This window comes from Amblyomma maculatum, chromosome 1 (genome assembly GCF_055883805.1).
Source record: "Amblyomma maculatum isolate TAMU_Amacu chromosome 1, ASM5588380v1, whole genome shotgun sequence".
Classification (NCBI taxonomy): Eukaryota; Metazoa; Arthropoda; class Arachnida; order Ixodida; family Ixodidae; genus Amblyomma; species Amblyomma maculatum.
In genome coordinates, this window is record NC_139344.1 from 363,530,198 (window position 1) to 363,779,533 (window position 249,336).

Genomic DNA, 249,336 nt, shown 5'->3' on the forward strand with positions numbered 1-249,336 from the left:
GTGAAGTTGCCCGCGTGTAGGGTGAACAGGTTCAGATAGCACTGCTTTTTCTATTCTTAGCGTGCCCGAAATTTTGTGAACAGTGTTGTCATATACGTTCCTTGGGAATCTTCCAACACCTTGCAAGCATGTGGAAAGACACTATTTATTTATACCTTCGTGTAGGTCAGTCGGTGAGGCATCACGCAGAGGAGTAATCAATAATTTTATTTAATATTGGGAGTTCTATACAGTTGAGAGGGCTGCATGGTGTGGTCAGTTTTTCGTGTAGTAGCGAGGCTAGCGGCGCCCTTGAGAGTGACCGATGGCACATCATACAATAGCCTACTATCAAGAATTCAGTGCTACGTATTATTATCTGTCTTGGAGCTCCCGGCTGTTATGCCAAGATTCAAGAAAAGAAAAACTAGCGATTAAGGTCCAGGAAACCGAAATTATTTTAAAACCGAAAAGCTAAAGGTCAGATATTGGGCTCCATAGGATAAAATGACCTCTGGGTCTAAGTAAAAGCAGCCCATTTGATAAACAAAAACATATTCATTCTGAAAGTGAGGCCAAATTCGCTCACACAATCATTTTTACCGCTGAAAAAATATTGTAGAGAACGTGAAGCGTTCTTGGCAACGTCAAATATAGGGACCCTTGCTCGCCCGTTCAGGTTATAAAAAGAGTTACACGTCGATGTTTGGAGATGGTACTTTTTAGCTTTTAAAACTGCATTACAACCAGTGAAACAATGTACATAACGCATTTCTATACGTTATACGCTATGGCGTCGTGTGCTACCTAGTCCTACAGGATAAACTCGAAAACAACATACGGTTTCATTGGTAACCAGAACACTATTGCGTGCAAGACAATATTGATTTTTTATTGACGGCTTCAAGATTTATACTAATCAGTGCTTTTGTTTGTCGTAAGGAAGGCATAAACAGTGATAAAAATGACTGCTGTTACGACATTTAACAGTGCCCATATTTTAGGCCGCAGCATCTGCGATTCTTACTTGAAACCTACTCAACTACCGTTATTGACATAAAAGAAATTACAGCCTTTCTCCAGCATATTGCACATTATGCATGAAATGGGTAATTATCACAAGACTTAACTAAAATCCACATATTTCTTCATTTTTACAAAGATGGTAGCTGTACAGCGATACAGGGATGCCACATGTTTCATGGAATCGGTCAATGCACTCAGCAGGAATAGAGTCTTCCTTCTTGGCTGAAGACCACAAAATGCACCCTTTGGGGAAGAGAAAGAAAGGACGGTATGAATTAAAAGGAAAATCAGCGCAAATCTGTGATCTGGGCTTTGTGTCGACAGGCATTTATGTTAAGGACACAAGTAAGTTATGCCAAATGAGTCATTGCAGTAAAATTTGTGAGTTAAAAATAATTAACCCTACCTGCCTGCCATTTTTGTACGAAGGTTAACGTAAATGCAGAGAGAGCCGCATTGAAAATGATTTGAAGTCGATTCTGTTCAGCAGTTGAGATCATTCTCATAACACTAAGAACGGATTTAAAGAAAGCATTTGTGAAACCAGCGGCCTTTCTTTTGCAGTCATGTTACAGCGCTCCTAGAATATCATTGCGTTCAGCTCAATGAGTGAATTTTACAAAATGAATTCCGCAAGATCTATACTATTCTGGTTGGGTGGTGCGTAGTGGGCTTGATAAAGGTGCGGAGGGGTCTCGGGAACAACCTATGCAATGTTTCTACCAATGTACAGTCTTTGTCAACGATAACCAGGCTGCATGGTTTGCTTCTCGCTTACACTCTAAACACAACATTAATTCCCAGACAACTTGTTAAGAGTGAGGACAGGAGCTCGCCTTTACTTTGCACAGATTTGCAGCTTTCGAAGTGGTACGAATTCTCTGCTCCTCGATCGAGAAGCGGAATACGCAGCCCCGGTACTTTTCACAAGGACGATACCTACGATTCCCCCATTTTTTCAGCCATTATATACGTAAAGTCTGCGAAATGTAGAAAAATGTCACGTGATTGTGCTTCTGGGTTATAATAATCAGCATTTCAAACAAAGCTCGGGTTAATGCAACGTGTGCTCAGGCTGCGGCGAAGTGAGCGGCTACCACTCACATTTGTTCTGTATTTCTCCATGGAGCAAACAAAAAAATCTAGGCAGCCTGGAATTAGGCGACGTCAATGCTTTTCCTTCCTTTCTGTTTTTTTTTTCTCTCAGTGTGATATATCGATAAAATCATCGCCAGAGTTGGCTTTCGGTCGTCTGTCTATCGCTAAACGTGGCTTGGACTTTCAATGTCCCTGCAGAATGTGCTGACGCCGTTATGAGACTATATGCTGACTGGGGTGCCATCCCAAATTTCGTGACGACGAGAACGCATGCTTCTTTGATTCAAAACGCGTTTGGCTGGACTACAATACGGTAGCTGCAAGACCACAGTCACGCCATATTTTGTTCATATTTCATGGGCCTTCCTTAAATGCTTAAAGAAACGATCGCGTAGGATGTGCTTTAGTAGAATGAACTATTTGGTTGTATCTAAACCCCTTTTACAACTTAATATAAGATAAAGGCCCTAAATGTAGGAATAGGCATTTTGCATATTTCCTTTATTTAGTGAACATATATCATGGAATATCACAAATGCTTCAAGAAGCAATAGATTCATCAAGCGACAATGCATTGTTTTTTCATATGCGTGGTTGGCATGAAGTAACACACCTTGTATAAACGCCGGAAGGCAACACTACGAAACGTAACAGTATTATATGCTCAGACAAATAAACCGGCCTTTCCTTTCATTCGAGAACCGTAAATAAAGTATTTACGTATGCACTTCGTCCAGGCTGAATGCTGTTATCCCTTAGCTGTACTTACTCTGATAAATGTTGAACTCCCCCAACACGGCCAAGCACTGCATGTTTTGTTTTTATAACCTTGCATATGATTCTGGGCGTCGAATGTAATTTTTCCGCACCCATCAAGTTTTGAGAAATAATGAACGGGCTATTGAATCAATATAATTATTTGAATGCTTATTTTTAATTTATTCAATTGGCTTTGCTAGCAGCCTGATTAAATGCCTGCTCGGCTACAAGGTAACCTTAAGTAAATGCATGCACAATACTCAACCCCTTATTAGTTGTTTAACGAGTGTAGGCGCGGTCGTTGCATGGTTCACTCACGAGTTCCATTGAAGAACATCCGCAGGATGGCGCAGTTCTTGTAGTCAGTGTACAGGAATTTTGCCTCGCCAGGATCACCTTGCTCTGCGCAAAAGTATGCATCGCTGGTGTGTACTCTGCATCTGCTAGAAAATCTGAGGCCACATCTCATATTGAAATAAAACCAATGGTGCAGGCAATGCGTCCTTGTAAATGATGGCAGCAAATACAATTACGCTAATTATTAGGCATGGCGTGAGACTTCATTGTGGTAGTGCACCAACAGCTTGGTTCTTTAGTCACTCAGAACGTTTCTACATGTGAAAAGCTTGGGTAGTTAACTGCTCTCCAACGAAGGTTTCTCATCGTTGCACACATTGCAAGAGACATGCGCGAAGAGAGAGAGGTTTGTTCCAGACTTCTCCAATATTCTAGTGCCATGTTTTGTAATCCTATAATTGATAAATCTCCCAGTCTGCCCAATATACGAACGTACTTCTTCCCAGAGAGCAGTGTAATCTAACACAATATCCCTTGGACGCATTCTGAATATCTTGTTTGGTGCACCATTTTGCATGTTAATTTATTCTCGCTCCAATTCACTAGCAAACATACACTTTCAGCTTCGCTGGGAGCCATAGGAATGATTAGAAACGATATTTTATTCCTCTGCGTCACTTGCCTATTTCCTATCCATTTTTTTTGTTCTGCAACACCAAAATTTCCGGTATGCTGCCTAGTAACTCCATCGGCAATCCTCGAGCGCAGATAAATTCCTTTGGTACACATTGAGCCATTGAAAGACACCAAAAAGAGGCATAGCGAAGGAGGCTTTGAAGCCTGCGTTTAAGAAATCATGCCATCAACGCTAGGCAGCTTATTATGCACTATTGAGAGGCTTCTGGAGCAAGATTTCCAACGGCGGTACTGCGCATAATAGCAGAAAGCTTGGTTTTGCAGAACAAGTGAAAATAGTAGGGAATATACAAGTGAAGCCGAGGAAACAGAGAACGTTGGTACGCTACGTTCATGGCTTTACCCACAACTTGAATAAGATCGGTCAGAAACATTGCATTCAGATATTGTCTACGGCTCCCAAAAGCTAAACGTATGTGGGCGCGAACAATTGGGACCTAGAATAAATACGATGCAGAAAGGCGCACATAATGTTATGTTCAGACTGCACCCAAATGATAGTGTATATGATTCCAGCTAATCACGAATCCTAACTACCCCAACAGTGCTGGTAATGGCTCTTAATTGTGGTACCGACATATTGTCACGCACTTCCCGCGATCCTGTATTGGAAGAAGAGGAGGCTTGGCGAGATAAGCAGAAGAAGAAGATAAAGCTGGTTCAGCCCGCCAAGCCTCCTCTGTTAAGGACGAGAAAGAAGCGGGCAGTGGCGCGGGTAGAAGCACTAGCGCTAGGACCTCCACAGTTCATTAATCACCTGAAGGTCATCGGTCATCTCTGTTACCTGTTTTGATCGGCTTGACATCTCGTAACATTTCGTTTAAAGGAGCGGGATGCGTTCATCATCACTTCTCACCCTAGCCCGAAGCTTCGGCGCCTTGCGTCTTCTTGTGCCATCGGCAGAAGGTATAGGCGGCATTCGCTGGCTGCCGCCAGACCCGACGCGACCTCTCCGTTCTGTTCCGTTCCCTGCCACGACCAGAATACATTACGAAGAAGAGACTGACCAGAGACGCCACCAACACGACCACAAGCCACAAAGAGAGAGCTAATCGACCACATGACCATAAATTCCGCAATGCCAACCAAAGGCCCCAACAACCCAAGACGCCGCCACATAAAAGCACATCAACCATGACCATGTCACGCGGTGCGTGGCTTGGCCTCGGTCATCGGACCTTGGCGATCTGTAACCCGAAAGCGTTCTGGAGCAGGATTCACCGGGAATTGTCATGGCGGCAAGCCATTATCTTCTTCCTCTTCTATCTTAAGTCATCCAGTCGCACCCGTCGGTATGCCATAGATCCTACCGACATCGACCAACTTTCTCGTCCCCGCTCGGGATGATCTCTCTGTGGCCACGGGTAATGTTACGAACAAGGAAGAAGCTGGCTTTGTTGCAGGCAGGAGAACTCTCGCTAGAGCCGCTGCAATTCATTAAAATCATATCACTGTCATAGGTCATTTTCTCACTGTTTTCTGTGTTCGTCGTCTTACACCCCGTAGCAATATTCACCGGAGCATCAGGGGAAAACGTTCAGAAGTAAATAGCCATGTACGAAATCATCAGTTACAATTCGAATCCCTGTGCGTTGTTGGCGGACGGCATATTTAATTGGATTGACACAACAAGGAAATGGTATCACACGCACGGGGAAAGTTTTACGAAATGGCACATTTTCAGAGGGAAGCTCGCTAGTCTGTTCGGACAGCCGGATGATTTGGAACTGAAAGCACCATAAACTTCAGTGGCGGACATAGTCTTAGGAAAGCCACTTAGCATGCAACATATGTCCGCCCTCTGGCACTAAGTTGAGTCGGCATTAAGGAAGTGGAGATGGGGGCCACATATGTCAAATTGCAGATGACGGTTTGCACTAGCTAGTTTGAAAGGGCTGCGATGCTGTGAAAAATTTCATCAAGAATTGCCATCGCTTTGAAGATATCAATAGCCGGCGCAAGTTTCCAACTTCGTGGCCTCCCCTATACAGCGGCGACATTTATATGAGAGTGGAGCAGCATCTTCCATCCAGTATACCTACCGCTTCAAGTCCTATGTCACCGAACCCATCACATGAATCATTCGCCGTTCATTGCAAATGTTTCTCCTGAGCCTCTTCGACACACTGTCTCCGGCCTAAACTTGCCCATTGTACCCATTATAGAGTTGTAAGCACGTATAAATTGGATACTTGGAACAATGTTCGGTGGTCTCGCCGATCACGAACCGAGGCAATCGGCCACCTATCGGCAGTCTTTCTTCCATGGCTTCATATTATTCTCGCTATCAAAATCCAACAAAGTCGAAGACGCTTGGTCGTCCTTTCTGCTTCAACAGCTCCCGTCTCAGTCTCATTTGCCGGCATTGCCGCACCATAAGGAATCCGACTCCTCGTGAAGACTATTACTTCTGCTATCAGCAGCCACGCCCCACCCAGCCTCTACAGTGGGGCTCCACAAATCCCCCCCCCCCCCTCCCCGTTGGTTTTCCCTCGCCCCATCTCCGCAATCCCTCCGTTAATTATCTTTGCAGTCTGCTCGTCCTTCGGTCACTGTCTCTTAAGTCCGTTCAAACATGAGAACTATACAGGGTGGATTTCCCAGAGGGGACGCTGCCTCCAAGATCCCTGTAGAGTTCCCGTCTGAACTGAATACGCATTTCTGTTGGTTGCTTTCCTGTGCGTGCTCTCATTAACACCAGAGCATATGTATAAATCTTGAGTTTTGATTTTCGCGTCTACCTCTGTAAATCTCTTACACCTTTTAAGCGTCTTGTGCGTGTCACGGATTTTGCGACGGTTAGTGTTTAAGGAACCTGCACGCTCGGATTAGTGTTTCAGGGCACGTGTATGAGGTCAATATACTAAACGATGTCGTCCTCTCTACATGTGTTCATTACCTTCTGAAAATGATCCTACCACTTGAAGCATTTCAGAGTACACAGTTCATGATAATATGTTATAAAACTGCTAGGGCCTCCAAACATAACTTCGCCGATGATTCGTACAAAGCTTCGCCAATGTCGCTCAGCCGCTTCAAGTACGTCTTAAAAGCATGTCATTTCCTCTGAGTTTTTATTCAATTTATCATAAAGATTACATCACTATAGTTTCTGCCCATTTTAATGTACCTCGTACGTCTACATCTCCACCTTCTGAAAACGTCCTTTAAACCTATCATGAACGTCCCCTAGTGCGCTTTCACCCACAAGCCAGGCAAGCCTATCTGCAGTAGCATGACAGTAACCGTCACTTTTTCGCCTCCTGTCATGGGTACCTTCTGCCAGTCTAAGTTCCTTCTCGCACTGGCTTCTCAGAAATCTTATACCTTGTTATTTTAACGCCTATGGCGTGCTGCACCAAGTCAAAGCCGGTACGTATGATATCGCATCTGCCTTCCCAGATTAAACTTCCCCTCCCACACATCTCGATATCATCCACGTCTCGCGCCTCAAGTCCTTCCCCTTGTAATGCTCTGACTCTCTGCGAAAAGCTGCGTCTAGGTGCTAATCCTCTTGGTGCCAGCACCAAGAACCGAGTACTAATAATGCCTTAGAACGTGTGGGTATCTGTCTGCGTGCTCGCCGGCTGCGTTCATTACGGAAGTCTATGCCTTGAAGTCCTTTTGTGTCTCGTGCCTGTTCCTTGTGTAGCGTGTTCTTTTGTGCTCTTACGCACTTCGAACATATTATACATTATTACCATATAATAATAATAATAATAATAATAATAATAATAATAATAATAATAATAATAATAATAATAATAATAATAATAATAATAATAATAATAATAATAATAATAATAATAATAATAATAATAATAATAATAATAATAATAATAATAATAGGAGTCACACGACTCCTGCTGGGAGAGTTGGCAATTAATCCATGTTGTTTCGCCAGGACCAGTGCACTGGTGGATTACTAGCAGTTAAAGCGCGACAGTTTACGCTTCGTGAAAATAGAGTAGGCAAACTAAATTAAACTCAAGGTATAAAAAAATAAAGAATGAAAACATTCTGCTATGCAATGAAGATACGAGCAGACATCAGGCTCTAGGTGTCGACAGAAAGGTCTCAACCGGCCTTTCTCTTTGCACTATACCATCTACGTTATTTTGGAATGTTGTAGGAGCTCTCTTCCGTTTTTATAACGCTCAAATTTCTTGAGCTATTTCTGTTAGTACTACGACTCCAGCATAACATTTAGCTTCAGTTTGAAGTATCTTAGTTTCCTGTCAACGATATTTTGTCACTTTTGCATTCTCAGAAACACTACTGCACAAAATGCCTAAACATTCGCTCCTAGCGTAGACACTTTTGACCTGTTCTAAATTTCAAATGAAGATAATAAATAGTAGGGAATTCTCTCAATGTAGACAATCAGGCCTCAACCAAAGGTAACTTTTTAAAAATAAAATACGTCTTTGCTGATAAATAAGCACAAAATTGAAAGATTCTCACTTTCATCCATCGTGTACCGGAATGTGTCTGGGCTCCTTCCTTCCATCACGTGAAATGTAATAATCTGTCTGAGGAAAGACACAGTTGTAGGTATCAGTAAGTTTGTGTCACACAATAAAAATAATGCTTTTGGAAACAGTTCGGCACTTCTAATGAGCTAGCCTTGGTTTTTAGTGAAAAAAGCAAAATAGACTGTCCGTTGACTGGTAATAGGTGGCGTAACACTTAACAAAAATGATTCTACGCCTTACTTTAAAATGCAAGTTGTTATGAGTGTTTGTAAAAACTGTAAAGGCTTAGTTCACCTAATGCCGTAGCGGTTTCCTTAATAATCTATTGATTTATGAGAAATTGTGCCTTTAAATTAAATACGCATTTCCATATAAAGTTTACATAAAGCTTTCTTTGGAATAGTTGCTGCATGCCTACAGCAGAAACCGTACAAATGGAGAACATTTCAGTCGAAAAGGAAGACAAGTGGTTAAAAACTATGCGCCCTCTTCGAAACAGCGTTACTCATATAAGCGCTTCCGCCCTAAAATTTTCTAACATAGGTTTGAGTGACAAAAGCAAAATGCAGAGCTCTTTGCTAGTTGGTTCGTCAGTTTAGACGTTTAGATGAAAAAACTAGCTTGAGGCAGCAATGTGATAAGACCTGCTGCATAATCTTATCCAGTGGTTCAAAGCATGTTAGAAATCAAGTTCATGCTTCTTTTTTCGTCTACTTTTTAATGTAAAATTTCTTTATCCCTCCTCGAACTTCAGACAAGAAGCATAATGTGATGCTTAGTGATGTGCACACAGTAGTGGCAATAATTACAAACCAAGCTTCTGGGACTGGAAAATTTCTCGAGAATCTGGTAGATATTATACGATGGTTACTAGAATGCATTTGTGAGTGCACCAGTCACATGCGCGAACGCATATACAAAATAATTCGTAATACTTTGTAGGTAACGTGCATAAAATATTTTTGTCGCCGGGGTGGGCTCTCTAATATTATTTCCGGGACGGTACTTCGCATTGACTTTACGCATAATAATATTTTTGACTGGGGCTGCTGACGAGAAACATGCCTGTATTTTCTTGCTTTGTTCTCGCTTTTAATAGTGACTTATAAATGGTAGGAGCACATCTGTATGGACTGAATCCTAACCAATTAATACCACGTCATGACAATTCACAATATTCCACCGTGGTGAATGCAGCACGGGCGGAAATTCTTATGGGTACCAAATCTATCTGATAACTTCACTTGAAACCCCACATAATAGCGCCGCCAGATTCATTCATTTCTGCTATTCATGCAATGCTAGTATTTCACCTTTAAACGCTAAGTCCGGCCTAAGAAACCTTGCATATCGTCGTCGAATCGCCGTATGTATTTGTTCTATAAGTTGCTTTCCAGCTGATTTCGGGTTCCGCACTACATTAGTCATCCGGCATGCATTTCACACCGCACTGGCCATCCCCTGCAAGTTTCCCGTCCGCAGTCTTATACTACAAACTTGGCAGCATCATTCTTACTTCGCCCAGGCTTAGACTGGAATAGCCTTCCACACGACATCGCTGAAATCATCTGCCCAGCCACATTTAGTAATTGCATAACTGCAGTATTTAATTGATATTAGTGGTATGGCCTTAGTGGATACTGGCGCTGCAGTGTTCATCGTGAGTTTAGATTTTAAGAATCGCCTCGGCCGTAAAATTATGTTTGGTTGGGATCGAACTGTCATATTTCGTGGTTCCAGATGGCATTTGGTATGTAAAAACACCGACGTCTGGTGACGTTTTTAGAACTGAGTTTACGGTGCTCTCTCGCTCTACGACCGACAATATTCTAGGTGTTGAGTTTTTAGAACAGCCTGGTGGCAGGTACTGGAACGATTACCACGGAACAAGACAATGCTCCAAGACGGCGACGCACGGAAGCCAGGCGCAGCGGCACCCGCTTGGAAGCATTGCCATGAGTCGCGCATTTTTTCTGAAAATGATAGCGAGGACGTAGATGAGTGGCTCACCAATTACCACCGGGCGAGCAAGTGCAATCGCTGGGATACCATAGTCAAGCTTGCCAATGTTGGTTTCTTAGACGCCACACCACCGACATATGTTGAGAACCATAAAACGTCCTAAACGAGCTCGGACCGCTTTGAAGAGGAGATCAGCAGTTGTTTCGGGGATAACGCAGAAAAAGAGAAATCCGCTGAGCACACTTTGCTTTAGCGAGTCCAAGTGCCTGGTGAAATGTGCACAACGTACGTTGAAGAGGTGATAAACTGTGCAAAGCGATGAATACCCGGATGCTTGAAGAAGACAAAGTTGGTCGCCTTATGAGGGGCATTGCAGAGGACGTCTACAACCTTTTAATCGACAAAGATAACTTGGATTCGACCACGGCCGGCATAAAGCACTGTCGCACGTTCGAAGTTGTAAAGCTGCGTCTCATAACACCGATGGGTTTTCCGACACATGGTGTTCAGGCATATTGTGAACGCGTCTCAGTAAACGACTGCCCCGAGCAGCGGAACCACTAATGCTTTTGCATACCGTGGTGTACGAATCGCTGTGATTCTTTAAAATTTTTGATGGCGTTATTTGAAATACCCTAATATTGCATTTGAAGTTTGGAAACAAGAGCTTAACATCGCTAAAATGTATACAAAAATTCCTAAGCCAAGGACATAAATGTAGCATTATTAGCAGTTCTGAACAAAATAAAAATAAACCCTGCAATGGGCTTTACTAATCCGTATACTATATGCGCGTTGTTAGTGTTTTGTTTATTGCTTACTGCAAGCTTGGATGCCAGGTCACAGAAAGGCAGGAGTGGTACAGTGCAAAAAAGTCTACAGGAATACAATATATATTGGTAGTGAAAGGTTCCCAGGCCGCAAGTTTTGCTTCTGACCAGCATATTCTGGCATGGGAAATTCCATGACAGGTATCAATTATCTACGAGGTTAGAATAATGCCTCTTCTACCCTCCACAGGTATATTGAGATTTGAGGCCGTCGTAGCTGTGTGGCTATGCTGCTTTGAAGCAGACCCTGTGGCCTGGAAACTTCTGACTACCTCTGTACATTCAATCGAGCAAATAGTGGTATTAAAATACAAAGCATTCAAAGCAAAAAATAAGCCTTTTAGATAATATGAAACACTGGTTGGTGCTATAGAATGCATTCAGAAAAGAAGACATGGTTGGTCTCTCAAACCTCGCATGCAAATACCTCGTTCTAGTACGGATGTTTCGGCAGAAGCATGAGACTTTAGACAGTTTGTTTTACATTAAAAATTGATTGCTTTCTTTAACAATGAGTGTAAGCACTTTGTGCTAAAAAAGAATATTTTTGAACGGTTTTTATTGGAAGGCAGTCGATAATTTTCACAGCACAGCCCTCGCACAGCACAGCACAGCGCAGATCAGCACTCGTCTGCGTCTTCTTCGTCTGGGAGTTGGTCGCACTTCTTTATCCTCAGCACGACCAGCGAATAACGCTCAGTAAGAATATTATTGGACGTTGAGAGGTGAAACCCCGAAATAATTTCTTTGCTGGGAAGTTTTACTCTGCGTTGCGTAGAATCCCTCATCAACATTCGCGCACTGAGGATCGCTGCTACTTGTTCTGCATATTTGCGATGGACGGGGCTTTTAGAACTAGATAGCAGAAGCGGTCTCGAGGAGATCTGTAAACAGTAGCAGTCAAGAAGTTTGTGCAGCTGTTTACAAGATTCTATGAAAGCGATAACGGTTTGTAATTTTCCAGACAGTCATTACAGTGTTGCAGGAAAACGGCGGTACTGCATGCCTGTTCACGTTGCAGGGCCTGTTCACAAACATCATTTATTCATTGTGTCTGCAGACCATTCGTAAATCTCTCATGTTTAGTCAAATATAATGCACGGGTTAATAAGATGCTTACTTCAGATTTCCATGGTCTCCGTTCAGTACCCAAACGTACTCGGCTGTTTTGGCTCGCTTATTGAGAGTTATCTGTTTGGCTACCAGGCAGTCAAGTTCCCCGTCATCATTGATGTCCGCGACGGCTGCGACGCAAGGGATGCTTTCGAAGATCTGTGTGCGAATCAGAGAAACGACCGATTAACCTTTAATATGCTCATTTTCAGTTCGGCCGTTTCACCCGGTACTAACGTTTTAAACTCCGACCTTAAATAGATGTATTATAAGACAAATATATTTGAGGTATGTGTTGCAAACTAATTGAAATCTAATCAATTTCACTATTGAAGCATAGGTGAGTTTATAATTCATGGCGTAGAAACAGTACTAAATTAGATTAGTACCAAAGAAGAACACTGGAATGAGAGCAGCACTGTGTCTTCAATGTTTTCCTGTCCGGTTTCATGATATTTCTACGGATTTCATTCCCTGTGAGAATAGACTTCCTTTACATGGTCGTCAGAAAAAAAGAAGAATATGCGGAAAAGACTGACGCGAAATCTGCGATGATAGGCATTTAAAGATTATAAAAGCAGACACGAATGCCTTTTCGTTCCCCAATTACATGAAAGAGTTTAAGAAGCAGTAACAGGACCTGCTCTCTTCATAGGTGCAAATACGTCTCTGAACCTATTATTTACTTGTCTCTGTTTTTTATTCGCGTCATATAGCTGAGCTCTATCATTATATGACGCTAATGGTAAAAGGGAACGATATTTTTACTAGAAAAATAGTCAGGGATATTGCAGAGCTAGCTCAGAACCGGGGTAAGTGGAGAAATATGGGAGAGGCCTTCGCCCTGCAGTGGGTATAATCAGGCTGATGATGATGATGATGATGATGACTTCTAATTCGGCATTTAGATAATGACGCGATAGAGTAGGATACCAGCCACATATAAAGCCGCGCTTAATCATGACCTACGACCATGTCTGCGTCGTCTATAGATAAATGTCTGACTCAGAATGCAAATGATCTGGTAGGCTGATATCCGATGGCCCCATTCCATGCCAAGGGAGAGACAAATTGGCAGCTCCTGCCAAACGCAACATCATCACGCAAGCGTGCGTTCATTCAATGGACGGTCATGTCATCTGTCAGCTCTAACCCGCGAGATATGTGTGTGTGATTTTTCGCTCACGAACCCCGTGATGACAGCGAGAACGTCGGCGCCGGAGTTAGCGTTAGACCTCTTATTAGGCACAGTAGGATTCCGAGGACGCAGTAACTCTACACGATTAAGAACACAAGTGTGTTTAGCTTTAGTATTATTCCTTAAAAGTGAAAATTATTCAGAAACATACAGGTAACACCATACATTGATTCTTCATTATCACTGTGATTTTTCTTTCGAAGCTACACCAAATTTGGAAGGATACCTTCGAACAACTCCTTTAAGGAGCAGACGGGATAGCGTTACTGGACGCATTGAGCCGGCTTTTATTGCCGATTCTTCTTTGTGTACAGGCAAATAGCTGGTCTTATATCGACAGCCTTTAAATTTGTATCTGTATGATTGCTGACCCACTTACTATGATAAGTAGTCTGCCAGCAGAATACACAAACATCGTCCAATATGCCTGTAGAGCCTTATTTTAATCATGTCGTGCGAAGGTGTTTGCGTGACTAGAACTATGGACAGGCTAAAGTCTTTTTCCCGCCTGAAGAGCCCATCCCGTCATTGCAGCGGGGGCAACTACTTATTACTTGTAGCCGCAACACTGCTCCGCCGGGGTGGCGCAGTGGTTGCGGCGCTCGACTACTGTGCCCAAGGAAGCGGGATCGAATCCCGGCCTCGGCGGCTGTGTTTCGTTGGAGGCGAGACGGAGTGGCATCCGTGGGCTGTGCGATGTCAGTGCACGTTAAAGAACCTCAGGTGGTCGAAATTTCCGGAGGCTTCCACTACGGTGTCTCTCATAGCCTGAGTGGCTTTGTGACATTAAACCTCAGACACCAACCAACCATCCGCAACACTTGTCTGTCTGTCTGTCTGTCTGTCTGTCTGTCTGTCTGTCTGTCTGTCTGTCTGTCTGTCTGTCTGTCTGTCTGTCTGTCTGTCTGTCTGTCTGTCTGTCTGTCTGTCTGTCTGTCTGTCTGTCTGTCTGTCTGTCTGTCTGTCTGTCTGTCTGTCTGTCTGTCTGTCTGTCTGTCTGTCTGTCTGTCTGTCTGTCTGTCTGTCTGTCTGTCTGTCTGTCTGTCTGTCTGTCTGTCTGTCTGTCTGTCTGTCTGTCTGTCTGTCTGTCTGTCTGTCTGTCTGTCTGTCTGTCTGTCTGTCTGTCTGTCTGTCTGTCTGTCTGTCTGTCTGTCTGTCTGTCTGTCTGTCTGTCTGTCTGTCTGTCTGTCTGTCTGTCTGTCTGTCCGTCCGTCCGTCCGTCCGTCCGTCCGTCCGTCCGTCCGTCCGTCCGTCCGTCCGTCCGTCCGTCCGTCCGTCCGTCCGTCCGTCCGTCCGTCCGTCCGTCCGTCCGTCCGTCCGTCCGTCCGTCCGTCCGTCCGTCCGTCCGTCCGTCCGTCCGTCCGTCCGTCCGTCCGTCCGTCCGTCCGTCCGTCCGTCCGTCCGTCCATCCATCCATCCATCCATCCATTGCGGTCCCCGGATTTGCCAGATTTGAATTATTCGGGCCAACCTCTCTGCCTTTTCCTTTCAATAAATCCATCTATTCTACTAACGGTCCCCTCGAAACGAGCCACAGTTTCATCCTGTGCCAGTTTCATTTCCAGTTCATTTCTTTTCCATCCTTACTACGCTTATTCCTGAATGATTCTTCCGGTACTGGCGCGCGTGGAGCAAGATAACCTGAAATTTTCTTTCTTAGCGTGCTACAAAAGGGCCGTCAATGAGTGGAAGGTGACGTGTGCACAGCAACGACCCATACCACGTAGAGGTCTTCTTAAAACACTTGTCCAGTTGGCAGCAGCGACTGCGCACGATGAAAAACAAAATCATGTAATGTACGACTAATTGCACCAAGGCAGACATGGTTATGTGATGCTGGTGGCTGTCGGCCCTACCAAGTGAGAACGGCACAGAAGGAATCTCCTTTTCAGCCAGCGGCAAACCTTTGATGACGAGACCGAATATCTCTGTAGCTAATTAGCGACGAAACTGGTATTCGGCAAGCATTACCTTTCTTTCTACGTCAATTACTGTGGCAATTCCTTTAGCTTGATTATAAACCAAAAAGATCTGCTGTAGTGACGCCATGATTACGGGTCTCGACAGCTGCTCCCAAGGATTTGGGGTTGAATACCGGTCGCGGCGGCTGCATTTCAATCGAGGCGCAAAGTTAACTTTTCGAGTGCTGTGCAATGTCAGTGCATGTTAAAGAATCCCAGGTGGTCAAAATTCCCGGAGCCCTCTGCTACGGCGCCTCTCAAAGCACGAGTTGTTTTCGGATATTACACCTCATAAACCAAACCAGAAATCTAAAAAATGCTGCACTTGTGAAAAGTTGCACAGGCATATGCGATCGGCATAAATTGCCGTAAAAAGAAGTATTTGTACGAGAAAAATGCGCATGGGCTCTGCCGCTAAAATTGCCTTTGTCACTGTCATAGTGGTTCCAATAGTTCCTCGGGAATTTTATCTAGTACTTTAGTGCTATGTTTTCTGCCTCCGTACTCGAATTCATTGGTCATGACATAAAATCCCATCTTGAGTATTGCTTATCCTTACAAAGCCATGGCCACTATTGTAAGTGTGAAAGACTCGAGGTCTCATAAGGTGAATATTTCTCTTGCACAACTGATATACACGTCCAACCTCTTTATGCCGGCTAAAAAATAAGGATATGAAAGCTACCATCGTATTGTCCTATGCAAAATTTAGGCACAAGAATACCTTGAAGCTATCTGGAACTTGGGTGGATATCTGTGCAGCCGCCAGGGATACTTTCAGAACGACAAGAGTAATAGAGCAGTAGAACGAGTGCATTTCGCTTCTGATGGGCAACTTGTAGCGCAGAACGTTGCAGGGCTGGATTTATATATACCGCGTTTGACAAGAACCTGACATTAACACTGAGGATCTGTCATTTTTTACCGCAGGCAATCACGGACTGAGTAAACGAATGTAACGTTTTGGCAGACCGTGTTTGCAGTCATGCTGAGGAAATGAATAGGAGACATAGTTTGACAATGATGTAGGATGGACAGTTGGGCGAGTTGGTACAATTGCATAGTGAATGGAACAGCGCGAAAAGACGAAACACAAGAGACGCACAACAGACGAGTGCTGCGCTCGTCTGTTGTGCGTCTCTTGTGTTTTCGCAGCGTTCGTCTGTTGTGCGTCTCTTCTTGTGTTTCGTCTTTTCGCGCTGTTCCACCCACTACACAATAGTTTGACAAACCTGCTTAGCAACGTTTTTTGGTAGCGCAGTAGCTGCTTTCGAGGTATGCATTGCGTGCCTCCTCTCCGGTCAAAACCCAGCAATTCTGTTAATCGCAACTTTTATAGAAAATATGTTCTATATTGGTTTTCATGGTCTCTCCCCTTATGCGCAGGATGTACTCGGGACAAGTGGCGCTTTTGCTTTTTTCTAAGGAGCAATATTTTTAACCTGCATTCCCTGCAGTTATGAGCAAAATATTATTTCGTGAAATTACTTTCGGTTTTCAAGTATTTAGTTGAGAAAAAAAGGAACCTTGGATAATTTAGAGATCCAATGCAAATAAAAACAGATTTGACGTCCCGTCTCGTCTTTGCAGCATCGCCCATTTGTGTGATGTGCTGACAAAAATAAATAGAACCTACGCCCAAAAAAGTCTGTCCTCAGCTGCTTCGCGAAAGTACACAAATTCGTACCTGTTAAGTGCAGCACCGGATATCGGCAGGGTACCGCAGAGATGCCGTCCGCGAACCCTGCGGCTGACGGCACCGCTGTCGTGCGCTGCTCTCTGGTCGTCGCTAGGCCTTTGGTATTTGGCATCGAAGCCAAGGAAGATGGCGGTTTGGAACTGGCCGTTTCGCTTCCTCTCGAGCGTAGCCACTCGCGTGCTCCTGTACGGGAATCTAGCTTGCGGCTGTGGAAATCGGTGACAACCTGCGCTGCCGAACTGCTTGTGCCGAGCTGCTTTGCTGATGTTTTGTGCCGTCGTTTCTGGCTCGGATGATGCATACACATGAGATAAAATCCGTGAACGATACGCATTGGCGAAAAGAATAAAAAAAAGCACTGCCCTACCCTTTTTGTTAATCTCTATCCTTAAGATTCGTGGACGAATAACTTCTGCTCACCAGTAATTCCATATCCAAACCCTGTAGCGATTATCAGTTCGTGCTCTCACCGATGACATGTGTACATTTCATTCGTTATGCACCACAAGAGATTCCTCTCGCCGACCATAATGAAAGCGCTCCTATCTAAAAACGAAGACATGTTTGCCCGCCTGAACTAGCAAGCTTGTCTGCCAGCATCCACCCAGAGTCGTTCCTATCGTGTCAACTCCGCGAAGAGACCGGCCGCCAATGGTGAAATCGCAGGAGACGGTACTAAAGCTACTGACAACGGAGACCGGGTCGTTCGGGCTACTGTCGCACACAATTCCGAGTGGTCAAGAAACTGAAGAAACGGGAGGCTGAGGAAGACGCGAGTTAAGGTTGAAAGCTATGCAAACGCAGACGGGAAGAGAAAAGCAGAGATTGATGAATGCATTGGCGACGCTCGGGAAAACAGGCGCAACAACCGGAAATCTGCGACCTGAGTGTCACCCAATGACGTTTCACCGGCGGGGCGGAGTTCCTGAGCTGTTTTCTTTTTTTTTTTTAGGTGTCCCAGAGTGTTCAGTTGAGGGGGGAGAGCAGGAGCTCCATTTTTAATCGCCGATATTTCCAGTGGTAATGAAGCTGGCCGAAAAATTCTTGCGATGAATTGACTTTTTAGGGAGTTCCTACATCTCGACCGATTCGCTTTAACTCATTTAAGGCATTTCATAGCCCTTTGTTATGACTCGCCATCGCATGTGCCATCGACATTCGCCATCGAAACGTGGAGGCTAACAAAGAGAGTTCTACTTAAGTTGAGGACAACCCAGAGGGCTATGGAACGAGAAATGGTAGGGGTAACATTAAGAGATGGGAAGCGTGCAGAGTGGGTCAGAGAAATAACTCAAGTTACTGACTAGTGGAAATTATGAAGAGGAAATGGGCATGGACAGGACATGTAGTGCGAAGAGAGGATAACCGATGGTCGCTTAGGGTAACAAACTGGATTCCAAGTGAAGGAAAGCATAGCAGGGGGCGGCAGAAAGTTAGGTGGGCGGATGAAGTTATAAGAAGCTCACAGGGCTCAAGGGGATGCAGCTAGCACAGAACCGGGTTAAGTGGAGAAATATGGGAGAGGTCTTCGCCCTGCAGTGGATATAGTCAGGCTGATGATGATGATGATGATTAAAAAAGCAATCGACACAATAATCAATTACCAACAATATGATTAGTATATTGTTATAACGTGCTGTGGAGTACTTTGTTTTGTTTTCTGACAAAAAAAAATAAACAAAGAAAATAGTGAGCAAGCATGAATATCTTAGCAAGTTTACATGAAACACGTCACACGTGACAGTACATCAGAAATAGATTACTTCGTAAAAGTAGAAGCTGTAAGCACGTTTCCTCTCTGCTTCCATCGTGGAAAGCTCATTTCACTATAATTGCAGATATCACATAGTGGTAGACAAACAGGCATTGTTTTGGGTGTGGAGACGAGTAACATATACAAGTCCTTGTCTGGTCTACACAAATATATTTGGCAGGACTCACTCAGCTAGGCGGGAGTGCGCGTTCTTGACGGGCGTGCTCACTGTCTTCTGGGGACCGCACCAGGATGGTATGCTATAACCCACCCCTCTAGCCACGAAGCCATGAACGAAGGGTTAATGGCGAAAAGCGGATACTGTTGGTGCGGAACATACACTGCGAGGGCTGGCACGTTCGGGAGGACATGAATAGCACAGTTGGCGATGAGGTCTGAGTCAAGGTGGCCATGTTTTAGATAGCCGATGGATATCGCAGCCATTGATTCATAGTAGCATGTGGTTAGGAGAACGCCGGAGCACCTCGAACGGATCATCGCATCGTTGCCGTAAGGGTGGACGTGCGGCGTCATGGCGAAAAAGACGTGAGTGCACCATTGAAGGTTGGCAGGGCGTGGACACGATGAGAATACTGGTGCTGGCGTGGTAGAATAATGACAGTACTCATAGCGCTACGTAGACGGCAGGCGTAATCTGTGACATTGTGACGTCAGCAGGCGTGGGCGGCGAGGTCTCGAATTCCCCAGGGAAACAGAGAGTAGTGCTAAAGGTTAGCTCTGCTGCACAAGTAGAAGAGTCACTGCGAAATGCGGTGCAGAGCCGCAGAACGAAAGGTATACGCACTCAATCGATGGCGAAGGGAAAGCGGACGCCATGAGTGAAGCTTTCAACTGCGATGAAAACGCTCAATGACACCGATGGAAATCGGGAGGCTAGAGGTCTTCTTGATGTGACTGAAGGCAAGGAGCCGAGATAAGTTGCAAAATAATATGGAGTCAAATTGACGACCATGATCAGTCGCAATGGTGGAAGGACAACCATAGGGGCTTATCCAGGTGTGATGTGCGCTCTTGCGATCTACTCCGCCCTAGAAGGGGCATCGCTTCAGATCATCTTGTGATACTTTTAGTGTAGGTCTCCAGGAAGCGGTGTTTCCCGCAGGGAAGAAGGGGGCAGCCAATACCGACGTGCAAGTAGTAAAAGCGGGATACCGGGCGCACACGATTAGGAGCAAATTATTCGTATGCTTTGACAGCTTGTTTTAGAGACAAACACTCACGTATATAACAAGCGACATGACCATTGTTTCCTTCCCGTGTGTGCCGCGAAATGGGGGAGGGTTTAGATGTGTGGCGCTGATTACTGAGCTCTCTTCAGTTTTAATAGGTTTCCTTCTTAATGCATACCGACGCAACCAGAGTTAAATTTGGAGCTGTTCTTGTCCAGCGGTGCGACGTCAAGGAGCTAGTTGCAGCGTACGCGAGTAGCTCCCTTAGCAAGCCGGAGCGGAAATCTATTGACGCAGAATAGGAATGCCTCGCTGTCGTTTTCACCCCCAACGCTTTCGATTAAATCTTTATGAACACCAGTTTACTGTTGTCTCTGGTTACTTAGCCTCAAGGACCCGTGTGGGCCGCCTTGCACGATGGACCCTGCAGCAACAAGAGTTTGACTTCGCAGCTGCTTAAAAAATTTGCCGTAAGCACGCTGACGCAGACTGTCTTTTGCGCCTGCCCCTCGTTGCACAGTGTCTAACGCCGATGGTTTCGAGAAATGCGTCGCGTCGGTGTCACCGACTTTTCCTGATATCCCGACGTTTATTGTATAGAAAAGCAAATGGATTTTTGTCTTCGCTGCTGCTCAAGTTTGATCAGGTGCACGTCAATTTTGTGTGCGTTATCGCTTCCTCGTGAAGAAAAACTACCCCTCTTCGGGCCCTCGCTTCTTCCTTGCTGTCGGATAGTTGGCGTGAACAACCAAACTCGATATTATGAGACGGCAGCCATTCCCGTGGCCCACGCGTAAGAAACTTCCTGCGTTATGCATCGGGCGATAGATATGCGCCACGTATTACCACGAGTTAATATTAGCGACTATGGCCGCCAGTTTTCCGCCGACGTTGGGGTGAGATGCTCCAATTATGTGCTTGTCATTTCCTTCATTCATCGCCTTATCATCCTCAAACCAACGGCCTAACCAAACGCACCAATTGTACGATTACTAAATGCTACACACGTACTTACATCGATGCAAATCACAAGAACTCGGATAGCGTCCTACCGTTCATTATCTCTGCTTTTAATACTGACTGTCGTGATACCGCTGCTTTCATCCCTTTCTTTCTGCTCTTCGGTATACACCCACGATATACCTTGGACACTATCCTCCAATTTTCTGCCAGTAGTAAGTAATGAATATCCCTCTGTAGCTAATACAATCCGCTTTTCTGTAGAAGCCCGCCGGTTTGCCCGCCTTTGCATCCTAGCGTCGATAACTCGAAAGCATGGTACGATACCCGCGACAATCATATCACTTACCAACCCGGAAATCTGATCTTGCTATGGCGACCTATCTGGAAGCGAGGTCGGTCACAAAAGCTGCTGTGCCACTACGATGGACCATTTTTCGTCCTTGCCCTCCTCAGGAGCTCAATTATCGCATCGCGCGCTTCACCACAAGTGGCCGTCGTTATGCGGAAAGTGAAGTCGCACATTTTGTTCACGCGACGCTGTTTAAGTCACACAGATGGCTTCGGCTGTGTAGGGGAAAGTGCTACGCCCAGAAACAGGGAAAGGGGAAGGTCATGATGACGAATAAGCGGCTCGTGCTGGCACTAACTAGCGGACTCAGCTGATTTTCGACGTTTGTGCTCCGACCAATAAAACCTCGCTCGCCACAATATATATAGTATAGCTATTCTCAGAATGAAGTGTGGTGTTAATGGCGCTCAACGTGTGCTCTTGAAGGCGAAGATTAAGCATCCCTCCATAAGGCGCGGTTATACTCCTGCGCAGCGCGCCGCACGGCTACGGGGCGTCGCCCAAAACGCGACCGTTTACACACCAGTGGCCCTCAACACTAGCGAGTTCGGCGGCTTCCGGCGGGGTCCGACGGCGCCCAGTGCCGAATGAAACGCGTTGCACTCGGCATCGTTGCGTGAGTTTTACAACTAAGCAGCGCAGCATTTCTGAGGAGATGTTCCAACTAACTCAGTCTCAAGCACTGCTTAGCAAGCATTACAGTTTGGTAGTGAAAACTACATTTTCGATCAAGAAAATGTCAATTCTCGGCGTACCTTATTGGTGACGGCGTTTAATTCTTCAGAGGCACCAGAGACGTTAAAACAAAATCAATTACAATTGCAATTTAAGAGTTCCTATTCGAGTTTTTCGTCAGGTTTCATCGGAGGCGTTCGTTCTACAGCAATAGAAGTGAGCGTCATGAATTTACCGGACTGCGGCATTTAGGCATCTGGGTTCCCTTTAGTTCATTAGCCTTTCAGGACATAATATTTCTACAGCACCTGCGGAAAATAAATGTGGCTTTCAAATTTGACGCTCAACTGAAATTGGGTCACTCCTCGACGTTACACGTGGAGAATGCTATATCAAAATAAAAGTTCGTTCAACCATCCCCATTTTACAAGAGACAAAAGCGGAAATTTACGAGCCGGCTCCGTGATTCTTGATTAATGACTCTGGCAGTAAGTGGACACCCAGATTCAGGGAGACAAATTGATATGGCAAATTCTGCGGGCTCTGTGTCGCCGTTAATTCGTCCTTAAACCTGGGAAGGACGGGAAAAACTAGCAGCGCTAGAGAAGCAACTGAATAGGTAGTTATCCCGTCCAAACGGACATGCAGTGCGTTAAAATGAGAGTTTGAAAGCATATGCGCAAGATAATTGCGCAGGGAGGAACAAGGTTCCAAAAACGTTACAAAGATTAGAATATAACTGCGGATTGTACGTTTTCTTTCTTTTTTCTGTGCATAACAAATATTCTTATACACCTGTTTACCAAAAACTTTGAATCTATATCCTAGCGTATGACCAGTAGATAAACTTTTATTTTATATTTGATATTAAAAGACATGATGTAAGCTTTCTAGCTTATTTTAGGACCGTGATTAGTTCCAGAGTCTACTGATCAAAATTAGCACATTAAAATTTGGGAACCCGTACAAAAACTTGGTCGCCAGCAGATATTTTTTAATTTTTGCATGGGCTATATAAGGTTAACCATGCAACTGGTACCGCCGTTGTGTTAATGATTAATTGGCCATAATGTTTTAATGTGTAGTTTTCTAAGCCACTGTTATCACATAGCACATGAATGTTCTATAGTATTCTAAATTTCCTGATAAGAGCGAGGGCTTTGATCATGTTCTAATCACCGCCTAAGCAATTTTCCTCGAAGGACGTCTTCTGCTTTACATATAACGTTGATATATTCTTATTAAAATATGTTTTGTCTTTTGCACTAACCCACCTAGCCTCTTTATTGAACAATCCTCATCGGTTATCAGCCCATACAGTAAATATACATCACGTAAAGCTACAAAAGTTCTTTGACAAACAGTGCAATGTTCATCTAGCCGTCGTCTTCCAATCATGCAATTTCAAACCAGAGTATGAACCAAAGGTCAGCGAAAAACGTTTTAAGCAGGAGCAGGGACACTATCGCCCGTGAGTTGCTCGAATCGTCTTATATTAAAAGGCTGGGATCAGACTGCATCAGTGACATCTCAGTATCACTTTTAGTGGAGGAAGTCGTCTTCTCAATCTGATTAGAGAGGAATGGCCTAATCTGATAGTGGCAATTCGCCGCCGGTGTTGAGGCATTTGTGATTGTTTATTTCGTAAATTGTTTATGCGCATTTGCAAAATTGTTTCATTTTTTGTTTTTTCGAAGAATTGTGACTGCATGGAGTTCAGCGCCCGTTATTTTCGTGTCTACTTGTGAAATCGTCTTTGTGAGCGCTGAGGAACCTTTTCTGTTATACAGCGCTAAGTGATACCCCATTTGATGTGATGTGAACAAAAAGAAAGCATACAGCAGGCACCATATGTCATCAATGCTACAACGTATGCGAGAATGTTACCTATTGCGCATGAGAACAATAAGTCATTTGGCTAGTTCACAATATTCGTTACTCAAGGCGAACTAGGGACACCATCCGGCCCCTTTTTTTTTCAAGTGGTGAGGGCGGTTATGAACTAAATATCCTTGCCGACTTGAATGCATCTAGAAGGTTGATTGGGTTGCGGTCTACACGCGGCGTCATCTGATGTCCATGAGCTGTTTGACTAAGAGCGTTCACTGGAATGCACGGAGCCATAAAACTTCAATATTCAGTCAAATTCATGGCCGATGTGATACTGTTATGGCTGATCGCAGTTAGCAGGCTACACTGCCGAGTATTGATTTGTCGGAAGATGATTGGTCGAATTTTCGCATTACGTCACGAAATTAAGTAGTACGTATAAGTGTCGGCAGGATGGCTTGCCGATGCAGGTCTCATAGTCGAGCGTCGATAGGATGCCCGAGTTTGTGACTTGATGAGATAACCTACCAAGCTTACACAGGCATTGAGAGACGAGAGTCTGAAGATACTGTGGGGACGTTGTATGGCGTCGTGGAGTCATTAATAAAAAAAGAATAAGCCAGAGTTATCATTTTTGGATGCAGTGAACGGAGGCAATAGCAGCAACATCGCCTGCAATACCATTGAAAATCACTCCAAACTGGTTGTAAAGTCCTCAGTATACTTAAGTTTATCTGCTATATACAATGCAGCTACTTTCTATCATGATGTGCTTGGTTGGAAAAAGTCATTGCCTCTTGGCCAACAAAAAAAAATTACAAAAACCGAACGTAATAGGAGTTACACCACATGGGCAGCTAAATACGAAAACTGAAGTCCGAAGCTTTATTTTTCACTGCTTGTCTTTAAGCCGTGAGGTGAACAGTTGATACCAGGCTCACAATGAGACCTCTAGGTTCACTCCCCGCTGTATGAAGTCTGTGTAAAGCAGCGCTAAACCTGAGCGACAGGCTGTCCATCTTTTACGTCATATTGCGTACAGGTGGTCAAAAATTTGTAGGTTTATTGTTGCGTTCTTTTTCAATTAGACTCGTTTTTGAGCGTATAAAAATGACTCGGCTATTTGATTATTTTTGAAGCAGCAGCCAGCATGAACAGTTTTGCAGCTTTCGTTTTGCCCTCTGTGGCTACGTTTCTCCTGGTAGCGACCACCGAAGGAGTGAGAGGGCCAAACCTACTTAAACGCGATGTTCCAGATGCCTTTCAAGTAAGACCTGTTTAATAGTAAAAACTACCGTCTCTAATTTGCATTCCACATGTTGTTATTATCAGTGTGGCGAATATTATTTGTTCTTGTAGGTACTGAGACTGCCGCACAGCTTCTTACATTGGTTATTTTGCAGAAAATTCCGCGATGACATCATATTGCTCTGATGCCTGAGAATAAAAAAAATTATCCAAAATATTCAGACTCAAGGTCTTAGCATCTACAGGAAGTTTCTCTGCAGTAAATTCGCTTTGGTTTATCTGGCCTCAAACACATTTCTTATTTTTGTTAGTTGTGGTGAAGTACATACGATTGCCTTCGCCCTTCAGCAACATTAAAACTGTGGCAGAGTGTTTTACAATGCGCCCAGGAAAGTAGGTGAATTTATGTCAATCTAATTTGATGGAAATGCGTATAAAAATAAAGCAGTTCAGGTTTTCCGATTATTTACGCTTACAAATTTCCCCTAAATATGTGAAACTCTCTGATGTTAATGACATACTTGGAATTAATCCAAACATCTGAAAAAAACAAAGCCCAATTTTTATTATTTTACAAAAAGTGCTCTCGGGTGAGAGTAAATATGCAGCAAATATGCGTTGTATAAATATATAAAGGATCGACAGCAGGTACGAGAACGCGTGGTGGGACTCATTCTGTACTACAGCCTTGCCGCGCTGGAGCAGTGAATAGGGCGCTCGACTGTTGTACCCAAGGATGTGGGGCAGAATCGCGGCATTGGTCGTTGCTTTTAGCCGGGTCGAAAATAAAGGTGTTCTGTGTGATGACAGCCGTTAAAGAACCTCAGATGGCTGAAATATCCGGAGCCCTTCATTATGGCGTGTTTCGTAGCCTGAGTTGCTTCGGGACCGAACCATAATGGACAACATAAAAAAAAAATAGAGAGGGATGAGAGGGATGTTGTATGCATACGTGGAAAAGCAGCTGACTGAAACGGGGCGCAAGGTCAGTTTTCTTAAGCCGCTTAGAAGATTGGACGCACCACATACAGACACAAAAGCATTTCCTATGATATTGGTGGTACTTCTAATCTTCGTAGAGACATCCCAAAAAGAACAAAACATGCTTTCTCTTGAGGACACTATAGTTGTTTAATACCCAGAAAACCTGAGCACGCTATTTCCTGATTTTGGACGACTGGTCTTCATCGCCGTGAAATCACACTCACGGAATTTAACCGTCCACGCAACTTGTGCTTGGGCTACAAGATTGAACTATTCGCGCAGTTGTCTATTATGCTACACTCGTGCTTTCAAACTTCCTCATTTATAACGCTAAGGATAAGTCTTTGCTAGAAACGCAACGAACATGCTTCTATTGTAGAGGACCCTGTACGGCAATTATTAACCGTCAAATTAGAGAAAATCGACAATAGAGCAGTAAGGTACGTCTTGGGCAGATACGGACGAAGTGATAATTGTAAAGTAATAAAAAATGACTTGTAATGCGAAAAAAATCTTGCTTCTCGTAGAAGGAAGCCGAGACTAAAGTTCCTGTGCCAAATATTTCCCAGAAAATTTATGAATTATGGTGAAAGATATGCTAAGATCACTTATATGTTTCTAAACCAGGAACATTCCTGTAAAATTCATGCTCCTGGATGAACTTGTTTCCAGATCTGTTTTGCTTTAAACTGCGCAACAGTAAAACCAGCTTTCGGAATTAAGTTGGCTGCGCAAACGAAGGTATTAGGGTTCCCTGTAAAACTGTAGCCTCCCTGTTATAACGCCTTCAAGGAAAGCGGGGTAGTTCTTGAATAAAGAAAAAGGAAAGTAAAAGTTTATGCACTGCTTCTGTTTTGTCACGCCCCTTGACCAGTTGGCCATATCATGGCATGAGCGTTTGCCATAAAGCCGTGGAAGCGATAACCACAAAGAGCTTAGCAGCCGTCGCTTCAAGAGCTTCGTGGTTCTAATTATGCTCTTGATACGACATACTGGGCAAAGTTCTGGCCGTCACAACATCGACGCAGAGGCTATATGTTGCAAGAAGGCAATCATAGGAGGATTCATCCAACTATCACTTCTTTCAAAGTAATGGTCCCTGGGACGAGGTGTGCTTTTGCTACACACGAGTAGAGTGCTCATACAACCTCACAATCAATTCACATCGTGCCTCATTATAGTGCTAAGGAGAGCCACGTGATGTGGGGCATGGCCCACCGAGGTGGCGTCTTTACCTGCTTTTTCTTTGAAGATGGAATGAAAGAGTTTTAATACATTTCCATGCTGAAAGGCGGCAGCGTGTGTTTTACTTCCTACTACAAAACGAAGTTTCGCACTCATAGTTCGAATTTTGTAGCGAGAGTTACATTGGCCACATTCTCACCATTTCGCCGCCGCGCCTGTCCGTGGCTGTCCGAAGAGTGAAGAAGAAGAAGAAAACGGGAGAAGAAGAAGAAGTAGTAGTAATGGGAGGCGGTGGCTGGCAGCTGACATGGCCGAGCACTAACTGGACGTAGAGCTTCCTCACATTACGTTTGGCAGGAACTGCAAACTCAGGCCAGTCCTTTAAATTGGAATGGCGATAACACAATCAGCCAGGCAAAATCCTTGCATTCACGTTATTCTTAGGCCATGCAGGCATGTTCATACGGCTCGGTTAAAGCGGGGCTTTATAGGTTGGCTGGTAGCTTACGGTATCTCGTCATCGCGAATGTGGGAGTGAAAACATTGAGAAAGAGGTGCCGTAGTGGAGGGCTTCGAACCGCCGTACGATAGAGGCTTTCTCCTCATGAAGATTTAGTGGCAAAAGTGCCCCTTATTGGTACAAGTAAAGCTGCAATCATAGAGTAAATAATGTGCAAAAGCCATGTCTTTACTTTCAAGTCGAACCTAAGCGTAGCCATGCAAACAGCTCTTGCTTAACTCCATGTTTTCCCACAAGCTAAATTACAGTCATTTTTTTTACAGATCTATGCCAATTTTCCCGTCGGTGTTGGGGTCACGGACATAGACAACGATAACATTATGGATTGTTTGTCCGCTAAACGGAAGGATTTTGATCCTGACGCAAAGACAGTTACCTACATATGGTCGTTGAACGGCGACGATGGTAGCAGCAGGTAACGTATTTGAGGGACCGCGTACGCCATATACTTAAATTACAACCCTCAGTAGTTTCGCGGCGTTTTTTAATTACGAAATAAAAGATAGCGTAACAGGTACGTGGGTCGAAACAAATCTGTATGTAGGTTGTTTGTAACACCCTTCAGAGCGTGATGAAAGGCATTTGACCCATAACAGAATTTTAATAATTTTGGATACTTTTTCACGAGAACTACTCCGCAGAATGTGAAAAGTACACTTACTATAATATGATATTATAAAGTAGCGAACACCCACCGGCTTTAAAGTTCTTGTCTTAAGTTATGTGAACCACTCTGAATGTCATCGATAATTTTCATGCATTTAAAGACACCTTTCAGCTAATTCAGCTAAGGCACGACTTCCAATATTCATACACTTTCCAGAAAGTATACGTAGGGCCGACAGTCATGTGTGAGGCACTTTCGTTCCAGTTAGTCACTTGCTAATGGTTGGTAACAGATTGGGGCTTGCTTTGTAGATACTGTCGGCTGAATTGTCCAACGACATATCCGGCTCAGAATACTTCAGCTAAAGAGCGGCACACGGATGAATATTCATCGGTGTTTAATATGTTTTGGTAATTTACGAAATCGTGCGTCCCTCATCGCATCGCAGCTTTGCGTTCCCTTCCCATTGTTAGTCCACAAGTGCGTGGGTCGGATTCGAGTTTAAACGAGCCCGAGCTTGGGCGATTACAGAAAGCGACGGCATTCTCAACACATCCCAGACGTCGCGCGTTGCGTTCACAAAGCTGCAGCAGACACTCGATGAAGGAGGGGAGACGGCGAGTGAGCGGGCTTGGCGTGTAGAGACGCATGGCTTCACAGCTTCCGACGAGCCATAGGTACGGGCACAGCCGATAAATGCGCCATTTCAAAATACAATTGAGGAGAAAAAAGCTTCCTCTGACTCTGTGTAAGTAAAGATCAAGTTTTAGTCAACTTAGAAACTTCAGCTTTTGTTTTTGTATTGGGAACTTTATTGCAATAACTGAAAATATGCGAAACACTGGACCGATAGTTATAAAAGTTAGTGGCCGGTCCAATACAAAAATTACTTTTAGTTCTGCCACAAAGCGCGCAAGGCTGGAAAGTTATTCATGATATACACAGTAGGACACGTTTACAATATGCACCCTACAAAACCAAGAAAAATATATGAGGCTCTTGGAAGAATAATTTAAAATGCATAATACTGTGGAGTACAAGATGCGAAAAGAATGCACAGAAAACAGAGAAATTATGGGTCGATAATTCAAAACACAAGAGTTTGAAGCAAAATTTGATTACACTTATAATGTAGTTTTCAATTAATTTTAAAATTTCTGGCCACTTTTACCTCAATCAGCAGTTCGTTCCATATTTATGCTCCATTGAACTCGATTCGGTGTTCGCCATATACACATTGTTACATTTGGGAAGGTGAAAGTTACAGTTAGATGCTTGCCTTCTATTAAGGGAAGGTAGGGCAAAAAAGCTACGAACGTACGCTGTGAGAATTATTAAAGTATCCCTCTAAGCACCGCCTTTAATTACACGCCGTGACATAAGTAATTGCTCCAGTCATCACCTCCTCTTTTGGATACCTGTTTTCTGATATGCACTTTGTTGTTCGACTATTCACTACTCGCTAAATTTCTGTCTCTACTGTTGTATGCATGCTCAAATCAAAAATGCATAGCATGCAGTCATAAGGTACTACATGATGTGGAAGACTACACGGTATAACTGCAGACTGCTAGGCCGATCCTACCTCCCGAACCCTTCTCCGAGCCTTTTTCCTATCTCATTCCCATCTGCTAGCTTTCGTAGCAGCTATACATCTCTGGGAAAGAGCAGCATATTAGTGCTGCCCATGGGACAGAAAGCAGACGAGCTCTGGGGCCAGAAGCCTCGAACCTGGCAGCAAGCTGCCTCATGCATCAATGACTTTATCACCGCTTTATCGGCGTTTCTACCTGTGGCGGCAACTAACAAAGCTACCACACATTAAATAACCCCGTTGCTAAGCGAGTCATGTGACTTATACGAGGTATGTGGAACTGACAACGCTTATGTGCCAGAACATGTTCGTGATTTTTCGCTCACAGCAAGGAGGGGCGTTTCCTTATAGCGATGTAGTCTTCAGTTGAGGAGCTAGTGCATCGTGATGGGAGCCTGTCAAGCCGCATGATGAGGCTTTTTACTCCCATTCGTTCCTCAAGCATATATATATAATCGTTTGCTTGGAAAGAAAGAAGGAAAGAAAGAAAGGAAAAGAAAGGAAGAAAAAATTTGCCGACGATTACGTTACTTCCTAATGCGAAATTTCAGCGCCGCTCTTCAGCTGTTTCACCTTTTCAATATATTTAGGCAAGGATTTCGAGCAAGACACGTATGTACAATTACAGACAAGTTTTTCACACGTATTCCTTCAAGAAATATTCCACTAACAGTGTTTCGCTGTCACGAAAGAAGCTTCGTGGCCGGAGAAATGAAAATAGCAATAACGTTATCGGGAGGTTGCGGGAGGTAGTGCGTGGGCCCATATGAACGTTGCGCAACGAACATATAGCAGCCGCTGACTGATGCCGCTGGCGCCGCTAGAGAGTGAAGAGAACGTGACTCTGCGTGTCGGCTTGGGAGGTACGCACGGTGACCAGCTGATAGCGAGCGGGCGTTTCGGCAACCAGAGAGCACTCTCGCCGCCACGCAGGAAGAGGGGGGAGTGGGGTATAAGCAGCGACGAACGGGGGAGCGCGAGCAGCAATCAGATAACACGCTTGGTCTGCGCCACGCAAGAAGAGGCCAGGGGGGCTCAGCCGAAAGGGCTGAAAGGGGGCCGGATCTATTATGAGGCCGAGGCCGTCGTTGACGAGAAACACAGGAACGGGCGCCAGAGAGCTGCGATTTAAAGAAAGAAAGAAAGAAAGAAAGAAAGAAAGAAAGAAAGAAAGAAAGAAAGAAAGAAAGAAAGAAAGAAAGAAAGAAAGAAAGAAAGAAAGAAAGAAAGAAAGAAAGAAAGAAAGTTGGCATTGACCAAGGGTGAACTGTTGCTGCTTGGTTTAGCAAGACCACGCTCAAGATCTGTCCACCCACCTCCTAAAGACCTGGTTCGACCCCGGGCCATAATGAATTGCATTTTGATTCAGGCTGTAACTTAACAACGCAAGGATATTTGTACGGCTTGGTAAAAGTGGGTTAAGCAAACGGATAGGGTCAGTTTAAAATTGAACGTTAATTTATAATACCCTCAAGGTACAGATGTATGTTACAGAGGGGAGGGGCGAATACAAGGTATAAAGACGTTATACAGGACAGAAGCGAGTGTAATAATAAAAGGGCTGCAGTTCTGCATTGTGCTAGTTCCTATTCAGTTACCGCTTTTGTTCGAATATAATTGCCTGCACCTATTTTGACGCCTATTGCAGAGACAGTTGGTAGCTATAGTTAATACCTTGCATGAGATTTTCCTATTGCTTCAATACATTGCAGAAAACACGTGGCTTTCCACCATTACGCTGGTGCTACGCCGGATGCCACGAACTTCACTGTGGGAAATGGTAAGAATTTGAAATATGGCTCCTCTCTCGCTCTACTAATTACAGTTACCTATAGACACTAGGAAAAATGAAACTGTTGCCTCTTTATTGTTCCTCACAGAACAACTTTCATGCATGTGGTTGCCATGATGTCGAACTTGTGCTGTTAACATGGAAATAAGTCAATTAGTTCACGTTCTCTTTTATTTATGCACCGCACTCGCCTTACAGGATGCCTCCTAAAGGACCTCAAAGCATACTGAAATTAATGAGTGTACCACAGAAACTAGAAGTTTGTATTATTTTCAGTTCTGTATTTTCTACTTCGTACTGATGCATATGGGAAAGGCATCCTAAAACAAAAACGCGGCACCGTTTTTAATTGGTATGTGTATGTACACTAAGCATTTTTCACATTTTCTAACATTGTTGGGGAATATGCATTTGACGTATTACCTTAATTTACTTATTTGAGGAATGCGCCTGAGAAAATGAATAATAACGTTAATGTGTTGTAGCGCACGGCCGAGGATGGTTTTTCTTATTTTGGTAGCACCAAAATTTTGTTATGTGAATCAAGCTCCTGCATGCATGGTTTGAGGTGTCGCTATTGTTTAACGTGGATGCCATAATTCAGTTCTGCATTCAAAACTTTTTCCTATATTTTCGGGAAATATTTGATATTATTGCATGCAGACTCTAACATGGCAGTGGCGCACTTTCTGTACACCGACTACAAGGACTGTGCCATTCTTGAAATTCCGCACTTTGGAGACGGTAAGCAGCAGCGCGCACTTGTGTTCGTATTACCTCGCGCTCAGTGCATCGCAAAAAGGCCATTTCAAAACGCACTAATACCGAGCGGGCAGACGCTAATATGAGTTGTTGTAACAAGGATGCATCTGGATTTGAAGCAATTCGGCATGGTACCTGCTGCTATAATAAGCAGCTTTCTATGATTCCTAATGAATATGTGTGAATGCTTTATTTAGCCGCTAATCAACTATGGAGCTCGAACACGAAATATTAAAATGTGAGGCATACAATGATAAATATTAGAGGCATTGGCGAACGACAGTCGAGGTGGACAGGAAAATTAATCGAGGCAGTGACATCAGTCTCCTTCAAATTTGTGATGGTAGACTCGACCAGAGGATCTCTTTTGCCGAAAGCTGAAATGATGATATCGCATGTGGCATGCGGCTCCCTAGACAACGTAACTTAATCAAGAGCGGCAGACAGTCACATCGTGTAGTCAATAAAAATATCGCAGTGACAAGGGTTTGCTTGCTTCAGCAAGAAGTATACCTATAGTAACCATTATACGCACTCAGTCGCCGCCTGGAAATTGCTAGAGAGGTACAGCTGCTGCTACAGCTTACTATGATGAGGATTTTATTTCCGTGTTAATAGCAATGCAGTTTTTCGCTTGATTCATGGTAAACATTTAAAACCTCGAGCGATGCTATGATGTACAAAGTACTGATGACACAGCCACTGTTTCCTACTTGCATTACTAACGGTCACTAGAACCGTAGCACATGACTAAACTTATTATTTCTCGAGTATGAATACACCAAAACGAATGATCCGCGGCGCTTTTGGTGGTCAGCATATATAAAAGATGAAGAGTGATTACTTTAAGCAAAGTACGTGGTTTGAAAATTACCTCCCCAACTGGATTTTAAATACAGAACATGAGATAATTCACTATATATTAACTCTAAACTCTACGCAAATATTATTGTTTGTATTCCACACATGAATTAGACATAAGCAAAGAATAGAAATAAGAATCCACATCTCCCTTGGCAGCTTAGTGCAAGTAAACAGATGTTTATTGCTCATGTTTAAAAGAAGACGGAAGCCTGCCTGCAGCCAAGAGTACTGCCTACTGCCGAGAGTAAAACAAAAAAGAGTCATTGACAACGATTCTTGAATTTAATCCGCAAGCATAGAACGTTTTTTTCTGCGTCTCATCGTTAATGCAGAAACCACGTGTTGTTGTTTTTTCGACAACTAGAATGCATCCTCTTCGTGTCGAGAGAGAAAGAGAATGATGTTCCCGAGAGCTGCCTCGAGCAGTTCACTGACACCTGCGGTGAGGCGATCTCCCTTCGCGACAGACACGTCTGTGTTGACGACGACACCGAGGACGAAGACTAATAGTCATCTAGCAGAAAGGATTTCATAGAGGCACAGCCAACCTTCGAGTCTAAGATTACAATATTATCTGCTTGCGCGCGAAGTACTGCACCAGGACTGTATACGCTCGAGAAAATAAAATTATTTATGTGTCTACCTATCTTGTTGACTTGACTCTTAAGCATCAACGTGAAAAGTTGGGCTTTTCACCTTCTCGCTCTGCTTTTTTCTTCTTTTTCGCATTAGCTAGTCCTTAGTGGTCACTGCGAAGCATCATTTTTGCATTTGACTCGCCTCCAACCACGGTCACAGTGTGATGGTGCTGACGGTGGAGTCTTGTTGAATATTTGAATGCACTAACAACATAATCAAGATATGGGACTGTGCAAAACACGAAGACATGGCAATTAGAAGTTTCCATGTGCCTGCGTAATCTGGCAAAAGGAGAGGAGACATATCTTCATCAGAGCAGGAGAATTAAAATATTGCTGGTTGTGTTTATGTAATGTGAATGCCTATTACACCAATCGCTAGTGCATAAGTATTCAGGATGAAATTCTTTCGGGTTATGAGGGCAATTCTTACAATAAATCTCAGTGCTAGATGTAGTAGACGTCTTCTAGCGGACGCGTGCTAGCCATAACAACGAGACCCTTGACCCCCAACCCACGATGCGATAAACCGCCGCCACGTCGGTTTCACATCACGCCTGCGTAAATATACGCCTCTGTAAATATACATTGGTAAGGCAACGCTAAAAACAACCCTGAAGCGAGCAAACGTACGACAAACACGTGTCAATGAATTAAGCCAAAGAAACAGGAAGTCAACACAGAAAGCCCAGAGTAATGTTCTGCTCATCTTGCGTGGCTTCAGGCTCAGAGCTGGAACTGGCTTCAGTGAATGGAGTCACAGCGGTACCCAGTGGTTCATTTAAAGTAACCACAGCAAATACTTTAGATGAAGCGGGGTGAAAACTGGTTTCCGTCGGTGCTGTTCGCCAATGAGTCACACTTGTTCCTAGAAAATTTTCGTTTTTTTTTCTTATAAAAAACCGGCTTCTAATAAAGTAAATTCGCGAAGGAAGCACATTGTGCACACAAATTGTTTTTAGATTTGAGGGAAAACGTGTGAATTACCGATAAACCGTATGAATGGGAACACTTGAATCACTACTCAGATAGAAAACTGAAATGTTGTGTCTAAAACGGGCCCTGCTCAAAGCGAGGAGGCTGCAGCGGATCTTAGTGCGTCCTCATCATGCTTTGCTGCATCGAAGCTGTGCAATAATAACTTGATAGCTCAGGTTTGTCACAAAATGCAATGATGTACATTGCAGCAATATTGGATTTGCAGATAATTTAAGAAGTCGGGCTATTAACGGGTACAGAGGGCAATTTATCGTTTCCTCTGTTGCGACAATCCAGCTATCTTTAAAGTTTTTCTCCAATGAACTGATGTTTTATATATCAGATGGCATCCAGAAACTTTGGGAATAAATTTTTGATCACTTTCAAAGCATACGGGTTTAGTAGGCGAGCTCCTCTCATGTGAGGATGTGCATGAAAGTCAGAGATATGTAAATATGTCGGCATTTGGTATTTGTAGTGCGTACGGGGATCTTGTGGATGAAATTACATCTGAATTAGCTAAGCTGTTTAAATGCGAAAGTATATCACGTTTAATTTTGCTTCCGGTTTGAGGATTGTGTTTCAAGGTCATGCTCCAGAATAACGTCTGCCAAAGCGGTGGCTGCATAATTTAAAAGTAGCACAATAAAATAATTCAGAATCGCTTGGCGCACTTTAAGGAGGGCATTGAAAAAGCCCTCCATTGCAAGGATAGACGTCCATTGCTCTTCCATCGTTCTTACCCGGCTTCTTTTGTGCTTATGAAATTGTGCTCTGACATCTCAGAGGCCGACAAGATTACGCACATTCTCCAAGGAATCGATGACGACGACTTTAAGATCATACTAGCACGAGACCTCCACACCGCCTCAGATGTCACAGCATGTCATATTTTTGACGAGTTACGCAAGCAGAAGGCGCCGACTCGTGAGCACACCACGCATACTGAGTCGCTTTTAGCCCGACGGATGCAGGTAAGCAGACTGCGCTGCTGACGCTGATTAAGAGCTTCATCAAGTGAGAAGTTGCTCTACAGCTCTCCCTCATTTCATCTCAAGAGCCTTCATCGCACCTAGTTCCAAATCTGAGCGAAATTATCACAGAGCAGGTTGTTGGAGCTTTTCCTCAACCCCTCCGCCCTTACCTCTCGCGGCCCCGTCGATATATGCGGCCGTTGCGGCCCGACCACCAGTTACGTAGGCTACTTGCCTATGTTAAGCCTCCGGGCCCCGTTTGAAATCCTGCAGATTTTATTCGACTGTCTGCCCAACTAGCAAACTACAAGTGCACGACTGACTATCGTCCCATTTGGTACTTCTGCGGCTTGCCTGTTCATGTGCTGCGGAATTGCCGTCGAAGCATGGGTGTCTCTCGAGCGCCTTTCCTAAAACAGCGCTATCATTACCCTCCTGCTGAACCACATGAAAACCATCCACTCATTCACTGTCTCCTGACCTCGTACACATTCAGTCATCGTACACATTCCTCATTCCGGCGTTCCATTTCTTCGATCCAATGTCGTCCCTCGAGAACTCAAGAGGAAAATAAGGTGCCGCAGTTCCTGAGACGAGAAATGCGCGGTTGGGGAAATTTGAAAGGCCTGGTTTACCTCCACCTACAATAAATGAAGGTTTCTTAGAGGGTGTTTCTATGAGGGTGGTTGCAGACAACCTGCTTCGGCCTCTAAAGGATTCATAGCTTTGCGACTCTGAGTAAAGTGAAGACTGCCGTTTATCATAACCTGTAGTTACGGACTTTGAGCACGCATCTCACTCAGCCGTCAATAGCTTGTACTGCTCCAGTACGGATCCGAGACATTTATACGATCGAGTTCATTTTTTGCTGTCATGTTTATATGCTATCATCTTTGGCGCCTGTCTCAGCTGCGGAAAGTGCTTAGTTCGAAACCCGCCACCGGATACACACCGGTACAAAAGGGTAGAAGTTTTCCCTGGGCCTGATGTTCGGCTCTTCTGGGATGAAATTATTGCTAAAGGGGTCATGAAACGTTTGGCTTAGGCCGTCCAAAAAATCCGTTACAGCCGTGGTCTTATGGTAGAGCATCCGCCACGCATTCAGGAGGTACCAGGTTAGATCCCTCGTGTCGTCGGGTACCCATCGGTTTTTCAATTCGTACAGGCTCTCCCCCTACCTGGTGCTTGGCTCTTTGGTGCCAAATGCCCGAAAAAAGAGTTATAGGTCCCAAATAGTTCAAATAGCACTCTCTGCACTGCCGAGTTCCGTGTCTGATTATATATAAGGAAATGTCTTTAAAGCTGCACACGTTGTGAACTTTCTGCAGTTGACATCGCAGTGCTGATGATAATTCTGCTTGGTGTCACTCTATCAGCTTTGTTTCGCATTACTTACAACTATGCAAAATATGCAGTAAATGTTTAATTGTCGGGCACACTGCATATTAGAAAATTATAGGTATGGAGTTCCAGGGCACATAAAGCCGAAACCACGAATACGACAAACAGAAACTTTTCAAATGTTGATGTTTTATTGACTAAATATTTTTCATCCTCATTGATGTGAAGCCTATTCTCAGTAAAAGGGCCAGCCGTGGATGAAATGGAGTGTTGGTACTTGCTCATTCTGAAAGACAGAAACAGAAAACAAAGATGCTATAGATAAGGCGCCAGAAACACATCCCTATTTATAAATGCATTTTACACTACTAGCCCGCATTTATTGTTTGCAAAGGTTGAGTATGTACGTACATAAATATATAACTGCTCCTGATCTGTGCTGAAAGGGTCGTAAGAACGGAGAAACACGTAGTGTACAAACAATTACAATAGCTGGATGCTCGTTTTCTCACTATAGTCATTTACTTGGCAGACTACTATTTTTATCGTTTTATTTATTCCATCCTGCTAATTTTACTTGGTCAGTATGGGTAGAGTGAGATACGCTCGCTAGGATGTTGGGCTGAGTAAGTTCATTCAAAGGGATGAATTCAGTGCTGAGAAACAAGCGAATTTTGTGAAAATTTAAGAAGTTGTCCTTTATTCAACTGTTATGTATGTCGAAAGATATTTGGTGCATGAACTTGACGCAACAGTGTTTCAGCGCCAAATCGCCTTTTAGTTGTGTGCCACGTTTTCTTTCACTCTGCGCTGGTATTATTTATTAAAGCGTACAAGCAGGATGGAAAAATAACCTAAAGCGTATAAGTCGCCCTGGTTAGCTCGTGTGAAGAGTATATTGTGCTGTGAGCGCAACGTTGAAGTGCGATGTAATGGTCAAAAATAACGTACATCACCAGTTTGTAACTTCATCATCCTTGCAAAGATCCTTGCTATACTTGGGTGTTCCTACACCACAGTGCGCAGAGAACTCCTCTAGACACTTCTGCGGCAGAGAGTCTTTCCATGCTTCTGATGCCCAAAGGCTGCATTCTAGGGAAAAAAGAAAGGCGAAACGGTCATCTCTTGTGTGGATGTGCCGTCGCTCGATAAAATTATTTCGCGCCTCACAATGACAGAGTTTTTTTGTTTGTGGAAGATTTATAGCCACATCACAAGAATGGAAATAATGTACTTGAATGGATTCAGCAGTATATGTATTTACCAGTTCATGCGAAAATATTGACTTGCTGTGTACCCATCGCTTAACTGAGTTAGATGAGAATGAGCTAAGGTTTAGACGTTTTTTTTTTGCAGTTTATTGTTGGCTTTTGAAATCTACTCGGTGAGACCATTCACATTGTATGAGGGTTAGTGATTAGTGAATAGATTGTGGCTTGTTCCCCGGGAGAAAATTCGTTTATTACATATCTATTTTGATAGACAATTGTACTGATAATATTGGTAGTACTAGAAGAAAAATCATAAATTGCCTGTGGACTAAAATTTTGCAGTGATCAAAATTAGGTAGTGAGTGACAGGGCAATCTGTTCTCAAAGATATGCGAGTAGTTCTTGATGTCACCGCTGTTTTCTTGTGACATGGTTCCGGTGGCAATCCCTGAACTGAAGACTTAATTTTGTGTAGCTATGTTATCAGCTTTTACAACGAAAGCATTCACTATATTGAGAAAATGACTCAATACTCCGTTACAGATCAGCTTCAGCATCTCTAAATGTCATCCATTCATAGAAAGGGGATGGGATGCGTTTCTGAGAACTCTTCTAAAGAAGTGCTTCTAATATAAGCCACTGTATTGATCACATTGATAGGAAACGCTTATATTCCAGCAGGTCACCAAAATCATTCCGCAAAAAAAAAAAGTTCAGTATGCGCTCACGTAGACTTGCTAAGACTGTTAAAACTATCCGATCGGACGTGTTTTTTACAGTGGTCACCAGGAAAATATGACTAGGCCGATAAGCGACATGAGCATATATACTGAATCTCAAGTAAACGTACAATAATAAATAAAATTCCGTCGAAAAATACCATCTATTCAAAACAGGCGTATATCCTCAATTTTAGATTACGTGTCAAGTCGTGAGCGGGGAAAAGAAGCCACATTGAAAGGTGTGTTTGTCCAATTTATCGATTTGTTCGAATTGCTCCTCCAAGTTGTGTTTGGAAACATCATGACGATAAATTCCAAAGCATACCCTTGTAAATGCATTTTGAGGGCTCCGAGATTTGAACGTACTGCCCTTTGAACTGTCACAGATATAAGTATTCGACCATTTGGGAAAGCGAAAGCTAAGAACTCAACTGAAGCCAAGGAACGCAAGGTAGCAAGTGCCACCTGCTATCAGTCTTAAAAGAAAATCTTTTTTTTTTTAAGGCGTGAACCGGAATACCGCAGTTTCATACTCACAGCTATTATCAAAAGTGTTCCGCATTTTTGAGTCTACAACTTAAAGACCACAGTAAGACTTGTCAAATGTCCCATGCTCCGTCGTCTTTGTTTCTTGCATGCCTATCGTTGTAGCATATTTGCAAACGGGTCTTCAAACCAGTCGGCGAGGACAAAGGAAATGCTCTTTCTGGTTTGTTTGCCTCTGTTTGTAGTTATTTGGCTCACCACTCGCGATGCATCAATTTACTGAAACGTAGGGTGTTCGCAAGCGGAGAAGATCAAATATTGTCACGTAGTGGTGACGAGGTCGACGACACAAATGAAGGGGGTCGATGATTGCACTAAAGAAACCTTTTTTTTTGGGCTGACTTGCGCCCGCCCGCAAAAGAACTAAGCAACTCGGCGGCGGCGATAGCAACAAACGCGCTCGTCGGTCGTCGAACAAAGAATGCCCGTTGCACTCGGCAACGCTCAATTTAAAGGCTGCACAGGACAATCTAGATAACGTCGCTAACAGCTGCCAGCACGGGCTAGAACATTGTGGAAAGACATCCGAGTGGCCGGAACCTTCGAGACAGATCTCGGTGAGTCTTGCACTACAACAAAAACTGATAAAGTTGTGACTCGCGACATCGAGCAGTAACAAACAAAGTTTACGGAACTGATACGCGGTCCAGAATCAGAGTGATAACCTTGTATGCCGGCGGCTGTTCAAAAACAACAAATACTGTTTTGAAGGTTTCGCGGCATTACTCCCCCCTTAAAAAAACATCGCCTCGATGTTCCAAAACAAAGAAACTTAAACATAAACACTGCAAAGTTTAAATACCACAGATTATTTAACGCGCGTAATATGGCTTCAGTCGTACAACATGTACAATTTCTGGGCGTGCGCGTCGCCGTTGTGATGCTGACGTTCCGTCGGGAATGACTTCGTAGTCCAGTGGTCCGACGCGGCGAAGGATTTTGTATGGCCCAAAGTATCGACGCAACAACTTTTCACTTAATCCGCGACGGCGAATTGGTGTCCAAACCCACACTTGGTCTCCTGGATTGTACTCTGCGTGGCGTCGTCGTAAATTGTATCGTCGGCTGTCGGTGCGCTGTTGGTCTTTAATACGCAGCCGTGCGAGTCGTCGGGCTTCCTCTGCACGCTGCATGTTGGCGGCGACGTCAAGGTTGTCTTCGCTGGTTACGTGCGGCAGCACTGCGTCGAGCGTCGTCGTGGGCTCCCTGCCGTACACAAACTTAAACGGGGTCGCTCTGGTCGTCTCCTGGACTGCCGTGTTATACGCAAAGATCACGTACGGCAAGATGGCGTCCCCGGTCTTGTGCTCAGCGTCGACGTACATAGCGATCATGTCCGCGATCGTTTTGTTCAGTCGCTCCGTAAGGCCATTGGTCTGGGGATGGTACGCAGTTGTTCGTCGATGGCTTGTGTGACTGTATTCCAAGATGGCTTGCATCAACTCTGCCGTAAACGGCGTTCCCCTGTCCGTGATGAGCACTTCTGGGGCGCCGTGTCGCAAGAGAATTTGTTCGACGAAAAATTTGGCGACTTCTGCCGCGGTACCATTTGGTAGTGCTCTTGCTTCGGCGTAACGGGTAAGGTAGTCAGTGGCCACAATGATCCACTTGTTACCCACAGACGAAGATGGAAAGGGGAAGAGGGAAGAGGAGATCCATCCCAATTTGTTGAAAGGGCAGGATTGGGGGCGGAATCGGGTTTAGTAGTCCTGCTGGTCTTATCGGCGGCGTCTTGCGTCGTTGGCACTCACGACACGTCTTCACGTAGTGGGCAACTTCGGCAGACAGTCGCGGCCAGTAATACTTCTCCTGGATTCGACGCAACGTGCGGGCAAATCCGAGGTGGCCTGCTGTGGGCTTATCGTGCAACGCCTGCAGAATTTCTTGCCGAAGGGTTTTAGGCACTACGAGAAGCTGCGCGGTCTTGTTGGGTGCGAAGTTCTTCTTCACAAGGAGGCCATTGCTTAACGTGAAGGATGATAAATTTCGCCTGAACACACCAGGAGGGGAAGCGGTCTTTCCTTCCAAGTAATCGGCTAGCGCTTTCAGCTCAGGGTCTGATCGCTGTTGTTCTGCGAAACTGCTGGCGCTTACCGGTCCCAAAAAGGCGTCGTCGTCATCGTCCTTCGAGGGAACATCGACGGGAGCTCGAGATAAACAGTCTGCGTCGGAATGCTTCCGGCCTGACTTATAGACTACAGTCATGTCAAATTCTTGAAGTCGTAGGCTCCATCTGGCAAGGCGGCCGGAAGGATCTTTCAAATTAGCCAGCCAGCAGAGTGCGTGATGGTCGGTTACCACCTTGAATGGTCGGCCGTATAGGTATGGACGAAACTTAGAAGTGGCCCAGATGATCGCAAGGCACTCCTTCTCGGTCGTCGAGTAATTGACTTCGGCTTTTGTGAGGGACTTGCTAGCGTAGGCGATTACTTTCTCCGGTCCGGCCCTCTTCTGGACGAGAACGGCTCCTAGGCCCACACTGCTCGCGTCGGTGTGAATTTCGGTCTCGGCGTTTTCATCAAAGTGGCCAAGTACAGGAGGGCATTGCAGGCGGCGCTTGAGTTCGTCGAAGGCTTCTCCTTGCGGCGCTTCCCATTTAAAAGGTATGTCAGCCTTTGTAAGCTGCGTCAACGGTTCGGCGATCCGCGATAATAATCGCACAGCCCAAGGAATCGGCGTACAGCTTTCTTGTCGGCAGGCAGTGGGAATTGTGCGATTGCAGCTGTTTTCTCCGGGTCTGGGCGAATACCGTCCTTGCTAACGATGTGACCAAGGAACCGGAGCTCTTCGTAGGCGAAGTGACACTTCTTTGCTTTTAGCGTTAGTCCCGATGACTTGGTGGCTTCCAGCACTGTCTGTAGTCGTTTTAGGTGGTCTTCAAAGTTTGACGAGAAGACAACAACGTCGTCCAAATATACCAAACAAATATGCCACTTCAAGCCTGCCAGGACTGTGTCCATTACTCGTTGAAACGTGGCTGGTGCGGAGCAGAGGTCAAATGGCATCACCTTGAACTCATAAAGGCCGTCCGGTGTGATGAATGCGGTCTTCTCGCGATCTCTTTCGTCGACCTCAATTTGCCAATATCCGCTCTTCAGGTCCATCGGTGAGAAGTACCTTGCATTGCAGAGCCGGTCGAGAGTGTCGTCGATGCGGGGAAGCGGGTAGACATCCTTCTTCGTTATGTTATTCAAGCGGCGGTAATCAACGCAGAAGCGAAGTGTGCTGTCTTTCTTCTTGACCAAAACGACTGGTGCAGCCCAGGGGCTGTCCGATGGCTGGATTACGTCATCACGCAGCATTTCCTCAACTTGATCGCGAATGGCCTGGCGTTCTCGCGGCGATACACGATAAGGGCTTTGGCGCAGAGGTCGGGCGTGTTCGTCCGTTATTACGCGGTGCTTGGCCAGTGGTGTTTGTCGTACCTTCGATGACGATGAGAAGCACTCCCCGTAGTTTCGAAGCAGACTGAGAATCTGGTCTTTTCTGTTGTGGGTCAATGCCGGGTTGATGTCAAATGTAGGCTGACGGAATAGGTCCGGTGCGTCTTCCAGCGTTTGGTCGTGGAGGGCGAATACATCTTTGAGGTCCTCTAATTCGTCCTGAAAAGCGATCGTCGTGCCCTTGGTGAGATGCCGGTATTCTTCGGTGAAGTTTGTTATCAGAACCTGAGCTTGACCTCTCCGGAATTTCGTGATGCCTCTTGCGATGCCGACACCTCGTTCTAAGCGCAATTGGATATTTGCTTTGACGATGCCTTCAGCGGTTTCGATGTTTGCGTTACCTACGCAGACTGCGATGCTTGATCGGGGCGGGACGGTCAATTCTTCACCGAGGACGTTTAGGGGGAAGTGTTGCATCGACGTCGTCGTAGCAGGAATGGCTTTGCCTGCAGAGAGCTTGATGAGCTTGGATCGCAGGTCGATGATAGCCCTATGTTCATTTAGGAAGTCCATGCCTAAAATCACGTCGCGGGAGCACTGCTGCAAGATCACAAAGCTGGTGGGGTAAGTACGCCCATTTACGGTTATTCTTGCAGTGCATCGTCCCGATGGAGTAATCAGGTTGCCACCTGCAGTACGAATAAGCTGGCCATCCCAAGCGGTGGTAACTTTTCTGAGTTGAGATGCTAACGGTCCACTAATGACTGAATAATCAGCTCCGGTGTCTACTAGGGCAGTGACTCTGCGACCGTCGATATCAACTTCAAGGTCACTTGTTCGCGTCCTCGCATTGCACGTGGGCCTTAGTGTCCGATCTCGGCTCCGTCGTTTCTTCAGGTCATGGCCGGGGCATACCGTAGTTACTGCGCTGGGCGGCGTTGTCTGCTTGCAGTCTGGTCGTCGATGACGTCGTGTGGAGCGGCGGTGAAATGGCTGCGTCGTCGTTAGTGGTCGTCGGCGGCGGAGGATGTTCGTCATTTCGCCGTTGAGCAACCTCACCTCCAAAGGTTGCTCTGTTCAGTTTCCCCTGCGCGGGCTTGGGGACCTTCCGCGCATACTCTCATCATAGGTACGGCCTGGCGACGCAAAGCGGGCCCTGTACGGCGATGGAGATCTGAACCGACGGCTTGGTGGCGCAATCTCACCGCTACGCAGATAGTTGTCAATTTCTTGTGGTCGTTCACCTGGGCGTGGTCGTGGGGCGTCGACCGCAAATCCGCGGAGACCGATTCGTCGGTACGGGCAGTGTCGCAGAATGTGGCCGGCCTCACCGCAGTGGAAGCATAATGGCCGGTTGTTTGCAGTCCTCCAGGCGTCGCACTTCCTGGGGCTTGGGGGTCGTTGGTAGGCTTGGCGGGCGGGGGCCAAGGGGCGGCTTTCAGGAACAGGACGGTAGCGGCGAGGGCTCGGAAAGCCACCACGTCGGGGCGCAGGGCGACGTAATGCACCAGCGTAGTTCATTGCTGTTGCTTCTTGAGCTGGAAACAGTCGCAGCCGTCGCTTGAGGAACGCCCAGCGCCTGCTGAACTTCTTCACGGACGACGTCCGCGAGCGTCGCTACCTGGGGTTGTTGCGATGATGGCAGCATTCGGCGGAGCTCCTCTCGCACGATCTCCCGGATTATGTCCCGAAGGTTCTCTCCGCTTGCAGATGCGCTGGGGTAGTGGCATGAGTAGGCTGGTTGAAGTGGTCGTTCGAAGTGGCGTATCCGGGTGTCCAACGTCCTCTCGATGGTCGATGCTTCACTTACAAATTCTTCCACTGTTTTCGGCGGGTTCCGAACAAGCCCCGCAAAAAGCGACTCTTTAACTCCTCGCATTAAAAATGCCACTCTATCACCTTCGGTCATGTTAGAGTAAGCGCGGCGAAACAGGCGTTCCATCTCCTCTACGTAGACCAGGACGGGCTCGTTTGGTAGTTGAATTCTTGATTGGAGGAGGGCCTGAGCCCTTTCTTTTCGAACAGAACTTGTAAAGGCCGTCAAGAACAGTGCTTTGAATGTCTCCCAATCCTTGAAAGAAGTCTCGTGATTTTCAAACCAAATTCGGGCATGTCCTTGAAGAACAAAGTAGACCTGCCTGAGTTTCGCAGCGTCGTTCCAGCCATTGAAATCTGCCACACGGTCGAAAAGGTCCATCCAATCTCCCGCATCTTCATCCGGTAGTCCATGGAAGCAGGCGGGCTCACGAGGTTGGACGAAAACAACCGGTGCTGTAGGCTGGGCCATTGTCAGCGTCGATGCCTTCCGAGATCGAATGGGGTCAGGCAGCAGACCGTGTTCGGGTTGTAGGCCTTGAAGTCGGCGGCTGGCTCGGTGACCTGTAGGCTGGTCTTCCAGGGCGTCAGGAACACGGCTTGGGTCTTCGCTTGAAGGATCAAAGGCAGCACCTCCACCAGATGTCACGTAGTGGTGACGAGGTCGACGACACAAATAAAGGGGGTCGATGATTGCACTAAAGAAACCTTTTATTTGAGCTGACTTGCGCCCGCAAAAGAACTAAGCAACTCGGCGGCGGCGATAGCAACAAACGCGCTCGTCGGTCGTCGAACAAAGAATGCCCGTTACACTCGGCAACGCTCAATTTAAGGGCTGCACAGAACAATCTAGATAACGTCGCTAACAGCTGCCAGCACGGGCTAGAACATTGTGGAAAGACACCCGAGTGACCGGAACCTTCGAGACAGATCTCGGTGCGTCTTGCGCTACAACAAAAACTGATAAAGTTGTGACTCGCGACATCGAGCAGTAACAAACAAAGTTTACGGAACTGATACGCGGTCCAGAATCAGAGTGATAACCTTGTATGCCGGCGGCTGTTCAAAAACAACAAATACTGTTTTGAAGGTTTCGCGGCAATATGGCTACAGAATGGCATACAAATTGATTTTTTTTTAAACTTCAAAAACCTAAGTTTGACTTTAGGCGGGTGGAAAGGACATGCGAAATTACCATAGATTAATAGTGCGTTTTGGCATATACGACTACACATCACTGTTTACAGCGTAATCTGCGACCTCTACCGTGAAAAAGACAACTGGTCCTATAAAGCTGTCAACGTCCGCATAGAAGGGCTTCAGCTTAACAGTTTTCTCCCGCAAAGAAGCAGCTTAATATCATGGTAATTATTATTTACAACGTTTATCTGCACTAATTTGTAACACATAGCTCAACACAAATGTGACTTTAAGAATAAAATGGTTCGATGAAATGGTTCGACGGCAAAATCGAATAAAATCGACAGATGTGACTTGCAGTTCTCGAGTCCGGAAAAATGCTGATCAAACGAAAGTAGAGAAAGCTTACAAGGATGCCAACATCTGGGCCGCTGTTGTCAGCCTTACTAACAGTATTGCCAATATCAACCAACGCCCATTGTTGTAAAATGATTTCTGCCAAGGGGTTCATTTAAAACATCGGTGTGCTATTCGGCAATGATATCATCGAACATTTATAATCGCGAATCTCTCCCACACTCCCTGCTAGCCCCTCTAACTTCTGTCATTTCCTGAAGGAAAGAGAATCCCTGCGAATGCGCACGTTTTGATACAGATTGTGATGTGGATGTCAAATGCCGGGATTGGTTCTGCGAACCTTTCCACTGTACTGTTTCCTGGGTAGTTCTGCTCGCATCATTTTCATTTCTATAGGGGTTTGATGTTTCCCCAGTTAAACCTCTACCTTTTTCCTTATCTTCTTTTTTTTTCACCCTTAAGGACACTGCAGACAGACACACATTTTATGTGCATTAGTCTAAGGTATGCCGATGAATGGGTATTCCTCAACTTCGACTCAAAAATGCACTACTTCTCACTACTTACAGGCCATGCGGCGATATTGCTTCTTCCCATTTATAATTCATTTCTGCCAGTTGTAAACTTTTACTTGATTACAAAGAAGAATGATCGAACCTTTTTCGTAATAAATATTACATCAACGATAGTTTTTTGTCCACTGTGTGACACTCCAGAGGATGGAAAATGTATTCCACATTTTCTCCCCTTTCATCCGACTCCAGCAGAGGGAATTTCTCTTGCAAGCATATGTTCAACTGCAATGGATATATATGTACCTGCCTTTCTAACTTCATTCCTGGTTGAGACCTGCTTATGCTTTCTGTAAAAGTTAATTCTGTCTGAGCAACCACTTTACTATTTGCTGTAAATATCAGCAATTTCTGAGAAACGTTCCGATCGTGAGTTTGGTTCACTGAGTGACATAGTATAAATATTTTCGATCAGCGATTACTTTGCAAATCGTTAATAAACAAGGGATAGCGGTCTGATCTGTCTGCAATTATTTACTCCCTTCAAGATCCAGTTAGCTCAATGCAATGATGTTGGTTATTCAAACATTTCGCCTCCATAGAAGTCCCAAGAAAGTATGAAGACATTGTAAAAAGCTTTTTTGAGCATAGGCGTTTGGAATAATTCAACAGTATCGTTTCCTGAATAACCACCAGCTATATAGAATGTTGCCATATAAAAAATTAACATATGCACTAACTAATGGCCATACACAAATTGTACAGTCTACTTACGCCTTCCATGATAAGGTACGTCAATAACTCCACAGGTTTCATAATCCGTGTAATACATGGTTCCAACCTCGGGTTTTCCGTCCTCTACGAACACACGGAGGGGGGGGGGGGGGCAATGTGCGTTAGCAGTGAATTATATTAACATATAATACATTTTCCACGGCGTGCGTACATGGCTAGCCAGAGAAAAAAGATATGTTTGCATGAAATTTCTGTGTAATATAGCAGTTTCTCTAACGTGCGCCTAATAAAATTTACTTATAGTGAGAACGAATACCTCGAAACCAATCGACAGTTGAAATCTTGAGGAACTTTATAGACAGTGTGACGACGCATTCGTTTTGCTTCGCCTAGTCTTGCAATGTGAAAAATGCCGGGTATTCGCGCTTTGCTTATTTTAGATTTAGAATTAAAAGGTGGGAGCTGAGCAACCATAAAAAAACTACGCTAAAATTCCATCGATACCAATTTGCTCACCAGGCGTGACATTAACGCTGTTTGGGTCCTTTCATATTGACTTGTGGCACAAAATATCTCCGAATGAAAAAAAAAAAGGCATCCGTATTTTGTTTGAATCTGAGCCAATCGAGACATACGCTTGTTTGCTTTTCCTGCTCTTCAGGTGTTTGTGGTGATAAAATGATAGATGGAACTTTCGTGGGCGATTCATTGACTATATAAACCAACTAACCTCTGGGCAGCCCATTGGTAGAGCTGCAGTTCTTGGAAATATATACCCATTGATTAAAGCGATTGACGAATATTCTATGTTACTAATCTCTCTAAACTGACATGATCAAGCATAGACCTCTGCGAAACCACTGAAGAGAGGAACTGCAATCTCCTTAGAAACAGATACACGAAATGAGATATTAAAAGACCGCATCAAAACATTCAATATTCTCTCATTCAATGCATAGGACCCCGGCCATGCCACTGCGTCACAGGAAAAGGCGCAGATGTCACTGCAGAGTCCGGCGCCGAGGACAGAAGCTACGACACGGTTTCACGCTCACATGAAAAACTTCTTTAAAGCGAATTGTCCTCAGCTTGAAGTCGATCGAAATGTCGTTACGCTATGCGGCAAACACTATCAAGACATTCCTGTCAGTAGCTAAAGTTTCACTGGGATAGAAGTAGCACACGAGGGGTAACCGTATGCATTGTGCATGTCTATCTACATTGAGAACATCACGCTACTGAAAACATTGGTACAGCTAAGCAACGCGGCTTAGTGTAATGCATTGTGAGCTATCGGAATTTGCCGTGAAGAGGTATGAAACGTCATAAGGCTATGGCCCTGGCGCCCCTTGATCGCCCACATCAAGGCAGGGAATGAATACGCTGCTTTTTTGTCACCATCACGCTCTTTCACGGGCAAAGACGCAGTGCCCACCACTAAGGGCCATGCGCCTGCAGCCGCGGCTCCGGCTCCCCAACCGGCTGCGATTACGGGTTAGGCCGAGGGATTCACAGCGCTCGCTGCGAGCGAATGCTAGACCCCTCTCGGACCGCTGTCGCGTCCCTCCTTTCCGGCTGACGCAGGTCGGAGAGGGCGTACAAGAAGGCGCGCTCCGAAACGAGGCTGCTCAGTAGCTGAAAGAAGGGTCCGTATTATAAGCTGAGGTTTTGTTCGAAGGAAAAAAATTCGCTGCGCCCCCGCATCACTCGCACGGGTGCATAAGCGTGTTGTAGGGTATAATTTTGCTGAGACAGTTGCTTACTCTCAGTTATGTAAACCCCGACGTTCTGTACAAGAAGAGACACAACGAGGACACTAGTTTTCCGTACAGTTGTGTGTACGCCCTAGTCCTGTGTCGCCACCTAAAACGCTGTGGTTCCAGCAATAAGCGTAATTGAACGCTAGCTGAAATGTAAGAGTGAACGAAGTGATACGTTTGTCTATTTTTTTTTTTCTATAACCTCCTTGTTTTTCGCAGTCTTGGTGTCCCCGACGCTCACGTTCACTGATTGAACCTCTCGGGCCACCGTCCCGTGGTGCCTCCGCATTGCACAATTTGAGTGGCAACGACTTTCCTGACTATAAGCGAGCATACTGCCTCTGGAGATTGAGACCTTCACGAGAGTTCATCGAGTGCCGTGCCGTGCCGCTCGCAAGGTGGGGACACGTCTTGGTGTCTTCGGCGGTCGCTGTGCAACTACAGCTTCGTTTAACTTGTAGCCCTCGGCCCCAGTACCGATTTGCTGTGAATATGTCCTGTATATAAAGACGTCTTTATTCATCTCTTCGACACGGACTCGGTTCCATTGCTACCGCCAAGAAAGCAGGCAGCTCTCGATCACGAAACTGGTAACGTGTGCAACGGGCCATATTCCTACGGCATTAACAGCCGTCAATCTTTAAGGAATGCAGCTCGGGCTACAAAAATAAACTTCGCTACTGTGTCAAAATTAACACAAACTGCATCTCGGGAGAGCGACATCACTCTCTTATGAGGTGAGCATGTAGTACTCATAGTACTGATAATAATGTCAGAAGTAGGATAATTTCTTCTTGCGGAAGATGATCCTAATTTCATTCCTTTTTTTCCCAAATGTATTGCTTGGGGGGTGCAATGCAGACATGTGAAAGAAATCTCATGTTCTTGTAAGACTGCTGCTCGACAGTTAGGAACAAAACTGCCTGATTTTAAGCCACCCAAACATGACCGAATCATGCCACCAATCGCGGCACTTTCACACAAAGTAACTTGATGTCCCCCTTCCCCCCCCCCCCCCCCCTCCTCCTTCACAATTTAGGGCTCGAAGGATGCGACCCTAATAGATGAAGAGCTGCTCTCCAACGTTTAAAGAGAATATCTGGATTTTAAGAACCTGTGATGCAAAAGTTTGGCACCGTTGACCCAGCCGGCGGTGGCGGCTTGAGTGAAAAATCCCGATATGTATCAGCCAGAGTTTACATAGCTGAGTAGTTGGCGCAGGGTGTGACATCATGAGCCGAGTGATTTTATGAATTCTGCGGTGACTGAGGCTATGGATATTTGGCGAGAGAGTCTACAGTCGACAGCTGAGTCGGCCATGCGTGGACATCACTATCTCTTCACTATCATGGAGCGCATAGCGCAGCAGTATCGCGCATAGAAAGCACGCACCCAGAAGCAGTCGTGCACAGAGCCGCGATATGCATGTCATGCTGTCTCTTGCATATTGTTTGTTATTCTAAAAGACAGAGGCGCATCCGTGTCTGGGTGGGCAAGGAGAATCACGCGTGGTAATACCCATCTGTCGCATTGTACCCTTAAAGATGATTCGGAAGTGCCCACACTATTTTAATCGGGTAGTGCTTGAAGCTCACAGTTTTTATAACGTCCAGGTGTCACTTCACACCATTGAAAGTGAAGACGTTCACCGCTTAATTCTGCTTAGTGTTATTCTTTCCATCCATTTCCGCGTCCTTGGCATACCATCCAGAAATGAACAGAAATGAAGAAGACAGTGTGTGTAACAGTGTCTTGGAGGCTGCAAATGTGTCTGTATGGACGAGGTTCTCATCGCCAAATTTTTTTTGCTCGCAATTTTATCCGGTGATGAATTTACCTTTAAGGTTTCCCACCACACGCCGATCGTTAATGCAGAGCTGCATCTACCAACCATGCGCCACCTCTGCCATGTTAGTAAGCCGGATGTATGTCCATATTTTTGATGTACAGCCGGTAATTACTTGTGGTTGGGACGTGCTCATATCTTTATTTTTGTCCTGAAGATTAGGAGTGAGGAATTGCTTCATGCTACAAGCCTTTTTTTTTTCTTTTGAATCTTAGTGACATAGCTCAACATGCTTGCCTACACATTTTAGGGTGGTCGGCCAAGAATTCTAGTCGCTCAATAATTTTGATGCTCTTGAAATTGGTTACCTGAACCCTCCGTGTACACGAAAGTGTCCGGGGTACTTCCTTCCGTGACATAGAACGCGACTGTCTTCCTGCAAGCAAATGAAACTTGGTTTACAAAAGGAATGTTCACAGCAGTTACCGTCCGTGCTTGCCGAAATACTTTATATTTGAGAAGAGTAGAAAGTATAACCTAATCAGAATATTTTTCGCGGGTCACATTTTCGATAGGAAATGGAAGGCTGGCAGAATAAGAGGATCTGAATATTTTGTGTAACCCTTGTGGACACTAAGCGGGTTGTTTTGAAAACAATTAAGTCAAGTGTAGCGTAGGAAATTTGCTTGTATTAAAAATTGAGAGCAAGTAGTAAATGGGGTATTCTGCATTACGCGACGCCTAAAATATCGTCTCTGAAGCTAAATACTCACTGTCGTAAGCTTTGACGTGCTCACCGAGGTTCAGACGGCATGGAAACAAGCTTTACTTGAAATCTTTCAATTTAGCCAGTCAGAAAAAATCTGGCTGTATTGGCTATTAGAAAGAACATATATTCCGGAAGCATTGAGGGCGTCGCAGCTTCCGCGGCCGCTTGGTAACGCTTGGTCACACAAGCCTCTTTTTGCTATTCTTGGTATATTTTTGCAAAAAATATTAAAAATGTTTCTGAAAAAGTAGCCTACAGTTCTTCTGTTTTGAGAAGATGATTGGGCCGTTTGAAATCCAACCTACAATGGTTATGAAAAAGGCCATTATAAGATTGGAATATTCCGCGGTATTTCTTCAGGTAGTGATTCTAATTTATCTTACTTTTAATTTTTCTTTATGTGTTACGTTGACAACTCCATAATGTTATAAAAAAAGAGGTCCTATGGTTATAACCGTCAAAACGACCTTCCAGGAGTGAACGTGTGAATCAAGGTTGAAAAAAATTAAGGTCGGCAAAACAACAGAAACAAAATAACCGCACAAAAAGGACTTATTCGTAAAAAATAAAAAGAGCAGAAATGTATGAACAAAAGCAACAAACAAGCTTGCTACACTCTTTACAACAGCTGCACGTCATTATTTATCGCCCGCATACCCCGCTCATGACACAAGAGAATGAATAATATTAGTGATTAAACTGGAATTAAAAGCTACGTATTAGGTTCAAACAAGCGCATTTGGCGCTATTTCTGTTTCCCCTCGCAAAAGCCAAAAATTACCTGGGTTTGTTGCCGTGACCGCTCAGAAGCCAAATATATTCGCACTTCTTGGCGTCCAGGTCAAGCCAGGCTCTCTTAGCAGTCACGCATTCAAATATAGTATCATTGTCGCTGTCAGTAATTGCAATTACGAATGGCAATTTACTGAAGGCCTGCATGAAACCACGGCAACAGAGAAATTAATTGTCAGAAATGAGACCTTTTTACAGTAAGCAATAATATAGCGCCAACTTCTAGATACAGTTTCCCGTGGCGCGTGAATATATCGCAGTTTGGACAACCCAGAATGAAGCTCCCTCGTTCCATATGTTTCTGAATATAAAGGAATATTCTGCAGGAATACAAACATTTTAATACATGAATCCACCATTGCAATACCTTTCTATGCTTTTTTCGAATTCTATGTCGTATTTAGCCACTTTGAATAGGGGCAAGAATTCAGAAATTGTAGTAATGTGGGTTTTTCGTTTGATTTCTGCGTTACTTTTGTCCCATGTGTTTGTATAAGTATTTCATATGCCTTCTCCCACATCGCCACCCATCATGACCTTCTTTCTTCTCTCCTTCCCCTTCCCCAGTGCAGAGTAGCAGGCCAGATTTGAATTATTCCGGCCAACCTCTCTGCCTTTTCCTTTCAATAAATACATCTATCTATATTGTCCCATAGAGGTCATGAGGCAGCTTACTTGTGCTAGCCATAACCTATACGGCAAGAAACAGAGAAGAGACATTTTCAAGAACTTAGTCGGTAGACTCCACATCAACTGTTTCTTTGCATAATGTTTAAACCTGGCCTTTATCAACAGTTATATGTTCGAATGCGTTTGAAATTTCTCTTGGATACATTGAACAACTCCGGCACAGAGTAAAAACAAAATTCCCGTGCAGTATAGGACTTTGCTCAAACTCTTAACAGGAATGTCGCAAATAAATATTAGGTAATCCTTTTTTGCTCAGTTTATTTAATTCGCCCATAATTTGATGAGAGAGAGAAGCGGTATAACAGTGTGCGAAGGTCATATTCAGGCTCTTTGCGCATGCCTGTCATCGAATTATTTTATAGGGCAAGGTCATTGCCAAAAAGAAGGTTATATAAGTATTTCCACTGATATTTACTACAATATCTTCCGACCACTATTTCGCTAATTCCGCCTGCGAACTCGCAGTTCACAGATGTCGACAGGTTTTCTCGTAACGGCTTGACATAATCCCGATTCTTTCCGTGTTCTTTCTGTCGATGATAATTAGTGTAGGGCATCCCATAAAGAGATTTCACTTTTTCAAATGTCTGTTACACACCTTTATTGCGTAATTACTAATAGTTACTTATAAATGAATACTTTTTCTTAATATATGCAGGATAGGTACACGAACCGTTTATGGTCCAATTTTTGAGAACATTTATGACAGAAGATGTGCCGCATTACGAAAAAAGCTCTGTGCGTTGACAAACTGTTATTTAATTTGCCAAATGTGATAGTACAGACGTATGTGTTGTAATACGCCTAAACCATGGCTGAATATTCTGCAAGCTCACTGAGACGCACAACAAAGGAGAAAAGCAAAAGGGCTTGAAGCAGAATTTATACAAAAAGTGCGCTCCCGCTCTAAAAGGTACGTTACCTTGAAGCTATCCGGAACATCTCGGGCTTCATCGGCCGCCAACATCGAGGGCTGCAAGGCGACACCGAGGACTAGAGCGACGCAAATGCGCTGCATGGTTAACTTCGTCCTAGGAACAGGTTGCGTTAGGGAAATGGTTTCTGACGTTTTATACGCGTGCTTTTGCCCCGCATACTTCTTGGCCGCTGCTTGCGTAGGAAGCAAATTGAACATCATGATGTGTCCAGCTGCCATATGTAACTAGAGATAAAACAGTAAAATGGATAACACCTCTCCCACCATTACGAAACTATGTAATAAACGCCTGTTTTTTTGTGCCAGCCAATTGAATTAATAGGTGTAATGTACTCTGACTCATTCGTGTAGAATACCCATCACGGACTCACCGCGGGGGGTGCACACGCATTGAATGTACTCTATTTTGAGGGTCAGATGCAGTGACCGTGAAATTAAACGAACCATGTGGTTTCAATAAATATCTCTGAGAACACTTACATGGCAGCACCATTTGCGACCGGAAATGAAAATAATTTCGTTAAAAACTTTTTGCTTTGCTTCAGCTGCTGCAACCCGTAATAAAGCTAAATCAAATACAGACTAAACCTTTTCAAGGTTCACTTTAAATGCAAGCGATAGGAAGACTTCAGGGGCTGTTTCAGTTTTTATCCTTTGTACTTAAAGCTTTGAATATTGTAGTTAAGAGCCATGAAGCCAGCTCAGTTGAAAAGCAATTCTGGTGCCGCAAAAAGTTAGTGCTAATGATAGAAACGACAAAACACAAATTTTAGTGTGTTCAGTGCGTATTTACGTGCTCTTATTTTTACATTCTCTTAACTCCATGCTATGAAGCAGCAAACAAAACTCTCGACAAACTGCTTGTTTCAAAAGAAGAAGAGTGCGCAAAGCAGTAGAGGGAGTTTATTGTCTTCCACACACATAGGTATTTGTATATACGCACACACGCACTGTAGTACATACATGAGAGGACAACGAAATGTACGATACTAGCAACAATCCCATATTAATAGTTATTCCTTGTTCATCAATACCTACAGAACACAAGCTCAAAAGGAATTACAATTAGAAACTTAACGACAGATGAATAAATCTTCCTTATGATTTGAGGTACGTAAAAAAGGGGGGGGGGGTTAGTATGGCAAAGCTGGCATAACAAGCCTGCCATCCCAGACGACGAAGAAACGGGTCTGCCAGCTCTGCAGAAACCGCGCCTCTCCGTCTCTGTTCAGTTGATCATAGAGATACTTCCACAATAGAAGACGCAGTCGCTGCAGCGCTGGGTACATGGCCCTGGCTGGTTGTCTACAGACTTCAGCAAGGCAACGCCTCTTTCACAGTACAAGATATAAACAAGCGACTATACTAGCCGCGCAAAACATCCGCGTGTTAGCCTGGCACCAGGGCTACCGTGCACGGAGAACATCCTTCTCACCAAGCGCCACATGACCAGCGCGACTGGACATTCAAAGAACGCGTGCCTCATGATTCCCGTGCGGCCGCAGTTCGAGCATTGTTCCTTCGACACGACATGCCACATGGCATGGCGTTCTCGCGTAGGTATCACGCCCCATTGTAGGCGCCACTCGAAATCGCGTCTGCTCACTCGTGAACAAATCAAAATAACCCAACAGTATGATCACCTTGTGCGTGCATACTCATAACTGGCTTGCCACTCTTGATCGGGTGCATCAAGGGCGCGTAACCTATTTCGGATATCTCTCTATCCACACTCGAAGCTGAACAGGGCACACATGGTTCATTCTTGCGCCACATCTTTCTTTTTTTTTTTTAGTGATCGTTAAAATGCGACTATCACAAATCGTTTATTTATATAATTAGGCGTTTTTATTTTCCAGTGCAAGCAAGCGTTGCTGCAGAGAGAAGCATGTAGCGAATAGCAAAAATAACTAGGGGCATTTTGAACCCCAATAAAGTACTATGAGACGAAAGCCTTTAGAGCGCAAAGCTTGTCAGACCTCCCCTATGGCACCTCTTTGGATCTTTCTTTTTTTTACTCTCACCTTCTTGTCTTCACCTTATACGGACGCCTCTTCGTTTCGCCTCCATCGAAACGCAGCCGCCGGGGCCCGGGTTCGAACCCGACCTCGGCGGCTACGTTTCGATGGAGGCGAAACGAAGAGGCGTCCATGTGCTGTGCGATGTCAGCGCACGTTAAATATCCCCAGGTGGTCGAAATTACTCCGGAGCCCTCCACCACGGCTCCTCTTTCCACTTTCACTTCCACCTTCCTCCCTTCCCTTACGGCGCGGTTGAGGTGTCCACAAAAAACAAGTGAGACAGTTACCGTGCCTTTCCCTTCCTATAAATCAATTAATCAGTTACGGCGCGGATAAGGTGATCGCGGATATGTGTGGTATATGAGGCGCCTTCCTTTTCCTGTAAGCCTATTTGAAACGGTCCTGATTTCTTCTTTATTGCATGTGCTTCTTTGTGTTATGTAGTACGGCGTTCGAGAAAGCGCCAATTGAAAGGCGCATCTGGGCCCCGCCGGGGTGGTGCAGTGGTAAGACGCCCGACTACTGTCCGGAATACCCGGGCTCGAACCCGACCTCGGCGGCTGCGTTTCGATGGAGGCGGAACGAAGAGGCGTCCGTGTGCTGTGCGATGTCAGCGCACGTTAAAGATCTCCAGGTGGTCGAAATTACTCCGTAGCCCTCCACTACGACTCCTATTTCTCTCTTTCCCCTTTAACTCCCATCTTCCTCCCTTGCCTTACGGCGCGGTTCAGGTGTCCATAGACACAAGTGTGACAGATACTGCGCCTTTCCCTTCCGGTGAATCAATTATTTTATTTAAAGGCGCATCTTGGACGCCTTGATCCGGCGCTTGGCGGAGTACCCTTCTTATATGCGTGATTCGCCTGGTGAAGTCATCAGCCATGACCGGGTGTCTTCAAGATAACGTGAGTTACGTTTATTAAACTTCACCGGAGGTGAAGTCATGATGACATCACATTAGGTGAATACGTTAAGTCCAGTCATTGTCGATGAGGTCTCCAGGGGATGACCTCACAATCGGTTATGAGGGTTGAAGTGAATACCAGTGCCACTATCAACTGCCATTGTCACCATCAGGTGCTATCACTGTCATCGTCATTGTCATCATAATCTTCACCAACTGGGTGACAGTCACAACAACTAACTACTACCAACTATCATTGTTGGTTACTATCTCACCCTGAATAAAGTTAACTGGCAGCTTTAAAGGCAAACAGAACCCCCTGAACCTCGCAGTTCCGAGCTGCATACGATCCGTTGATTACGGTGCCGCAGTCTTTTTCCGCTTTCACTACCACTTTCATCCCTTCCGTTGAATACGATGCACACTGACAGGTGCGACATAAACTCAGTGAAGAACTGTGCGTGAGTATCTACTTTCCACTTTCACTCACAGCATCCTTCCTTTCCATACAGCGCCGCTCAGATGTCTACAGAATAAAGCGCGATCATTGTACCGAGATACATGGTGCTAAATGTGCTAAAAGAAAATAGCGGACTTTTTGTAGTCATGGAAACTCTATAGAAATGAGCATTGCATACACAGCTGTAAAAACCACTGGGTAAACGTGCAGCATCTCTGCCGTCCCAGGACATTAACGAGAAGCTGGTGGCTGCATCAGCCACCGCAACAGCAGCTGCAAGACGGCAATGAGAATCAAAGGATAGCAAATGCGCTGCGTTGGTATTTATACGCCTGTCAAGGGCGGTTGGGTTTGAAAAATGTTTTTCGCATTTCATAATTCGCTTTTGCGGTATGAAAACGCAATGCCATCGCGTCATAGGAAAACCGGATGCACGTCGTATGAGGTCCAGCTGCCCTCAACGACTGATATAAACTAAGCAAAGGCTTCACCCCTCTGATTAGAAAAGATTATTAAAGCTCTTCTTTATTTCACTGAGGCGAATCTACATACGATTAATTATTTCGCATTTATAAGTTTATGCTCCTTATTATACTCATCAATGAGGTGCGCATAATCGTTCAACGTGCAGACCGGGATATGAGATGCAGTGACTTTGTGATGTATGAAATGAAACGAAACAGAGGGCTCTCTACAAAGAGGTGGCTACGTCATTGCGACTGGAAAACATATTCCTTATTATTGAAACCTTATGCCCTCTTCAACAGCTGTATAGCATTATTACACCAAAATGAAATGGAAAACACAGCGCGTGCCGTGATACATTGTCTGATTCCTCAAAAATAACTGTCTGAAGGGTTTGAAAAATACACTCCGTAAGTCGTTTTAGAGCGCAGCTCTTTGGCGTAAGTCGTTTTAGAGCGCAGCTCTTTGGCGCCCGTTCCTGGGTTTCGCGTCGGCGTCGGCCTCGTAACCGGCTGCGCCCCCCTTTCATCCCCCCATTTCGAGCCGGCGCTTCGGCACCGGGAGCCTCGCAGGAGAGCGGGGGGGGGGGGGGTACACTCAGCGGCGAACGATTGGGGCAGGAGCGCGCACAGCAACCGGAGAACACAAGGAATTGAGGGGGGGGGGGGGGGGTGAGGCGCCGGAGGCAGCGCTAGCAGCGACTGACTGATGCCGCCGACGCCGCTAGCGAGTCAAGCCAACGTGACTGCGTAGATTGGGTAATTGATTGATTTGGAGGAAAGAGGCACGGTAACTGTCTCACTTGTTGTCTATGGACACCTCAATCGCGCCGTAAGGGAAGGGATGGAGGTGGGAGTGAAAGTGGAAAGAGAGAAAGAGGAGCCGTAGTGGAGGGCTACGGAGTAATTTCGACCACCTGGGGATCTTTAACCTGCGCTGACATCGCACAGCAAACGGACGCCTCTTTGTTTCGCCTCCATCGAAACGCAGCCTCTAAGGTCGGGTTCGAGCCCGGGTACTACGGCACAGTAGTCGGGCATCTTACCACTGCACCACCCCGGCGGGGCAGCGTATTTGGGTTTGCTCGGTAGGGTGGCTCCGCAAGGAATAAAACGACAGAAGAGACGAAGAAAGCGGGCTGTTCCGACTAGCATCTACCGCCCCCAGGAGCCGAGCAGCCTAGCGATTAGCGGCGCATGCTTTTTCAGTGGGCGTCACGTTGGACGCGGCACTAGCTTGAGAGAGCCTATACTATTACTCTTACTACTACTACTACTACTAAATAATAATAATAATAACAATGATACACAGTAATATTTCTCTGCTACTTATTATTATTAATATTATTATTATTATTATTAGTAGTAGTAGTAGTAGTAGTAGTATAGAGGAAGACTCGTTTCACGAAGCTGGCACTGAATTGTCTAGTTAACGGCCGAATTAACTGGCTAAATAGTATCTTCACAGTTTTAATTAATAATAATAATAATAATTGGGTCACCGGAAGGGAAAGGCGCAGTATCTGTCACACTTGTGTCTGTGGACACCTGAACTACTCGGTAGCCCTGCGCTACGGCTCCTCTTTCTCTCTTCCTCCCTTGTGTCTGTGGACACCAAGGGATGAAGGTGTCCACAGACACAAGTGTGACAGATACTACGCCTTTTTCTTCCTGTGAACCAATTAATATTTTTATAATTATTAATTAAAACTGTGAAGATAATATTTAGCCAGATAATTTGGCCGTTACCTAAAGACAATTCAGTGCCAACTTAGCGAAACGAGTCTTCCCCTATACTACTACTACTACTAATAATAATAATAATTGTAGTAGTAGTAGTAGTAGTAGTAGTATAGGCTTTCTCAAGCTAGTGCCGCGTCCAACATGACGCCCATTAAAAAAGCATGCGCCGCTAATCGCTGGGCTGCTCGGCTCCTGGGGGCGGTAGATGCTAGTCGGAACAGCCCGCTTTCTTCGTCTCTTCTGTCGTTTTGTCCCTTGCGGAGCCACCGTACCTAGCAAACCCAAATACGCGGCGGGGGCAACACCGTCGCCGCCATGAAGAAAGAAAAGGAGGGGGTCCCCCCCTCTTCCTGCGTGGCGGCGAGGATACTCTCCGGTTACCGAAACGCCGGCTGATCACGGTATAGTGTTCTAGAAGGGGTGCGTACACCGCTTCACTCGCTAGCGGCGTGAGCGGCATCAGTCAGTCGCTGATACCTGTTCGTCGCGCAACGTTCCTATGGGCCCACGCGCTACCTCCCGCAACCTCCCGATAACTTAATTGCTCTGTTAATTTCTCCGACCACAAAGTTCCTTTCATGAAAGCCAAGAACTGGAGTGTTTCTTGAAAGAATACGTGTGAAAAATTAGAAAAGAAAGTTGTCTGTAATTGTACATACGTGTCTTGCTCGAAATCTTTGCCGCAATCTATCGAAAAGGTGAAACAGCTTACGAGCTGCGCTCAAATTTCGCATTAGGAAGTAATGTAATCGTCGGCAAATTTTTTAATGGCTGGTTTAGTCCGCCCTTAACTACACCCTATGCAGGGAAAGGCCTATTAACGAATGCTCGAATTAAACAAATGTGCAGTAATATAACGACTCCATGCTATCACCCTACCCGCGATTCGTCGGCCAAAACTTGAACAAGTGCGTAATGAGAGTGCGCTGAAGGACGTCACCGGACGTAACGCGACGTCAAAAAAAAGAGGGCAAAGAATTTTTATTATTTTTTTATTGGTTTACAGGAAGGGAAAGGCGCAGTACCTGTCACACTTATTCTGTGGACACCTGAAACGCGCCGTAAGGGAAGGGAGGAAGGTGGGAGTTAAAGTGGAAAGAGAGAAAGAGGAGCCGTAGTGGAGGGCTACGGAGTAATTTCGACCACCTGGGGATCTTTAACGTGCGCTGACATCGCACAGCACACGGACGCCTCTGTGCGATGTCAGCGCACGTTAAAGATCCCCAGGTGGTCGAAAGGCAAAGAAGATGATTTCAAAATAATGTTTCCCAGTAATAACCGTCGCCAGATGCGCTTTTCAATTGAAACCTGCACCACTGGTGCAGGCAGCACCGCCAGTGTGGAATAAAAAATGGCGGCACCGTTCTTTGCAGTCGTCCTTGCGAGAAGGCAATGGACACAATCTCATGACTATCGAGACAAGATCAACGTGCCGGAACAACAATTCAGATGCAGATTTTGTCTGAGGAAGGAAATTCGCGGTGGCTGTGCGGCGAAGGAGCTGAAAATGCCTGCTGTGTTCGCGTAAAACTTTTTCGGTGCATCGAAAAGTGAGCACGTTGATCAAGTTTTTTCGCGTGCAAGCTCATCATTTGGAAGCGAGAGAGGAATTGGACGGACAGAACCTTACGTGTCTGTCTTCGGCGCGCCGCGTAAATAATCATTCGTGCAGGTGAAGAGAAATGGATCCACTTTCCGAATACGCTGGCGGAACAAAAAAAAAAAAAAAAACTTTAAGAAAGTCTATATCCATACGCCATTATACCTGGCGTCATGGGTTACACAGATGGAACATTGACCGCTACGCCTTATCGAAGGGTTCAGCATTTGAAGGTTTAGCAGAAGGCAGCATTTTCGCGACGAAAAAACTACACTGCGCCCTCAACCCCGTGGTTCCCAAAGATATCTTCTTTTGTCTTACATATATGCACGGATTTACTTAATGGCTGGTGTTTCAAGGCAACGCCTAACTACGGGTACGCGATGCTGATACGCAGATCATTTTCACTCATGCGGGTGGGATGGATTTCGCGCAAGCCACCTTCGATTATGACATGTCGTAGTTTACGAGGTTATTAGCAGGCGAGCGACCCCCGAAAAAATTGATCACAAACAGTAGCACTCTACCAAGGCCACAGAAGCGAAAAATTATTCAAGCCTTTGAAGCTGATCCTACACGGACAGAGTTGTTCGGCCTAGAAAATGAATACGAAACGCGCTATTGTAGCTTTAAACGAGGCTAAAGCTTTGGAACAAAGAAGAGCTGTTTTTTACATTGCCGCAAACTATTCAATTATTTGTTCTTTTTCGACAGCCGCCGGCATGCAGCCTTATCACTGTGATTAGAGCGCGAGTGTTGTTTCTGTATTCTTTGTTTGTTCATGATAGTTCATGATCGAAGATGCGTCGAGATGTATCTAAAAGATTTCAGTCACTATCATGTGTTTCGGCGATGTTCTAGGTTATGCTAGTCAGCGTTTGCGGCTTTATCTAGATGTTTCTTCGCCGCTTTTATATTGAGCGTTGACGTGTGTGATAGGTATTCTCAATTTTACCACCAGAGAGCACGTTTGTTGCTATCGCCGCAGCCGAGCATCAAAATAAGTAAATAAGTGCATCAATTTTACATGACGAGTCGCGCACGCTACTCATAGTGCAAGCAGGTATTATAGTACAGCCTTGTTAAAGGGCGGCGGGATGGATTATATTGGCGTCGAGTAATTTTCACATACTGCGGTGATAATGCAGTTGAATGATAGATTATGGGCGAAAGTGTAGAAGCACAGATGAAGACATCAGGGTTTGAGCTACTTTAAAATATACCAATACGAAGAAATTGAGGGACGCTTACTTCCTATCACTTCATATCAGGTGAGGGATACATGCCTTGTGAACAATTCAGATACGCGCCAAATTGAGAGTGATACTTCAAAGGAAATGAATGTCGAAAATTCTGCAAACATGTCTCATTGTGGCAGTATCAAATCATGTGGATTTAGCGGAGATACCAAAAGTGGCGGTGGAGGTTAAATAACTGTCCGTTGTGTTTATTACAAATTGATTGAAATGAAGCTTATTGTTCACGTTGGTAATGTTTGATTTTTTTCGCGTATTTTGAAACTAAAAATTCTGCTCCTCCAGAAGCCTATTCAACATTAGTTATTGGATATGCATGCCTTAAAGGCCCAATGCGATTCTTTACGTGGCACGAAGCGCACAGATCACACTTCAAAAACCGCTTTCGGGCTTTTTTAATCTCAGTGATCATCTTATGTCAAACGGCTTTCGAAGCTCGGCAATGGCGTCGCTGTAAATGCAAAGAAATTGTTTTATGCAAAAACACCCAACTATGAAACCTACTTAGCTAATACAACAAAATTTGATTCAGCAAATCTGCCGAAATATTACCTCCAAATTTGAGAGATGTGGCTCTTTTACGCTGCTCTGAGCATGCGTGGACGCAATCAAAGCAGAGCTTTCGAGAATTAATAAAATAAGCCTGATCTATGAAAGAAGCTTTTTGAATGATCATGCTTGGATAGCAGTGAATCAGCTGCTGTTACGCGATCATTTTCATCTTACAGTCTATTAAGGGCAGTCATCTTGTTACACCTTTCTAAAGTTTATTCGCAAGCTTTTGGCTTTCAATAAAAAAAGTGACGCAGCAACGAAAGTAATCACAACGTCATGGTCAGGTTATTAGTTGTGTAGGTAAAGATACAACTTATATAGCTATGAGTTGGGGTATCATCGATAGATAACGCTGTAATAAAAAATTGATCGTCCAACATGACTGTAGGGCAGCAACGTATATACACTGGAGATATCGCTAAGCATGTATGCGAATAGTTACAATACATGAATATAAGATTTTGTCCCAGATGGCTATAGCAGAGCTGAATATGTACTCTGACGTCACTCTGACGTCACTCTGATAGCATCGTGACCAATTACGTCGCCCTTCTGTCTCTTTATAAACCCGTTTCCTATCGGCAATAAACGTTGTTGTCCACCGACTGCCGACCTGCCTGCATGGTGGCAGCGGTCCCTAGTCGGCATGTCGACACCAGCGTCCCTTCTTCCGACACCGAAGCCTTTGCATACATCAGGAAATGCTTGGCTAGGATAGTAAACATGGAAGACTGAGTTTACTTTGTTTTTTTACCGCTACCCAGCTGAGCAAGCAGAGCAAAGAGGTGCAGGCAGCCACACTGCTAGTGACGATTGGCGAAGAAGTTGGAAAGGCGTACAGCACGTTCAAGTTTGGAGCAGGAGAGGGCGAAAACAACGTTGACATCCTGCTAAAAACGTTTGAGGATTTCAATTAGCCTGAAACCAACCTGACATTTCACGAATTCCGCTTCCGCTCAAGAAACCAAAAGGAAGGCGAAAGCTTCAGTAACTGGCTGACAGAACTACTAATACTGGCCAAAAACTGTGAATTCGTAGAGATAGAAGACCGTATGTTGCGCACCTACATTATTTTGAGCATTCGTGACAGGAACTTGCAGCAAACGTTGATCGCAGATAACCCTTCATATGAAATGACTGTCGAAAACTGCCTCGCCCAAGAACATCCCGCCGCTTCGTGAGATAAGCGAAGCGGCGGGAACCACCCGTGAAACGAGAGTTCATGCAGTAGCTGCTAAAAGTAACGTCTGAAATAGATATGGTTATCAGATGCACCGTAGCATGCCGTAGCGAAAAATGCCCCGCGAACGTACAACTTGCAAGCAATTCGGCAGGCGGAACTACTTCGCACAAGTACGCAAGTCGCCGTCGCATTCACGAGGCGCGATTCTGGGAAGGAAAGATTTGCGGGAGCTGCAGGTAGAAGACGAGGATTACTTCTTTGAAACTCTGGCAGTGCACACACTGACGGCAGACAGCTCGAATGCGACTGTGGACATTGAAGGCGCACCAATGAAGTGAGGATTAGACACGAGGGCAAACGCTGCGTTATTTCCAGAATGGACATGAGAAAACTGCAAGATAAGCCAGAACAGACATGCCTGGTCACGCTTACGGCATTTGTTGGCCACAAAACCACTTCCTGTAGGAAAGTACGGCTGCTAGATTCTGGAAACGATAAAGCTCACGAAGAAACATTTTTTATTGTGGAGGAGAATGTGCTGGCAGCACTGAGTGGTACAGCCGCCCAACGTTTGGTGTTTTTCAGCTTCTCGCAGAGCATTCAGCATGACCAACTCTACCCCCCAGCATAGCCTTTTGCAGAAGTCTTCAAACTGCTTGGCCAGATAAAGACTTCCAGTACAACATGAAGCTGAAGCTTGGTGCCGCGGGTGTCGTCGTGCCAGCTAGAAGAGTTCCAGCGGCCCTTCAAGACAAGGTGGAGGAGGAACTACAGCGCATGACAGAGCAAGGCGTCATAACAAAGGTAACTGAGCCTACTGACTGGTCTAGTCTCATGATCACAGTGGTGAAAAAGGACAAAGTACGCCTTTGTTAAGATCCAACAGAGCTGAATAAGTCACTTTTGCGAGAAAGCTATCCTAAGCCAGCAATGGAGGACGTATTTCCGCGACTTTCCTGTGTTGTCTTCTTTTCTACTTTAGATGCCGCATTGTGATTTTGGCAGATTAAATTGAACGAGGCAAGCTCAAAACAAGGTAATCCTAACGAAAAAGGCAGCTTGATACACTCCGAAACAAGTGTGTTTTGAACAATGGGATTAATGCTGCACGGTCATTTTCACAGCGACGCACTGTATTGGGCGATATTTGCACGAGAGAATGGCAAGCGACGTTTAAAATCCTTCATTCTATTACAGAGCACGTCGTTTCGATTGGTCCATAAAGGTCTAAACTAGACCGGACTTTATTTTGTGTGGGCATGGGAATATCACATCGACATACTTCCACTGCTACGTTTCTTTACCATGTGGGCCATGCTGGCGTTCGCGGGGCCAACTTCACCGGCTGCAGGCACTGCTTCGACGTTTCTCCCTGGCGCGGCTGTATCATATCTTGGGCATCTGCTTACCCGGCTAGGATTGTCTGCAGAGCGAAGCGCTCATCAAAAGTCGTCCAGCTTTATCGACGATGGCTTCACCACCAGCATCAGATTTAAAACGAGAACACGCGGCTTTCCATTTAGTGGCTGTACGAAGACAGTGGCATCGGTATGCCACTGACGCTTCATTTCTTCACCGTGCAGGCGTATATTAGTATTATTTGTGCACAAAGAAAAACGACTATTGTTCTTTACACATGTTCCCGTATCCATGGTGGTGCTGTCATATTGCGTTTTAATGTTTTTAGTGCTATGCCTGCTTTTTCGCTCTAGCGACATTGAGTCCACCACTGCTCCTACAACTCTTTTTGAGGATACCATTGACATACAAACCACGTTAGACATTCGATCTGAAGGAATAAAAGCTATGTACAAACTGCTTAAACAGGCATGCAGAGACTACAAATTATAAAGTTGTGCAAAGCTTGTCATGCGCTTCCGTTATGGGTGAAGACCATCAGTTCAGTTCACTCGTTCAGTCGTGTCCGACTCTTCGTGACCCTATTGACCATATCACGCCACGCTTTCCGGTCTCTCACTATCTTCCTAACATTACACAACTTCATCTGCAGCGCCTCGAGGATGCCATCAGAAACAAGTAATAATTTCCAGGGAGCCGCAAAAAATATTGTAATCTTATTTCGAACTTTGCGGGAATGCTCGCTCTTGGCCCATCGCTAGCGCACTGACCGTGACGTAGATTCACTGAAGAAAACATACTGAAGCATTTGTGGTAAGAGAAGCAATATGTTTGACTTTTGACAACCTTTCGAGATATGTTGCTATCGGCAAAAACAATAGGCTGCTTTCGGCTCTTCGATAGTGTGTAACCGCTCTAACAATTCTAGCGCACGGACATGACGGCTCATTGTAAATACTTTAGCCATAACTTTACTTGATAGCCATTTTCATGCACTATTTTATGGGGAGAGCTACACTAAGCCAGCCACTGCATCTCTTCGCAGTAATCGTACTTTCGTCGAAGTCGCACCTTGCCCGTGGTCACACTGACCTCGGGCCGTTGGCTAGCAACCGCTAGAAAAAGAACACCGCGTAGAAGACGCTTTTGTCTTATCGAACTTTAGTGGTCAAAATGCCCTTTATGTTATAAGTAAAGCTGGAACCAGAGTAAACTACTGTGGACAAAAGCCATGTCTATACCTTCAAGCCGAAATAAGCGTAGCCATGAAGATAGTCATCACGTCTCTGACGGAGTGGTGAATCAGCAATTTAAACGGTGAATAAAAAAGAGTGTATGGCAACTAAGATCGAGAAAGGCCTAAGTGACGCGGTGCTCCGCAAGCATACGACAGTGGAAAGTACTCTTCTCTGCGTATTCGTTAATGAGCTTCACTTTCGAGCAGCAAGTTTTGTTTTCGGCGAGAGATGAGCTCAACAAAAGAAAGCGCTAGCATCGTGTTGTGCTCTGAGCGAGGCCGACAGTGCAAGCAGGAGCCCTTCTTAGAGGTAGGCCTAACGTCTCAAGTTGCGCCATTGAATGGAGCCCGGCCGGCTGCACAGTTTGACTGCGGCCTCTGTTGAAACAGTTATCGAGAGCGGCGCCTTCGTGTTTTCTTCCAAGGAGTTGGATGTGAGACTGAGAGTGTAAAGACGCAAAGTGATGCTGTGGACCTTGTTGCACCGAGTTAGGCTTACGCTGCGAAGGAATAGGCCTAACGTTCTGAAATTGTTCCTCCATGGCGAGGTTTGCTGACTGTCCGAATTTCCTGTGACCACTGTTAAAATACGTGAGCGGGAGCACCTCGCGTCAGCCTCCAACGGTTTGCAAGTGTGATTGAGGATGAAAACACGCCTGCACAAGTTGTTCGCTTCAGTGGACATTGTGAACTGTGTGTTGGCTTTCGCTTCGCTCTGACTAGAGGTGGTTGTGTTAGCACCGGAACAAGTTCTAGGGCGTGCTTTGTCGCACTGCTGACCTGTGCAATATGCCATGATATGGCAGCCCTGAAGAATATGCTTGAAACCTGGTTCTGTGTCTTTCTGGGCGGAAAATATCGTGTTTGCATTTGAAAGTGTAGCAAAGGCAGCATTATGAAGGATTTAAAATCAGCGATCTGATAAGCTTTTTTTACGTGTTTTGTATGTTTTTTGCAGCACTGCTTTTTAAATAGGTTGGTAGAACATATAAATTTGACATATCTCATCTTCTAGGTCTTTTTAGGTTTACAGACTCTTAACAAATAGCACAGTTCCGTCTATAATTTACGAACAGGTAAAGCGCCAAAGGTAGCGCATCGGATCGTCGCCTTTACCCCTTTGAGGACGTCGATGGGGCGAGACCGTAGCGCCGTGCGTACACACGAAGCCGTCATGCACAGCTTATCCTTCACTCGACAGGAACAAACCCTTATAGGTGATGGTGGTGAGCGCTCTTTAATTGCGAAATTGAATCGAACCTAATAGTACTGGTAAAGGCCGCGGTGAAAACGTCTCGTATTAGTCGCAAATGGACGTATTTTTCGCAATGAGCATCTGCTCCCTATACCTATGGTAAGTGTTCCATATATTTGGGAATGAAAATCTACCGCATATCGCCTCCCGCCGCATGCTGTAACTTCACCGCTCTATTGGAGGTGAAAATCTGCACGAAATGAACTTCCGAGGCCACACTCAGGTGCTCCGTTTTTCATCGGGTAAACTTTTACCGCAGATACAGTGTTCTAAATCGAACCTCGTTTAGGTAAGACTTTAGAGGACCAGCCATTTACTCCGGTTTGGGAGGATTCGTGTCTAATGTGTATAATTTGCTTTCCAAAGGTGCCGGAGACTATTGCGGGCCGCTGGCAGCATTGCTCGGAGCATTGAATCACACCATCGCTTCGTGTGATTGTCTCCGTGTCCTGCGATGTAAGAAATGGTCAATTTTTGTTCTCTTCTGCCGAACCTATAATCAATAACCTTATTCCTTCGCTCAAGTTTGTGACTTCCTCTCCATAACCACCAAATTCGCACACATTCTAATTTCCTTTTTTTCTGTTCGAGCGTCCCCGTCCAAACATGATGACCGAGCTGTTACGGCATTACGCACTTACGCATTTACGATGATGATGATCGCAACCGTTTCGAGCCAGCAAGTCGCTCATCGTTGGTTGCGGCTACAGACATACCACTCATGGAATCGCGGAAGTAAACAGGTACTTGCTTCTTTGGAGTCGAATCAATTGTAGCGCGTGGTGTATTAACGCTTTATGTTGGGGCTTTTCACCTTCTTATTTGAAACTTCACTTTGGAGCACCAAACAGTGCTCCGAGATTTATGTCGAAGGCATCCACACAATGAACGAGTGTCACCGCATCTGCAAAATTTCCACCGACTTTCACCGTCAGTCGTCTCCTCTCACTGCCCAACTCAATATTAACGTCAAATTGTCGAAATCTTATGATTCGAGCCTTCTGGATTGGCTTACGGTCTTTTTTGCTCTCTCCTTCATTATTGGTAAGACGGCAGTTTCGAAGAATTCAATTATTATCAAAGACTCCCAATAACTTGAGAGGCAGCACCCCTATCGAATGTTTTCAATGGAAAGAGATACGAATAGTCATCTTGCGTGTCCAGCAGGCGCTTGTCGATGACATTATACAGCGCTCAGCAAGTCCTTGGACATCTTTCGTAGTGTTTGTCAATAAAAACGACAAAATATTGCTTCTCTTTGTTGACTGCAGAAAGTTGAACAACATGGTAAAAAGGCGTTTGTTTGCCCTCTACCCCGAACTGATGATTCTTGGGATCGTGTTCGTCCTGCGCTTTATTTTTCGTTCATGGATTTGAGAAGCAGTTATTCGAAAATTGATTTCGACCATCATGATCGTGAAAAAAAACGCATTTTTCACACCAGATTAATTATACGAACGTAAGTTATTTTGATTCTGGCACGGCTCAGCACCAACCACATTCGAAAGAATGATGGATATTGTACAATCAGGCCTCAAGTGACAAGCTTGCCTCGTTTACTTACAATATGTAGTGTTTTTCTGCGACGTTTTCAAAACACCTAAACAGCTTCCGTGCTGTTTTCAATTATATCCGTTCTACTGGCTTCTCCCTTAAACCAGAGACGTGTCACTTTTCACTTCACTCTAATACCTTAAAGACCCTCATTAGAGGGTATTAGATAAGGGGTGGGGCGGACTGAAATGAAACACAGAGTAGGTAACATATATGTGTAAGTTATGCAAATACAAGATTTTCACTGAGCAAGTACACGCGCGATTCTTTCAGGAAATAAGGATGAGCATGGGATAGCAGCAAGTTCTCGGGGAAGGCCGTTCCAGTCGTTGGCAGTCAGGGGAAGACTGATGAGCTCAATTTTTATGCTCTTTCAATCTCTTCAATGAGCTCAAATTTCTAGGCCAACTTGCAGATTTGATTGCATCCGCCGTGACCCTATCGTACACACTTCGTACACACTTCGCAACTTCGCTTTCGAACTGAATTATATAAATGCAATAAAAAAGTCAGTTCTTTCGAGTGTCTATTACTGGCTCTCCCGTGAAGTAAAGGGAGATAACTTATGCGCAATTCAACGGCATGTGGTTCACTGACAGCGTAGTGTGTCCTAGACAAAGAATGCCACAGATTTCGTAAACATGTTTATTTGGCAGTATCGAATGATATGATTTTGATGGAGACAAAGAAAGACGGTGGATGTCGAATAAGTGTTAGCCATTTTTATTACATAAAACCTGAAGCGGCATTTTCATTGTTGCACGCATATTTTTAACAGAAATCTGTTTGGTTATGAACCTATCTAATATCAATTTTTAGATATGTATGCTCTAAAGACCCGCTACAGTTCTTTATTTCCAACCAAGTATTGAACTGAAACTTAAAAAAACCGTTAGACTTTATTAATCGCAATATTCAACTTGTCGCACATAGTTTGTCATGTCCGGCAATGCCGTCTCTGTAATTACGAAGAAATTATTACTTTATCCAATACCCACAGGTTCGTGTGAAAAAACAGCGCAGCAACAACGATTTTGCTGTTTTTTCACTAATGGATAGCCAACATGCCCAAGCAGCCGTTGTTGCAGACCCACACGTTCGAAAACAGTTTTCCTTCAACTGCACAGCACTCCCGAAGGCACATGTGCATTTTCAACGCATTTCTGAGCAGGCTTATTTATAATAGCACCAGTGTTTTTTGGAAGCTTAAAATAACAGCGATGTATGACAAAAGCTTTTAGGTTCTACACAAGACGTTTTTCAATAAGCACAATTATTTGTTTTGATTGGATCATTCCTAGTTCCGGCACATTATAAGCCACTATTTTATTCCTTTCGAAAGGTAACTTTTAAGCCTTTTTAATTGAAGAATATGGCGTCATCACAAAAGCAATGATTACGCCATGAAAAGGCTACCTGATACATGCCCAAACAGACAGCTCATTTCAAAATGGTGAATAGGGCGCTAATTGGTAAAAAAGTTGCGATGAGAAGCTTGATCCTTATTCATGACCATGCAAGGTAACAGTATATAAACAGTCATGAAATCACTGATCATGTGTGCATGTTCGTGAACACTTTATATACAAGTTTCGTCTAAAACAAAGTAATCGTGATACCTTTTGGAGAAAGGTTTCTTGTTTTTGGATTATATATACATATTATCAAAACATTTGATTTAATCGATCACGGTCTCTTTTTCAGAAATTTAAACCTTTATAGCATTAGAGGCACAAATACCTCCTTACTACAGTCCTACTTGAGCCATTTCAAACTATTTGTTTTTTTATAATGCATTGTCAGTTACCGATTTAATCACTTCCGTAATCCACAGCGCAGCATTCCTGGACCCCTTTTATTGCTGCTGTTGCTATATATGCTTGCTGCTATAAATTATTTATTTTCGTTCAGCATTTTGCTACATCTCATTGCCCTTGCCGATTACGCAAATATGCTTACTACGCCAAAGAATGTAAGTGGCATCCGGAAATAAATTGATCACACTTTTACTAAACTGGTGTTAAGCTAATTCGTTAAAAGTTAACAGAGCCCAAATGACATAATTTCTAGTCTAAATACAAGCAAATTATTATTTGATGTCTTCGGATACCTCCGCCAAACAAAATATCTAACAATTGCTATCGCTGAAAAGCGGGTAAAAATACGAATTACAACTGTAATATAGTGTATCCCTCACAGGCGCAAGCTGCTACCTTTCGGAAGTAATTTTTTTCTGCGCACAGCACTGGACTGCAATGACCAGCCTAGCGATGTCGTCACAATCATCAACCCCAAAGTATCAAAGCGGCTCATCGAAAGCATTTCACTGTGATTTTCATTATACTTATTCACCTTACAACACCCACTTCCTCATGTAATGTCTCACAGTAGACCTTTGTGAAATGAATAAATAAATAAGCAGTCACACTTAAATAAATTTATACAGTTTGGCATTATGAAACCTAATAATGTATGCATTTCGCCTGTTATGTTTGTATAGAAAGCTGTACCGTATATAAACACCGTTTTCTTCAAATGCGTTGCAGGATCCATTACATTTACTTTTTTGGATACGTTAAGAAATAACTTTGCCCGTTGCCCTTCTTTCGCACCAATTACTGTAGCCGATGAATATTTTACAACACCACTGTACTCGTTTGCGCACTTCACGGATGAAAGTTAACACTCGAATATTCCTCCAGAGGATTCGTTATATCAGTCCTGCTTTTTTTGATCAAGAAAATTATAGTGGTATGGTCACATATTCTTCCTCTTAAAATTGATCTGCTATTCTTATTGTGTGTCCCACTTTTTTTTACCTTCTCGTGCTGTCTTCAGCTAAAACTCGACATAAAGAGCCTCCAAGCAGCATATTTCATCCTGAACGGGCGCATATTAGGTGAAATACAAACATACGCCCTATACATTACACAGACAATCTCGAAAATTAATTTAAAGTGAATAGAAAACAGAAGTTTGGGCAGCTATGCCCGTGCCAAAAAATTTATATCGAAAGGAGATCTGCAAACGAGTCATTGGACAAATCGCATGCATATCGTGATAAAAAGCGACAATTATTTTAGACAGTATTTGCATAGGGCACACGAAATTTCAGTAACATCGTTAAAGGCTCACAGTATAGAGACTCACTTAAAACTCTTTACAGAGGCTGCATGGAAAAATGAGTCACGCGTCACCAATAATAGAGATAATGAGGTCTCCAAAAAGAAAATCATAGCCGTAAAAGGATGCTTTTTTTGTCAGCCTAGAAATTGGGCCATTGTGACAAAATGCCCTTAAAACACCTGAAGATACATGCAATCGGAAATAAAGCCCTGAATCTACAGTAATCTAAAGTTCATGTGCATAGTCAACACGAGATATTTGGCAGACCAGAACTGCCTAATAAACAGTTTCTAGTTAGAGACAAAACGGAAGTTTTGGTTGCTTTGTGGGGTTTAACGTCCCAAAGCGACTCAGGCTGAGAGAGGCGCCGTAGTAGAGGACTCCGGAAATTTCGTCCACCTGGGGTTCTGTAACGCGCACTGACATCGCACAGCACACGTTTCTAATATTCAGCTTTAAGCGATTCATTCAATAACATTTCTCGATGTCGGTGGTGTCAGCTTGCAATCGATGGATGTCGTCCATTTCTCAATCTTTCATAAAGATTTCAAGTCATAAGCGAGGAAGAAAATTCTTCAGTCTTTGAGATGTAATGGCCAATCATTGCTAAGCCCTCCAACCTAAGGCGCTTCTAAGGTGGAGCATTGAGGCCCTCGTGATGATGATACAAATTAAACGAAGCCGGGAAATTTAGCAACATTACGGAGGCCGCTAGGAAAGTTTTTGAACCATTTATATAGCGTGATGCATGGTCCACATTTCTTCAGCTTCTTCAGAAGTACGTCCCGGGAAGCGATGTAAAAAGCTTTAGCCATGTCACAGCAGATCATAAGACATTTGTCCCATTGTATCCGAGAAAGTTGCAAAAATTCATTTATAAGATTGTCCTTTTAAATAACCGTACTGCAGGGTTGAGATATTTTGTTTTATATAGGATCTTATGCTTTAGGATATTACCATTTCATAAACATTCAAAAAGGAACAAATCAGCCACATATGTCTAAAATTATTTGCAGAGTGCATGAATAGCAGCTGAGTCAGGAAGGGAAGCCGCAAACAGAAGCCGCTAAGCGGCCACATGAGGCCGCTGAAGGCGCAGCTAAAGGAATGCGTGCGCTATGCAAGTAAAAAAAAAATGCTTTCACAGTAGAGACACGTGCACAAGTCGCCGACGTACCGCTCGAGGTAAGCTCGTCGAAACGCATTGGTGGTGCGGGCAGGTATCGTCAAAGCGCCTCAGTTATAAAACATTCAGAAATCAGAACTGAATGAGTACCAGTGGAACTGATCGAGTGCTACTAGAATGATGGTTGTGGAAAACAAGAAGTTTGCTCGAACTGCACACGCAGACAATGTGCCAGCAAAATTCTTCAATTTATCATATTGCATAAATAGATAAACAGCCCGGAAAGATGCACTCAAATTTCTGTTGAGCAGTTATTGTAATCGTCACAAATTGCCTTTTAGTGAATTCAAAATAGCTCAGCACAAAACTGCCAATAAACGGTTTGCAAGCAATGTGCTTTGGCGATATAATGCTTCTTCAGGCTTGTGGGCTTGTTTTAAAGAGAAAATGATTTCCTTGTGAGAAATGTCTCGTGTCTAATAGGCTTCGAGAACATTTATTGGAGACTACTGTGTTTTGTTTCCGTTTACCTGTAGCTTTTCAGATTCACCGTGCTCCTTCTCGATGAATTACACGTGCAATATATATTTTCAGGCCATATGGGGATTTTTGGCAGCTGCATGAAAACAACGAAGTACGCTTTGAAGAAACTGAGCTTATTTATCAGCGCGCAGCTAAATATCTCTACAGATAACTTTTTTTTTTTCAAAAGCACAGGAAAGTTTTTATTTTACGTATCTACTAATTTCTTATTATACCGAACTTTCTACTTCTATGTCCACAAATACAGTGCGCTATGGGGAAATATACTGCAGTCTGGCATAACATAATTCCCAACAACTGATATTTGTAGATAAATTGTGCACAACACGCAGTGTTTCTCCAGCCAGAAAAATAATTTAGAGTCTATACAATGCAGATTCTACTGCCTAAATTCGTACTCATCTATTTTTTTTCTTAATGGGCTTGACCACATTCCAAACTTACATAGCGCAGAGTTGTAACATATTACATTTTATGCAAAATCATCATGCTGCCCTTACGCCCCTGCCTCGCCTTGGCGTTGCATATCTGCTTAAGGGTTCAACGGTCCGGGGTCGATTCTCATGTTGACTTCCCACCTCACAGCTGCCAATGGGCATCTGACCACTCAATACATATCTCTACGATGTCTCCAAGACGTGCGACTTCTCCACTCTCAAAAACCAAAGGCATACTCTTTAAATTTCGCTCTCAACGTTCACCGCCACCCACCACCATCCTTCTTCACTAGCACCTTCTACTTCCAACCTTCTCCTCTTCCACCGTTGCCTATCTCACTCTTGAAGAGCATCACCTGTACCATTAACAATGATTTCAGTAGCCGTCAATGTCGCAGGTGTGCTTAAACGTCCTGTTGTGCCGGACACGAATTCATCAATGGGTTCATCAGGATTATAGCGTCGCTATTTACCAGACGGATCGAGACGTCTGTCGTTCAAATAACATGTTGGATAGCGCGATGCGCAACACAGTCTTGCGCTCCAGGTTGGCCAGTGCCAACGAAGTTCATAACAATTTAGGAGCTTGTCAGCAAGAGGATGGCGTATCGCATGACATTTAGTTTGGCTGTGCCGCAACTAAACACTGTAATCTACACGTCGCTGTGAAATACAGCTATACCTAAAATTCCAGTAATAAGAAAGAAACTTTAACATTCTGAAGAAATCATATATCACTAAAGATTGAACTATTATAAATGTTTGCAGGTATGTAATACGTACTTGTATTTTCTTATGAAGGTTCAACTAACTTTTATTTTATTCGCTCAAAACAGTTGACTTATAGCACAATTTATGTCTCAAGAGGTGTTTTAGAACCCGCATTCATGTCGTTGATTGATTTTTTTCATTGTAGCCTAAAGTAGTTCGCATCTTTTTCTACCGCCAATTTAAATGAAACTTTGGCCCTTGAGGTGCAGGTGGCAAAAAATTAAATACAGGAAAGATTAGAGTACGTCGAATGATTGGCGGTCATTACTAGAATGTTTTCCAACATTAGAATTTAGTAAGCATCAAATCAGTAGCCAAAAAAAGCATTTTGTTGTAACATCAATTTGATGTTGTTTATTTCTCCAAAACAAATATTCGTCGTTAATGGAAGTGATGCTCCATAACCTCAAGACAGCCACGTCTTCGTTACTTATGTTTGCTGGTTTTTACTTGCAGACCTGAAAGTAGAAGAGACAAGCGGCATTAAGAGGTCAGTGACGCCACACAAGCTGACACTCTATACAGAATACATTGAAACCTAGGTGATACCTCACTTTTCTTATATCATGCCGTTTGGCAATCTGGCATGACGATAGCTTGCCAGTCGGCGAGGCTGCTCGGTTACATTCGGCAAGATGGCGAATCGTTTGCTAACGGTTTAGAGCCGAAGAGTTTGTTCCGGTGCCATATAGCATATTACTATTTATAAATTTCAAGGCATAAAATTCATACAATTATACGATTTTGTTATCCTACACCCTGCGACCTTTAGTGTCTCCCTGAATGCTAAAAGAGCCCTAATACATATCTTCGAAGGAAATACCATAGTGTATTAGCTTTTGAGAGAGACGGTTCTATTTCAATGCTCTTCATTACACACGTCGTCACCCAATGCTTGAGAGAGACGGTACGGTTATTCTACTTCTACGTCAGGCTCGCTTTGAGTAACATCATATTTTTGTGGCTAGTTTGGCACCGGGGAGAACTTATTCCTTCATGTGTTATCCAAGAATAGCTCTGAACCTAGCTGTAATGAGATACAAAAAACTCCAAGAGCACGTACATCACCAGTGTGAAATTTCGTCCTTTTTGCAGAGGTCCTTGCTGTAAAGTGGAATTCCGACCCCGCAGTGTTCAGATAATTCATCAAGGCACTTTTGTGGCAGAGAGTCTTGCTTATTTTCTGCGGCCCAAAGGATGCACTCTGGGGACCAAACAATAAACTTTCTTTGCTCATTGTCACAATTCATACGCCACTGAGTAAAAGATAGCGTGTTCATACTACCGATCCAATATTCGAGATAAAAGCTGCATTTGTACTTAACCGTATCTATCATCCGTCAACAGAGAGATGTACAGCTCTTTTACAGACTACGTCGCGCTCATGGAGTGTACTATGTCTAAATGACAACGCATGAAAATCACGATATACTTACAGATATCGAATTTCGCTTAAAATTAGCAGCAATATTGCACTACCACTTCGACCTCTCTCAACGCGCGTCATGATTTTCACCACCGGAGAGAACGAAAATTATTCTAGGATCTCCACTAGCGAGCATGCCACCATGTAGGCTTCCTAAGACTACCATCCACTCCAGACTGCTCGCAAAAGCGCTCATTAGTTACAACATTTTGCTCTCGTTTTGGGGCCTTTTCTACATCATGAAATTTTCGTTTACAATGAATGCACAGTAGCTCAGAAGGTCACAGAATTGGGCCTGGTGGGGGGTTCATTTAAACAAAAATAAAGCAGCAACGGATCTCTGTTGACGTTCCGGCTCCTATTAATGGGCCTTTGCTTGCACTAAAGTCATCACCAGATGTGAATCGTTATCGCGTTTTTGCGAATCGGTGATTATAAAAGTTTTAAAAACACTCTAATATGGGGATGACGTCTTTGTTGACAGGACCCCGTGCTGGGCTGGGCGCCTAAACGTCAAAAGAGATCTGTTCTTTTTTTTTTTTTTTGTAGTCCATGTCTGTTCTTTTGCTGAATATGATAGCACTGTCTTTTCAGTTCTTGATTAGAAATTTTATATTATCGCATGTGTGATCCCCGTAAGTACTGACCTAACAACCTAGAGAAGTATGTAAAACCTTTAATAGCGTAACGATGACAACAGCTGGCTCGACATGAATTATGGTGGTTAAAAGAACACGAAGTATAAGCCGGAAGAAGAAAACAGTCTTGAACAAGGACATCTATTGTATGGATATTGCTGAATGAAATCAGTGCAATAAAGTGCTATTATATTCTGTGATTTTTAGAAATTTACGGTTTGGACCACATATTAGGGTGTTTACTTCTGTACGCAAAATATTTCCTTTTGCAGGGAACGCTATAGGCTAGCAGAAGCGAATTTTGTCGTGTCTTTTAGAGTCCGCAGCTGTGAAGAAAAGTATTCTGTGCATAGTTAAGGAAACATCCAGTTTTGAATAAATACGTTTCTCGTCGCTCACTTCAGCAGATAACCTGCTGTAAATATATTACAAGCGTACATGACTAATGCCTTCAAATCTGCTTTTTTGAAGGTCTGGCTACTTTGTTCGTATGATCCGTAAACATATTTAGTTAAAATAAAGTGAGAATGAAACATTTTCCGTTGTGCGTTTTTCAGGATAGTCTTGAATGCCCACGTTATTTTGTTTTCATTAAGGATTGCACGTGTAGGAAGCTCATTGCTTGTCCCGGCATTCGGGGGTACCAATGTAATGTATGCGATAGATTTTACGCGAACCTCATTAATTTGCCCTTTAAAAGTCACTCTCCCCCTGTATCTGTGTCCTTCTGACGGAAACAACACCTACAAGGCGCTGCAAATAACTCGTGAGCATGTTTAAGCACTGAGGCCTTGAAAGTATTTTGAGCCCGAAATTTATGGCGAGAAACATCAGAAAATTTTCCGCAAAGATAAGAATACGGAAGCAAATGCAAAGGACAAGATATCTTGCCGAGATGTCAAGGTAAATTATGAAATTCGCTACATGACCAGATCTTCAGCGAAACATTGTTATGGCAGAGGGTTCTTGCATCTAGACTACATTAAAAACAAAGAGCCATAGAAAATCAAGCGATGGGAAAATAGAAGAGCGGCACTGACCCCGACGAGCTCAGGCACGTGAAACCATATGCATCCCTGGGAATCTTAAACTAATGTTAGAGCAATGTAAAGCCGCTAGGGAAACGCACAACCTGTAATATTTTTCAAGACGGTAGGTTTTAGAAGTGATGAAGAACAATACTAGCCATATACCAAGCGCATACTTTAGGAAAAGTTTATTTTCTAAATGGTACGCAGGTCTAATTGCCCTCTCTCTCTAAAATTCTTTTTACAAATATGTGCACAGTCATAGTCTACTCATCATATGCGGAATTTCGAATCGCACTTAGTGTTAAAGTTTTTCATGTGCATTATCACCCATTGTTGTCAATTGCCTATAAACAAAAGCAACGTAAAGACTCAAGGTGAAGCTCACGGCTTGTTGTTCCCGAGTTAAATTTTGGGATTTTATTTGTCATCCACTCAGTTAAAAGCGCAAGTGAGGGGCGTTTCTGGGATAAGTTCGCATAATTAGCAGACATCGAGTGAGCGTGGAGAGCCTTCGTAACGATTGGAGTTTAAATTTGAGTGAATAAATCTATATTTTAACTCGTTTATCAGAAAAAAAAATGCGTCGTATCTGTCATGCTCTTTTCTGTGGACACCTGCACCGCGCTGTAAGCGAAGGAGGATGGTGGGAGTGAAAGCGGAAAGATCGAAACAAGAGCCATAGTGTAGGGCTGTAGAGTAATTTCGAGCACATGGAGGGGATCTCTAATGTGTACTGACATCGCACAGCACACGGTTGCCTCTCCGTTTCGCCTCCACCGAGACGCAGCCACCGGCGGCCGGAATCGAACCCGGCTATTCTGATAAATAGTGGGACGTATATACAAATTCCCCACTGCGGCTGGGCGGCTGAGTACAGAATGTAAAATTTTAAAATGCACAATAACAAACAGCATGGAACTTCAGAGCACAACATAACTCTTAGTGTGCTTGTGTGCCCAATCATTTCAGTCATCAAAACTTACTTAAACGATGATTATTAGTTTTTTGCATTTACAGTTATGTTTTACGTTAAGTAAGTTGGTTCTTCAGTTCTGGTCTCCTGCAAGGCTTTCTGCGAGGCAAAACATTCTCACAGCTGCTCCAGTGGATAATGGTGAACAAAGCCCTGCTATGTACTGAGAATCATATGATTTTTTCCGCATGGTGATCATAAATGTACCCATTCAAGATGTACTCACGCCTTCCGCTGAAGGGCATGTCAAGGACTGCGCATGTTTCCATGTCTGTGTAGTAGAATGTTCCAACCTCTGGTTGTGCGTCCTCTGCAAGCGGAAAGAAAGTTTGGGCATGCGTCTGCATCGAATGACAGGTGCAAACGCCCTATAGTGCCTGAGGTGCTAATGTGAGATTTTAATACGCTTTGAATGTGAATACTCTTGAGCATGCTTGTCTCCGAAAAGCGCGTCTACCGCATAATACATGCTGACTACAGGTCGTGATACATAAAAATGACTCGTAACGTCACATACTATACACACGACCTATATGCACACCCATGAAACCTCAGTTAAACTCAATCCCCATTTATGTGTTTCGTTTACACTTTGTTCAAAACTCAAGCCGTCAACACAGGGTGCGATGAGAAAGCTCATATCTACGCTCATACATTCACGCAGGCTTGTTTATATTTCACTCTATGGTGCTCCAATACGGGCAAAAGCTAACCTGCTACACGCCGTGGTTGTGTAAATAGTTGTATTAGTGTGTAGTTACTTGGCTGAAAGCCTAAAAGCCTGCGAAACAAAGTCAAGATGTTTCCTTCTTTGAGGTGGTTCTCCACCCCGCTATTGCTTCAAAAAATGGTGCTTGTGGCTCAATCTTCTTAATTTTGATCGTTCTACATGTGAGTTAGGAGAAACTTGTATCACATGCCTATCAGGGAAAAGAATGCGCATAGGTGTGCAGCGAAGACAGTATTACTTTTGGAGACAATATCGACATATTTGTCTTGGCTATATGAGATGCCATATGCCAGGTAAGCGATTTCTGGAATACATCACGTAGCTACCGCGATACAAAGCGCACAAAATATGGTTAAGCAGAATCATTGCTTACCGTGCTCTGCTTTAAGCTCTCACTGCATAAAGATTGTTGTTTCGGTGCATTTACTATTAGTGTGTGTCACGATGTCCGATGAATCCGCACGCGAAGCACATTATGCGATAAAGTTCCGTGCTAAAACTGATAAGGGTCTTGACGACCATAATCAAATGTTCAAGCATTTGGAATCCAGCTTTGTTGCATTCTCAAGTCGCATTCTGGTGGAGTGCCTATAAATTGGCGAAGAAGTCGTGGAAAACGAGTCCCGCTCAAGAGACCCATTAAAAAGCAAGTGACGGGAATGTGTCTCTTGTTCGGATATTTTAAACAGCGACAGTTAATGAGTGTTTGGATGATAGCACAGCCTCTCTGCATTAGGAAAATGAGGGTGCATTACATCGTAAGCGACAATTTTAACACTTAGAAAGGTGCATGAAGCTAGAGCGTAGTTTTACTACAGACTCCAAGAACAACCGAGTGTTGATACCATGTGAACTTTTGAAACGCGTAAGGGAACATAAGGGAACATTCAAAAGGGATATTTTAGTACCACCATTAGGCGGAACTCCAAAGAGCCGAATAGCGCACCTCTGTATTTCTCGGCCTCGAGAAGGCAAAAATTAAAGTGGAATCCATTTATTAGCGAAAAATTTAAGTGCAGAGACATACAGGAGCTTGGGGAACCACACGTTTGATGTCTAAAAAGAAAACAATTATCATGGTTTTTATTTCCATCTGCCTTCTGCTTTCAGTAATGCTTGTTCTAAGGCTAGTTGGTTCATGTATTAAGCAGTATTACGTTCTAGCGTGGCACATATTGGGGATATAACAGGCGCCTGCCTTGTCTTCCTTATGTGTTACACTATAATGGATTGCACTTCAAAACATATACCAATTAGCCCTGAAAGAAAAGTAATTATTGAAGGCAAACAGGAATATGAAATTGATAATCAGGATAATTAATGTATTCGCTATCAGGTACGTGGTTCACAAAGAATTTGAACTCCAATGGTAGGCCATGACGAGGATGACGCTTAGACAATGGTAGAGATCCGCCCCACTGTTTTGCGTGAATACAAAATTTTCTGGCCAAGCAAAACTTCGGAACGCTACCCCAGGCCCCCCTGTAGGCCTTAGCTAACTCTGACAAACTTTTTCCTGTTCAGGAGGATCAACAGCACCTCGAAAAGTATACGTTCTGGGAGCACCAAACCGATCCTAACTGTCATGACCACGATTCTAACTAGATTCCCGTCCGCAACATCCAGGATGTGTGCATTTATAACGTCGTCCTGACAGACATGTTTAGATGCCTTATGCACAAAGGAAAGTAAAAGGTTTTAATGATACTTTAATAAATTTTTTCCCGGGATCAAAGTGCCTTACATTCCTCATGCCAAAGGTCGACTCACCGCATCACATCGGGTCTAATGGCACATCGATTCAACAAAGGAACGCGCAAATTTGTATCGCTGCCACTGCTATATATGACTGTTTTCGGCGCAGCTCCGGTGCAGCCGGAAGAGGTCCCCTAAGTAATGAAGACTATACCTGAAGGATCAAGACGATTTGCTGCTACAAGCTGCAGCCGCCGTTGCCGAGGTTTCTATGCGCCCAATAAAACATTCTTAGAGATCTAAAGCAGCATAACACTCTTCAATCCAATTACAACAAAAGTTGCCTGCGCTGAACCAATGCATGAGAGAAAATTGTGTCAGACAAAAATTTATGATGAACATTGGCGAGATAAAAGCTGATGTTAAGTGAAAGTGCATGGTTTTTGTCCGAGGTCAGTTTGATGCGTGGAGGAAGTTTGCTTATTTTTAGATCACATCGAATAGATTCAGCTGCCCTTGTTGAGGGTCTGGAGTGCTCGTGCACCCAACAAAAGCAAGAAAAAAAAACGAGAAACATTAAGAACACATTCTATCTATAACAATTTCGATTGCACAAGAGAAGGCACGGAGGATGGACTGCTTTCATACTACTGAGTACTCGCAGTACATAAAGTTTTGGGTTCAAAAACCTGTAACGATCTGAAAACAGAAATTACTTGTCTTGGAACTGTGAAAAAATATGAGACATATTGCCGGATATTTGCTGGCCATCAAGAACTAAGCAGACTATTTGAGGCGCTCATTTGTGACACATGCAACTTCAATTACCTCTACAATGTCGCTTGTATCAATAATTTTAACCTGTGTTTTTTACCAAAACCCAGATAGGCGTTCGTGACGGTAGTTCTCAAACGATGCCAATAGAGCGGCGGAAGGTAAGGTTCTGTTCCATGCAGAGAACACGCTAAAATTGTTTTATAAATACTTAAAACTTGGGGAAGGTAGGTTCGACGCAGCATCAGCTGCCGACAACAGCGGTCTTTTGTGCGCACATGATGACTGGTTAGATTAAACGTCCCAAATAGATTCAGTCTATGAGAGACGCCATATTGGAGGGCTCCAGAAATTTTGACCACCTAGGGCTCCTTAATATATCGTGATATCACATAGCACACGGGCGTCTAATTTCATCCATATTGAAAAGTGAGCGCAGCGGCCTGATTTCGATCCCGCGCCGATGGATTCACTTGTCGAGTGCCCTTATCCCTGACCCACAGCTACAGGGTCGCACACACATGAGGCAACTGCATAAAAGGAATCGTAAAAGTTCACTAGCCTTGTTAGTTCGCCACTCACGAAAAGTAGAAAAAGTTCGTAGCCCGCTTCTCTAATATTATTATCTAATACCAGACATTAACTTCGGCACCTGTCTTGTAAGCTGCCGACATATTGCCACATCGCTGTCCATATTCTGGCGCCACCAAGTGGCCGAACTATGTCTTGGTACGTGGCTGAGCGTCGTCCTCTTCTCTCTCGAGCTTCGCTTCATTAAAAAGCCCAGCTAGATTTTTCTGCTGCTTGCCACAATTGTCGGTGACATTTGGTGGAGATTCTGGGTCCCATTCTATGTGCCCCGTGGACAAAAGTGGTATACCCCATGCGCTGCGAAAAAAAACTGCAAGCCAGATTTTTCCGCCAGAGAAGCAGTTAATTCTTAGATATGCATAATGTACCCTCCTTGATATATTTGCCATCTTGTCCGAGCAATTTTGTGTGACACATTTTTTTTATACTAAAAAAAATGCAATCATTGCTGTTCGCGTGGAGTATACTACTTTTCTCCACGACTGTACGTTGCCTCCGAAGATATCAGTGACGCTGCTCATCGACGCGCGCAAGCCAGTCCCATCAAAACAGCGAGCCGTACCTCCGAGGCCTTCAACTCGAGTTTCAGCCATTGACCACACCGGTGCGAGAAATGGCATCCACTACGGGCAGCCAGAAAAGTCAGCATTCCACAAAAGCCCCACCATTCGTCTTTCTCTCACCTCGATTACCGCCATTATTTCATGGTTACCGGTTCGAGGATTTGGAAGACTGGCTGGCCCGTTTTGGCAGTGTGGCCGCGTTCAACCAATGGGACGGCGAGCGGAACCTTATGAGTGTGTTCTTCGCTCTGCAAGACTCGATCGAGACGTGGTGTGAGAATCACGAGGTGTCCTTCGTCAAGTGGCGAAACTTTCGCCGTGAATTGCTTCCAATATTCAGCTCGAGTGCGCGCTAATAAAACGCAGAGGTTACCATTCGTTTGAGGTCTCAGCAGTCCAATTACCGTGTGGCCATGTTTGTCGAGGACGTGACGAGACTTTTTAATCTGGCCGACCCTACCATGCCTGAGGCAATGAAGGTACGGCACCGCATGCGTAAGGTGAAGGAACAGCTGTTCGTTGGCTTCATCCGCGACACTCCAAGAACTGTCACAAATTTGGTGAAAGAGGCTGCGAGCATGAAATGTTCTGGGCAGAAAAGGGGTGCACAATACGGCCGTAAGGCAAGCGTAGCGGCCGCGCACTACTGTCCAGTCTCCAATGTACGCCTGTACTTGTCCATTTCGACGAAGAGACCGACACGGAACGGCGCATGGAATCCAGTAACGCTGGCCTCGGTGTGGTCCTTGTTTAGTGGCAGGACGGTACAGAATTCGTCATTGCTTGCGCCAGTCGCACTTTGTCATGTTCCAAGTTGATTATTTAGCTACGGAAAAGGAGCACCTCGCTGTTGTGTGGGCGGTCATGAAATTTCGTCCGCACTTGTACGGCTGCCCTTTTCGCGCCGAAGGCGACCATTAATCGCTGTGTTTACTGGAACCTCGGCTCTTCAAGTGCGGACTGTTTTCATTTTGCTTGCGCGACGGTGTGCTCTAGAAGAACGGTCCAATAGAAACTGCTTATCTCCTTGAAGTACCTACAACGCTTCGTGACTAATTTCTTCCTTCCTGCCACGACGACATTTCTTCCGGGTATCTCGGTTTTTCTCGCATATCGGCACAGATATGCGGAAAGTACTAATGACATAGGCTAGCTGCCGGTGTGCACCATTACGTCCGTACATGCCGTGAGTGCCAGCGGCTGCAGACACCGCCGACTGTATAAGCTGGGCTCCTGTAGCCTATTGTTGCACCGAAATTCCCACGGTGGCATGGACGTACTCGGCCCATTGCCGGGGCCCTCCATGGGTAACAGGTATATAGAGGTTGCCACTGACTACCTCCGCCGCTACTGTGAGACTAAGGCCATTCTCCGTTGTATTACAGCCGAAGTTGCAGATTTCTTCATTTACAACATTGTGCTTTGTCACGGTGCCCCAACGGTAGTCTTAACAGACAGGGGAACCTTGTTTACGTAGGCACTCACGACCGAGGTCCTTCGACTCAGTGGCACCATCCATCGCAAGAGAAGAGCCTACCATCCTGAAACTAATGGATCGACTGAACGTCTTAACAAGACAATTGCCGATATGATTTCTGTGCATGTGGACGACGACCATGGAAACTGGGACCGAGTCCTGCCGTACATCATGTTTGCATTCAACACTGTGCTCCACGAAACTACGTGCTTCACTGCATTTCATTTGGTTCATGGACACGAATCCTTGACTATGCTGGATGCCATGCTTCTTGAGGATTCTGCTACCTCCACTGTCGTGGGGGCTGACCAAATTATTCGTGACGCAGAAGCCGTGCACAAACTTGCCCGAGAGTGAATTCGGCACCAAGTACACAACGCCCAGCGCTAGAACCTGCGACACCGACAGGTGACTTAGATGTCTGGCGATCAAGGCTGGGTGAGGATCCCAATCCGGTTGCGAGGGCGCTCTGAAAAGCTTCTTGTGCGTTACTTTGGCCTCTTGGAGGTGCTCCGCCACCTCAGTGCAGGGAACTATAAGGTGCTACCACAAGGCACTGTCCGCTCCTCTTGTTAGCCGAAGTCTTAAAAAGCTCAAAAGCTCACGTCGCCAGAATTCTGCCGTATTATAACCGTTTAACAGTTTCTAGGGTACGAATCAGAGCCAGAAACTCGCCCGTATAACTTTTCCTGCTTTTCCATCGTTCCCGTATACGTTTAAGGCATCGGGTCGATGCCTCTTGGAAAAGAGGGGCAATGCCACAGCACTTTATACAGTTGATATACGCTGTCCATCCGCTGGCGCCACCAGGTGGCCGAACCCTGTCTTGGCACGTGGCTGAGCGTCGTCCTCTTCTCTCTCGAGGTTCGCTTCATTAAAAACGCCAGCTCGGCTGTTGTGTTGCTTTCCATGTCAGTCGGTGACAATATATAAATATATTTGTGGATTGTATAAAACGAGAATTATATGGAGATATATCTTTCCCACAGCATGATACACACAGTTTTAACCTTTCGCTGTCATGCATTCCTCACTGCGTCTTTCATTCTTCACATCTCTCAGATTGTGCCTACGGCCTTGTCACTACCACTTGACAACATGCAATATGTACGGATTTCAGGAATGCGAATTGAATGAGTGAAATGTGCGGACGAAATTGTGAAGTTAATAAAAACCGAAAATAGGGCTAGTTAGTGAGGACTGATACTTGGCAGCTGTAAACAAATCGTCCCAGTGAACTAGTGTTGCGTCTCCTCGTTCGCTTCGGCTGTTTTTTCGTGCTGCTAAGTACGAATTTGGGAATTTAAAACCATCCCAAGGTATGCAGACATATTTTAAACTTCTTACCAGAGCCCTCCATGTATATGAATGTGTCGGGGCTGCTTCCATCTGCAACATAGAATGACAGGGTCTTCCTGCAGGACGGAAAAAAAAAATACAATAAAGCATTTCTGCCTTTAGAGTGCCGCTTTGTATGGTTAGACAATTTTCTTAGTAGAGGAAAACAAATGCTTAAAACTTTATTCAACATACCGACGTTCTTGCGAGAAAGGCCTAGGCCCGGTTGCGTTAAATTCTGCTCAAATTCTGCGTTAAAAAAAAAAAAAACCTTTCGCGTGCGCTGACATCGCACAGCACACGGACGCCTCTTTGTTTCGCCTCCATCGAAACGCAGCCGCCGTGGTCAGGATCGAACCTAGGTACTCCGGCACAGTAGTCGGGCGTCTTACCGCCGCACCACAACAGCGGGGCCATCGTACAAAATGTAGATCTTGGGAGCACATAAAATCTCACGTCATTACAATCTGATAAAAAGATACGTCTAGCTAATCACACAACGTCCGCCTGCACCAAATGTTGGCAATCCACACCTTATAATTTTGCCTTCTCGATTCCTGAAAACGAGCTCATTCATTCTATCGCGACCAAAATTGCTATCCAGAACAATTCGAGTATTATGAATTCAGTAATAGGTTCAAAAGTTTGGTGGGCCACTGCGAACATTTGGTTCTGTGGATCCCCGAGATTTTTACTTCGTCCGAAATTCGCCAAACCGATGATACCATAATTAGAGTACGCAGTATAATGCGGTGGCATCCAAATTATGATGGGCTACACCCAACGTTTCCCCCACTTCCGAAACTCCGAAATTTGCTTTGGTCCAAAAGTGAGCCAAATTAGTGTCAAGCCTAATTTTCAAATGGCGAACCCAGTGGTGACCTCAGCATTTAAGCAGACCAAGCACAAAATATGCTCACTCTACACCTAAAATTGAACTTCGACCAAATTTCATCGAAATTCGTATCAAATGCAATTTTGAGCCTGCGATTCAATCTTGACCTTCATATTTAGATGAGCCGACTTCACTATTGGCCCTGTGGACCCCGCAAGTGTCTGAAGGACTTAAAAATTGTGTCCAACCGCACAGAAGTATGGCCATTTATTTATTTATTTATTTATTTGGTCATACTGCAGACCCAGTGAAGGGTGCATCGCTCAAAAATTTAGTATCTGGCCTTTTTAATTCAACTGCTCCCTAATTTCACTAGGAATGCCTAACCAAAATATACTGTGGCCTACAGAGTGGTGCTTTTCTAAAGTTAGGTGCACTGATCACAAAATAGTTTTGCTATGGACCCGAAAATATGACTTCGTCTGAAAATGAGCAAAATTGGTTCACAGCTCCTTTCTACTCTTGCCACCTAATTTTAGGCAACTTATTCAGTGGTGGTCGCAAAATGAAGGGGGGCCAGTAACAAAATGTGATCATTTTGGTCTAAAATTTTAACTTTGTATGAGTTTGATCAATTTTTTCGATATCCAGAGAAGTCTGCACTACTGGTTCCTAAAGCCAGAACTCGAGAACTCGAGGAAGACCACCAAAAGATGACATTCCTGATCCGGCAATCTTTCTTGATGGACCGCTATCCCTCAAGACGACTCTCTTCGCATTCTTGGCCTAAACATCCCGAAAGATGGATCAGGGTCGGCAACACTCCCGAGGCTTCAGGCTACTGTTACTCAGGTGGCGCACCTGGTCCGCCGCGTGGCCAGTAAAAGACACGGTATGAAAGAACAAGATACCATCCACATCATCCAAGCTCTCATCATAAGCCGCATAACATACGGAGCATCATATTTAGGTCTAAAGAAAGCAGAAGTGGAAAAAAATGCAATACTCTCATCCGTAAAGCCATCAAAATCGCCATCGGTGTATCCTAACGTGCATCTACGCAACGCCTCCTCCACCTCGGCCTTCATAACACGTGGGAGGAGCTTGCCGAGGCCCACAAAGTAAATCACTTGGAACACTTAAAACTAACAGAAACTGGACGTGCAACTCTCAAGAAACTGGGTTACAAAGAGGGCTTAGAACAAATAAACACCAAGCAGCGCATCCCGGACGAAATCTGCTCATACATTACCGTAGCCTCCATCCCGCGAAATATGCATCCTACATACAACAAAGACTGGCGCCTGCAAGAGTTCGGGCCCTGAGCCAAGCGCACAGAACAAATCCGGAAGCGAGATACACTGATGCAGCGAAATACCCGGGAAGACAAGCCCACTCCATTAGCGTCATGGATTCCACATTTACAGAAAAGACCTCTGCCACTATTGCAACAAATGATACTGACGCAGCCGAAGAGGCCGCAGTTGCATTGGCGGTCTCGACGAGCAAAAAACACGTCGTCATTCTCACTGATTCACAGTCTGCATGCAGAAACTACAAAAGGGAAGAATTTTCAGCATAGCACTTCAAATCCTCCGTCGCACCACAACTCATCACCTCTCAGATACCTACATCATATGGACTCCGGGATACACACACACTTGAAAGGAAACGAGGCCGCCAACGCCTCAGCCCGAGGATATGCTAACCGGGCACCACGTCCAGGGGGATTTCTGAGTACACATGTTGTACCCAAGAAATATACTGACATACTCCTGCATTACAGACTTGACAGAAGAAAATATTCCCCACCCCGCAAGAGAAGAAGCAGTCACCCTCCGAAAAATCCAAACCAATAGCCAACCTTACTACACAGAATCTCGCCCACCAACTAAAGGTATGAATGCGCATTTTGCAACGTACCAAACACCCTACAGCATATTGGGTGGGGATGCAAGGGACCAACTGGTACTATAACCACCATGGCCATAACCGAACAGCAGTGGGAGACTCAGCTGTCAAGTCCCAGCCTGGAGGATCAGCGTAGTCTGCTCAGCCGGACTAGGTAGACGGCTCGGGTTCACGGCTTCCTGGACTGAGGAGGCTGCCCACCTAGGACTGAATATTTCACGCCTGCTCATAAGAAATGTTTGCCTCTCTCCATCCTAGTTTGATTGCAGCAGAGTCAGTTATGCCTCCAAAATATACGTACGTCAATCTCAAATTTGACTTCACAATTTCTCCGAAATCGGTATCTGACGTAATTTGAGTAAGACCTGATGACTTAAATATTAGGCCTGGAATTGTGTCCTTGGAATACTAAAATTTGTTTTGTCCTTGTCTGACGAATGGTAGGGTAACATTAAGAGATAGGAAGCGTGCAGATTGGGTCAGAGAAATAACTCAAGTTACCGACATTCTAGTGGAAATTAAGAAGAAGAAATGGAGATGGGCAGGACATGTAGTGCGAAGAGAGGATAACCGATGGTCGCTGAGGGTAACAAACTGGATTCCAAGGGAAGGAAAGCGTAGCAGGGGGCGGCAGAAAGTTAGGTGGGCGGATGAGATTAAGAAGTTCGCAGGGGTCAAGTTGATGCAGCTAGCACAGAACCGGGTTAAGTGGAGAAATATGGGAGAGGCCTTCGCCCTGCAGTGGGTATAATCAGGCTGATGATGATGATGATGATGTCTGACGAAACGTTATGTCCTGATTTGACTACATCCATCTCCACGGAAGCTTCGAAATGTTGGTGGGCCGTATTTTTGTTTCGCATGCTTATGCAACTCATCAAGTTAGAACCGTTATGCCAGAGAAAAGAAGAGATGAACAGCGTTTTACACAAAGGGACCGCTTCGCTTGTTACAGACCACAGCAGAAGACTCAGCGCTCCTGCCGACAACACCGTGAATATGCGGCCGCTCACGTAGCTGAAATGCCGCAACGGAGCTTTTAATTGTTTCATGCTTCCATCTCCTCTCCAGTACGGAAGATGCACTAATTTGTAAAGAGCAAATGTCGCGCGAACGAAACTTTTGCTAATTGACGCATGAGCATAGTCTAGGACACCGGGCGTGCTTTCTGTGCGTAACCTGCATAATGGTTTGGCTTATATTTTGTAGTCCAGAACAAGAAACTTGCTTGGGTTTTCCATGATGCCCTCTTAGAAGCCATATATATTCGCCTTTCTTTGCATCCTTGTCAAACCAAGCTCTCTTTGCAGTAAGGCACTCATATATGGTATCATTGTTGCTGTCAGATATGGCGATGGCGAATGGAAACTTGTTGAAGATCTGAAAGAAAGAGGGAGATATATATTCCTTCTAGTAGCGAATGCCTAAAATAGGTGCTTTAGATCGAAAAATCTTCAGTGATGTCAAAGATAGTAGCAAATGAAAGCTTTTGTCCTACATCAAACTTCGAGGCTTATTATTACTCCAGAACCAAACTTTCGGGCTGAAAGCATTTCACTTTTAATACCCATGGAAGATAAACACAAAGCGGAATTATCAAAATAAAACAAGTTTTATATTCAGTGTTCATTTTCATCGTTTCTCAGAGATTGCTGTAATATTCGCCACAGGTGCAGCTGCATACCTTTTTTTCCCTTTATATACAAGATGGATTTGTTTCCTTTTGTAGTATATTTTGTGGCTTGAGTTTAAAGTATTCGTTGCAAGCGCAGTCCCGAAGACGCCTAAGGCTGTGAGTGTTAAGTTGAATACTTTTAAAAGCTGGGCATACTGAATAATCTAAGTAACAAATAACAAAGCCTGGAACACAGTAAGGAATGGTGTGAGACACACTTTCACACAGTAATTAAATAAAATATTTCCCTCTCCCTTCACCACGGGTAAATAATACCGGCGTCTTTCGTCTTTTGCTTAGTTATAGCTCGTGAACGATCAAAGCTTTCTCGCAAAACATGAAGACGAGAGGGACTGTAAGTTCCGACCAACCAGCAGTGGACGCCAGAGGACATGTACGGCTTAAACTGAACAATAGTTTACCCTCTGTATAGTTGCATGACATTTCATCATGACGTTAATTTTCAACGTTATGTGCATAGGCATATGAAAGAAAGAGAAACTTTCGCGCACTGCATTTCCGTAAAGGTATAGACTCCCCGCTGTGCTGTGTGCCCTGTCTGATTAACCTTGGTGCCCTTAATTACCTTCTGACATGAGAGTGTCACTGTTCTTTACTGCCAGGCTACGGTGCATGCTTATTTGGGTGTCAAATTGAAATGCTTGACCAGCCATCTGCAAGCGCCCATGACACTGCGAACGCAGCTATTACTAGTAACACATCAGCTGTTACAATCCCCAACTTTGTATGAGAATATAAATGCCCTTCAGAATAAGAAGATGCATGGCAGATCGTATTCAGGTAGTAATGAGAACTTTTGAAAAAAGTAAAAGGGGTATTACCGCAGCAGTTCATGTTTCGACCACTTACACTTCAATACGATGTTTCAACCACTAATATAATGAGACCAAATTGCGTTTATTGCCCTCCAACCAGAAGTGGATAAATCGTACAATGGGAAGGTGTCAAGGCAATATCCTGGGGGCAGTCAAGTATCGGATGCGTCGACATGTCGGTTACGCAATGTTGCCAAACTGAAATGCAAGCAAGGAAAGCTGTCGCATAAAATCAGGAGATAAACTTGTATGCAAACTTAAAAATTTTTAAACTTCATCTAAATTGAGAGAATCGAGAATTTAAAGGCTATAAGTAAATCATGCCATATCATAATGTACTTGCCTTTAGAACAATGTTATACTTGCTATCTCAGTGACCGCTCTGTTTACATAACTACGTCTGATGGAGATAATACCTGCTATAGGTCGATCATAGAGTTCCAAAGGGAGGACTCCTCAGCCCAACTGCGTTCAACGTTGCTCTAATTCGCCTGGTGAGTGAACAGGCAACTAATATCCACGCCAGCGCATATGCTTACGACACCTGCATCTGGGCTACTGATTTGACGCGCCCACAACTACGTGCGAGATGGCGGCGAGCTGTGTCATCGACATCGATGTACCTACGGCGTCAAGATTTGCTTTTAGCGGCAGAAAAGTGTGCAGCGATCGCATATACAGGAAAATGTGTTATTCGTTACTCTATTTCTCTTCACGGAGTTATGATTCCGTACTTCTTAAACCATAAATTTTTAGCAGTAATTATTGACTGCAGACTATCTTGGCCAAAACATAATATGATTAAGAAAAGGCTAATCATTTTTCACCATGTTCTTAGTTTCGTAGCTGGCATCAAATGAGGTTCAACTTAGGGCTCCTTACTAAGACTTCATTAAACTCTGTTTGTTGGCTAGATCTTGTACAGTCTCCGAGTATTCTCTAATATAAGCATTTCCTGCTTGCGGACTTCACAAAGCGTGCAAGCGCAGGCAGTGAAAAAATGCCTTGGAGTTCCAAGATGCACCTTTAACAAAGGAAAAATTGGAGAGGCACATGCTCGCTCAATATTTATATATTTCTCTCACGAATCACTTCGTGTATATTTACGAGAACTTACACGACACTGTTTTCACCCACTGTGCAAGATTCTGGGTGAGCGGCCGTACTGCAGTTTTACAAGCGCACTCCGCTGCCATCTGTCGCAAGTACCAACAAGATATACGCACTCCGTATCGTCCCGTCCAACTAGAATGGGTGACGGACAAATCTTTGGGGCACCTTCGTGTTTCCGGGATACTAAAGAAATAAATGGTGCCACTTAGTGGGCTAAAACAACTTACTCTGCCGCACATCTGGTAAAAAAATCCTAATTATATTCATGTCTGTACTGACGAATCTGTATCAGCACAGGCATCCGCTGCAGCTGTGGTCATACCTGCTCAGAAAACGACTACATTTCCTTTTGGGACTTCTACGTCAACCGCTGCTGAACGGGTAGTCCTACGGGAATCTATTCGCTACATATGTAGGGTACCACCTCAAAATTGTTGTATGTTCCCGGACTCGAAGACTGAACTGCAAATTTTAGAAAATTTCTTACGCCACGCCGCCATTAGTCTCTTCACTAAACATTATGAAGCTCCTTACATCTACCCAATTGCAAGGCCACAGGTTAATGTTTCAATGGATCCCTGCTCTGCAGGGATCCATTGCTTCATATCCCCGAAGCAAAAAGTACCCTCAGCAATGACCTCCAAACAGCTTCGCCTTTATTGCGTAAGCAAACAACGCGAGGTTTGAGGCAATCGCATAAACCCGGCCGATCGCCACGTTTCACCTTTGAACTTCAGATAAGAAGAAGATATTCGCTTAGGGTAACAAACTGGATTTCATGCTAAGGAAATCATAGCACGGGGCAGTGGAAAATTAGGTGGGCGGATGAGGTTAAAAGTTCGCAGGGGTCAAGTGGATACAGCTAGCACAGAACCGGGTTGATTGGAGAAATATGGGAGAGACCTTTGCCCGGCAGTGGGCTCATGATGATGAAGAAGACGAAGACGAAGAAGAAGAAAGAAAAAAAGAAAGCAGAGGAAGAAGATGAGGAAGAGAAAAAGAAGGAGAGGAAGAAGTAAAAAGAGAAGTAGAAGGAGAAGAAGTAGAAGAAAGAACAGAAAGAGAAGCTACGTCGGCTTTGCTTATGCAACCTACCGGGTTTAACTAAAGCGAAACCCCAGCTAATTATTTCAAGAGCGGATACATGTCTTCTAATGATCTGTATGAAGAATGTTCGGCAGCATACTGGGCCTAGGCTGACGCCCGACACATTCGTGTAATAAGTCTCAATCGAACATTGGCATTTTATGTTCCGCGTGAAATTTCGCGCCCTCATTCATGCTTGTTACATAACCTGCGTTTAAACGGGGCTTTCACGTGCAGGTACTTGCATTTATATGGACAGGTTTACTCCCCGGAATGTTGAGCTGGTGGCATCCCCGATTCTGTGGACGATGTAATAATGGCGTGCTAAGTGTATGCGCGGGAAATAAATGCGCTAGCGGTTTCCTTGTAGCGTTTAGACAAGAAGCTTCTTTCAGAGTAACTGCTGCTGGGCGCTTGGCAGGACAATGGGGAGGGTGCCCAGGCAGTGCGGGCTCTTTGCCGTTTTTTGTGCGCCACCGGACTTGATTGAGGCTTGTAAAGCTAACAGTCGTGCTTGTAAATTTTTCATGTGCCTTCACCCACATCGTCACCCATCATGATCCTCTTTCTTCTCCCCTTCCCCTTCTCCAGTGCCGAGTAGCAGACTAGATTTTAATCATTCCGGCCAACCTCTCTACCATTTCTTTCAATAAATCCATCTACATTGCTGACCAAATCTATTTCGGCATTTAGGCTTCTGGACTGCGCAGAGGGACAAGTGGGGACATTGATGATGCGTCACTTCTACAGGGCGTACATATCCGGCACAGAACTTTCTCCCGCAAAAAGGTGAAAGGCAGTAAGCATTGTTTGCAGGCGTCGGATGTCTCATCGAACACTGTGAAAGAAAGCAATCGGATTTTTAAACTTCACAGATGATGACCGCATTGTGTGGTTTCTGGCGTTGAGAATGCGCCCGAAAATTGTCGCAGCAAAAGCAGTCCTTTAAGAATGGTAGCGCAGACGAACTTGATTACCTTAATATACATGTTTGATACAATCTAAAGCTGGTGTCTGACAGAAATGTCTAAAAAAGAAGGCTGTTTCAGCTTTCCATTAAATATTCCTTGAAAGTTTAAATAATCAGGCTGTGTTTCTCTCATCAATATTATTTGACGCCGCAGAAGGCATTTGAGTGTTTAGCGCTACCACTTTGAATGTCACAACAGAAGGGTATCTATCGTATGCCTTCCAAACGGAGAGAAAAATAAAAGTACGTTGTTTAAATCAGATATCTTGTCCTATTTATTGCTTGCATAGCGGAGCGTATATAACTATCGGCGGTTATAGATTAAACAATGAGCTGTAGGGAATTAAAAGATGTAGTTCTACGCTATCTGGGAGCGTTAAGGGCCGCGTAAAAGCGTGAAGCTTGAGTGATATTCTGTCGTTGACATTTTCTACCATTGTTAGGGCTAAATCCTGCTTTCAAGAGCTATATTTTTTTCCCGAAATATTATGCTAACATGCACACCTTGGTAAGAATACATAGCTGGGATTATGCAAAAGTTATGTTAGAGAAAGGAACAAGTTTTGCTAGAACTAAGCAAAGACTGGCGAAATTCTTTCTATAATGTGTGCTCCAGTAGCCAGAACTCTTCCCAGTCGGCCAAAACTAAACAAAATGTACTGTAAAGACTGATGTTCTGTGCTATTTTTGACAAGAAACCTGCTGTGACAGCATCACTTCATGTAGTAACGTCCGAATTTTCTGTGCCTACAACAGAAATTTGCTACACCGCTACAGGCAGCAGAAATATACTACAGAAAAAAACTAGTCAACTTCACAAACGTAGTATCGAATTACAGAAAACTCAGAAAAACTACTGAATATTTTGTATTTTTGACACGGTTTTATAATTATATAGACAGGGTTGATAGGCAAAAGCAACGCATTCTATGAAGCTTCGACAGTATGCTTAAATCCGAGGCACTATTATCCATCGAGAGGAGAGGGCGCTAATATAAGGTGCTGTTACTCCCTAACACTATAGCCCTTTAATAGGCACATTACCTCGAAGCTGTCAGGGATGTCGCTGGCTTCATCAGCCGCCGCCAGGGTGCACAGCAGAGCGGCTCCAAATATGAGAGCAAAGCAAATAGCTTGCATGGTTCTCTCCATGTGTGATGCAGAGGCCGAGCGAATGAGGCAATTTTCGTCGTAGACTGTTTATATTCCCTCTGTTACCCTAGAAGGTCTAGCACCATACAGATGAAGAGGCCAAAAGCTGTTATCTTGAATTCAGTCCAGCTGTCACACGTGTGTGATATGAATAAAAAGCATCATTGCCAAGAGTGTAGGATAAAAATATTCTTCACGTGTCACATCAAAAATCAACTAAAAATTTATAATTATTTGGAATCGTGAAAAGTTGCTCATAGTTTTGAAATGTCAGCCACATGCTCCTAGGTAAATTGGACACATGTTTTACCCATCATCTACTGGGAGGCTAGTGCAGTGACCTGTGTAGTATTAGAATTGAACAGAAAGACACAAAAGTGATTCTCACTCTGTTTTTAATACACTGTCCTGCGGAGGGCTTTACTTTTCAGTGGAAAACTATTTTCTCGTCTAAATATCTGCGACTTTACAAATTGCGTGACAGTAAAACTGTAGCACAATCGTACTGCAATATAGTGTGTCTCTTGAATAGTATGCTTGCGTTTTTGCAGAATCGTTCAAGAATATATTATTTCGAATACTCTTATTCGCTGGGAGTAGGGAGTATTCAGGTGCAAATTTCTTGCATATGAAATTAAATTGGGAAAGTAGGGATAATCGTAACGTACCGGTGTGAGCAGGTCGAAGGGAATGGTCTGATCTTGTGAAGACCATCAAAATTCACCTTCACTTGTTTTGCTGCATTTACATGTAATAGTCAAGATTTTCATGGAAAACATGTTGCACATAGTCATGAGGACGAAAATAACAAAAAAAAATAAAGTTTATAACTAAAGGTCCTGAGCCTCCTGAGGGATGATCTCTGGATATTATGAAAGGTATAGTTCCGTTTTAAAGATTGCGAAAACAGTACTTCAGAAAAAAACGTCCCATTGAAAACACGATCGTCGAGAATTTAGTGTATGTGACAAAACCTCACTTCCCCAGCACACGCGGCAAGGCTAAACATCAATGCGAAAGGAAGCTGCGTATAAATGATTGGAAAAAAGCGCCTGCATGTTGAATCCCTGAAAATTAAAAACGCTTCCAACCAATTCAACTAATTGGTAATTAGAAGAAATATCAAAGGGATTTAGTCATATTCATGGAGGCAGAACATGGTGTTCCCTTCGTGACATAAGAAAGTTAAAATTTTTACTCCTCGAATTGTTATAATTGATGTGCACGCGTTAAGAAGAGAAAAAGCACTGTTTCATGCGATTTGCATTTTGTTATTTTTAATCGCCTTTTTTTTTTGGGGGGGGGGGGGGGGGGGGGGCATATGTGTCCGATAAATAATGGTGGGGAACTGTGAGGCGAGTTAGTGACCTCGTTTCACACCGACCTGCGAATGTGCGTAATGAGCGCTTCACGTGCGACAGAAAAGTGTTGATCAGCACGATACTTTCTTTTTCTGGAAGGCATTGTTTTTGATATCGAATTTTCCTAATTTGTCATGTTATTACAGCATTGGCAAGGACATTGTTTGTATTGAAGGTTTTCCTAGAAAAAAATATTCTGCAACTTTCTGCAAATATTTTGCAAAGAAGACTTCGTTACGCTTCGAATAATTCGAACTATGACCACTGTTTTCATAGAAGAATCTGAGAACATCTTAAACTCTTCACAATTCAAAAAAAGAACACCTGAAAAGACGTGTAAGCTTGATTTGTGATTTGAATAAATGTATTCAGAAATGCCAGCAACACCGCTGCAAGATAGGGGTGAAAATTGGCGCATGAGGAAAAAGTAACGCGTAGGCAAAGAAAATATGGAGATGTAAGAATCCCAGAAAAGGCAAGATTAAAGCTTAGGTAATATAGAATATAAAAACGTTTCGCTGAGGGTCGCGAACCACAAAAAAGTGAAATGGAGTTCCTGTTTAGAACAGGTTTCGAAAAGGTGATATTCAGTGTGGAAATATTCAATGTGGAAACTGATAGCGCCTCGCTACAATAATCCTTTGATCTTTTGCCGAGAGCGGAGTGACAGCACATTATAAAATCTAATGGACACATATATCGAACAAAGCAGGCGTCGCATGGCAGTAACTAATAGCGCGAATTCTCCAGTTACGTGACATAAGATAAGCAGCATAACGCGAGTACCAACCTAGTGATCGATCAGTGTGAAAAGCTGCCTGGGCAAAGAGCACTGACCGCGTATCTTGTGTGTGGTGTTGCATTGTACATTTCGAAATATGAAAATGGTCTCACTTGCACAAGTAGATGATTCGCCTGCAAATTCGTCTAGACACAAAATACACGTATTTTCCATCACGCTCACCCCCAAACAATTTTTCTCTCTTTTTTTTTTTTTTTTTGTCGACGGCATTCCTTGAGGCTGCGTAAACGCCCAGCACGTTGACCATCTTGGAAACATTGTGCCTAACAGTCACTTTATTCTAATCTCAGAAGACTATGTTTCTGCCGAAAGAGTTGATTCGTGAGCCTATAGAGCGTAATTGCCGTTCGAAGACGTCAATAAAAGTGGCAGCCAACTGCCTGTCTGGTTATGAGAGTCGATGGACATGGCTACGCTGTGATGATCAAGAATAAATATGTATTTCATTTCATTTATTATTCCTTCGAAAGGCAGAGAATGTTCAGTAATTACGGCGATCAAACAAGGTAGTCAGATCAATTACAAAAAAATTGAAGGTACTTTTTGACACAGTAGAATGAAACAAATATTTTTTTCCTCTTTTCCATCTAATTTTTAATTTCTGTTTGAAGAGTTGGGTTTTACTCATAAGGAGGTCTATAATTTGACTCCGTGAAGCCACTACAAATCAAACGAATCAGTTGCCAAAGTCCACTAATTGACTCTTGCCAAAAACAGTCGGTGAGACGCTACCTATTTTTTTTTTTTTTACTGTGTTCATTGCTGAGTGTTTCTTGATCACCGTGACAGAAGTGAAACTTGTCCCGCACAGCCACATTTAAGGGTCACATCACATGTTTTTTTCCCCTCATACATATATCATTTCTCATTTGTCCATATTGTTGTCCGTTTTGTATTTTCCGGAGGTCACTAGCTCTGAACTGCACAGCTGCAACTCTGATAGAGCGTGATAAGGCACAAGGGAGGGTTCGAAACTTGCTACGCGTGTACATTCGTAGTTTTAAAAAGACAAATGTATTTCACTCTCAGTGTAATACGGAATGACGTAGACATGACCGAGATCGTATAAGGTCAAAGGTGTGCAATACACTAATAAACCACAAATATACGGTGTGAGTATAGTGACCTCTATCCGATGGTCCATTTTACCATTTTATTTGTGCTCTCGAAGAGGTGAAAAGAAAGAGAGATAGAGCCCAGACCAGCAAAAGCTTTACAGGGCTTAAAGCCAATTAAAAAAAAAAAACCGCAGCATTTTTAAAAATAACTTTTTGAAAACAAGGAAATAAAATTATCATAAGAACAATAAAAAACAGAGCAAAGAAAAAAAACTAGAACCGAGTCGCAAGTACATGCAGGCCAGAAGATGAAGAAAACATAAAACGCGAGAAGGCATCATCCAGACCTGTAAATAAGGGAAAAACAGGAAACAGAAACGGGAAACCATAGAACAGCATAAAAACAACGGATTCAGAAACTATTGCTTCATTATTCGCAATAACGTGCATCTTTTTCCCGAGTTCGAAATGACCCTTACGAATGCAATCTTGTGACGCAGTTGCGCGCCACCTTTGTGCTGCTGTCAATCTTGGTTTCAGGAAACGAAATCACCTGCGGCTGGGACGCCCAAAGCCTGATTGTAGTGGTAGGCTGGAATGCTGGCGATGGCTTCATCGAACCGGCCAAGTTCGCTGCAACTTTCACAGTAATGTGCACCGGCTGGCTGGCGCGAGCGAACAAACCATCGCAGTCATATCGGCCTATTACTGCAACGTGACCGTAGAGCCACAGTCGCAATCGATTTCGTTCACTGAAGCCATGGCGGCTCTGATAGCGTAATTTTTTTTTTTCATTTTGTGAGATTTTCTCCAATCTCAGAAAACAGGAGGCAAAATACTGAAATTGATATTTGTGGGGGCTCACCTTTACTTTGCAAAGTCGCATTTATAGCTATTTTAAAGTAACTGTTTCACAATGTAGGGGAACAGAATTACCTGTAAATAATTACAAAGAACCATTTCCTGCCGTGCACAAGGCAACTGACAACTGTGGGCACCTGGTTGGGATGCTCATGGCAGCACTGTATGCTGCTGGCTCCCCTGGCCTACCTCAAATACCTTATTTTTTAAGCATTGGCTTAAGTTAATTTCGACTCCAGGTATATGTATGCATTTCTACGCATGATAACTGACGTCTCAAATATAGCCAATTATAAATGCGTTTTTAACTGCAACAAGACTGCACTCTTTCAGTTGGTGGTGGTGTAGTGGAATGGTACATCGGGAAGCAACGCAAGCTATTAGGAGCACCCTAGCGGAAGGTTCCAGAATAATTTAAGTCACGGCTTGGTTAAAGCGGGCTGGATATTATCTTTGTTGGTGTTTCACACAATGAGTGTGTGTGTGGAAGCAATTGAGAAATAAAATATACAGTTAGTTGATTAACCATGAATCAAAACAGTTCGAAGCGTAGGTGGGCCTAGAAATGAGCGAGTGGGAAATGGATTTCTTAAACAAAATGACTTTAGGGTGGTGCTTCATAAATTTTTATCTTGTGAATTAGATATGAAATCGCAATCACTCCGAAACGTTGATTCATACGTTTACATTAAATAAATAACGAGCAATTCCTTCGTGCTGTTCATAGCGAGTAGTTGTCACCCGTGATTCGTCGAAGACATCATGATGTCCTCGTTGCCATCTGTTCTGTTGCTGCGGCGAGGTCTTTGCTGAAAGATTTTTTTTCAGCTGTATACTGCGAAAAGGGTAGTACCGAAATTGGATTTATGGAATCAATTTACTCTCTAAAAGATCTCCGCGATTCTTCTTACATGACCAAGCCTCCTGATTCCACTGAATTGTATTCTGGTACATGCTTCCGCTGAGATGATAGTTGCGTGACTGTTTCCTCCAGGGGCTCGTCAAACATGTTAATTTCATTCGGCGCATAAACTTCACAGATGCAGTGCTGGTTCATTAGGCATGCGCAGGTATGCCTAATGAATTATGGGGTACTCATACGGGCACACTGGCACCATTTTGTCCTTTAACTCCGCCACTGGCGCTCTCAGTACGGCAGGTGGTATACGGTTGCAGTGCAGGTAACTTTATGTAAACAACCAAACCCTCCACCTCTGTGAGGCCTGAGATTGCCTAATCCATTAGTGGTTCTGGCAGACGTTTAAACAGAAACAAAGATCTCATTCCCGAGGTCCCTCATCGAAAGGCTGACTGTGCTGCCTAATTTGGCGACTTCCCCGGGTGTTTCGATTCAGTACGGCTACGTAGCTGATGTCTAGCCTGAACACTCTTTCGCGCCCCAATTTACTTAACGCACACATGCATGGAAATTCGAAAATAACACCAAAGAGTCATATAAAGCTTTCAGAGTAACGCAATTTATTTGGCGGACAACCTTCGGGACAAGTACATGGGCACCACCCAGGAGCTCTGCTGGCCGGCATACTCTTATGCAGGCTCTGGGAATTTTGAGCTGAATCAACTATTCTAGTTCCATTATCTGAGGGCGGCCGTGGCCCAAATGGAGCTTGGAACTGCTTCGGGGTGTGAAAAATGTGTCAAATTAAAAGTTAACCTCCTCGATCTGGCGTACCTGTCTCTATTTGACTACATTAACAGAATGTGGTTGGGGGGAGTGCCGCTCCCTATAACTGAAGGGCCGCCTTGGTCACCTTCATTTCCAGAGCAAGCAAGTCCATAAACACGAACAACCTTGTCCCATCTCTCTGACTTCCTTTGCGGGCAAACATATGAAGACGATGTTACGCGACAGATTTTCCAGTGTTCATAAAATCCAAACTCTTTTTCGCAGACACTACGTTCGGGTTTCGCCTGGACATATGTGCACAGGATATCTTGCAACAACTGAATGAAGCCATCCTCAACCAGTAGAATGTCTCCAGAATGATAAGGTCCTACTCGCCTTAGAATTGAAGGGAGAATTTGATATTGTCTTTTACGAGATTATTCCCACCACTTCTCTCAAACCATTGACAGAAACGCCTTTCGATACACTCCGTAATTTTTGATGCACAGACAATCGCACATTCAAATCCAAAAAAGGAGCATAGTCTTTTTCATTTAAGAACCACGGTTACACCTCAGAGCACAGTGCACACTCTCTCCCCTGTTATTCAATACGGCCATGATGTACCTGTGGGCCCAGATGGACAGTGTTGCAGGTGCGCAGGATGCGCTGTACGCCGATTACGTCACTCTGTCTGTGACGCAGCGCTCCTCCCTCGGCAATATTGAGGCCAACCTACAGCAGGCAGCGATCATAGTGGACCATTATGCCCACAGCTGCGGCATCCCATTATTCCCACCCCCCCTTCCTGAAAGTCTGTATTTGCGCACACACAAGACGTACCAGAATGCGCAGCCAAAATGCATTGTCTCTTGCGACAGGTACAATCTCTGAACGTGTTGAAAGTCTGGGCACTGGGGTCTTTACCTCAACATAGACGGGAAGACACAGCATTGGTAAAACTTCATAAGGCTGGGTTGGCGGACCAGGTGAGCCGCATGATTTCACGGTTTCTAACAAGTGCGGAGGGTTACTATATGATGATTTCATGCGGCTGGCGCAAGCATTTGTAACCATTAAAAATTCTTTTTTCGCCTCCGTACTTTGACCTGACCTCCATTCTCAGGAAAATATTAAACAGGCCATCGAACTCCCTATGAAATTCTCTAGTCAGCATCTCCTGGGGTTGGGCATGATGCAATAGTTTCGTTAGCTCCACACTTGACCAACGAATATGCACGTGAAGATAGGCTGAACCAGCCAATCGAAAGTCGGCAGGAAACACGAAAATCGGGTAATGATCACTTCCGATGTGGTCAGGTGCTGTTGACCAATTCACGCGAACATCAGGTGAACGCAAATTCAAGTCTACAGCGGTCGCTTAAGCTGAAGACCGGAAGAAAGTAGGGCTTCTGTCATTGGCAGCACACAGGCCGAAACTGTCAATTTACGTCTAGGAGTTTGCGTCCAGGGAAATCCGTGTTTCTGTCACCCCACACGGAATGATGGGCGTTGAAATCACCGCAGATGATTCGAGGGGGTGGAAAATGATCGCAGAGCTGCTGCAGAAACAAATCAATTGCCGCCGTCTTCCGCGGGGATACGTACACGGATGCAATAAAAAGAGTTCGAAAACGGAGTTGTAATTTCATAGCCGCTGCCTCAATGTCATCCGCGCAAAGATCTGTAACGTTTAAGATAACGCAAAATTTCCCTCCGTATATAAAGCGCGACAAGGCCTCCAGGAAATGACTTTATGCTGCAGGTTTATGGGCGGCATATCCAGCCAAATATCTGCCGCTTTACAGGTCAGCTTCAGACAGGGCGAATACTGGAACACAAGTCGCTTTCAAGAGTAATTTCAGTTCAGCTAACCGGATTAAAATCCCAGCGCAGTTCAATTGTAATATAAAGGGCGCTTTTCGGTGGATTTAGATCCGTAACGCTGAACACTAGCCATATTAGGTCTAGAAGAAGCTGGCTGCCAAGGCAGTAATCATGGACTCTAATGAAAACATCAGCTATAGGAAGTTCTCAGGTTACCAGGCGGCATCGCTGGAACATGTCAACGCAGGGCCCCTCCAAAAGCATGGAGAAGGTGGGACACACTTTATTATTTGAGTTCCTTATTTTGCGCAACACACTCACATAGTCGACAAAAGATGCCGATGGAGACACTCTCTTGGCCACAGTAGCTGGTTTTCTTGTCGCTTGTGAGGCATAAGAAAGTCTTCCCTGCCCTCGAGTCTGGCTATGATCCGGTCGCTCAGAAACTTGGCCACTTTTTACTCGAAGTCAAATACCTGACTCGCACGCAGTGCTCCTTGGCACCTTGCTGGACTCAGGTATCTTAGGGACGCTGCTGGTTGACGCGGCAACGTCCGCCTCCAACGCTGGGAACTCTTGAATGCCTGGCACAGGCTTCTCAGTTGGTTCGGTTTTGGGACCAGCAATGAAAGATATCCGACGGTGTAGCGCGCTCACGCCGAAGGGGCAGCCGCAGAAATTTGCTGGATGATCACCATCGCAGTTTGCACAAGCGAAATCTGTCTTGCAGGCTTTAAACTCGTGGTCACCATCACACCGCTTACAGCGTCGATCCTTTGTGCAAACTTTGGTCACATGCCCAAACCGTTGGCATCTAAAACACCTTGAAGGTGCTTCAGTGAAATCAGCGACTGCATGTCAATCCTAGGTTAATTATCTCGGGGCTCATATTTTTGTGCTTGAGGCTCCAGGCTGAACTTGGATCCGTCTTGATATTGTTGTCAAAGACTGGCGGAAGGTCGGCTCCGTCCAAAAATGCGACTGGAGTGCTTACGTCGTCTTTCCCAGATTTCTTGGGTAGATTGCGCCAAAACTGGTTCCAGTACACCTCAGTCAAAGTAGCGGCCAAGCAACAATGTCTAAAAAGCTTGCTTGAAGCCGCCCTGGGATGATCCACATGGAGGCTAAGATACCATGGCCAGTCCTGAAGATGTCTGACTTGAAGATACAGCTCCGAATTCTGAATCTTGCAGGTGGTGTTTCCAGGATCCGGTAGAAGGTGTCAAGTGTCCAAACAGCTGGTAGATTTCCAATGGCGGATTGCCACTTGTCATGCAAAGGGACACAACGTGTGTCCTACACGTGGTGAAAGCAACTGCGCGAACGCAAGTAGACAGAACGTCCGTGGAACGGAACAAACGTAGAAAGGAGCCCAGAGTACAAGAATACTATATCAGAATAATGAATTGATGGGCCAGTTCGCTCAAGTCTACTTAGGAAAAACCAGGGAAGAAAAATATGCAGGATAAGAGGAAACACAAACACAGTCGCTGGACTTACAACTGCTTTAGTATTGCCACAACCGTGTACTTATTATGGTCACCGTCCGTTGCAAGCGCACATGCAAAACTAAAACCACCAGAAATATAAATTCATGTAACTCAAACACATTATAAAAACAGGCACTCATTCTTGGTGATAACTACCTTGCGCGTACAGAGCACAAAGTTTTAGAAAAAGATGGTTAAAACATGTTGAGACTAAAGGACGGCATCAGTTCTATAGTAGGAGATTGGTGAAGCCGGAGCAATCATTTTGGATCGTTAAAAACGTCAGCAAAAAAAAAGGTCGTCTTTTAAAGAGTTACTAGGGTTACAGGGGAAGCACAAGACGCTGTGGATAAGACTGCAATTCCTAGGGATAAAATAACGATATTTAATTTGTGACAATAATTCAGGTTTCTGCAGTTCGTTTCAACTGTTGGAGGAATTATTCAGGTATGATCTATTTCGGATTGCGGTTATACAATCACGTCTTGATGGAACAACGTTTCAGTACGGGAGCAGCCTGATGTGATCAGGAATATGATTAGGGTGTGTCTTTCAAACGACAAGTGTTCTAATGACCGATGAAATAATGTTTTTCTTCACCAGAGGCGTAGGTAAATCCTAATGTAAGTCGTGTCTAAGATAACAGTGAAAGACAGTGCTAGTAGACTGCATGCTAGAAAAGGGGGAAGAGTGGCTGACACCGCTCTTAAAAATTTAGGTACAAGGTAACTGTGCATCAAAGACCGAGCTGTTTATTTTCTCAATGGGCTGTTTTTACAAAGGGAAAATTAAGCGTTTTCGTTCTTGCACATGCCTTTGCTGTACTTTGGAGTTGCGATATCGCAGCAAGTGGAGAACCGTCTCAGGCAGTCTTGAGGTGCAGCATCTTCTTTGCCTTTTGCAACCCAGAGTATGCACTCTAAACGGGAAAACAATCAAGAGTATGGTCAATTGGGAGCCGTAACACAACCAGACTTTACTAGTCACACGTCTCAAGCAGGAAAAAATAAATGTTAAATTTAAAAGAAGCTAGTAAATGTAGAACAGGAGAATCAACCTTTTTAATGACAATAATGAAACTTCTTCACTGGGTTTTTAATCAGCCTTTGAGTTACACAACCACTGCTGTTCAGACTATAATTTAGTACCGTACCTACAAGACCTCTGTTAGAATGGACAGATGTGGAAAGTATATTTTATAAGTGCGCCATTTAGCTGTAATAAGAGATGTCATCAACGTTTTAGAACCCAAGGTTTGTGGGGCACATAAAAGACTAACCGCTTCAAGCAATGATGCGAGAGCGCTTCGCCCTGGTATACAAGGCATCACAGCAAATGTGAGGTAGGTATAGCCGAAACATTTCATATGTTGCGAAACAGCAGGTAAAATTTTTTTTAAAAGCTGTCAAGAAAACAAGGAGGATTGCTTTTATTGCTCCTAAAAATGTATTTTCCTAAAACTTATCAATATTTTTATTTAAAAAAATGCTTGAAAGCGGCCATAAAATTTAACTGCAAGTAATTTTTGTCCTGGTAGCTTAACTCTAAGTATTGTTAACTCCTTCCTGCCCGCACTTATTCCCATCGATAGCCCGCTATCGATGGTTTCACAATTCGAATTTTTCCTTTTTCGAAGAGCTCCTTCAAAAGTGGCGTCATCAAGTGGGAAGTAGAATAATCATTTTTCAGTTTTGTGTTTGATTTCATTTTATCTGCGTGCCACGCCCGTTCAGATGGTCTCCGATGTCAGGTGATCAACGCTCCTTGTTTACATCATGGCGTTGATGTCACACGCTCCTGCTGCGCGTAAACGGTGCGGTTCCGCAGGATTTCACGCACCAGAGAGCTCGTTTTTTGATGCGTACAGCAGCAGTGGTGACTCGGAAGACGAATTTAGCTCCTCAAACTTTAGCAGCGACAGCGGAACTACGTTAAACCGACCCGGAATGTCGACACCCATGCCTCGATAAGTTCTGAAGATCACAACTATTATCAGCAGGGTGATGTCTTGGACAGTATTACTTGCTGCCGTAAGCGCAGGGAGTCGTGTTTTCCGCTAGAGGACAGCGAAGTGTCGACCTCGATTACTGTTTTCTTTCCTAACTCAGCGAATACTGTGCACTGTAAGCTAAAATTTGCTGGTATGTTCCATTGGTCCCTGTTGTAAAAACGTATATTTTGTGAATTTTTATTCCTTCTTGCTTACTAATTAATTATTTTGATTGTCACTAATGCCAATGTGAAGAGGAATTCGTCCTCTACAATTTGATACTACCCAGTCCTGTACCAAGGGAGTTTACTTAAATAATAAGATAATAATGACACCACCAAAAAACCACCACTTTTTCCGCGGGCAGGAAAGCGTTAAGAGAAATAAAAAAACAATAGCATGTGACCACTGCTAGATAGCGTGCTCGGAGTTCTTCCACTGCATGTGATCCGTCAGTGATGAGTGAAAGAGAAATCTTGAACAATCCTTTATAGGTGGTGCAGGCATAATCTCGCCCTTCGGAATTTTTCGCGCATCGCTCCGGGAAGAAATTTGAGTGCAAATATCTTTGCGTTACCATAATTGTAATCATGTATTTTCTAGCTATGAATTTGTAGATTTTTTTGATAAAGCACGTTTCTGTGTTGCAACCTGTCGCAGATATCAAGCGAACTGGGTCTTCATAACATATCCTCAATATACATATTTTTTTTGTTAGATACTTGTATTACAGATAGCATTTCTATATTAGCCTAAAACATTACTTTCAGGGACCAGTTGTGAAATTAATCTATATAAAGTTGCAACGGATTGCAGTTTTTTTCGTTGCATAAACTGTAGCACACCTCATTGCTGTTTGTTTCCTGGAATAGTTATAGGTGTAGTTCCGAAAAGTGATCTTCGAAGTTTATGTTTGAATTTGACACCACGGCAAAATGCGATGATTCGCCTTGAAAGTCTTTGTCCAAACAGTGCTGAAGTATATACATGGGTATGGAGGTTTCAAGCAAAGGTGCTCGAAGAGAATCTGTAAATAAGGTACTTGCGTCTGATTGTTACCTAAACATAGGAGTGAAAAATGACAGCCCCAATGGCAGCAGCTGTATAAAATGAACTTTCTGGTAAAATATAATCATAGGCCCACGCACGTTAGAAGGAAAACCCTCGAGAGAAGACAACAGGTCAGAGCCTGCAGGTAAATATGCCGCCCCCTCCCCCCCCCCCTTTTATTCATACTGCTTTGCTGAGCCCTCAGAGTGTGTTTACTAATGTGTGGCGTTCGCCTTCCTTGGTTATGGGAGTTAAAGTATGCTATGTCGAATGCACCGGCACTCCATGTGGGGTAGAATTTAAGAAAGCCGTGATTACGTTCACTGTTGAAGCAAATTCCGTAAGCAGGGAGCTGCAGTATTTGATAGGGAAAGCTTTCACATTCTTTCGTTCTTTACTGAGGCTTAATTTGAAAATTTTGCTCTAAGTTATAACAATAAATGTGTGTAAAAACCGTAATTTTCATAAATGTATCACAACGCATGTTTTCTTTGCGTTATTTTTTTTTATAGCTGTGTAAGAAACTGCGTATATTTACCCGTGGTAAGAGACTGTTATTGTAATGAATTAGTTGAAGATATGGAGAAAATTATATCTCATGTTGCGAGTCACACTCCAAATGTATCGTCGTGTAGTCGCCGTCTTTTAATACTGGTAACATGTTTTATTGCGTTCCTTGCACAGGAGTTGATTTCAACTTCTGGTATGAGCTTAGAGAGTTTATAATCAATCCCACTGACGATCCGTATGCTTGCCGCAGCGTGTTTGTCGTCTACCAGAGATTCAAGTAAACGCGTACTGAAGCTACAATTTTTGCGCATACAAACTAAATGTCAAAGCTACGTATTAAAGTTGCTTGTGTTAACAAGGAATTATGCTTTACTGAGGACTACTAAGAAACAGCAGTTTGAAATGATAAGCAAAGTCACTCAAAGGTAGCTATTGCTAGCCGCTTCGTTCATGAATTTAGGCCCCGCTAATCCTTTTAGATATTCACAAAACATCACGCGAAGATAAGGGGAAAAAGGAAGAAAACAAAGGAACAAGCGCAGGAACAACACAAGATCTTCCTTTCGTCTCCATTTGTTCGCGTTGGTTTTTGGAAAATGTATCACCAACTCGCCTGCTTAGCTATCCTTTTAGATGATCCCGTAAAATAGAAAATTACTTAAGTTCATACACATTTACCTGTACGAAATAATCCAAATTTTGACCCGAAAAGATAGACGTTTTAGTAACGCATGAATACAAAAAGTTTAGGCCTTTCTGGTTGTTAATACTCACGTTTGCTTTCTATAACTGCTCAGGCTATGTAATTTGTCTTGACCGGAAGTACGTTTTCACTTCTAGCTACTTAAACACAGGTGTTCTGCTTAGTTGGCTCTTAGTCTACTTACGGCGTCCGCGGTAAGGTAAATCCATGACTCCGCAAACTTTATTGTCCGCGTAACAGAACTTGCCGACTACAGGAGCGTCATTCCCTGCAAGGAAATGGAATGCGTGGTTGCACTGGGCCGTATTTCCTCCCCTTAACAGATGTAAGTGCACTCCTTTCGGTGAACAGAAAAAGGCAGCAAGGTTTCTAACAAAAAGCACTTCAAAATATTACAGGGCGTTTCTTCATTAACTGATATGCATTTTGTTTTAACATTATTGAGAAGACAATATGCTGCTATACATGAAATATGCTTTTTGTTCCATAGTGTTGCCGTTGCAGTGGTGGAATGCTAAACAGTATAACCGTGTTATCTATGAGGCTGGTAGAATAATCAGTTAAATATCCGCTAACCGGTAAAGGAGGGCCCCTATACATTGAGATGTTTGTATATACAATTACCTTTCTTGGTTTTCAAAAATGTCGTTGCTATGGATGCTGGTGCGCGAAATTAAAACATGGTTTGATCAAAAAAGCAATACTGTGTGTCCGAATCACGACCCTCATGGACCCCATAAAATGCGGGCCATATTCACGATGACACATACAGACTGGCGCCGATTTCACAATTTATGATAGCTTGGCTTCTTAGTGCGAGCTGACCGACGTGACGAGAGAACGAGAAAGCTGCACCCCTATGCGGCACGCTTTCGTAGGCTTGGCTGGTGCTTTTTCGGGAGCTTTGTTTCGGCTTCGGTAGCGTTCGACCAAATAACTGATCGCGGTGGAGCAGTCATGTGCACAGCATTCAAAAATCTCAAATTTCCAAGGCTAATAAAAACGGTAGATTACAAGCATAGCAAATAGAAAGCACATAAAAAAACTTCAAAAAGTTAAACGAATAATGCTAGTTTAAGGTTTCATCTGCTGTGAACGACCACACTTCTTTCGACAATGCTCTGCCGAAGAAAGCGCCGTTCTATCTGAACCTTCTTAAGAAGGTAGATATGTAGGCTAATTGTTGATACCACCCTGTGTAGTCGCCTCCCTCTGTCCTCTGCCTGCTGTGGTTTTTAATTTTCAAATGAGAACCTTCACTTTCAATTATTACCGTTTCTCGGTGACACGCTGCCGACCAGCACGATAAGGCTGCCAGTGTTATAAGCCTAGGCAATGACTGGAGTATCTAATTACCATTAAATTTGTTAGCCACTTTATCACCACATGGCATAAATTTCGCAATAATTCACATTCACATCCAAATACGAGCAACTAATTAGAATACCATAACGTGAAAAATTTAATAAATTCAGGATTTTAGGTGGTGGTGATGTTTTTGGGAAGCGTGGCAGCTGAGAAGAAAAATATGTCTTCCGTTATTGTGTTATGAGGTGAGAATCTAGTAATATCTAACGCATCTGTCGCAGCTTTAATGAAGACCCTTGCGACGGAGTCTCTATTACAATGCACATACACACTGCACACTGCTTGTTCAGTAAACAGGCCAAAAAAGACGACATGCATAACCTTTGTATATGTAAGAGACGCACCCTGTTCACCCTGAACCGTAAGCTGTTTCTTAGTTGCATTTTCAAGCAAGTTGCTTTTAGTGTTCCGTGGTCAATTATGGAGAGGCATTCGTTGGGTATATTTTCTTTCAGCACAAATAATTGTTACTAATTTTTCCAAGCTGGACTATTAAGCTTACACGACAGTTCCATCCTTTATATTAGCCACCTTTAGCGCTTTCTGTTTTATCTGGTTGTGAATTTACGTTCGATGGTTAAGCCATACAAAAGTGTGTGAAGTTTCTGCCTCTCTTTTGGAAGCACTGCAAGGGTGTTTTATTGAAGCTGAAATTTGCTCTCTGGAGCTTGGGAATCTTAAGGTGCAGCGTGGTTGCAGGCTGCGGGAGCGTTTTGGGCTCTTTAGAAGCGTCGCACTCTGGTGGCTCTGCCCTAGTGTAATCAACAGTTGAGAGCAAGACCTTGTTCGTCGGGTGTACCCATGGCTCACCATTAACGATGTTTAGAAAACACGTCCCCGCTGGTTGTTATATCCTAAAAGGCATTGGATGCAACTGCCCTCGCAGAACGCTAGTTGTGCCATCCTGATGTTTTATGAAACTCTCCTGAAGGCGTTTCAAAACGTTATCCAACGACTTTATTTCTTCACTGATATGCTATATAACATGCATTCTGTAACCCTGTACTCATACCTGGATTCTAGCCATCAGTTCTAGCTCAGCGCACCTCCTAGTTTGTTATGAATAAAAAGAATCGGAAGACCACTCGACTAAAATATAATGCACCGATCTAACGAAGCATTAGGAACAGGCTTTCATGGTCTAGGATTGCCGCGCCTTAGGCAAGGTTGAAGATGCCAGGTGGATTTCATTCCAATCAGAAAGGTGATGTCAAGGTTGGCAGCTCCTGCTAATGGCTTCACGGATTCATAGATTCACACAGATGTATAACGGAGAAAGCGGAAATACGAACGGTCGCGGTTGGTTTGATTCCTTGATTCCCACTTCAAAATTGCTACTAAAGTGTGAAAGAACTTAAACAGACAACATGGCTTAAATCGGTGAATGGGGACGGCATCGGTTGTTTCTATTTCCATCTATAAAGATCTGTAAAGTTGGTAAAGATGTCAAAGATAGGCCAAATAGGTGAATAGACATTGTCTCAATAGGTCTATTCCCATCTCAAAGTGCTCCCAAGTGGGGAACGTCTACAGGTAAAGAAATATCTGCTAAATCGGTGAGCGGGGTTCTAATACGATGCCCTATCCACTTGTAGGGGAAAGGAAGAAGAGATTCAAAGGTAGCTCATAGGGCAAGAATCTGCAGAGTGGCTTCCATGGACTGAATAAGCGCTGAATGGTTCAGAGAAACGTTCAGCAAAGCTCGGTTGTCAAACCAACAGACCGACAGCTGACAATTCAGCCTAATGTTCACAATACAAGGTGCCGACAAGTAAGGAAGAGGAGAACAGGTAACAGCGAATAAACATTTCATGAAATTTTAACTGATTTTGTCTATCATGAATGATTTCTCTTGAGTAGTTAGTGGAAATGATAATTGCAAGACATTTATGCGTACAGTCGGCGAAACCAAAGCTGCAAGACCAATCGCCAATTATTACACCAAGCCTACGGCCTTTTCTCTACGCTTTATAAACAGTGATTGTGGTTTTTCGATGCGTAAAGATGAAATTGCAGAAGGCCTTAGAGATTTGTCAAAGAGAACAGAAGTTTTAGTTCTGTGAGTGAGAACACTAATACGTTACGTGTGCATAATGCGCAAATAATATGGTTTTGGTTTTGTGGGGTTTAACGTCCCAAAGCTACTCAGGCTATGAGAGACGTCGTAGTGGAGGACTGCGGAAATTTCGACCACCTGGGGTTCTTTAACGTGCACTGACATCGCACAGCACACGGGAGACTTGCTTTTCGCCTCCATCGAAAAGCGGTTGCCGAGGCCGGGATTCGATACCGGTCCTTGAAAACAGTAGTCGAGCGCCGCAACCACTGCGCCACCCCGGCGGGGTAATATGTTTACACACTATGATTTTCTCAAATACTCTACAGCGAGGAACATTACATTGAGTAAGCTTTCCACAGAAGGGGGAGTCACCAGAGAGTCTTAATTTTACCTATCTGACGCCTAGTACAGTCTAGTAGCACTATTGTACAGAGACATGAGGAATAAATATTATGTTTTGTAGTAATTTGTTAAAACTAAATTCTCAGGAATAATTGCGCGTTTGCATATTCAAGTGTGAGTACAAAACAGCCTTTATTATGTATATCGAATATGCCTGGTAAACGTCTTTCATACTGTTTATCAGTGTAAACCACACTTATGAGGAATTATAGCATGCTTCAAACTCATCGCACTTTATACATAAACGTTTAAATAAATCGCAGAGTTACCCGAGCCCTCCTTGAACAGAAAGGTGTCCGGGCTGCTTCCCTCCGTAAAGTGGAAAGTGAGCGTGTCTCTGAAAAAAAAAAAAAGTAGGTTCACTGCATCTTAACCCGCTGAAATTTCTAATATATAATTAAGAGTAACAAATCTGGCAGACCATGCAATGGATCTGTGGAACTGCTTTCATTGCACCTATATCGGCACGCAACGAGTGCCAGTTTCTGCTAAAGTCTAGCAGCTCTCGGAGATGTAATAATGTTTTCAACACATTTTTTTTTTCGAAAAACGGGGTGAATATTGACTCTATTCTTCCTCTGTTCTTCCTCTGGTATTGTCTTCTGTAATTTTCTACCAGAAGGGTAGTCATACACTGAGTGATAGCATTGTTGTTTTCCCCAACAACTAAAAAAAGGCGAAGAAAAAAGTGGCGAAAGAAATCTTTCCTTATGAACACGCAAACGATCCATAAAAACTTCGCGCATAAAATAATTAAAAACACAGCAGGAATTCCCACGCCTTTAATGTGCTGCCAAAGTGCAGAATAATGGTACTTATACATTTTGCTATTTTACTACATTCTAGCAGGTATGCAAACAGAACATTGCAAGAATTACCGCGTAGCTTTCCATAAAACCATTTTAAATTGCCCTAAATAGCGCTTCTCTTTATTGAGTTTTCACGACGAGCAGTCTCGTTCAGGCAAAAGCACGAACATACTGTCCAGGCGTAAGGATGCAGGAAGCCTCCCGGTTGCATTAGTGAAGCTATGCTGTAACACTGAAGCTGTGTTTTGAACACTTTACGCGGTATCCTATACAACTTGCTGCGCCGAAAATCCATCACTGCCGTAGACGGCAGTCGGGAGAATTCCTAATTGGGCAATAAGGTGATGACCTCTAAACCACATGAGTTCTAGTGGAATTTCAGACATCCCACATTCCAACAAATCAAAGGAGTGTTGAAATGCCGCTGAATTAGGTGCGGGGTTTCTGTAATAAAAAAGTTAAAATAAATAATTGAATAATATTATTTCACACTGGTCTTCAAACTTAGGTCCTCTATATGCCTAGCGGGCGCGCATACGTATGCATAAACAAGACCAGGAGTGGTCGTTATTAAGCGTGCTAGATGGGCACCTAGTCTACCTGTGGTTGTTCATATAGCTTACTAACCTGTGTTAGAATGTGTAATAATGTAACAGTAATAATGTCAAGATTTTGAAAATATTAAAACAAAAAACCTTAAAAATTTGGTGTATGAAAAGACGCGGTTAAAGGCGCTACCACGTCTAGTCTCAAGTAGAACCTTAAGGATCCTTCAAATTTTTTTAAAGAACTTTGAGAGAAATGTTATTTTATTTGTCGTGATCTCATGACTAGCGAAAGTCTGTATAAAGACATAATCTTTGCCCAGAAAAATTTTACCAATTTCTTCCTTTACGGACAAGAAGCAAAATAGGTTTTAAAGCATTTTTTCTGCTCTGCGGATGTAAAATTGTCGCCACCGTACTCGAATAATCGCTAAGAGAATAGCAGATTTTATTCCTATAAAGATTTCAATATACAAAGAAAGCCAACAATCAGAGAAACCTGGGACAGCATAATAGAATCATTCGGTTTTATTCGTAGTTTTGACTACTGTGGGAAATTAGAGGGTTATTTTTGATTTCTAAAAGATAACTAGCAACAAATGCTAATAAAGAGAACAATTGCAGGCTATAAACGTGTTACGAATATACGATCACCTTATGCCGCGTACAGTGCCCAACCACTGAGAAATGGCAGTATGTGTACACCTTTCTATTGTGATGGTATTCTCCTTCAGAGAATTTACGAGAGCTAAATTACTTTACAACAAATTAGGCGTACCTTTCTGCATTACGAAAATGTCGCCGGTTACGTTATCAACAGGTGAACACACCGTATATGTACGAAAAATCATTTGTGCCACATGCAGCCCAGTCTGAAAAAAACTACAAAAAAGTTCATGTTGTTATGACAGAATTTCTGTGCGGTTTTTGACGTGAAACCTATTGTGACAATAGAAAATTCTGTATTAACGTCAGAAAGTTCAGTAGTTACAGCAGATAAGGGCTACAGAACTACAGACAACAAAAATATACTGCAGAAGAATTACACAACTACAGAAAGGTAATACAGAACAACAGAAAAATTTGACGCTTACGCTAGAACTACAGAATATTTTATCGTAGGTTAAACACGGTTATGTAGTTTTTTTTTTTTTTCGACTGGGAACATTAAGAATGTCATACGCAAGGTTCCTTCTATACAAAAGTAGGCATCTGCGAAAGCGGGCTATCGAGTGGAAGCTTCGCTGTGGCGCCTGTGTACAAACGTTCATATTCCTTTTGTTTTTTTCTGCTTGCGCTGTTTGTGTCGCTCACGTTTCGTGTTGGTAATTTTGGCATGCACTGTAAAAACAAAAACACCTCTTTAGGTGTTTTCGCATGTCTATAACTAACACCCATGCACCCTTGAGAAAAAGTGGCTTCAGTGTGCCAGTACACCCTCAAAGATGGTGATTCGGTTGGTCATAACACCCTTCTATGGGGCCAATGCACTGGGGTGTTTTCATCACCTTTACACCCTATTGCAGGGTGGGAAAAGTGGCATTGCACCCTTACACCCCTTGAAAAAAATCAGTGCGGATAACCTGCATATATTGCATTCCCTAATTAGGAATTACCTTTGCCACTACACGTTCTTTAATGCTTTTCCTATGTGCACATTTGCAATCAAGCTTAATAGTATACCTGGTAACCACCTGCAATGCCAAATGAGCATGTAAAGAGATGCTGCATGCCATTATTTTGACATCTAGAATGGCCCATGCCAGTATGATTGTTTTCTCAAATTCACAGAGCATGTTACGAAAGAATGTCACAGCTTCAAACACAGAAGGTAACTGGAAGCATTTTATTCGGCATAGAAGGGTCAGGGTTCGGAGTAGTGGGTGCTCGGGTGCCATTGGGGGGAGGGGGTCAGGAGGGGTACTTGTGTTCTGTTCCTTCATTGCTTTGCGCTATGGAACCTCATTTATTTGACAATACGGCCGCTCTCAACCGAGAGCTTAGCAGACGGGCAAAAACATACATGTTATGGACGTAAATACCTAAAAAAAAAATGAATGAAGCAAAACAGTTCCAACAAATGCAGACAACAAAGTATACAATTTTTTTGAAAAACATATCCGAACAATGCACACATGTCACAATGTCACAACAGCATGGTGAAATTTCTTAAAAAACAACAAAAATTTTCGTGGTATGCAACAATAATCGGAGTACACAATAATAAACCTACACTTTGTCAGTGTCAACACGTGCACTTGCATAAAGTTCGGCCTTGTGCGATGAAATAAAGCGTCGTGCAGCGCATCTTGACTTCAACACACATACGCCCAAAAAGAGGTGCTCTATAAAGCAGCAAAAATTATCGGACGCCTTGTCATATCACAGATTGAACAGCCAAAATCAACCCATTTTTGGAACAATACCCTACGTAGAGGCGATGACTCGAAGAAGCTTCCGGTGCTCAATGAAGAAGAAATGCTCTTCAGCTTCTTTGATGCTGCTCCCAGTATATCCGACGCAGGGCGTGGCAGGCTTTTCTTCCTGTTCCTTGATAAAAATGTGAAAGAAGTGCATAAGAGAGCAGCTGTATAAATGTCCATTGCGCCTGAGCAAATTCAACATATTTTCTACTCTATATTTAGAATACACCAATGCCCCTTTAGTGTACAGCAGTGTGCTGGAAAAGGGCCCCATCAGAAACAATTAGTGGTATCTCACAATTAACAATGCAGAGTATACTGTTATGGTTGATTCAGAAGGCACAAAGCTGGCAGTGTTTGATCAAGTCATAAATGAGAGCATGTAAGGTCAACCCATTTTTATTCACGCAGCATACTGTTGCATGGTATTTTCAGATTATGCAAGCTATTTTGTTGAATAAAAATGGCTACACCCATCAAAAGCACCTGGGTTAGAGAACTTCCACGCTGCCCCACAAACTTTTCATTTCACATGAACTGGAATGTTTAATATGATAGTTAAAAATGTAAATAACCAATAGCTTGTTAAAGTATGCAGAAGGAAAAAAATACCAGCTGGATTTCTATCGCTCCTAACAGCATTTGGATGATTTCAACCGGAAAAAATTGTTTCAAAAAAGGTAACAAATTAAAAAAAAACACTGGTAATGCAGGCCAAAAGACAAAAATACTGCCTTGTATTTTACATAATGATTTAACAGCATTTGTAAATTGAACTGCCCTATTACAGAAACCACCACCTTCCAGTGCGAAACCAATTCTTTTTCACACATTTCTGTTGGGTACGCTAGTGGTGTGCGAGATTCAGCGAAGCTGTGACGCGAAGACACTGGTTGCACTTGTATGATGGGAGAAAATACTGAAATTTACTTTACAAAGATGCAGGTGCTCTGCTGGTATCCCACAATGCACTGAAACAAGTTCTGAATGGATGCTGGGGCTGCACTGGTCCCAGTATCATTTTCGAAATAGGCAGAGAAATGGGGCAATTGAATAACAATGCCCCAGTAAGCACAGTTTTCTTGGAACTCAATGTGCACTTGAATATAAAATTAAGGCAGTTTCTTTTTTCTAGCATTAATGGGAGAGCATCTTTCTCAAGCAACCATGATTGGTGCAGTTCTGATCCTCACTTTACCCACTGCTGAATATCTTGCAACTGAAAATAAAATTAGTTATAGGCTACCTTCAAAATTTGTAATGATTTGTTGAAAGCACTGGAACACGGTGTTTACTACTAAAATATTAACAGCTGGCTCAACTGGAGGCTTCACACAAGGCCTACAGCATACCCTGCACTGGCCAAGTAGATACTGCAGAACCAAACAAAAAAAAACGTGGAAAGAGCATACTTAGTGATGGGGCACTACAAAAAAAAAACAACAAAGTGCATGTAATACATAACACATAATGCATTTCTGAACTTTTGCACTTCTTCTTGTGCTAAGTATGAACCAGCCAAGCCCTAGGTCATCGCAATGCATCCTGAAGTGTTTACATTTAAGTTTTAGTTGGTTGGTTGGTTGGGTTTAACGTCCCAAAGCAACTCAGGCTATGAGAGACGCCGTAGTGGAGGACTCCGGAAATTTCGACCACCTGGGGTTCTTTAACGTGCACTGACATCGCACAGCACACGGGCGCCTTGCTTTTCGCCTCCATCGAAAAGCTGCCGCCGAGGCCGGGATTCGATCCCGCGTCTTTGGGAACAGTAGTCGAGCGCCGTAACCACTGCGCCACCCCGGCGGGGTCATTTAAGTTTTAGTAACAAGGAAAAAGTGTTCTCGCTGCTCTATGTGGCAGTTCTGAAACTTATCACACATTATTCATTGAAAGTGTACTCTGGAGCTTTGAGTTGAGCGACAATTACATGTGCAACAGCAGAGCATTACCAAACAACCAAACAGCAGAAGCTCTAAAAAATGTCAACACTGAAGCATGGCATGTTAAAACATTTTCCACGCATAGCACATAGACATCCAGAACATCAGTGGTGAGCCTCGAGAGGCGGCAGAAAGCTCAAGTGTTTAAGAAGTTGTAATCGTTATAGCGGCAGGCAGTCTGAGCACTTTGAAATACTAAAGGTTCGAATACTAAAAATATGTTGACTAACTTGAAATGCAAAATAACAATTTGGATTTATTGAGAATGTTTACTATAAATGAGAATGTCTATAACAGTGCCACATGGTTAATGCATGAAATGTTAGCATTGTAGTTGAAGGCATTATATTTATAAAGCATGAACCTTGAAACAAAGCAGTATTTTCTCCCAACCAATGTGGTAAACCTAATCTCAGAAGAATTAAAATTATTACATCATTTCAAACTTGGCTAGCAAATTACAGCATTTTTTTAAAACCACTATTAAACTGCATTACCCACCTTCAGAAGCCTGTAGGATAAGACAATGCGGCAAATATTTCTTTTGAAGCAGTCTCAGATTATATATTCCAGAGATTAGGAACATGTTAGGTACTAGCATGCATGAGCAGGTTGAGAGACCCCTTTCCAGCAAATGCTAAACCCCACCAAGCTGCCTGCAAGAGCCATCTGATAAAGCACTGCTGGTCCACTACAGCAGAGTGCTTAGTCAAATGGCACACTGCACCAATCTTGACATTACCAGTGCTTCATCAGGTGACTTGTATGCAATACGACGTGGTAAGCATGTGATGGCAGCAGTCTCTTAAAAGTGCTTTTGATTGTACTTACAGTACAAATAATCCTTTCACAGCAAAGAATTCACAGTTGTGATGAAAACTTGTGTAGTATTTCTATTTGAATTATGAATCACTAATACATATTATTACAAGTTAGACTGTAAGCCATTTTAGAAACAAAGAAAATTCGCTAATAATGTCGGTTTCAAGTAGGCTTCCTGAATATTCAAATGACAAAGAGAAAACTTACAAATGATACAAACAACATCCAGAGCTCCCGGCTGGTTCCCAATGTTTGCCAAGAGTTGCAGAATGCATACTGTCTGTACATCTACAATAGAAATAAGCAACACAACAATGGTGTACCTCCTTGCAGGTAAAAAGAGACAGCCGAGTTTTGAGGCGATAATTTATTGTCTAATTTAGGAAGGCAAATAAACAAAATTGAAAACATGTAGAGGCACGCAAACTGAAAGCCAAACATCTTACAGCAAAAAATAGCAAAGCTTGTGAAGATTTGAATCAGGTATCACCTAATTCTCTGCTACTAGTTGAACAGATTCGAAAAGGCTGCACCATTACAATGGAGAAGAACAATAGGTAATTTAAATTTAGCTAATGCAAAAATTGTTACATATGAAGAAACGCACAGACTAGTTATGGTTTTATTATTATTTCTGATGCTCAGCCATGTTTTTAGTATATCTATAAGGCAATGCAAAATGGCAAAAATGTAGGCATTTAGCGAAAAACTGCCAACTAGATAGCACATGCAGCAAACAGAAGGAAACAGCTTAATACTTACGCTTCTTTCTCCTTTCACGTGTTCCCCCAGAACATACTTCGAGCACCCGGGCAATGTCCTTTTTTCTTGCACGAATGGTGTCCTTCAAAACCAAGACAAGTGTCTTGTTAAGGCCAATTTCAACTGCCTCTTTGCCGTCCTTCTTGATCAGCATGTTGACGTCATGTAAGAACTGCAAGTTTGTGTGAATGGTAGCCATAAAGAATTCATTTTACTCAATGTTTTAAGTAACTGAATATTAAAAATCATTGTACAAAAGCTAAGGCAATTGATGCCTTTGTACATATCTGAAAAAAAAAAAAAAAAAACTGGCATTAGCAAACAGCAAATACAAAAATTTACTAAGGTTAGAAAACTGCAAAAACCATCAGTATTTTGCCACTCATCACCAAACTGCAAGCAATATTAAGGAAAGTCTAATATAAAAAATAACAAAGCAAAAATTATGATCCTCCTCCCCTCAACTTGGCACACGGCTGAATGGCAATAAAATATGTAATATATCTCTAAACTAAGGGTCCCCGCTCAGCTTTAAAAAGTAGGCTTCAATTCTTAGAGGCAATCTACAGACATACATCGTTAGCATATGAAAGTCAAATTGTTTTCTGGGCCCTTTAAATCAGTAAGCTGCTTTCAACACATACATTACAAATTTTTTAATAACAGTAAGTCACAAATTTGCCTGCAATATGCGCACTGTGATGAGCAAAGCAGGTAAACATATGCGACTAAGGCTATGATAACCGCTTCATATGTACATTTAAGCAAAAGACAAAAAAAAAGTAAACATCTGGTCAGAATCAAACTCTGTAATAGCAACATCCGGTACAATATTTGGCCACCGAATTCAAGCTGTCGACCTCTACTTGAATGCTGAGGCATCAGGCATCGAATATCCATTTATTCTAGTCTAAAGACACTACAAAAATCAAGTAACGCGGTCAAACAGTTAGTTATGTTGAAATGTGACCACAAAAATAATGAAAACTGGATGGTTTGAACCACATCAGCTGACTTAGCACGTGTACAAATGCCTTAATTGAAGTCTTGCTGAAAATAAAATACGTACCTAAATGACTCTTCGAGAGCGAAAGTAAACGCTATAACAAAAGCAGCATGATAAAAAAAAGCAACTTCACACTCCATGCAACCGCAAAATATGGTCCCCGTAAAATGAAAAATGCTCCCATTGTGATTAAAAAAGGCAAATCCAGACGCGGGGAAGTTAACATAGGCTGATGATAGCGGCATATAGTTTACGCAGTTTGGAATAAACTATTATGCAACCAGGCCGGCCGACCAGCGCACTTCGATGCCGAGAGCACGAGCGCAGAGGCGTGCCGCGCTGAACGGCCGCCGAGAACGAACATAGCCTCCTCGAACAAAAAGTTAAAACAGAACAGCTGCGGGAGGACGCTCCCCGAGCAGCAGGACGGCGCGCGCCTATGCTCCGAGTAAATAAAAAAAAAAGGGGGGGGGGGGGGGTGCAGCGCTCCGAGTGAAAGATGAAGCATGAAGGAGGTTTCAGGAGAGCGAGCGCGAAGTGTAAGAGATAAGGGAGGAGGGGGGAGTCGAAAGTGCTAGGAGAATTAAGGTAGTACGCCAGCATGACCTTGCCGCACGAACGGAAACGGTAGAACAAAACCGAGTCGTTGCGAACTGAGAGCAAGTATCAAACTGTCAAGAAACGAAAATCGTTTCGTGAACCTCCTGCGCGTACAAAATGCAAGGAAACGTAGCACATACATTATTTCTGTTCAAGAAAGTTGAGACTGATGCTCTTGCGCGAAATCTGCGTAACTCGCCGCGACATCTACCACATGTGCGATGTCATTTTGGCAGCCAGGTGAAAACAAGCGCGTGTCTCACGTTTTCATTTCAGCACATTCTGGAGCGTTCCGGCACAAAAAGACACAGAATGCAGCAACCCGGTAGGACACTGTTTCCACAAAGCGCAATATGCGTGAGAATAGGCTTACCTTTACAGACGATTGCGTCAGCCGCGCAGTACGCTGTCCGCCTTCGTATCACCGGCACCGAACCAACTAGTGCGATTTCAGCGCGAGTGCAATGTAGTCGGCGCATATACCTCTTAGTCACGCAGAAGAAAAAATCGTCCATGCCTTCTTTCGAACATCTCAAACATAAAGCGGTGCAGCAGTCCTTCGGCCTGAGCAAAGCAAAAAGAAGCCCGGACACTTGCCGACACGACAAATGCCCGTTTGCGTTAAACACCACATGTAGAAGGCACTTCACAAGCGTACACACTTCTGTAACACATATGCATGGGAAATGCAACACATTTCACGAGGGTAAACAATCGAAGAAGCACATTCAGCATTCGCCGAAACGTGGTCGAAACGTACTCCACAATGCTAACGGCCATATTGTGAAATTTGAAAAGAGCGTTCGTAGCTACCGGCGGCCTCCTGGCGGTGAAATTTTGTTTCAGTTTCTGTTTCATTTTTAGAAAGCACTCGTGTGTAATTTTAATTTTAGCGTTACTTTTGGTGCTTTATTTAGGTGTTGGGTTATATTAGCAGCGCCGCTTGTGTATAAAAGGCTACGAAGTTACGCAGCCATATACCCCCAGCATGTTAGGTGATATTGCTTGCCCGTAACACCCTAAGGCATATTCTCCAACCAAAGCACCCATTTGGCATGCAAGAGGTGATTTCCAGTGGCACGAACACCCTAGACTCAGGGTGTAAGGGTGTTTTGAATTAGACAAATGCCCAAAAAGGTGTTTTTGTTTTTACAGTGTGGGGGACGAAAGCGACAAATATCGCATCGCTAGCGGAATGTTATAGAGCGTAGAATTTTGTAGCGCCGAATATCAGCGCACTGTCGGGAGGAGCAGGGGGACGTACTAGGAAGAACAGGGAGTGGAACCGAAGGCTGATATAAATGCTAAAATAGTTTCGTAGGTCCCCTTCTGTTACCCACACGAAGTGCTGCCACTGGAGAACCCCATTCGTCTACCTGTTTCCTTTACACCTGGCAGGTTTGATTGGGCAAAATTATTGGTCAGTTTAGGCGGATCTGAACCGCAGCTAACCTTTAGAGCTTATAAGCTCTACAGCTCGGGCTGCAACTTCGAATTTTGCCCCGCCGCGTCTGCATGACCTTGGCCTAATTAGGTGTATGTGCCCACCGAACAGCGAGAAACTGCGGTTTCCTTTCCTCGAAACCATCCCTACGTGAACACAATTATTCGAAAGCTTTCCACTATGGCACCTCTTTCTTTCCCACTTCTTTCAATCCCACCTCTCGTACTTCAGAGCATTGTTCAGGACTAACAGTGGCTTAAATAGTGTAATGGTGTGAAATTAGATTTGTGACAGACTCTACGCCTTTATTTTCCTGTGAACAAGTTATTGATAATAAGAAATATATTTATAAAATGAAGGAAACAAAGGACAGTGTTAAAGGTGCTATCACGTCTACTTTCAAAGTAATGCTTAAAGGCCCTCTTCATTCAAACCATCATATACTGTGCAACCTTCCTAAACCATGCAAAACTATGCTTAACAGCTTTCGCTCGTGTACCTAGCTTCAAGCCATACATACACCCCGCACTTTTTTTGAGACCTCATTGCAGAAAAGAAAAATATTCATTATATTCATTATATTTTCCCGCTTGGTTATTCATGTGGAGGATAGAGGACTATTTCAGCAAGCGCATTTCTAAATTTCGTTCCATAAGACAGCAGTGAGTATATGTTAGGCAGGCGTCGTGTGTCCGAAAATGCCAGAATGTAGACTTACTTGGGATCGCCATGGTAGCCGTGCAGAAGCCACATATAATCGGCTGATTTGGGTTCTTTGCTATACGATATCCTCGTTGCTCCCATGCATTCAAATATGGTGTCGTTATCACTGTCTGAAATGGCGACTACGCGTGGAAATTGTTCGAAGAGCTGTGTCGGGGTTAAAAGAAAATAAAGCAAAAATTATGTCGAAAGAAAAAAAACGCTGTTTTTTGAATGAATATAGAAAAAGAAGGTCGCCGGAAAATCTAATTTTAAGTTCAGCAGCACCCACAAAATTATATCAACTATCATTTTTGTTCGCACGAACGGCTAAAGGGTACCTTGTAGAGAAGTGTTTAGATCTAATTGGGAACAGCAAGTAAGAGCTTAGCATTGTTTACGTTTACTGCGTGCATTATCGTCAAGTGCTACCGTTGTATACTGTTAACGCCTGACATATATAACGCTCGTGGCCCGGTGTTATTCTCCTGAAAGAAGCTCTGCCTAACTTGCCTTATAGCTTATTTAGTTGAGCTTAGGATTAGCGTGTACAGAACCGTGTCTGCAAAAGTAATTCATAAACATTCCAAGTAAAAATTTTGTTCAGAGGCACATACTGCCTACCGTCTCCTACAAATAAGAATTCTGGTGAGCTAGAAAAGTCAGCAACATGAACAGCACTTGAACGCATTGCTCATAGGTCCCTATACTTGGCTCCTTTTCAATTCAGCTTAGTTTGATGCTCATAATAAGGTTTTTCTCCAGGAACATCGCTAGGCACCAGTAATAGTCTCCGTTTTAACGTTTACTTTTATCATGGACTTTAAAAGGCAATTTTTTGTAAAAAGGTACGTTGTCTCTACAGAAATAATGAGCAGAAATAATATGCAGAAATAATACGATAAAAATAATGACCTAAGGGTCAGGATCGCTTGTATGGTCCTTCATAATTAACCCCCCCCCCCCCCCCCCCATTACAAGTTAAACCTTTTTACCATTTACATTGCAATAGGATATTAGCGCTGTGTACATAAAAAACTTGCTCACTTTCCAATAAAAGTCGCTGTGTGCATTCGCTTTGACGTTAATAAGGGGGACATTATTTTCTGCGTGCATAAAGGACTAAAATTTAATTAACGCAAAATCTAGATGTAACATTTTAGAAAAGACAATGAAGTACATTAGAGACCTCATTACATCATTTTTGTATTGGGCGTCACTTACGCGGGCTCACATTAGCTTCCTAATGGTGTTAACAAATTCCTCGCATTAATACAGGCAACAAAAGGCTTCAGTAGTGCAGCTGACTGAGCAAGTTGGCTGTTACCATGGGAGCACTCACATGATCATCGGAGCAGTGCAAACAACTCACTTTTACCTAGCTGGTTTCCATAGCACCTCTGGCGCCGGCCAATTTCGAGCCGCTGAAGCGACCAGTGTGTCGATGGCATGCCCAGCAGCTACCAATAGGACAGTGTGACACCTGCTATGGCTTCTTGCGCGTCATTCTCTCTTACGGCACCACCAACGGACCTCTATGTGACATCCGATTTTCTTCAATATCAAAATTCTAGCGCAAATGATCTTACTGCAAGGTTTACGCTATTGTCTTGCCATTTTGTTTCCCACTGAACGACCATGTTCTAGCCGAATTCGACGTTAGCCTGCGATAGGGATCCTAAATTATGAGAAATGTAGCTACGGTCTTTTGTATATCAAACGACACGTTTAACACTACACCGCATCAGAAGCTTAATGCTAAACCACCAAGCAAAACGCGACAAAGGGATCCCAAACGTTGTTTCGCATTTCTAATCGATTTGAATGAAGTTATTAACCGGCCATTATTACGTTTCAAGTAACTAAGTTATCTAATCAGCCTTCCTAATCAAGTTCATTTCTAGCTCAACTTGTTATTTGGTGATTTTTGCGTCAGTCCTATTCCGACTTGATCGCCTATACCAACGATAGTGTGCAGAGCGAAATCTGAGTCTTTCAGCGTGCGCTTGAGAGCAGCTTCGCTGACTGTGAACGTCATCGTCGATGGTTTTATGCCTTCGGCGGGTGAAAGAAAAAGTAAATGGAGTAGTTAGAAATCTAAGTTCCATGGATAAGCACCTTCTTAGCGCATGTGCTGTCTACTTCTTGCTCCCACAGTATTTCTGAGTGTTAATATTTTAATGAATAAAACGGAAGTTTTAAGTATCCTTTGCTCATTTTCAGTTCGGTTCACACTGCTATCCTTTTACTCAAACGTTGAAAGATCCGTTTCTGTGGATATCTTAGCTGTTTCAAGGTTATCGCTTTTTTTTTTTTTTTGGTTAAGCAACCGCCGCCTGGTTTTTGCACGCAGGAGAGAGCGAATTTTTTTTTTACATCTTGTGTTGTTAACGGAAAAAGCTGTTTCTTGACAGTTGCTCAAAAATGAGGGCGGTCTCAGTCGTGACTTTGATTGAAAATATAAGGCATTCTGTTTGTATTCAAGGCGCAAAATAGCCTTACATACGAATAACGCGTCTTAGGGCCGAATTTCAGAACACTCCTTGGCTTACGCTATTTCCATATCTGCCACGAGCAGCCCTTCGGGCTTCCTCAGCTCAATGAGGCGTTAAATGGATGTGTCAAATTATTCAATCATACTTAGCGAATCATTGACTAAGGAAGCACTCAGAGGGACGAAGAGCTGCATGTATCCGTCCGGTGTTGAGAATTTGCGCTTAATCTTTGAAGTAGAGGAGTTTCAATTACAAAAATAGCAAGTAAACAATTATAACGTTTTGTTTCTTTCGACGTGCGCTTCTATGTGCCCTCTTCACATGACACGTTTTGTTCCAAAGCTGCACTGGCTTGTCAGAAAAATGTCACTGGCCTGGTAACATGCAACTGTTTAAATGGAGGGGCTCTTCAGAAGCAGCACGGAATGTTCGGTCTACGGGCTTTCCCACTCGTAGTTGACGTCGCCCGAGCCACCAGAGACGCCCTGCAACACAAGCGCTAAGCGAATTATTGTGCATGCGTTTCGGGGAAGGAGAGAAGAAGGGAAGCGCGAAAGTAGCGCAGTCCGTACCTAGGGGAAAGGACATTAACGGGAGGCTTCCCTAAGTGCTCCTTAGTAAGGCGCATGTAAAAATTGACTGAAGGAAGGCGAGCAGCTCTTAAAGCGTCCTCAATCAGGCAAGAAGCTGTAGAAAAGTTGGACCTTAGAGATAAAACAAAATAAATTGTAGTGTATCATGTCCCCGTAACATACAATGAACCACTATACATATACATGATGGAGGAGACTTATAGCTGCTCACCTCTGACCGTTGCTCGGGTCGCTCTAGAAATTTCACTCTGGTCACCGAAAGTTGACATCGGCTAAATTGCACCGAGATTGGTACTCAGGTAGGATGGACCGCACCCGATTTGATGTTAATCGCCTTGGCCAATCAAAATTTGGCCTCATTGATCCGAAAAGTACCCTCGCCAATTGCGCGAAGACTGTTATGCAAGTATAATACAGCATTCCCAGTTCGATGGTTAACCCCTCGTGTAGCCACGGGCCACAGGAAAAATTTCGCAGGTCTCATCCAAAGTTGAGATCCGCAAAATTAGTCGAACTTTGATGGGGCGATGGTCGCAGCAAAACGTTTTCCCAGTCCACACCCGAAATTTGTTACAACGTGATTGCAGGATAGCTGGTCAAACATCTGCTGATGAAGACCGCGGAAACACGTTCAAGCACGTTAGACTAGAAGAGCTACAAACACTGCGTTTCAGCAGACATTCGGCTTAGGGAACCTGCAACTTGGCTAAAGCTAAATTGGTCTAGTTCATATACAATATATTGGACCGTGCTCAGGATATGTTCGCAGAAAATTGACGTGACCATCTCCAAAATTTGGCGTGGGTCACCCGAAAACTAAATATAGCACACCAAAAGAATCATGCTCTCGCACCAGCTATCGGTGTTACCATGTTAAGTCGTTGTGATTTAAAAATTAGTACTTTCCTATGTGCATTCTGCGTAAAATGCACTTTCTTTTCACTGAAACCCGTTATTTTTTCTTTAATGACTATTCTCTGCGCTGCTGAGACCATGTCGAAGTTGTCTGGAGGCACATGTTATACCTTCTTGTTACCTAACCTTGCTACCGCATACCAGTAGGAGGATGTGCTGCACAGTGAAAGAGTTCGCTGTAAAACGAAGCTTGAACTACGCGGTTTGCTGAGAGAAGTTGTGCTCATTTGTGCCGTTTTTCTAAAATGTCACAACAGCAGTACAGACACGTACGAGCGCTAGATGGCAGGTGATTTCGCATATTAGGCGAGTGGAGAAAACAAGGGTAGCATAAAAAATAAAAAACGCACGATTAGGGAATAGCATTGGATGCTGGATATCGAATTCTCGCGTTATGCAGAGCGTTGGCTACTAAGCTCTCATGGCGCGTACAGCCCCTTGCAAGTTAGGTGATTTTGTATAACTGTAAAGATTTCTGCTTTCGCGCCTGCAATATCTTCTTGTTGCCTAACCTTGCGATCACACTGCTCAAAACGTACGAAAATAGACGTCCCTCAAATTCCTGCTGTTTGTGAAAACAAAGCATAACAAGAGGTTCGGGCTCTAATACCTGTGGAGTGCTCTATGCCGTGCATTCTCAAATCTGCTCCACATATTATTTTCATAGAGGTATTAGACCTAATGCTTGGGCGAGTTTGTATGCCGTTTTCTGAAGAACAGCGCGACTTGGACAAGGACGGAAGGAAGACAACACGGACAGGCGATGTCCGTGTTGTTTTCCTTCCGTCCTTGTCCAAGTCGCGATCTTCTTCAGCAAATCATAGAGGTAGTTTTACGTATACAAACCGCAATGCATAAAATAGCGAACATAAATCTCGCTACATTTATTCTGCAGAACAGATATTTTCTTTCATCCCTGCCACCTTTAATTGGACAGTAATAGAAAATGAGGCAAATCAGTTGAAGTCGAATATTGAGATTCTAGGGCGCTGAGTACTTGAGCAAGAATTACCTGCACTGCATCCGGTCGATATGGCACCTTCGAAGAAGGTCTAAATAATACCTGTTAGACGTTTGAAAATTTGTCACAAGTTAGAAATGCGGCGATAGTTTGAATTCATCTACAATATTCTTCGATGGCAGTACCTGTCGCCATCTTTTCTTTTTATTGATGTGTGGCATCCAACAGAAATAGGACTAAATTCCTGCTAACAGAAAACATGAATGGCTAAACATTTCCCACAGTTCGTTGCACATTGCAAACTAAATATTAATTCTGGTAGGGTACAATGCTTCAGCAAGACTTTTGCAATTACTCTGTATGAGTAGCGCAACCAACAGTAGGTGTGCGTGACACCATTCTTAAAATTTCGGCATGAGACCTCACCCAGAAACTGTCGGGAACGTCATCGCTGGATACTTGGGTCGCTCCGAGCGAGTTCTGGAAGGCTACAAATACGATGGTAGCGAAAACAAGCCACTGCATCCTTGTTCCTGTGAATTGCATGTATGCAATATTTGCAGAACAGTGCACGGTGCTATTGGTATATAGCTTTTGTGCAATGCGTATCGGGTCACTACTTGCTGCGAGGATGTGTGGCTTAAATAGCAGATGCCGCGTACACGTCACCTCGTACCATTTGATGGATTCAAAACACAAACTGAAATTCTTGACGCTTCGTCCATATGGTCCGAGTAATTGCATTCTTTATTTTGGTTTGCTATACAGCGTGCAGTGATTCGCTCGTGATAGGATTTTTTTCAGACTTTCGGGCATTATTAGTGCTGGGTGGAACGTATAGGATATATCTCACATGTCAACAAAAATTGCGCAGGGACAGATACACACCGCTCGTGTGTGTCCTTGCTTGTCCTTGTTCTGTCCCTGCGCTATTTTTGTTGACATGTGTTACCAACAAGCCCAAACTACCACCGTAATAAATCTCTTTCACGCTAACCTATTTGCGCGTCACTCTTTTGAGCGTAAAAGGAGGACTGATTGCGGAATACGTGGACTCATTTCTCCAGAATACAAAACAAATCTCGCGCCTTCTGCCAACGCATATGCCTGCCGTCTAGTAACAGTGAAAAGGCTGACCAGGAAAGAGATTGGCTTTATGCTGAAATAAGAATATTCTCTGGCCAAAATAGAAGCATGTTTATGTAAAAGATTACGTGCCTGATCACTAGGCACATCACATGATAATCCCGCCAGAGTGCAGGCTTTAGTATAAGCTGAACAAGCCATGGCCAGCACTCATAGTGTCGACGACGCTGAATACCACGATGGCGATGATTTTTCGGTCATGGTAGTAAACCATGGTGGACAGCCGTTGGTTCTGTGCTCGTCCCTTCCTACACAGTGTGGCATGCCAGGCAAATCTAGAACCCGGCAATATTCTCTGTTTTTCATTTAACGGTCTCTCTCTGTCTCCTGTCAGAAGATCGAAAGGCGTAACGAAAATGTTTGTAAATACAAAGGTGCCAGAGTAGATCGGTTAAAGTGAAAAATATGGATGGCATCAAGGTTTAGCCATCGAAAGAGAGCAAAGTGAGTAGGGGAACAGATGCGGCGTAATTATATCCCGAAGGCAAAGCCGAAGAAGAAATACGCATATTGGAGGCTGTGTATTGCAAATAAGCGTTTGCAGTCAGACAGTGACTAAATTGCATATTCGTAGATTAGGCATCGATACTACTATACGATCAATCATGTGAGGAGATAGAGGGTACACGATGTCCGCCGTTTTCGCGGGAAGCAGATTGTTAGAGTTCAGCGGGAGGCGCCTTTATTCTGCTTTGAATGTAAATGGACTCACGATGATTGAAAGATATGGAATTTCTTAAAAAGAAATGCAGCAACGTGTGCTGTACTTGCGTGAATGTGTTCGGGAGGGGACCTCACATTGATACCGAAGTGATGAATTGGCCACAAGAATAGGCCATGTATTCTGAAATTACATATAAATCCTTGACTGAGTGTAGCGAATCACAGGAACGAGCGAAAGTGACTCCGCATGATGGAAACGAAAACCAAACCTGAAAACTAAATTACTTGATAGAATAGGTATGCATACAGGATTCTTGAGAGCAGGTGCTTGGGTCGAGCACGCTGGGGTTCCTTACGTTCAAATTGGTACGTATTTATCGTGGGTGTCGGTAGGCGCTATTGGCCAATAAGGTAGGCTTCTGTGAAGAAAACTACACTCGGTCCTTGTTCAGGTGTTAGATGGCTAATGCAGCTTCTGTAAATCTAATTGTCCATTTATTCATGATTCTTTAGTCCACTGGATAATTTATATATCGATCGACATCAGGTTCCGAACCATCCATGAACTTATATTGCGCAGCCGATATAGATCGTGCAATCCTAACGCAAAAACTGAAAGAAATGTATAAATTCCAGCAGCCAAATCCTATTTTAATGCATTGATTGGGTCAACAAGTATGGAAAATCCATTTTCATTGCGAAAGCGAACTCGTGCTCTTGTTTACTTGTTGCAGACGTTACCATGGAGTTACTTTCATCAGTTTTGAATCACATGTCGCAGACAATATTTTAACGGTAGCCTATGTCTTTACCGCAGGACTCACGGGAAAGAAGGAACAAAGATTATGAGGTTCACCTTTTGCATTATTGAGATGAGCTAGTAGCGAGCGTACTGCGTACACATTTTATGATATGGCGACCCCGGTTGCCATAGAGCACTGATGTTACACGTAACGCTTTCCATTGCGCAGCTCTCTACAGTTTCCTCAAATTAAGTCGAACCCTTTTCGTTTGCGTCTATGTTTCATCCCCATAGGTGAGCACCAGTTATAAGAAACTCATATATTTTCCTCTTGAGCAATGCCGGTAAACTGCTATGATGATCTGCGAGTGCCTGCCAAAAGCGCCCTATCCCAATTTTCTTCATTTAAGTATTCCATCTCATGATTCGGACCTAGTTACTACTTGTACTAAGTGCACATACTCTATTCGCCAACCATTTCGAGCTCTTTGCATTCTGTTGTAAATTCCTCTTGATTTCTGAGGCTGTGCAAAATTGCTTTTACTGTAGTGCTCTGCATACTAATTTTTAAGCTCGCCTTTCTGATTTTCCTGTCTGGGCCATTTCCAATTTGCTGAGTAAATATATGCTAGGAACGCAGTGCCATTGAGCGAATCATAGATTAAAAAGGTTTTTAATATCTTGCTCACATTGATAATATTTTGTGAATATGCGCGATATATGCATATTTGCTTTATTCTCCATGTCCTAGTGAGATCTTATTTGTCCAAGAATTTTTAGGCCTCTATTTCTCGTATTCCTCTGTCCTTTCCGCATTATTCGGGCTAATTAACAAGCAATCATTTCCATGCATGATTTTCATTGGATACAGTTGCTAGATTATTAGAAACTTATGTCTATTCTAACGTGTGATCTTCCTTTGGATTCAGGTTAAATATGAGCCCACAGGCTTTGTTAGTCTCTCCGTTTCTTTTGTCTACTGTTAGCGGCATCTACGATAATACGTAGGCCGACGAGCCCACGTAGCAGGCTTGGGGTCACTGACTGAAAGATCATTTTGTTCATGCCGTACGTAGAAGAGTGTAATATTTGGCTCGGATCATTTGTAATAGTGCTAGAAAGGATTATAAAACCATAAACACAAATTTTAATCAACAGCAATGCTCACTTCCAACGGGCCTGTCATTTGTGAGTCGTCATGTCTAAAACATCTGTTTCTCTATCCGTCTGCAGTCGAGGCTGCAGGTAGAAAATGGCAGAAATAGAAAATAAAAAGAAAATGAAATGAAAATGTAATGTCGCTGGTGGAACATGAGGGAGCACTCAAAATGAGACTGCTGGCTGTGATCTGGAGCAGAGACCTGTGGTGAGGTGTGTCGCACGAAGATAGCTTGACTGGATCAATCCTCTCATCGGCATGCACGCAGCGCGTTAGCGGAGCAGCCTGCACCGTGCAGAGCAAATATTTTCATCCCACCTATATGTCCTTTATACAGCTGTTCCTTCTAGAGCGTCTAGAAATTGAGTTACTCTGCTACTGCTTAATATATGTTTCGCACATTTGCAAATGAGCTCACAGCGCCGAATAATATTCACTTTTCGCTTCAGTCTTTACATTTTGCCTTCACTGCCAGCGACCTATCCTCTCAGCCTGGGGTCAGAAGAAACATTTGCTTATTGGTATTTTGATGCTTCAAACAACTCGTTTTAGAACCTCGGCTTACATGAAATATACCCGTTTTAAATTGAGGAAAACCTAATGCGCTCGCTCTACATCACAAGCATTGAATGCTTATTCTGCGAAAACTGACTACGAAGGCTATTACTCACATTTGACACCTGTTCACGCTACTGGCGTCGTTTCTGGCCATTGTCTGCTAAACGGGAGACTTTACTACTTTCCTGGAGACTAGAACCTCATTTTGACGCCCTAGCTAGTTTCTGGCGGCTTCGAGCATTTCGTTTGGGTCATTTACTGGCTTGGCTCTCTAGCTTCTTTCTGCTACTTCCAACATCTCTTTTGATCATTTTCCAATTTGACTCTCTAGCTAGCTTCTGGATGCTCGAAAAGTAGTTTTCGTTCATTATTTATACACACTACTTATATATTAAGTACGCATTTAGTAAAGCGAGTTAAAATATTAAGCAATTAAAACTTGCCAAGTCTTGCTTTCATGGTAGACTGCTGCGCGTACTCCTTTCCAGTGAGATGGGTGTAAATTTATGGAATCTTAAACTCCCCTAGGAATTTGGCGTACGTCTCAGCAGCAATTTACGCGCTCGTAGACTCTGTACGCGGGACCGAAGGAATGCATCATCTGTTGAACACCATTTAGCTAAAATACTTCTTATTCAACATCTGTCTGCTGCCACTGGCATAGCGCTTGAGCGATATCGGTGACTTGCATGCAACAATTTATCGGATGACATAGCAGTATGGTCCATGAACCCTTGTTTTTAAACTCTGGCCACAAGTTTGGAGCTGGCTCCGAACGCAAACAGTGGAGCTGTGTGGTAGGATTCATGCTCTCGCATCACTTAAGGGCACTTCTAGCCGTAGCAAATGCATTTCAGCAATGTTACTTTTGATGAAAGCCATATCAGCCGTTATCTGAACGGGAACAGTATCCTAGTCATCGGTTGAATTCAAGTCAGTGGTCTGCATGTATACGACACCGGCTCCTGACGCCAGCCCCTGCCATTTCACAGCACGCTAGAAGGCATCTGAAAACGATTTATCAAAAGTCAGATGCTTCCACATCCACCGTTATCCGCCTTCTCTTGCGTTCTGTGCTAAAACCACAATTGATCTTCCAATCCTTTTTTCATCACATGACATGTACCGAGAAGGATCGCCTGGAGTCTGTTAACAGAGCAGTGATACGAGAAATTACAGTCCTGACAGGAATTCTTCCCATCATGCCTCACCAGACGAAGGCGCAACAGACCCCATGCAAAAATACACCTAGGGTGGAGCCCCGAACCCTAGCAATGCGGAGCCATACTATAAGAAGGCTGCAAAGTCATCTGATTCGGTGCCCGCACGCATTACCCACATTGCCCCGTGCTATCTGCCTAAGGAATTGGCCACCCTTGATACTTTCTTCTTCTCATGCACCTAAGGATTGTGAAGCCCTGCTGTGTTCCACAATGCCACCAACATTAATGTTGCAACGAAAATGGCGAAAGGGCACATTCGTGTTAGCTCTCGCCGTACCGCAAGCACTCGAGCAAGTTTTCAGGTACGCGCTGAAAACTGTGAAAACTATGTAAAAAGTGTTGTCCTTTTTCGTTATGATATAGTGCAACGTTGGATTGGCTTTGTTTGTTTGGTTTGTTGGGTTTAAGGTTCCGAAGCGACTGAGGCTATGAGAGACGCCGTAGTGGAGACCTTCGGAAATTTCGACCACCTGGGATGCTTTATTGTGCACTGACATCGCACAGCACACGGGCGCCTCGCTTTTCGCCTCCATCGAAAAGCGGTCGCCGAGGCCGGGATTGGATCCCGCGTCCTTTGGCACAGTAGTCGAGCGCTGTAACTACGCTGTAACGTTGGATTCCTATAATTATATGCCTTTTCAATATGACAGATTTGCCCAGTACACTGCGCCTACTTTATGAAGGAGACGATTTCAGCACGCCGAAACACACAGCCAACTGCCTACTGAGCGTCGTTATTTATTAGAATTAAACATTCTGAGGTTACTGGTGCCTTCCCGGTTGATAGCATATTATTCCAGCTTTGGGAGAGGCAAAGGCGGTACTGGCAAAGGCAGCCAAATCAATGCTCTTCTTGCTCACTTAACCTGAACGTGCACGTCATTCGTAAGCGGCAAGAGCATACGTTATATTAGGTTGGTCGTGTTTGCTCTGCTTATGACTTTATCTCCTTGAAATTTACAATACGTTTCGACAATACTTCAAAATAGCGTCTGTCACAGGCTTCACAAAGTGCACCTATTAGTTTCTCGCTTAGAAATGCTGCCGCTGCACGAAATATTATACAGGCCACCTTGCTATCAAAAGCAGAGTGATGTAGCTTTAACAAAGCTGCGACAACGCTAGGATCTTTACATATAATATATGCTGTTCATCATTGGGGGACATTTTCATATGCTGTAATAATTGCTATATATATATATATCACTCAAATGAAATGGGAATGCAGCTCTGTCTGTTGACCTAATATAGGTCCGTTTTCGCAATGCAACGATTGTCCTCAGGCCGTCTCAAATTTTTATTTACAATCAATGCCCACCCCTGTTTCATAATATCCAGCTAAAACTGTCCGCCGGCGTCATCTATCGTGTGTATCGAAACCGTTTTACTTTTATTTTCTTTATTTACTTTAGAACTTTCTTTTAGACACAATTGGTCTTGTATGACAGGGCTAACGGCAGATACTATATGCCTGACAATGTCCGTGTCACCCATGCACAGGTGAGCAGATGCAAGTGAGCGATTGAGAGCTTACGAAAATACACGTGTTAAACAAAAGCAACAATATTGAAAATACCAACAACACAGTCAAGCAACGTTTGGGCATGTATAAGATTTTGGCACGGAATAAGATAGACATAACATCCAGCACCACAAATAGTGCTGCGCCGCCATTCAAGCTATATATGGTCATTGAATGTTTCGGCTAGAGCAGCACTGCAATACCCGGTAAAGATAAATCTGAGTGCGCAAGAGATTGTATTGTTGCGATTTCCCATAAAGATTCTGCCTTCGTTACAGGTAGTCTTACAATCAATAGATACTCAAGTGAACCTTAGTTTGTAAATCAGTCTTAGCTCTTTTGAGATAAAAATTCAAGTTTTTTCCAACTCACTTATGTTACGATAATTTGCTAACATCTCTCGAGCGGATAAAGATGTTGCGTACTTTATCCTTTTCCTCGATCGTTGGATATATGGCATGAGCGACCCTTGGTTTCCTGGCCTTTTTGTGTTTGTTGAGCCGGACTGAAAGGAAGGCTTGATCGTAGCAATTTTAATGATGCCGCTTAATAATTTCAGCAACCTTCACTATAATTCACGACAAATTCATCGGTACTGAGCAAATCTAAGATTCAATTTTCAATCACATTAACACCGGAGGACCATCACCGCTGAATCGACCAGCAGGGCTGTTCAGGTACACCAATGCGGCTACGGTTACGCTGTAGGGTGTGAATAAATCATGACTTTCCACTGCGTCATTGATTCGTCTAGTTTTCTTATTTCTCTCTCTTCCCACAAACCATCAGGTAAAATGTGACTTGTACAGGACACGTACGAGAGTAAGAGCGCTTTGTCTGTTGCTTGATAATTTTTCATCTCTGTGGTATTTGCGAGTATATGCTGCGCCGAACTACCGGACGGCGATGAAGATGTCGATATACATGTGTAAATCTAACTGCCAGACGCTGCCATTTCCATGCGCTGCCCGAAAGGCTTAAGTAATCGCGTCATAGCTTATGGTGGCCGCAAAGCTGATTGGTTGGTTGGTTGGTTGGTTCATAGGAAGGGAAAGGCGCAGTATCTGTCACACTTGCTCTGTGGACACCTGAACCGCGCCGTAAGGGAAGGGATGAAGGTGGGAGTGAAAGTGGATAGAGAGAAAGGGGGGCCGTAGTGGAGGACTACGGAGTAATTTCGACCACCAGGGGATCTTTAACGTGCGCTGACATCGCACAGCACACGGACGCCACTTCGTTTCGCCTCCATCGAAACGCAGCCGCCGAGGCCGGGATTCGATCCCGGGAACTCCGGCACAGTAGTCGGGCGTCTTACCACTGCACCACCCCGACGGGGCCCGCAAAGCTGATTTGTTGCTGTCTTCTGTGCTTCTCCATGTTGTTCTCCAAGTTTACATCCAGACATGCACTGAACGTACCCGCTAGTGTAGTTTGATATACTCTGCAGCTTCAGAGAGTCTTGTTCTGTTTTGAGCTTTTCTACTATTGATGCAGCTTTACATGCTGACGTTGTCGCACTGCTTTAGGGTGTTGTTCTCTTGGTTTCACATTAATAAATGTTTAAAATTCGGACGGTGTTGAACTGAGTTTACTGAATAAATGCATTAAAGCACTTATTTTTAGTACAAAGGGGCTAGATACATGGTAAATAGGGACGACGGCATCCTGTCTAATGTAATGTGCGTGAAGCTGCGGCGTAGATGCTAGGTTCTTAGCGATGCGTGCAACAAAGAAAGCTCGTGGTAAAAAGCGACGCTAGAATTACAGAGGTAAAACGGAAGAGGCTGTGGATAAGAGCATAATTTTTCAGGATAAAAAATAAAAATTTATTTAGTGATAATAGTTCAATCTTACTCTTCTTTGAAATCTCGGATGCAATAGGTGGATGTACTGTATTCTGGATTCCGTTTGCGGAATCACGTTTCGGTTTGCCAATGCTCTTCACGGCAAAGGCCAGGTTAAATCATAAGGAATGGTTGTTTCCATGACAACTTTGCAAATACCTTGGACGTACTACATGCTAGAAAAGCAGTGCAAAATGTTTATACGGCTCTTATTAACTTAGGTGCAAGGCTACTGTGCGTCGAAGTGCAGGCTCTTTATTTGCTCAACGAATTCTTTTCCTAGAGTAAGAATCAAGCGTCTTCGCTGCTGCACATTCCTTTGCTGTACTTTGGAGTTGCGATATCGCAGCAACTGGAGAATCGCCTCAGACAGTGTTGAGGCACCGAATCTTCTCTGCCCTTTGCAACCCAGAGTATGCACTCTAAACGAGGAAAAAAAAAAAATCAGGTTTATGGTCAAATGGGAGCTGTTTTACCCATCCACCCTTTTATTACTCTTCGACGCTATCAGGAAAACAGAAACAATAAGTGACATATAAGGGGTCAATAACTATGCAATTGAAGAAAACCAAACTTCCTAACTTGACACATGAAACTTCATTGATATGCTATGAAATGCTTTCGAATTACAAAACTAATTTTTTTTTATTCGATATTTATCACCTCATGGCATCAGTAGGGTATGAGATGAAGAATGAATAAATGATTAAATAAATGGAAAAAGGTTGGCTGATTTTATGAAGTCCAGGAGTGAGCAATGATGAGGTCCGAGCGTCCAAGCGACATATGAGGCAGGATTGGTAGCTGAAAGGCCAGCTATCCTCAGGCGCCGGATTCGTGTTGGTTTGAGTGCTGGGCAGTCCCACAGCAAGTGGTGAATGTCGACCTCAACATCTTAGTTTTTCCAGATCGGGCACCCTGGGCGGGGATATAAGTGTTGGAAGTATGACCACGTCCTAGTGACAACTGGTGTGAGGGCAGCACCGACCTGAGTTTCTCTACTAAAGTACGCACAGGTGATAACTGTATATTATTAGTTTGCTATTTGGGTTTAATTTCAGGTGACACGTCAGTAACGCCTTAGAGCTCAAGTTCTGGGGAGCACATATCAGACAATTACCCGTTTCAAGTAGTGACGCATTAGCTCATCCACCCAGGGTACGAGGCGCCACAGGCAATACGAATCAAGGCCTACTATACTACACATTGCGAAAAGACAGAATAAATCCTGTTTTGCAATGTAATAAAGTTCGAGCTGGATAGTTTTTATTGCTCCATTAAATATTTTTCCAAAGCATTATCAGCAGTTATTCGAATAAATATGGAAGGAAAATTTCGAGAAAAAAAGCTTAAAAGTGTCAACCGAATTGACCTCTTGCGTAACGTTTGTTCTTTTACCGTGCTTGTGAAAGGGTTCTTTAGGAGGAAAAATTAACAAATCGGATGTGGCCGCTGCTTGAGCGCTCCTGGGGATGCCTTCTACTAGAAGTGGTCCGGAAATGTCGAGTGATAACGCAAGCTTGTGTAATCCCTTTTAGTTCGATTGGAATATTTCTCGATTCGCTCTCTGAAGAAAGGCGCGAAAATAGGTATGCGCTATGGCTTTTGTTATCGTGTACTTCCTAATCTTGCATTTCTAGATCTTTTTGATAACGCACGTTTCTCCCTTGTGAGTCGTCTGTGAGACCACAAGAATTAAGCTTTTATAGAATATTTTCGGCGCACTGTGGTTTTGTTATGCAGTGTTTCGTAATGCTTTCTTTAAATATCCTACAAAAAGAAATGATTCAGTAAAGAAATGCTATTTCATATACTGTATTGGATTTAATGCTATTCGCACTTTGGAATGACTACAGCCATATCTCTAAAAAGTGGTCTTGATAGCTTGTACTTGAATTGGAAAGATTGGCTCAATAGAATAATTGGCTAAGAAGAGCTTCCCAAAATAGGTCTTCAATATAAATGTATCGCGTTCAAGTTTTCAGATAAAGGTGTCGGAAGAGAGCTTGCAAAAGGCTCTGATGCTCGCGCCTTAATTTCTGTCTGACTGACAAGCGCAAACGGTGGACCTAACGGCTTCTGTTGTAAGAAAAACCTCTCTGGTTCATTATAAACTTAGGTCCCAGCCTGAGTTAAAGGAGGGTCCAAAGCTACTAATGACAAATAAGGTGAGAAAAGAGTGAGAAAAAAAAAACAATGAAGACGCTACTAATTCTGGCCGCTTCCCTTCTTGATAATAAGCCATGCTACTCATTTTCTGCCATCTCTCTGACTGTAACAAGTATACGTAAGCCTCCAAATATTGATCTGAAAACATGAAATTATTACAAATTTATGAATCTACAGTGTTCAATTTCTGCTGAATGGTACGCTTGCCCTGTACAGCTCGTCAAAGTATGTGTTTTTTTGTTGTTTTCAGAAAGCAATTTTCACTGCTTTCTATTAACACACTGGTTTTATGTAGCCGCTTTTTTAGTATATTTACGGCGTCCGCGGTAAGGTAAATCCATGACTCCACAAACTTTGTTATCCGCATAGCAGAACTTGCCAATAACAGGAGCATCACTCCCTGTAAGGAAATGCCAGAATTTTTTGCCTTGGCAAGTGTAATTATACTTCGCTTATACGGCGATGCCACAGAGAGCAAGATTTGTAAACGAAAAGCGCTTCGAAGATATTACATGGCATTCCATCCTGCGCACAGGTAATTGTTTTTTTTTTAATTTGCCTAAAGAAAATTAATAACCATCTTTACATGGCAACGCTTCGCCATTACAGTAGTGTATAGCTGTACTTTATACCTATCAAGTGAGTTAGCTAAATTGGGTAGATAATCTGCTAATTAATAAAGGCAGTCCTTCAATACATCCAGGAGATTTGGTTTTCGTCAAAAATGTTATTCCTGTTGTTGCTAGAGCGTAAGAATTTCGACACAGACTGTGAATCGAAGCGAAGCATTGCGTCCCATTAGCATGCTAGCCACATTCACGATGACCTATTCAGAGGGGCGCGAAGGCCACATGCTTTCTGCTAGCTTGGCTTCATACTCTCAGCTGGCCGACGTGATGAATGAACGAGACAGTCGCGCTGCTATGCGGCTTCTATTCGTAGGCGTGGCATGAGCTGTTTCCGGCAGCTTGGATATCGCTCGGTCGCGATCCCGTAATTGATTGCGGAGTAACGATCACGTAAACATCTGCCCAAACTTTTGGCAAATACATGACTAATAAAAACGCTGGATTACAAGCTTAGTAAATGAAAATCTTGGATTGAAACTTTAATTGTTAAATACTAACAAAGACTAGTTAACGTACCTGCTGCTCTAAAATAACATGACCTATGAGGCACCCATATTTGACAATGCTATGCCTTCAAAGCACTGTTCTATCAGAAACAAACCTTACTTTTCGATTGCTAACTATCCTGGGTGACACACATTGTATGTGGTGCGGACTAGCCCCATAAGACCAGGCAATGGCCTAAGCACATGAACCTGAAAACTGCTTATGATCACATAGCAGGCATTTCACCACCATCTATACTCATGGTGGAATGCGCAGCGACTAACGGGAAGACATGACGTGAAAAATAATAGGAATTCTTGCTCTTAGAAAATTCTTGACATGGTTTGAGGAAACTTTTCAATTGAGAAGCAAAACTATGCCCACACATTATTAAGGTATTTGTCGAGAATCTCTTCGTTGCAACTTTAATGGTGGCTTCTGAAACGAAGGCACCTTTACCACGCAGACGCACTTTATTGACACATCGATCAGCCAATACAGAAGAACAACAAGGTGGCGTGCACGGCATTATATAGGTAAGAGAAGAGAACATAAGGCCACACCAGACGCGACCGGCTGCCCAGCCTAAAATATGAACTACTTCTTAATTGTATTTTCTAGCGAATTCTTTTTTCTTTTTTGCTGTCCGTTGCCAAATAGAGAGAGACATTCGACAGATAATTTATTTCCATTTTAATTAGTTGTTACTATTTCTTCCAAGTACGACGATGAAACAAGAGCTCTACCTTGTATTGCGCATCGTACGCACCTGGCAGTTTCATCTGCTTTATATTGTTGAACTTGCACTCATTGCTGCAGCCACTCATTCATAGGTGTGCAATAGTTCTGTTTCAATTTTTAGAAGAAATGGAAGTGTTTCATTCGAAGGAAAGTTTCTGTTGTGAACTTTGGCATATTGTGATGCAGCGCGGTTGCAGGCAGCGTTATCGGAGCGTTTGTGTTAGCTGTTCGAACCGCCTGTCGCTGGTGCCTCTGACCTACACGTATACACGCACCACGGACAGTTCAGAGCAAGACCCTGTGCCTCGGGTCCATCAAATACCCCTCCCACCTCCCCTTTAACGCAATTAAGCAGCCACGTCCCCGCTGGTCGCAGCTTTCTAAAGTCATTAGATGCATCTGCGCGTACCGAACACTGTCCCATCCTTGCGTTTTATGACATTCTCTTGAAGGGCGTAATAAATTGTGTAATAAATTGAAATCGCAATTGGATTACATTGAACTTGAAGTCGTAATAAATTCAAATTGTAATTTGATTACATTACCACACGTGCCACCTTCTCCGGTTAGAAGAGACTAAGGCAAAAAGAGAAAAAATGGTGGCCAATTTAGCATGGTTGGGCCCTACATAAGTTAGAACTTTTAGCGCGAAGGGTTTTTTACTTTCGTTTTGTATTTCGCATACTCATCAGTGCACAGCCGAGTTCATACGCAGTATTCGAAGGATCAGCAGACAAATAAATAATGTACCGTTGTAACCGAGCAGTACGAACGTGCTTGCATGACTTAGGATTAGCGCGCTTGACCGAAGGTTCAGATGAATTTGATTCTAATATGAAAAGGGATGTATAAAGTTGATAGCGTCTGTCAACGGCGGCGCGGCTTCACAGCTTCATACATACCTACAATGGAGAAATAGGATAATGGCTACTGTACTGGTTGGTTTGATTCTAATCTCAAAAATGCCGCACAAGTCGGAAAGAGCTTCAAACTGGCAAACATGAGTGAAATCGGGGAATGAAGATTGCACCGGTTGGTTCTATTGCCATGCCAAAGCTCTTTCCAAGTTGGTAAAGGTTTAAAATATGGGAAAAATCAGTGAATAGGGACAATGGCTTCATTTCTTCTCAACGTTCTGCCCACGTTGGCAAAGTCTTCATATACGCTAACTTCCCGAAAGCGCTAAATAGAGACAGCGTCAGTGGGTGCCATTCGCACCACAAAGTGCTGCCCAAGCTGGTAAAAGCTCCAAGGAGCGAAATACCTGCTTAATCAGGGAACGAAATACCTGCTTAATCAGGGAACGAAATACCTGCTTAATCAGGGAACGAAACACCTGCTTAATCGGGAAACGGGGCTCTTGCGCTAGTGTAATACAACCCCATCCACTTGTAGCGCAAAGGAGGAAGAGAATCACGGGTGGCTCCCCGGACTAGAGTCTGAAGAGTGACTAACTTGAATTTAATAAGCGCTGAATTGCGAAGAGCATTGTGAGCCTAGCTGAGATTGGTTGTCAAATCAACAGCCCGACTGCTGAGAGTTCCGCGGAATCTTGATGGTCTGCACAATGGCTAAGAGGAAGGAGGAGGGAAGCCGCAAGCCAAGGAGAAGCATGCTACATCATTTCAACTCACTATCTCGATCACGAGCCTCTCCTTTTCAGTTCATGGAAGTGAGCTTGTGAGAGATGCCTACGGCTAAACTGCTAAACCAGAGCTGTAGAAGTTATCGCTGATAAATGCACTATGGCTACGACCGTATCTCTACGCTGGCTTTTCCAATCCTATATCCCACCTTCTGGCGGCGAAATTAATGACAGCCATAGGTAATGCAGTCCAGGTGGTGACATCATCGGAGTCACGTGACGCTGACGGTGCTCTTTACGCGCAGCTAGATAATGCATGTTTGCTTAACAGCTATAGTTTCGAAGGTTTTTGAACACTTGTGCCATCCCATGGTGCGCTGTCAATATACACATATAGCGGCGAAAGTGTTGCCTTGGCCCTTGGGTTGGGGTGGACCGGCGCACGGGCGATCGAAATATACCGCCACCTACTGAAGCGTATACGCCGAACCAAAAGATAGTAATCTGTTCTCATCATGCAAATATCCCTGCGTCGCAGTTAACTCCGGTTAGTCGACTAAAAGATCTTCGCAGTGATCGAGATGTTGCGATGCATAACAATGAGACGGCAAGGCTTGTACTTATGATGAGAATTGCCCTAACACCTCTCTCGAATAGCCTTGCGAGAGTCTTGACGATATCGCAGTCGCTTGTCGAAAAACATAGAGACATTTAGTGTACCGCGATTCGCTATCCACTACCGCGATCAACCACTGCTCGTTCCATTGCGCATGCCCAGGTCTCCTTGACTCCGGTAGATGACGCCACATATGCTTGAAGTCGGCGCATAGACCTAAAACGTCAGGATCAATTATCGCGTGCGCACCGCTTGCGCGCGGTAGGGGGTTACGGTGGCGAATTGCGAATTACGGTATATTCGAGACAGGAGTGTAGGAATGTTACATGCAATACGTTTCGAAGCCGCTCGCTTTCGCTTTGACCACACAGTCGCATTTGAGAACGCTGAAAAGCTTATACAGGCTCCTTAACTTAAATGAGGCATTCATGCTTCTTAACCGAAGAGACGTTAAAGTCTGGGATTTACTACTCCAACCATCATCAGCCGCATTTTGGGCCAACAGAGATGCACAGGCAGCGACTAGGAGCCTCTTGTACGTGCCCCTGATGTCGATAACTTATGCCTGTTCGAAATTATTTTGTATAACGGAAGAAAAAATACACATTCATATTACTATATTCATTTTGTGCGCGCATTGTTTATTCATGGGCACGAGCAAATCAGGTGCCTAATTTCTCAAGAGCAAGTCAGTAGTTCAGTTGATCAGTTGATGAGGCTCTAGGCAACTCGATAAATAATTTTGTTACTTAACATTTCGAGTCGTTATCCTGAACCTTTCCGCCTAGGGATTTCGTCGTCTGTTACTTTCTGGCTACAAAAATAATAATTTAAAATTTTACAATAAGTCGTTCTACGCCGAAGCAATTTCTTAGTTGCAGTAACTTATAATGGGGCTGGAAGTGTTTTTTTTTAATTACGAAGATAATATGAGGCATCTCAATCCGTGCGTTAGAATAGGACTGTGTGGAAGAAGGATGCATTTATTATTCGAACTTCTTCCGGCAGTATTTCGTATGCTCATTGAAAATATATACCTACCACACGTGCTGCAAATACTGACTACGCGAGGAACGCGTTCTGAGCAAGAACGTATCACCCGCTACTATTTTTAGGTCTTTTGATAGCTCACCAGCCCAAACCTACCCCCCTTGAGGTTTGTGAAACCAGTTGGTACGTTCCTGACACTGTGCCAGTATTACGCGAAGTTAGTAGAGCCGCAGCGTCCATGGGCAGAGACTGGGACTGATAGTTGCTTGGCAGATACCATGTGACGTCAGCCTTGTCCCCACTAAACGTTTTTCCTATGCCGGTTTAGACTACTTTGAACCGCAGCGTTTCTGCTTTCGGGCTTCTTGAAACGTGTATACGTTTCGACCATACACACTTGTTTCTTTTGCCTTTAACAAAGGGACCATTAAATTATGTAATCTCTGAATTCTCATTTACTCTACAAATTAGCATGTCAGGGATATTATAGTAGCGAACATTAAAAAGGAGTTAGTGTTATATACCTTCTCTATTGGGAAGACACCAAAACAGTTAGGGCTCCGAAATATTTTGAGAAGTGTCAGAGAGCAGCGATTCCGGTACACTTTTGTAGTACACTTAAATACATAGGCTCGCTATTGAGTTTAGTGAACTACCTCGTGCAGTTATACCCTTCTAATAGAAGGTAATAAATGCGCGATAGCTGGGAATATAACTGCGAGTCAGTTTGCCAGGGAAGGGTTAGCGAACAAGAGTCGTTACTTGAACTTCCTTGACAGGTGGTACACACTTCAATCAGTAGCATTGTTTTAAGGTGATACGAGGAATAAATATTGGGTGTGCTGTAATTTAGAAGCAAAACTTGAGTGAGTAATTGCCTCTAACTACGTTTGCAATCTTAGGCTTGAGTAAAAACCTGTCGTTTGGTTCGTTTAGTATGTCACAAGAATATGCCCGCTGAACACCCCCATATTGTTGCTCAGTTTATACAGCACCTATCGAGAGTTCAGATACTGACAACTCTTCCCACTTTATAGATAAATATTATGAAAAATAATAGATAGTTACCCGAACCCTCCTTGAACAGAAAGGTGTCTGGGCTGCTTCCCTCCGTAAAGTGAAAGGTAATTGTGTCCCTGAAAAAAGGAGTTTATGGCGTCTTAAGGCACTGGAATTTGTAAGAAACTACTACCATGGAATAAATACCCCAACGCAAAGCAGCATGTGGCGTAAGAGCGGAAAACGATTACAGTTAAAAAGCTGTCGGCAATAACTCTATCGCCCCTAAAATAGTTTACGTGCCAGCCCACGCATATAATCCCAGCAACGAAGCGGCATACTGCGTTGCTCGAGCCTACATCAGCCGAGCAGAGCACATCATAAACCTAGGTAGCGCTGGGGAGCGGCTAGTTGCCTATCACATCACGCTTCCCTAAACGGGACAAAGACTGGCCTATCAACCACCTCTCGTCTTCCTTTCACATGAACAACAATTTACTAGGAGGCAGATCAAAGTTCGCATATCCCTTTCACCGGCTTAGGTAGCTCTTAAGTACCGAGGCCTTTAAAAACAAGGCTCCGGGAGCCAACTACCAAGAATTTAACCACGACATCGTTTGAACCTCACGGGCCTAGAGGGTTGGGAGATTGCAGTTTCCATCTACGAAGCGGCCTCACATACGCAGCTCGTAGAGAAGGTTCGAAATTCATCGCGCGTAATGGACTACTTATTGGCCACCATGCGGGATCAAGAAACAGACCAAACGAAGGATTGTACGCCACTTTTAAGGATCATCAATATAAATTTGCACCTCCTCATCACCTTGCCGTGTGCAAGAATTGTGATAACAGTCTGAACAATAAGCAGCTACAAAAATACAACCTGTATTTATAACAAAGTTGTGGAGCAAGCTTTCTTGGCCAACGATTACGGTTCTGTTATGCGATCTCGCTTCCCATTTAACATCCGTCTGCTGTAGACTAGTTCGTGAAATGAATTCGAATCGACGATATATATATATATATATATATATATATATATATATATATATATATATATATATATATATATATATATATATAGCCCTCAGTTGACTTAACACAGAGGCTCAAGCACGTGGCCTGTACATATATTTGCGTCACTGAGAGCTAGCAGCTGAGTCTGAATTCATGTTGCACAATATTTTCGGTACCAGTGAAGAAAGATCTCTTGCGCACTCTAGTCACCTTGGCAGGCTCTCGGACCCACAGATCAGTGCTGAGCGACTCTTAAATTCGTTGAGGCCACGAGGCATTCGTTTTAAGCGTGCTAGTGGTTGTGTACCTCCAATTCTACTCCAATCACTTTAGGTGTAACTGTCCACAAGAAAATAAGAGAAATACTGAGCCTTTCCTTCCACAAAACCAAACCGAATTACGATGTTTAACATTTTACGAAATGTCTGTGTCCACCGAAATGTGCGACGTCTACTGCAGCTGCTTTTGTTTTAGAAAAAAAAAAGCCTCAACAAAGAATATTTAAAGAATAGCGGTGTAATCTGTGCTACATAATTCTTGCACTGCAGGAATGCGGGCGCGCTGGCCGATGCTCTGTTTGCATGAAGTAAGGATTGTGAAGGAACTTGGTTTTACTTACGCGTTTTCTCCTTTCCTATCGCGCAGGACAGCCAGTAGGGGCACGTAACACACACTGTTCATGCTGGTTAAATCGACTTGCCGTGCAGATGTAATAAATACGAGATGTACTTCTGGTAGCAGCTCGAATTTGGTTATTAACAATAGCCAAAGCTCATAGCATCTTAGAAATACGGGCGCCAATTGAGTGGAATGTGCAAAACGAAAACAATGGTTGTCGAAGTCTGATTTTTGGACGATCATCTGGTGCCATTATTCAATTCAGACGCATTTGAGGTGAGCGATATCTTCGCAAAATGACTCAACCGGTACAACAGCTGACCAAAAATATAGTGGCAATTCCCGGCACTGGACTACAAGCTTCCTAGACCGACATTCTTGAGCCTTCTCAATGCCGTTATTGGATGTAGTAAGTTAAAAAAGTCTCTTCGCAATTACGACGTAATCTGTTGCTTTTTTTAATTCTCACTTATTACAACAACACAAGAGAATATCTGAAGATCGTCAGATAACGACCGTGCCACTTCGTCATATCTATCTGACATGGTGGACGGAAGCGTGGAGCTGAAGAGGAGCTGAACGTGTAGCCGTTCAACGCTGTCTTGCATTCAAAAATCGCGGAATGAAGAGGTAGTGTTAAAGGTGCTGTGGCGTTTAGTACAGGTCGTGCTTAAGCCCTTCCCGTTTGATATATGACCTCATGGCGGAAAAATATCCATTTCATTGCTTGTTTTTACATTCTTTGCTATCTATTAGTAGGATGTGGGACTATTTCGGTGAGCTAATTTTTAAATTGCTTTCCATAAGACCGCAACGGAGCTATGTACAGCAAGCATCATCTGTCCGCTCGGGCAGGAGGTATACTTACTTTTCATCGCCATGGTAGCCGTGCAGAAGCCACGTATATTCTGCTGACTTAGGTTCTTTGCTAAACGATATCCTCGCTGCTGTCATGCATTCAAATATGGTGTCATTGTCGCTGTCGGTAATGGCAACCACGAGTGGAAATTTTTCGAAGAGCTGTGACGAGGTGAAGAGAAAATAAAGAACAAATGACGTATAGGAGGTGGGGGGGGGGGGGGATAAAAGAACGTTTTTTTTTACACGTGAATGAATATGTACGTAAGGACGCTGGAAAATGCAATTTCAATTTCAGTAGTAACCACTGAACTATTTCAACTGTCATTTCTGTTCCCATCTGCGGCTAAAGCATACCTCAAAGAGGAGATTTCGATTTGATTAGGAAGGTCAAGCTAGAGCTCTAGTATCACTTTTTACGTTTGATGCGTGCATTATCTTCAAGAGCTACAGTTGAATACTGTTAACGCCTTATATATCCCCGCCGCGGTTGCGCAGTGGTTACGGCGCTCTACTACTGTGCCCAAAAAAGCGCGATCGAATCCCGGCCTCGGCGGCTGCGTTTCGATGGACGCGAAACGGAGTGGCGTCCGCGTGTTGTACGATGTCAGCGCACGTTAAAGAACCCCAGGTGGTGGAAATTTCCGGAGTCCTTCACTACGGCGTCTCTCATAGCCTGAGTCACTATCTGACGTTAAACCCCATAAACCAAACCAAACTAAGCCTTATATATAGAGTGGTGGTCACCTCTTATTCACTTGCAGGATGCCATGTCCCCTGTGGCTTATAACGTTTCGTAGCGAAAGCTACATTGGCCGCAATGCAGCGATTTCGCAGTGGCAACAATTTCCACCGTGGTTGCACCATTCTCACAGCCGCTGCCTAGCAACCACCTCCTCACCATCTAGCGTGTATGCGACCACAGGACAGGCCACTAGTACGCATGCGCAGAAACCGAGAAGAAGCAAAAGGTGCATTGCGCATGACACCAGAGCGCATAGCCGCAGAAAAGAGACAATGAGCGTAACAAGAAATATGTTTTCAAAAAGCCCCTATGTATGTTAAATTTTACACAATCTGTGCCACACTCTCAGTGCTAAACCGCCAAATAAAATAATCAGAAATGGTGCAAAGTAGCGCTTCTGTACGTCCTAATAGGTTTCAGTGGGGTAAATACCACATAATGCTTCAGGATAAATTGTCCACTGAGCCAATGAGCCATTGTAATCAAATTCGTTTCGTGTTCAACGGCACCATTCGTGTTTTTCCCGACAGTGCTATTTGGACTGTATCGCATATAGCAATAAAGGGGGGCAGAACAAGGTCATTTTCCTTCCGCATGCATTAAAGCGTAGTTCGGCAGGATGCGAAATTCATAGCCTGTGGCTGTATGCCTTCGGCGGATCTAAGAAAAAGTGTATCCTGAACTCTGAGTTTCATTGAGAAGTTCTTTTGTAGCTCATATGGTGTTCCCTACTTGCTGTCCCTGTGTTTCCGAGCATTACAGCCTTCACCAACCAAATGGCAATTTTAATAATTATTTACTGATTTCATGCCAATTTACCAGTCGTACAGAGAGATCATTTTACTCATAAACTTGAGAGATGGTTTTTTATGACACGCCTTAATGTTTGAAGGCTGGAAAATTGTGTCCTCGGTGTCGTAAACACCACCTGAATTTTGCAGGCAGGAGTGCGCGAATAAACTTCGCTTTTACTTGTGTGTTTAAAGCGAGAGATCTCCTTCGCGTCCAAAGCTACAGAATCCCGTCGATCTCTGAAGGCGTTCTCTTATTTAACACACGGTTAGAGGTGCACTGTTGCTACAGTTAAAATAGCCTAGCATAGCAACAGCTTATTTTAGAGATAAAACATGCAGTTTTTCAGTGTAACACTTTCTTCATTAGACAATACTGTGGCCAATATTCACCATGGTAAACAAGATCTTCGACCTTTCATCGTTGACTGTTAGCCCACGCTACACACGAAATCTCGCGCGGGTCATCCGAAAACAGACCTCCACCCAATTGTATCATTATTGGTATTCGACAATAATGGTCTGCATGTAGTTCGAAGATCACCGCCATAGTTTACCCGGGAAACCGCAAAATATGGTCCGCATGATCCGAGAATTGACCTCGGCCTAAAGGCGCTGAAATCGTTGTCCAGGTATAATAAATCGTTCGTCAGTTCAGCCGTCACTATGTAATTTGCCGCTGGGCAATCCCAAAAGTTCACCCGTGTCACCTGAAAATTGACCTCGGCCACATTAGATGAAAATTAATATCGAAGTAGAATGTGTCGCGCCAAGTCCGAGGATCACACCCACGCTCGGCCCAGGCACCCTCACTTTCCAACCGGGTCACTCGTCAATTACTACGAGCTAAATTGTACTAAGAGGCATATATAGTCATAACGGACCAGGCTAAGTCCATTGTCGCACAACATTGGACCCTGGCTAGCCGAAAGTTGGCCTGGGTCACCCGAAAAACGAACAGTATAATGCACCGAATTGATTGTGCTCTTGCATGCCTTACCGGCGTAACCACGTTAAATCGCTGTGATATTTAAACATTTGGTGCATTGATGTTTGCAATCAGCGCCAATTAATATTTTTTGTCATTCCTGGTTGATTGCAGTCGAAGCTTTACTAGTAGCGAGATGCGTAGGGCGTACTGAAGTTGTCTGGCGGCACATACTTTGCGTTCATTATCTGTAACCTTGTAATCATGGTGCTCACACCGCGGCATATAAAGGTTCCTCAATTCTGTGCCGTTCATGCTAACGAACAATGACAAGATATTTGAGCTGCAATACTTGCGCATTACTGTGTACCATCCATTTTCACATCTGCTACATATTTGGTATTTCTAAGAGGCCGCTGTACACATCCAGCCCCAATACGCAAAATGTTAAACATACCTGTCTTTACAAGTATCTCCTGTGAGAGATACGTTTTTGTACTCATGCGAACTTCTGTTTCGACATTACTCGAAAAGAAGTGCAATAAGTTGTCACTCCATGTCATCGACATAAAATATGGTTATTGAACGGTTGGCCCTGATAATTTGAGCAAGTAACTCCATCACAGCCTGCCGATATTGTAGCGTTTCGACGAAGAGCAAATACCTGTAATTTTTTGGGAAATTTATTGCAGGTTCCCAATGCTGTAAAGTGTTCATTTAGTGCTCTTCTCTGTCTGGGCCAGTAGCCATCTTTTACTTATTGTTGTATGTCATGCAACAGAAATATGGCTAGACGCGTTTCGTGCGCCTAATCTTTCAACAGAAAAGCATTTTCCGCACTAAGTGACAGATTACAAACTAACTTACGGGCGCAGGAGGGTGAAACGGCTTTGTAAGGTTTTTTGCACCTGACAGGAAAGCCTACCGCATCAAAATTTAGGCTTGCACAACACAGTTTTGAAACTTTATGTAACGTTTATTACCTGGAAACTGTCCGGAACGTCATCGCTGTCTTCCTGCGCCGCTCCCAGCGATACCTTCAGGACTGCAAGAAATATTGCAACGAAAACGCGGTGCTCCATTATTCTCCCTGGGAAGTCGAGGTATACAAGATAAGGCGAAGTGTGCTGGGTCTTATTGGTAAAATATGCAATGATTAAGAGCTCCTGAAGTGGGATATTGGGCCACAGCGCACGGCTAGAATGTGCTTCCTATTATACCTGACAGCGCATACGAATCCTCTCGCATTATTTAAACTCTTCAGAACATAACTTAAAATTCTTGACACCAGTACACATGTTCAGAGTAATTGGATTTTTGTTGCCGGCAGGAGGTCTGAAATTTCGGTCTCGTACAAAATTGAGTGAGGCACTCTTAATGATTTTTTTCAGACTTGGGCATTATTAACGCTTGGTTGCACATGTAGGGTACATCACTGTCAAGCTGTCGTATATGCACGCCACAGTTGGAAACTGAAAACATGGAGCCATGCAATTATCAGTTCATTCACTCTACCAAAAAAAAAAAAAAAAAAAAAAAAACATTGCGTCATCTACCGATGCAGCTGCAATGCCGTTAGCAGCAACGGCAGAGATCACCAAGAAAAACGTAAAAGGGACACTGAAATAAATGTATTCTTAGGCCAACCTTAATGCATATGGCAGAGATCACGGAAAAGATCCCAACGCATACAGCATGAGAATCCATGACACAGAGCAGGCATTGCTATATATATGTAACATTAAGAGCGCCCTCGCAGCATATCGTACGTCAGACTGGAACACAGAAAACTCTGTCCCATATGCGTCGAAGGTCGCGCATCAGGTTTACAGAAAGCAACAGCTACAGCGCAGACACTGGCTGTGTTAGATGTATTGCATTAGTGAAGATAGTTTGCCGGAATGATCCGGGGTGGTTCTTATGTCTTGTCCTCCTGATTTGCCCCTTTTCGTTTCTTTTCTCAGGTCATTTCGCTCGCGATAACCTTTTGGTTGGGATGGGTTTTCTCTCACAATTGGTTGAGTTTATTTCTAAGTTTTGAGAGTTACAGTAAAGGGGTGGTATTGCCATAAAATGTCCAGTGGGTAGCCCCTTGGTTACAGATAAGGAACAGTTTAATGGGAGTGATAGTATTGCATTAGGGCGGAATCATTATTCAGAATGTCTTTCGCATCCGATCTCCGTCTATTTAAAGATGATTGCGAACCCTCAAGGCATTGTGCCTAACTACCTTATTTCGTTGCAATCTTTTGACAGATATAACTTCTGTATAAATAGACAAATTCTGATCTCGATCAATTTTCAGTCACGGCTGTAAAACACACTGCATAGCCACTGGTTCCCTTGATATTCCACTAATATTAAGCTCTGACAGATCCAAATGATCTGGATCCCTGAGCACTCACCTCATCCATGGAACGAGGAGTTGCGCAATCATTACAGAGGATTCTAAGTTTCGGCTGCCGCACAACCAGTTCTGCTGGCATGAGATTATAAGGATACATTTCATATCATAATGCGCAAACTTCTCTATTCTCCCCATATTTCCTTCACGATACTACAAGAGGCTGCGTGGAGGAAGCTCCAAATGGGAACACCTTTCCTTCCCATGTGTCCCAGCTAACTTGGACCAATATTTTAAATAGTACGGCTTGCTCTAGCACAGCGAAAAACATTCAGATATGTTCAGAGTAGCCTATGCTAGCCTGCGGTATTTTGTTCGATCACTACATTTGATTATTTATTAAAAACTAATTAGCTGCTTTTATTTTAGTTGCTTGAGAGAAAAAATATCAATGCAAAAGTTGTATATCGTCTTGAAAAACAGCTAGCTACGTTATTTCTATCAACCTAGCATTTGCCTAAAATTATATTTTAGGCAAAAACGAGCCTGGCGCAATAGAACAAGCAGCTTTTCTGGGCCATGCACTCTACCATGAAGCAGGTTCAGGCACGTGGTGAAAAATTGAAGATAACAGTTGATCACGTAACAGAATTTTTCGAAGGCCTATATATAGGGCGGCGTAAGTCATAACGTGATGGAAACAACGTATCTATTCATTTTTCGAGAAGATCTGCAACTTTTGCATTCACACTTTTTCTCAAGCCAATAAATAAAAATAGCTAATTAGTCTTTACTAATTATTCAACTGTAGTGAAAGAAAAAAGCAACTGGACGTTACCATAGGCTCTGAACATGTCTGAATTTGTTTCACTGTGCAAGGGCAAAACGTGTTGTATAAAACCTTAGTCCAAGTTAGCTGGGACACCCATATGCTCGCATGTACCTTGCAGTCTACTCCCTTTACCACGCGATACAATATAAAACGCTCGTGCTCTTGGGCGCCCACTCTTTAAGGTTTGCAGCTCTCGCCTTCAGAGCAGCGGTTCCCTGCTTTGTTCCTCTTCGACTCGGACGCGGAGGTGCAGGCCTTGCCAAAAGCCTTAGAAATCGCCGAGCACACCGGTTACAGACCGCTTGATGTTGCTATATCTACCTACCAATAAAAACATTTACTCCTCCGCTAACTATTTACCTGTTTTTCACATTAACAGTCCCAATAGCCACCCCTGCTACGTTTAGTACATAACAATTAGAAATTAAACCACGACGAAGTAATGCTGCGGGAGTGGTTCTGCTTAGTAATTTCTTATGAATCCAATTGCAATCTCCCTTGAGCGAACGCATACACTGTTTCAAGTCTTAAAGTATTATTGCGATCATTTTAGAGTTTCCAGTTCTGTGAGCTTAATGAGAAGCCTTTTGTCCGGCTTATTTCAACCTCTGTTTTGTCAGAAATGAAAATAACAATAGTTGTATTTTATATTTGGCCTCACGGTAAGCTTTGTGAAAGAGGTCGGATAAAATATCAAACTTTTTATGGTCACTTCCCACATATGTTCACAGTAATTACATTGTCCTTCCCGGCAGGAGGCTCAAAATTTCGGTTTCTTGCATGACGTGGACTGAGTAGCTGTTATAGCTTTTCAGAATATTCGGCGATAATGTCGCTGGGTTGCACGTGTAGGCTATATAACTATCATGCTAAATTATTAGCGTGCGTCTCTTCGAGAATGAAATGATGGACCCGTGCAGTATCTGCTCACTTACTCTTCCAAAATGGGAAACAAATATATCCCGTCACCTGCTAATTCAGCTGCTATGCCGGATAGCATCAATAGACCCCTTTCATAAATGTTAAGTCAGCTTCACCTCTATGCTGCATTCCCCTCTAATGGCGGAACAGCAATGTGTTGAAACATTATATTATGGCCATAATTCATATCATTTATGCATCAGAACATATTTGCATAATTGCTCTATTACCACTACATGCATCTGTGTAGAAGCAACATGCGATTTCAGGTCTATATCACCATTTTTCTGGCGGCCAGTGACACCATGTTTGGGGAAAGAAGCAGCGTGGGAAAGCCTACTTAACGATTTTTGCAAGGGGTCCATTGCAGAGATGGCCAGGCAAAATGCAGATGGGTCACTAAAATAAGTATATTTTTTGCACAACGTACATGAATACGTATGGAATAGATCATGGGCCTGATCACTAGGCCCACACCATGGTGAGCCACGCCAGAGCGGAGGTTTTATTATAAACTGGACAAACCATAACGCGCGCTGACAGCGTACGAGTAGGTCGCATTCGAAAGCGGAACAATACGTCGCATGTGCGTGGAGGGACAGACATGACTGCAGTATACTTCTAGGTATTTTCCTCACGGTTTCAAACCCCTCCAGTTGGCCGCTGGTTACCTTGGTACTGCCCCAACCTTCGTCAGACCTAATTTTTTGGGTCCTTGAGCACTCATCACATCCATGGAAGAAGGCGGTCCACAATCATGCCAGAGGATTGATCGGTCGGGCTGTATCGCTATCCTTTCTGGGGGCGCAATATGTCATCAGGATATATTTCACAAGATGACCATGCGCTGCCGCTTAGGCGTACTTCTGTATCCATCAACATATATTCCTCCCCAAATTGTAAATGGTTGCGTGGTAGTAACTCCAAACAAACCCCTTCCCCAACCTAGTGATATATGCTCGCGTACACCCTCCATAGTACTCCCTATCTAGTAAACCTTATGCGCACATATACCCCCTGTGTCCAACACACTCTACTCGTGCTCTTGCACCAGCACTCCAGGCTTGCTCGAATCCAGAGCAGTGTGCTTTCCACATATGCGTCTTGATCGGATAGGACCAGGCCGTGGCAAGAGCCTAAGTGACCGAGCGTCTTGTTCATGGCCGCTAGACGGGCTATATACTGTCACCAGTAGAAAATGCATCCTCCTTCCTCGCCCTAATGTCTAAGCTGTCTTGTATAGGGGCCGTCCCAATCGGAGTCCTCTGGCTACGTTTAAAAATAAGAGTTAGAAATTCAACCACGATGATATAATGAACCTGGACTAGACTCTCTTCATATTAATCCATTGTGCATCCAATTGCAATCTGTATTGAGCTAACGCATACACCGCTTGGAGATTAAGCGTATGGTACCAATAATTTCAGAGTTTTTCTTATCTGCGATCCTGATGGAACACCTTTTTTCAGGGTCGTTTCGTCTCCTTTTCTCAGAATTGAAAATTGTAGTATTTCATGAACTCTATATTCTCACGCCAACGTTGTGAATGTAGCCGGATAAATTGTAACACTTTTGTACGGCCACCTCATGCATGTGTGGAGATTAATTGCATTTCTCGCGGAAGGAGGTAGGAAACATCGATTGCTCTCTAATGAAGTTTTTCAGACTTCTCAGCATTCCTGATGCGGGATTGGACACATAGCACACATCGCTGTCATACTGACGTATCTGTACTCTAGCCTTTGGAACTGAAAAACATGGGCCCATGAAGCATCCGTTCATTCACTCTTCCAAATAAAAAAAAGTATATCGCTCCACTCGTTACTGCAGCTGCTATGGGCCCTAATAGCAGCGATAGAAACGACCAGGCAAAACGTAGACGGGACACTGAAATAAAAAAAATTTCTTTGGTCAATGTACAAGATTTCATATGAATGAGATCACGGGTCAAGCATATAGTCACATCACATGACGATCCATGCCCGACCGCAGGCTTTTAGTTAAACTGAATAACCCATACCCCGCACTCATATCGCACGATTACGTCTGTTTCGAACGCAGAGGGACACGCCACATGTGCGTCTAAGGGGGTCTATTCGATTTACAGAAAGCAACAGCTACAGCACAGACATTTACTTAGGTATTATATCAGTGGAGATAGTTTGACCGAGTTATACCGGGATGGTTTTTATATTTTCACTTGCACATTTGCCCCTTTTCTTTATTTTCTTAATATGTTTTCCCCGCTATGACCTTTGGTTTAATGCTGGTCGTCTCTCACATTTGCTTTAGTGTATTGCTCGTTTTGAATGTTACTATATGACATTACAGATAAGTGAATCGTTTGATGGGAGCAATAGCACCCCACTTAGTGCGGAACAATGGGCCTAGGTTACCTATATTGCATGTGATTGCAGTCTATTTAAAGGTGACTGTGAAGTCTCAAGGTGGCCTGCGTAACCTTCCACATTTCGTTGTAATCTCTTCGCAGGTATGACTGCGGTCTACATGGACATACCCCGAACGCGATGAATTTTCACTGACTGTAAACCGGTCTGTACGGCCACTGGTGCCAAGTGCCTATCTTCACTCAAAGACCCTACTGGACGTTTGGGATGCTGGGCGTTAAGGTTGCAAGAATACACCTTTTCCGCTATTCTCGTGTACCAAAAATGTAATTTAATGACTTTTCTTAAGCTCCAAAGAAATAAAAAAAAGCCCAATACTGTTGCTGTTGCACAATGCTTCGTCTTTCCTTAGTTCTTGCGGTAATCTTCAAAGCCATTTGACAAATTCTCTGAAAATAATTTAGTTCCAGGTTTCATTCGTATGGCCATAGTGTCGATTCGCTACTTGCCCTTTGATTCGTTACAATTATCAAATGTGCGCGGTGTAATTCACGCCACTAGTGTATATTTCTCATCGCACATTTCCCCGTTTCTCAGAATAATCACACGCTATTGTTCGTCTCCATCGTATTGAAGTGAGGGTCCTATTGAGAGCTTGACTATATCAGTACAATAGACGTTGTTGCATTCCTTATAAAAATCATGTACCCCAAAACTGCCGTCAGACCTTTTGCGTCTTACTCATAATAAAAAATTTCACCGCCAAACTCTTCATTAATTGTGGCAACTGAAATAATCCTGCCGCCTCAAACTTTCTAGGCTATTGAACTTTCAGATGAACAATGCCCACTACTATGCTTGTTTTCTCAAGAGATGCCTCAGGCAGTCCCGAAAGAGTACAATCGCTCATTCGCTGTAAACACTCTAGAAATATGCATTTCCACTCCTACAAGCAGATAACGTGGCAGAGTCCGTAAGCTTCGCTTAATGAGTAGATGTTTTTCTTTATGCACTTATTTCGCGAACATTTAGGGTTGGCCTGTTTTTCAAAATTGATTTGGTTTAGATGCTATAACTCTACTTATGACACGTTTAAAGTTATCACTTTTTTCCAATACATTGGTTAACTCTGTTACATATGACTTTTCAGATATGAATAATCTGCCAGAGAGAATACCCAGAAAGCTGTCGGACATTTCTGAAACGAAGATCGGCATGGCGAGCGGCCATTCGGCGTTTCAAAGCCTAATGGCATTTACCTATCCATAACAGCGTCATAATTTACTACAGCTAATAACCGAATTCCATGACGGTTGAAGGAAAATATTTGTGTGAAGATCGTTGTAGAACATTCCATATGAACAACATTTCGAAGCGAAGCACCCTCAACACCCCTTTTCATTCCAGAAATGCTTTTGTAAAATTTTTGTTTAAGGTGGTTTTTGGGAGAAGGAAGGCGCAGCATCTCGCATTTCAGTGAACCCTCCAGATGTCGAAAGTGCAAAAGACGTCGGTTCGATTGCCTATCGCAAATTAACTTCTAACGTGGCTAAAAATTTGATGCTAAATCGGAAGCGTAATGATATGACACCACCCCGAAAGCTACAAAATGTAGGTTTGTGCATAACTTTTGTTATGTTATCGCGTGCGGAATTTTTCCTGCATCGTTTTTTAAAATTTCGGTTAAGGCGACGATGAGCTGTATGCGCACCACCGACCTGAAAACAAATCATCCATCGTACAGAGATAAGCGTAATAAGAAAAAATTGCCTTGCAAAATATAAACAAGTGATCAGTGTAAAAATGGCACAAATACCAACAAGCGCGTAAAACACAAAATAAATATATCTGAAAAATGTGCACAGCAGACGAAGCAGCATTATTAGTGCAACAAAACTCACTGCGAAATTTAAAAAAATGCTAACAACTCTAAATCACAGGATTTCACCGCCAAAAGTAGTCCGAAGATATGGAACACATAATAATCGTTGTTTCGTAAGTTAGCTACGTCACTGTAATAAAGCGCAATAACTTTTTCCGCTTCGTTCTAATGCTTACGTAACAAGTTAATGCAGACTTCACGAAAGACTGTTAGTGGCAATCACGGAAAAAGTAAACCAAAACCAAACAAGTATAGCGCAGGAACAAAAGACGGGGACGATGACGAAACTGGACAAGCGCTAACTTCCAACAAGGGTTTATTGCAGAAAGGACGATATATACCCTTCGTGATCAACAGGGAAGGTGAAAAACGAACAAATTGCTACGAAACAGCCACAATTGCAACGCCAAGAATTCAAGCTCTTTGCTTTACAGTGCAACAGACGCCGTACAGACTCATTTATCCCCTGCCCAAGCTATCTACAGTGCTTCTATTATCTCTCTTTTCAGCTCTCTGCGATATTGATACAAGATGACCGTCTTATCAAGTAGGGGATGGAAAGGTGGCTCTGCATCATATGGTTTACAATGCGCAGCCAGATGGCTATCTGTGAAAATGCTACCAATGTTTTGCATTGTGCTCCAGGAGACGCACGTTTAAACATCTGCCGGTTTGGCCAACGTAGTGCTTTCAACATGAAAGTGGAGAATTCATAAACAACCACCCCCCTCCTGAAATGCACGTAAGGGTGTTTGTGATTAATTGGATATTCACGTTTCCGCGTTCATATAGGATTGGTCTTCCTGCACAAATTCAAAAGCTTTTTGGGCGCTGTAAACAGGACCTTTACGCAGGAACGTTGCCCCGCCTTCCTTAGGTAATGAGAAACCTTATGAAGGTAGGGAACGACAACTATTTTTCCTTTCTTCCTTCTTGCCTCGTTCTTTCTTATCTCTTCCGCTCGCTGTTCGTCATTCATGCGTGCGTCATTTTCTTTGTGCCATGCAGGCTTTTAGCGACTGAAACAATAATATGTTTAGGGTAGCCCGCCGCTGGCAAACGCGCCACCTGCATACTGACACTTTCATTCATTACATGATCACATGACTTAGAGAGAGCGTTAGACAGAAAAGCAAGGACAATGCTTCTCTTGACCAGCTTTGAGTGTGAAGAGTTATACGGCAAAGGAGGCTTGTTGGCTCTGGCTTCGTACAACCAACACGAATTTTCATGGCCAAAATGCAATCGCAAATTTAAAAATTTGATGCGGTCCTGCGCGTGCAATTCACAGATAAATGTAAGCAGCCGCAAGCATGCAATAAGTCTAAACGGCACAAGATAATAGGGTCAGTAAAATCATGTTTGTCTGAAACAATTACAAGGTGGTCAAAATAACGAAAATATTTAAAATCCTAAGATCACCTAACCGCTAAAAAAGCGCTTTGCCACATCGAGCTTAAACCAAATGACTTAAAATGGATGCAATACATAACCCTATGCAAACACCCTGCTTTTGCAGGTACATGTCAAAAACCGGAAAGGTAGACGCAAAATACAACAATAATAAGCTCTACTAATACCACAGCCATACTAATACCACATACGTTCCGAATTTGGACCACGCCCCACTTGTCAATCAATATGAGTATGGCTGGTTGTTTTAGAGCTTTTATCTTTCTATTTAGCGTCTACCTTTGTGGCAAAAAGTCTGATGTACGCGCTAAGGGACAAGGCGGACAACGTCATCACGAATATGGATAACATAGTCAAAATAGACGAGGCGTTCTATACTGATCAATATAGTAGCCGAAGTAGTCTGGACACTAATACGATTGGCAGTACGCAATGCTTGGTATCATCGTCACTACCGGAATTGTAGAAGAACGCTAAAATTATCATAATTCGTAAGAAAGGGGACGGTAAGGACTTCAAGAATTACAGATCATACTTAGCTTACTCTCTGTTACGTATAAACTGTTTACTAAGGTCATCGCTAACAGGATCAGAGCAACCTTCATATATATTCAGTTATATGGAGTGATTAGGATAGCAAGATATGTGTTCATATTTTAAATTCCTGAAATGGCGTGGACATTACTTGAAACCTACCTGTCACTCAGCGTCTATAATACCGAACTGCCTGAAAAATCTATTACAGGCGAATAACTCCATGTTTTTCTAAAATACCGACATTCAGACCACCCGCCGGGTCGATAAGGCAATTACACTGCGCTCATAGACAAGGAATCCATTACAACTGACATTTTGAACCCAGCAAACTATGACAGGATGCACCCGTGATGTACGCTATATTAGGCCCACGTCGTAGAAGCGCTCGTTGACCCAATAACAGGCTACATTAGTTGTTTTTTTTTTTGCATTATGGAGACATTATAATACTACTACCCTGCGCCTTTTTAATAGCGCTGCATATTTCCAATTCCCATTGGTTCAATTCCTATTTCTACGGCTATTGATTTTTTTTTTTCAATTTCGCAAATTCGCAAAATATTCGCTTTCCGTTCCAGACTTCCATTGGCACCCATGCCAGTCATATATAGTACAAACCACAGATCACAAGCAAGTCACCACTCGCTTTTCTTCACTTCGTCTCGCACGTCTCGCCCACGCGAAAGGATGGGTATAAATCTCAGGACAGTTACTGGGATCTACACTGGTGCGCAGGCTCCGTTAAACTTGCCCAATGCGTTGTGCTGTCTGGGCTGTAAGATTGTATTGTATAATAATAAATTAATCGCATATTGAAAGAAAACCTTGCAATACTCAGGCTAGTGTGCGCTATACCAGCAGAAGTAGAGCTGTTGGCGCCATGACAAGCGGAAGATATGAACGTGCTGGGATATCTAAATTGCATTCTACCTGGATGAGCTTGGAAAGTAATATTCGGCGCAACACTCTAAAAGGTACAAATTTTTCTGCCCTTAAAAAAGAAGGCATGCTTTATTGGCATGACATCTCTTCGACATACCCCAATTCAGTTTTGTGATCCAAGTGCTTCAGCAAAAAAAGTTGAGACAGAAATAGTTATGAACATTTTATACTAGGTCTAGATATGCACTTCTTATGCATAGTCCAGCTTGCTTCAGACATGCCTGTGAAGGAGTTCCCACTTTTTGGTCCCATAATTGCTCTGTGCTAGAAACATGTCAAGCGGCAGCGGCTCGGGGATGGTTTGGAGCGACCGAATCAGGCTTGCTGGCCATTAAAGCATATTGCATCATTTTGTTAATGTGTCCCTTTTTATGCCTGATTGTCGCTGTGCTCCGTCGCTTCCACTGCGTGACAATTATTAACCCGCTGATTGCGGTGCGCCATGAAAGCAAAGTACGGGCTGCGAAAAGTTGTCACAAGCAAAACAAAGAACAAAGAGTCTTGGTTTTATCTCGGTTTGTCTATTCATTTGCTGTTGGATGTTAAGATGCTCAAGAAATTCTCAACTGCCATTTATTACGTTGTAATAATTTTCATTTGTAGCATCGGAAGGAACGTTTATAATTCTTATGCGGTATAGAATTTAGCAGCATGTTTTATAGAAAACGAAAGAACCTTCCTTTGTGCCCAAGCCAACGTTTTTCTTTAAGCGTCATTAAAAGTAACTGGAAGAAAGCCTGATTGTTTTACGTATTTTGGCAGATGTTCCCATTAAAAAACTGTCCTCACTAAAACCAGCAAGAAGTAGAATAAATTGGGGCCGCTTCCTAATGCCCTTGGTATAATTGTTGATACTTATGAGTGAGGGACACTTATCAAAGCAGCGTAATCAATTTATTCCATCATGTTTCTACAATTTCTGAGTATTTTAGCCGCAGTTACACTTTCCATTGCTGTTTCAAGCCAGGACTTGCGAGCCAAGTGGCAGGAATTTAAGAAAGAGTATGGTACGTAGTGAAATTTCTTCTGTGCCTATATTGCCGGGAATTCTCGGGGCCACTTTTTATTTATTTTTTTTGCAAATAACATCTGTAAACTTGCTTCTTGATTTCTCGCATATGCCTCGAAGGTTAAGTAATATTTACCATAACAATCTGAATTATAATTGTCATCTGGAAAATAACAATCAAATTGTGGTTTACCATCATCGAGGTCCTTACGCATCTTTCTTCCTAGGAAAGAACTACGCATCTGCGGATGAAGAAGCCAAGAGGTTCAAAATATTTTCTGAAAACAGCCAGTTCATTGAGAAACACAATAAAAACTATGCGAATGGCAAAGCATCTCACGCCCTTGGCATGAATCAGTTTGGTGATTTGGTGAGTGGTAATAAACCTTTCCTGCTCATTCACGTGTTTATATATCCCTTATTGATAGTGTAAAAAGTTAGCAATCATGTATTACATTCCTACTTGATTCACCTAAGCATGTTGACGAAATGTCAGGAGGGTAATGTTCAGGGCCTTCAGAAGATTGCGCAGAAGAAATATTTAGGTTGGTATTGATCATCAAAATTATGTGAGAAGTGTGTCTAAAGGGAATTCAATAGAACTCAAAGTGGTTTACTCTATTCACCAAATATTCGTGTACTTGAGCCGATAACACTTTTTGACCTTAACTCAATTGACCAACCTTGTTCCAGGTACCAAATGTTTTCGGCGATTAACACATACTCTCCACATATGTCAATACTGTCAGACAAATATTACTGGAATTTATTGGTGATAAAGGCACGATGTGAAGTAGGGAAAGCTTACAGGAGTACTGCGCCTGAAAGCCTATTTATTTCGTGGGTGCTAGTGCGTTCTTGGGAATATCATTAGCACTGCATTATATGCGAAAACTTTTCTCACGCCACGTTTTGTAACACTTTGCAAGGCAGTCCTCAGGCTTAAAGAGCGAAAGCGAGGTTAAAAACACCGATATCTTTAAAGGTTTGCTGAACGAAAAAGAAAAACGCGATATCCAAATAATCTTTCCACATTTCTGCTCATTCGTTAACCTACAATAACCTGTATCTAGCCGGTTCAGCCGCTGTTCATACTACAAATTTTATGGAGGAACTCGCTATCTATATGTTTAGTGCTCCATGTAGAGGTCTTCCTCCTGACGCACTTTCATAGCGGATACCTTAACTTCGATCATATGTCTACTGTCAGCAGGGGATGGAAACGCATCAGGAATATAACCAACTACTATATTGTCAGGTGGTGGTGACAGGGCCGCTCACAACAAATGTAGAGCCTGGGAATGTGCTCAAGAAACTCTCTATTGGGCTGACTTGCGTCCGCAAAAGAACTAAGCGATTCGGCGGCGGCAATAACAACAAACGTGCTCACCGAGCGTCTATCTAAGAATACCCGTCGCACACGCCGACGCTCAAAGGGGGCGAAACAACATCTAGATAAAAACACAGACTATGAATAGCATAACTTGGAACATTGCAGAAACACGCGCGAGTGGCCGGAATATTTTAGACACATCTTGACATCTTTTGCACGAGAAAGCAGATCATAAAGTAGCATCTCGCGACAACGAGCATGAGCAAAGAATACAAAGTCGAACCTTGCGCTAGAATCACAGTAATAACACATACCATCGGCTGTCGATAAAAAAACAAATAAAGGTTTGAATCGTTCGCGGTATTAGTCCCCCCTTAAACCAGCATCGCCTTGTTGCTCAGAAACATTAGCACAGAAAGGTAACTAAAATACTAAAAATTAAAATTACGGGCCTTAAGCGCGAAACAATTCTTCAGGCACAACATATGGACGACTTCTGGGCGCGCCCGGCCCTGTTGGGATGTGGTCTCGCCGTCGGGGAGGACTTCACGTCAAGTTATCCTATGCACCGAAGGACGTTTTGTGGCCCAAAGTATTGGCGTAGTAGCTTTTCACTTTATCCATGACGGCGAATTGGCGTCTACACCAACACGTACTCTCCTAGCTTGTACTCTGCGTGGCATCGCCGTAAGCTGTATCGTCTGGGACCGATGCGCTGCTGGTCTTTAATATGCCGCCGTGCGAGTCATCGGGCTTCCTCTGCACGCTGCAGGTAGGCGGCGACGTCGAGGCGGCCTTCTTCTGTTACGTGGGACAGCATCGCGTCAAGCGTTGTCGTGGGCTCCCAGCCGTACAGAAACTTGAACTAAATCGCCCTGGTTGTCTCCTGCGTGGTCGTGTTATACGCGAATTCATGTACGGTGAGCAGGCGTCCCAGGTCTTGTGTTCAGAGTCAACGTACATGACGACGATGTCCGCTATATAATTTCTCCGACGTTCCGTGAGTCCATTCGTCAGCGAGTGGTAGGCGGCCGTCCTCCAGTGGCTAATCTAGCTGTACATCAAGATAGCATGAGTGAGCTCAGCTGTACACTCCCCTAGGTGGTCGAAATTTCCGGAGTCCTCCACTACTGCGTCTCTTTAAGCCTGAGTTGCTTTGGGACGGTAAACCCCACAAACCAAACAAAACCAAACCTGAGAAAAAAAAAAACGGCTCAAGTGGGGAGTAACTCCCCTTTCGTCCTCAAATTGGGCCATTACTCCGTGAAAGGAGTAACTGCGGCGAGAAGCGTGCCGTGTGCAAATTTTGAAGGATTAGTGTTTAGTCCTGGCTCGAAAAAGACTAAAAAGAGGAGGAACGGGAAAACGAACTGTTCCCTTGATCCCAGGCTTGCCTTCCTGCATCTTTCGTCGCGCGTCTCAGGTGCAGAGAATGTGTTTCTACTGCGTGCTGGAATTAGCTTTTTGACGCTGGGTGTGTCGCTAAGCATCCGCGATGCACTGGGAGAAGTGTTGTATGTGCATTGGGGCCACACTAGTTGCAGTAACGCTTTGGAAACAGTAGAAAGTTCGGAAACTGGGAGGCGAGAACTAATGCGCATATGAAAAATATCGTTCAAGTAAGCACTTTTTTGCTACTACGAAGTCGCTCCGCACCTGTAAGGAAACAAAGGCAGTATCTTTTTTCTACAGCTTCCATGTTTTGATAGGTCGTTTCGAGCGTTGCGAGAGAGACCACGATCGCCGCTTCTCTGATATCTTAAGACACACTGGCGATCAACGTGCAACTAAAACTGTAATTGAATAATGTGGGCCACCACGCATACCAAACTTACGCCTGATATTGAGGATACTCTAAGTAAATGCTTACTGCTAAAATGTTCAATGAAGGCTCAATCGCAGGCTCCAAACAGGGCCTACGCATTAACGAGCGTAGCCTGCCCCACGGCCGGGTATAAACAGCAGAAAGAAAAAAATAAAACGAGGAAGAGAGTAGATTACTGAGCAATGGGCCCATGAGAGGAAAAGAACATACAGCGCTTGTAATGCACAATATGTTGCGTGTTTCTCAAGCTCTTGGGCTCCTTCTTGCTCTGCGTATAAACCAGCCGAGCCCTCGGTAATCGTAATGCTTCCCGAAATATTTACACACAAATAAGATTTAGTTACCAGCAAAATAGTGTCATCGCTCCTGCGCTTGCCGGTATTGAAGCTTGCTCGCACTTTTTTCCTTCAAGATTTGTTTGAAGGTTTGTGCTACAGCTCCGTGTTCAGCAAAAATTACGCCCACGGTAGCAGTGTTTCACCGAAAAGCCGGGGAGGCTAAATTTCCCTGCGAAGTCAAACACCACATGGTAAACTGATTCCAGTGCATAATGTAGTGCGCATAGGCATCCAGAACATTAGTTGCAAGTCGTGAGAGTAGGCTGCAAGTTCAAAGGATCAAGAAGTTTTAATGGTTAGAGCAGCACCAATGGGGGGCCTGTATACTTCGAAACATGAAATCTCAACCTTATAAACACGGTCCTGACATAAGATGCAAAAATATTTCAGTCCATCCTAGTTCTCGGCCTGGTCGAGTGGTTAGCTACTGAGTATGAAGTACCCGAGTGCCAAGCGCGCTAGTCCAGACGATTTTTTTTCTCCTAGTTTTAATTTTATTTTCATTTTTTAGCTGTTTTGATGTCCTTGGGGCGCTTCGTTACTTTTTAGCTTTTACTTTTTATCTGAGGCCTCTTTCTCCGGGCGAACAGTGCCACATGTGCTCTCTTTAGGATCGTTTTTAGGGATCAAATGCTAGTCTCTTAGGGAGCATCTGCCAGAAGCAACCGTTCCTCCTCCTACAGTTCATCCTTTGGAGACTAAGTGTTTATCTTCTTGCAGGTGGTCCCTAAAATGATTAATGGTTGTGGCAGACGAGTTGGTCCCCAAAAGGAATAACATCACTACCCCTTTTAGTCTTTTTTTTTTCTTAGAGTGTAAATGCTTTTCCCCTGTCCATAATGAGCACTTCGGTGGCGCAATATCGCAGCAGAATGGGCTCGCCTAAAAACTTACCTACTTCTTCTGCAGTACCATTAGACTGTGTTTTTGCTTGAGCGTTGTAGTTAAGGTAATCGGTCGCCACGATGACTCATTTTTTACTAGTAGATGAAGCTGGAAAGGGGCCGAGGAGATCAATTACAATATGCTGAAACGGCTTGCTCGGGTGTAGTATGGGGTTTAATAATCCAGCAGGTTTGATTGGAGGTGTCGTGCGTCGCTGACACTCACAGCATCGTTTAACGTAATGTGCAACGTCGGAAAGTAAACGCGGCCAATAATACTTATCTTTGAATCAATGCCGCGTGCGTACCATTTCGATATGTCCAGCTGTCGGCTCATTGTTGAAAGCCTGCACACTTTCCTTTCACAGTTCCTTCAGCACGACAAGGAGGCATGTGAGCCTTTTGGAGGCAAAGTTCTTCACTAGGACGTCGTTGTGAAAAGCGAAGGACGGCACTGACACCTGAGCAGTCTGATGATAAGCAGTCCGGCCCTTAAAGTCGGCGACTAAATCTGTGGCAAGTAGGCTGATGACCCAGGGCAACAGGAGCAAGGCTGTGGCTTTGGCTTAAAGGGAAGACCGGAACACAAAGGGCAGCCCTTCCAACAGATGTCACTTGGTAGTAATAGGGCCGATAACAACAAATGAAGAGAAGAGACATCTGGGCAAGTTGGTACGGTGACAGGAGGAATAAACAGCACTAAAGACGAGTACGAAGAGCAAGAAGATAAATGAGGAGCCTGGGAGTGCACTGAAGGAACTCACTATTGAGCCCGCAAAATAGCTAAGCGATTCGGCTGCAGAGATAACAAAAAAAGAGCTTGTCAGTCATCGATCTAAGAATGCCCGTCGCACGCGTCGACGCTCAAAAGAAACTTCTAGGTAAAGCCGCCGACCGGGACTACCATAACATGGAACATTGAAGAAACACGCGAGTGGCCGAAATCGTCGAGATCACTTCCGCGACAAAGAAAATGATAATGCGGCATCTCGCGACGACGAGCGTGAACAAACAATGAATGCAAGATCAATCCATGCCATAGAATCCCAGTGATAAGGGCACGTGCCGAAGCCTGTCCAAAAACAGCAATGAGATATATGAATTCTTCGTGACAATATGTTGTGGTAATGGACTACAAGAAAGCATTTCAAATAAATACCTCCAACATCATGCAGGCATCTGCGAAATTACAGTGTTGATGAGCCATATGGAAAGTACTAGACGGTGTCCATATTCTTTTAGAAAGAAAGTAGTGAATTACCAATAGAAAGGATGCTAGGCAAAGAGTAAAGATCTTTGCTACTCACCGTTTGCTTTGGGAAAGTATTAAGAGCGCTGAATCGATGAGTTGGATAGCACGGGTAAGAGAGGGTGCTACGGAGATCTCGGATTTGCTGATGACACTGCGCTACTGGGCAGTTCGTATAACAAATTGCAAATGACGACTATTGGCATAGACAGGTGATGTAAATCTGAAGGCCAAGAATCAATATGTAGGAGAGTAGAGTAATGTACAGCAGCACTGAACAAACAGCAGTTTGCGAAAGGTAGTCATGGAGGTGCTGGACGGAGTGAGGAAATACATCTCCTTAGGGCAAGTAGTGGTTGCAGTTACAGATCATGAAAGTGGAATAACTAGAATATTTATAATAGGTTGACACGCATAAGGCATGGGCTGTTATATGAACGGTCAGTTGCCAGAGTCCCTCAAGAATAAAGCATACAATGGCTGTGACTTATCAATACTCACCTTTGTATTAAAAAGATAGAGACTGAATAAAAATTCTACGAACATTGAGAGGCTCGCATAGAGATTTGGAAAGAAGAGTGCTAGGTGGAATGTTACAATACAGGAAGCGCGCCGAAAGGTCATGAGAACAATACGCGAATTAACTATAGTATTTCCGACAGTGTTGTGTAGTTTCTTCGACTGGGTGATGCTGTAATGTGAATCAAAACTAGTCTTATCCCTTCATGGTAGCTTTCCAACTGTAATTTTTTCTTGACGGTACGATTACCTCTTCCATTTGTGGGTGCAGCGACTTTAATGTACTCCTGCAGTGCAAGAAAGTAGTCACTATCCAAACTGCCATCGTGAATACTAAACAACAGCCCCTTACGTAAAAAACCTAAGCTTTGAGGAAGGAGCTTAAAGCCTTCTAAAGCCTTTAGTAAATCTCAAGCATTTTGAAGGCTTCACTGAGTGCGGAGCACTTTATTGTTATCATAGGCTCAGTACTCAGGTGCTTTTTTGACATTTTCAGTTTGTAGTCTTGAAGTCTAAGATAAGTATTACAAATTTGAACCGCCGTTTCTTTCCTTTTAGACTCAGGAGGAGTTTATAAACAGTATATCATGCTTCGAACCCATGGAAGGTGGCAGCGAAGAAGACACAGATATGGCAAATGTCCCTGAAGGTCCTCTGCCACATGAGGTGGACTGGCGAAAAAAAGGTTACGTGACACCAGTAAAAACCCAACACAGTTGCGGTTCTTGCTGGGCGTTTAGTGCGGTGAGCGATTTTCTACTCGTTATTGAAGGGATAGTTTATTACCTTTCCCCGGTCTTATGCTGTGTACAAAGTAATTATTTTTCTCTATATATGTCAACAAAAGCAACCTTCCAAATTCTTCTACTTCTGTTTTGAAATCTGCCGCAGATGCCGATTGGATGCCATTGTTAATGTCTACGTTGTAGCTTGTTTTTTCTCTTTTCACTTAATTATCTGACTTAGGTTACGATGTATCAAAGAATCGCAAAATTGCCTAGTGCATTGGGCCTAAATGTTGGGTTGGGTTGGGTTTTTTGGCACATAGGCAACTATGGTCATCATGCGCCAAACACTAGGTTGCTGAGCTTCTTTATGAGTGAAAATGAAAAGTTTAGAATAAAACAGCTGATTTAGAGTCCCTAGCTCTTTAATAAAATGTGACGGATAAAAAGAACATTAAGAACGAGAAAAAATAAAGAGGTGACTAATTTACAAGAATGAAAACTGCAGTCATTTATATTCTGCTTCTGTAATAGCGAGGAGCCCATCAAATGCTAATTCGGAAGCTTTACTGTCTCTTTGGCTGCTGCTACCTGCATCCTCGCATGCATATGCCGGCTTCTACGTGGAGAACTTTTATTTACTTGCAAAAGTGTTTTAGTGATACCTGTCATTTCGAAAGCCCATCTCGCGGTGAGTCGAAAATTAATGCTCTTGTGAAGTTTTTACTTTGACTCTACGCCTGCCTATTTGGTACGCGCTCAAAAGGCAAAGGTGAAAGGCTTGAGGTGAAAGGCAAATCTGACAGGCGCTGTCAAACTAGCCTTCCATACTTATACGGCTAGGTGACATCAGATGCAGCCTTCCGGTATCCTTGAATCCTGAGTTGACACACTTCCTCTGAGCCAATCAGTCACTTCCGCATGCATTGGTTAAAGTACTTGAACGCGGATCAGTAAGGGGAGCCGCTGATGGTCCCTTGTCAGACGCTTAAAAGCCTAGCTCAACTGTTCCGAGAAATTGAACAACGTAAACAACAGCAGAGGAGAAGACAGCGACACGATCTTCTATATCCATCATCTTCGACGAAACACTACGACAGAGTAGTACCTTTGCAAGTTAGCGCACATTTAGCTGCGGCAAGCTTCAATCTTAATTTGCTGTGTGCTTCAATCGATGTATAATTTTGCTGTTTTCCTACAGCATGAACACCGTCTTCAATTTACTGAGTTATTCAAGATAGCTATAAATGGCCGAGACATGATTGGCTAGCTTTTTGTGCCAAACCAATGTGAGTCATTTTAGCTGGAAAACTTTTCTTGTATGTGGAGTGTCACCAGAATGAATTGACAGAGTCTGCCATCAGAACGTGTCCGCACAAACTGTCAATGATTAATTGCATAAGTCATTCATATAATTGTTGAATAGGCATTCGTAAACTGTAAGAGCAATTATTTACGTCACTAAAAGTTGAATGTGTTATCATAATAATTGGATGAAACAAATGATTACTTGAATCAGGTAATTATTTTGATAGGTCATTGCATCCTTTAGATAAAATAGTGTAGACGTAATCAATTTATTCTCTTATTGATTTAGTTGATTAATAACTAAATAGAATTACTTGATTTTTCAGATACTTAAAATTATTGGCTAATCTTATCATTTATGTGAACTCGTCGATTACTTGTACAGAACAATGATCAAATGATTTATTTGGTAAATCACTGAATTTATTTGATTGCTGCATTACATAAAAATTCAACTAATTAAAATTTAGTTGGTCAATTTACACTTTCGGAGTTTTGTATAATGACTTGATTACTCAATCAATCACATTAATTTGTGAATCCGCAAAGGCATGAAGAAGAAAAAATAAAAAAGGATTAGAAAGAAGTAATGAAACCGCTAGCGATGAGAAGTCGTGTGAGTTTCCATCGTACATGACGCGTGGGGGTTAAGTGGGATTATGTAGACAATACAAAAGATAGACAGTCGGTTGGCTTCGGCATACAAATACAATCATCGCATAGAATTTTCTAGCTCTTCAGACTTTCGCTGAGTGTTATTGCAACGGGCTTATACCTCGCTCATCGCTCCTTGCAGCGGTTACAGTCGACATTTCGATAGCCCAATCACCATCTGAATTAATGCCAGTCGCTTCTGGAATGTATTAAATGAAATATTCTCAATATTATTAGCGATGCGGCGCAGCTAGCTGTTCCACAAACCTCGGAAAGTAGTGCTTCAAAAATAAAGCTGTTATTATACGCTAAAAACCCAGGAAGCAGAAACAAACAAACAAAAAAAATGCTGCAGAGTTTTTCGCAAATATTCAACAAAAGAAAACCTTATAGCATTCAACCAGAATAGAGGAATGTCAAGGCATAATGGCCGGGTTGCCGAAAGGGAATCTTGGAAGAGATGTGTGACGCCAATAAACAGCCATATTAGGTCTAAAACATGTGGAAGCAAGCATGCAAAAAAGATGGCTATTATCCACCATCTAAAATTCTCTTTTTGACAGCCCCTTGTAAACAGCCAAGAGTCGAACTGGCGACATATTATGAAAAGTATTTTTTGTTGCTTTCAGATCGCCGCATTATATCCTCATTTTTAGAAATACAAAAAGCCCCACTAAAAGACAGACTTCGTACAAGTGGCAGAAAAAAATAACCTTTCAATAATATAATTACTCTAGAAAAAAATTCACAGAGTCCTCTTTTGAGGAAACATATGTCCTGTGGACTGTTAAGAAAGAAACTCATCAACGAATTAGCGGGGACGGGGAGGGCAGAAGAGTTCCGGATCTCGCTACAGAAAAGATATTTAGCTCTAACCGAGGATGGCGACATTACCCTAGAAGCAATGAACAATAATTTCAGATATATCATTGCTGAGTGCGCTGTAGATGTAGGAGGTAGGATAGTTAGAGAGGATACCGGTAAGCTGTCCAAGGAGACGAAAGATTTGATTAAAAAACAGCAGAGTATGAAAGCTTCCAATTCAACAGACCAGATAGAAGTGGCCGAGACATCAAAGCTAATCAATAAGCGCAAGGTGGCGCATATGCTGTAAAGAACGGGGGAAACCTTAAAGCGGTAAAGACGAAATTGGGCATAGGCAAAAACCAGATGTATGCGATAACGGATAAGGTGGACAATGTCATCACGAATATGGACAAAATAGTCAAAGTAGCCGAGGAGTTGTATACAGATCTCTACGGTAGCCAAAGTAGTCAGAACCGTAATGAGATTGGCGGGAAACACAGTCAGACGTTCCACCAGTTACGAAGGACGAGGTCAAGAAAGCATTAGAAACTATGAAAAGGGGGAAATCAGCTGGAGAGGATCAGATAACTACATATTTGTTAAAGGACGGGGGGGGGGGGGGGGGGGGAGGATATCGTGCTAGAGAAACTGGCCATCCTGTACACGCAGTGCCTGGTGTCATCGACGGTACCGGAACCATGAAAAAATGCAAACATTATCCTCATTCATAAGAAAGGGCACTCTAATGACCTTAAAAATTACAGACCAATCAGCTTACTGTCTGTTACGTATAAAAGATTTAGTAAGGTTTAAGCAAGGGATCAAGGAGGTTTTCCGAAACGGTACTCTACTATCGATCATATTCATACCATCAACCAGGTGATAGAAAAATAATATAATAAGCCCTTATACATAGCATTCATTGATTACGAGAAAGCATTTGACTCAGTTGAAACCTCGGCGGTGATACAGGCATTGCGAAATCAGGGGGCAGACGAGCCGTATGCGAAAGTGCTGGAAGATATATATAGTGGCTGCACAGCAACCATAGTGCTGCATAAAAAAGTAACAAAAGTTTCATAAAGAGAGGTGTTAAGCAAGGAGAAACGATCTTCCAAGCACTATACACAGCTTGCTTAGAGGAAGTATTCAGAGACTTGGAATGGAAGCAGTTAGGAATAAGGGTAGATGGAGAATACCTCAGTAATCTGTGATTTGCTGATGACATTGGGTTGATAAGTAACTCGGGGGATGAACTGCAAAAAATGATTGATGACCTAGACAGAAAAAGTAGAAAGGTAGGCTTGAAAATCAATACGCAGAAGACTAACGTAATCTTCAACAGCTTCGGGAAGGAACAGCAGTTTACGTTAGGTAGCCAAGCACTGTAAGTAGTAGGCGATTATGTCTACTTAGGGCAGGTATTAACTGCAGATCCGGACCATGAAAAGGAATAACGACAATAAGAATGGGATGCAGCGCATTTGGCAAGCACTCGCAGATTATGACTAGCAGCTTACCGGTATCGCTCAAGAGGAAAGTATACAACAGTTGCATCTTACCTGTACTCACCCATGGGGCTGAAGCGTGAAGGCTAACCAAGGGAGTTCTACTTAAGTTAAGGACAACCCAGAGGGCTATGTTCAACAGCCTCGGGAAGGAACAGCAGTTTACATTAAGTAGCGAAATACTGGAAGTAGTTGGCGAATATGTCTACTTAGGACAGGCAGTAACCGCAGATCCGGACCACGAAAGGGAAATAACAAGAAAAATAAGATTGGGATGGAGCGCATTTGGCAAGCACTCGCAGATTATGACTAGCACCTTACCGGTATCGCTCAAGAGGAAAGTATAAAACAGTTGCATCTTGCCTGTACTCACCTATGGGGCTGAAACGTGGAGGCTAACCAAGAGAGTTCTACTTACGTTGAGGACAACCCAGAGGGCTATGGAACGAAAAATGGTAGTTTTAACATTAAGAGATAGGAAGCGTGCAGAGTTGGTCAGAGAAATAACTCAAGTTACTGACATTCTGGTGGAAATCAAGAAGAAAAAAATGGGCATGGCAGGACATGTAGTGCGAAGAGAGGATAACCGATGGTCGCTTATGATAACAAACTGGATTCCAAGGGAAGGAAAGCGTACCAGGTGGCGGCAGAAAGTTAAGTGGATGGATGAGGTCAAGAAGTTCGCAGGGGTCAAGTGGATGCAGCTAGCACAGAACCAGGTTAATTGGAGAAATATGGGAGAGGCCTTCGCCCTCCAGTGCGTATAGCCTGGTTGATGGTGATGATTATATGTCCTCTGGCAGGGGCTGTCGAAATACAGTACGAAATGTTGGCTGACCTCTCTGAAACTGTCATAGGGGCACTCACTTAATATTTAAATAAATATGGAGATAAAAACAAACATCTTTCTTGAAGGCTGAAAAAAGGCCATTACTGTTCCTCTCTTCAAACCTGGAAAATCACAAACCGCCCCTAATTGTTATTGTGCCATAACTCTCACAAAACTATCTCGCAAATAGTTTGTAATTGTTCTAAATATTAGATTAGCTTTTGGGCTGCAACCTCCTAGATTTTTTTGTTAATCATTGTCGGTTTAAAAATGCATGCTAGACAAATAATTATATACTGCACCTCAACAAACTGTCCGAAAGGCTTTCATGACAAACTGGCTTTGCAGTTTTGGTTTATTCTTTTAACTAATATAATACGTTTGGAGATTTGGAATTCTTCGCAACCTAACACATCTATAGGAAACGGGGGTAAGTGCCTGAAGAACTTATTTTATGTGCGAATAGGCGCAACTTTATCGAGGAAGTTGTCCAAGATAACACCTCATGGATGTATTATAAGTACAACACTTTTTTTGAAGATGAACTTCACTAGCAGGATATTTCATACTTTATTATGTATTCAGTTTACGTCAATAATCTTTGAATAGCTTATACGTCATCCAACAAATCAGCATGCGAAAGGCAGGTACAATTAACAAAAGAAAAAGAGTAAATGTAAGTGCTTGTTGATGCATCATTCCATAGTTTTGGGAAGGGCTAGCTAGTCACATCGAATGGCCAAAGATGAAAGCGTTGCTAATAGTTTAGTTTACTTTTCGGTGGCAACATAAATTTACAAGCACTCCATGACGTTGGACCATAAGCAGAAACAAGTGGCGTTGCTTTTTTGCATGCTCTTTTTTGTGCATAAGACTCAACAAAATGAAATAAGGAAAATGAACACGTGACGTTCAGCCACCCAATTGTGCACATTGCAACGCGTTATTGCAACGCCATTGCAACGTCCTTCAACAAGTTGAGCTCAGCTCTTCTAATGCCACCCAAGGCACTCAGACGCATTAGTGTCTGTGCTACGTTAATAGCAGAGGCTTCAATAAATACCAGCTCTTTTTTCTATATGGCTCTACCAAAGATGTTTGCGTTTTATTAGCGTCAAAACAGTCACACTTTGCGCAGTGTGGTGCGATAATCGCGGATTTTGTGATCTGTTTGGAAGCTGTCTCGTGTTCTCATTAGCTCTTCTTTAGGAATATCCCCTCCTGTCCAACGTAAAACCTTCTGTAGCTGACAGGATATTATTAATCACGTTTTTATTGCAGTCTACATAAACTGCGTCATGTGTGATGCTACGCCTGGTTTTTTTTTGCTTGTTTTTCCTACTGACTGATCTCTAGGCCCATTTCTATTAGCTTGTGGGGAGCAACAAATATCACCTTTAAGCCGTATTTGCTGGCAGGTTTCTTAAAGTTATGCAAAATGTTGAAAGGTGGGAACGTTGAAATGTAGCAAATGTTCTTAAGCCTGATGGAAAGGAAAAACACGCAAAAATACCCAGGCGCAGTATCAGACACGACAGAGTTTATGCACATTGCGATCAAAACGTGGTCTATAACATCCCACTCAGCTGCAAACGGTGCTATGTTCGACAGAAGGAGAGGTGCTCGTGGAGGTGAGGAAGGTCATAAACGCCGGGAAATCTCCCACCGCACTGCGCAAATTGTGACTGCTTTCTATTACTAAAGAAAATCATAGTGATCGGTAGACCCATAAACAAAAAAGAAGCGGAAATTATCCAAGCACATGCTGCTGACGTAGCGCCAGAAAACCAGTGCGTAAGTGCACCTTCGGTACCATTAAGGAAAGCAGAACTTTATTACCTGAAGAAGATGGACCTAAAGTTTTTGTAATGCGCACGTGTGGCTGATTTAACGTCATGTTTTTATCTGTCCTTTACTTCTTTTTGTTGTCTTCCGTGCACAAAGGTGCGGATGCAAAACATTGCACAGCTACAAACTACGCAGTACAAATGCTAGCAACATGGGCAGAGTAAAGTGGTTCCTATCTCTTGCCTCAAAAGAAATTGGCTGTAATTCTCGCGGTCAAGCTAGGAATATATATGCCGACCCCACCCTACTACTTGAAGAACCTAAATTACCCGTAACAGATAAACGTAACTCTTAGGTGTAACTTTTGATATAAGAACAAACCATCCTGCCTTGCATAAATACTTTTCGAAAAGAAAGCTTTTCGATCACTCAACATACTCAAAGTGCCCTCAAGGAAGCACTCGGTATCCGACCGAACATAATATTACACATGTACCGCTCCGTTGTGCGCTGTAGTTTAGAATACGGCTGCCTTGTGTATGACTCTGCGCGACAGTAATATCTAATGCAGATGGATCTAGCCCAAACATTTTGTTTGCCTCTTTCAATACTCGAATACTGAACCTCCGTCATAAAGAGAATCTATGTAGAAACAAACGAAAACAAAAACAAACACAGCCTCGAACATAATCTTCAAGAGTACCTAGCTATAAAAGAATTGTATACGAACTACAATGGATTCTGTAGTGATGCTTAAAAGTGCTCAAGTTATGCCGGGTATGCAGTTGGGCCGGATAAAGCAGAAAACGTAGTAAGGGCATCCAAATTCGTATCCATGTATACAGCCAAATACTGTACTGCTGTGTAGCCATAGAAATAATAATGAACCAGGACCTCTTTAACAACATATTTTAAACTGGTTCTCTGAGACTACGTATGACATTACACTCCAGAAATGTAGTTCATCTATTACTAAGAAGCACCACCCAGACGCATAAAAAAGCCACTTTATAAAGACACACACTAACGTCCCCCTTAGTTCCGAGTCGTTTCAGAATATATAGCATTAGGATAGATTATGTATGTGCTGTACAAACACAAGAAAAGAACATAACAAGGATTCACACCCCCTAAAACGATAGCACCAAATTAGTACAGTGTAAGCTAAGAGATCAATGGCAGACTGTCACTGAATTGAATATTGAACAACTCAACAAGCTACACCCGGTAAAGACCACATCAAGAGAATGGAAGTCATGCATTGCACCAAAAGCGTTTTCATTAGCTATTTTATGCCGTCTTTGTATTGGGCACATACACATGACTCAACATCTTATAGAGAAAATATAAAAACCAATTTGTGTGAAATATATATAAATGAACTCACTGTGAATCATATTCTTTTCTCATGCATCGAAACCTCACGTAAGAAAGAAAAACACTTCACTAGATTCTACAAAGTATTAATTCCTTTCCACTCTACTTCGCTCACAGGACAAAATCCATTTACTGACATTTTTTCATTGTTTAGCTTTCACAAAGAAATAATATTATAAAGAAGTTGTAAAGCCCTAAAACCTGTTATAATCTTCTGAATAAATTAACTATTTAAACCTTGCGTGTGCCGCATGATTCTCTCAGCTGCCTATGCGCCATAAAGCTCAACAGACCAGAACACAACTTCGTCGCTGGAACGAAAAGCTCCGTAAAGTTCGCATCAGGTTTCTTGTTGTGTTTTCAGTCCTACACGCCTGTGGTCGCCAAAGACTGGAGCTGAAGACATTTAATTAGAATGAAATTCTAGTTTCATTTTATGCACACTACTACGGGTTACATAAGCGTTTAATAACTTCTTTTTTTGTCCTGCAGACGGGTAGCCTGGAGGGTCAACACTTCAGATCGGCAGGCATCCTGGTCTCTCTCAGCGAACAAAACCTCGTCGATTGCATGCATCATAACGGATGCAAGGGTGGCGACTACAACTCTGCTTTCAAGTACATCCAGAAGAACAGCGGCATAGACACCGAGGAAAGCTACCCATACCGTGCATCCGTAGGTTCACAGCTGATTTAGCAACGCGTTTTTACACTGTATATATTTCGCTAATAGCAGATGGAAAAACTAGTTTCCAGTGGTCTTATTTTAGCATGCCAATGCATGCATAAAACACTCTGTTCCAGCATAATCATACTTTCAGGCAGGCACTTGGTTAATACCTTCTATTCAAAGCATGCTTAGATTAGGACAAGGAATGACTGGCTGGTAACTTTCGTTTAGCTTGTTTGTACCCATGATTAAGTCTGGCTGTATTGAGCTGTTAGCTGCCTAAAGAAACTCGTTTAAGATCTCCGCATATCCGATTTAATTCTTACATGTTGCCGTAGAGAACATCCTTGCCGGCATTTCTGTATATCACTGTCTCCAAACCTTCCTATCTGTTCGAGAACTTGTCTATATATTGCTTGAATACATCAGGAAAGTTACCCTTTCTTACAGGTACAGAGTTTACCATGGGGGCTCGTTGCGATAGTGATTTTTCAGTGCTATTCGCTAAGTGAGAATATTAAATTAAGAGCAGTTGACTCAGAAAAGAATAAAGTAAAAATTAAAAACATGGACTGTTTTCTTTCAAATCAAATGGAAAAAGAACAGTGTCGACATAATAGTTCCTTAAACGAGTCGTTTAAATTTAGGGGCAATTACTACAGCCGAGATTCAAGTGCGCTATTTACATAATGCACTCGCTAGGCGTGGGCGTATGTGCTACAGGTTCTGTAAAACTTGCCTAATATATATATACACATCTATCTACAATAACAAGTCCATCTTGCTCTTTTATTGTCACCATGCCAGTGTCCAAAAGGTTTTACCTCTTTAAACAGTCACGGGCAATGCCGTTGTTACCTATGGTAAGCCGGCGTCAAACAACAATTTCGCCTGTAGAACCGCTGATGGCAAAACTTAGTTGATGAAATTTTTCATAGATTGCTTACGCTATTTCTTGCACTTGCTTTGTATGTCTTATTAAATAGCGTTCAGATCGAAGCGCATATTGTTGTCTTTGTTATAGACTTCACGTTATCATGTAAGCCAAAAAAAATTGTTGGGATTTAAGAATGGCTTCAACCAACTGATAGAGCGAAAGCTGTGAGTGTTGTATCGACATTTTCTGCGGACACTTAAATTTATTATGCCGCCTTCACAAGGTTGGAACGAACTTTCTGTCCTAGTAACTCGCTTTTGTCGTTCGCCTCTGCCGACTACCGATTTTTCTGTTTTCTGATTTTACTTCTTTTTCTTCTTCTGCTTCTTCTTTTCGTCCTCTTATTTTTCTTTTTTCCTCTTCTTCTTCTTCGTCTTCATATTCGTCTTCGTCTTCACCTGATATAAAGTACGGATGCAGTAGATAACTTGTGTACACCTATGAAAAAGCGTTAATGTACCAGCATAGACTGACAGAGAATGTAGCGTTAAAAAGACTAGTGGTGGAGGGTAATAGCGAAACAATAACGTGCGCCATAGATGCCGTGTGGAAAATTATCTAAAGAAAAGAATTGAAGAAGAAACATAATGAAAAAGTGAAAAAAGAAAAACATTTGTGAAAACGCTTGAACGGTTCAGCGCCACTGAAACGAATCGGGTGCAAACGTTTTTTATCTGGGCAACCGAACGTTGCATCGAACACAGCTAGTGTTCCCTAGAACACACAAAAGTTTACCGGCGTTCTATTCAGATTCCAGTTTCACTTTCTGCGCATACGATTCGGGCAGATGCTTTCTTGCTATGCTCGCTCAGCTCCATGCGCTAGGGCAAGCATGCGCAGTGCGGAAACTACCCTTGACATATTTGCACCGGCGCGCACATCTGATGAGATGTATCTACCCTCCTCTTCCTCTCTGTGGCGAGCACCACGTACTTGCCAAGTCACTGGGCATAGAGTTTCTTACTCTTACCTAGAGGGAAAGCTGTGCTGCCGTCTATGGGAGTTTACATGGAGTTTCCAGACGGCCAGTTCAGCCACCATGGGCGCTCAAAGCATCATGGGCCGGAGAGCTACAGAATGCAGAACTACAACTTTTGGCCAAGACTAATGCAAAGATAAACGTTTTTCTGCCGTAAATTATGTCCTAAGATTGAATAGTGTGGCTATAAATTGCAAAAAGAGAGAGAAACAGCATGTCAGTGTGATATTTATCCAATATAAGCGATGGCTCTTTCTCCTATTGGCTTAGTTTTGAGCAGCACAAATACCAATATTTCGCACTTATTAGGCAAACTTTGAAATAAAAAAACGTAATGAAAATATTCATGGTTGTGTAATCACTTAAGGAAGTTTTTAGTGGCATTTCGAGAAACAAAAACCATTTATTGGCGACGGCTTGTCTTGCGCCTTCGCTACTATGGCTTTCGCGGTCTATGTACGCACGTTCAGATGATGATGATAACGAAAAAGAAACATCGCAGTAACGCTACTCCACGTACCCGAGAAAAACCGACTGTCCCGCAACAAGTAGCACACCGGCCCATGATTCTTAGCGCGCCCATGGTGGCTGAAGTGCAGCGCCCTCAGCTTTCCCTCTAGTTAGTGTAGGGAACTCTGTCACTGGGGGAGCCACACACAGTTTGCGCATGCGCAGTTAGTCTGCTTAACTAGGTACGTGACGTCACAAGTCGGCGCAGCAGTGGAGACCAGCGTGCCGCAGCGGCGCAATAGCTGTGGAACTAAGTGCCTCGATGTCAGCGCCGTTATGCGTTCTGCATCGAAGCACCCTATGTGAAATGGCGAACCTGGTTGCCATTGTTACGGGGAATGTGCAGTTTTGACCTTCGAGAGCCGATGCGAAACTCGCTTCTACAAGCTTAGTGTAGCTTTCGCTACAAATTGCGGATTGGTCATGCTGAAGAGGGGGAACGATTTGCTGTGTATAACTCTTTTAAAACGTACCATTTATGCTGCATGTGTCTTGGGCATGATTACGGCGCAGAGGGAATATATTTTATAGTTGTTATTTTGAACTGTTCATTCTTACTTAAAGCAATAATTTAAATGTCTGGTTTATAGTTGCTTACCTGTAATTTCTGTAGAGGTAATATTCAAAGCTTGATTGGAGAAGAAACAGTGTAATTTCAGTGACATTTTCACCATTTCGATTAATGCAAGAAAACTTTCATGAGAAGTCTGCCTGTATCTGCACTATGACCATTAGAACTTATGATTATTGATTGCTCTCTCTGTTCGGTTCATTTTTTCTGGTAAGACGAACATTCTAGAAGGTCGAAATCTTTGAGGATGTGCAAAAAAATCTTTAGTTTATGTGAAACTTAAAACCACTAGTGGTGCTTTTAACCATGGTGTCACTGTGTACATGTTTTCTTAACTTACATGTTGGTCAAGCAGAAGGATGTGGTTGTGCTGGATTCTTGTTTCCGATTTTAAAATATGCTGCAATATTTTTATATTTTGTGTTACGTTTGCATGCTTCTTTTGGAGGCGCAGAGAACATTTTTCATCGGGTGGTCATTGCATGTTATAATGGGATGCCATTTCAGCAGAATATTGCTTACGTTTCGAACGGGGCTGGAGTATTTATTATATTCGAAGGCAGAATTTCTATGCTGGTGAAGCAACGGTCAAAAAAACACATGATTCGAAAGTTCCACATAAGATGTGAATTAACTTTAAGGATTGCTTGCTTATTTTCACCCAGCCTCAAAATTTCTGAAATTTCTCCAAATAGCGTGTTCTGCAGAGGAGAATTATACTGCTTGCCGAACAAATGGGCGCTACCTATTCCTCTTTCAGTACGGAAAATGCCAGTTTAAAAAAGATGGTGTTGGCGCCACCGTGACTGGATTTGTTCGCATCAAGAAGGGCTCGGAAGTGGAAATGAAAAGAGCAGTGGGGACAGTTGGGCCGGTTTCCATCACCATAAATGCCTCTCTGCCCACCTTCCGGTTTCATAAGCATGGTAAGTAAAATAGCAGTTCTGTATTTAGCGGCACATTCGATAGCAAATTTATATTTTTGGCCATGTCGGTTTTGCTAAAACTGTAGCACTTACTGCCTTACTAAACTTTTAACATTCATGCTTTTCTTACCATTTCCAGCGTAATAAAGCAGAAATGGTTATTATGTCGCTCAGGTGCGTTGACAAAGATGCGCCAGTACCGTCCTATATACTGTTGCGGTCGTTATTCTATCCTCTTTAATGAGAACTTACCTTTTAGCTTCAACCCTGAAGGGCTGTCATGATAAAGAATAGCTTTCATTCGCTACTTGGTGCGGCAAGCTCATGTAAGTAAAACTGAGATTCCAGCCAATACCCTTGTAAAAGGCAGTTTCCAGATCCCACGACCATTAAGTTTATTTTTGCTTCGCTGAATACTTCGCCCTAATTCAATACTGAAATACGTTTTGAGAGTTGCCGAGAATGCAGATTTGTCAGCCTAAATATTTCTGTGCCCTATCAGACACTTCGGCAGGGAACTTCAAAGCTCTCTTTCGACCTTTTCATAAAATGCTCGCAAATGACGCTTGCTGTTTCGTTCGCATTCCGAAAGGTTAGTCGAATCTGTGGTGAAGGATTACTGTCAGAACACATGCTGTATGTCAATGCAATAGCATTTAATGGCATTGTAACCTGCCAGAGATGAAGAGAGTTAATGACGTGTGCACGGGTTAGTTATCATTATCATCATCATCATCATCCTCAGCTTGACTATACCCACTGCAGGGCAAAAGCCTCTCCCATATTCATCCAATTAACCCGGTCCTGTGCGAGCTCCATCCACTTGACCCCACGAACTTCTTAACCTCATCCGCCCACCTAACTTTCTGCCGCCCCCTGCTACGCTTTCCTTCCCTTGGAATCCAGTTTGTTACCCTAAGCGACCATCGGTTATCCTCTCTTCGTACTACATGTCCTGCCCATGCCCATTTCTTCTTGATTTCCATTAGATGTCAGTGACTTAAGTTATTTCTCTAATCCACTCTGCATATTTCCAATCTCTCAACATTATCTCTACCATTTTTCTTTCCTTAGCCCTCTGCGTAGTCCTCAACTTAAGTAGAACCCTGTTTGTTAGCTTCCACGTTTCAGCCCTATAGGTAAGTACAAGTAAGATACAACTGTTGCATACCTTCCTCTTGAGCCATACCGGTAAGCTATTAGTCATATTCTGGGAGTGCTTGACAAATGCGCTTCACCCCAGTCTTATTCTCCATGTTATTTCCATTTCATGGTCCGGATCTGCGGTTACTACCTATGCTAAATCGATATATTCACCTACTACTTCCAGTGCTTCGCTACCTAACGTAAACTGCTGCTCTTTCCCTAGCCTACTGAACATTACCTTTGTTTTCAAGTCTACGTTTTTACTTTTCCTGTCTAGGTCATGAATCATTCTTTGTAATTCATTCCTTGAGTTACTTAACAAGGCAATGTCATCAGCAAATCGCAGATTACTGAGGTATTCTCCATCTACTCTTATCCTTAACTCCTCCAATTCCAAGTCTGAATACTTCTAAGTAAGCTGTGAATAGTACTGGGGAGATCGTGTCTCCTTGCCTAAGACCTTTCTTGATAGGAATTTTGTTACTTTCTTTATTCAGAACTAGTTGCTGTGCACCCTGTATATATATCTTCCAGCACTTTAACGTACGGCTCGTCTACACCCTGATTACGCAATGCTTGTATGACCTAGTCAAGTGCTTTTTCCTAATCAATGAATGCTATGTATAAGGGCTAGTTATATTCCGAGCATTTTTCTATCACCTGGTAGATGGTAAGGATGTGATCGATAATAGAGTTTCCTTTCCGAAAACCTGCTTGACCTTTTGCTTGGTTGCAGTCTAAAGTTGCCCTGATTCTACTGGCGATTACTTTGGTAAATACCTTATGTGTAGTTATGTGGGAATTTATATCAAGCTTTGCTTATAGCTCCAGTTGTGGGTGACTCTGAGATGGCATGGAGACTAAAGCGAGAGCCAATTTTTCGAGCACCGAAACGAGAACGCCTAGACACCGAACGAGAGAAGTTCTTCGCACCCCAAGCTCTCATAGGACTTGCTTGTATCCAAACTGGCATCAGTCCCGCACTACAGACCTTGGCACTCTGAAGCCCCGAAATTTTTCCACGTCCGAATTTACCCGTTTTGTGTCTAACTTAATTTTGATTCCTTCAAATTAAATGGTGAGCTCCATCGTTTGGTGGAAAACCCCCAATATCTCGCCTTGTCGATCCCGGAAGTTTGACTGCTCCTGAATTTTACCTATAGGGTTGAGCAACTTAACTTGACCTTGGATAACTCAGTGCTCCCTTCCAAATTTTGGTGGGTCACCCAAATAATCTGGCATACTTACGAATTCTGCGCACCTCGAAGCAACGAAGCTTAGTGAAAGAAAATACAGGAAGCTTTTTTTGCTGAAAGCGATTGCATTGCGAATTGTACGCAGCAACACAAATATATGTCAGTTCATATTTTACCTACAATGGCACCTAAGGACTGGATGCTAACAAAACTGCTTGCCATATTTGGAGCACGAAGTATTATCTTTATTAATAAGCGAATCGACGAAATTCATGTGTACATGAACTAGTATTCCCAAGAGAAGCTGCGGACGGAGCTATTAGGCTGTCGCGTCATACTGATAGGGTGGGCTGTTTTTGAAACGCACTGTAAGTTTGCCATAACGATCAGTATAATCTCTATCCCTCCATGAGTAATATACTACTTTACCATATTAACAAAGCGTACCCCGTTGTTTTTCTACTGGGCAGTCCAGTTATTACTCGTGAGCGCAGCAAACGTTTCACGAGCAAAACACTTCACTAGCCAGCGTTTGCTATGCATCCGAAGCTGTTACGAATTATACAAATATGTTCTTATACATACTTCACACATTTTGCTTTCACATATGTGAAGGTGAGTACCGTAGAAAATTAAACATTGCTTAACTTTTTAAACGCGTCCTAATACATTCGTCTTGAATTTAATGAGCCAGACTTCATCATGACATTATTGATGTGGCAAATTCTGTTTTTCGTTTCACTCACGTCAGTTGCCATGTCGAACATCTGATCGTCTACGAGAGTTTTCATTCCCCACAGTCTGAAATACCGCTCAGTGACCGCGGATTGCGTCACTGAGGCAGAAGACGAAGGATCAGACAGTGACCAAAGTAGAAGATTTCGGGGATGGCCGGCCCATTTATTAAGACGTTTCGCCACCATCGCTATTTTTTTAAATTGGCTTGCCGAACCATAGCAAACTCTTTGACTGAGATTTGCTCGCTGATCCATTCTACTTGTCCGCGATAGCTTTATTTTACGTACATAAACTTTAATGTAAAAGTACCAGTCTTCATTCTCGGATTTCGCCAGATGGGCTTCGACTCCTCATTCCCATTGGTTGCAAAACGTGATTCGATGAATCCAACGAACAAAGTCGCCGGTAGTGGTTTTCGGAATCAGTACTACGCAAAGATATCATCTGCCCATCGTTAGACGCCCGCGCTATCTGGATGGCCTGTTTTTTCGCTGAGTAGCGGCCAGTCTTCTGCACTGCGCTCTGGATATTGTGCCTTCCATTGTCTTCAAGGGCCCTTAAAAGTTCTACTAAGTCCTTATATAAAGATTTCACCGTAATAAAAATCTAATTAGGCCCCCATACATATTTCGGTATACACAACAATACTGGCAGTAGCAAAGCTAAACGGCTGGTAAAAAAATGCTTCAGCAAGCGTATCCTTCCTTAGAAAAGCTAATCCTATGATCGGTATCAATTTCGTAGGCTAGTGTGTTCACACTAGTTTAGAATGAACCGTTTTCATTGGCCTTGAGCTTTATGCCCCCTGCCTGAACATGGTAAGGCTATCAACTAAATGAGCGCCGTCATGATGCATTCTAGTTATAACACTATCGTGATTCTGACATGGTTGTCTACCTGCCCTGTGCACACCTACAGCACTTCGCTACCTCTCGTGCACTGCTATTGTTGCAAAAGTGGTATGTAACCAAATCAAACCCAATCGTGAATCCTCTAGCTTGGTTGTGTGGGAAGCGTCTGCGAGTGCCGTGAAATAAAACTGCCATAGCGAAGCAGAGCAGGTTCGAACCGGGGAACATACGTGGAATATAGGGTACTGAACCTCGAAGCTACTGCCACAGCCGTTCAGCCTGAGAGTTTTACTGTCCATCTTTGGCGCTGTGCCCTGGAAGTTGCCGCCTCCATCAAATTTGATCCATGCTCTCTATATCCAAAGGCATCGATATCACATTGTCCTCTTAAGGTGCGTTGAATGCTATTCATTGTTTAAGTAATGAGGTTGACGCACCCTCAAAATTCAGGTGCCAAACATCGAAAATTGATTTGAGCAATTCCAAATTTGAGTTTAACCATATTCAAATTATATTTGACCGATTCGCAAACATACTCGACTCACTTCTAAATTAATATTTGATCACCCTCAAATATAATCGTAAATGCCTAAATTGTATGGACAGTCGAAGCTTAGTCGCATTAGCATTATAGTGTCTGCTGGTTGGCGGAATATATTCGTTTACTTTTTGTCTTTCGAGCATGTTCGCATTTAATTTTCTTCCTTGCAAGTGAAGTTCCGAGGTTAGGATTGTTTGCAGAGCCTGTGCTCCCGGAAAAAGAAAAGAACTATTCAGTGTCCTTCTTGCCCTCCAAATAAGTAGCGGAGAGGGGGGCAGAGGTACAGTGTCTACCGAGGAGCGTCCGCGCAGTTTGAGAGCTGACGGGATACCGAAAATACGGGAGAGGTCAAGGGGTCGACCTCTGGTTTTGTAGATGACGCGCGAAACTCCTTTCTCCCCGGATAAGCTGATCAGCGAGATCGGCGACGGGGCATTCTAACCCGTGTCGCGTCGGTATTTTCCAGTATCTGCAGCCTCGCTTCGGAAAGCGCTCTCAATGAGACTGTGGCCGCGGTGGCAGCGGGCATGAAGAATGACCCCTCATGTTCGTCCGTGTACAGATGTATCTCTGTCTGTTTGCGAGCGAAGACGTATCAGCAGGTGGGCCTCGGACGTTGCCTTTAAGCGAAACGGTTTTTACGGATTAACTCTGAGGGTGGGAAAGAAGCACCCGTGGGGAAACGAGTGATTTCCAAGTTTCGGGAAGAAGGGCAGAATCCTCTGATATTTCGATAGTGAAAAGTGTATACGCACGCTTGTACAGTGTTATTTGAGATGTTTTGCCTTCTTACCTTTGTCTTTCATTGACAGTGTTATACTTTCCCCAATTCGTGATTGGTAATGTGTCCGTTTCCCTAAGGATTTATTGGGTTACTGTTTCTGAATTTTCCCTATTGGTTGTTGTTCCCACTGAGGGCGGGACATAGGGCTTAAAAGATGTTTTGGTCTAACCAAAGCCTGGTTTCGTCAAATTAAACTACGAGTCAGTCAATTGTAAATATGTTTCTCCTTGCTTGTATCTTTCCGTTTTGATTTATTAATTGTTAATAAATAGTTAACCTTTCCGGAAGTGTCCTCGAGTAATGTGATTGAGTAACATTGAACCTGCAAGACGGCAAGCATCCTAAAACCCCCCATCGTCATCAACATATTTCCCTGTAAGATCTGGAGGGAAAACCAACTTCGCATATTAATTTTATTTTTGGGACCGCAGTTCTGCTTTCACCTACTTATCTCATTGATCACGATTGGTACTTCATCCCTTTAGATATCTAGCAAGGCAAATCAACTTATTAAGTTGTGCTTGTCAGGGTATTGTACATTAGAAAATATGGCGAACTGCTGTTAATTATAGTGCCTAATATTATCCTTTCAACTCGCTGTGACTACGATAGCAGACAGCGGTCAGTCTATCTGTCACCCTGAAATATAGAACGTCTGTAGCTTTCTTAATAATGGCTGTCAAGTCACTATTAAAAACTTTGCGAACTTCTTTTACGCTTTTAATTGTAGCGTCTGCATATCCTGTAATCACGCGGCGCATACCATAGTAGACATCGGTCTGTGACGTCAACAGACGCCCTGCGTCGCAAGATGCGATATTGTTACGTACTAAGTACATAACGAGGGTGTTTATATTTAGTCTAGGCACTGCGAGTCCCCAAGGCACATCGGATCCTGCTTCCTCTATTCAATCTCTGGGTTCTCCTTTATCATGACACCCCAAATCACGTGATACTTCCCCCTTCGCAGACGAAGCGGACAAGATGTTTAAGTAAGGTGCCGAGGAGGGAAACTTTTTAGCTGAGTGACATGCACCGACTAGGTCCTGCGTTAGCATCAGCCACTTTTAATGCGGCGTAATATCACATAGTTCACACCACTCAGGCGCTCCATAACGACATAAGAACCGCTATTGTTAAACCGCAGCTTCTGGTATAATTCATAGGCTGCCAATGTGGCGAGCTTCTTCGACTCTACATAGTGGCGGCGATGGAAGGCTCGTTGTGGAGGGAGACAGGATGGATGGTTACGAGACAGCTGCGGGGAATTCTATCATAAAGGATAAAACAGTGTTATACGCGCATGTAATGAAATGGAGGATGTCCTCGTAGTTCTTGTGATCAAAATCAACATAAATCGTCGACAGCTATCAGAGTGCGGTTACCGCGTTCAGCAAGCCTATTCGTTTGAAGGTGATACGGCGTTGAATTGCGGTAATCGCAGCGTAGAGACGATGGAGTTCTTCGATAACATCAGCTTTAAATTGGCGCCCACACTCGAGGAGCACTGTGTTCGAGGACGACAAATTGAAGAATAGGGATACTTAAGAAAGATTGACTGAGAGTATGGCGGGTATTTCTGAATATCGAGTGAGTGAGACGGTCATCTCGTACCACTATACACCGGTCATCCCTCGAAGACCGCTGAAAAGGACCCCAAGAGGCCAATCTCCACCTACTCAAAAGGTGCGGTCTGAGGTGCAATAGGATGCAGCGATCCTGGTGGACGGGAAGCAGTGAGATTGTACCGGTGGCACTTGACACAACTGGCTACATAGCACTGAATGTTCTGACGCATGTGGTCAGTAAAATCGCTCCTGTGTGCTGTGAAGGATCCTGGAGACATCAGTTTGGCCAGACGTGACATCGTCGTGCATCATTTGGAAAACAAGAATACTGAAATTTTTCGTCAAGACGAGGAGATAGGGCGCACCTCCGAAGTTGGAATTCTTCTTCTAAACTAGCCCGGCGCAAACACATAAATGCGTATCTCTTGAAGCATGAGCGGCGCCAAAGTGTGATCGTTATGTAGTTCTCTCTGGAACAGTTGAGAACCAGGAAAAGTTGCTAAGATAGACACCAAGTAGTCATCCAAGTTGTCAGTGCCACTACCAATTGAAGAAAACGACAAGCGTTAGAGACATAAAGTAAGATGGAGTGCAAAGTCAGACTCCGCCCGCACCGCTGATGTCAGCTTCGGCGTGTTGACGGCCATTTTTGTATGCCACAGTGACGCTAAACTCTTTCACACGCAAAACCCCTCGGGCAAGCCGACCGCAACTGTCACGGAGATTTACAAGCCAACAAAACGAATGATGATCAGTGACCAAGATACTTTGTTGGGCGATTTGGTACTTATTCATTATTAATATAAACAGCGCGAACACGAAGACAAAGGACAAGGTTGTTTTTTCTGGGCCTTGGAGTAAAGGGCTTAGGCATAGTTGTGAGTCAGCGCTTGTACTGTGGCTTTCTTTTATCTTGTCCTTTGTCTTCGTGTTCGTGCTGTTTATATTAATAATGATCAATGACGGTGGTAAAAGCATTTATATAAAGGTAGGAACGAAATGGTTGCACCGCGAAAACGACCGCAAGGCACACTTGTTCAGTAACGGTGTCTTTACGTTCCGACTTGTTCAAGGCGCGAGTAGAATACGCTATCACATGCTGATCACTGCAATGGCACTGGATGAGCACAGCACCTACCCCCGCGCCCCTAGTGTCGTGAACTTCGATGGGGGCAGATGGGCAGAAGTGGCCTAGAATAGGCCCCGATGTTAGAAGAAATTTGAGATGGCGGAAGGCAGAGTTGAAGTCAGCAGTCCAATTGAACTGGGCATCTTTTTGCAAAAGACACGTGAGATGGTTGGCGATGTCAGCGAATCTGGCTACAAAGCGCCGAAAGTATAAACATAGCTTTAAAGAGCTCCTAAGTTCCTTCACCCATTTCAGCGCTGTAAAGTTGGTCAAAGCCTAAATCCGGCCAAACACCATCCTTATCATCCACCATCGTTATCAACCTTGTGACCATAGAAAATTGTCAAGAATGATAACGAAGCGGCCACAGTTCTCATGAAAGTTCTTGCTGAAGGTCATGTCGTCCAAATAGCGGTAACAAATTGTCCAATTGAGCCCGCGCAGAGTGTCGTCCATGAATTGCTCTAACGTGGCATGAGCTTTGCACAATCCAAAAGGGTGCTGCGTTAAACTCATAGAATCTGTGGGGTTCACAGATGCCGCCTTTCTTTTTGTGGATCTGGTCCATCGGTTCTGCCAGCAGCCTGAGGAGAAGTGTGACGTTGAGTGAAGACAGTCGATTCCATCGCCAATACGTGGAAGCAGATTGACATTTTTTTGGTTACGGCATTAGGCCGGCGATAGTCCACACAGAAGCGCGATGTGTTGTCTTTCCTTTTAACGAGGATAACTAGAGCCGCTGAAGTAGTTGAAGATTTCTGGATCGCACCATGTTGGAGCATGTGAATTTGTTCGTAAATAAGGTGACATTCGCTCGGGGACACACGCTAGGGCTGCTGTCTGATCGGGCGAGAGCTTCGATTATCAATCGAATGATTAATGCGAGAAGCAGGAATCGGCGGCGGACGATCCACGGCAAAGTGGAAAACGGAACCATGCTTGGAATGCAGGTCAGTCCAATTTCGGCGCTCCTTTGTTGCCAAAGATGTGCTTATCATTGCCTGGATTCGAGACTGCAGTAGGGGTGTTTGCTCGTCAAGAACACAGTCAATTAGTGCCACCACGTAAGTCTATCACACCTTTCTCGAAACTTGTGAGGTTTATGCCATAAGGTAACACGGCTTGTTCGGCTGAACAGTTCACAGTCCACAACAAGGTTCGGCCTCTGGTCCCTGAAACTTTGCAACTAGGCATCAATACACTCTTTGCACAGGTAGCTGTTGTAGGTTCCACTACGGCCCCGAAATCCTCGCCTCGCTCAATTTTGTAGATGAAACAACTTTGGTAAATTCTGCGTACATCGCAGGTACAAGTGTATCTAGAGGCTAAGAAAACTGTCACAAATCGAACGATAATGCTTCTACAAGAGCTGACATCATCGTAGTATTCAGTGAGAGATGTCCACTCAAGTCAGTGTAACGTTTCACCACACATTTGCAGAAAGTCTATACATAGAATTATTTAATGTGTGGAACGAGGCAACACTGTGAATTCATTACGAACCGCTTGACAGCTTATCACAACGTTCTCGCAGCACACACCCAGAGGCACCAATAATTCACCGCCAACACCACGGAATACGACAGCTTAATTCTGAACATTACGTTACAAAGATTCTTGAATACATAACTCATAACAGAGACTGTTGCTTCAATTTCAATTATTACCATGGTGCGGCCGCACTATGGTAATAATTGACGGCATCCGGATGTCTTCAATGAATATTTTAAGATTGTTCTGAAAGATAAATACAGGGAGATGTATTGGTAACATTGACTCTCCGGCGACCTCACCTCCATCGGCCGCGTCTGCTAGTTTCCCGAAGGGGAAAAACGGCGCCGAGGAGACGGCGAGCGTCACTGTTTTTGCGTTGGCGCTTCCAAGGTTTGGTCAGAAGCAGGCGAGGTACTTGGCATCTGATCCAAGTGCTAGGTATCAAAACTCGATGTAGGCGTGGGCGGATAATATTCCGCATTAAGGCGATCAGAAGCGTTGTGCAAGAGGCGATGGTCTTTTTACAGCAGGCCTCGTCGACTACACTGCCAGGAGATATGTCCAGTAATGCCACGGCTGTAACGCACAGTTTGCGGGCGCCACTGATCAGAGTAAAAGTAGGTGCAAACATGCCCTGGATGGCAATTGTGGCCGAGCCTACGTCGCTCACGAACCACCCGCCTGTGTAGGCGCTTCTTCGAACCATACGCGGCCGGGAAGAGACTTAGTCTTCATATTGTCTGTGGTCGTCAAACCATGGCTCATTTCAAGCCGGAATCCGGGAAGCTGATGGGGTGGCGGGCTCTGCGCAACCGTCATATTGCTGTTCCACCTGACACGCAGAATCTTTGTTGCGCAGCAGTTCTCGAACGATCCGGCATTTTTAGATCAGCCATCGGCTCCGGGGCACTTACATCAACGCTCGCGATGGATGTGACGGTGGCCAGTCGCCCAAATCTAGATTTGATGCCACGCAAATTCAATCTTAAGAACGTGAGGCAGGGCGGCTGAATTCAAATAATCGTTCCTAATAAAGAACCTGTATGCGTCTTCAGCGATCCCTTTGAGTAAGTGGATAATAGTAGTTATTGTGATCCACTACCGTGATCCGCCATGCGTGTATATATATGTATATATATATATATATATATATATATATATATATATATATATATATATATATATATATATATATATATATATATCTGGGTTACATGCACCATATGTCTCTTCAACCTCGAGTATAAAGAATCCGTCATAGTCCATTGCTGTGCCGCCTTTGTGGAAGCCTGCTTGGTCATTTCATCGCTTTAACTCGAAGATTATCTGGATTCTTTAAATAATGCGCATGCAAAGAGCTTTGTAGGCTACAGGAAGTAATTTATTCAGTCTGTATTTTTGATTACATCATTACCGTTGTTAATGCGCCTATTTTATGTAATGTCAGTTGAAATTTCAATTCATTTCAGTCCGAAGTTCATTTTTTGACTTCTTTCTTCCGACATCAGGGTCCTGGTGGCTTGGGACGCTGTACACATATTTTTGTGGAGCTCTGCACAGTACTGTTCCATTCTTCCTCTTTTTAGGCGAAACGTGTCCTGATGCATTCCCATCAAAATGTTAAAGTATTCCCTCTTGTTGGCGGTAAAATACTTCCGCCACATAAAGGCTAGCGAAAGCTGAAAAAAATACATATTTGTGCCGAGAAGCCCACGCGCCAATGCGGACAGTGGAGCACTGAAGCTTCTGATCCCTGCTAGAATGAGCCGCAGTATTTTTCATCCTCGGAATCCAACACCGCTTTTCGAGCAAACAAAAATTAGACATAATGTTTTGTATAGCGTTGGAAAACGAGCGGACGTAAATCCCGCGCTCGCTGAAATACGAAGTAAATTTTATTTCGTGGTTTCTTTGAGATTGGTTTCTTTTTCAGACCAAAAGAATAAATTTTACAGCCCTTAAAAGGCGCTGAATTGTGGGAGGGAGCAGAGGATTCTTTGAGCTTAAAAATGCAGCTTGAAATTACTTCACCGGCAAGGGATGTTCATTTAATAGAACACACTAGCCCCAAGGAAACAAACATTTACTAATAAGACGCCTGCTGTGGCCAAAAATTTGTATTCGAATAAAAATGTGGTTTATCCGGGAACCCCATCCACATTGAACTTGGCGAACGCAGATATGATAATTATTATACATCTTGAATGCTTACAGTAACATCTTCAAATTGAATACCTCAACTGGCGGCCCTATTAAGAGCACAATCAGTGCTGGCGAGCTTCACTAATACCGATACCTTGACGAGACTACTGCTTATGAAAGACGAAATAATTTTCTAGTTTCTTAGCATAAAACAGAAAAAAATGAGTGCTAATAAAGGACTGACTTCAGTTCGGGACCATATACCGCCTGATTACTTTTTAAAGGAACAATTCGCTGCGGATATTAGGAACAGCAAAACAGAAATGTTACAAACGTAAAAAAAGCATGCGTGTGAGCAAGGTGACAATACCTCCGTATCATGATCGAGTTCTTTTATATGCGCAATGTTTGTTATTGTTATATTGTATTATTTATGTGTTTTTTATCCTACACGCCTGCCACATGCGCTCTAGATGTGTACGACGACCCAAAATGTTCTGGCCATAAGTTGAATCACGCAGTCCTTGTTGTCGGCTACGGAATGAAGAACGGAAAGAAATACTGGATTGTGAAAAATAGGTGAGATGCTGCGAGCGTGATATTTCACAGCAGGGCTTGTTAATGCCGCATTCGCATGCTAAAAGGTGACGTAAAAATAATATTAGGCGAAAAGGGGAAAGAATTATTAGGCGTAAAGATGAAATTTGATCATATAAAAGACGTTTCAGATAAATGCTGTAAAATATTTTAAGAACATTCTTCACATGTATTGAAGATAGGGGACGATTGTCCGGTAGGCAATAAAACACGGAAAAACTTTCATATCTGTTTTTTGCGCGGACTAGCACCCAAAGGGAACTGTAGAGCGCGTGGGCTAAGATAGCAGCAAACCTTTTCATCTGTCACGGACCAACAGAGTGCCTGCTTTTATCGCTCAGTTTATACCTGGCAAAGAAACATTGAGACGAAGTCGCCGTAATAAAATCGAACAACTATAAAAAGGTCGTCAAAGCGTTACTAAGGGCACAACGCTTGTCTCTTTTCCGCTCGAGGATGCTCTCTCCTCTCTCTCTCTCTCTCTCTCTCTCTCTCTCTCTATATATATATATATATATATATATATATATATATATATATATATATATATATATATATATATTGTGATGGCCATGCGCGGAAGAGTGCAGCAATGGAGCTGGAGAAAACGATGAAGGAAGAATAAAGCACGGCGTTTCAAGGAACAGCCTTGTTTCTGCTTGTTCCCCTTTACAATGGTTCAGCAGACTAACTTCAGGCCAGACCCGGACCTCAACAAACCCGCCCCTCCTTTGAAGTGGCTCAGCGGACACACGGCCGGCTCACTCGGCGCCTGGGACTTTTATCCCGCCCAAGAACGGTGCCTATGCCTCCTCGGCGGATTCGGCCCTGGACTTTCTTCTCGAAGGCCTCTCCACCCTTCGGGAGTTATCCGCCTTTTTCACTGCAGCGCTCGGCCGCGCTTCGCTGTCCTCTGGATGCCCAGTACCGCCGGTACAGCTTCTGGAGTTCGGCGTTTTTTGTTTTTGTTTTTATGATGACGCTGAAGCGTGATTTCAAGTGGTCAACGCTGCTGCTCGGCGCTCACCCTGGTCTTCTGCCACCGCGCTCGTCGTCGCGGAAGACTATCTCCATGGTGCCGCTCGCCCCTGGCACCTGTACGAAGGTCGCCGCTACACCACTTGGTCGGCCTGGACCGCTGCCCTCCTTGCCGCCTTTACACCCTCTGTCATTACGCACGATGTCAAATTCACGATGATGACATCGCGGTGCCAGTCTCCAGAAGAAGACGTCGCCCTATAAATTTACGACAAGGTCCGTCTTCTTCAGGCCTGCAATATCGAGTGACCCGCGTCCGCTGCTAAAGCAGTACATCAGAGACGAGCTTCACGATGCCACCCACGCATCCATTATTACCACACTGGACACCGACAGCCTGTTCATCTTTATCCACCGGGCTGCCGTCTTGCATGACACCGCCAGTCTTCGCGGGATTCTTGCTGCCACGGGGACATCCTCAACAGCCCAGCATGCTGCCCGCCCACGCATAAATTTCCAGAACCATCCTCTTTCTTTCCTGCCGATGCATGTCAACGGCATTGGGGAGTTGACTGCACTCGTTGACACGGGCAGTCAGCGAACGGCCTTGCTGCAACGCCATACACCGGTCCCTCTGAGCCACTCGTTTCCACTACAAGACTAGGAGGGAAGCACCGTTCCGTTGATGCGCCGATCTCTGCATCCGCACTGAGGCGGCTGGCACCAAGATCCTGATGAGCGTCCTCATGTTTGCAGACTTGCCTCCTGACCTCATCTGGGGTGCGGACTACCTCATGTCGGGTAAGGGGCTCTATCCATCCAAAACGGGGAAGCACTGCTCCGCTCGTGCCGTACCGCCCCTCGTCCGCCAGTGGACGAGCATCCTAAAAGTGAGGCTAACCGCATGCAACACCGAGAGAAAGCGGTGTAGCACCCAAAGAAAGCCACCGTTTCCCGAAACCGATGAGTGGAACAGTGAAGTGGTTTAACGTGATCGGCGGCTAAGGGTTCATCAACCGCACCGACAGTGGCGAGAACATTTGCTTTTCGTAAGCGTTTCTCAGACGTTTCAAGACGACGTAAAATATTCCCGGTGATTCATATGAATGGGCCAAGTACGAAGTATGTGCGCCCCAACATCGCTCTAGAAAGGTAGGATATAACGCATCGAATGCGTACTATGGCAGCTTCATCTCAACAGCGATGGTAAACTAGAATGCGTCTGTATATTTCTGTGCCTTTATCATTCACAATGCCTCGCCTCGTGAGGAAATGAAGCACACTTATGCATAATAAATTCGTTTTGTTCAGTGTATATGTGTTGACTTTTCCAACATACATTGCGGAAAACTACGCTCTTTCCATCTTGGAGACAACTGAATACAATGCGTGAGTCTTTAAGAACAAAGCGAAAGGAAAATACTTCCGTGGAACATCATCATTATTATCGTCCTTTGAATGCTAAAGGGTTGCGTGCTCAGAACAATTACAGCAGATGTTTAAAGCAATTTATATTGGGCCGCAGGCATTAGCAGTGGCCTAAACAGGAGCAAACGTTCAGACAATGACCATTTAAGATACACATAGGCACAGAATCACGTACAGCCTTCTGCCACCACTCAAAAATTGGGGGAAGGCTATGACAGTGGATCCACCAAGGTTTATAAATTCCTAGCCACAATAGCCTGCAGCTGCCACTGGTGCTCGTCCAACCCAGGTAGCACAAAGTGGGCTATGAAGGGTGGGCTCCGTTGGGTCCGATTTGGGCAATGCAGGACAGCCCCGGTGGGATCAATGTGGGTGCTGCAAGAGGGGCCGACGTAGGCCTGAAGGGGGCCGTTGACAAAGCCCCGATGGGCCCCACAGGGACCGATGCGCGCAGCCCTTGCGGGGCTGCCCACATTTTTCCCGCATTGTCAAAAGGGCACATCCCGCCATCTCCCCCCGATAGTCCTACTTTGGACAGATTCGGGCAGCCGCTCTGCATGAACATTTTTTTTTTGGTTAGCCTCTCAGATAATGACATAGGACCGATGCGAGTCCTATAGCGCAAGCCGCACCTGGGCTTGCCCACAATAGGGGTCGGATGCAGGAAATTGATGGGAAGCCTTAGTCCAAGTTTTCCCAATCAATATTTATGCACATAATCAAGTAATTATTTTATACATGACCGCACTTTCTAAACAATCACAATATTAAATTTTACAATAATTCGTAACATTAATCTAGCCTACATGACTTCATGTACTACACACAAAGAGAAGTTTATTGACTTCCAAACTGATAGAGCACGATACATTGACAATGTGAACCACAATATACATACACTTATATGTAAAGGATACCGAATAATGTGCCAATACAATACAGATGTTGTAAGTCACTTTACATTAACAGTCTTATCTTCGTATCAGAGTCTGCTTATCCTTTATACAATTTCAATCAATTGGTACAAAAAAGGGATATACAATAATAATGGGAGAACCACTCAAATCTCTCCATCCCAATGCACTAGAAGGGGAAAGGGAAAAAAAAAGGGGGGGATGTACATGCATACATGTTATGATCCAACGCGCGTTACATGTGGTCATCAATACAACAATGTCGGCATCGTTAGCCCATTTGGTCTCACAACAAAGAACCGTGTGTGCCAACGCTGCAGAAACCGCGCCTCCCCGTCTAGTTCGAGCCGCTCTGACAGGTATTCCCAGAGCAGGAGGCGCAGGCTCTGCAGCGCCGGGTACATGGCTCGTACTGGCTGCCTGCGTGCTTCCGCCAGGCAGCGGCGCTTCCACAAGACAAAAAGGGTACATGCCACAACTAGCCGCGCGAATGCACCCCGCGGTTGGTTTCTCCGCACCGAAAACATACGGTGTACTAGGTGCCACATAACCTTTGACACCCGACACTCAAAAGCGAAATGGTCGCCAATCTCCGGTGCTCCGCACTGCGGGCACTGATTGTTGGGGACAACCCCCCATCGATAGAGGCGATCCCGGGTCGGGAGTACGCCCCACCGCTGTCGCCACTCGAAGTCTTTAACTTGGTCTGGCATTGTGCTTGCGGCTCATGTTCTCCATCTCCTAGAATCGGTTCGCTCCGCCTCTTCTGCGCTGAGGCGAGCACACGCCATGAGGGCGCTTATCTCGGTTGGCGGCACTTCCTCTATGTTTACCTCTGGCAGCTCTACATTAAGCGTTTCCTGGAACCTGGCGGCCGCTTGGTAGAAAGGGTGCGGCGTTTCTGCTCGCGGCCCCAAATGTCTTTGAGGGGTGAAGGCCCTCCTCGCAGTGCTTAGCCAGTACAAGAGCAGGGGCCGTCCTGGGTAATCTGCTTGGTCCAAAAGGCCGACGACAAGCTTGGTCAGCATAGTCCGCGCAACCGTTTGGACGCACGGTACACCGAGGCCTCCTCTACTACGGGGAAGTTGCACAAGATGTCGCGCCACTAGGACAGCTGGTTAATGTCAGCAATAGAGTTCGACACCTCCGCCCGAATGTCGCTGACACTCTTGCCATCCAGCATTAACGATGCGTCCATACGCCACAGATTCGGGCGCGTCGGGCGGCCTGCTGAACATTTCAATGTGGCCATGACAGGTACATGATCACTAAACTTTGCCATATCTTGCGGGAGATTTAGCACCTCGCAGGAGACCAGGAGGGGCATCAAACAGGGAGGGACGTAGACTCTATCTATACGGCTAGAGCTACGTGTGCTCGTGCGAGTGGCCATAAATTCATCTCCATGTAGCACCACCCACGCATCCGAGAGGTGGACCTGGCGCACGAGTTTCCGTAGCTCTTTTGCGTGGTAGCAGGATGAGCCCTGCCCTGGTCCTCTAAGGTCTCGCTCCGAATCTAGGACACAGTTAAAATCTCCCAACAAAACATGAGGGGTGGAATCCAGAAAGAAGGGCGCAATGGATTTGAAGAAGTCATTGGTGAGTGCCCTTGTAACTGGAGCGTACACGTTCACGAAACGAGTCTTCCGCCCTTCTAAGAACAAATCCACCGCAATAACCCGCCCGTCAGGACCGTATGTGCAATGCGCTCCATTGCGAAACGCGGGAGATATGAAAATAACCCCTACACCACAGCACCGTGAGTCTGTTAGCGAAAAAAAAGCATCAACATGAAAGCGAGAACGAAAAGATAGTACATCGGATGGAGTGCGTAAATTGCACTCTTGCAAAAATAAGACATCAATTTGGTGTAGTCGCGCAAAATGAATAATTTCGCGCTGCTTGTCAGGGTTGCGAAACCCTCTAACGTTAAAGGTAACAAACTTAAAAGAAGCCATGACAAATAAATGGAATGAACTCAACACAGCAAACTGAGAAACTATAGAACAAACAAACGATGCAGACAGACTCACAGCACGGTGCAGCACGGTGCACGGTCCCTTGATGGCGCCTTGGAATGGACGCCGGGACCACTGAAGGTCAAAGGGAAGGGATGTGGACCGTTACGGCCCTGTCGCTCTTCTGCTGGCGCCATGGTGCTTAGTTCTCTGGCGGCCTGGTGTCCATTTCATCTGCCTCGTTGCCGTCCACCTTCTTGGGCTTTTTCTTCGGCGCCGAACCGCACGGGCCCGATCCGCTGTCCGAAGAAAGAGTCCGCTTTACCAGGTCCTCGTCTGCACAGGACGTCTTCCGCATTGGCCGCAGCGAAGAGTCCCCACTATTTGGTCGCTGGGGCATTGCGGCTGCCAATGAACCAGGAACAGGCCGTTCTTCACTCCTGGCTCTCCCTGGTTCCACCTGCAATTTAATAGGTGTATGCAGCGGAGAATCTTCTGTTAAGGACTCTCTTGTTCAGGCTATGGAAATGTGTGTTCTGAACAGTAATATTGTGCTGAGAGTTGCAGGCTGTCCACAGCAACCACATAAGGAGCAACAGTTAGCAATCATTATGTTTTAGTATTTTTAGCGCAATTTGCATGAGCGCGAGAACTAAAGCCATGTAATATTTCTAACCGTCTAAACATGGCAACAAGTGTTATACAAATCATCTATAATAGTAATTTAGGGCAACATCTAATACAAATAAAGGTTGGAAAGAATGATTACACAATTGCACGCACGCCTTCTAGCCCCATTGCGGCCGATGTGGGACCTACAGCAGTTCTTTGTGAGCAGCCCCAATTCGGCTGGGTGTTGTTTTGGAACCTAGAGCCCACATGCTGTTGCACGTGCCTTCAAAGTCCCCACAAGGGATCGATTTTGGTACCATGCGGGCACGACCGTCTTCCAGCCCCATTACAGTCTATGTGGGACCTAAAGCGGTTTAGCTAAGGCTGCCTCATTTGGGCTTCACGAGGGCTTGCCCAAATTGACCTCCTATTTATATTTCACCTCCCTCAAGTAACCTGCAAGGGGCCGATTGGGGTAGCATGTGGGTATGTCCGTTTTTTGCCCCACTACGGCCGATGTTGATCCCACAAAGATTTAATGGGGGCGCCCTCATTTCAGATCATTGAGGGCTTTCCCATAAAGAGCCCACATATAGGTTGGATTGCCCTCAAATATCCGACAAATGACCCTTGTGGTCTGGATGCAGGAATGTGCTCGAGCAACGCCGCTATGGGACCCCTGCAGGAGGAACAGGGGCAAGCCCAAATGGGGCTTGTTCACTTTTGCTCCATCGGGGATCGATGCAGGTTTTATAATGGTTGCCCCAGCCCCACTTGCCTACATCGGACCTAGTGGGGCCCCACATTCCGTGCAACATGGGAAAAAACAAATGCATTCTTATTGCCTACAATAAAAGCAGAAATTATAATTTCCAAAACTATATTGCTCTAATTGAAGCTACGACAGACTGATTTTTTTGAGAAAAACTTATAACTTGCATAAGAATACTCGCCAGATCTACCGACATAAAATATACATTAGCAGGACATATACTCTGATTGTTACTATGCAAAGGGAAATATCAAGCACGAATACAAAATGATTTTAAATCAAAGAAGAGATGCGTACGATGAAAATGATGTATATAAATAAATATATTAATGTTGCTCTAGAATGACGTTTATGGTATGCTCGACAAATAAGCTTTGAAAATATATTGAATTTATGCAAAGGTTGACATTTTTCGTAGTTTATATGAACTTTTGCAAATACATAGTCCTAAGCTGGAGACTGTGAGATGTTTAATAATCAGCAACTTGAATCTCATAATGTTTATAGGCTAGCGCGTTCTTTTTTCAAAATAAGAGGACCACTCAGCAGACAGTGGAGTGTGTTTGATTTCTACCTTATTGAGTGTAAGTCAACCTTTACTTTGTTTCTTCTTGCAGCTGGGGACCAAAATGGGGAGACAAAGGCTACATACTTATGTCTCGAGACAAGGACAATCAATGCGGTGTCGCCACCTACCCTTCTTATCCACTCGTATAGCGGCACTGCTTCTCAAACGTGCCAAATTATGGTGGTAAGAGGCCGAATCACCAGCCGAACATCCAGCATATTTTTTCATTCTGCTCGAATGAAAATAAATATTTTGCTGGATATTTACTATTGTGACAAGCTCATTTCAGCGGCAAAACGCCTGCGTGAAAAACGCCAATTCTAGCTCTAATTTTGTTACTATTGGCAACTTCCACTGACAGTGACTTGCTGGCTCACAGTTCCCATTTATTTCTAACATTTGTCATTACTTCATGCTCTCAAACGTCTCATTGATTCTCATTCAACCTGGTCAGCGTATTTATCGCGACCTCCTTGCGTCGTGCGGGAAGCAAATCCATTAGGATCAACGTGCTTTTACCATGGCAACGATGTTACGTATTAGGTAAGTCTAATTAGGCTAGATAACCTACCGCGGTGTCATGATATGCTTTCTTGAAGGCAGTTCGTTAGCTTGTCTAATCTGCATCTGTTCGACCTGTGTTGTTTCGGGCTGAGCAATGCAGACGCTAGGCCGAGAAATGCGCACATAAAAGCTATCATCATTACAACTTTGCCGCGCGGGCCTCCAACTAAAAACTTTCTAAACCGTTATTCATTTAACCTTTCTGAAGCATTTCTTATCAAGCACATTTTAGTGGCATCACACTACGATCGAAGCATCTTCATAGTTGAATATTTTTTTGCATATTTTTAGTTTGCGATTTCAGTCACAATCTTTCTTAGCTATACAGCTGACGACTGCGATAGCGATTACATTCTTTCTGCTTAGTTGAAAAAGAAGGTCCCTCACAGCACAAGAAGGTGTGTTACTATAAACAAATTCGTCATATTAAATTATTTTTGCCAGTAACCGACCACTCTCAGTGGCGGAGAGGCTTGACGAAGCTGTTTCTATTAATACGCTGGGTGGGAATTCAAAGAGCGCTCCCCAGCACGCTGCCGCCACTGATACGACAAACTGAAGTGATTAAATACTCGGAAATTGTCTAGCAGTCTTCCACTGGCATGAAAGGTGTGGCGCGCCCAAGGAAAGAACGCATAGTGTAAGTCTAAAGTACAGAACAAAGCTACGAATCCGGCACGCATCTCTCGCTGAGCACCAAGCGTTTAGTGCACGGCTGGTTGTTCTTTGTTTCGCAGCGTTACATCAAGCCCGGCCCCTCCGTTTGAGAGTGAATGATTTTCACACTGAAAGCTGCATTTAGTGTAGCTGAATGAGGTGAAAACCACGCTGAAGCCTCTTGAGCGGCAGCGTTAACGGCACCTATCCGCGGCTCTTGTGCAGATTGAGCTTCATGTAGATACCATTTTCTACTCGTTTTGTTGAAAATGTCTGAAATTTGACCCTCCATTTACTGAGCAAGTAGTTGTAAGGTACCAGATTATGGGAAGCACAAGCCGACATGAATATAAAGCCCTGCTTTAAGGAAGCCGTGCGAACAAACAGTAATCGCCTTCAGGTGCTGCAAACACTCGCGATATAAAGGGTTCGCAAGGTTCGATTTCTATCTCATCTCTTCGAATAAAATGGCCGCTCCTAATTTGGCAGCTCTTGCCGACACAGCCTTTACGTGGCTACGTAACACCCCAAAACCCACCGATAAATCAGTGCATGGCCGTGTACCCGGTCAACTACGATCTGTCATAATATTTCCTGTTAGTTTTCGCTGAGAACGTGAACTACTTCGACGTCAGATGTTCTTCAACGAGGTCCATAATAATTTCGTGCTGATAGCTGCACCCACATGCACAGCAGCTCTCCACTATACTTAGCGCTACCACATTTTTCTTTTCAATTCTACTCCGAGATCCATCTCTGAAGGGCTGTTACACCTCTCAGCTGGGTTCTCCTTCTCCTTGTGTGTTATCTGTTATCTGTGTGTTATCTATATGTATACGTTTGTCAAGCCAGCAGTAAGGAAGGTAGCATGATAGCCTGATGGTCCGTTGCGTCGTAGCAATACTGCAGATATTACTGAGAAAGCTAGTCAAAGAAAACCGAGGAATAATTGATTGGGAGCGGAGGGAGAGTTTAGGGGGGAATAGTTGGGAGGGGACGGGAGTGTAGATATTTCTTCAGTCCGGTAGTTATCGTTTCGACAAGTGTCTCCGTGTGGGCATCTGGCTAGACATAACTATACCACATCCTTGCATGACCTAATTCACCTCAGGAGTCCAGCCTTCTCCGGGGTTAACTTTATTAAAACGAGAGGGATGAGTGAGCAATGATAAATGCATCTAAATAAAATTTTTACACTGCCTTCTGGTATGAGCGCTACATAACCGTGCCGGAAGGTTCTAATGTGGTTACATGATTTGTTTTCTGTTTTTGATGTCCAAAATCTTGCCGCTAGACACACAGCTTTACTAAGTCAATCCCCATTGCAAGCCTCTTTGCGTGTAGCGTTGCATTTCTGCATAGAAGTTTTATCAGTTAGTTTGAGGCTTTTGGATGACGCGGTTGCTTTTCGGTGAAGCAACAAATCGTGCAAAAAATTAAACCCTTTACTTTTTCGTGCTCTCAAGAAAGCAAGCTTAGGCACAAGCATAGACGGGGGAGTGTTCTCAAGTCGCATTCGCTTGCAATTGAAGGAGGCAATAACTTCGCACGAAACCTCAAGAAAAGATACACTCTGCGATTTTCACCTCTTACTTTGCGCCGCTTAGCAAATGCGCGATTCAGAAGGAACTCTCGGAAAGACAAACAATCTGGCGTGTAATTACTTTGACGTTCTTATTTTCTAAAACGTCGGAAAGTGTCTCTTCTAAAATCAGCCCTAAAGAGCATCTGAAAATTGCCGGGTATGGATATATCCACGAAGTATTGTTTCCAAGCTTAACTGTATTTTCTGCTTCAAACCTACTCAGATCTCTCTGAAGAAACAGAATAACGAGCGCACATGATTGTGGCTTTCATGTCATTAATAAATTTGAATATTTAGCTAAGCACAGGGAAGGTAGGTTTGTCTTCAAGCTCAAACAAAGCTTGAATGCTAGCGTTTTGCAGCTCTCACGAATACAGCAGAGGAAACATAGGGCTGTTTAGAGTTCCAAAAATGCACTGCCATTGGCACGAGGCCTCATCATACCCACAAACGTTTATTTGACCAATCGGGATTAAGCAAGGCACTGGATGAACTTCTAAAGAGCAGAGAGAGCGTTTGTTATTGAAAGTAACTATGTGACGTCCAGCAATCGTATTTTAAATATTGCAAGAACTTGTAATTGTTATTATTTGACGAGTTGAAATATCTTATTACAAGCAGACCCCTTCATTGTTGTGCTAAACAATGACATACAGAAGGGGTGAATTTTCGTAAAAGCAAATAATACCCTCGTTTTCTCATGGCCGCCGACCTAAAATATTGTTACGGGGTAACAATATGTAAAAATGTAAAACATTATGTAAAAATGGCTACTTAAGAAATCTCTCAGCTTTGTAAGAAAATATCTGACGGCTGGAGATAAAACACTACATTGTTTCAGAAAAGTTGTGCTTATATAAAGGTTCCCTGTCGCCGCAAAAAAAGAACCAATAAACTCTTGTCTGCCAGTAGTGCTCCAGTTTATGAAAGGATTGTTTTGAATACAGTTTTAAAAACGCTGAGCTGATATTGTACTTGATACGTCTTAGAACCTGCGTTGCGGGGCCCTGCTTGAACAATTTGAGTCATGCAGTTCCTCTAGATTACAGTCTTGACGGCTGTTTATTACACGCTTTTTCATGCTAACTGAACACAAAAATAAAAAAAAAACATACTTGCACTTAACATAAGGTTGTAATAAAGAAGCGATCGTTGCAACAAAAGCGGAGACTCGGGTAAAGATCCCTGTTTATCAGTATGAAACAAAAGCCGAAGAGCATAAAATGGGGGCAATGGTGAGTGACAAAATGTTGAAAATCACAAAGCCTTCTTTTTCGTTTGCAGTTTGCTCGCAAAAGGTACGAATGAGCTGGAAAACTGTTCTGGGGCACTGGCAATCCGGATGTCAAATATAATTTTGAGGGCGTCCTAGCACACAGCATAAAACATGAGAGATCCTGCATGCGCGAGCGTTTTGCAATGCTGGAGGTGACAAACTATATGAACAAAATTTTTTTTACATGCAATATAAATATCCCCCGTACAGGGATGTCGTGCATTTGATCCTGCTAGATCCGCATGGTTGTTTTCATCTACTGTGTAATCAATGAACTTTAGGCCAATAAATGATTCACCAACTGCATTGCGTGGGTTATCAGTTCCCACTGAAGAAACATGGAAGCACTCCCTCTATTCCTTAGAGGCTTCAGTGGCTGTTTGCTTCCAGGTGGTATATTATGGAGGATGTAACCTAAAATGTTTGCTTAAAGTGCATTGACCATTTTTAACCCTGCTAGCATTTCAATATTGCAAAGAGCGGTATATTAATTACACTGGGAATATTCTCAAGGTAGTAATCTTAATTACTCATAGGAAAAAGCACAGTCCAGTACAGGGGAGAGAAGTGTCGCTTTAGGAGTACTATATCCGCATGCATAGAAATAGTATCTAGTTCACCTGTTAAGGTTAATTAAATGGATAGAATCTTTATTTCTAGATGTGTACTCGTGACACCCAATTAAGCGGTATATTGCAAGGAAATACTCTATATTGCAAGGTAATGGCGACACTGATTAGGCTATATCTATTGTTTTTATGAAAGAGCGCAGGTTACACCTCTGAAAATTACATTGCTGAAATATTATTTCTACAAACCGATTGCACTGTTCTTTCTTGCAGAGCGCAGAAGAGAAAACATTCAATTAGTTATTTTTGGCGGCCATATGAAGCCTTTTTTATTTATTTGTTTATTTATTTATTAGAGATACTATCAGTCCGGTCAGGACCAAGATCCAGTCGGTGCCAAGTTTTAACATATCGAAAATGGAACTCACCTCTAACCTTATAAGCCTTATAAGCGTCAGTAAAAAATGATAATGCATACTATGAACATACGCCACAATTCCAAGCATACGCATCTGTGAATATCTTGATACCTTACGCAGAGAGGATATCTGGTAGAACAGCGTTCAAGAAGAAAATAGTGCAGAAGTTTTGTATGTTATTCAGCTGTCTTTGTATTGAGCGCTAACACCGGGCTTTTCGAGCCATTTTGTTACGGAAGGACAGATAAGCGTAATTCGGTACCCTAAATTATTTTTGTCAGAGGCAACACAGACTCCTTTCGCAATGCGTTTTCATCTGGAAATGTTTCCGTTTATTATTAGATATTTCTGCTCGCAACCATTCCACTGCATTGTAACAGTTCAGTTTAGCTAAATTGGACAGGAGGCGATTTATCTCGACTTTTAGCGCAAATAAACGTTCAAGATCAGACATGTATATTTTCACACATTTATTTAGGCAAGAAAATAAACCAAAAGAAGAAACAATGTTAGATGAAAACTCTTCTCTTCTTGCTAGTAATGTTCATAATCCGTGTATACAGGGAAACGCCTTTAATTGCCATTGTAAATGGGATTGCCATTTCTGTTATGGTGCTTCTGAAAACAAAACGAAAATATAACCAGAAAAATGAAAGGATTAGAAATGTGCATTTAGCATAAAGTGTATGTTGCCAATTGCATCTGTTTTCAAAATCAGGCTCCTTACAGCTACGAAAATATATTAACATCGACCTGACATACCGCAAACTATGCATCAGTACTTGCAAATATAATTTCTTTCTCTGTTTTCTTCAAATAGATTGGCGTATTTTAGTACAATATTTGTCAGTACCCTACTTTTTGATTACCATCATGCAGTTCCGAAGACAGATGGATCGGTCTGGGTGTTCTTTGCCTCAGAGGGGGAATTTGGTTCATAACAAGGTATTATGGAATTCATACTGGTTCATATTGTTCATTTAGAATGAACGGTATGAACCAACTCGCCCAACAAAACGTCAGCATTATGAAATGTGAGATCCTTTAGTAGGCATTGTTTTACTCACTTACCATTGCTTGGATTTTTATTCACGGCAAGTAAAAAAGACATGCATCATTATAGGATGCAGAGGTGAGATTCTTGAACGCGTGACGAGGCTTAAAATGAAACTCAAACCAGCAGGCAAGACCACCTACCTCACCACGGGCTGACTTCCTGGTCCTTGCACAAGTCCTTGCCGTAGAGTGGGGTTCCCACACCACAGTTCTTTGAAAACTCGTCTAAGCACTTTTGAGGCAGAGAGTCTTTGCTCTTTTCTGTTGCCCAAAGGATGCATTCTGAAAACAAAAAGCGAAAATATGTCTTGGTATTTGTATTGGACGAATAAATTTAAGCTATAAAACAAGACAGTTCTAAAACAGCTAGCACCAGGAGACATAGAATGGTCGCCGATAAGACTGTTGTGCCTATTTTTATTCACTATTTTATATAAATGCTAAGCAGTATTTATTTTCAGTCATGTATTTATATTTTGTCAACCTTGTTTTACAGTAATTTTGTTTTGTATTCTTACTATGGGTATTTCGTAATTGTATTTTGCATAGTTTATATTTCGCATTGACATATTGTACTAATATTTTGTTTGTTTTATTGTTAACATGTTTTTACCTTTCCTGCTTCAGCCTACTATAGTAGGCTTCCCACGCCTGTAGCATTTTCTAAAGAAATAAACTCCCTTTTAATTGCATATCGCTTGACGAAGCCATTCTGCAGACTGTTCAGAATGATCACGTGTGAGAATGATAACGCATTATAATGATGCTGATACACGAGTCATTACTATGATTCTTCACTATCAGCAACACATTTAGATATTGCGCATATTAGTGTCGTGACAAATAACAACGCAGAACCAATTTGCTTACAAATTAACACCGGCGGCTTCGAAGGCATGAATTGGCCAGGTAACAGACCAATGACCACCAGCTACTTGCATGCTTAAGACGAGGACCTTAATGTGAGCTTCACCAGACGGGATGCGACAGAGATAAAAAGCCCCTCCTTGACAAAGCCGTATGAACGTCGGCCTGCATAGGTTATGTAACTTGAATTGTTCATGATCCGACGGTGCTGGTGGTGTCGAATTCTTTCAAATGTGCTGGCCATGTTGGCAGCTCACTGGTGTGTAAGGTTTAGGGTATGTCCAGACATTACTCACAGCCATAATTACGCTTTATAGTCATTATAACGACTTTGATGAACACAATATTACAAAAACAACCACAGTGTCGTGGAAACCTACGACACTATTTGTCCTAAAGTGTCATGTGATGCCACCTCCCAGAAGCATGCTCGATATTTTTATGTCACGAGTTGCGGTAAACGCTACGTATATTTTCTTTATTGCCGACCTCGACTTTCCGCAAATACAACAATGCCGTAGGTGAATCTTGGCAGTGAAACGACTAGCTTTAATGGAACATACAAAGTTTCGCATTCATAAAGATTCCTTCCCTTCATAATGGATTAAAAAAGGTCCCGCACAGACAACCGCATTCGATTTGAGATGCAAGCGCAAAATTTGCTGCGGAGTGTCAGCACAACTTGAGACGCTCGAGGTGGTCGCAGGTTACACGAAGACCTCTAATATGGCATGCCTTGTCACTTACGTGTATCCTGCAGGCTATACACAACAGTTATCATGATATTGTTACGAAGCGGCAAGCCGATGAAGAGAGGAGACAGAACATGACCGATGACGATGGTAGATGACGTTTAATGAATGTTCGCGGCGGGCCTAGCGCGAGCGCTCCTGCCCGCGCCACTGCCCGCTTCTTCTTCCTTGTCGTCCGTAACATGACCCGGGGCCACCGAGCGATCGTCCCGATCGTGGACGAGGAAGTTTAGCGATGTTAATGATTTTATGGCGTGATGATGGGCGTGTCTGTATGCTTGAAGAAGAAGAGGAAGAAGGCAGAATAGAACGGCTTGCCGGTACGATGTTTGATGCGTGGGTGATCCGCCTCCCTTGGAGCTGTCAAACATCCGTCACCAGAGTCCATGGGACCGATGGCTCGAGGTCACGTCGGGCAGCTTGGGCGGGGGTTGCGTGTTCGTGTCCATCGGTTCCTTCGGGTCATTCGGGTCTTTCAGGTCCTTCATCTCGTTTCTGATCAGTATGTCTGTTCTCCTTGTCTTCAGGTCCGGGCTGGGGGCTGGGCGGTGGTAGTTGTTCAGGTCTGGGCTTGAAGGGCTGGGGCGAAGCTGCTCGGCGATGTCCCTGGGCTCTCTGTGATGGTCCCGGCTTGAAGATGGCGTCGATGCTCCAAGGCGAGGATGGGGATGCCGTACGCCGCACCTCCAACCAAATGTTACGACGCGGCAAGCCGATGAAGACAGGAGACAGAACATGACCGATGACGATGGTAGATGACGTTTAATGAATGTTCGCGGCGGGCCTAGCGCGAGCGCTCCTGCCCGCGCCACTGCCCGCTTCTTCTTCCTTGTCGTCCGTAACAATATTATTTGTTTGTTTTATTAAATTTTATTAAACCGGTCTTAAAATATTTTCTCTCAAAGCTCTATGGGCCATTTATGAGACATATGAAAGACGTTTTTGACACGCGATGAATTTTAAGCCCTTCAGGCACGGTTACAAATGAGAACACATTGCTGTAAAACGGCGTTTAAGAAAAGCACCGGATCATATGTTGGATGCACGGATCTAAGGATGTGATTCGTTACTGGACGCATCCAGTAATGCGAAGTGTGGCATGCTTTGGAAAGTTGGCAACCGCGTCCTACCTGTCGAAAAAAATACAAAACAGTGTCAAATACGGCAAAATATTCTGTACTTTTGTCGTAAGCGTCATAATTCTTGTGGTTGTGTTGTACTTTCCTTTAGGTCTGCAGTATTTTCTGTCGTACAATTCTGTAGCCGGCAGTTCTGTTGTACTTTTCTGTCGAAACTACACAAATGTCTGGGGTTACTTCAGAAATTCGTTTTCATAACAGTTCACTTTTAAAAACCACACAGAAATACTTTTGTGACACCAGAAAGTAATCTGTAGTTTTTTCGACTGGTTTGTACGTAGGCTGAGATTTAATTGACCTTAAATGACTACTCTATAGGCTCCATGCGGGAAACAATACTCTTCCCTGTGCGGCGCTGCACTCGCATGTACAACTGCACTCGCAATGGGTAAACGAAGGATTGGCATACATTGGAAAGCATGAGCAATCACTTAAGGCTAAAGGGCGAAAGAATGCCGGGATAATGAAACATAAGGCATTGTGGGGATACAATAGGTATGAGGTTTTTAGAGGTATTTGGAAAGGAATTATGGTGCCCGGACTTACTTTCGGAAATGCGGTTTTGTGCCTAAAATCAAAGGTACAGTCGACATTAGAAACAAATCAGAGATCCGTTGGACGATTAGCACTAGGTGCCCACGGCAAAACTACAAATGAGGCGGTACAGGGAGATATGGGCTGGGCATCTTTCGAAGTACGGGAAGCTCAGAGTAAAATATTATATGAGAAACGCCTGAGGAAATTGGACAGTAACAGATGGGCAGCTAAAGTATTTAAATACCTGTACCTAAAAAGGCGGCGGCTGCGTTTCGATGGAGGCGAAACGAAGTGGCGTCCGTGTGCTGTGCGATGTCAGCGCACGTTAAAGATCCCCAGGTGGTCGAAATTACTCCGTAGCCCTCCACTGCGGCTCCTCTTTCTCTCTTTCCACTTTCATTCCCACCTTTCTCCCTTCCCTTACGGCGCGGTTCGGGTGTCCACAGAGCAAGTGTGACAGTTACTGCGCCTTTCCCTTCCTGTGAACCAATTTATTAACCTAAAAAGCGTTGACTCACAATGGAGAAAAAGAACTAGGAAACTAACTAGTAAGTATGCTAGTAACCAGGACGGAGAAATAAAGAGCATTAAGCAACAGGTGAAAAACAGAAGGTAAAAATTGGATAAATTCGATGGAAGAGAAACAGAGTGTGGAATTATACCGAAAGTGGAAAATGCAGGTCAGGAAGGAAGATTTCTTTGATAACTCAAGAGGCAGTGCCCTACTTTTTGAAGCTAGATCAAGGTGCCTTAGAACACGCAGCTACAAAAAGAAATTTAACAATGGAGATGACGCATGTGCTGTATGTGGAAACTCCAGTGAAACAATTGACCATATTATACTCGAATGTAATGGTATCCATTCGGAAGTTGGTGCAGGCGCAATCACTGTTCCTGAAGCTCTGGGCTTTAGAAATAACAATAGCCGGGTGAATAAACCGGCGGTGGAAACTAGCAAAAAACGACTGGAAAATTGGTAGCTTAAAAGAAGAGAAGTGACATAATGTTAGTAATGTAGGAACAAAATTTAATAAATAAAATGGTGGTTTAGTTAACCATTCTAAATCAATAATTAAGATATAGGGAGAAAAATGAACATGACAGCTACTGCTACCACCCCGTTTCAAAGGGGACGCTCCTATATTCCATCCATCCCTCCAACTGTAACATTTCTTAATGAATGCATGAGGTAACAGAAAAACTGATTTGATGGTTCAATGGAATGGACGGATTACTCACGGTCTCCATGGTAAGGCATGGTAAGGACACCACAAGTTTCATAGTCTGTGTAGAAAAATTTTCCAACCCCAGGTTCCGCATCATCTGAAAAACAAGTTCAGTAATTTTAAGACTGTTTGCATCGGAAAGTGACCACAGAAAGTACACCTCCCATTACTTAAGCTGTGAGAGCTTGCGAGGTGTAAGGAAAATTTTGAGGAGTTTCCAAGCCTAGATTTTTGGAGAAAAATAAATGGCTATGAGGAAACCGCGGGATATTGTAAAGCGCTGGTATGAACTCGTTATTGGTAATCGTCTTATGCTCATATATTCCGATATATTTGCTTTACAATTTTGCTTGAGCCGCATCGAAAACTAAAAATGAAGTAAAAAGCTAACAGGGTGGATTTTCAAAACACTAATGAGGTAGCTTCGTTACAGTTATGAAAGTGTTAACGAGAATGTAACAGCCTTCCGATGTTCAGTGAAACCTTGCTCTTGAAGTTTATGCTACACTCACACGGACTGACAATATTTCTTAAAGGACCAACGGAGCGCGTTTTTAATGTAAATAGCAAAGTGAAACAATCCTGTGGCGGACTTTTATAACACGTGACAAAATTACCTTCCTAAACCATTTCCTGGAGTTCGTCTAATGTGTAGAGTGGTTTTCTGTTTCTGTAATATTTCTATTTAACGTGAGACACTTTATTTTAATAATTAATTGCCTAATATAACCATGCAAGTTGTTTTACGACACACTGCTTTACCGTGTGGATGTCTGAGAACACAAATAATTTCAGAGGACCTCTTCTCCACAGGAGTGGTTTTTTATAAATGAAGCGGAAGCTACAGACTCAACACATGGCTCTGGGAACGCTATATATGCCGTGCTCCTGGAGCATAGTACAATGATTTTGTGCTATTTTATCACCTATAACCTTCACTTTAACGAATTATGGGGAACCAAAACAGGTTTTATTTTTAAAGGTTTTCTGGTAGGAAGTTTCCTGTAGCCTCAATTACTTGCCGCAGTAAACAATATCAATGCGCTCAGCACCATGCCATTCTCTTTTCTACTACAAGAAGTGCCGAAATGGCTTTGAGTATGGTGGTGCAGCCAATAGTTCCCTCGTCACTTGAGGGTCATTTTGCTACTCAAAAAGCCTAACATTTTGACAGAAGACCTGAAAATTATAAAAGAAATGACATCATGAGCTTTCCTAGCTTCCTCAGCATAACCGTTTTAAAATCTAAAAAGAAATCCGTTTTTGGTTACCAAGGAGCCTTTGCTGTGCAGGCTGATGTGTTTAACAAGCTCTGTAGGCAACAGCCTAGAAATTTCAAAACGTTTATATTACGAAAGAGGAAAAGACAGAAAGTGCGTAATTCGTGATGCGAAATAAGGTGTCATCTGGTGGGCTTAAGATTTTGAGAGAGCATATTGTCACCAACACACGTAGCAAGCAGCACAACAACCGAGCTGGCCCTTTTTAATCAAGCGAAAAACTCGAGAGAGACGAGGATGAAGCTTAGCCACGTGCCAAGCCATTCGGCCACTTGGTGGCGCCAGAAGATGGTCAGCGGTGTGGCATTGCCCCCTTTCCAAGGGGCATCGACCCGATGCCGCAAGCGTAGGGGAATAGTCGAAAAGCGGGGCAAGTAATACGGGAAAGTCTCTGGCTCTGGTTTGGATCCTGAATTGGTTTACCGATTGTAATAGGGCTTCATTCTGGCAACGTGAACTATTTCAGATTTCGGCTGCCGAGAGGAGCGTACAGTGCCTTGTGGTAGCACCTCGTAGTTCACCGCGCTGAGGCGGCGGAGCACCTCGTAAGGTCCAAAGTATCGCCGCAGAAGCTTTTCAGAGCGCCCTCGCAACCGTATTGGGCTCCATACCCAGACTTGGTCGCCGGGCGTGTAAGTCACCTCTCGGTGTCGCAGGTTGTAGCGCTGGGCGTCGTGTACTTGTTGGTGCCGAATTCGCTGTCGGGCAAGCTGGCGTGCAGCTTCTGCGTCACGAATAAATTGGTCAGCCCCCACGACAGTGGAGGGAGCAGAATCTGGAAGAAGCATGGCATCCAGCATAGTCAAGGGTTCGCGTCCATGAACCAAATGAAATGGAGTGAAGCGTGTTGTTTCCTGGAGTGCAGTGTTGTATGCGAACGTGATATACGGCAGAATCCGGTCCCAGTTCCCATGATCATCGTCTACATACATAGAAATCATATCGGCAATTGTCTTGTTAAGCCGCTCAGTCAGTCCATTAGTTTGAGGATGATAGGCTGTTGTCTTGCGGTGGGTGGTGCCACTGAGTCGAAGTATCTCACTCGTGAGTGCCGACGTAAACGAGGTTCCTCTGTCAGTTAAGACGACTGTTGGCGCACCATGACGGAGTACAATGCTGTGAATGAAGAAATGCGCAACTTCATCTGCGGTACCACGTGGAATGGCCTTGGTCTCACAGTAGCGGCTAAGGTAGTCAGTGGCAACCGCTATATACCTGTTACCCATGGAGGACTTCGGAAATGGGCCCAGTAAGTCCATGCCGACCTGTTGAAATGGGAATTTCGGGGGATCGATAGGCTGTAAGAGCCCAGCTGGTTTAATGGGTGGTGTTTTCCGCCGCTGGCACTCACGGCAGGTACGGACGTAGCGGTGCACAATGGCAGCTAGCCTGGGCCAGTAGTACTTTCGGCGTATCCGTGCCAATGTGCGAGAAAACCCGAGATGGCCGGAAGAAAGGTCATCGTGGCACGCACGAAGAACTTCGTCATGTAGCGTTGTGGGTACTACAAGCAGATAAGCAGTTTCTGTTGGACCGTAGTTCTTCTTGTAGAGCACACCATCACGCAGGCAAAATGACGACAGTCCGCGCCTGAAGAGCTGAGGAGGAGATGACACGGTTCCTTCGAGGTATTCAATGAGGGGTAAAAGTTCAGAGTCAGCCCGCTGCTTTCGGGATAAGGTGGACGTCGCGATAACACCAAGGAAAACGGAATCGTCGTCAGAGCCGTCCGCGTGGCAGGGAGTAGGGGCGCGGGACAGACAGTCAGCATCACTGTGTTTTTTGCCGGACTTGTGCACGATTGTAACGTCAAATTCTTGCAACCGAAGGCTCCATCGAGCAAGCCGACCCGATGGATCTTTCAGGTTTGCCAGCCAACACAGAGAGTGATGGTCGCTCACGACACGAAACGGACGACCGTACAAATACGGACGAAATTTCATGACTGCCCACACAACAGCGAGGCACTCCTTTTCGGTAGTTGAATAATTAACTTCGGAACGGGACAAAGTGCGACTGGCGTAAGCGATGACACGTTCTGCACCGTCCTGCCACTGAACAAGGACCGCACCGAGGCCAACGTTACTGGCATCCGTGTGCAGTTCCGTGTCGGCCTCTTCGTCGAAGTGGCCAAGTATTGGCGTACACTGGAGACGGGACTTGAGTTCCGTGAAAGCGTTTTCCTGGTCGGGGCCCCAAAAGAACGGCTCGGCGTCTTTTGTCAGGCGGGTCAGAGGCTCAGCGATCTTGGAGAAATTGTTAACAAAGCGACGATAGTACGCGCAGAGGCCGAGAAATCGACGCAAGCTTCGTTTATCCGCTGGTCTGGGGAATGAAGAGACAGCGGCCGTCTTCTCTGGGTTTGGGCTAACACCTCGAGCACTGACAATGTGGCCGAGAAATTTCAGCTCGTTAAAAGCAAAGTGGCATTTTTCGGGTTTTAGAGAGAGACCGGCAGATCGGATGGCCTCGAAGACAGCGCGCAAACGTTTCAGGTGCTCGTCGAACGTGTCCGAGAAAATCACAACGTCGTCGAGATATACGAGGCATGACTGCCACTTCAGACCAGAGAGTACAGTGTCCATCATTCGCTGAAATGTGGCAGGGGCCGAACACAGGCCAAACGGGAGCACTTTAAATTCATACAAACCATCTGGCGTAATAAAAGCGGTCTTCTCACGGTCTCGCTCGTCAACCTCTATTTGCCAATATCCACTGCGGAGGTCAAGGGACGAAAAGTAAGTGGCATGGCGAAGGCGATCGAGGGAATCGTCTATGCGTGGTAGGGGTACACATCCTTTTTCGTGACGTTGTTGAGGCGTCTGTAATCCACGCAAAACCTCAAGGTTCCATCCTTCTTTGCCACGAGGACAACAGGCGAAGACCAGGGGCTCGTCGACGGTTGGATAACGTCATCCTGGAGCATTTCTGTTACTTGGCGGCGGATGGCATCACGTTCTTTTGAAGACACCCGGTAAGGACGCTGACATAGCGGACGTTGGTCATCGGCAACTATAATTCGGTGCTTCGTTAGTGGCGTCTGTCGGACCTTGGAGGTTGATGCAAAACAATCTCGGAACGAATTGACAAGATTATCTATGCAGCGTTTCTCACTGGGCGAGAGGTGCGGGTTCACATCAGTCTGAATGGCTGTAGGCGTCGCATTGTCGGGGTCTGACGTGTTGGTTAAAGCGTACTGGCCTGTACATTCTCCAAGTTCTTCAAAATAAGCGACCGCCGTGTTCGCCGTCAAATGTTGGGGTTCACATGTGAAGTTTGTCACTAGCACGTTTGCTTGGCCACGGACAAGTTCGACAAGGCCCCGAGCTACACAAACTTGTCGAGTTAGAAGCAGTGACATGTTAGCTTCAGCAATGCCACTCGTGCCGGCGCTATGATCACATTCGACTGTGACGAACTTGCTCGCACGCGGAGGGATCGTTATGTGGTCGTCACAGACACGCAACATCGTTTTCCGGAAGTCCGTGTTGCTATCAACGGCTCGCTTCGTTGAAAACGATACCATGAGCTGCTCCCGAAGGTCTATAACCGCACCATACTCTTGAAGAAAATCCATGCCGAGAATTAGATCTTTGCAGCACTCTTGTAATACGGCAAATGTGCCAGTGAAAGTAAAACCGCAGATCTCTATGCGGCAAGTGCACATGCCAATCGGCGTCATTACATGACCACCGGCGGTACGCATCATTGGCCCAGACCAAGGCGTCAGAACCTTACGGAGTGCCGTGGCTAGCTGGCTGCTCATGACGGAGAAATCGGCGCCGGTATCCACAAGTGCGGTCACATCACAACTGTCGGCGGTTACAAAAATTTCCCCGGAAACAATGCGTTCGCAGCACGTCGGTAAGTTCATCGGATCGGGTCGTCGCCGCTCGGGCCGTCGCGTCAAATCGTCGGGTGGAGGCTGTTTAATCTGAAACGTAGCGGCGGCCCCACCCCCGGAGGTCGCCGTGTTTAGTTTTCCCGGTGAGGGGACGTGCCTCTGAATTGCCCAGAGGAAGAGTACCGACTGGGCGAAGCAAAACGCTTCGGAGATGTCGATCGCGACCGCCGTTGTGGTGACGTTGGCTGCATCTCGTTAGCAGCCAGGTACTCCTCAATCTCCTGTGGTCTTTCGCCATAGCGGGGTCGAGGCGCGTTTGGTGGAAATCCTCTCAAGCCTATTCTCCGGTATGGGCAATTGCGAAGAATGTGACCAGGTTCGCCGCAGTGATAACAGAGTGGTCGTCTGTTGGGCGTGCGCCACAAGTGCGCCTTGCTGATAGCGGGACGCTGGTATTGCTGTGGCTCGACGGGGCGCAGATCTTGTGGCTGCTCGACGGGGCACATGTAGCGAGGTGGTGGTCCGACAACGGGACGGAATGGATTTGGCTCGGGAGCAGGTCGACGTAAGACATCACTATAAGTCATGATGCATGGCTCCGGTTGTGGTGCTGGTGGTGGTGGTGGCTGCACCGCTCGCCGAATTTCATCACGGATGACGTCCACGGTAGGATAATTATTTGCAGAGGGAGCATTCAAGTGGAGGTTTTTTAACTCTTCGCGGACAATGCTCCTCACAAGCTCCCGCAATGCCTCGTCGCTGGCTGCTGGCACGGACGCACAGCAGGGTGTGGCCGCTACGCTTGCCTGGCGGCCGTATTGGGTACTCCGTTCCTGCAGGGAACGTTCCATGCTGGTAGCTTCTCTCGCGAAATCTGCGACAGTTCTTGGGGGGTCGCGAATGAGGCCAGCGAACAACTGCTCCTTCACCCCGCGCATGAGGTGCCGTACCTTCGTTGCCTCAGGCATGGTAGGGTCGGCCCGATTGAAAAGCCTCATCATGTCCTCGACAAACATGGCCACACTCTCATTTGACTGTTGAGACCTTGAACGAATTGCAATCTCTGCATTTTCTTTGCGTGCACTCGAGCTGAATGTTGTAAGTAACTCACGGCGAAAGGCTGCCCAGTTGACAAAGGATGCCTCGTGGTTCTCGAACCACGTCTTGGCCGAGTCTTGCAGCGCGAAGTACACATTCATTAGCTTCCGCTCGTCGTCCCATTGGTTAAATGCAGCCACACGGTCAAAACTGGCCAACCAGTCTTCCACATCCTCTAACCGGTCTCCATGAAATGATGGCGGTGATCGCGGTGCGAGAAGGACGAACGGTGGGGCGTTGCTGGAAGGCTGGCTTGTCTGGCTGCTCGTCGTGGATGTCATGGTTCGTAGCGGGGTGGACAGCGGTTCAAACTCAGGTTGTAGGCCTCGCAGGCGACGGCTGGCTTTATGGACAGGAGTCGCGTCGACGCGTTGATGAGCAGCGTCAGTGACGTCTTCGGGGGCAACGTACATGGGATCTTATCCTGCACAATCCACCAAATGTCACCAACACACGTAGCAAGCAGCACAACAACCGAGCTGGCCCTTTTTAATCAAGCGAAAAACTCGAGAGAGACGAGGATGAAGCTTAGCCACGTGCCAAGCCATTCGGCCACTTGGTGGCGCCAGAAGATGGTCAGCGGTGTGGCAATATTCTGGAAGAGTAAGTGTACAGATGGCTCACAGTAACCTATACAACATCATTACGGTGGGCTAAATAAACTTTACCACCCGCACGTTTCATATGCCTCTTCCTGAAAAAGCAATTTCCTAACGTCTACCTACATGACATATGTTCTACTTAGCAGGAATTGACGCAGCGGCGACTATTGAAGCAGCGGCTTGTAAAAGTACATTATGCAATCTTTCCTGCTATGAGGCCAAACTGAACCCACATTATGGTCCGAACGTCGCTCACACTTTCACAACAGCTATAAAACAAACGCTCTACATAGTGGTCTTGGGCGACGAATCTAGTAAATAAGAAAATTATTTAGGTTGATTAAACAAAATCTCACCTGAGCCCTCCATGTACAGGAATGTATCGGGGCTATTCCCTTCAGCGACGTAAAACGGAATGGTTTTCCTACAAACAATAAGTTGGATTGTTTAAATGGCATGAAATCTCTTCCATAGGGCACAGAAATAATTATTCGCGCTTCCATAACATAGGATGCCGCATTAAACTTTAAAGACAACATCGTCTGCAATTTATTTCGACGCCTATCTTAACAATTAGACAATGACGATTATACCAAAGATATCTCCTTGCACACTGGAGAATGTGCATGCGATAAAAGACGTTGCGGACGTCTAGTTGGGCACAGGTTTTTTGATGTCGTTTTTTTGTCACTTTCGTGCACGTCATTTCTGCTCAAACGACCACGTATACTAAAGAGCAGAATAGCACATTTTCTAATAAAGGTTGCTCCAAATTTGCTCTCTATAACAATCACGTAGTACATGGTGCAATATTCGTTTCATTACGTAGCTCTCGTTTGCGTTCGCCTGCAGGAGAATGTCCCATCCGGCTTCGACTACACGATATTGAAGAACTCCATTAACCATACTCTGTACTTAACTTCGCATCTGGTCAACGTATCAAGATCCGCGTCCTCACTTTGTTCTTTTCATATTGTCTTATCTGTAATGCTCGGCTGCCTCCCAAAATATTCTCTCAAGTACCCAAAAACATTCTCCTTCATCATCAATACTGTATTTGGCGCTTATTAGCTGCACAATTAAAACTTGCGTCAACTACGACTTTTATCGTCGAACATTACGTGAATTTTTTATTTGAAATATTCATGAGGAGTTTTCCAAACCTTTAGCCCACTTCTTCGATTAAACGGTAAGAGCACAATTTATTTCGTATTTTGGTTACGTTGGAGTCTCACAGAGCACACAGCTGTGGTCATCATTGCATCAAATGCCGCCGTTAAGAAAAATCGCCTAGAAATTTGCACTGAGCGTTGTGCCTATGGTTATTCCTGTACTTAAAATGAAAACTTACTTGGGATTATTATTATGGCCCTTCAGAAGCCAAATATATTCGCCTTTTTTGGAATCCAAGTCAAGCCATGCTCTCTTAGACGTCAGACATTCGAATATGGTATCGTTGTCACTGTCATAAATAGCAATAGCGAATGGAAATTTGCTGAACATCTGAGAGGAACGGAAAGAAAGGAAATACAAGCGTGAAAATATGTACATTTATGAAGATATACGTCACATCTGAAACAAAGGCATCTGCACGCACACTTAGAAAAAGAAGATGCCCAGCCACCGCTATAACCCAAAATTTGCAATGTTTCTGCTGCCCTGAATGAAAGCGATATCCCGGAAATAATCCTGAATTTATTTTCTTCCTAATATATTGTTCAAATAAATTAGCGCTGCGATTTGGACGAGTTGGAACTGATTCACGGTGAAAAACACCGCAGCAAAACGGGATACATGAAGACACAACTGGTTAAACGCAACGATGGGTATCTATTCGAGGGTTCCGTTTTTACGCACAGTTTTTCAGAGAGGATATTTTACATCATGTCGTTTCTTACAAATACATCGATCACTGCCAAATTTTTTCGTTGAAGGTTCTTTAAGTTTCAAATCAATGCATATGCCCTGCTTGGAAGCGATGCCAAGAAGCCCTATTCGCCTTATCTTGAAATCTGTATTTTCGTCACCTACGTGTATACAGTCTAGAATTATAAGTCGTGGTTCGCCCTTACTTCGTAGTGTGTTAAATACTCTTTCGATACTGCTTTTTTTTGTATCTCATTTGACAACACACTGCCGGCTAATAGCACAGTTGCGGAGAAAAGCGAAAATTTCCCCACTTGCATAAAAAATAAAAATCTTTGCAAGATTATTCCTTCCTTGCCCCTCTGGTTACGCCGTCAAAAATTCACATCATATCTAACTCATTCATATCATGCTACTGCCAGTTCTTAGAATATATTTTCTTACGCACTAATTGATTTCACAACCAGAAATCATGGGGGAGGAGAGGAAAGCAAATGTTTCTCACAAAGAACAATAAATTTAAGCGTAAATACCCTTGAGATTTGTTCGGTCGCAATTAATAAACAAGTACGGATGGAAGATAGTTCAGGTTTGGACCAGATTGCAGCATGTTCAAGCAGTTTTGTGAAATCATGCTTTCGTTCCTCCTTCACCACTTCTTGCTAGTTCGCCCTCATACACAATCATATGGGTAACCTGGCTTGTGTACTGCAGCCGATTCGTAAACACACATGCTGCCGACAATATTTTTCTTCATTTAAATCAAATTAAACTCTTTACTGTTGCCGATTTCGCTTTGGCTACGTGAATAATGCGGTAAAATCTATTTTTCAAGGACATCATTGTGATCGAGTAATTATTTAGCATATTTTACCCTGAAAAGAAGCAGAAATGGTATAAAGTGTCCTATTCCCGCATTTATCATTTTAATAATTAGTGAGCGCGGGAAATGTGTCACGGGAAAAATATCTGGAGTATTTAGTGTTCGAGCTTAAGATTGCAACAAAATTACAAAGAGGGCTAAGAAAGTGTAGCTGCAGCAGCTTTTAAAACCATGAGCTTTAACTACAGCTTGCGCGCTTAGTCATACCTGAATTCACTCTCATGATCCAAACTGAGCCAACTTCAGAAGAGAGCCCCTGTAATGTACCTCGGATCGCTCCATCCGCGTGTAAGCTGCGACCTCCTTGTCTCCGCAGACTTTGTCTCCTAACGCTCTGTTGTGTTTACTAGTTGCAAATGTACGCGCTGTCTCATTTGGAGTCAACTCCGTTATCTTAAGACAGGAAAGTCTACCTTTAACTTGCACGGTATTCTTCGGCCATGCAGAGATGTTTGAGATTTGTTGGTGAATATTTATGGTGAAAAAATAGCCCACACTTGGACAGAAAACTCCGCACAACAAGAGATACACTCCCAGCTCTGGTACTGTCTTCCTTAGTGTGCTGTTTTTTGTGTGTACGTTCGCGCTCTTTTGATTATGAAACCAGTCATGCCCCTTTACTTTTGGAATTAGAGAAACATATAATTTACTTGCATTCCTATAGCTTAACGGTGCGTTTATTATCACCTTTTCTGTGGCTCGCTTTGCTGTGTTAAGTTTACGTCCTACCATTTTTGTTAGCCATACGTCATTTCTACAGTCCTACATAGGTGACGGTCGTTACAACACACTCTTCATAAACTTTAAAACTGGGTGGCAATGGAGAAATGCGATTGTAATCTGAATAGTTCTGCTGAACGCGTTGCATCTCATGCTTTTAGTGTGAAAGCATTAGTAAGACAGCCAAAGTGAGACCTCGGGTGACCGCAGCTACGGTCTCCTCATAAAAACTTCAGCCTGCCAACACATTTGAATTCCCGTTGCCCTTATCTCACGGGCAGGAGCTGCCAACTCGGGTCGCTTCCTTCATATGGGAGGGTGATATCAGAATCAGCCTGCCAGAACTGTTTGCATTCTAGTTACCCCTATATACGACACGCAGTCCCGTCCATACGACTTGGTTGCATTGCGACTTTATATGTGGGCTGGTAGCTTACGCTCTCGCGTCATACCCTTAAAGGATGAGCTTAAGTGTCCATCATAATGAAGCACCTTACACTGACAGGGCGTGATAGGGGAATATTGTAGCACACGAACGAAGCTTCCGCCGTTGCTTTCGCAATTCAATCAGGGTTAACCAGAGCTAAACCACGACAATTGTTTTTCTTGGGAGTTTCTCGTAGTTCATTTCAGACACAAACACCGGCCCTATGAAGCGGTATTTTAAGGCGAAAGCGTTTAATGTCTAATCATTGTCAGCAGGAGCTGTCGGTCGGCATAGGCTGTCGGCAGAGGGTGTCACACTTTCGGGAGAGATAGTTAAAACGTCATCATAATTCCTCTTGTGTACCGTGAGGTTAGCAGCATTCTGCGAGAACAGATACAGCGCCTTTATTTTCCTCTAAACGAAATATAGAACGCCGGTGTACTGTGATGTCACGGGAAGAAGGTGGGAGCGAAAGGAGAGGGGGAAGTAGAGGTGCTGTAGTAGAGGGCTACGATCCACCACGCTATAATGGCTTTCGCCTCATAGCACTTCAGTACTCCAAGGTGCCCTCTAGAATTTTTCTTACATCCTACAGTTATCCGCTTCATATGATAATAAATCGCTCCTTTCCGTGACTGTTAAATAATAACCTTTAATTTCCTCATTATTCCCAGATCAATCATGTTTACTTTCTCTAGGCCATCAAGCATGCTTAGAAATTTTTATTCCGTGTCACTGAGCACAAAAATGTCGCTAGGGATTTTGATTAGGACGTCGTTTTCTCCAATATTAGAAATTTTTAATACATCTTATCCAGCGCTTCTTTCGTTATTGTTATTGATGGGAATGTGGGTATTTTTTATATCTGCGCAGAAATTCCCGGCTGCTCTATCTGATTGAAATGAGTATTGAAGCTGCTTTTCTTGTTTTCTAGAGTGTAAGCCTGATTCTCACGAGTGTCTCAATTCTGATGCGTCTGTCGTCTGCGTTCTACCCGTACGGTTAGCTGCGTTCATTCTCTGAAGCTTCTTAACTATGCTCTTGTTCTCTTGAGAACAATTGGCAGTATTCCGTGTAGCTGCTTCGTCCCTGCTTGCATTACATACTCTGGGACAATATTTATAAGCACACATAATTTTCATTAAATTTCTCAAAAGTTACCAGCACTTACGGCAATAACAAGGAGTAAAGAAAAGATATGATAAATGGCAAACGAATATTGATTCCTTGCCGGTGCGCTGCGACAACCGCGTTATTGGGTATGTCGGAAAAGGATGCTGTCAGCGATGGTTATTTTCTTAATAGAAAATAAAATCTATCGGCATTACAAGCTGTAACCGTGGGTATATATCTAAAGACTTTTGACGGTTATTCCTTGGAAAAGCCAATTCGAGTCGAGAACAGCTATTATTGATCTGCGTGAGAGCTCCGCCAAAAGTCCATACTTAAAAGAAGCGCATAAACACAAGCGCTAATCGTAGCATAGAAACGTAAAGCTTACATTACAATATAATCTATGGTTGGATTGTAGAGATAGTATATGTTTCAGTTAACATTTTTCCACTATCTCTTTTCTTCAGCTAGATGTCATAGTTTCTTTTTGTGGCGTGCGCCTGTCAATCTACACTCCTTCCAGAGTGAGTACACTTGTGGAGAAGCATTACAAACCCTCTTAGAATCCTGCCCTGCCAGAGGTTGTGAGGTTGAATGAGCCTAAATATATAGGAATTTTGGAAGGAGCATTGCATAGGCATCCTGAAACATGCGTCAACTTGCTGACTTCTCTCACCTTTCCAGAGAAAATTACGAAAGTGAGCGCAGTTTTCAAACCATTATGCACTGTTACCTCCCCCTCCCTCCTTGGTCTTGAACGATCTTACCAGGAAAGCGTCCGGAACCTCACTGGCATCATCAGCGGTCGCAACCGATAGCTGCACGGCGACTGCAACGAGGAGCATGAGGTACGTTAGCGGCATGACTCAGTCGATGTGTGTTGCGCAGCTCGGCAGCGGTACTGAACTAGACTTAGATCATGGTTTATATTCTCTGCCGTGTTGTCACGTGGCACTGCTCGAAACCATCTCTAAGGTGAAAAGACAAAAATAAGCCTTTATTCTCAGCGTGTAATGAACAGCGCATGCCTGATTGACAGGACCGAAATAAACTGGAAAGTTCAACAACACTCTTCTTCATTTTTGTCTAAAAAATGAATCAGCTACGTTTTTGAAGCAGGACTCTTTTAAAAAAATACAGAGCGTGTTTTGCGATGTCGGCCGCATGCTATATAGCTTGTGAAAGAAAGAGCGCAGGCGGGATATAGGGCGATCACTGAGCTTTCGCGGAATGAATGAGTCCGTGCAACATCCATTGAATGAAAAAATGTGAAGTGCAAATGCCACAGAAATGCGCAGAACTGTTCTGTGGTTTCTGAGGTTTAGGGCGAAATTGAGCCTTTCTTTCTAAAATATCATATTTTTCTCGCCAATATAGCTGCGGCTTACCTGAAAAACTAAATCCTTGCAATCTCGTTGAGGTATGAGTGTGTGCGTGTGCAATATATGTGTGCGTGCGTGCGTGTGCGTGTGTGTGTGTGTGTGTGTGTGTGTGTGTGTGTGTGTGTGTGTGTGTGTGTGTGTGTGTGTGTGTGTGTGTGTGTGTGTGTGTGTGTGTGTGTGTGTGTGTGTGTGTGTGTGTGTGTGTGTGTGTGTTTGTGTGTGTTTGTGGCGTTTTTGTATTCTCAGGACGGTGATGTTATTATCGTTGAAAAATTCACTGCAGAATAATTGAAATAAATGGTTTTATACATGAAGTAATTGTATTTTGACAGAAACATAGCATACCTAATGTGTACACTGCACTGAAATTGGGTGCGGGACTCGGGAGTCATCAAAAGATTAGACTCATTTATTTGGCAATTGGATCGGAACGCACAAGCGATCGGGTTCATTTTATGTACGATCTGGGTCTGAATTTTCCTAATCCTCTCTTCGTAAGCAAACGCAGATCCATAATACAAATGGGATCCAATTGGCTTTAGAACAGCTTTCTTTGTATTCTCATTTCCATCATTACATTAAACACACTTAGAACGTTGCGCCGTCTATATTCTCGTTTTCTTAAATATTTTATAAATGAATCAGAAGCTGCATAGGTCTACTATGCCTAAATTTGAAAAAAAGAAAAACATCTTTAGGAAAGGGCAGGGAGGTCGCACGGGAAGATGGACGGGTGGTTTGATGGTGATGCTCGTTTCTCACGAGGTTGGCTTCACCCAACGGGATTGCCGATCTTTCATCAAGGTTAGATATATATAATGTCTCCAATATCTGCATAAAACGATATCGATGTTGATCTAAGAATAGTGAGAAGAAGGGGGGAAAAATGCGGTAAATATACAAATTTACAACAGAATATGGTCGTTTAGCAAGGAAATAAGCTGCTAAAACGCAACACTGACTTGTGCAAACGCTTTCACAGTGCGCAGTTCATAAAAGGTTGACCGCGCCGTTATATTAAAAAAAAAGTAACTAAACTTCTCAAGGCACGTTCTATTCACTGTGTACTACTGGCAGAAAGAACAATTTGACATAAAATGGCTTCCACGTTGAAAAAAAAAGTTCTATAGCTGCAAACGATATTCGAGTATGAAAGATCAACTGCCAAAAAAGGTGTTTGAATTTCATAAAATTTGCAATTTGGTAAAAAACTGCAAAATTTCAGAACATGCCACAGATCACACAACGCTTATTGGGGTCGCAGTGAACAGCAAGTGGAGGCCTAGTTGGTGAAACAGTGGGACATCAAAGGAAAAAATGGGAACACATGAAAAATGGGAACACGTGGGAACACATGAAGATTCCATAAATCTAAGCCTTCTCACTAAAAAAAAAAAAAAAAACTTTTCCATTGATTCATACACACCCGAGAGGAGAGTAACTGAGACTGGCAAGTCAACATTATCATCAGTCGGTCTATATCCGCAGCATGCCAAAGACCTCTGTCCCGTATTCATTCATTTAATAGTTATTTGTAGGCTACTTCCTGCTGCCCTTTTATGCTTGCCCTTAGTTGTAATCGAAGATGTTATCCGTAAATCCTATTGTCTACCCTCCATTCGCGTTGAATAGAATGTCAATAACTCGACATTGTTCCCTGAACCACTGTGCACGCTTTGTATCTCTTAACGATTCATGTACATTTTATCTTCAACAGCTCACTGCGTCAACATTAATTTAGATACAATCAATTTCTTCATCATTCACATTTTTACCCCATAGTTGAGTAGACTGCTAAGCTGCTTCTAGTGATTCTGAGTGCTTGCCAAATGCGCTAGATCTAAAACTGATTCTAAGAGTTATTTGATTTTCGTTGGCATAATCTCAGGCCTCTCCTCAGTAGCCATGTTTCCTAATTCCAGCGCCTCGCAACGTATTGCAAGCTTCTATTTCTTTCCTATATGGTTGACATTGCTTCAGACTCTTGGATATTATTTTAGACTCACCGTCCTGATCTCAATATTGATTCATATTTCTTCCCAGAGGTTACTCATCAAGGCAATGTCATCCATGAATTGGTGATTATTGACGAATTTTCCAACGACCATTCTCCTCAAATCTTGATATTCCTAGGTCTCTAAATACTTCAGCTACTGGAGTAGTCCTGTAGAGATCTGTCTCCTCGCCTATCCGCTTTCTTGTGGGTATTTTTTTACTTTCATTACGCAGTGCTCTGATTTCTGTACAGCCGCTATAGACATATATCTAGTCCTTTCAGATATCGCTTATCAACACTTTGCTTTCCAAGTAACTGTGCATTGCTGTGGTTTTGACTGAGTACAATGGCTTTTTTTCGTAATATATGCATGATATGGATAACAGTTGGTCATACTGGGAATATTTTATATCACGCAGCTTACAGTCTGCATATGATCCATGTTAGACTGGCATTTTGAATATACTGCTTGATCTTAGTTTTATAAGTCTAACGTTTTCCGGGTTCAGTTGGCTTCTACATTAACAATTACTTTTACTCTATGTTGTTGACGCCACATTTGTGATGAATTATGATGTTAGAGGTCTTCCATGATTGCGGTACTCTCCAGGTCCTGAAGAATCGCGCATTCAGTGTGCCACTTTCTTCAGCCTAACTCTTTGTCGTCTTTGAGCAAAAATGCAGTGACATTAACCTCCCTAGTTGCTTTTACTCTTTTTGTTGCTTTTAATATTTTCTTGATTCGCGCCTAATTATCGACGGAAAGTTTAATTGGTCTGCTTTGCTGGTGTTCTCATTCTTTTCTTGACTACTTCGTCTACTCTACAGATTGCTACAAAACTCCATGGGCACTTTTAATGTCTTATCCATATTGACAATGATATTGCCCTACATGTAGTTTTGTAGATAGGTGTCATGTTTGCCGATGCCTAGTTTTGTCTTCATCATTTTTGGGCTACTATCGTTCTTCAGAGCACGATCAAATACGTCCACTTTGTACTTCATTTTGCCTAACACTTTCCACTCATTTATTAGCTTTGATAGCTCTACCAGTATTATCCTGTCTGCTGACCTGGAAGCTTGCATAATTTGGCGCTTCCTCATCCGAGTATTTTTCTCGATAATGAAGTTTTTTGGTTTCCTCTCTAGCTATTCTATCGCTTACTTCTGCCACTCGCTCATCGGGTCTACAATACTTTTGCATTCTTCGGTTAAATATGAACATCTATCCAGCAGCAAAATCCCGAATTCTTCTACTTTTCCTCTGACCGCTAATCCGTTCATGGTCTTTTTCCTATTTGTTGTTCCATATTATTTTTACATATAGACCAAAGTGAGACCTTGAAATCCCGTGGTCACAGCATCCCAGATTTCCGATGTCTCCTGTACACTGCACAAAACACAGGATAGAACACATTGCGAAATCAATTTCATTTTGAATCTCCCCAATCGAGCATTCCCATATCCCCTTTCTTCCATTATTTTTGAGAGGCACTCCTTATTCGCAAACAATTGCGTTCTACGAACTCTAGTAATCACCTGTATTTCTTTTTCTAGAGCGACCATAGGCCCGACTGTCTGATCTCCTGCCTGCTTCATGACGTTTAACTGCAGTCCCAAACAAATTTCCAAAGCACGCACCAGCAGCAGAGTTCGTCACTCAGCAAGAGTTTATTCCATGTTAAACCTGACTTACAAACCGAAAAAGTGAGACCCCAGCTACTGGACTGTGTCTTGCAGGGTCCCGCTCAAAGCCACTCACTACTCTTAGCCGAAAAGTAAAGTTAAACTTTGAACCCTGCAAGGAACAGTGCAGTAGCTGGGCTCTCATTTTGGTCGGCTGCCTTAGTGTTTCTGAGTGACGAACTGTGCGGCGAGTGTGTTCTTTCTGAATTTTTCAGTGACTGGAGTTAAACTTAATGCATTCCTGTTGTCTACAATAAAAGCAGAAATTATCATTTCCAAAACTATATTGCTGTACTTGAAGGTAAGACAGGCTGTTTTCGGGTCAAGACTTAAAACTTGCATATTAATACTCGCTTGATCTACCGACTATAAATTATACATGAGCAGGACATATACATATATTCTGATTGTTAGTATGCAAAGAGAAATATCAAGCACGAACACAAAAAGAGTTTAATTCAAAGAAGATGCGTACAATGAAAATGATGTATATAGATATATTTATCAATGTTGGGTAGAACGACGTTTATCGTGTATACTCGACAAATTTGCTTTGAAAATATGGGATTGAATTTTTGCAGAGGTTAAACTTTTCCGTAGCTTATATGTAGCTTTGCAATTAAATGTTCTATAGCTGGAAACTTTGTGAGATGATTAATAATCGGCGAGAAGAATCTCATATTATTTGGACGCTAGCGCGCATTTGTTTTCCTGACAAGAGGACTGCTCGTTAAACAATGGAGCGTGTTTGATTTCTTTCTTATTGAGTGTATGTTAACTTCACTTTATTTCTTCTTGCAGCTGGGGACATAAATTGTGAGACTAAGGCTACATACTCATGTCTCGAGACAAAGGCAATCTATGTGGTGTTGCCACCTACCCTTCTTATCCACTTGTATAGCGCCACTGCTTCTCAAACATGCCAAAATCATGGTGGTGAAAGGTCCAAGCAATAGCCGAACATCCAGCATATTGCTCCATTCTGCTCCAGTGAAGATAAATATTGTCTGGATGTTTACCACTGTGGCAAGCTCATTTCAGCGGAAGTACGCCTCCGTCGAAAACGCCAATTCCAGCTCTAGTTTTCGTAACGTGGTTACTATTGGCCACTGCACTGACAGCGACTTGCCGACTCATAGTTCGTATCCATTTCAATCATTTTTCATGACTTAAGTCTCTCGAACGTCTCAATGACTCTCATTCATCCTGGTCAGTGTGTCTATTGCGACCTCTTTGCAGCGTGCGGGATGCAAATTCATTAGGATCAATGTACTTTGTGCAGAGCTATGATGCCACATATTGGGTAAGTCTAATTAGGCTAGATAACCTACTGCGATGTGATGATATGCTTTTGTGAGGGCAGTTCGTTAGCGTGTCTCAGCAGGAACCGTTCGACAAGTGTGGTTTAGGGGCTCAGCATTGCAGATGCTAGGCCGGGAAATGCGCACGTAAAAGTTGTCATATTACAACTTTGCCGTAGTGCCAGAAACTGAAAAAATTCTAAATCATTTGTCATGTAACCTCTCTGAAACATTTATTATTAATCGCATTTTAGTCATATCACACCAAAATAAACATTCGGCACTGCAGTATCTTGATAGCTGATTATTTTTGGCACATTTTTAGTTAATGAATTCAGTCATAATCCTTTTTGGCTATGAAGCTGACGACTGTGTTAGCGATTAAGTTCTGTCTTCTGATTTGACGAATAAGGTACCGTACAGAACAAGAAGGTATTTTACTGTAAATAAATATGCCATTTTAAATTATGTCTGGTAGTAACCAACCAGCCGTCTGTAGTAGAGAGGCTTGACGAAGCGAAATTATTTCTATGGCTAAGCTGGATTCTAATTCAGTGAGAGCAGGCATCCCAGCACACTGTCGCCATTGAGACAACAAATTGAAGTAGCTAAATGCTCGGAAAACATCGTCTAGCAGTCTCCCACATTCCTGAAACGTGCTCGCGCCGAAAAAAAGAGTCATAGTGTTAGTGTAAGGTACAGAGCAAAGCTACGAATCAGGTGTGCATATCTCGCTGAGCACCAAGCTTTTAGCCCACGGCTGGTTGTTCACCGTTTCGGATGTTTTTTACCAAGCCTGGCCTTTCTGTTTGAGAGAGAATGGTTTTCACAGTGAGAGCAGCTTTCGTGTAGCTGGCTGAGGTCAAATCGACATTGAAGGCTCTCGCGCTGCAGAGTTAACGTCTCCTATGTCCGCGGCTCCTGTGCAAATTGTGGTTCATGTAGATATCATTTTCTACTCGTTTTGTTCATACTCTTTCAAATTTGTGCCTCCGTTTACTGACACATTCTTTGAGCATGTAGTTGTAAGCTGTCAGATTACTGGAAGCACTAGCCCATATTTATATAAAGCCCTGCCTTAAGGAAGCCGTACAAACAAATCGTCATCACCTCCAAGTACCACAAACACTTACAATACAAAGGGTTTGCAATGTTCGATTTCTATCTCATCATTTCGATTCAAATGACCGCGGTCCGAATATGTAGCTCTTGCCGACTCGGCTGTCACGTGGCTTCTTGACGCCCCACAGCCCGCCGATCAAACAGTGTCTGGCTGTGTCAATTGCGATCTGTCATAGTCGCTGAGAACGTGAACTACTCCGACGTCAGATGTTCTTCAACGAGGTATATAACGTTTTCGCGCTGAAAGCTGCATGGCCTCCACATGCACAGCACCTCTTCACTATACTTACCGCTACCGCATGTGCCTTTTCAATGTTGTTCCGATGTCTATTCCTGAACGGCTGTTAGTCCTCTCAGCCGGGTTCGCCTTCTCCTTGATGGCTGTGTGTTATCTATATGTATACCTTCCTCAGGCCAGCAGTACGGGACGTAGCACGTTAGCCTGATGACCCGTCGCGTCGTAGCAACACTGCAGCTATTATTGAGAAAGCTAGTCAGGAATAGTTGAGAGGGAGCAGAGGGAGAGTAAGCGGAATAGTTGGGAGGGGACGGGAGTGTAGATGCTTCCTCAGTCCGTTAATCATTGTTTCGACAAGTGTCTTCGTATGGGGCTCTGGCTGTACATAATTATACCACATTCTCGAAGGATTTGCCTAGCATATATTCTTCACTCCGTGGTATGTGTTGGTTGATAGTTACTTAAAACCTTACTGAAATCAAAGTTAGTTCTACGTTATGGATGTCTGAAATCTCGCCGCTGGACGTACAGCTGCACCAATTCGCCTCCCATTACAAGCCTCATTGAGTGTAGCGTTGAATTTCGGCACGGTAGCTTTATCAGATAGTTTCAGGCTTTTGGATGGCGGGTTTCCCTTCAATAAAGCAACAAACCATACAAAAAATAAAAGCTACACCTCATCTATACTTTCTCGTGCTCTCAAAAAAGCAAGATTAAGCGCAAGCGTATACACTGAAGTGTTCTCAGATCGCATTCGCTCACAACTGCCGCGGAGAATAATTTCGCGCGATACCTGTAATAAAAATACATGTTCTGCGACTTTCACCTCTGACTGCGCGCCTCCAAACGTACGATTCAGATGGAACTTAGAAAGCCAACAATTATAACGCATAATTACTTCAATATTTTTGCTGTCTATAACCTCGGAAAGCATCTGAAAGCATCTCGGTATATCCACGAAGTATTGTTTCCATGCTTTTCTGTAATAATTGCTTCAAACCTACAAAGTCTCTCTGATCAAACAAAATAATGCGTGCACATAATTAGGAATTTTACGTCATTAATAAATTTGGATATCTAGCTATGCAAAATGAAGGTAGGTTTCTCATGCATGAAGCTCAATGAAAACGTCTATGCATGCGCTTGTTCAGCTCTCTCAAAGACAGCAGAGCAAAAAATGGGCTTTTCTAATTCCATAAATTCACTATTGGTGGAAAGAGACCTCGAATGCACCCGCAAACGTTTATTTGAACAATCAGGACATAGCAAGACACTGGATAGATTTTAAAAAAAGAAAGAGGGCGTTTGTTTGATTCAAAGTAACTGTATGACTTTGAGCAATCGCATTTTCGGCATTGAAAAAGCTGCTATGATTGTTATTGATGGACGGCAATAAATATTTTATTCCAAACAGACCTCTTCCTTGTTTAGGAAAACAATGACATCGGTTAATCGTCTTAAAAGTAAACTGATATCTTTTTTTTTCTGATGGCCGCCGAGACCTAAATGTTTATCTGAAAATATGTCAGGTTTGTATTATATTCTGTGACACCTGCAGAATAAATACAATATTGTGTCAGAACATTTCTGCTTATATAAAGGACCCTTGTGGCAAAAAGAAAAACCAATATTCACATTTACATTCACTTTATTCCACCTTCCGCTCGGCGAAAAAAAAAAAAGCGAGGACAAGGACTAAAAGCTGCTATCGAAGCAGCTTGACAGAAAGGCCCCAATTGATGGCAGCGTACAGCGGCAACAATCATACACAAGTGAAACGCTGTGAAGGAACATAGCTGAAATATGGAGAACTTTAAAACGTAATCAATGCTCTTACTAAAAATATGAAAATTATACAATCTCTATTTACACATTCTAAAATGCTCATTTTATGCAGAGGTTGCTGCCCTACAGTACAAAGAATATAAGAAATAGGACATGTGCAAACGATCAAGCATTTGTACAAATCAGCACACGCATACATATGTCCAAAAGCCTATGCACGATACATAAAAAGATCCATTCAATATGTGCATGCTTCAAAATAGAAAACCTACACATGCATTTACACGGAACTTTTTTTTTTCTTTTTAATTGCATGTTGGAATGTCTATCCCTAATCTGCCATGTTACACTGTTAGGCTGCTAAAATATCTAGTGGGTGCCGGTTTTGTGTTGTTCTTATATCTGTGGCTGTGTTGTTAAGTATGTTTAATAATTCTGAAAGCGATGTTACAGTCCATTGAAACCGTTATTCGTACGCAAAAAGGGGACAAGTCAAGTGTTTCTGTTTCTCATGTTGTAGAGAACTTCCAAAGTTTGTCTTAGATTGCACTGCGAGAGAAAGCATGTATTTGATTTTATTAGCGAGTTTTTATACCATATACTTAGAATAAAATCAATAGGTGAATTACAGGATGTATATTATGTGTTGAAAAATGCTGAGTTGTATGGCTGTCATGCGGTATGCCTGCAATGTTACGGATTGCCTTTTTTGTATTAAGGATAGCCGGTGTATGTTGGTCTTTGAAGTTGTTGCCCAACAAGGCTACACTAGTTGATGTGTGGCGTAAAAAGGCATTATAGAATATTAGTTTATATCTAGGTGGAAGACTATAACGAAGTCTATAGAGAATGACACAGGCATGCGCCAAGTTGCGAAGCACATGTGCTATATGCACATCCCAAATTGAATGTTCATTAAATACTACACTGTAAAAACAAAAACACCTTATCAGGTGTTTTCGCATGTCTATAACTAACACCCATGCACCCTTGTAAAAAGGTGGCTTCAGAGTGCCAGTACACCCTCAAAGATGGTGATTCGGTTGGTCATAACACCCTTCTATGGGCCAATGCACTGGAGTGTTTTCATCACCTTTACACCCTATTGCAGGGTGGGAGTAGTGGCAAATCACCCTTACACCCCTTGATAAAAATCAGTGCGGATAACCTCCATATATTGCATTCCCTAATTAGGAATTACTTTTGCCACTACACGCTCCTAATGCTTTTCCTATGTGCACATTTGCCAAATGAGCATGTAAAGAGATGCTGCATGCCATTATTTTGACATCTCGAATGGCCCATGCCAGTATGATTGTTTTCTCAAATTCAGAGAGCATGTTACGAAAAAATGTCAAAGCTTCACACACAGAAGGAAACTGGAAGTCTTTTATTCGGCATAGAAGGGTCAGGGTTCGGGCTAGTGGGTGCTCGGGTGCCGGTGGGGGGGGGGGGGGGGGGCAGGGGGGACACTTGTGTTCTGTTTCTTCATTGATGCGCGCTATGGAACCTATTTAACAATACTGCCGCTCTCAACCGAGAGCCTAGCAAACGGGCAAAAACATACATGGTATGTACGTAAATACCTAAAAAAAATGAAAGAAGCAAAACAGTTCTAACAATTTTTAGTCTAATGCAACAATAATCGGAGTTCACAATATTAATCCTACGCTTTGTCAGCGTCAACGCGTGCGCTTGCATAAAATTCGGCCTTAAGCGATGAAATAAAGCGGCACCCAGCGCATCTTGGCTTCGACACGCAGACGCCCAAAAAGAGGTGTTCTATAAAGCAGCACAAATTGTCGGACCCCTTGTCATGTCAGATTGAACAGCCAAAATCAACCCATTATTGGGACAATACCCTAAGTAGATCGATGACTCGAAGAAGCTTCCGCTGCTCAATAAGTGGAAATGCTCTTCAGCTTCTTTGATGCTGCTCCCAGTATATCCGACGCACTGCGTGGCATGCTTTTCTTCCTGTTCCTTGATAAAATTGTAAAAGAAGTGCATAAGAGAGCAGCTGTATAAATGTGCACTGCACCTGGCAAAGAGCAAATTTAACATATTTTCTACTCTATATTTAGAATACGCCAATGCCCCTTTAGTGTACAGCAGTGTGCTGGAAAAGGGCCCCATTAGAAACCACTGGTGGGTATCTCACAATTAACAATGCAGAGTATACTGTTATGGTTGGTTCAGGAGGCACGAAGCCGGCAGTCTGATCAAGTCATAAATGAGAGCACGTAAGGTCAACCCATTTTTATTCATGCAGCATGCTTTTGCATGGTAATTTTAGATTATGCAAGCTATTTTGTCAAACAAAAATGGCTACACTCATCAAAAGCACCTGGGTTAGAGAACTTCCATGCTGCCCCACGAACTTTTCATTTCACATAAACTGGAATGTTTATTATGATAGTTAAAATGTAAATAACCAATTGCTTGTTAAAGTATGCAGAAGGAAAAAATACCAGCTGGATTTCTATCACTCCTAACACCATTCGCATGATTTCAAACGGAAAAAACTGTTTAAAAATTGGTAACAAATTAAATTATTCTAAACTGGTAATACAGGCCAAAAGGCAAAAATACTGCCTTGCATTTTACATGGTTTAGCAGCATTTGTAAATTGAACTACCCTATTACAAAAACCAGCACCTTCTAGTGCGTAACCAATTCTTTTTCACACATTTCTGTTGGGTACGCTGGTGGTCTGCGAGATTCAGCGAAGCTGTGACGCGAAGACACTAGTTGCACTTGTATGACGGGAGAAAATACTGAAAATTACTTTACAATGATGCAGGTGCATTGCTGGTATCCCACAATGCACTAAAACAAGTGCTTAATGGATGCTAGGGCTGCACTGGTCCCAGTATCATTTTAGAAATAGACAGATAAATGGGGCAAATGAATAACGGTGCCCCAGTAAGCACTGTTTTCTTGGAACTCAATGTGCACTTGAATATAAAATTAATATAAAATTTAAGAGGTGATTTCCAATGGCACGAACACCCTAGACTCAAGGTGTAAGGGTGTTTTGAATTAGACAAATGCCCACAAAGGCGTTTTTGTTTTTACAGTGTAGAAATTATTGTTCCCATTTTATACCGATCGTTAAGCAGTGGCGCTATAGTGATTGATTCCTCCGCTTTCCGTGTGCGAGTGGGGTGCTTATAGTACAGGAGGTAATCGCTTCGGCCTTTTATCCACCCAGGCGTTGAAGCTGCGCATGCATTGTAAACATAAGAATGAGATCAAGGAAAAGTGAAATTTCCACTTCGGGTGTTTTGTTTAGTTTCAAAAATTGTATTACGTGCGCTCAAAATTACACACATGTTTCAAGCTCTGTTTCACACACGTTAATGCCATACTATCAGCCAACAAATTCTGTCACCTGTCCGTTATTTCAAGTTTAGTTGTAGGAGGTATGGTGCCAGATGTGTATTTAAAGCGAGTACATAAAATATGAACGAAAAAATACGCGATGATGCCCTGATCGTAGAAAAAAGCAATGACAGCACTGTGGCTATTCAAACTGCAATTGCTGATTTTTTCCGAACGTCCTTCTTTTTCGCTAACCTGCCATAAGGCATACCACAGAAATTCATGTATATATCTCGTTTTCTGCCAGAAACCGGAGAAGGCTTTTGCTTCTAGTGTTGTCTGTTTTCCACTTGAAGAAATCCTCGTCGCTCCTTAACATTGATAATTTTATGTATGCAAAAATTACCACTCTCACCGAATCAACGAAGCCCAACGGTGTACAAACACCTGGTATTACTGATCAATGGTCTAATTTTGCATTTAGTAAGGGCGTCAGTCTGCTTATCACCATAAAGCTACTTGGAAGAAGCTAATGTAGCGACATTACATCTCTCCTATTCTAAACATGTATGCCACATCATGTCAATTGAAGATGCTCCTGCGTCTGGGGATTAACGGGACGTGTTTGCGATGCATGACCTGTTCATAGTTCAGCACCAGCAAGAAGAGAGTGGCGAGGGTGAAAAGTGTTGAAAGGACAATACGGTGTGTTAGTCTCCCAAAGGAGGATGGCGTTCCTCTGCAGTCGATAGTCGACAACTGAAGGTGAATCCCACATCTGCGTCCCATCAGCGTTTCAGCTTATCGCATAATCAACCCCGGCAATGTTTCCAGTGCTATTCACATGTCTTCGCACCGAGGCCTCACTGCTCTCATATCGTCGTCCTACTACCTATCTGGCTCGCAGATCATATTACTTCTGCGTGTTCCATAACCAATCGAAAAAACAACGCAACTTGTCAAATATGTGAGAAAATACTCTGTAGCTCAGCCGCTAACGGAATAATCTTCTGTATTTCTGTACTGTTTTTCAGTAAGTCTGTAGTTTTTCTTTCAGTTTTTTTGTAGTTGCGTAGTAATTTGTAGTTGTGTAGTAATTTTCTTTTGTCAATACGGAAAATATATGTTACAACAGGAAGTTATGTTGTCACAACAGGTTTATTGTCAAAGAGCGGCAGAAATTACATTTTAACAACAGAAAATTGTCTGTAGTTTTTCTTTCTGGGTATTGTTTAAAGTGTGTGCAAGTACGGCGCACTGATGAAAAAAGGAGAGTAAAACCGTAAATCCTTGGTGGACAGGTTCTGTGCACCGGACGCCATGCTGACATCATGAATAAAAAGCGCGCTAGTAGAGCGGATTAGATCGAAATCAGAAACGTGAAGTCCCTTGATTGGGATTTCACGCCCCGACACCAGAGATCTATAGTATGGTGAATTGAATTTTATGGGTTGCGACATCAGCAGTTGAAAAGAGGGAACATCGAAGCGACATGAAAGAGCTAAGCAATAATTTTAAAAAGGTCTCGCAGTTTTACTAATTTTTCAAGAGGTATACCGCACTGGTTGATGCCGCCTTACCTTTAGAGTGAAGATATTCTCGGAATAAATTAGTTTGTTGCCTTTGCTATGAAGAATATAACTACTTTTAAAGGTATTCGAGAAAGGTGATTTGTATTGCCTGAAATAGAGGTCCTTGTACTGACACCAGCTTTAAGCTATACCGAAGATTTTGAAGCACTGTCAAAGCAGCACGTGTACAAGTTAGTGCCACCGACCTCTTTACAAGGAAAGGTCTGTATCACTGCATGTAGTGCAGAAAATGAGTGGCAAGCTGTAGAGCCCATACGCGTCAGTTTTCAATTTGTTTCGGACAGCCAAAGAGGAAGCCCTGCTGGGCTGCTAAAGGGTCAACAGATTTCGGTTACCTAAACAAAAAGAACACGCAGAAGAGAGAGCATGCTGCATTGGCCCTCTTGGCAACCACAGGCTGTATTGTTTGGAGAAGGGTTCCTGGCTTCAGCGTGTGTAAATAAAATTACCTTGTGTTGTGGCGCGCTTTGTAAACAGCTCAACGAGCGTAATCAAATACATCATTATTAACACAGGTTAATGCTTATATTAAGATTAAGCTGTACAACTCAGCGCTGGTTCAGCACCAGCTTTACAGAAAATATTTTTAGACGTCTCTTAAAAAAAGAAGAAGCGCACGTGAAAACTTTACAACAGAGATGTCATACCTCCGAGAGCGAGTGGAGGTCCGTGTTTTTGATGATGGCATCATGAAAGTTTGGGCTTCCAATTTTAAGGTCTTAATGTGTTTAGGGAAGCCACCACATCATACTGCGGTTGCGCGATCAGAAAGTGTGCTAGCAGCCAATAGGATTGAACGTACACCACCCTAAAAGAATAGTACCTACTACAGAGTAATCTAACATTCGTTAACTAGTAATTTAGGTGAAAAACAACTCAGCAGGCTATTATCTACATCCTGCAAAACTGTGTCTTGCTTTCTTGCGGAACAACTGCATTGCAATAGTTGGATAACAACTGGAGGCAGCCGAGCCAACCTTACGAGGTAGCCGGCGTTGGTGGCTTCGTCGATAGCGCAGCGCCCTCTTACGACAATTCCTAATCATTTAGTACCAGCTTCCCAAATATTTTGTTTAGGAGCTGCCGTGAGCAGGCTTGTAAGGCAGAGCTTCATGCACTACAATTTGGAGCTGTTTGCTTCAACGGCAGTTACGTATTTCTGACAGCATTTCTTGCCCCGGAATAAAGAAACTTGTTTATTTCATGCTTATGACGTTTCACTCGTCAGGTGAATACTGTGGCTTCTGAATCCAACTAGAAAGAAGGCGCGACCTTCAATATTGAATTTTCAATGAATAGACAGGAGCTTTTAGCACTACAAAATCTGAGCGCGACCTAAGCCTCGGTAAATTCTTACAGAAATGGTCCTAATAATCCCTCCAACGGATTTATCGGCGCGCAAGGAAGCTGCTCAGATGAAAATGCCCGAACGGTTTTCCGGGTTTACGCCGCACATCATGCGCAGTAGTTAATCGGAATTTTGACCCACGTGCTAATGATAAATTTGACGCCCTTAACAAATGCGAAAAGTAACTGACACCTACAAAATTATTTGCCATGCTTGGCAGTGGCAACAAAAATCAGCAGGAGCTAGCAGCGTGCTCCCGCTATTTGTGATTCCCTCCCGAGTTCCCCGTTTACTAGCACCTGATCTTTAATAATAATAGAAACTATTACTGTAACTTGGCAAGGTAAATCAGTGCTGGCTTTCTTAAGGTGCTCTTAAAATGCAGAATGCTTGGTCATGTACACTATTTTGGAAAGACTACGTTTAAAATGGCGAACTTTTGCAAACTGTGAAGTGGAATTCAATCATGAGGTCGTCGTTCACACTTACAAGGCCGGCTTTTCAAAGCACTTATATTGAAATATATTCCTTCACGGTGCTTAGGTTAGCGTTAAATTCTTTGTGCATTCCTGAAAACACTCTCAGCAGGCCACCAAATGACGGCCGAATCTGAGCTTGGTGGTTAAACGGCAGACATACAGCGGGAAACGCCGTTACCAAAGGGGCGGAAATGGGGTGGCCTAGTGCTTAGTATACTGAACCTGTTTTCGCTTGCTACCCTTGTTATGACGCCCGCATCGCAGTGAGTTAGAACGGGACATTATGTAGTGCTGTCGCCCCTCCTAGCTTTGCGAATGAGAAAAGCTATGTTTCACTCACCTCGTCAATATTGTCATATATATACCTGAATGAACCTTCTGCAACACAGTCTTCTTATCCCCTTAGCCGTGCTTTAACGCTGATCACTTCATCTATGCAAAATTTCTGATCTCAATGAATTGCAGGGGGTCTCTGTTAACATAGTATCGCAATTTTAATTTGACGCAAGCTTCCGCCTATTTGTTTATTGTGATCAATGTGTCGATAATGAAAAGTGGGATCTCTGTATTTGAATGCTGCGTTTTCGCCGCTACCTTCTCTCAACGTTATACTGTATACGAAAAAAATACACAAAATAACGGGCAATGTATCTTTCATCAAAGTAACGCAGTTGGTAAAGCACACATGTAAGTGTCGGACGCTCTTCATACATGCAATTACTCATCCAATTCGTACCCCATTGTGGAATCCTCCCAGAGCGGCCAGAGAAAAGCAAGCTGAAGAGTGGCATTGTTTGAATGGCATAGCTAATCGCCTTGAAAAAGCTTCATTTTTGAGCGGGAATCAAACCAATAAAGTTGAAAACAGCGCAGCCTCAAAGGCAACGTCTTGGACAATGGAATAGATCGTTTTTAAACTTTACTTTTCGTCGATTACTAGCTGAGCTGTATTAGTCACAACCAATATTTTCTACGCTGCCAAACACTAGTACGCGGAGACATGAGGATGCGGTTGGTTCGGTTCCCGCCAGCCCCACGTGGTTTCCAGTGCAATAGGCTTAACGGTCCCATTATCTGGAAATTCTGGCATCTTCGTTTTTGGAGTTCTGAGTGAGAAATAACAAACCGGTCCCTGGCAGGTGTGCGCTGGCAAGTAACATGTGCGGGCACTGATTGCCTGGTCCTTTGTATGATGTCATGAGAACATGTGACATAACATAGTTTGCAGGAAATACCCATTCGGGAAGCTGTTTTGAAATCTGGGGACGAAACATCTGGCTTTTATGAATCTTAGGAAACGTAGCGCAAAGAAGACAAGGACAAAAAAGAAGGAAACACACACAAGCGCTCGTGTGTGTTTCCTTCTTTTTTGTCCTTGTCTTCTTTGCGCTACGTTTCCTAAAATGCGAATGCACCAACTCGCCCAATTTAGCATTCTTGTGCAGTTTCATGGATCTCCTGCTAGATGCTCTACAGCTGGACAGTGCAGTCGCTCTCCTGAGGCGAAAATTGAAAGATTAATTATTAAGTGATTGGCGACTGAAATTCATTTGAAGCAAAACATCGACACAAAAAGTATTTATGATCGGGGCGCATTTCAAGTACAAAAGCACCTTCAAGTGTTTTCCTGATTTAATTGAATGTTGGCTATTTCTCAATGGCTGTTGTTTTGTTGTATTTACTTAAGCTGCTGAAGCAAAAAAATTATGAATGATGAATGATGAAAGCGATATTTCCAACATGATTTGGAAGCTCCGTAAGCAATCGTAATTTTTATATGGCTTATTATGTCGTTTGATATCTTTAGTACTCAGTTTAACGCTCTATTGGAACATGACATGCGACTCGAGGTTGTGTTTGTTGCTTATTTTCTAAGTTGCTGGCACTGACCTTTCCCCGCTGTAAACGTATATATTTTTGTAATCAATTGCTTTAAAATACATCTTTTGGGCCACAAATTTCACAGACTTTGATGTCAAAACTGGAGGAAGCTGTAATTAGAGAACGTGAAACTGTTTACGGAAAGCTGTTCTCTTAACGGATAACTGACAAATGTTTCCCTTCACTCGCATCGTTGGTCTAAATGAAAGCCAGCGAAAATACCGCGCTCGCATTACATCTAGCATTTTGGTGAGATCACCATTGCACATTGCATTGAAAAGGAGCAACCTCTAATTTACCTGCTTTAGGAATCGGAGTTTCATGAAAATATGTTATTCTTTGGTTCTGACTGCAGAACAGTGCCAGGTTATTGCAGTGCACATGGGCGCTTGTGTGGCGGTTACGACAGACTATTGCTAAAAGGAAAGCATTGTAAACTCAATACCCTAAACGTTTCTAAATGTTCGATGATAGATAACGTCGCTTGCAACACTGCAGTCATACGGAGTCTAAACTGCCAGGTCAGTTAAAAGGGTGTCAAAAAATCACTGAAAGCTGACTTTTAGCATGGTTCTCATCGTCTAGGCGGATATATCCCGTGCCTTTCTTTAATCAATCACTTTCTTGGAGCGGGAGAATCGCGAAAAGGCCTGTAACTGAGTTAGAGTTCTCATGTACAGGGTCGTGCACTCTTAGCATAAACACTCGAGACCACGACCGCTCTTTTAGGAGCCCCAGTGCGTCCGTCCTGCGCATAGAAGAGAAATATAAATACACACCAAGCACTCAATGCCTGCTGAACAATTTTTCGATATGCGGCTTCTTTTGGACGCAAGAGGCCTTGAATGAGAGCCTCTTGAAGTTTTCATCGTACGAATGGAAGCCTTGCACGCGTTGTCAGTCGATATGTAACCTTCGAGGTGCGCACGCTGGAAATTAAGGAATGCAGTATCAAGAGGTTAAATGTGGCAATGCATATGGGTGTTCTGCAACAACCGCTACCTGTTTCGTTCTATAGGAAATTAAGAAAACTGAAACCGATTTCTTTATTTGCTTCCACAGTTTAGATTGCATAATTTTTATATTTAAAAAAAAATATCCCAAGCAAGAACGTTACGTTGGCACTACAGAAGAGAGGTAGGAAGAATATATAAAAATGGTGCAAGGTGTTATTGTCGACGAGGTTATAGTCGCTCCTCTTGAGAATGAGATCTCGTTGCCATTTTATTCCACCCAGTTATTTCTGCTCTTTTCGGGCAGATGTTCCAAAGCGCCATACAATTCTGTAATGATAAGCGTACGCTACTAGAAGACCAAGTTTCATATGTTGACGATATATCTGGAAGCCTGACAAAGCAATTTCAGGCTAGTGCTCTTTACAATGCCAACAGGAATAAATTATTGGAGGTTTTTAATTGATGGAGATAAAATTAGCCACCCGTTTTTTGAAAGGCATTCGGCTAACAGAAACTGGTTTATTTCAACGTTTTCAAGGAATGCGAAAATCAGGATGCAATAAAGCGCTGGAAATGTGCAGTGCATGATCACGGTATTGTGGGCAGTCGCTCGTATTTTGAAGCGCGAGAATCGTGCAGCTATTGCTCTTATAAATGCATAAGTGTTATCATTTGAAACATGGTTGTCCTCCCCCTGAAATTGGCACGCTGGTGCGGGCAGATTGACATGTTGATGAGATGGGTCAAAAGCTTTGGAATGGTTCCGGTTTAGTTGTTGCAGAGGTCTTCGCTGTGCGATGGAGTTTCGACACCGCAGTACTCCGAAAACCGCTTAAGACACTCTTCGGGGAGCTCATCCATTTGGCCTTTTGGAACCCACAGTATGCACTCTGCGAAAGATAATGGAGAGCACAATTAACACAAGTTTCATGACCAGCGCCCGAACCTTTTATATGAGCTCGAGAGTTTTGTGAGCATAAAGATGATGATCCTACTGCATTACATGGCGCTAAACCTTTCCTGTGACTCATAAAGTTAAAGCTTATCGCTTTGTTTTCCCTTATTGCTTGAAAACTATACAACGGTATTCAGAGGTTCCGAATACTACAATCATTCGCAGGACTTTGCATCACTACTGCTTCTTATCGATTTTTGTAGCAGAAGGGCCTTGGCTTCACATTGTACAATGTAAAAAGTAGTAATGATATTTTGATTCCCCCGAGTTAGTCATGGCCCTATATACCTGATGCAACGGTTTAAAAAGAAGCCAGCCACGGGCATTGAATCAATTTCATTTTAATCGGTCGTATTGTATTAGTGTATTTTGTGTACTCTATAATACTAAACTTAAGAGAAAGCACTGACTTACTACATATTCGAAAATGTTTCGTTATAAGCGTCATGCAGTGTACAGTGAAACTGAGGAATTGTGTGGTCTTTGATGAGGCAGGCAAAATTGTGAAAGCACACTTTTTATATAAAAAATACGGAATCAGAACAATTTGCGGCGGACTGGATTACTCACTCTCACAAGCAGTCAACAATTTGACAGTTATATGATGAGGCAAAGTATTGAACTACAACATTACAATAGAGTGATGAATAAGTCGGAAAAGTAGTTCTTTGCATTTTCTTGAAAATATGTGTTAAAACTACGCACCGAAACAAAGTGCTCACTGTTTTCGCAGCCACCCTTTTATTTTATCACATATCATATTTAACAAATATTTCGACGAGAAGCAAATATTTTGAAGCGAATATTTGTAACCCGACAGATGAAACAGCGTAATTTCTTTTTTTAATAATCTTAATCAGCTTAATATTTTTGTTTTGCATTTCTTTCAACAATATTTTTTTCTTTTAGAGCCACCATTAGCACCCGGAAGGGGGAAGTCAATGCATTGTAGGCTTATTTAGAAGCGAGCTTTCTTTAGAGGCGTCTTCCTGCGATCTCTCTACAACGCTAAAATGTATATGCCATCAAACATACTATCTCGCCTGCACTTGGGATAGTAAGCTGAAAGCACGTCTGATATTCTGGTACCTAAGTACGCCTTCATGTGTCCCAGTCGAAAAACTACAGAACTTTGTCAATAATACGACAAAATATCTTGTAGTTTTGTCGTAACCATCAGATTTTTCTGTAGTTCTGTAGTTGTCTGTAGATCTGTAGCATTTTTCTGTTGTAACTAGAAAAATTTTTGATGTTACTATAGAATGTTCTGTTGTCACAACAAGTGTCTCGTCAAAAACCGCACAGAAATTCTGTCGTACCATCATAAAGTTTTCTGTAGTTTTTTCCGACTGGGTTTGAACCTAGTTTATTGACGCCATGCCCAGTTTCCGTCAGAAAGTCTTTCGAATGGTGCTGCTGGGCTGCAGTGAACGTTTAAAAAAAATGTGTATGTCGAGGAAAAACTGCTTTTAACATCTACCCAACATAGTGATGCGGCTAGAATGGATAATAGACAGAACCTGCTCAAAGGCCTCAAAGCTGAACAACAGTTGGGTCCCGATCTTAAAAAAACTGTTCCTAATACCACGCGTTAATCCGCTCCGATATTTTTGCGGAAACTATTGCACCTATCTTCTCTATCCGTATGGGCGAGTCGTTTGGTTAGTAAAAAAACATTACCCTTTTCGTATAGTTCTACTTACCTTAGGCGATCCTCCTAAACATATTGCAATCAAGAATATTTCTTATGCATCAGACACCTCTGTTTATGCTTTGTTAAGCCCCTAGTCCATTTTGTTGCTCTGCAGAACATCCTGTTTACTCCAGCAAGGATCCAATACATCACCCTGTATTTAATGCTTCAGCACTAGTGTAGCTTGCCTGTGATACTGGTAACGCACAAAGAATTATAAAGCAATTTTTTTCGTTGCTGACCAGTCATCTTTATGGCTGTTCTATTGTATGGTATTATTTTGCAGAAATGTGGTCTTTCCGAGTTCATTCGCTCTTGATTCGGGCGATGTTCACGAAAATTCACTACAAAACGTTTTAAATTGGAAGGTATATATAAGATATTGCCGGAGCGGATTCACTTCAACGTATCTCGCTGTGAGCGCCCCCTGGCTATGTATATATATATATATATATATATATATATATATATATATATATATATATATATATATATATATATATATATTAATGCCTCAAAGAGATTCACTATCTGCCGTAGAAATTCAAGCCTTCGTGAAAAGTTTTGACCCCAAGCTGCTCCACTTCGATCCATCGATGTTGGTAAGTCATTAGAAGCGTTCCATACGTCACGTAGATGAAGGAAAGTTAGGCTGTTCGTAGATGACACGAGACCTCTATTACACCGCCTTAAAATCTTGGGCTTCTGACGAATTAAAAGTTCTGTGCATCTTCTCAATCGAGGCAAAAAATACTAGTATTTTAAACGAAAGCAGACGTTTGCAGCAAACAAATGAAGTATTTGTACGCTGCTTCTTCGTACGCCCGATGAGTAATGAAATTTAATTTCATATTTACTCACGGCGTCCGTGGTAAGGCATATCGCTGATTCCACAATTTTTGTAGTTCGTGTAGACGAACCTTCCAACCTCAGGTAGTGTGTCAGCTGCAAAAATATACATGTTGAGATGCTACGTGATGACGTTGCGCCTTATAGTGCTGTTTATACATGCAAAGTGCAAATGCGAAAAAATGGCAATGAAGAATTTCACACAAAAACACAAAACACATGGTCCCAATCGACGACATTTGCGACAAAATAGGGCTCTGCATACTAATCGCTCTATGTTATTCTACAGTGTAATGTTTCCTAAAGTTAAAGGAAACAGTGGAACACGGCGGGGGAGAGCGAGTTCATCTCCCTTCAGCGAGTTCAGCTGATTCATCTCTGCGGGTTCGGCACTCAGCTGATCAGCCCAGTGCTTGCGGATCCAGCCAGGACCTCAGCGGCCGAAGTTCCATGGCGGAAGTGCAAACGCAAAGCTCTTTTAATGCATTCAGGAGACGTGAAGCGCATATGTTATTTTATGATAATACGCTTTGCATAGGCTGTCGAATGTGCACAATGTTGCACTGAAGCATTATTTTTACAAGCCGTGATGTCGTCAAGATGTTTAGGAGATCGGCAACACTCTTGTAGACTTTACAGAAGATAAGCAAATGAGTATAATCACTCTGTTTCCAATATAACGATTGCAACGGCAAATTACAGCCAGAAAAAGCTGAAGACTAAAGAAGATTAATTGATTAAATTTCAGCTATTTTCTTTGAATGTTATTGCCATAAATCAAAGTCACTCAAGCTGCAATAAACTTCGGCGGCTTGACAACGTTTTTACTC

General features: G+C 43.5%; 7 protein-coding genes and 1 long non-coding RNA gene across 9 annotated transcripts; 2 read left to right on the forward strand and 6 right to left on the reverse strand.

Moving 5' to 3' along the window:
• Positions 1-24,997: 24,997 nt before the first annotated feature.
• Positions 24,998-33,952, forward strand: LOC146207983 (uncharacterized). Of its 2 annotated transcripts, XM_084587196.1 has the most exons (5): positions 25,004-25,120; positions 28,054-28,205; positions 31,704-31,771; positions 32,447-32,527; positions 33,774-33,952. In XM_084587196.1, exons 1-5 carry the CDS (start codon positions 25,004-25,006, stop codon positions 33,914-33,916), a joined length of 561 nt encoding a protein of 186 aa, XP_084443322.1. In that variant the 3' UTR covers positions 33,917-33,952. The 2 variants fall into 2 exon arrangements, with proteins under 2 accessions (XP_084443323.1, XP_084443322.1); XM_084587197.1 differs by lacking the exon at positions 28,054-28,205 and having other exon boundaries at positions 24,998-25,120.
• A 4,340-nt stretch (positions 33,953-38,292) lies between these two features.
• Positions 38,293-54,583, reverse strand: LOC146207984 (uncharacterized). The gene is made up of 5 exons (XM_084591690.1): positions 54,481-54,583; positions 52,858-53,009; positions 51,676-51,743; positions 47,801-47,884; positions 38,293-38,432 (listed from the first exon to the last, which is right to left on the reverse strand). Exons 1-5 carry the CDS (start codon positions 54,574-54,576, stop codon positions 38,293-38,295), a joined length of 540 nt encoding a protein of 179 aa, XP_084447816.1. The 5' UTR covers positions 54,577-54,583.
• Positions 54,584-64,825: 10,242 nt separating this feature from the next.
• Positions 64,826-203,649, forward strand: LOC146207985 (procathepsin L-like). Its single transcript, XM_084577908.1, has 6 exons — positions 64,826-65,485; positions 170,992-171,177; positions 179,922-180,104; positions 183,856-184,021; positions 196,084-196,189; positions 203,489-203,649. Exons 1-6 carry the CDS (start codon positions 65,366-65,368, stop codon positions 203,586-203,588), a joined length of 861 nt encoding a protein of 286 aa, XP_084434034.1. The 5' UTR covers positions 64,826-65,365; the 3' UTR covers positions 203,589-203,649.
• LOC146207986 (uncharacterized) lies at positions 77,154-96,891 on the reverse strand. The gene is made up of 5 exons (XM_084591691.1): positions 96,796-96,891; positions 91,296-91,451; positions 87,335-87,398; positions 80,384-80,467; positions 77,154-77,293 (listed from the first exon to the last, which is right to left on the reverse strand). The coding sequence occupies exons 1-5, from the start codon at positions 96,889-96,891 to the stop codon at positions 77,154-77,156; spliced, it is 540 nt and encodes a 179-aa protein (XP_084447817.1).
• LOC146207987 (uncharacterized) lies at positions 106,667-130,628 on the reverse strand. The gene is made up of 5 exons (XM_084587198.1): positions 130,455-130,628; positions 125,081-125,232; positions 114,281-114,348; positions 110,367-110,450; positions 106,667-106,848 (listed from the first exon to the last, which is right to left on the reverse strand). Exons 1-5 carry the CDS (start codon positions 130,572-130,574, stop codon positions 106,718-106,720), a joined length of 555 nt encoding a protein of 184 aa, XP_084443324.1. The 5' UTR covers positions 130,575-130,628; the 3' UTR covers positions 106,667-106,717.
• On the reverse strand, positions 117,198-123,680 carry LOC146207988 (uncharacterized). Its single transcript, XR_014703359.1, has 4 exons — positions 123,292-123,680; positions 121,313-121,484; positions 120,758-120,838; positions 117,198-117,915 (listed from the first exon to the last, which is right to left on the reverse strand). It is a non-coding gene; the product is annotated as an uncharacterized LOC146207988 (long non-coding RNA).
• LOC146207989 (uncharacterized) lies at positions 138,928-153,259 on the reverse strand. Its single transcript, XM_084587199.1, has 5 exons — positions 153,041-153,259; positions 149,604-149,755; positions 147,170-147,237; positions 141,371-141,454; positions 138,928-139,307 (listed from the first exon to the last, which is right to left on the reverse strand). The coding sequence occupies exons 1-5, from the start codon at positions 153,137-153,139 to the stop codon at positions 139,177-139,179; spliced, it is 534 nt and encodes a 177-aa protein (XP_084443325.1). The 5' UTR covers positions 153,140-153,259; the 3' UTR covers positions 138,928-139,176.
• Positions 203,650-209,707: 6,058 nt separating the features above from the next.
• On the reverse strand, positions 209,708-227,174 carry LOC146207990 (uncharacterized). Its single transcript, XM_084577909.1, has 6 exons — positions 227,118-227,174; positions 226,687-226,737; positions 222,262-222,413; positions 221,267-221,334; positions 214,100-214,183; positions 209,708-209,847 (listed from the first exon to the last, which is right to left on the reverse strand). Exons 1-6 carry the CDS (start codon positions 227,172-227,174, stop codon positions 209,708-209,710), a joined length of 552 nt encoding a protein of 183 aa, XP_084434035.1.
• Positions 227,175-249,336: the final 22,162 nt, after the last annotated feature.

Bases quoted from the DNA above. Each gene is read 5' to 3' on its own strand.
- LOC146207989 (XM_084587199.1), bottom strand. From the start codon at position 153,139: ATGGAGCACCGCGTTTTCGTTGCAATATTTCTTGCAGTCCTGAAGGTA. The intron at 149,756-153,040 runs GTAATAAACGTT...ACCTCGTCACAG, and splicing joins ACGTTCCGGACAGTTTCCAG to CTCTTCGAAAAATTTCCACT. The intron at 147,238-149,603 runs GTAAGTATACCT...TCCTTTTTTCAG, and splicing joins GGCTACCATGGCGATGAAAA to GGACACAATTACCTTTCACT.
- LOC146207987 (XM_084587198.1), bottom strand. From the start codon at position 130,574: ATGCAATTCACAGGAACAAGGATGCAGTGGCTTGTTTTCGCTACCATC. The intron at 114,349-125,080 runs GTAAGTCTACAT...TTTTTTTTTCAG, and splicing joins GGCTACCATGGCGATCCCAA to AGACACGCTCACTTTCCACT. The intron at 106,849-110,366 runs GTAAGTAGACTA...TTTCCCGTTTAG, and splicing joins TTTACCTTACCGCGGACGCC to AGTGCATACTCTGGGTTGCA.
- LOC146207986 (XM_084591691.1), bottom strand. From the start codon at position 96,891: ATGCAAGCTATTTGCTTTGCTCTCATATTTGGAGCCGCTCTGCTGTGC. The intron at 91,452-96,795 runs GTAATGTGCCTA...TCTTTCTTTCAG, and splicing joins ACATCCCTGACAGCTTCGAG to ATCTTCAACAAGTTTCCATT. The intron at 87,399-91,295 runs GTTTCTTGTTCT...TCCTGCAGGAAG, and splicing joins ATCATGGAAAACCCAAGCAA to ACCCTGTCATTCTATGTTGC.
- LOC146207984 (XM_084591690.1), bottom strand. From the start codon at position 54,576: ATGCAGCGCATTTGCGTCGCTCTAGTCCTCGGTGTCGCCTTGCAGCCC. The intron at 53,010-54,480 runs GTAACGTACCTT...GGTTTCATGCAG, and splicing joins ATGTTCCGGATAGCTTCAAG to GCCTTCAGTAAATTGCCATT. The intron at 47,885-51,675 runs GTAACCAATTTC...GTGTGTTCGTAG, and splicing joins CGTGTACACGGAGGGTTCAG to AGGACGGAAAACCCGAGGTT.
- LOC146207990 (XM_084577909.1), bottom strand. From the start codon at position 227,174: ATGGATGTTGCACGGACTCATTCATTCCGCGAAAGCTCAGTGATCGCC. The intron at 222,414-226,686 runs GTAAGATCGTTC...CGTTCCTCTCAG, and splicing joins AGGTTCCGGACGCTTTCCTG to ATGTTCAGCAAATTTCCATT. The intron at 221,335-222,261 runs GTAAGTTTTCAT...TATTGTTTGTAG, and splicing joins GGCCATAATAATAATCCCAA to GAAAACCATTCCGTTTTACG.
- LOC146207983 (XM_084587196.1), top strand. From the start codon at position 25,004: ATGAACAGTTTTGCAGCTTTCGTTTTGCCCTCTGTGGCTACGTTTCTC. The intron at 25,121-28,053 runs GTAAGACCTGTT...TTTTTTTTACAG, and splicing joins ATGTTCCAGATGCCTTTCAA to ATCTATGCCAATTTTCCCGT. The intron at 28,206-31,703 runs GTAACGTATTTG...AATACATTGCAG, and splicing joins GGCGACGATGGTAGCAGCAG to AAAACACGTGGCTTTCCACC.
- LOC146207985 (XM_084577908.1), top strand. From the start codon at position 65,366: ATGAAGCTGAAGCTTGGTGCCGCGGGTGTCGTCGTGCCAGCTAGAAGA. The intron at 171,178-179,921 runs GTGAGCGATTTT...TTTGTCCTGCAG, and splicing joins CTTGCTGGGCGTTTAGTGCG to ACGGGTAGCCTGGAGGGTCA. The intron at 196,190-203,488 runs GTGAGATGCTGC...TTCTTCTTGCAG, and splicing joins TACTGGATTGTGAAAAATAG to CTGGGGACCAAAATGGGGAG.